General features: G+C 40.7%; 8 protein-coding genes and 1 pseudogene across 14 annotated transcripts in view; 5 read left to right on the forward strand and 4 right to left on the reverse strand.

The window, feature by feature from the left end:
• Positions 1-2,355: 2,355 nt before the first annotated feature.
• slc28a1 (solute carrier family 28 member 1) lies at positions 2,356-74,392 on the reverse strand. 3 transcript variants are annotated; one of them, XM_061925222.2, is made up of 18 exons: positions 74,332-74,392; positions 58,945-59,009; positions 58,272-58,348; positions 54,617-54,708; positions 54,356-54,545; positions 46,671-46,812; positions 46,325-46,438; positions 41,965-42,039; positions 41,779-41,859; positions 41,635-41,715; positions 41,439-41,564; positions 28,094-28,224; positions 27,843-28,011; positions 27,584-27,781; positions 11,835-11,916; positions 11,665-11,763; positions 11,492-11,597; positions 2,356-3,414 (listed from the first exon to the last, which is right to left on the reverse strand). In XM_061925222.2, the coding sequence occupies exons 1-18, from the start codon at positions 74,384-74,386 to the stop codon at positions 3,294-3,296; spliced, it is 2,004 nt and encodes a 667-aa protein (XP_061781206.1). In that variant the 5' UTR covers positions 74,387-74,392; the 3' UTR covers positions 2,356-3,293. The 3 variants fall into 3 exon arrangements, 2 of the variants coding, with proteins under 2 accessions (XP_061781206.1, XP_061781207.1); XM_061925223.2 differs by lacking the exon at positions 74,332-74,392 and adding an exon at positions 59,130-59,240 and having other exon boundaries at positions 2,357-3,414; XR_009810520.1 differs by lacking the exon at positions 2,356-3,414 and having other exon boundaries at positions 11,528-11,597; positions 11,665-11,744.
• Positions 73,829-93,306, forward strand: znf592 (zinc finger protein 592). 2 transcript variants are annotated; one of them, XM_061925221.1, is made up of 9 exons: positions 73,829-73,970; positions 74,356-76,382; positions 79,091-79,269; positions 85,261-85,434; positions 85,509-85,668; positions 85,991-86,224; positions 89,907-90,019; positions 92,124-92,262; positions 92,341-93,306. In XM_061925221.1, exons 2-9 carry the CDS (start codon positions 74,376-74,378, stop codon positions 92,710-92,712), a joined length of 3,378 nt encoding a protein of 1,125 aa, XP_061781205.1. In that variant the 5' UTR covers positions 73,829-73,970; positions 74,356-74,375; the 3' UTR covers positions 92,713-93,306. The 2 variants fall into 2 exon arrangements, 1 of the variants encoding a protein (XP_061781205.1); XR_009810519.1 differs by lacking the exon at positions 89,907-90,019 and having other exon boundaries at positions 92,341-92,485.
• A 17,015-nt stretch (positions 93,307-110,321) lies between these two features.
• On the forward strand, positions 110,322-128,754 carry kti12 (KTI12 chromatin associated homolog). The gene is made up of 9 exons (XM_072911872.1): positions 110,322-110,536; positions 117,610-117,661; positions 117,731-117,783; positions 117,859-117,914; positions 117,985-118,064; positions 118,136-118,295; positions 118,373-118,435; positions 126,575-126,643; positions 128,594-128,754. The coding sequence occupies exons 1-9, from the start codon at positions 110,386-110,388 to the stop codon at positions 128,735-128,737; spliced, it is 828 nt and encodes a 275-aa protein (XP_072767973.1). The 5' UTR covers positions 110,322-110,385; the 3' UTR covers positions 128,738-128,754.
• A 2,170-nt stretch (positions 128,755-130,924) lies between these two features.
• Positions 130,925-154,916, reverse strand: pdp2 (putative pyruvate dehydrogenase phosphatase isoenzyme 2). The gene is made up of 9 exons (XM_061925217.2): positions 154,723-154,916; positions 154,307-154,429; positions 154,048-154,233; positions 145,535-145,654; positions 145,201-145,466; positions 144,658-144,763; positions 134,314-134,550; positions 133,952-134,251; positions 130,925-131,767 (listed from the first exon to the last, which is right to left on the reverse strand). The coding sequence occupies exons 2-9, from the start codon at positions 154,376-154,378 to the stop codon at positions 131,504-131,506; spliced, it is 1,551 nt and encodes a 516-aa protein (XP_061781201.1). The 5' UTR covers positions 154,379-154,429; positions 154,723-154,916; the 3' UTR covers positions 130,925-131,503.
• Positions 131,844-133,599, forward strand: LOC133572313 (protein O-glucosyltransferase 2 pseudogene; annotated as a pseudogene).
• An 813-nt stretch (positions 154,917-155,729) lies between the features above and the next one.
• terb1 (telomere repeat binding bouquet formation protein 1) lies at positions 155,730-189,015 on the forward strand. Of its 3 annotated transcripts, none has more exons than XM_061925214.1 (18): positions 155,731-156,156; positions 156,494-156,548; positions 156,632-156,742; positions 161,375-161,506; positions 164,428-164,559; positions 164,634-164,694; positions 164,767-164,885; positions 166,834-166,962; positions 167,042-167,194; positions 167,315-167,446; positions 175,414-175,539; positions 175,617-175,947; positions 176,055-176,125; positions 177,790-177,864; positions 177,952-178,218; positions 178,360-178,431; positions 178,542-178,583; positions 188,861-189,015. In XM_061925214.1, the coding sequence occupies exons 2-17, from the start codon at positions 156,512-156,514 to the stop codon at positions 178,562-178,564; spliced, it is 1,971 nt and encodes a 656-aa protein (XP_061781198.1). In that variant the 5' UTR covers positions 155,731-156,156; positions 156,494-156,511; the 3' UTR covers positions 178,565-178,583; positions 188,861-189,015. The 3 variants fall into 3 exon arrangements, with proteins under 3 accessions (XP_061781200.1, XP_061781198.1, XP_061781199.1); XM_061925215.1 differs by having other exon boundaries at positions 156,510-156,548; XM_061925216.1 differs by having other exon boundaries at positions 155,730-156,548; positions 167,318-167,446.
• Positions 189,016-200,600: 11,585 nt separating this feature from the next.
• On the reverse strand, positions 200,601-208,738 carry LOC133571889 (uncharacterized). 2 transcript variants are annotated; one of them, XM_061924410.2, is made up of 2 exons: positions 208,528-208,738; positions 200,601-201,489 (listed from the first exon to the last, which is right to left on the reverse strand). In XM_061924410.2, exon 2 carries the CDS (start codon positions 201,480-201,482, stop codon positions 200,847-200,849), a length of 636 nt encoding a protein of 211 aa, XP_061780394.1. In that variant the 5' UTR covers positions 201,483-201,489; positions 208,528-208,738; the 3' UTR covers positions 200,601-200,846. The 2 variants fall into 2 exon arrangements, with proteins under 2 accessions (XP_061780394.1, XP_061780393.1); XM_061924409.2 differs by lacking the exon at positions 208,528-208,738 and adding an exon at positions 208,179-208,421.
• Positions 208,739-216,523: 7,785 nt separating this feature from the next.
• On the reverse strand, positions 216,524-222,942 carry LOC133571888 (uncharacterized). The gene is made up of 3 exons (XM_061924408.2): positions 222,727-222,942; positions 222,557-222,650; positions 216,524-217,341 (listed from the first exon to the last, which is right to left on the reverse strand). Exons 1-3 carry the CDS (start codon positions 222,825-222,827, stop codon positions 217,009-217,011), a joined length of 528 nt encoding a protein of 175 aa, XP_061780392.1. The 5' UTR covers positions 222,828-222,942; the 3' UTR covers positions 216,524-217,008.
• Positions 222,943-253,971: 31,029 nt separating this feature from the next.
• The window catches only part of neto2b (neuropilin (NRP) and tolloid (TLL)-like 2b), a 79,452-nt gene continuing 45,065 nt past the window's right edge, over positions 253,972-288,358 (forward strand). Inside the window, exons 1-6 of the mRNA XM_061925213.1 lie at positions 253,972-254,120; positions 258,283-258,339; positions 270,434-270,598; positions 284,513-284,761; positions 284,831-284,878; positions 284,943-285,070. Of these exons, the coding sequence (XP_061781197.1) occupies positions 254,069-254,120; positions 258,283-258,339; positions 270,434-270,598; positions 284,513-284,761; positions 284,831-284,878; positions 284,943-285,070 (699 nt within the window). The 5' untranslated portion in view covers positions 253,972-254,068. The remainder of the gene's footprint in view (positions 254,121-258,282; positions 258,340-270,433; positions 270,599-284,512; positions 284,762-284,830; positions 284,879-284,942; positions 285,071-288,358) is intronic.

Here is a 288,358-nt window from a genome sequence, read left to right on the forward strand (position 1 = left end):
AGAGTGGACCGACACCAGCAGATGACATGGCACCCCAAACCATCACCCAACCATGCAAATTTTGCATTTCCTTTGGAAATCGAGGTCCCAGAGTCTGGAGGAAGACAGGAGAGGCACAGGATCCACGTTGCCTGAAGTCTAGTGTAAAGTTTCCACCATCAGTGATGGTTTGGGGTGCCATGTCATCTGCTGGTGTCGGTCCACTCTGTTTCCTGAGATCCAGGGTCAACGCAGCCGTCTACCAGCAAGTTTTAGAGCACTTCATGCTTCCTGCTGCTGACCTGCTCTATGGAGATGGAGATTTCAAGTTCCAACAGGACTTGGCGCCTGCACACAGCGCAAAATCTACCCGTGCCTGGTTTACGGACCATGGTATTTCTGTTCTAAATTGGCCCGCCAACTCCCCTGACCTTAGCCCCATAGAAAATCTGTGGGGTATTGTGAAAAGGAAGATGCAGAATGCCAGACCCAAAAACGCAGAAGAGTTGAAGGCCACTATCAGAGCAACCTGGGCTCTCGTAACACCTGAGCAGTGCCAGAAACTCATCGACTCCATGCCACGCCGCATTAACGCAGTAATTGAGGCAAAAGGAGCTCCAACCAAGTATTGAGTATTGTACATGCTCATATTTTTCATTTTCATACTTTTCAGTTGGCCAACATTTCTAAAAATCCCTTTTTTGTATTAGCCTTAAGTAATATTCTAATTTTGTGACACACGGAATTTTGGATTTTCATTTGTTGCCACTTCAAATCATCAAAATTAAATGAAATAAACATTTGAATGCATCAGTCTGTGTGCAATGAATAAATATAATGTACAAGTTACACCTTTTGAATGCAATTACTGAAATAAATCAAGTTTTTCAAAATATTCTAATTTACTGGCTTTTACCTGTATGTACATTCATCAAAAGTTCCCTGAGGTATTTCATCTTCGAGTCCTTTTTAAACACAGCCTTAAAGAAATTCAACTTCTTATTCAATTTACAATATAATACATGGCAGATAAACATTTACCTTTACTAGAGCAATGTGATACACCAAAATATAAATCAAAACGTTAAAAAACATCATTGTTTGATTTGTTGTTATAAAGTTGTAATACTTAAAACAAGCTACTCATATTACAGTGGGTTTGGATTAGTTTTCGCCTCATCCCTCACTTAAAGAATGCGTGAAAAATGGTGTTTCCTCAATGTGAAGACTTGATAAGTCCAAAAGAGAAACAAAATGGTACAGTATTTGTGGAGGGGGAGACACACAGGTCTGGTGGCCATGGATGAAGTGCTGGCTGTCCAGAGTCGGGACCCGGGGTGGACCGCTCGCCTGTGCATCGGTTGGGAACATCTCTGCGCTGCTGCTCGGGATGGTTTCCTGCTGGCCCCACTATGGACTGGACTCTCACTATTATGTTGGATCCACTATGGACTGGACTCTCACAATATTATGTCATACCCACTCGACATCCATTGTATTCGGTCTCCCCTAGATGGGGGGGGGGTTACCCACATATGCGGTCCTTCCATCCATTATCCGAGGTCGGGTCGCGGGGGCAGCAGCCTAAGCAGGGAAGCCCAGACTTCCCTCTCCCCAGCCACTTCGTCCAGCTCCTCCCGGGGGATCCCGAGGCGTTCCCAGGCCAGCCGGGAGACATAGTCTTCCCAACGTCTTCCTCGTGGCCTCCTACCGGTCGGACATGCCCTAAACACCTCCTTAGGGAGGCGCTCGGGTGGCATCCTGACCAGATGCCCGAACCACCTCATCTGGCTCCTCTCGATGTGGAGGAGCAGCGGCTTTACTTTGAGCTCCCCCCGGATGACAGAGCTTCTCACCCTATCTCTAAGGGAGAGCCCCGCCACCCGGCGGAGGAAACTCATTTCGGCCGCTTGTACCCGTGATCTTGTCCTTTTCGGTCATAACCCAAAGCTCATGACCATAGGTGAGGATGGGAACGTAGATCGACCGGTAAATTGAGAGCTTTGCCTTCCGGCTCAGCTCCTTCTTCACCACAACGGATCGATACAGCGTCCGCATTACTGAAGACGCCGCACCGATCCGCCTGTCGATCTCACGATCCACTCTTCCCTCACTCGTGAACAAGACTCCGAGGTACTTGAACTCCTCCACTTGGGGCAAGATCTCCTCCCCAACCCGGAGATGGCACTCCACCCTTTTCCGGGCGAGAACCATGGACTCGGACTTGGAGGTGCTGATTCTCATCCCAGTCGCTTCACACTCAGCTGCGAACCGATCCAGTGAGAGCTGAAGATCCTGGCCAGATGAAGCCATCAGGACCAAATCATCTGCAAAAAGCAGAGACCTAATCCTGCAGCCACCAAACCGGATCCCCTCAACGCCTTGACTGCGCCTAGAAATTCTGTCCATAAAAGTTATGAACAGAATCGGTGACAAAGGGCAGCCTTGGCGGAGTCCAACCCTCACCGGAAACGTGTCCGACTTACTGCCGGCAATGCGAACCAAGCTCTGACACTGATCATACAGGGAGCGGACCGCCACAATCAGACAGTCCGAAACCCCATACTCTCTGAGCACTCCCCACAGGACTTCCCGAGGGACACGGTCGAATGCCTTCTCCAAGTCCACAAAGCACATGTAGACTGGTTGGGCAAACTCCCATGCACCCTCAAGGACCCTGCCGAGGGTCATATGCGGTCCTCTCCAAGGTTTGTCATAGTCATTCACATCGACGTCCCACTGGGGTGAGTTTTTCCTTGCCCTTATGTGGGCCCTGTACCGAGGATGTTGTTGTGGCTTGTGATTTAGGACTATATAAATAAACATTGATTGATTGATTGATTGATTGATATTATCCAGAGCCATGTACAGAGAGGGTGTGGCCAACACGGGTCGAAAGTAGGTGGCAAACATGGCGCCCTGTACTCACGTGAGGGGCTTTTGACCACTCATTTTTCTAATTGGTCAAAAGTCCCTCACATGACTACAGGGCGCCATGTTTGCTACCAACTTTGAAACCGAGTAGGCCATACTCTCTCTACACACGTTCTGGTATTACCTACTCACAGGTGCTACCTGGTGGTTGTTAGAGCACACTGCAGATAGTCCTGGATAAATTTATCGACCCCCAATCTTTAATGTTTCAGTCACACGCAGGATTCTCACAGGAATCAGGTAAAAAGTCCTCCAGACCCACTGTAGTTCTCCAGTAAAAAAGGTCTTTCGGCAGCCTAATCTACATGAATACATGTGACATACGTGTATGGTAAGTGCAACTGAACTATAGGGAAAAGGTGAGAGAGCGTTTACTTCCTCTACATACAAAGTGCGTCTTGAGAAAGGTCACAGCACTGACAGCACTTGGACAAAAACAAGGTGGCGTTTGCGACCGTGCTCCACGAGCCTTTGAATGAGAATGTCCCGTTGTTGATGGTGCTGAAAAGAGAAACCACGCGATAGGTCAGAACAACATCAGCCATTCAGTGTGTTTCCTCAAACAAAACAAAAACATCACGTCCATGAGACCCCCCCCCCCCCCCCTCAGCACTTCCACAATGTAACCTTTTTGACCTCGGGCCCCAACATTTCCACTACAGAGGGGCCCGCAGCCCACTCACATATTAACACTGAATTAGTAATCTTACTCTTAATTTTAATTATATTCAATAATCATACCTAACCTTCTTACAGTTTACAACTTTGTCAAATGATATACAAGCATGTGTTATTAAAGTTAAAGTCTCAACGATAGTCTCACACACACACACACGCTAGGTGTGGTGAACTTACCCTCTGCATTTGACCCATCCCCATGTTCACCTCCTGGGAGGCGAGGGGAGCAGTGAGCAGCAGCAGTGGTCACGCTCGGGAATCATTTGGTGATTTAATCCCCAATTCCGACCCTTGATGCTGAGTGCCAAGCAGGGAGGTAATGGGTCCCATTTTTATAGTCTTTGGTATGACTCGCCCGGGGTTTGAACTCACGGCCGTCCAGTCTCAGGGCGGCCACTCTAACCACAAGGCCACTGAGCAGGTTCACAAAAATTACTATCAAGGCTTAAGTAAAATATGTTGGAGGGTTGTACGATACACCGGTAGTAATAAAGTACCGTGGTGCTAAGAATGAAAAACGGTACTATACCGCCATTGAAAAATACTGTTTTTTTTTTTTTTCCATCCGCATGTGACTTATAGAGCGCAGGAGCATGTTGAGTGTGTCAGTGTGCACACACTCACAGAGCGCACAAGCAGAAACAGCATATGGCAAATAAAGGCAATTTTACTGAAAGCACAATACGAAGGTATTTGGGCTTCAAAACTATCGATAAAGATGGATGCTTCAAACACAAAAGTGCCACGCTGCAAGCGCTGCTTTAAAACAGGCCTCGCCAAAGGTGGCATGATTAAAGTGTCGTCACCTTTGCTTCAAACTTAGCTAAACAATGAAATAACAAGCAGTCAAATGGACAGGTAATATAGATAACTAGTCCCTCTTCAGTGCACATGTAGATACGTAGACGCACACACAGCTGCTTTGCTTGATGCTAAATATTAGCGGAGTTAAAACTGCCCAATTAGCGTCAACTAATGCAAGTGAAATGACAACATTTTGAAACAAATTGCTACAATTTGTGTTGTATCTTTAACAATGTGTGTTTTACCTGCTACATATCTTATCTGTGTAGTTTCAGTCATAGTATTGTTATTAATAGAGGTGAGGGGGAATAATCGATTTTTAGATTCATCGCAATTCGGACATGGACGATTATAGAATCGATTAATAAACGTCAATAATCGATAATGAACTTATTTATTGTAAATAATGTAATGCAGATTGTTTCTAAAATGTGTCTGACTGCAGCGAGTCACCTCACTGAGAGATCCAACCAGCTCCTTTATTTTAGGGCACTTATGTTCCAGTTCTGCACACATTTAAAATAACATGATACATGTCCATCCATCCATTTTCTACCGTTTGTCCCTTACGATAAATGTGAAGGGAATTAATGTAACTGTTTCCTATTAAAAATGCACTGTTTTTAAATGTTGCAAGTGATAAACGCTTATTTAGTCAAATGAAAAGAAATGTAAAACCGCATCAATACACCAAAATTAAAGATGCATCAATAATCGATTTTTAATAGAATCGTAGCTCCTGAATGGTAATCGTAATCGAATCGTGAGGTGCCCAAAGTTTCCCACCTCTAATTCTCAGTATTTACTAATGACTGTATTTGTCTTAAAGGACAGACCAGGAGTGGCAAACAAAGCATAATGTCAATAAAGCTTTATATATATATATATATATATATATATATATATATATATATATATATATATATATATATATATATATATATATATAAATATGTATATATGTATATATATATATGTATATATATATATATATATGTGTATATATGTATATATATATGTATATACTGTATATATATATATATACTGTAATATATATATATATATATATATAAATATATATATATATATATATATATATACATATACATATATACACATACACACATATATATATATGCACATATACATGTACACGGATATACCCATGTATACATATATACATACATATATATATATACATATATTAATACATATATGTATATATATATATACATATATATGTACATATATATATACATATATATGTACACATATATATATATATATATATATATATATGTACATATATGTATACATGCATATATGTGTATATATATATGTACAGTATATATATGTATATACAGTATGTATGTGTATATATATATATATATGGCTTACATATGTATTTACTATATATGTATTTATATTATATATTTATGTATAATATATATAATTGTAAATTGTTCTTTGAGTGCAACAAGAAAAGCCAAATGCCTTTTATTTTCATTTGAATCTTCTAAAATTGTTCTTTTATTGCCATGTTTAACGTATTGTATGATTTTTTTTTTTTTGTTCAAATGAAGCCAAAAACGAATTTCTTTTGTGTTCCTCTTTATTTTGAAAAGTATCGAAAAGCACCGAAATACATTTTGGTACTGGTAATACCAGTAATATATAGTAATCAAGTATACTACAAGAAAGGCACTCATAAAAACTGCGAAAAATAAATGTGCATAAAGCTATGCAGTGCTAAAATAAATACATTCTAAATAAATAAATAATATTAATATATATGAATCTTAAATAAACTTTTAATAAAATAAAGTGTAAATGAAAATACACCTTCACCACTTTAGTCATAATTTTTGCGCTTAAGAAACTTCTCTATGACTTCAGCTCCAGAGTTCTTCTGTTTGTTTGAGATTGTCATTGCTGCCACAAGTGGAGGAAATGTGTATTACAAGTGAGTACTCAGCGGCCCATATGGACCTCAGCTGAGAAACAGATATTGTAGGCGGACCTCTCGTGGCCGCTATGTTTAAGAAACACAAGCGTGGTAAATTTACCATAGCAACCTTTCTACTATCTTTGTGGTATCAGTACGACTTATATTTCCACTGCGGGTAAAATACCTGGAGGGACTTTTTTTTATGTACTGTGAACTATTTTTTGGCTTTCTATTGATTTCAATTGTGCAATTATCATTAATAACTGGTGGAAGGAGGGATTAAGCACATTTTATGAAATGGGAGATACAGTATGGCCTAAAATCTATATTGCAATACAAATGTTGGCATATACCTGTACTGTAAGTGATAAAAGAACCATTTTAAAATGGTTAATAAAGGCTCCTAACTTGACTGCTGACGTAAGCGGTAACATTTCTGCTCGTATTATTTTCTCAAAACTTTCTCATTTACTGTTAATAGCTGTTTACTTTCTGTTGTAACTGTTTAATTATACTAAACTTGTATTCTTCTGTTTTGGACACTCGGGTGAAGAGAGGGGCGGAGCTTTCTACCGATCACCACCTGGTGGTGAGTTGGCTGCGATGGTGGGGGAGGATGCCGGACAGACCTGGCAGGCCCAAACGCATTGTGAGGGTTTGCTGGGAACGTCTGGCAGAGTCTCCTGTCAGAGAGAGTTTCAATTCCCACCTCCGGAAGAACTTTGAACATGTCACGAGGCAGGTGCTGGACATTGAGTCCGAGTGGACCATGTTCCGCACCTCTATTGTCGAGGCGGCTGATTGGAGCTGTGGCCGCAAGGTAGTTGGTGCCTGTCGTGGCGGTAATCCTAGAACCCGTTGGTGGACACCGGCGGTGAGGGATGCCGTCAAGCTGAAGAAGGAGTCCTATCGGGTTCTTTTGGCTCATGGGACTCCTGAGGCAGCGGACAGGTACCGACAGGCCAGGCGGTGTGCGGCTTCAGCGGTCGCGGAGGCAAAAACTCGGACATGGGAGGAGTTCGGGGAAGCCATGGAAAACGATTTCCGGATGGCTTCGAAGCGATTCTGGACCACCATCCGCCGCCTCAGGAAGGGGAAGCAGTGCACTACCAACACCGTGTATGGTGCGGATGGTGTTCTGCTGACCTCGACTGCGGAAGTTGTGGATCGGTGGAGGGAATACTTCGAAGACCTCCTCAATCCCACCAACACGTCTTCCTATGAGGAAGCAGTGCCTGGGCAATCTGTGGTGGGCTCTCCTATTTCTGGGGCTGAGGTTGCTGAGGTAGTTAAAAAGCTCCTCGGTGGCAAGGCCCCGGGGGTGGATGAGATCCGCCCGGAGTTCCTTAAGGCTCTGGATGCTGTAGGGCTGTCTTGGTTGACAAGACTCTGCAGCATCGCGTGGACATCGGGGGCAGTACCTCTGGATTGGCAGACCGGGGTGGTGGTTCCTCTCTTTAAAAAGGGGAACCGGAGGGTGTGTTCTAACTATCGTGGGATCACACTCCTCAGCCTTCCCGGTAAGGTCTATTCAGGTGTACTGGAGAGGAGGCTACGCCGGATAGTCGAACCTCGGATTCAGGAGGAACAGTGTGGTTTTCGTCCTGGTCGTGGAACTGTGGACCAGCTCTATACTCTCGGCAGGGTCCTTGAGGGTGCATGGGAGTTTGCCCAACCAGTCTACATGTGCTTTGTGGACTTGGAGAAGGCATTCGACCGTGTCCCTCGGGAAGTCCTGTGGGGAGTGCTCAGAGAGTATGGGGTTTCGGACTGTCTGATTGTGGCGGTCCGCTCCCTGTATGATCAGTGTCAGAGCTTGGTTCGCATTGCCGGCAGTAAGTCGGACACGTTTCCGGTGAGGGTTGGACTCCGCCAAGGCTGCCCTTTGTCACCGATTAATTTTGAATCTTTGTTGAATCATTTTTGAATCATTGCGTAACAATATCAAACACTATGATTTTAATTCTTTGACTTTTGCATTTACAGTCCTCCTGTGTCCATTCCCTGAGTTTGTAAACAATAAACAAAGTAAAATAATTGTGATAATAAAAAATATACATTTAATCACTGTAGTATTGACTATATACTGTGCCGATACTATACTCCATCATTACTGTCGATTTTTATCGATCCGCCCACCCCTGTTTACATTCAAGAGCTGAAACATAGCGGCTAGCATGACTTCTTGTATCTTTCTACAGTGTGTAGCATTTTTAGCAAGTCCTTGTCCTCTAGTTCTCCAGTGATTACAATACTCGTAAGAAACGTATTTAATTTACTGCTTGACACTCTGGAGGGACATTATCACCGCGCCCGCTAGCAAGAACCCTACATTGCACTGAGTCTAGAATGTGTCAGAATGTGGGCCAAATGTATATAATTTATGACCCCGAAGGGAATAAGCGGTAGAAAATGGATGGATGGATATCGTATATCGTCTATATATACCCAGTGTTGGGACTAACGCGTTACTCTGTAACGCCGTTAGTTTCGGCGGTAACTAGCAGAGGTGTGGACTCGAGTCACATGACTTGGACTCGAGTCAGACTCGAGTCATAAATTTGATGACTTTAGACTCGACTTGACAAAATGTAAAAAGACTTGCAACTCGACTTAGACTTTAACATCAATGACTTGTGACGTCACTTGGACTTGAGCCTTTTGAATTGACATGACTTGACATGACTTGCTACTTTCCCCAAAACCCAAAGATGAAAAAGTTATTCGGGAGCGCTCCGTATTTTTCATTGTGTACTTGTCTATCAGCGTTGCGTGTGTCAGCTGGTGTACTCTCAGTACAACAGCCAATCAAATTAGATCTACTTTGTTTTCATCACACAGCATTCATCCAATCAAATTGCAGGACAACCAACGAAGAAGACATGTCCAAACCACACGCCAGTGAACAAAAAATGATACCTAAAATAATTTTGTTTGGGTATAAAAATTACGAGGTGGTCAACACAAAACGGTTTGCAGTATGCAACACATGCGGTTCGAAAATGACTGATGGAGAGGCAACAACTTCCAACTTCGTCCGGCATTTGAAGTTGCACAAAGAACGGTAAGTTTTGAATGTAAGATAACGTTTATTGGCTAAGTAACGTGACTTTTATTTGCTGTGTAGTTAAATCAGTGAGGCTGTAAACTCACTGCTAACGTTATAACGTTATTGCAAACACGGGAATCTGTTGCAGTTCACTACCTTATTCATACTTTTTGTTCAGTGATTTTTTTTAAGCAGGGTTACGTTAGTCAATATATCACACGTAACGTTAGACGGCGGTCAGCAGCACCGCGTATTTTAGCCACCTAAAAAAAGACAAAAATAGTCAAATAAAGGTCAGTTAAAATGTATACTATATTATGAATATGTGTACCGTTTTAGCTAGCTTTCTGACATACTGTTGGTTGTTTACCTCAGTGGTCCCCAACCACCGGGCCGTGGCCCGGTACTGGTCCGTGGATCGATTGGTATCGGGCCGCACAAGAAATATATATATATTTTTTTTTTTTCTTTTTTTAATTAAATCAACATAAAAAACACAAGATACACTTACAAGTAGTGCACCAACCCAAAACAACTCTCTCCCCCCTTTTGTTCTGGGCATTGAACATGAAGACTCTTCCTTCACTGTTCCAAGTGGCCATGAGAGTCTTGGCAGTGCCTGCCTCCAGTGCTCCAGTGGAGCGAGTTTTCAGCCATGGTGGCATCATACTACGCCCCCATCGTGCACAAATGACTGACAGACTCTTGGCTAATTTGGTCTTTTGCAAATGCAATGCAGCATAGGGCCCTGACATATAAAAAGTACAACTTTTTTGTTATGTTCACGTATATGTCATGTTTTTTCAATGTTAACACTTTTGTACAAATAAGTACATTTGCACTTTATTTTTCAATGTGTTTGTTCTGTAAAGGAATGAGTTAATGTTTAAAATGACTGGTTAATAGTGCTATTATAAAGTGCAATGTCAGCACAATTTTCTTTCCTGCAATTTAAAATGCACTTGTTTTAATAAATAAATACAGCGTTTGAAAAGCATACACAATCTGTGTTAATATATTAGTCTGTGGTTAAAAGGACTTGAAAGGACTCGAAACTCAAAATGCAGGACTTAGGACTTGACTTGAGACTTTCCAGTCTTGACTTTGGACTTGACTCGGGGCTTGCCTGTCTTGACTCGGGACTTGACTCGGACTTGAGGGCAAAGACTTGAGACTTACTTGTGACTTGCAAAACAATGACTTGGTCCCACCTCTGCTAAATAGTTACTTTTCCCAGTAACGCATTACTTTTTGGTGTAAGTAACTGAGTTAGTAACTGAGTTACTTTTTAAATAAAGTAACTAGTAACTGTAACTAGTTACTGGTTTTCAACACTGAGCATGGTCTCACAGCCGTGCCGCAAGTGCAAATGGGTAAATGTAATAGTTTGGGCCATTTGGTTCAGATCCTCTATTTCACGTCACAAAAAGGGGTGTCAAAAAAAAAATAGTTTATTTGTGAAGATTCTTAACCGATTCAAAAACATTAAAAAAAATTATATATATATATATATATATATATATATGTATATATATATATATATATATATATATATATATATATATATATATATATATATATATATATATATATATATATATATATATATATATATTTATTTATTTATTTTTATTTTTTTTTAATCTGTCATATTGGCATGATATTGCAAAACAAAACGCCAGATAATATGTCTTACCTTATACACACACCATAAAAATACTGGTATGTTTAATGCGCCGACAATCCTTCAAGCGGTGTGGCTTCATAGCTTACCAAAGTCGTACTAAAACATTTTGATAGATTTTTGAGCGCCGTGTGTAATGTTCTATATTTTCAATGGAACATTTAAAATGTTGGTGTTGTTTTCTTGAGACCCATCATAGTGCAGCCTACACTTATCTCTTATGTTTGACTGCCATCTACTGGTCACACTTATCGTCACCAAATAAAATAGCTTAGAGGTGGGTGAGCTCAACCAAACAGATTCCTCACATTAGGCGCACCGGGTTATAAGGCGCACTGTCGAGTTTTGAGGAACAAAAAGGATTTTAAGTGCGCCTTATAGTCCGGAAAATACGGTACTTGAAGTAAACGCCTACCTGGCGAAGAGGTCGTTGCAGCAGGTTTGCAAGTTAGCTTCTGTGCCATTAAAGGCCGACTCACTGAAGAGATTCACACAGTCCAGTGGAGGGACAAAGAGAATCCCTGAGGAGAAACAAACAAAGTAAGAAGATAGGAGCCACCCTGCCAGAAACAAACAACGAGCGCCTACCTGCAATGCAAGCATTGACAAGCGACACGCAAGTGGCTGTGATCATTGAACGCAGCACCAAAGTTGAGACATCACCTCTTCTAGATGGGCATATAGAGGCTTTGTAAGAGAAAATGCTCCGTGTCAAACATCGTTCGAGGGACAAATATAGCGTAACGTGTGCTACTTACACAGGCCGCCAATCATGATGCCAAGGGAGCTGAAGTTAGCAAAGCCACACAGAGCGTAAGTGGTGATTATTTCTGATCGCACCTGTAACAGTAAGAACAGCAGAGGTGGGACCAAGTCATTGCTTTGCAAGTCACAAGTAAGTCTCAAGTCTTTACCCTCAAGTCTCGAGTCAAGTCCCGAGTCAAGACAGGGCAAGTCCGAGTCAAGTCCAAAGTCAAGACTGGAAAGTCTCAAGTGAAGTCCCAAGTCCTGCATTTTGAGTTTCGAGTCCTTTCAAGTCATTTAACCACAGACTAATATATTTACACAGATTGTGTATGCTTTTAAAACGCTGTATTTATTTATTAAAACAAGTGCATTTGAAATTGCAGGGGAAAAGATAGTGCTGACATTGCACTTCAAAATAGCACTATTAACCAGTCATTTTAAACATGTAACTCATTCCTTTACAGAATAAACACATTTGAAAAAAAAAACAAGTGCAACTGTACTTATTTGCACAAAAGTGTTAACATTGTATTTCCATGGCATATTGCATTGTAACTAGTTCCACAGCAGTTTCTATCCTGTTCTTACCTTATCTCATTGATCTCATCTCATACTGTATGTGTGTTTATGTGTGCGTACACATGAAAAACATAACAAATATATGAACATAACAATGAACAGAGTTGTACTTTTTAGATGTCAGGACCCTATGCAATATGTACACATATTCTTAATATAGTATACATTTTAACTGACCTTTATTTGACTATGTTTGTCTTTTTGTAGGTGGCTAAAATACGCGGTGCTGCTGACTGCCGTCTAACGTTACGTTACTGTGTGTGATACATTGACTAACGTAATGTTATGTATAGGTACCTCATGAAACCCTGCTTAAAAAAAAATCACTTGACAAAAAGTATGAATAAGGTAGCAAACTGCAGTGGACGCAACAGATTGCCGTGTTTGCAATGACGTTATAACCATAGACATCTTATAAGTAGACGCAGCATTGGTTGCTGTGACGTGAGCAATTTGGCCGCCATCTTGAAGTGGTGATGAGGAGCCGGCGAGCAGCCGAAACTGACAGTTGACAGGTAGAAAACAAAGATGGTGTTCAGCGTTTTCCTGCTCAAATGAGCGGACTGTTGAAAATAGGAATCGGGGGATTACTTTTCACAAGTAAGATTTAACATTAACGTACTATTGGTTGTATTTTATGAAAATAATATTACCACAGAGTTGAGAAGGATCAAAGATCTTCAATATTTGTATGTGAAAATCACAAATAAATCTTCTGGGGGAGGATGACGCCCCTACAGGGGTTTGGTTTACAAACTTTCAGCCCCACCTAAAACAAAATTCACCAGCCGCCACTGATTATGATGCATTCTCATTTTAGGCAAAGTATAAGACAATACTTTCTTAACAGTATAATTGTAACCAGGAATCAGTCTTCAAGTAACAATATTCAAATACTAACATTGTTGGGTTGAACAGAATTTGGTTTTATTCTGAATCCAGTGAAACAGATTGGTGGTTTTAGCTGATATGAAGACTTTCAGGTGTTTATATATGTTTAAGTATTTGGCAGACGCTTTTATCCAAAGCGACTTACATAAAATAATACATATAAAACAATCACTGCAAACGTTATCATTTAAGGGAAGAATGTAATAGAAAATATCAATACAAAGTGTCAAGACAGAATAAACTCTCTGCTGCTGCAGCAACAGAGATACAGTCTATAGGTCCCTAAGATATATAGATATCTAATGTATTCATACATTGTTTATGTAGGATACACACATATGTATATATAACCTAATCATATTGTTTCTTCAATTTAAAAATAGATTACCGTTTTTTTCCCCTTCTCTGGGATTATATTCCCAGTTTTGATCTCGGACGTCTGGTCATTTATAGTGTATAAGAATATTATATTACTGTTAAGCAAACTATGAATAATAAAACACGCCAAAACATGTGTCTGTTATCATGGCTACACGTATGACAAAAAAGCGCGTGAAAATCAGTGGTATTCAGTGAGGTAAAATGAATTAAATGCGCTGACAGTTCATTGTTCCTGCCAAATGAATTGCACTGAGTGGAGCGGATCACCACTCCAAGATGGCGGCCATGCGCCTCGTCTGCGCCAGTAGGCAGTAGCGCTCCATGCTGCGTCTACTTATAAGATGTCTATGGTTATAACGTTAGCAGTGAGTTTGCAGCCTCACTGATTTAACTACACAGCAAATAAAAGTCACGTTACTTAGCCAATAAACGTTATCTTACATTCAGAACTTACCCTTCTTTGTGCAACTTCAAATGTCGAACGAAGTTGGAAGTTGTTGCGTCTCCGTCTGTAATATTCGAACTGCGTGATTTGCATACCGCAATTCGTTTTTTGTTGACCAAGTCGTAGTTTTTATACCCGAACGAAACCAACTTTAACATAATTGTTTATCACTGGCACGTTGTTGGACAACTCTTGTTCATTGGTTGTACTGCAATTTGATTGGATGAATGCTGTGTGATGAAAACAACGTATATCTAATTTGATTGGCTGTTGTACTGACAGCACACCAGCTGACAGGAACAACACGCTGATAGACAGACGAAGAAAATGAAAAATACGGAGCGCTCCCAAATAACTTTTTAAGCTTTGGATTTTGGGGAAAGTGGCAAGTCATGTCAAGTCATGTCAAGTCAAAAGGCTCAAGTCCAAGTGAAGTCACAAGTCATTGATGTTAAAGTCTAAGTCGAGTTGCAAGTCTCTTCATATTTTGTCAAGTCGAGTCTAAAGTCATCAAATTCATGACTCGAGTCTGACTCGAGTCCAAGTCATGTGACTCGAGTCCACACCTCTGAAGAACAGTGTTTTCATTCAACAGTATACATCAAACCATTCTTTTGATTAAATATGTGGTCATTTGTGCACCACTAATAAACAAACATATCCTCTAAAACAGTGGTTCTCAAATGGGGGTACGCGTACCCCTGGGGCTACTTGAAGGTATGCCAAGTGGTACGTGAGATTTTTTTTTAATATTCTAAAAATAGCAACAATTCAAAAATCCTTTATAAATATAAATAAAAACCTATCTTTTTTTCCAAATAGTTCAAGAAAGACCACTACAAATGAGCAATATTTTGCACTGTTATACAATTTAATAAATCAGAAACTGATGACATAGTGTTGTATTTTACTTCTTTATCTCTTTTTTTTTCAACCAAAAATGCTTTGCTCTGATTAGGGGGTACTTGAACTAAAAAAAAAAATTCACAGGGGGTACATCACTGAAAAAATGTTGAGAACCACTGCTCTAAAAGTTGAAGAATTTGGTATTGCACCAACATTTTCTAGGAAAATATACTTCAAAAGGCACAGTGAAATCTAGTGAGCATCATTACTAAACTGTGAAACCTAGAAATGTCTCATTGCCTCATGATTATTTGATGCATTTATTAGAATCATGATTTACTATAATTGCCCCTGTGTTTGATTTCATTGATGGACAAGTTCCAAAATCAGCTGAGTCAATAAAAAGAAAAATAGTATTTGTAAATTCTTTGTACTTTTTTTTTTAAATCCAAAAGAAGAGTACTTGTTTTATCTTGTTGCATCGATTAAATATAAATATAATATTACATATACTAGTCAAAGATCCTCTATACAACAGGAGTGTTGTTATTAAATACACAAGTCAAAGATCCTCTATATCAGTGTTTTTCAACCACTGTGCCGTGAGATACAGTCTGGAGATTATCTAATTTCACCTATTTGGGTTAAAAATATTTTTTGCAAACCAGTAATTCTAGTCTGCAAATTATGTGTTGTTGTGGAGTGTCGGTGCAGTCCAGAGCTCGGTAGAGTAACTGTGTAATACTCTTCCATATCAGTAGGTGGCAGCCGGTAGCTAATTGCTTTGTAGGTGTCGGAAACAGCGGGAGGCAGTGTGCAGGTAAAAAGGTATCTAATGCTGAAACCAAAAATAAACAAAAGGTGGGTGCCCCTAAGAAAAGGCATTGAAGCTCAAGGAAGGCTATGCAGAACGAAACTAAAACTGAACAGGCTACAAAGTAAACAAAAACTGAATGCTGGACGACAGCAAAGACTTACTGTGGAGCAAAGACGGCGTCCACAAAGTACATCCGAACATGACATGACAATCAACAATGTCCCCACAAAGAAGGATAAAAACAACTGAAATATTCTTGATTGCTAAAACAAAGTAGATGCGGGAAATATTGCTCCAAGGAAAACATGAAACTGCTACAGGAAAATACCAAAAAAAGAGAAAAAGCCACCAAAATAGGAGCGCAAGACAAGAACTAAAACACTACACACAGGAAAACATAAAAAAAACTCAAAATAAGTCACGGTGTTATGTGACAGGTGGTGACAGTACACCTACTTTGAGACAAGAGCTATATTGATGCATGGTTGGTTATGCTTTAAAGTCATATCCAACAATTGAGACAACAACTTTTTACTGTCAACTGAGTTTCGTTTTTTTAATGATTTCTGCCAGTGGTGTGCCTCCGGATTTTTTCAACGCAAAAAATTTGCCGTGGCTCAAAAAAGGTTGAAAAACACTGCTCTATATAACAGGAGTGTTGTGTTACTAAATACACGAGTCAAAGATCCTCTATATAACAGGATTGTTGTTTTTAAATACACGAGTCAAAGATCCCCTATATAACAGGAGTCTTGTTATTAAATACACTAGTCAAATATATTCTATATAACAGGAGTGTTGTGTTATTAAATACACTAGTCGAAGATCCTCTATATAACAGGAGTCTTGTTATTAAATACAGTAGTCAAATATATTCTATATAACAGGAGTGTTGTGTTATTAAATACACTAGTCGAAGATCCTCTATATAACAGGAGTGTTGTGTTATTAAATACACTAGTCAAATAACCGCCATATAACAGGAGTTTTGTTATTAAATACACTAGTCAAAGATCCTCTATATAACAGGAGTGTTGTTAATAAATACACTAGTCAAAGATCCTCTATATAGCAGGAGTGTTGAGTTATTAAATACACTAGTCAAAGATCCTCCATATAACAGGAGTCTTGTTATTAAATACACTAGTCAAAGATCATCTATATAACAGGAGTGTTGAGTTATTAAATACACTTGTCAAATATTATTTATATAAACGGAAAGTGTGTTATTAAATACACTAGTCAAAGATCCTCTATATAACAGAAGTGTTGTGTTATTAAATACACTAGTCAAAGATCCTCTTTATAACAGGAGTGTTGTGTTATTAAATACACGAGTCAAAGATCCTCTATATAACAGGAGTGTTGTGTTATTAAATACACGAGTCAAAGATCCTCCATACAACAGGAGTCTTGTTATTAAACACACTAGTCAAAGATCCTCTATATAACAGGAGTGTTGTGTTATTAAATACACTAGTCAAAGATCCTCTATATAACAGGAGTGTTGTGTTATTAAATACACTAGTCTAAGATGCTTCATATAACAGGAGTGTTGTGTTATTAAATACACTAGTCAAAGATCCTCTTTATAACAGGAGTGTTGTGTTATTAAATACACGAGTCAAAGATCCTCTATATAACAGGAGTGTTGTGTTATTAAATACACGAGTCAAAGATCCTCCATACAACAGGAGTCTTGTTATTAAACACACTAGTCAAAGATCCTCTATATAACAGGAGTGTTGTGTTATTAAATACACTAGTCGAAGATCCTCTATACAACAGGAGTGTTGTGTTATTAAATACACTAGTCTAAGATGCTTCATATAACAGGAGTGTTGTGTTATTAAATACACTAGTCAAAGATCTTCCATATAACAGGTGTCTTGTTATTAAATACACTAGTCTAAGATCCTCTATATAACAGGAGTGTTGTGTTATTAAATACACTAGTCAAAGATCCTCCATACAACAGGAGTCTTGTTATTAAACACACTAGTCAAAGATCCTCTATATAACAGGAGTGTTGTGTTATTAAATACACTAGTCGAAGATCCTCTATATAACAGGAGTGTTGTGTTATTAAATACACTAGTCAAATAACCTCCATATAACAGGAGTTTTGTTATTAAATACACTAGTCAAAGATCCTCTATATAACAGGAGTGTTGTTAATAAATACACTAGTCAAAGATCCTCTATATAGCAGGAGTCTTGTTATTAAATACACTAGTCAAAGATCATCTATATAACAGGAGTGTTGAGTTATTAAATACACTTGTCAAATATTATTTGTATAAATGGAAAGTGTGTTATTAAATACACTAGTCAAAGATCCTCTATATAACAGGAGTGTTGTGTTATTAAATACACTAGTCAAAGATCCTCTTTATAACAGGAGTGTTGTGTTATTAAATACACGAGTCAAAGATCCTCTATATAACAGGAGTGTTGTGTTATTAAATACACGAGTCAAAGATCCTCCATACAACAGGAGTCTTGTTATTAAACACACTAGTCAAAGATCCTCTATATAACAGGAGTGTTGTGTTATTAAATACACTAGTCAAAGATCCTCTATATAACAGGAGTGTTGTGTTATTCAATACACTAGTCTAAGATGCTTCATATAACAGGAGTGTTGTGTTATTAAATACACTAGTCAAAGATCTTCCATATAACAGGTGTCTTGTTATTAAATACACTAGTCTAAGATCCTCTATATAACAGGAGTGTTGTGTTATTAAATACACTAGTCAAAGATCCTCTATATAACAGGAGTGTTGTGTTATTAAATACACTAGTCAAATATCCTCTATATAACAGGAGTTTTGTTATTAAATACACTAGTCAAAGATCCTCTATATAACAGGAGTGTTGTTAATAAATACACTAGTCAAATATCCTCTATATAACAGGAGTGTTGTTTATGAATACACAAGTCAAATATCCTCTATACAACAAGAGTGTTGTGTTATTAAATACACTAGTCAAAGATCCTCTATATAACAGGAGTGTTGTTATTAAATACACAAGTCAAAGATCCTCTATATAACAGGAGTGTTGTTAATAAATACACTAGTCAAAGATCCTCTATATAGCAGGAGTGTTGAGTTATTAAATACACTAGTCAAAGATCCTCCATATAACAGGAGTCTTGTTATTAAATACACTAGTCAAAGATCCTCTATACAACAAGAGTGTTGTGTTATTAAATACACTAGTCAAAGATCCTCTTTATAACAGGAGTGTTGTGTTATTAAATACACAAGTCAAAGATCCTCTATATAACAGGAGTGTTGTGTTATTAAATACACTAGTCAAAGATCTTCCATATAACAGGTGTCTTGTTATTAAATACACTAGTCTAAGATCCTCTATATAACAGGAGTGTTGTGTTATTAAATACACTAGTCAAAGATCCTCCATATAACAGGAGTCTTGTTATTAAATACACTAGTCAAAGATCATCTATATAACAGGAGTGTTGAGTTATTAAATACACTTGTCAAATATTATTTATATAAATGGAAAGTGTGTTATCAAATACACTAGTCAAAGATCCTCTATATAACAGGAGTGTTGTGTTATTAAATACACAAGTCAAAGATCCTCTATATAACAGGAGTGTTGTGTTATTAAATACACGAGTCAAAGATCCTCCATACAACAGGAGTCTTGTTATTAAACACACTAGTCAAAGATCCTCTATATAACAGGAGTGTTGTGTTATTAAATACACTAGTCAAATAACCTCCATATAACAGGAGTTTTGTTATTAAATACACTAGTCAAAGATCCTCTATATAACAGGAGTGTTGTTAATAAATACACTAGTCAAAGATCCTCTATATAGCAGGAGTGTTGAGTTATTAAATACACTAGTCAAAGATCCTCCATATAACAGGAGTCTTGTTATTAAATACACTAGTCAAAGATCATCTATATAACAGGAGTGTTGAGTTATTAAATACACTTGTCAAATATTATTTATATAAATGGAAAGTGTGTTATTAAATACACTAGTCAAAGATCCTCTATATAACAGAAGTGTTGTGTTATTAAATACACGAGTCAAAGATCCTCCATACAACAGGAGTCTTGTTATTAAACACACTAGTCAAAGATCCTCTATATAACAGGAGTGTTGTGTTATTAAATACACTAGTCAAAGATCCTCTAATAACAGGAGTGTTGTGTTATTAAATACACTAGTCTAAGATGCTTCATATAACAGGAGTGTTGTGTTATTAAATACACTAGTCAAAGATCTTCCATATAACAGGTGTCTTGTTATTAAATACACTAGTCTAAGATCCTCTATATAACAGGAGTGTTGTGTTATTAAATACACTAGTCAAATAACCTCCATATCACAGGAGTGTTGTTATTAAATACACAAGTCAAAGATCCTCTATACAACAGGAGCGTTGTCTTAAATGGGTTGTACTTGTATAGCGCTTTTCTACCTTCAAGGTACTCAAAGCGCTTTGACACTACTTCCACATTTACCCATTCACACACACATTCACACACTGATGGAGGGAGCTGCCATGCAAGGCGCTAACCAGCAGCCATCAGGAGCAAGGGTGAAGTGTCTTGCTCAGGACACAACGGACATGACGAGGTTGGTACTAGGTGGGGATTGAACCAGGGACCCTCGGGTCGCGCACGGCCATTCTCCCACTGCGCCACGCCGTCCCTAAATACACTAGTCAAATATCCTCTATATAACAGGAGTGTTGTTTATGAATACACAAGTCAAAGATCCTCTATACAACAAGAGTGTTGTGTTATTAAATACACTAGTCAAAGATCCTCTATATAACAGGAGTGTTGTTATTAAATACACAAGTCAAAGATCCTCTATATAACTGGAGTGTTATATACAGGTAAAAGCCAGTAAATTAGAATATTTTGAAAAACTTGATTTATTTCAGTAATTGCATTCAAAAGGTGTAACTTGTACATTATATTTATTCATTGCACACAGACTGATGCATTCAAATGTTTATTTCATTTAATTTTGATGATTTGAAGTGGCAACAAATGAAAATCCAAAATTCCGTGTGTCACAAAATTAGAATATTACTTAAGGCTAATACAAAAAAGGGATTTTTAGAAATGTTGGCCAACTGAAAAGTATGAAAATGAAAAATATGAGCATGTACAATACTCAATACTTGGTTGGAGCTCCTTTTGCCTCAATTACTGCGTTAATGCGGCGTGGCATGGAGTCGATGAGTTTCTGGCACTGCTCAGGTGTTATGAGAGCCCAGGTTGCTCTGATAGTGGCCTTCAACTCTTCTGCGTTTTTGGGTCTGGCATTCTGCATCTTCCTTTTCACAATACCCCACAGATTTTCTATGGGGCTAAGGTCAGGGGAGTTGGCGGGCCAATTTAGAACAGAAATACCATGGTCCGTAAACCAGGCACGGATAGATTTTGCGCTGTGTGCAGGCGCCAAGTCCTGTTGGAACTTGAAATCTCCATCTCCATAGAGCAGGTCAGCAGCAGGAAGCATGAAGTGCTCTAAAACTTGCTGGTAGACGGCTGCGTTGACCCTGGATCTCAGGAAACAGAGTGGACCGACACCAGCAGATGACATGGCACCCCAAACCATCACTGATGGTGGAAACTTTACACTAGACTTCAGGCAACGTGGATCCTGTGCCTCTCCTGTCTTCCTCCAGACTCTGGGACCTCGATTTCCAAAGGAAATGCAAAATTTGCATGGTTGGGTGATGGTTTGGGGTGCCATGTCATCTGCTGGTGTCGGTCCACTCTGTTTCCTGAGATCCAGGGTCAACGCAGCCGTCTACCAGCAAGTTTTAGAGCACTTCATGCTTCCTGCTGCTGACCTGCTCTATGGAGATGGAGATTTCAAGTTCCAACAGGACTTGGCGCCTGCACACAGCGCAAAATCTACCCGTGCCTGGTTTACGGACCATGGTATTTCTGTTCTAAATTGGCCCGCCAACTCCCCTGACCTTAGCCCCATAGAAAATCTGTGGGGTATTGTGAAAAGGAAGATGCAGAATGCCAGACCCAAAAACGCAGAAGAGTTGAAGGCCACTATCAGAGCAACCTGGGCTCTCATAACACCTGAGCAGTGCCAGAAACTCATCGACTCCATGCCACGCCGCATTAACGCAGTAATTGAGGCAAAAGGAGCTCCAACCAAGTATTGAGTATTGTACATGCTCATATTTTTCATTTTCATACTTTTCAGTTGGCCAACATCTCTAAAAATCCCTTTTTTGTATTAGCCTTAAGTAATATTCTAATTTTGTGACACACGGAATTTTGGATTTTCATTTGTTGCCACTTCAAATCATCAAAATTAAATGAAATAAACATTTGAATGCATCAGTCTGTGTGCAATGAATAAATATAATGTACAAGTTACACCTTTTGAATGCAATTACTGAAATAAATCAAGTTTTTCAAAATATTCTAATTTACTGGCTTTTACCTGTAGATTATAATTAAATATATCCATGTAATAAAGTCAGATACAAAGAAGGCAATAAGCGAAACATCCAACACTTCTCTGTTCTGAAGTCAATGTGTACAGCAGATATGGATCACCTACATCAACTATATGATGTGCCGGAGTGGCTGCGCAGGACATAAAAAAGTACCATATTCATTATTAGTTCAGCTTTTTAGGTTGGCATAACAGAATTATATTGGCATATATTTTTCATGAGTTATTAATGAGCCCCTTCTTAGGCCGTACATTTGGTTAGTTTCTAATCAGCCTGCTAACACATGGTTAATATAAGGATGCTAGATGTTTTAGATCATGGGTGTAAAACTCTGGCCCGCGGGCCAAATTTGGCCCACCGTGTAATTAGGGCCCGCAATGGCCCATTGCAAAAGGACTCCCACAGGGAGTCCTTATGCAATGGGACATAAGGACCTATTGTTATTCTAAGGTTTTATTATTATTATTATTATTATTAGGGCCCGCAATGGGACATAAGGACCTATTGTTATTCTAAGGTTTTATTATTATTCTTTATTCTTCCGCCGCCACAACAAACTGTAATTTGACCCACTTAACATGCTTCAAAACTCACCATATTTGACCCACACATCAGGACCTGCGAAAATTACCTTTTTTAAAAAAAACCGAACCCCACAACTCAAAATTGAGCTCTAGCGCCCCCTAGGAAAAAAAAACTAGACTGCCTATATCTCCCACTAGAAAGATCGGAGAGACATGAAACAAACCTACATACAGGTTTGACTTAGACCTAGTTTTCATAATTGTATATCCTCGGGCAAAAATCAACAGGAAGTTGGCAATTCCCCCTTCAAGACAAAAAAGTACTAAAAACAGTCACTTTTGCCTCTTTGAGCTGTAATTTGACCCCCTTAACACGCTTCAAAACTCACCGAACTCAACGCACACATCAGGACTGGCAAAAATTGCGATCTAATAAAGAAACCTAACCCCAAGTTTAAAAATTGCCCTCTACAGCAATTTTTGAATAAAACTGATAAAAAAAACTGCTCCTCGGAAGAAAAACATTACAAAACTGCCTGTAACTCCCACTGGGAAGGTCGGACAGACATGAAACAAAAACCTCAATGTAGGTCTCACTTAGATCTACATTTCATAAATTGACAACCCCCAGCAAAAATCTACAGGAAGTTTTCTATTCCCCCTTCAAAACAACATTTTTGTTAAAACCGGTCACCTTCCTTCAAAATCTATCTCCTCTGAGCGCGTTTGTCGTTTCGCCTTCAAACTAACACAGGTGAGAGATAAAACCCTTGTGATTAAAAGTATAGATGGGATTTTTAATACCTGCTCCGGTTTTGATTTTATGACCCTTCAAAGACCCGCTGCACTGATGCTCCTGCGGTGCTGTTTTTTTAAGATGGCTGCTCAAAAGCAGGAAGCACCAACGTGCCCACACAATGCAGACAAGGTAGGTACACTAGACAAAAGTCTTGGGACACTTCAGACTACAAGTAGACAAAAGTATTGGGACACTTAGGACTAGCACCTGCCAAATACGCGGGCCCGAACAACGCTGCTTGCAGCTTTAATTTCATTTGGCCCTTGAGGCAATATCAAATTAACATTAGAGCTGGCCCGCCGGTATTATACAGCGGCGGTGCCGCTGTAACACCGCATTCACCGCTAATACTCATACTTGCCAACCCTCCCGATTTTCAGTGCCCCTCTCGAAAGTCTCCCGGGGCAACCATTCTCCCGAATTTCTCCCGATTTCCACCCGGGCAACAATATTGGGGGCGTGCCTTAAAGGCACTGCCTTTAGCGTCCTCTACAACCTGTCGTCACGTCTGATTTTCCTCCATACAAACAGCGTGCCGGGCCCCTGTCACATGATATATGCGGCTTCTACACACACATAAGTGAATGCAAGGCCATACTTGATCAACAGCCATACAGGTCACACTGAGAGTGACCGCATAAACAACTTTAACACTGTTCAAAATATGCGCCACACTGTGAAACCACACCAAACAAGAATGACAAACACATTTCGGGAGAACATCCGCACCGTAACACAACATACGGCTTATTAGTGATTCCCAGAGCCCAAAAAAAGTCTGCGGGCTATAGAGCGTTTTCTATTCGGGCTCCAGTACTATGGAATGCCCTCCCGGTAACAATTAGAGATGCTACCTCAGTAGAAGCATTTAAGTCCCATCTTAAAACTCATTTGTATACTCTAGCCTTTAAATAGCCCCCCTGTTAGACCAGTTGATCTGCCGTTTCTTTTCTTTTCTCCTCTGCTCCCCTTTTCCTTGAGGGGGGTGGGGCACAGGTCCGGTGGCCATGGATGAAGTGCTGGCTGTCCAGAGTCGGGACCCGGGGTGGACCGCTCGCCTGTGCATCGGCAGGGAACATCTCTGCGCTGCTGACCCGTCTCCGCTCGGGATGGTGTCCTGCTGGCCCCACTATGGACTGGACTCTTACTATTATGTTGGATCCACTATGGACTGGACTCTCACAATATTATGTCAGACCCACTCGACATCCATTGCTTTCGGTCTCCCCTAGAGGGGGGGGGGGGTTACCCACATATGCGGTCCTCTCCAAGGTTTCTCATAGTCATTCACATCGACGTCCCACTGGGGTGAGTTTTTCCTTGCCCGTATGTGGGCTTTGTACCGAGGATGTCGTTGTGGCTTGTGCAGCCCTTTGAGACACTTGTGATTTAGGGCTATATAAATAAAGATTGATTGATTGATTGATAAACACAACAGAACAAATACCCAGAAGCCCTTGCAGCACTAACTCTTCCGGGACGCTACAATATACACCCCCGCTACCACCAAACCCCGCCCCCCCCAACCCCGCCCACCTGAGCCCCGATATTAATGAACTAGCATCCCAGAAAAGATGTCAGGTATCTGGCTTGGGCACATCAGATTAGATCAGTGTGTCGCAAACTGAGCAGTTTAAAGTCCTGAATGGTTGATTTATTCATTGTTATTTTATTTTCAAATGTATTAGCCTGTGGAAAAAGTTAATGTTGATAGATACCTCAGAAGGCTGCAAATAGAAAAGAGGCATTTTTTATTTACATTTTATTTAATATACCATTGATGTTTTTTCGTTTGTTTTTTGAAAGTTGATTTTGCACTATTAAGTTATATAAGCGTTTCTTGTTCCATATTCAGTGTTAAAGCAAATCAGAGTAGCAAACTGAGCAATAATTAACGTTTTATTCATGCACTTTCTCTTGCTACTTCAAGGCTTGAATGTTTGATTCATTCATTATTGTTATTTTTATCAATAGATCATTATTGTTATCATTATCAATAGTAGCCTCTCTTCTGGAATAGTTCCAGTAGAGTTTAAACATGCAGTGGTACCACCTCTACTTAAAAAACCCAGCCTCGACCCCTCTCTCCTCTCTAACCTCAGACCTATCTCTAATCTTCCATACATTTCCAAAATATTAGAGAAGGTTGTCTACAGTCAGTTGTTGCCCTTCTTAGAGGATAATGGTATCACTGAGCTGTTCCAGTCCGGTTTTAAAGCCCTCCACAGCACAGAGTCAGCGCTTCTAAAAGTTTTTAACGATATCCTCCTGTCCACTGATTCTGGTAAATATGTTGTCCTGGTGCTTTTAGATCTGTCTGCTGCGTTCCACACCGTCGACCACGCCACCTTAATCACTCGTCTTGAGAACTGTGTGGGCATTAAGGGCGTCGCCCTCAACTGGTTCCGGTCGTACCTAACCGACAGGAGTTTTTGTGTAAAAGTAGACAGTTTTATGTCGTCCACAGCTCCTTTACCACATGGGGTCCCCCAGGGCTCAATCCTTGCCCCAATTTTATTTGCGCTTTACCTTCTCCCCCTTGGTTCTATTTTTAGGAAGTACAGTATTGCATTTCATTTTTATGCCGACGATTGCCAGATTTATTTTCCCATGGCACAAAATAACACGGTTCAACGTCTTATTGACTGCCTGCACGACATCAAAGTCTGGCTTTCAGCTAACTTCCTGAGCCTAAATGAAGATAAAACAGAAGTTATGTTGTTCGGTCCAAGTCGCTCTCCCTCCCCCAACGTTGACCTCGGCACTCTGACCCCGTATCTCAGCGACTCTGTCACAAACCTGGGGGTAAAGTTTGACTCGGATTTTAAATTCGAAAAACAAATCAGCAGCGTCGTTCAAAAAAGCTTTTATCAATCACGCCAAATAGCGAAAGTGAAACCGCTTCTATCAAGACATGATCTTGAGAAATTAATCCACGCTTTTATCTCGACTCGTCTTGATTATTGTAATGCCCTGTATGTTGGCATTAGCCAGGCCTCCCTCGCCCGCCTGCAGCTCGTGCAGAACTCTGCTGCTCGTCTGCTAACACAGACCCGCAGACGTGAGCACATCACCCCTATTTTAGCGTCCCTTCACTGGCTCCCTGTGCGTTACCGAATACATTTTAAACTCCTTTTATTTGTTTTTAAATGTCTAAACAACCTCGCGCCAACCTATCTCTCCGACCTCCTTCAGCCTTACTGCCCCACCCGATCCTTAAGATCAGCCGATCAGCTGCTGTTGACGGTCCCCGACACAAGGCTGAAGCTTAGAGGTGACAGAGCTTTCGCCGTTGCTGCTCCCAAGCTCTGGAACGACCTACCCCTGAGTGTTAGACAAGCCTCCTCTCTTCCTGTTTTTAAATCTCTCTTAAAAACATACTTTTATTCCATGGCTTTTAACACTGAGTGATATCCATCCTGCAATGGCGCCCCATAATACACCTGCTGTGATCCTGTTTTTATGTTTTTATTAATTCTATTTTAATTTTTTTTTTTTTTTTTATCGTGTTCTGTTTGTGTTGTGTTGTGTTTGCTCGGTACTCGTTTTATCTTTTAACCTGCTCATTGTACAGCACTTTGGCTACCCCTGTGGTAAATTTTAAATGTGCTCTATAAATAAAGTTGATTTGATTTGATTTGATTTTATTGTCAAATGTATTATTAGCCTGTGGAAAAGGTTTATTTTGATATTTACCTCAGAAGGCTGCAAATAGAAAAGAGGCATTCAATTTTTATTTAGATTTTTTTTGATATGACATTGATATTTTGGAATTGTTATTATTATTATTTGAAACTCGATTTTGCATGTCACTATAAAGTTATATAAGCCTTGCTTGTTCAATATTCAATGCAAAACTTGTTCGGGTCCCTATTAAAAGGTGAATTTGTTCAACCTTGGCCCGCGGCTTTGTTCAGTTTTACATTTTGGCCCACTCTGTATTTGAGTTTGACACCCCTGTTTTAGATGAAAGGTTATACTCACTGAAAGCCATTGTCTCTGCCCGTCAATAACTGCATCCAGCCCCTTGAGTCTGTTGCTCTTCAACGTGGATAACTTCCCGTAGGCCACAAACTCATTGAGGAAAAGCTTGGTGCCGATCAGCTCGGCTACGGTGAAGCTCTCCTCGTACGGGATTCCCATCATGAAGGCCACGGGCATGAAGATGTATGAGCAGAATAACTGCAAGGTAAAAAGTGGCGATCAGGAAGTGTTCGGATGACAATGTCACTGTAAAAGGTACCTGAAAGGTGACATCAGGATAGCCCACCATCGCTCCCAGCCATCTCAGAGCCTCGTTAATGAAGCCCAGGATGGCGAGAAAGGCGATGATGTTTGCTGCGATGTTGGCCACCAGGCCTATGGATGCTGAAGCTCCACTGCTGGCCGCCTCAAGGATGTTCTGCTCATCTCTGCCGAGTGTGGACGGGGAGAAATATGAGCCGAATGAGGACAACAATGAAGAAATATCTTCCATAAAAAAGGTATACACACCCACAAGATACTTCAACATTCTTCTCTGACTTGAAGGGGCTCTCTTCTGTCTCTGGGTAAGACAGCTTGGACATGGCCAACGCACATGGAGCAGCCATAACTGAGGCTGATATCAAGGAGGACGCATCGATCTGCAACATACAGTACAGTAGGATATCATATATATATATATATATATATATATATATATATATATATATATATATATATATATATATATGTATGTGTGGGAAAAAAATCACAAGACTATTTCATCTCTACAGGCCTGTTTCATGAGGGGGGGTACCCTCAATCGTCAGGAGATTTTAATGGGAGCATTCGCATACCATGGTTTATATAGGGCACAGAGTGGGTGGGTACAGGCTGGCCTAGGGGCGTGGTGATTGGCTCATGTGTTACCTAGGAGGTGTTTCCGTCTATGGCGGCATGTTGTTACAATTTCGCTGCGCTTGTTGAGGGATGACAGGTCTGGACGGTAAATAATAAACAGCTTCTCTTTCAAGCATAGGTTGCATCTTTTATTACCACTATTGTAAGGTGTGCTGGATGCAAGAATTTGCCATGTTATTGAATATTCAACATTATTGTCTTTGAGGTCCCAAATGTGTTTGCTGAGTTCTGTGGTATTTCGCAGGTTTTTGTTCCTGAAAGAAGCCTTGTGATTGTTCCATCTGGTTTTGAATTCACCCTCGGTTAATCCTACATATGTGTCGGATGTGTTAATGTCCTTGCGTATTACCTTAGATTGGTAGACAACTGATGTTTGTAAGCACCCCCCGTTGAGGGGGCAATCAGGTTTCTTTCGACAGTTACATGCTTTGTTGGTTTTGGAGTCGCTCTGACTGGGGGTCGACGGCTCATTTGCAATTGTTTTGTTGTGGTTTGAGATGATTTGTCGTATATTGTTCATGCAGCTGTAGCTCAATTTAATGTTGTTCTTGTTGAATACTTTTCTTAGGGTGTTGTCTTTGGGAAAGTGTTTGTCAATCAGATTGAGGAATTTGTGTCCAATGTTCGTTGAGACGTTTTTGCTGTATGGGGGGTTGTACCAGATGATGTTGTTTCGTTTTCTGTTCTTTTTTGGCTGGTTTCCTGGCGTGGGTTCATAGGTGAGGGTGAAATTGTATCCGCTTTCATCAAGGGCTTTTTGGTACGGGGGGGTTGCTTGGTCAAATTCAGCTTTGCTAGATGACAGCATCGATAGCCTTTTATTGATTCCGGTAGGTATTCTTTTCGTGGTGGTGGGTGGATGGTTGCTGTCATGGTGCACGTATTGGAGTGTTGTGTTGGGTTTCGTGAATGGTTGGCAAACACATTTGGGACCTCAAAGACAATAATGTTGAATATTCAATAACATGGCAAATTCTTGCATCCAGCACACCTTACAATAGTGGTAATAAAAGATGCAACCTATGCTTGAAAGAGAAGCTGTTTATTATTTACCGTCCAGACCTGTCATCCCTCAACAAGCGCAGCGAAATTGTAACAACATGCCGCCATAGACGGAAACACCTCCTAGGTAACACATGAGCCAATCACCACGCCCCTAGGCCAGCCTGTACCCACCCACTCTGTGCCCTATATAAACCATGGTATGCGAATGCTCCCATTAAAATCTCCTGACGATTGAGGGTACCCCCCCTCATGAAACAGGCCTGTAGAGATGAAATAGTCTTGTGATTTTTTTCCCCACACATACATATATTGCGCTCTACTACGGTATCGAGCACTATTTTTTGGATAACCTTATTAAGACATATATATATATATATATATATATATATATATATATATATATATATATATATATATATATATATATATATATATATATATATATATATATATATATATATATATATACAAACCCCGTTTCCATATGAGTTGGGAAATTGTGTTAGATATAAATATAAACGGAATACAATGATTTGCAAATCCTTTTCAACCCATATTCAGTTGAATATGCTACAAAGACAACATATTTGATGTTCAAACTCATAAACTTTTTTTTTGCAAATAATAATTAACTTAGAATTTCATGGCTGCAACACGTGCCAAAGTAGTTGGGAAAGGGCATGTTCACCACTGTGTTACATCACCTTTTCTTTTAACAACACTCAATAAACGATTGGGAACTGAGGAAACTAATTGTTGAAGCTTTGAAAGTGGAATTCTTTCCCATTCTTGTTTTATGTAGAGCTTCAGTCGTTCAACAGTCCGGGGTCTCCGCTGTCGTATTTTACGCTTCATAATGCGCCACACATTTTCGATGGGAGACAGGTCTGGACTGCAGGCGGTCCAGGAAAGTACCCACACTCTTTTTTTACGAAGCCACGCTGTTGTAACACATGCTGAATGTGGCTTGGCATTGTCTTGCTGAAATAAGCAGGGGCGTCCATGAAAAAGACGGCGCTTAGATGGCAGCATATGTTGTTCAAAACCAGTATGTACCTTTCAGCATTAATGGTGCCTTCACAGATGTGTAAGTTACCCATCCCTTGGGCACTAATGCACCCCCATACCATCACAGATGCTGGCTTTTGAACTTTGCATCGAGAACAGTCTGGATGGTTCGCTTCCCCTTTGGTCCAGATGACACGATGTCGAATATTTCCCAAAACAATTTGAAATGTGGACTCGTCAGACCACAGAACACTTTTCCACTTTGCATGAGTCCATCTTAGATGATCTCGGGCCCAGAGAAGCCGGCGGCGTTTCTGGATGTTGTTGATAAATGGCTTTCGCTTTGCATAGTAGAGCTTTAACTTGCACTTACAGATGTAGCGACTAACTGTATTTAGTGACAGTGGTTTTCTGAAGTGTTCCTGAGCCCATGTGGTGATATCCTTTAGAGATTGATGTCGGTTTTTGATACAGTGCCGTCTGAGGGATCGAAGGTCACGGTCATTCAATGTTGGTTTCCGGCCATGCCGCTTACGTGGAGTGATTTCTCCAGATTCTCTGAACCTTTTGATGATATTATGGACCGTAGATGTTGAAATCCCTAAATTTCTTGCAATTGCACTTTGAGAAACGTTGTTCTTAAACTGTTTGACTATTTGCTCACGCAGTTGTGGACAAAGGGGTGTACCTCGCCCCATCCTTTCTTGTGAAAGACTGAGCATTTTTTAGGAAGCTGTTTTTATACCCAATCATGGCACCCACCTGTTCCCAATTAGCCTGCACACCTGTGGGATGTTCCAAATAAGTGTTTGATGAGCATTCCTCAACTTTATCAGTATTTATTGCCACCTTTCCCAACTTCTTTGTCAAGAGTTGCTGGCATCAAATTCTAAAGTTAATTATTATTTGCAAAAAAAAAAAAAAAGGTTTATCAGTTTGAACATCAAATATATTCAACTGAATATGGGTTGAAAAGGATTTGCAAATCATTGTATTCCGTTTATATTTACATCTAACACAATTTCCCAACTCATATGGAAACGGGGTTTGTATATATAAATATGTATATATACACACACATGCACACATACATATGTCAGACTATCTGAACAAAACATCCACATGTTAGCTTTATGGAATATAGGCAACAAGGCTGATAAATGGAATATCTAGTAATATATTTCATAATAATTTATTGATTATTATTTTTGCACTCTGCCAAAGCCAATAAGAAACAAAAATGGCCACACTTCAGACACAGCCAATGTCCCATGCTAATTTTATGCCATTTTTAATCTTCTGGCTATTTTAGCTATGTCGAATGAATAGAAGTAAAATTTACCAGAGGATATTTATTTTAAATATTTCATAATTGCTCAAATTTACCTGAAATGACTACGCTACCCAAAAGCCGACATATTTCCCATTGAAAAGTATTGAAAAAGGCTTTTTTTGATCATCCCCCATTTATTTGAACATAACTAATACTATAATGTGAACATTTGGACACAAGCTGTGTGATGTCACGGGCAGCTCTTGTATTGGGCATCTACATCAACTCTATGATTTGCCTGAGAAGCTGGACAGGACAAAAAAAAGAAAAAAGTATTGCATTTTGGGATGTGTAGTATCCCTAGTGTGTGTGTTTACAGTATACTAAACAGAGTTTAAATCACTTAGAAATACTTCCAAATGAAGATGCACTTAAATTGCTCGGCAAGGCTAGAGTACAATGTTAGAGATCATCAAAAATGATCAAATGCATTGCTACTAACCAGAGGTGTGGACTCGAGTCACATGACTTGGACTCGAGTCAGACTCGAGTCATGAATTTGATGACTTTAGACTCGACTTGACAAAATGTAAAGAGACTTGCAACTCGACTTAGACTTTAACATCAATGACTTGTGACTTCACTTGGACTTGAGCCTTTTGAATTGACATGACTTGACATGACTTGCTACTTTCCCCAAAACCCAAAGATGAAAAAGTTATTCGGGAGCGCTCCGTATTTTTCATTGTGTACTTGTCTGTCAGCGTTGCGTGTGTCAGCTGGTGTGGTCTCAGTACAACAGCCAATCAAATTAGATCTACTTTGTTTTCATCACACAGCATTCATCCAATCAAATTGCAGGACAACCAACGAAGAAGACATGTCCAAACCACACGCCAGTGAACAAAAAATGATACCTAAAATAATTTTATTTGGGTATAAAAATTACGAGGTGGTCAACACAAAACGGTTTGCAGTATGCAACACATGCGGTTCGAAAATTACTGATGGAGAGGCAACAACTTCCAACTTCGTCCGGCATTTGAAGTTGCACAAAGAAGGGTAAGTTTTGAATGTAAGTTAACGTTTATTGGCTAAGTAACGTGACTTTTATTTGCTGTGTAGTTAAATCAGTGAGGCTGTAAACTCACTGCTAACGTTATAACGTTATTGCAAACACGGGAATCTGTTGCAGTTCACTACCTTATTCATACTTTTTGTTCAGTGATTTTTTTTAAGCAGGGTTACGTTAGTCAATATATCACACGTAACGTTAGACGGCGGTCAGCAGCACCGCGTATTTTAGCCACCTAAAAAAAGACAAAAATAGTAAAATAAAGGTCAGTTAAAATGTATACTACATTATGAATATGTGTACCGTTTTAGCTAGCTTTCTGACATACTGTTGGTTGTTTACCTCAGTGGTCCCCAACCACCGGGCCGCGGCCCGGTACTGGTCCGTGGATCGATTGGTATCGGGCCGCACAAGAAATAATTTTTTTAAATTTTCTTTTTTTTAATTAAATCAACATAAAAAACACAAGATACACTTACAAGTAGTGCACCAACCCAAAATAACTCTCTCCCCCCTTTTGTTCTGGGCATTGAACATGAAGACTCTTCCTTCACTGTTCCGAGTGGCCATGAGAGTCTTGGCAGTGCCTGCCTCCAGTGCTCCAGTGGAGCGAGTTTTCAGCCATGGTGGCATCATACTACGCCCCCATCGTGCACAAATGACTGACAGACTCTTGGCTAATTTGGTCTTTTGCAAATGCAACGCAGCATAGGGCCCTGACATATAAAAAGTACAACTTTTTTGTTATGTTCACGTATATGTCATGTTTTTTCAATGTTAACACTTTTGTACAAATAAGTACATTTGCACTTTATTTTTCAATGTGTTTGTTCTGTAAAGGAATGAGTTAATGTTTAAAATGACTGGTTAATAGTGCTATTATAAAGTGCAATGTCAGCACAATTTTCTTTCCAGCAATTTAAAATGCACTTGTTTTAATAAATAAATACAGCGTTTGAAAAGCATACACAATCCGTGTTAATATATTAGTCTGTGGTTAAAAGGACTTGAAAGGACTCGAAACTCAAAATGCAGGACTTAGGACTTGACTTGAGACTTTCCAGTCTTGACTTTGGACTTGACTCGGGGCTTGCCTGTCTTGACTCGGGACTTGACTCGGACTTGAGGGCAAAGACTTGAGACTTACTTGTGACTTGCAAAACAATGACTTGGTCCCACCTCTGCTACTAACTAGAAATGGGTACCTTTCACAGTTTAATTGATACGGTACCTGGGAATTGGTAAATGCAACGGTACCCATTTTTTGGTACTTTTGTGCGTGTCCATGAGGTAAATGTTCATTTGTTTAATAATAAAAATCTAGGAAAAAATACTGAACATTTTGCTGATAATGCTAACTGTTTTGTACAGTTGTTAGAGCTTGTTTTCTTACATTATCATTAGCAAGTATGCATTCATTTGACTTTGGCTTAGGTGTGTTGTCGTAGTCAGGAAGTAGCATTTGCCATGAAAATGAATGTGCTTGTCTTGTCTTTTGTTGTGTCCTACAAAGTGTTTATACTGTAAGTCTCGTATGTATTACACACCAGCTGTTTGATTGTAGCAAGCATCTAAGGCCATGTCTACACTAAGTCGTTTAACCCCTTAAACCAGGGGTCGGCAACCTTTACCACTCAAAGAGACATTTTGACCCGTTTCACAAATTCAAGAAAACAATGGGAATCACAAAACTCTTTTGAAATTTAAAATGAAATAACACTGCATACAAAGTTTTTTTTTGCTTTGTGCTATGTATAAACCAAACACGCGGCCCGCGAGACGTTATTTACGGCCCGCACCTAATATGAACATTTAATGTTAGTGCGGCCCGCAAGTTTTATGTGAACGGCGCTTGACAGTGTCAAACTTGCCAACCCTCCCGATTTTTCCGGGAGACTCCCGAAATTCAGGGCTACTATTCTATCGAAAGTCTGCTGATTTTCACCCAAACAACAATAATAAGAGCGTGCCGTGATAGCACTACCTTTAACGCCCTCTACAATCTGTATTAACAGCGTGCCAGCCCAGTTACATGTTGCATGAGGTTTCTGCAGACACACATAAGTGACTGCAAGGCATACTTGGTCAACAGCCATACAGGTCACACTGAGGGTGGCCGTATGAAACAACTTTAACACTGTTAAAAATATGCGCCACACTGTGAACCCACACCAAAAAAAGAATGACAAACACATTTCGGGAGAACATCCGTACCGTAACACAACAGAACAAATACCCAGAATCCCTTGTATCCCTAACTCTTCCGGGCTACATTATACACTCCCGCTACCATCAAAACCCCCCCTCCCTCCGTGCGTCGGTTGAGGTGGGCAGGGTTGGGGGGGGGGGCGGGGTTTGTTGGTAGCGGGGGTGTATAATGTAGCCCGCTTCAGTAGAAGCATTTAAGTCCCATCTTAAAACTCATTTGTATACTCTAGCCTTTAAATAGCCCCCCTGTTAGACCAGTTGATCTGCCGTTTCTTTTCTTTTCTCCTCTGCTCCCCTTTTCCTTGAGGAGGGGGGGCACAGGTCCGGTGGCCATGGATGAAGTGCTGGCTGTCCAGAGTCGGGACCCGGGGTGGACCGCTCGCCTGTGCATCGGCAGGGAACATCTCTGCGCTGCTGACCCGTCTCCGCTCGGGATGGTGTCCTGCTGGCCCCACTATGGACTGGACTCTTACTATTATGTTGGATCCACTATGGACTGGACTCTCACAATATTATGTCAGACCCACTCGACATCCATTGCTTTCGGTCTCCCCTAGAGGGGGGGGGGTTACCCACATATGCGGTCCTCTCCAAGGTTTCTCATAGTCATTCACATCGACGTCCCACTGGGGTGAGTTTTTCCTTGCCCGTATGTGGGCTTTGTACCGAGGATGTCGTTGTGGCTTGTGCAGCCCTTTGAGACACTTGTGATTTAGGGCTATATAAATAAAGATTGATTGATTGATTGATTGAAGAGTTAGGGCTGCATGGGATTCTGGGTATTTGTTCTGTTGTGTTTATGTTGTGTTACGGTGCGGATGTTCTCCCGAAATGCGTTTGTCATTCTTGTTTGGTGTGGGTTCACAGTGTGTCGCATATTAGTAACAGTGTTAAAGTTGTTTTATACGGCCACCCTCAGTGTGAACTGTATGGCTGTTGACTAAGTATGCCTTGCAGTCACTTGGGTGTGCTGGGCGGAGCCCGCATACAACATGTAATTGTGCCGGCACGCAGTGTAAAGTCTGACGCTGAAGGTACTGCCATCATGGCACGCCCTCGATATTGTTGCCCGGGTGAAAATCGGAGAATAGTTGCCCCGGGAGGTTTTCGGGAGAGGCACTGAAATTCGGAAGTCTCCCGGAAAAATCGGGAGGGTCAGCAAGTATGCAGCTGAGCCGCATCAGAGTGATCAAAGAGCCGCAGGTTGCCGACCCCTGCCTTAAACGAATCATTATTTAGCCTAAGCCCCGTTTCAGCCACACTAAACCATCGTTTAAGGTCCCCCTCCTCGGACAAATTTTTACACGGGTAAGTCAGCCGTGTAATTCTTGAATCTCCGGCACTTAGCTTTGTATGGACTCATTGATCGTTTACAAAGTGAGTTCGGAGAGGAAGTGACGCCAGAAAGACCTCGCCCACACAGGAAGTGACGTCAGAAAGAACACGCCACATCCCACTTCATAATAAAGCTCGGAGCTAACCACTGCAAATATGAAGGCGAGTCATCCAGACATACCCGTGTTTCTCCTTCTTCTACATGTACAGACGCTTGTGGAAATCACACATGAATACCTTAAGAGAAAGCGATTGCAGCTATTTGGGATACAACACTTCTCAGACGGCAAGATGACTTTCCAATGTCCGGCCGGGTCAGCTGTGTTTCAACTCAGCGAAAAACTTTGTCCATTTGTCGAAGGAGAGACAACGAGAATGCGAGCTCCCGTGGATGTGATAAAAAAGGTAGCGTGTGCTTTGTACTACCTGGCCGTCACGGAAAACAGCGAATGCATTTGGACTGGCAAAGCAGACTGTATCAGTTATTGTCCACCATGTATGTCGCGGACTCGACATCTAGGTCCAGAGTATATAAAGTCACCAAAAAGGAATGGACAATGAAGGTGAAGGCAAAAGAGTGAGGAGTGTCCTGACCAGATATCTAGATCCCGAGATTGATTGATGTTAAATGCTCTTTATCACATTGTTTACGTGTCTAATAAAGATTTGGTTAATTTATGATGTCTCAGGTGTGATTCACTACAATAGGGCCCCACAGCACACTGGATTCCAGTTAATTGAAATACCACAACACTGGATGTTGTTCAGATAAGTTACATTTAAGAACATGCACACAAAGCATCACTGGAGGTGACTATGATGTCCGCATTTTCCGCGCATGCGTACTAGATCGCGTTGCGCCGGCGGACGGAGGGGGCCGGGGGTCTTAAACGGTGGCATTGTTGTGTGTGGACACGGATAAGGTTAGGTGTGATTTACCCTGGATAACCTTATACGGCTTAGTGTAAACGGGGCCTTAGTCATAGTTTCCATGACCAAATTTAGAGGTGTTGAAATTGCCATATAAAATGACTAATGCTAATCAGTAGCGTGTATATGGCATATCCAATGTAAATTACCATTGAAGTAGCGTAGTTTGTGCCCTACCTACGAGGGCTTTCTGTCAAGCATCCTTGCTTTGTTGCCGTGGAAAATTAACATTTGCAACAAACCACATCGACTCATACCTCTCATTGATGTCCACGGCGATTGCTTTCCAGTTATATATTTTTTTTTTTCATTTTTAGGTAAAAGCCAGTAAATTAGAATATTTTGAAAAACTTGATTTATTTCAGTAATTGCATTCAAAAGGTGTAACTTGTACATTATATTTATTCATTGCACACAGACTGATGCATTCAAATGTTTATTTCATTTAATTTTGATGATTTGAAGTGGCAACAAATGAAAATCCAAAATTCCGTGTGTCACAAAATTAGAATATTACTTAAGGCTAATACAAAAAAGGGATTTTTAGAAATGTTGGCCAACTGAAAAGTATGAAAATGAAAAATATGAGCATGTACAATACTCAATACTTGGTTGGAGCTCCTTTTGCCTCAATTACTGCGTTAATGCGGCGTGGCATGGAGTCGATGAGTTTCTGGCACTGCTCAGGTGTTACGAGAGCCCAGGTTGCTCTGATAGTGGCCTTCAACTCTTCTGCGTTTTTGGGTCTGGCATTCTGCATCTTCCTTTTCACAATACCCCACAGATTTTCTATGGGGCTAAGGTCAGGGGAGTTGGCGGGCCAATTTAGAACAGAAATACCATGGTCCGTAAACCAGGCACGGGTAGATTTTGCGCTGTGTGCAGGCGCCAAGTCCTGTTGGAACTTGAAATCTCCATCTCCATAGAGCAGGTCAGCAGCAGGAAGCATGAAGTGCTCTAAAACTTGCTGGTAGACGGCTGCGTTGACCCTGGATCTCAGGAAACAGAGTGGACCGACACCAGCAGATGACATGGCACCCCAAACCATCACTAATGGGAAACTTTACACTACACTTCAGGCAACGTGGATCCTGTGCCTCTCCTGTCTTCCTCCAGACTCTGGGACCTCGATTTCCAAAGGAAATGCAAAATTTGCTTTCGTCAGAAAACATGACTTTGGACCACTCAGCAGCAGTCCAGCTGGTGTCGGTCCACTCTGTTTCCTGAGATCCAGGGTCAACGCAGCCGTCTACCAGCAAGTTTTAGAGCACTTCATGCTTCCTGCTGCTGACCTGCTCTATGGAGATGGAGATTTCAAGTCCCAACAGGACTTGGCGCCTGCACACAGCGCAAAATCTACCCGTGCCTGGTTTACGGACCATGGTATTTCTGTTCTAAATTGGCCCGCCAACTCCCCTGACCTTAGCCCCATAGAAAATCTGTGGGGTATTGTGAAAAGGAAGATGCAGAATGCCAGACCCAAAAACGCAGAAGAGTTGAAGGCCACTATCAGAGCAACCTGGGCTCTCATAACACCTGAGCAGTGCCAGAAACTCATCGACTCCATGCCACGCCGCATTAACGCAGTAATTGAGGCAAAAGGAGCTCCAACCAAGTATTGAGTATTGTACATGCTCATATTTTTCATTTTCATACTTTTCAGTTGGCCAACATTTCTAAAAATCCCTTTTTTGTATTAGCCTTAAGTAATATTCTAATTTTGTGACACACGGAATTTTGGATTTTCATTTGTTGCCACTTCAAATCATCAAAATTAAATGAAATAAACATTTGAATGCATCAGTCTGTGTGCAATGAATAAATATAATGTACAAGTTACACCTTTTGAATGCAATTACTGAAATAAATCAAGTTTTTCAAAATATTCTAATTTACTGGCTTTTACCTGTATATATTTTTTTTTCGTTTTTTTTTTTTTTTTATATATATATATATATTTTTTCATTTATTTATTTATTTCAGGCAATGACATAAAAAAGTACAAGTTGACAACACATAATAATATAAATTAATATAAATTAATATAGTACATGAGTGTCCAGTTTTGCCTGAATGGGAGTGGGAAGAAGATAATTTATTTAATCCCACCCCCAGTTCTCCATTCAGTGATTATTCACATGAGTTTCACTCTTACTTTGTTCAAGGATTATGATACAGATGTTGTGTCATAGTGGCATTACCACAGGTAACAATAATTATTACACTGTAACAATAATTTGTATCAACAATGTAGGAATAATGAATATACCAACAATGATAATAGACAACATAGCAATAACGGCAAGGAAACATTGAGCACATGTTAACACTTTGAGACAGAGTATAGCAACAGGTCAATTTAAAGACCCTCATCTCTATATTTGAACCAGACTCCATGTTTGTATAATGGTTTAAATCGATTAATAGTTTGGCATTGCTTGTGTTGTAAGTCCAGTTTGTTCCATAGTTTTACTCCGCATACAGACACACAAAAACGTTTACGAGTGGTTTGAGCTCTCGGCAATAAGAAATATCCAAAGCCTATCAAGTTATGAGCCTGCACTCGTCTTATAAAAAAAACGTTGTAGATTAGGCGGCAATAATTTGTTAAATGCTTTATATAAGATGATTAATGTATTATATTTAACAAGGTCATCAAATTTGAGCAACTTTGATTGTCCATCCATCCATCCATCTTCTTCCGCTTATCAGAGGTCGGGTCGCGGGGGCAGCAGCCTAAGCAGGGAAGCCCAGACTTTCCTCTCCCCAGCCACTTCGTCCAGCTCCTCCCGGGGGATCCCGAGGCGTTCCCAGGCCAGCCGGGAGACATAGTCTTCCCAACGTGTCCTGGGTCTTCCCCGTGGCCTCCTACCGGTCGGACGCGTCCGAAACACCTCCCGAGGGAGGCGTTCGGGTGGCATCCTGACCAGATGCCCGAACCACCTCATCTGGCTCCTCTCCATGTGGAGGAGCAGCGGCTTTACTTTGAGCTCCTCCCGGATGACAGAGCTTCTCACCCTATCTCTAAGGGAGAGCCCCGCCACCCGGCGGAGGAAACTCATTTCGGCCGCTTGTACCCGTGATCTTGTCCTTTCGGTCATGACCCAAAGCTCATGACCATAGGTGAGGATGGGAACGTAGATCGACCGGTAAATCGAGAGCTTTGCCTTCTGGCTCAGCTCCTTCTTCACCACAACGGATCGATACAGCGTCCGCATTACTGAAGATGCCGCACCGATCCGCCTGTCGATCTCACGATCCACTCTTCCCTCACTCGTGAACAAGACTCCGAGGTACTTGAACCCCTCCACTTGGGGCAAGATCTCCTCCCCAACCCGGAGATGGCACTCCACCCTTTTCCGGGCGAGAACCATGGACTCGGATTTGGAGGTGCTGATTCCCATCCCAGTCGCTTCACACTCGGCTGCGAACCGATCCAGTGAGAGCTGAAGATCTTGGCCAGATGAAGCCATCAGGACCACATCATCTGCAAAAAGCAGAGACCTAATCCTGCAGGCACCAAACCAGACACCCTCAACGCCCTGACTGCGCCTAGAAATTCTGTCCATAAAGGTTATGGACAGAATCGGTGACAAAGGGCAGCCCTGGCGGAGTCCAACCCTCACTGGAAACGTGTCCGACTTACTGCCGGCAATGCGGACCAAGCTCTGACACCGATTATACACTTATTACACTTTGATTGTATAAACAGATAATGAGTATGTTTTAAATAACCAACGTTGTGAATGATCCGCACTGCTCTTTTCTGTAATATGATCAGAAGATGAATTGTGTTGTGGTAAGTATTCCCCCCTACTTCAACACAGTATGTGAGGTATGGGAGTACCAAGGTGCAGTATAGAGTATGGAGTGCATTTTCATTGAGGTATAGTTTTGCTTTGTTTATAATTGAGAGGCTTTTGGAGATTTTTGTTTTAATGCGTCTGACAACGGAATGACCACAAAAAACATATGGCTTGAAAAGTTTCAAATAAAAACATGCATTTAACATGCATTCACCTTTCTATAACATTGCTACCGACTTATCTCTAATCTAATCCTATGAGCTCTACCCTTCCAGCTTTGTTCATAAAAATGGCGTGACAAGGGTTTCTCTTTACCCCAAATGAGATGAAAGCGCCCATGACGCTGCCGGCAATTGTGGCAAATCCTCCCGTCATGACAGCATGGATCTCAGACTTGGTCATATTCTTTAAGTAGGGCCGAATGAGCAGAGGCGCTTCTGTCTGATGGACAAAAACAGGAATTGTAAAGACAATGTCTGGGGGGGAAATGCATTTGCTGAGCTGAGTTTACCTGGCCGACAAATATATTGCCTGCTATGCTCAAGGTCTCTGTGGGAGAGGTTCCCATTGTTATCTGCATAACCCAGGAGATCTATGTGGCGAAAAACATGTGTCAAACATCACTGGCAGCTGTAAAATTGTTGAAAATAACTACCTTTACAATGAGCCATTGCATGATGCCCAGAAAGTAAAGCACCGACATCACGCTGCTGAAGAACACAACGATTGGCAGAGCCTGAGGAACACCTAATGAGTTAGTATCTAATATTACAGGCCAACAATACACGTATTGGAGATTCAAGCCATCAAAATGCACTGCATCATCTGCATGCGTACTCACCTGAAAGGCAAAGATGCTTCCGATCAATTCTCCGAAAACAAACGAGGAGCCTTCTTTGGTGTAGTCCAGGAAGATCTGAAACACATCAAAACAAACATAGGTTTTATCATTATTTTACATCTCCACATTTTTGCATTTAGGGAAGATGATAATCAGCTCAAATCCGATCTAGTTAAATTTGGAGTACCTGGAGAGAAAAAAATCTGAATGATGGGGTTGAACTAGTTCATGTAAAGAATCACTTGACAATTGTATCCGAATTAATTTAAACAATTCAACATGGAAATATAGGCAGGCCTCAAAATTCAGATAAAAAAAAATTAAGCTTTAAATAATAATTGGACGATATAATTTTATATATATATATATATATATATATATATATATATATATATATATATATATATATATATATATATATATATGTACCAAAAAGCCCTTGATGAAAGCGGATACAATTTCACCCTCACCTATGAACCCACGCCAGGAAACCAGCCAAAAAAGAACAGAAAACGAAACGACATCATCTGGTACAACCCCCCATACAGCAAAAACGTCTCAACGAACATTGGACACAAATTCCTCAATCTGATTGACAAACACTTTCCCAAAGACAACACCCTAAGAAAAGTATTCAACAAGAACAACATTAAATTGAGCTACAGCTGCATGAACAATATACGACAAATCATCTCAAACCACAACAAAACAATTGCAAATGAGCCGTCGACCCTCAGACAGAGCGACTCCAAAACCAACAAAGGATGTAACTGTCGAAAGAAACCTGATTGCCCTCTCAACGGGGGGTGCTTACAAACATCAGTTGTCTACCAATCTAAGGTAATACGCAAGGACATTAACACATCCGACACATATGTAGGATTAACCGAGGGAGAATTCAAAACCAGATGGAACAATCACAAGGCTTCTTTCAGGAACAAAAACCTGCGAAATACCACAGAACTCAGCAAACACATTTGGGACCTCAAAGACAATAATGTTGAATATTCAATAACATGGCAAATTCTTGCATCCAGCACACCTTACAATAGTGGTAATAAAAGATGCAACCTATGCTTGAAAGAGAAACTGTTTATTATTTACCGTCCAGACCTGTCATCCCTCAACAAGCGCAGCGAAATTGTAACAACATGCCGCCATAGACGGAAACACCTCCTAGGTAACACATGAGCCAATCACCACGCCCCTAGGCCAGCCTGTACCCACCCACTCTGTGCCCTATATAAACCATGGTATGCGAATGCTCCCATTAAAATCTCCTGATGATTGAGGGTACCCCCCCTCATGAAACAGGCCTGTAGAGATGAAGTAGTCTTGTGATTTTTTTTCCCACACACATTATATATATATATATATATATATATATATATATATATATATATATATATATATATATATATATATATATATATATATATATATATATATATATCCCTTTTTTGTCAGGTTATTCGTTTTTGGTATTTCTTTTTTTATATCTTGAAAGTGAGTGTATTTTTTTTGTATTGTTACCTTTTTTCTTAAACACATAAATCACCCCGCGTTTTCTAGTTTTTTTGCGCCATTATCATACGTTCTCAATTTTTATTGTTATTATTTGTATTGTTATTATTATATTTTTCGAAATATGCTCAGATGAGTCAGTATGTAGTTTTTTGTATTATTGTTTTTAGCACTATTGTTACTATTATTATTTTATTTATTTGTTCTTACCTGTTTAAAAATAGTCAGTATTTTTAGAGTTTTTGTATTTTTATTTTTGTTTTTAGTATTATAATTACTATAATTGTATTTAGATTTTTTTTCTGTATTTCTATTTATATTATTAACATTATCATTACTATATTATTACTTTGTCAAATAGACTAAACTGAGCTCCAATACAATACTGTATATCATTATACTTGTATTTATGGTGTAATTTACAATGGTGAGTCGAGGGACACAGCTTGAAGATAAAGATTATCAGAGCATCCAACATTATTCTATTCTCAAATAACCCAGCATAAATAACATTATACAGCAGAGTCTTAAAAATAAGAAAGTGAAGAACATGATACCCGAATAGACAAGGCAGACACAAATTAAATAGCAAGAAAGAAAGCAAAAGAAGCAGAAAAAAGAAAAAAAATAGTATATATTAGGAACAAGGGGAGGGGTCAGTAGCACACACAGAGCAGCTATAAAAAGACAGGACATTATGATAGAATATAAAGATTATTGGTAATATATGTACATTTATATGTATGGATTTTTAAAAATACATGTATATATGTAGATAAATATATATGTACATATTAATATATATATACACATATATGTATATATTGTTTGTATTTTCTTTATTTTCATGACTATATACATTGTAGATTGTCACTGAAGGCATCAAAACTATGAATGAACACATGTGGAGTTATGTACTTAACAAAAAAATATTTAAATAACTGAAAACATGTTTTACATTCTAGTTTCTTCAAAATAGCCGCCCTTTGCTCATCGAGAGAATGCCAAGAGTGTGCAAAACAGTGACCAGCTGATATATATATATATATATATATATATATATATATAACTCGTTGGGAGTTTCCTCCTCTCCCAGCTCGCTAGCCTCAATCTGAACCTTGGTATTTACCGTGATGACGGACTGGCAGTGTGTCGCGCCTCGCCAAGGAGCAGCGAGAATACCAAGAAGCGCATATGCCAAATTTTCAAAGAGAACGGCCTACGGATCACGATTGAAGCCAACAAGCAAACCGTCAACTTCCTTGACGTCACTTTCAACCTGAGAAATAACAGCTACCAACCATTCACGAAACCCAACACAACACTCCAATACGTGCACCATGACAGCAACCACCCACCCACCACCACGAAAAGAATACCTACCGGAATCAATAAAAGGCTATCGATGCTGTCATCTAGCAAAGCTGAATTTGACCAAGCAACCCCCCCGTACCAAAAAGCCCTTGATGAAAGCGGATACAATTTCACCCTCACCTATGAACCCACGCCAGGAAACCAGCCAAAAAAGAACAGAAAACGAAACAACATCATCTGGTACAACCCCCCATACAGCAAAAACGTCTCAACGAACATTGGACACAAATTCCTCAATCTGATTGACAAACACTTTCCCAAAGACAACACCCTAAGAAAAGTATTCAACAAGAACAACATTAAATTGAGCTACAGCTGCATGAACAATATACGACAAATCATCTCAAACCACAACAAAACAATTGCAAATGAGCCGTCGACCCCCAGACAGAGCGACTCCAAAACCAACAACGGATGTAACTGTCGAAAGAAACCTGATTGCCCTCTCAACGGGGGGTGCTTACAAACATCAGTTGTCTACCAATCTAAGGTAATACGCAAGGACATTAACACATCCGACACATATGTAGGATTAACCGAGGGAGAATTCAAAACCAGATGGAACAATCACAAGGCTTCTTTCAGGAACAAAAACCTGCGAAATACCACAGATCTCAGCAAACACATTTGGGACCTCAAAGACAATAATGTTGAATATTCAATAACATGGCAAATTCTTGCATCCAGCACACCTTACAATAGTGGTAATAAAAGATGCAACCTATGCTTGAAAGAGAAACTGTTTATTATTTACCGTCCAGACCTGTCATCCCTCAACAAGCGCAGCGAAATTGTAACAACATGCCGCCATAGACGGAAACACCTCCTAGGTAACACATGAGCCAATCACCACACCCCTAAGCCAGCCTGTACCCACCCACTCTGTGCCCTATATAAACCATGGTATGCGAATGCTCCCATTAAAATCTCCTGATGATTGAGGGTACCCCCCCTCATGAAACAGGCCTGTAGAGATGAAATAGTCTTGTGATTTTTTTCCCACACATACATACATACATACATACATACATACATACATATATATATATATATATATATATATATATATATATATATATATATATATATATATATATATATATATATATATATATATATATATATATATATATACATATATATGAAATACTTGACTTGGTGAATTTGAGCTGTAAATATACTCCTCCCCTTTTAGCCACGCCCCCAACCACGCCCCCGTCCCACCCCGACCACGCCCACCCCACCTCCCGAAATCGGAGGTCTCAAGGTTGGCAAGTATGGTCATATGTGTCCTGTACCAATTAACCGTGATAAACAAGGGACGACTGTATTGAAAAGTACGGTTGTTGTTTTCATTTGTAACCTAGAAAAAAGAAATAGACCAAAAAACTATGTCCACTGTAGGGAAACTGCCTCCCTTTGGACACCCCTACTTGAAATCCATTTATAAAGACTGACGCACCTGCACTTGTCGTCCGAGCCACTGGAAAGCGATGAGTCCAGGTTGTGTCCTGATGACGAAAAGTCCAATGCAGAACTGCATGCCCAGACCCCAAAACACTGGCCTCCATGTCACCTGGAAGTCAACAGACAACATCAACACACTTCGACCTCTCAGGTGTCACACTATCTGGCGGACGGCCTCCATAAAACCTTGTGTTTTTGCAAGGAAGCAACTCTGGAAGGAAAAAAATAAAACCCTATTGAGTGACACAAGTCCGAACCATATCCAAAGTCTCGGGAAGAAGCACACGAGCGATAAGTGTGGCGATGACTCAGGTAACTATCCTGTTGGTACCAGAACTCACCGCTGTCCTGTGTGCTGAGCAGGTGAACAGGAGCAGGATGAACATGCACACGCCGCCAAAGGAAATAAGCTGTTCAGGGCGTTTTATGGTGTCTAGCGTCAACCACAGTATGAGCAGAATCGCCACAATGACGATGAAGACCCTGCAAGACACACACCCATGGACGTCATTTGGGGGGAGGGAGAGGGGGAACACTTTGTACCTTTCAAAAATTATTGAACTATTAAATGGAGACAAGTCAAACACTTGTGCCAGGCGGAAAACCGCCACTCAGACCGAAGCTTGTGCCTTTAGACCGCCCACAAGCTCACTGCTTGGCTTTCTGGTGGTGCCTTCTTGCCAACATGACACTGATTGACAGCAAGCGGCAGCTGACGAATCAGAGGTCAGATGCGAGAAAGGACCGAGTCGCAATCATTCACAGGAGAAATTTGTGGTAAAAATTCAAAAACAAGTGTTGTTGTTACAACTGGTGAGTGAGATTATAAACTTTTTCCAAAACTGCTTTTGTAATATTACAGGTGTAGTTCACAGTACATGATATCGGACCAGGAAGAGAGCAGGTGGACTCGCTATCAGGAGTTGTTTTTTTTACCTCTACACGCGCCGGCCCCGACACGTGAGACACTCGTGACTAGTGTGACGCAAAAATAGCCTGTCAAATGTCAATGAATAAATGGCAGAGTGCTTTACATGAAATGTAATCACTAGAGTGCGTGATCGTGGCCTGAAGTGGACAGCAGAAAAATTTAGTTCCGTCCCTGTTTACGTTTTTTTTTTTAAAGTAGCAAATAGCTTGAGATTGTTTACTTAATAGTTTGTTTTTTCTTTTTAATTTTCCTCTGAAAATAAATGAATAACTTATCATGTAGTCTTAATAATCCAAAACATACATCGAGTGCAAGGGTCCCCAAACATTCTGACTCAGGGGCCAAACTGGATTAAAACAAATTTGGACCGGGTCGGGCTATCTATACACACACACACACACACACACACGTTTGTATGTATATATATATATATATATATATATATATATATATATATATATATATATATATATATATATATATATATATATATATATATATATATATATATATATATATATATATATATATATATGTCTTAATAAGGTTATCCAAAAAATAGTGCTCGATACCGCTAGCCTCAATCTGAACCTTGGTATTTACCGTGATGACGGACTGGCAGTGTGTCGCCCCTCGCCAAGGAGCAGCGAGAATACCAAGAAGCGCATATGCCAAATTTTCAAAGAGAACGGCCTACGGATCACGATTGAAGCCAACAAGCAAACCGTCAACTTCCTTGACGTCACTTTCAACCTGAGAAATAACAGCTACCAACCATTCACGAAACCCAACACAACACTCCAATACGTGCACCATGACAGCAACCACCCACCCACCACCACGAGAAGAATACCTACCGGAATCAATAAAAGGCTATCGATGCTGTCATCTAGCAAAGCTGAATTTGACCAAGCAACCCCCCCGTACCAAAAAGCCCTTGATGAAAGCGGATACAATTTCACCCTCACCTATGAACCCACGCCAGGAAACCAGCCAAAAAAGAACAGAAAACGAAACGGCATCATCTGGTACAACCCCCCATACATCAAAAACGTCTCAACGAACATTGGACACAAATTCCTCAATCTGATTGACAAACACTTTCCCAAAGACAACAACCTAAGAAAAGTATTCAACAAGAACAACATTAAATTGAGCTACAGCTGCATGAACAATATACGACAAATCATCTCAAACCACAACAAAACAATTGCAAATGAGCCGTCGACCCCCAGTCAGAGCGACTCCAAAACCAATAAAACATGTAACTGTCGAAAGAAACCTGATTGCCCCCTCAACGGGGGGTGCTTACAAACATCAGTTGTCTACCAATCTAAGGTAATACGCAAGGACATTAACACATCCGACACATATGTAGGATTAACCGAGGGTGAATTCAAAACCAGATGGAACAATCACAAGGCTTCTTTCAGGAACAAAAACCTGCGAAATACCACAGAACTCAGCAAACACATTTGGGACCTCAAAGACAATAATGTTGAATATTCAATAACATGGCAAATTCTTGCATCCAGCACACCTTACAATAGTGGTAATAAAAGATGCAACCTATGCTTGAAAGAGAAACTGTTTATTATTTACCGTCCAGACCTGTCATCCCTCAACAAGCGCAGCGAAATTGTAACATGCCGCCATAGACGGAAACACCTCCTAGGTAACACATGAGCCAATCACCACGCCCCTACGCCAGCCTGTACCCACCCACTCTGTGCCCTATATAAACCATGGTATGCGAATGCTCCCATTAAAATCTCCTGACGATTGAGGGTACCCCCCTCATGAAACAGGCCTGTAGAGATGAAATAGTCTTGTGATTTTTTTCCCACACATACATATATATATATATATATATATATATATATATATATGATCTGAACCTGTTCCCAATTAGCCTGTTCACCTGTGGGATGTTCCAAATAAATGTTTGATGAGCATTTCTCAACTTTATCAGTCTTTTTTGCCACTTGTGCCAGCTTTTTTAAAACATGTTGCAGGCATCAACTTCCAAATGAGCTAATATTTGCAAAAAATAACAAAGTTTTCCAGTTGGAACGTTAGGTATCTTGTCTTTGCAGTACATTCATTTCAATATAAATTGAAAAGGATTTGCAAATCATTGTATTCTGTTTTTATTTACCATTTACACAACGTGCCAACTTCACTGGTTTTGGGTTTTGTGTTTATATATATATATATATATATATATATATATATACATATATATATATATAAATATATATATGTGTATATATATATATATGTATATATACATATATATATATATATATATATATATATATATATATAAACGTGTGTGTGTGTGTGTGTGTTTGTGTGTGTATCATTGTATTCTGTTTTTATTTACCATTTACACAACGTGCCAACTTCACTGGTTTTGGGTTTTGTGTTTATATATATATATATGTATATATATATATATACATATATATATATATATATATATATATGTATATATATATATATACATATATATATATATATATATAAATATATATATATGTGTATATACATATATACATATATATATATATATATATATATATATATATAAACGTGTGTGTTTGTGTGTGTGTGTGTGTGTGTGTGTGTGTGTGTATGAGTGTGGATAGCCCGACCCGGGCCAAATATTTTATATTTATATAAGTATTACGGGTGTAAAAAAAAAAAAGATTTTCGAATGAATCGCGATTCTTATTTGTAACGATTCTTAATCGATTCAGTTTTTAGTTTTTAAACCTGTCCTATGTAGCCACTCAGGTAAATCATATTGTTGATGTACAAACCCCAAAACAAGTGAAGTTGGCACGTTGTGTAAATCGTAAATAAAAACAGAATACAATGATTTGCAAATCTTTTTTAACATATATTTGTCATGACTTGGACTTTGGCTTGGTTTGTTCTCCCGTGGTGCAAATGAACTGGACTGGTCAAGGCTTGAAGGTGGGTACATGATTTATTTTAAACTATCAAAAAAGGAATAAACAAAAAGCGCGCACAGTGGCGGAGAATAAAACTAGACTTTAAACACAAAACTTGCACATTGGCAGAAACTATGAACAATTAAACAAAACACTAACTGTGGCTTAACGAACAAAAACTTACTTGGCATGGAACCGGCATGAAAAAAAGAGTAGCAAGGGTCATCAGGGTGTGGAGAGTGTGCAGGAGCATAAATGTGGTGATGTCGTCAGAACGAACAACAGAAAATGAATGAACTTAAATACTATGGACATGATTAGTGAAAGCAGGTGCGTGACTCGAAACGTGAAACAGGTGCGTGACGTGACAGGTGAAAACTAATGGTTGCTATGGTGACAAGAGTGCACAATGAGTCCAAACGTGGAACAGGTGCGTGACGTGACAGGTGAAACTAATGGTTGCTATGGTGACAAAACAAAACAAAAGTGCACAAAAAGTCCAAAATTTAAACCGAACATTACTAAAACAAAACATGATCACACAGACATGACAATATTCAATTCAATAGACTGCAAAGACAAGATACTTAATGTTTGTACCGAGAAAGTTTTTTGTTTTTCAAAATAATCATTAAGAATTTAATGGCAGCAATACACTGCAAAAAAGTTGGCTCTGGGGCATTTTTACCACTGTGTTACATGGCCTTTCCTTTGAACAACACTCAGTAAACATTTGGTAACTGACGAGACCAATTTTTAAAGCTTTTCAGGTGGAATTATTTCCCATTCTTGCTTGATGTACAGCTTAAGTTGTTCAACAGTCCGGGGGTCTCCGTTGTCGTATTTTAGGCTTCATAATGCGCCACACATTTTCAATGGGAGACAGGTCTGGTCAGTCTAGTACACTCTTTTACTACGAAGCCACGCTGTTGTAACACGTGCAGAATGTGGCTTGACATTGTCTTGCTGAAATAAGCAGGGGCGTCCATGAAAAAGACATTGCTTGGATGGCAACATATGTTGCTCCAAAACCTGTATGTACCTTTCAGCATTAATGGTGCCTTCACAGATGTGTAAGTTACCCATGCCTTGGGCACTAATACACCCCCATACCATCACAGATGCTGGCTTTTCAACTTTGCGCCTATAACAATCCGGAAGGTTCTTTTCCTCTTTGGTCCGGAGGACACAACATCCACAGTTTCCAAAAACAATTTGAAATGTGGACTCGTCAGACCACAGAACACTTTTCCACTTTGCATCAGTCCATCTTAGATGAGCTTGGGCCCAGCGAAGCGTTTCTGGGTGTTGTTGATAAATGGCTTTGGCTTTGCATAGGAGAGTTTTAACTTGCACTTACAGATGAAGCGACCAACTGTAGTTACTGACAGTGGTTTTCTGAAGTGTTCCTGAGCCCATGTGGTGGTATCCTTTACACACTGATGTCGCTTTTTGATGCAGTACCACCTGAGGGATCGAAGGTCACAGGCATTCAATGTTGGTTTTCAGCCTTGCCGCTTACGTGCAGTGATTTCTCCAGATTCTCTGAACCTTTTGATGATATTACGGACCGTAGATGGTGAAATCCCTAAATTCCTTGCAATAACTTGTCGAGAAATGTTGTTCTTAAACTGTTGGACAATTTGCTAACGCATTTGTTGACAAAGTGGTGACCCTCGCCCCATCCTTGTTTTTGAATGACTGAGCATTTCATGGAAGTTGCTTTTATACCCAATCATGGCACCCACCTGTTCCCAATTAGCCTGTTCACCTGTGGGATGTTCCAAATAAGTGTTTGATGAGCATTCATCAACTTTCTCAGTATTTTTTGCCACTTGTGCCAGCTTTTTTGAAACATGTTGCACGCAACAACAAAGTTTTCCAGTTCAAACGTTAAGTATCTTGTCTTTGCAGTCTATTCAATTGAATATAAATTGAAAAGGATTTGCAAATCATTGTATTCTGTTTTTATTTACCATTTACACAACGTGCCAACTTCACTGGTTTTGGGTTTCGTAGATGCCCATATCTGCTGTAAATATTTACTTTAGAAATGAGAAGTGTGAGAAACTTGTCTTGTTGCCTTATTTGTATTTGACTTTATTAAATGTTTGGGTAAAGTTTTAATGAAACAAAACAGTTTTCTTTTAAGAGCTGTTCATCTTTTTGTATGGCAGTATGTAGTTAGTCATAGAACTGGCACCCAATGTTATTAAAAAAGTATGGATTTTAAATCGAGAATCATTTTGAATCTATAATTGGTTCTGAATCAAATCGTCACCCCCATTGAATTGTGTAGTGTCCATAAAGTCACAGCCCTAATATGTATATATATTTAAAAAAAAAATAATAATAATAATAATAATAATAAAATTAAAAAAAAAAAAATATATATATATATATATATATATATATATATATATATATATATATATATATATATATATATATATATATATATATATATATATATATATATATATATACACAGGTAAAAGCCAGTAAATTAGAATATTTTGAAAAACTTGATTTATTTCAGTAATTGCATTCAAAAGGTGTAACTTGTACATTATATTTATTCATTGCACACAGACTGATGCATTCAAATGTTTATTTCATTTAATTTTGATGATTTGAAGTGGCAACAAATGAAAATCCAAAATTCCGTGTGTCACAAAATTAGAATATTACTTAAGGCTAATACAAAAAAGGGATTTTTAGAAATGTTGGCCAACTGAAAAGTATGAAAATGAAAAATATGAGCATGTACAATACTCAAAACTTGGTTGGAGCTCCTTTTGCCTCAATTACTGCGTTAATGCGGCGTGGCATGGAGTCGATGAGTTTCTGGCACTGCTCAGGTGTTATGAGAGCCCAGGTTGCTCTGATAGTGGCCTTCAACTCTTCTGCGTTTTTGGGTCTGGCATTCTGCATCTTCCTTTTCACAATACCCCACAGATTTTCTATGGGGCTAAGGTCAGGGGAGTTGGCGGGCCAATTTAGAACAGAAATACCATGGTCCGTAAACCAGGCACGGGTAGATTTTGCGCTGTGTGCAGGCGCCAAGTCCTGTTGGAACTTGAAATCTCCATCTCCATAGAGCAGGTCAGCAGCAGGAAGCATGAAGTGCTCTAAAACTTGCTGGTAGACGGCTGCGTTGACCCTGGATCTCAGGAAACAGAGTGGACCGACACCAGCAGATGACATGGCACCCCAAACCATCACCCAACCATGCAAATTTTGCATTTCCTTTGGAAATCGAGGTCCCAGAGTCTGGAGGAAGACAGGAGAGGCACAGGATCCACGTTGCCTGAAGTCTAGTGTAAAGTTTCCACCATCAGTGATGGTTTGGGGTGCCATGTCATCTGCTGGTGTCGGTTCCAACAGGACTTGGCACCTGCACACGGCGCAAAATCTACCCGTGCCTGGTTTACGGACCATGGTATTTCTGTTCTAAATTGGCCCGCCAACTCCCCTGACCTTAGCCCCATAGAAAATCTGTGGGGTATTGTGAAAAGGAAGATGCAGAATGCCAGACCCAAAAACGCAGAAGAGTTGAAGGCCACTATCAGAGCAACCTGGGCTCTCATAACACCTGAGCAGTGCCAGAAACTCATCGACTCCATGCCACGCCGCATTAACGCAGTAATTGAGGCAAAAGGAGCTCCAACCAAGTATTGAGTATTGTACATGCTCATATTTTTCATTTTCATACTTTTCAGTTGGCCAACATTTCTAAAATTCCCTTTTTTGTATTAGCCTTAAGTAATATTCTAATTTTGTGACACACGGAATTTTGGATTTTCATTTGTTGCCACTTCAAATCATCAAAATTAAATGAAATAAACATTTGAATGCATCAGTCTGTGTGCAATGAATAAATATAATGTACAAGTTACACCTTTTGAATGCAATTACTGAAATAAATCAAGTTTTTCAAAATATTCTAATTTACTGGCTTTTACCTGTATATATTTAAATACATATATATATATATATATATATATATATATATATATATATATATATATATATATATGGACGCTGCCAGCCCAATCCAAATGTCATCCCTGCACACACCCTTTGTCAAATTCTTGCTTATCTAATGTAGCCATCAGTCAGCGTATCCACTCACCATTTAATCCACCTTAAATTAGATGTGAAGCATTCCAGCGCAGGTTCGAAACAACGACTGATACTCTCCCCCTTGTACTTTTTCACCAGGTCGTAGGACTTGGACGTAACTGCCAGGCAGGTGAGGACCACCAGCGCTGTGGCCCTCTGGAAATCCAAAACACAGGCGGTGATGAAATATGCCACATACCCTATTGGAGCAGAAAAAAAAACACTTACAGTAAATCCAAACTTTACTTTACTTTGAAATCTGACACTGTACCTGCTCCGAGTATGCCCAAGACTGCGTGCTTGAAGGTTTTGGAGTGAGCTTTCAGGTAATCCTCGGTGGCGTAAATCGGCTTGGAAATTTGGCTGAAGAACACACAAAAAAATAAATCCTCCATTGTACATTTATGGAACACAAAGTGAATTTCATTGAGGGCCACATTGCAGTTATAATGTAGCTGTCTTCAGAGGGAATTTCTAACAAAATATGCATATAAAATGTATACAAATTCGCTTCATGATATTATTACACAATTGACTATGCATTTATCGCTGTTAATTGGTTTCGGACATGACCGCGCTAAATTAATCCCCCCAAAGTAGGAATAATTATTATAAATCAAGTATTTTCATAGCTAGAGCATAGTGTTTACGACCGTCTGAGTAGAGTTTTCAACCTTCTGAGCAACCTTTAGACATGAAACACCCTTTAGTCACCTTTGCACTTTCTAAAACCAATAAGGTCATCCTTTCCAAAAGGATATTCCACAATGTTTTGGTCCTAAATTTTGTATTTTCAAGCATAAAAATGGCTGAATAAACTAAAAATATCAATTCAAGCGTAGTATTGCCTCTAGATGAGACCTAACTAATCAGAGTGTGCTGTTTAGTATCGTGGCCACTTATTGGCTTAGCCTTTAGGCAGCATTACTATTTTGTATTGGATTAAAATGGTGTGAAGGTGACTAAAGACTGCTATTTCATGTCTAGTGTGCTTATTTAGAAGGTAATTAAAAAAAAAAATTATGCTATAGCTATGAAAATATTTGAATTATAATTTATTATTCTTACGTCACGTATTAACCGCGGTCATATCCGGAACCAATTAACAGCAATAAACGAGGGACAACTACATGCTGCCTGAGCCTGAGCCAATCAGTGATCACAATACTGAATTAAAGCTGCAAGCAGCGATGGACGGGACCGACTTCGACGGCACATAAAATCCAAACCGGAGCAGTAATTAAAACTCTTTCGTCAACTTTTAATCAGAAGAGTTCAATCTCTCTCCTGTGCTAGTTTGAAGCCGACACGACAAACGCGCTCAAAGGAGATCATGTTTGAAAAAAGGTGACCGGTTTTTACAAAACTTTTGTTTTGAAGGGGGAATTGCAAACTTCCTGTTGATTTTTGCTGGGGGTTGTCAATACATGAAATGTAGGTCTAAGTGAGACCTACATAGAGGTTTTTGTTGTCATTCCTACTGGAAGTTACAGGCAGTTTTGTCTGAGTTTTCTTCCTAGGAGCAGTTGTGTCTGCGTTTTCTACCTCGGGGGCGCTAGAGCGCAATTTTGAGTTTTGGGGTTGGGTTTTTTTATTAGATCGCAAATGTTGCCAGTCCTGATGTGTGTGTCCAGTTTGGTGAGTTTTGAAGCATGTTAAGAGGGTCAAATTGTAGCTCAAAGAGGCAAAAGTGACTGTTTTTACAAAACTTTTGTTTTGAAGGGAGAATTGCCAACATCCTGTTGATTTTTGCTGAAGGGTGTCATTGTATGAAATGTAGGTCTAAGTGAGACCTACATAGAGGTTTTTGTTTCATGTCGCTACAACATTCTTGCTGGAAGTTATAGGCCGTTTTGACTGTGTTTTCTTCCTAGGGTTTTTTTTTAGTTTTTTTATTAGATGGCAATTTTTGCCAGTCCTGATGTGTGTGTCAAATATGGTGAGTTTAGAAGCATGTTAAGGGGGTCAAATTACAGCTCAAAGAGGCGGCGGAATAATAATAAAACATTACAATAACAATAGGGTCCTCTGTCCCAAAGGGACATTGCGGTCCCTAACTATGAACTGTAATTGGTTTGGTCTCCTCTAGTGGTCATTACTATTGTAGTGTTGATATTTTTAGTTTACTTATCAATTTGTATGCTTGGAAATGCTTAATTTTTGACCCAAAAATTGTATAATATGGTTTAAGAAAAGTTTAAATATGTGCTGTGGTGAAGCTGCACATATGATGTGGCGAGGGACGACTGTATTATATTGTTTACGTACACAAAAAAAAAAAAAAAAGCTTATTTCTGTAAATGGAAAAACGGTTTCACAGTTTGTATGTTTTTTTTTTTTGATGGATAACTTGCTTTTTAATCATAAGTCAAGCAGATTTGTATGTATTTATTTTTATTTCAACAAAATATTTTGGGGGAATGTTTGTTAATGTAATAGTTATATACAGGTAAAAGCCAGTAAATTAGAATATTTTGAAAAACTTGATTTATTTCAGTAATTGCATTCAAAAGGTGTAACTTGTACATTATATTTATTCATTGCACACAGACTGATGCATTCAAATGTTTATTTCATTTAATTTTGATGATTTGAAGTGGCAACAAATGAAAATCCAAAATTCCGTGTGTCACAAAATTAGAATATTACTTAAGGCTAATACAAAAAAGGGATTTTTAGAAATGTTGGCCAACTGAAAAGTATGAAAATGAAAAATATGAGCATGTACAATACTCAATACTTGGTTGGAGCTCCTTTTTCCTCAATTACTGCGTTAATGCGGCGTGGCATGGAGTCGATGAGTTTCTGGCACAGCTCAGGTGTTATGAGAGCCCAGGTTGCTCTGATAGTGGCCTTCAACTCTTCTGCGTTTTTGGGTCTGGCATTCTGCATCTTCCTTTTCACAATACCCCACAGATTTTCTATGGGGCTAAGGTCAGGGGAGTTGGCGGGCCAATTTAGAACAGAAATACCATAGTCCGTAAACCAGGCACGGGTAGATTTTGCGCTGTGTGCAGGCGCCAAGTCCTGTTGGAACTTGAAATCTCCATCTCCATAGAGCAGGTCAGCAGCAGGAAGCATGAAGTGCTCTAAAACTTGCTGGTAGACGGCTGCGTTGACCCTGGATCTCAGGAAACAGAGTGGACCGACACAAGCAGATGACATGGCACCCCAAACCATCACCCAACCATGCAAATTTTGCATTTCCTTTGGAAATCGAGGTCCCAGAGTCTGGAGGAAGACAAGAGAGGCACAGGATCCACGTTGCCTGAAGTCTAGTGTAAAGTTTCCACCATCAGTGATGGTATTGTGAAAAGGAAGATGCAGAATGCCAGACCCAAAAACGCAGAAGAGTTGAAGGCCACTATCAGAGCAACCTGGGCTCTCATAACACCTGAGCAGTGCCAGAAACTCATCGACTCCATGCCACGCCGCATTAACGCAGTAATTGAGGCAAAAGGAGCTCCAACCAAGTATTGAGTATTGTACATGCTCATATTTTTCATTTTCATACTTTTCAGTTGGCCAACATTTCTAAAAATCCCTTTTTTGTATTAGCCTTAAGTAATATTCTAATTTTGTGACACACGGAATTTTGGATTTTCATTTGTTGCCACTTCAAATCATCAAAATTAAATGAAATAAACATTTGAATGCATCAGTCTGTGTGCAATGAATAAATATAATGTACAAGTTACACCTTTTGAATGCAATTACTGAAATAAATCAAGTTTTTCAAAATATTCTAATTTACTGGCTTTTACCTGTATATATATTATAAGATATGCAAGATAAAGTAGCTTATTGCACATTATTTCCGGGCTTATAAAATGACCTGGTGGGCCAGATCTGCCCCCTGTGATGAAATACTTGTTTATATTCACATTGACACAACAATTGCATCCAAAACACAACATCAAACACACCTTAAATATGAGCCCAGTCCTTTTCTAGACTGTTCCTCTTGCTTTTTGCTGCTGCCAGGATCTCCTATGCAGCCTTCCTATTGGAGAATATGCTTATTTGATTGCTTACCGCCCCAACAGGCACAAGACACTATTTATTAAACATACATGTTTTTAAAACTGACTTCGAAACAACGTTGCAAAATAGTTGTCATTGTAAATTGAGACAACGTTGATGTCTTTTTGATTGATTGAGACTTTTATTAGTAGTTTACACAGTACAGTACATATTCCGTACAATTGACCACTAAATGGTCGAAAGAGTTTTTCAACTTGTTTAAGTCGGGGGGTCCACGTTAATCAATTCATGGTAAATGTTGGATCCACGTTGTTGGTTGGAAAATGACCAAATTTCAATGCTCAGATCAACGTTACAACCTGACATTGAATGAACGTCGTCAAAAAGTATGTTGTTTCAATGTTATCTTTGTGTTGTAGAATATCGGTTGGGAAATGCCCAAAAATTCAATGGTCAAATCAATGTCAGTACCCGACATTGATTAAATGTTGTCAAAAAGCATGTTTTTCCAACGTTAAGTTTGAGTTGCTCAACGTCAGGACCTAATTCAACAAGTTCTCAACGTTGCTTCGTGCCTGTTGGGTGCCTTCCAAAACAACACACATCCGCACATACCTCTATTTCAAACGCCTGGTTGCACACTCCCTTCCCGTTCTTAGGTTCAATTCTGTTGCTTTCCTCTGCACACAGAGAAAAAAAACACACAAACAAGGTTGACTCTTGTGCAAACAAAATAGTCCTAATACCGACTTGTTTTACCGAGAGAGGGAAAAAAAAAAAGGCTGAGCTAAAAGGCTTACTCATTGTGCGTGCTCCTCAACTGTGCTGCCAAATGCTGCACTTGCACACATGCAGGGAAATATAGCCTGCCCCTCCATGCCCTCACCTTATCACTAATTGACAGACACATTACGTACTGATCCCACCTGTGCAGGGGGAGCAGTATTCCAAGGACCTTCTGGAACATGACTTTTCACATTGAATCAAAAACACAATCAGGCTTCTTTGACTCCCTCTCACAGAACGATACAATTCAACTCATTCTCAATAAATGCCATTGTGTAACTTGTTTATCAGATATCATCCAAAGTAAGCGCAGTGCAACCTGGATTTTTTTTTTGTTATTTATTTCCCTCCACAATGATGATTCATCGTCGCTTTTAATGGCCGAACTTTGTCCATGGCCCTCACTGCAAATGTGATCTCGTCACACCCACAACAAGCACATGGTCCATGGTCCACAAACGGATGTTTTTCTTACTGGTGAGGATGAGCACAAAATTTGCAGCGCGGTGCAATGGAAACAAGTTAACATTTTGTAATAATAATGCATGTTTAATATGAAAAATGTTAGAATGATACATGAAATAAATACTGACAAAAAACATTGTATAATAAATTAGGGCTGTATTGACATGAAAATGTCAAAACACGGTTATCATTATTTACCGCAAAATTCTTAAATCAATCAATCAATCAATCAATCTTTATTTATATAGCCCTAAAGCGATGGACGGGACCGACTTCGACGGCACATAAAATCCAAACCGGAGCAGTAATTAAAACTCTTTCGTCAACTTTTAATCAGAAGAGTTCAATCTCTCTCCTGTGCTAGTTTGAAGCCGACACGACAAACGCGCTCAAAGGAGATAATGTTTGAAAAAAGGTGACCGGTTTTTACAAAACTTTTGTTTTGAAGGGGGAATTGCAAACTTCCTGTTGATTTTTGCTGGGGGTTGTCAATACATGAAATGTAGGTCTAAGTGAGACCTACATAGAGGTTTTTGTTGTCATTCCTACTGGAAGTTACAGGCAGTTTTGTCTGAGTTTTCTTCCTAGGAGCAGTTGTGTCTGCGTTTTCTACCTCGGGGGCGCTAGAGCGCAATTTTGAGTTTTGGGGTTGGGTTTTTTTATTAAATCGCAAATGTTGCCAGTCCTGATGTGTGTGTCCAGTTTGGTGAGTCCATAAACGGATGTTTTTCTTACTGGTGAGGATGAGCACACAATTTGCAGCGCGGTGCAATGGAAACAAGTTAACATTTTGTAATAATAATGCATGTTTAATATGAAAAATGTTAGAATGATACATGAAATAAATACTGACAAAAAACATTGTATAATAAATTAGGGCTGTATTGACATGAAAATGTCAAAACACGGTTATCATTATTTACCGCAAAATTCTTAAATCAATCAATCAATCAATCAATCTTTATTTATATAGCCCTAAATCACAAGTGTCTCAAAGGGCTGCACGAGCCACAACGACATCCTCGGTACAAAGCCCACATACGGGCAAGGAAAAACTCACCCCAGTGGGACGTCGATGTGAATGACTATGAGAAACCTTGGAGAGGATCGCATATGTGGGTAACCCCCCTCCTCTAGGGGAGACCGAAAGCAATGGATGTCGAGTGGGTCTGACATAATATTGTGAGAGTCCAGTCCATAGTGGATCCAACATAATAGTAAGAGTCCAGTCCATAGTGGGGCCAGCAGGACACCATCCCGAGCGGAGACGGGTCAGCAGCGCAGAGATGTTCCCAGCCGATGCACAGGCGAGCGGTCCACCCCGGGTCCCGACTCTGGACAGCCAGCACTTCATCCATGGCCACCGGACCTGTGCCCCCCCCCCCCTCAAGGAAAAGGGGAGCAGAGGAGAAAAGAAAAGAAACGGCAGATCAACTGGTCTAACAGGGGGGCTATTTAAAGGCTAGAGTATACAAATGAGTTTTAAGATGGGACTTAAATGCTTCTACTGAGGTAGCATCTCTAATTGTTACCGGGAGGGCATTCCATAGTACTGGAGCCCGAATAGAAAACGCTCTATAGCCCGCAGACTTTTTTTGGGCTCTGGGAATCACTAATAAGCCGGAGTTCTTTGAACGCAGATTTCTTGCCGGGACATATGGTACAATGCAATCGACAAGATAGGACGGAGCTAGACCGTGTAGTATTTTATACGTAAGTAGTAAAACCTTAAAGTCACATCTTAAGTGCACAGGAAGCCAGTGCAGGTGAGCCAGTATAGGCGTAATATGATCAAACTTTCTTGTTCTTGTCAAAAGTCTAGCAGCCGCATTTTGTACCAACTGTAATTTTTTAATGCTAGACATAGGGAGACCCGAAAATAATACGTTACAGTAGTCGAGACGAGACGTAACGAACGCATGAATAATGATCTCAGCGTCGCTAGTGGATAAAATAGAACGAATTTTAGCGATATTACGGAGATGAAAGAAGGCCGTTTTAGTAACACTCTTAATGTGTGATTCAAAGGAGAGAGTTGGGTGGAAGATAATACCCAGATTCTTTACTGATTCGCCTTGTGTAATTGTTTGGTTGTCAAATGTTAAGGTGGTATTATTAAATAAATGTCGGTGTTTAGCAGGACCGATAATCAGCATTTCCGTTTTCTTGGCGTTGAGTTGCAAGAAGTTAGCGGACATCCATTGTTTAATTTCATTAAGACACGCCTCCAGCTGACTACAATCCGGCGTGTTGGTCAGCTTTAGGGGCATGTAGAGTTGGCTGTCATCAGCATAACAATGAAAGCTAACACCGTATTTGCGTATGATGTCGCCTAGCGGCAGCATGTAAATACTAAAGAGTGCAGGGCCAAGAACCGAACCCTGAGGAACTCCGCACGTTACCTTAACATAGTCCGAGGTCACATTATTATGGGATTAATATGTTGAATGAATGTTGATTAAGTTATTTGTTGTATTAGATAACTAAAATAAATAGACAAACCGTTAAAAAAACCTACTATTTTGCATGTTTTGTGTTTCTTTTGCTTCACTAATAGTGTTTTTGTCTTTGTGTTTTATCAGTTTCAATGGCTAAGCCTTTTTTGTTTTAAATATTGGCTTGTAAAGTTTGACTCAGATTTTAAATTCGAAAAACAAATCAGCAGCGTCGTTCAAAAAAGCTTTTATCAATTACGCCAAATAGCGAAAGTGAAACCGCTTCTATCAAGACATGATCTTGAGAAATTAATCCACGCTTTTATCTCGACTCGTCTTGATTATTGTAATGCCCTGTATGTTGGCATTAGCCAGGCCTCCCTCGCCCGCCTGCAGCTTGTGCAGAACTCTGCTGCTCGTCTGCTAACACAGACCCGCAGACGTGAGCACATCACCCCTATTTTAGCGTCCCTTCACTGGCTCCCTGTGCGTTACCGAATACATTTTAAACTCCTTTTATTTGTTTTTAAATGTCTAAACAACCTCGCGCCAACCTATCTCTCCGACCTCCTTCAGCCTTACTGCCCCACCCGATCCTTAAGATCAGCCGATCAGCTGCTGTTGACGGTCCCTGACACAAGGCTGAAGCTTAGAGGTGACAGAGCTTTCGCCGTTGCTGCTCCCAAGCTCTGGAACGACCTACCCCTGAGTGTTAGACAAGCCTCCTCTCTTCCTGTTTTTAAATCTCTCTTAAAAACATACTTTTATTCCATGGCTTTTAACACTGAGTGATATCCATCCTGCAATGGCGCCCCATAATACACCTGCTGTGATCCTGTTTTTATGTTTTTATGTTTTTATTAATTCTATTTTAATTATTTATTTTTTATCGTGTTCTGTTTGTGTTGTGTTGTGTTTGCTCGGTACTCGTTTTATCTTTTAACCTGCTCATTGTACAGCACTTTGGCTACCCCTGTGGTAAATTTTAAATGTGCTCTATAAATAAAGTTGATTTGATTTGATTTGATTTGTATTGTAGCAATTTAAGATGTATTTTAAATGAAAAAATGAAATCTATTATTTTTTATTATTTCTGGCAGGGGTTGTGGCATCCGACTCTGTTCAGCAGTCCTTGAACGCACCGTACACACACTTTGGTCTCGTGTTCCTCTGAGTATAGAACCCTCACTCTGTTCTAAGAGAGCACAGGCTGTAGGTTCAATGTGCACAATTGAATAGCTTAGTTGCTCAGAAAGCATTTTGTTTATATAAGTTTAGACTGGGGTACGTTGTTTCTTAACGGAGAAAGACGTTAATGTTTTCACTCCAGCATTTGAGCTAGAAGGCTAGCACCAGTCAGTTTGTGAGTTTATAAAGTGTAGTTATTAGTCAGGGTTTTTCGATCGTTTTAATTTAAAAAGGTAATACTAACAGGCGGAAGTTTTACCGCGGTTATCTAGATCATTTATCGTTACAGCCCTATAATAAAGGAATCAATACAGCTTGTGCAATGAATATTAAGTTCTCAGAGTGCAGCCTGGGGGCCATTTTTCATTGACCTTCTGCATATTATGAAAATAAGATGAGTTCATAGTTAATCATCCATCTGATGATTAATCCATTATCATTATATTGTTTTTCACCTAACCCATCTGCGACACAGAATAACTCAAAATCTCTGGCAACACATTTTGGATACTTTGTCAAAGTACAGTCGTGTTGATGCTAAACAGCATTTTGGTCTTCTCTGGCTGGCCTCGGTTTGATTGGAAAATACCTGAATTGGTGCACGGTTCCTTAATCCGATGTTTGTCCTCACTTGTATCTGCTGACAAATTGTAGGAAGGATCATAAGTCCAATAAATTGAAAAAACAACAACATTGAGACATACTTGAATAATTCAAATACTAAATATTAACAGGGAGATCACGCGCGGTGCGTAGGGCCCTACCACAGTTTTGCGCCAATAATTGCATGTAAAATGTCAGTCACCGAATGACATTTTACTGCAAACATATGCTTAGCCCCGTCCTGCTCCATCAGTGAAAAAAAATATATAGTAGTGCATTAACTCAGTGTTTTTCAACCTTTTTTGAGCCAAGGCACATTTTTTGCGTTGAAAAAATGCGGAGGCACACCACCAGCAGAAATCATTAAACAACGAAACACAGTTGACAGTAAAAAGTTTAAAGTCAATTGTTGGGTATGACTTTAAACCATAACCAAGCGTGCATCACTATAGTTCTTGTCTCAAAGTAGGTGTACTGTCACCACCTGTCACATATCACGCTCTGACTTATTTTGAGTTTTTTTTACTGTTTTCCTGTGTGTAGTGTTTTAGTTATTGTCTTGCGCTCCTAATTTGGTGGCTTTTTCTCTTTTTTTGGCATTTTCCTGTAGCAGTTTCATGTCTTCCTTGACCGCTATTCCCCACACCTGCTTTGTTTTAGCAATCAAGAATATTTCAGTTGTTTTTATCCTTCTTTGTGGGGACATTGTTGATTGTCATGTCATGTTCGGATGTACTTTGTGGACGCCGTCTTTGCTCCACAGTAAGTCTTTGCTGTCGTCCAGCATTCTGTTTTTGTTTACTTTGCAGCCAGTTCGGTTTTAGTTTTCTTCTGCATAGCCTTCCCTAGGCTTCAATGCATTTTCTTAGGGGCACTCACCTTTTGTTTATTTTTGATTTAAGCATTAGATACCTTTTTACCTGCACGCTGCCTCCCGACATCTACAACGCAATTAGCTACCGGCTGCCACCTACTGATATGGAAGAGTATTACACGGTTACTCTGCCGAGCTCTAGACAGCTCTATTGTTACAGCAAGAAACCCTTAATGTCCCCTCTGGCGTATTGTGTTAGTGCTAGGAACATTTGCAACTTTATGTCTTAATTATGTTTTAAATGTGTTATTTTGCTGTAAAAAATAATTATTGAACAATGATACTATATGCTATGGTTGGCATTGGTCTATATAAGTTCCTTCTGTTCATTACATTGCCTGAAGTGGATAACGAGTGAACAATATTGTTTGTTTAACATGTCACATGACCTTCAACTTGTTTTGAGTGCCACATTTCCAGAAAGCTAACATTTCCGGACTTCTCCCTATACTTTTATTCTTATTTTGTACATTCCAAAGAACCTGCATGTGTGCTCTGCAGCAGACATTTGATTTTGGTCTATTTATTTTGTCACAGTTATTATATGATTTTGTTGACTTTCTGCAAAAAAAAAGCGAATCAAAGCGTATCTCTATAACAGCTGTTTTTAAGAATCAGCTGCAAAAATGTGAGTTTCTCATAATTTTTTTTTTCCAACTTGACCCACGGGCCACCAGTTGAATAGCCCAAATGATGAAAATGAAAGGACCTATAATGGAACACCACTAGTATAACTAAAGAAGTTGCAAAAATGACAACTGACTGCATCTGAAATAAACAAGGCCACCAGTTGAATAGCCCTAAAGCTTCAGTCTGAGCGGAGGTTTTCCGCCTGGCACAAGTGTTTGACTTGTCTCCATTCAATATATATATATATATATATATATATATATATATATATATCTGATTGACAAACACTTTCCCAAAGACAACAACCTAAGAAAAGTATTCAACAAGAACAACATCAAATTGAGCTACAGCTGCATGAACAATATACGACAAATCATCTCAAACCACAACAAAACAATTTCAAATGAGCCGTCGACCCCCAGTCAGAACGACTCCAAAACCAACAAAGCATGTAACTGTCGAAAGAAACCTGATTGCCCCCTCAACGGGGGATGCTTACAAACATCAGTTGTCTACCAATCTAAGGTAATACGCAAGGACATTAACACATCCGACACATATGTAGGATTAACCGAGGGTGAATTCAAAAGATGGAACAACCACAAGGCTTCTTTCAGGAACAAAAACCTGCGAAATACCACAGAACTCAGCAAACACATTTGGGACCTCAAAGACAATAATGTTGAATATTCAATAACATGGCAAATTCTTGCATCCAGCACACCTTACAATAGTGGTAATAAAAGATGCAACCTATGCTTGAAAGAGAAACTGTTTATTATTTACCGTCCAGACCTGTCATCCCTCAACAAACGCAGCGAAATTGTAACAACATGCCGCCATAGACGGAAACACCTCCTAGGTAACACATGAACCAATCACCACGCCCCTAGGCCAGCCTGTACCCACCCACTCTGTGCCCTATATAAACCATGGTATGCGAATGCTCCCATTAAAATCTCCTGACGATTGAGGGTACCCCCCTCATGAAACAGGCCTGTAGAGATGAAATAGTCTTGTGATTTTTTTTTCCCCACACATACATATATATATATATATATATATATATATATATATATATATATATACACACAAGACTCCAAAAGGGCCCCCCATCCAAACCTAAACCCAATGTTGCGGCCTCATACACACATTGTATGTTTACATGCACTAACAAAACTAATGACTGCATTAATTTGGAGTTTTTAACCTTTTTAAAAACACATGTAAAAATCTAACTATGTTTTTGATTTATTTTAAAGATTAACATATTTAGACCATATCTAGACAAATACCCTGAATTATTGGGTTTTGTTTTGAAAAAAAGTTTTTTTTACAACAAAATCCAAAAAGATTCGATATCAGGTTGCCAGAAATTAAATAATCATATAGCCTAATATTATTCACTTAAATATGACTACAAATCTGTCTAGTTTTGTGTAAAGTAGAGAATAGCTGATACACATAATTATCATCAGTGCATAATATGAATCCTAATACCACATAATTATTATTATTTGCACATTGATATTAGTGTATCTCCTGCTGGTTAAGTCTCCCCCTGTTTTTAAAACCTGTTGAGACCTCTGTTTCTAACTTTAATTGAGGGTCTTTGAACACACCACAGTCATGGGCAATGAGATACAAAAGTGAAACTTGTACATAACCTTCTCCTAATGCTGCCACATATACAGGTAAAAGCCAGTAAATTAGAATATTTTGAAAAACTTGATTTATTTCAGTAATTGCATTCAAAAGGTGTAACTTGTACATTATATTTATTCATTGCACACAGACTGATGCATTCAAATGTTTATTTCATTTAATTTTGATGATTTGAAGTGGCAACAAATGAAAATCCAAAATTCCGTGTGTCACAAAATTAGAATATTACTTAAGGCTAATACAAAAAAGGGATTTTAGAAATGTTGGCCAACTGAAAAGTATGAAAATGAAAAATATGAGCATGTACAATACTCAATACTTGGTTGGAGCTCCTTTTGCCTCAATTACTGCGTTAATGCGGCGTGGCATGGAGTCGATGAGTTTCTGGCACTGCTCAGGTGTTATGAGAGCCCAGTTTGCTCTGATAGTGGCCTTCAACTCTTCTGCGTTTTTGGGTCTGGCATTCTGCATCTTCCTTTTCACAATACCCCACAGATTTTCTATGGGGCTAAGGTCAGGGGAGTTGGCGGGCCAATTTAGAACAGAAATATCATGGTCCGTAAACCAGGCACGGGTAGATTTTGCGCTGTGTGCAGGCGCCAAGTCCTGTTGGAACTTGAAATCTCCATCTCCATAGAGCAGGTCAGCAGCAGGAAGCATGAAGTGCTCTAAAACTTGCTGGTAGACGGCTGCGTTGACCCTGGATCTCAGGAAACAGAGTGGACTGACACCAGCAGATGACATGGCACCCCAAACCATCACTGATGGTGGAAACTTTACACTAGACTTCAGGCAACGTGGATCCTGTGCCTCTCCTGTCTTCCTCCAGACTCTGGGACCTCGATTTCCAAAGGAAATGCAAAATTTGCATGGTTGGGTGATGGTTTGGGGTGCCATGTCATCTGCTGGTGTCGGTCCACTCTGTTTCCTGAGATCCAGGGTCAACGCAGCCGTCTACCAGCAAGTTTTAGAGCACTTCATGCTTCCTGCTGCTGACCTGCTCTATGGAGATGGAGATTTCAAGTTCCAACAGGACTTGGCGCCTGCACACAGCGCAAAATCTACCCGTGCCTGGTTTACGGACCATGGTATTTCTGTTCTAAATTGGCCCGCCAACTACCCTGACCTTAGCCCCATAGAAAATCTGTGGGGTATTGTGAAAAGGAAGATGCAGAATGCCAGACCCAAAAACGCAGAAGAGTTGAAGGCCACTATCAGAGCAACCTGGGCTCTCATAACACCTGAGCAGTGCCAGAAACTCATCGACTCCATGCCACGCCGCATTAACGCAGTAATTGAGGCAAAAGGAGCTCCAACCAAGTATTGAGTATTGTACATGCTCATATTTTTCATTTTCATACTTTTCAGTTGGCCAACATTTCTAAAAATCCCTTTTTTGTATTAGCCTTAAGTAATATTCTAATTTTGTGACACACGGAATTTTGGATTTTCATTTGTTGCCACTTCAAATCATCAAAATTAAATGAAATAAACATTTGAATGCATCAGTCTGTGTGCAATGAATAAATATAATGTACAAGTTACACCTTTTGAATGCAATTACTGAAATAAATCAAGTTTTTCAAAATATTCTAATTTACTGGCTTTTACCTGTAGATGTATTGTATTTTTTTTACCTTTCGTCTATCACCCCATCCATGTTCCAATATGTGTGCACTGTGTGTGAATGCTTTAAAGTGAGCTCTGATGACTATATGACGTCTGTGTTGAGTTAAGCGTTCGAAGTTACTGGAGGTTCGGCTATCCAGGTGGAACAAACGATTTAGAATTTTTGATAGAGGTTGTAGGTAGTCTTAAATATTCTTCATTGATTCAAGCAACCTTATTATTGAACGTCCACGGCTATATGTATGTTATATTATGATTTATGATGTCTTTGTTAACAACTTTTTTTTCAAACTGTACAGCACTCCCATCTACCACTCCACCTGTGACTGATTGGAGACCAGTCCAGTCCACCTCTCTCCAAAAGTCAACTGGGATAGGCTCCAGCTTACCCATGTTACCCTAATGAGGTACAAGTGATATATTATAGTGGTCCCCAACCACCGGTCCGTGGATCGATTGGTACCGGGCCGCACAAGAAATTTAAAATATAAAATAAAAAAATAATAATTTTTTTTTTTTTTAATTAAATCAATATAAAAAACACAAGATACACATACAGTTAGTGCACCAACCCAAAAAACCTCCCCCCTCCCACTCATTCGCACAAAAGGGTTGTTTCTTTCTGTTATTAATATTTCTGGTTCCTACAATATACAGGTAAAAGCCAGTAAATTAGAATATTTTGAAAAACTTGATTTAGTTCAGTAATTGCATTCAAAAGGTGTAACTTGTACATTATATTTATTCATTGCACACAGACTGATGCATTCAAATGTTTATTTCATTTAATTTTGATGATTTGAAGTGGCAACAAATGAAAATCCAAAATTCCGTGTGTCACAAAATTAGAATATTACTTAAGGCTAATACAAAAAAGGGATTTTTAGAAATGTTGGCCAACTGAAAAGTATGAAAATGAAAAATATGAGCATGTACAATACTCAATACTTGGTTGGAGCTCCTTTTGCCTCAATTACTGCGTTAATGCGGCGTGGCATGGAGTCGATGAGTTTCTGGCACTGCTCAGGTGTTATGAGAGCCCAGGTTGCTCTGATAGTGGCCTTCAACTCTTCTGCGTTTTTGGGTCTGGCATTCTGCATCTTCCTTTTCACAATACCCCACAGATTTTCTATGGGGCTAAGATCAGGGGAGTTGGCGGGCCAATTTAGAACAGAAATACCATGGTCCGTAAACCAGGCACGGGTAGATTTTGCGCTGTGTGCAGGCGCCAAGTCCTGTTGGAACTTGAAATCTCCATCTCCATAGAGCAGGTCAGCAGCAGGAAGCATGAAGTGCTCTAAAACTTGCTGGTAGACGGCTGTGTTGACCCTGGATCTCAGGAAACAGAGTGGACCGACACCAGCAGATGACATGGCACCCCAAACCATCACTGATGGTGGAAACTTTACACTAGACTTCAGGCAACGTGGATCCTGTGCCTCTCCTGTCTTCCTCCAGACTCTGGGACCTCGATTTCCAAAGGAAATGCAAAATTTGCATGGTTGGGTGATGGTTTGGGGTGCCATGTCATCTGCTGGTGTCGGTCCACTCTGTTTCCTGAGATCCAGGGTCAACGCAGCCGTCTACCAGCAAGTTTTAGAGCACTTCATGCTTCCTGCTGCTGACCTGCTCTATGGAGATGGAGATTTCAAGTTCTAACAGGACTTGGCGCCTGCACACAGCGCAAAATCTACCCGTGCCTGGTTTACGGACCATGGTATTTCTGTTCTAAATTGGCCCGCCAACTCCCCTGACCTTAGCCCCATAGAAAATCTGTGGGGTATTGTGAAAAGGAAGATGCAGAATGCCAGACCCAAAAACGCAGAAGAGTTGAAGGCCACTATCAGAGCAACCTGGGCTCTCATAACACCTGAGCAGTGCCAGAAACTCATCGACTCCATGCCACGCCGCATTAACGCAGTAATTGAGGCAAAAGGAGCTCCAACCAAGTATTGAGTATTGTACATGCTCATATTTTTCATTTTCATACTTTTCAGTTGGCCAACATTTCTAAAAATCCCTTTTTTGTATTAGCCTTAAGTAATATTCTAATTTTGTGACGCACGGAATTTTGGATTTTCATTTGTTGCCACTTCAAATCATCAAAATTAAATGAAATAAACATTTGAATGCATCAGTCTGTGTGCAATGAATAAATATAATGTACAAGTTACACCTTTTGAATGCAATTACTGAAATAAATCAAGTTTTTCAAAATATTCTAATTTACTGGCTTTTACCTGTATATCAATATAGATCAATACAGGCAGCAGGGATACAGTCCGTAAGCACACATGATTGTATTTTTTTATGACAAAAAATCAAAATAAAAAATCAAATGCAATCCCGGGCTCGGGATCTTTCTGTGTGGAGTTTGCATGTTCTCTCCGTGACTGCGTGGGTTCCCTCCGGGGAACCTCCTCCCTCCCACCTCCAAAGACATGCACCTGGGGATAGGTTGATTGGCAACACTAAATTGACCCTAGTGTGTGAATGTGAGTGTGAATATTGTCTGTCTATCTGTGTTGGACCTGTGATGAGGTGGCGACTTGTCTAGGGTGTACCCCGCCTTCCGCCCATGTGCATCTGAGATAGGCTCCAGCACCCCCCGCGACCCCGAAAGGGACAAGCGGTAGAAATGGAAGGATGGATGGATTTGTTGATGTCTTGTGCCTGTCTTTAAAGCCCTCCACAGCACAGAGTCAGCGCTTCTAAAAGTTTTTAACGATATCCTCCTGTCCACTGATTCTGGTAAATATGTTGTCCTGGTGCTTTTAGATCTGTCTGCTGCGTTCGACACCGTCGACCACGCCACCTTAGTCACTCGTCTTGAGAACTGTGTGGGTATTAAGGGCGCCGCCCTCAACTGGTTCCGGTCGTACCTAACCGACAGGAGTTTTTGTGTAAAAGTAGACAGTTTTATGTCGTCCACAGCTCCTTTACCACATGGGGTCCCCCAGGGCTCAATCCTTGCCCCAATTTTATTTGCGCTTTACCTTCTCCCCCTTGGTTCTATTTTTAGGAAGTACAGTATTGCATTTCATTTTTATGCCGATGATTGCCAGATTTATTTTCCCATGGCACAAAATAACACGGTTCAACGTCTTATTGACTGCCTGCACGACATCAAAGTCTGGCTTTCAGCTAACTTCCTGAGCCTAAATGAAGATAAAACAGAAGTTATGTTGTTCGGTCCAAGTCGCTCTCCCTCCCCCAACGTTGACCTCGGCACTCTGACCCCGTATCTCAGCGACTCTGTCACAAACCTGGGGGTAAAGTTCGACTCAGATTTTAAATTCGAAAAACAAATCAGCAGCGTCGTTCAAAAAAGCTTTTATCAATTACGCCAAATAGCGAAAGTGAAACCGCTTCTATCAAGACATGATCTTGAGAAATTAATCCACGCTTTTATCTCGACTCGTCTTGATTATTGTAATGCCCTGTATGTTGGCATTAGCCAGGCCTCCCTCGCCCGCCTGCAGCTCGTGCAGAACTCTGCTGCTCGTCTGCTAACACAGACCCGCAGACGTGAGCACATCACCCCTATTTTAGCGTCCCTTCACTGGCTCCCTGTGCGTTACCGAATACATTTTAAACTCCTTTTATTTGTTTTTAAATGTCTAAACAACCTCGCGCCAACCTATCTCTCCGACCTCCTTCAGCCTTACTGCCCCACCCGATCCTTAAGATCAGCCGATCAGCTGCTGTTGACGGTCCCTGACACAAGGCTGAAGCTTAGAGGTGACAGAGCTTTCGCCGTTGCTGCTCCCAAGCTCTGGAACGACCTACCCCTGAGTGTTAGACAAGCCTCCTCTCTTCCTGTTTTTAAATCTCTCTTAAAAACATACTTTTATTCCATGGCTTTTAACACTGAGTGATATCCATCCTGCAATGGCGCCCCATAATACACCTGCTGTGATCCTGTTTTTATGTTTTTATTAATTCTATTTTAATTATTTTTTTTTTTTATCGTGTTCTGTTTGTGTTGTGTTGTGTTTGCTCGGTACTCGTTTTATCTTTTAACCTGCTCATTGTACAGCACTTTGGCTACCCCTGTGGTAAATTTTAAATGTGCTCTATAAATAAAGTTGATTTGATTTTGATTTGTCTTGTTGGCACTACAGCACTGGTGCTGTTCATAACTTTTATGGACAGAATTTCTAGGCGCAGTCAAGGCGTTGAGGGGATCCGGTTTGGTGGCTGCAGGATTAGGTCTCTGCTTTTTGCAGATGATTTGGTCCTGATGGCTTCATCTGGCCAGGATCTTCAGCTCTCACTGGATCGGTTCGCAGCTGAGTGTGAAGCGACTGGGATGAGAATCAGCACCTCCAAGTCCGAGTCCATGGTTCTCGCCCGGAAAAGGGTGGAGTGCCATCTCCGGGTTGGGGAGGAGATCTTGCCCCAAGTGGAGGAGTTCAAGTACCTCGGAGTCTTGTTCACGAGTGAGGGAAGAGTGGATCGTGAGATCGACAGGCGGATCGGTGCGGCGTCTTCAGTAATGCGGACGCTGTATCGATCCGTTGTGGTGAAGAAGGAGCTGAGCCGGAAGGCAAAGCTCTCAATTTACCGGTCGATCTACGTTCCCATCCTCACCTATGGTCATGAGCTTTGGGTTATGACCGAAAGGACAAGATCACGGGTACAAGCGGCCGAAATGAGTTTCCTCCGCCGGGTGGCGGGGCTCTCCCTTAGAGATAGGGTGAGAAGCTCTGCCATCCGGGGGGAGCTCAAAGTAAAGCCGCTGCTCCTCCGCATCGAGAGGAGCCAGATGAGGTGGTTCGGTCATCTGGTCAGGATGCCACCTGAGCGCCTCCCTAAGGAGGTGTTTAGGGCATGTCCGACCGGTAGGAGGCCACGGGGAAGACCCAGGACACGTTGGGAAGACTATGTCTCCCGGCTGGCCTGGGAACGCCTCGGGATCCCCCGGGAAGAGCTGGACGAAGTGGCTGGGGAGAGGGAAGTCTGGGCTTCCCTGCTTAGGCTGCTGCCCCCGCGACCCGACCTCGGATAAGCGGAAGAAGATGGATGGATGGATTGTTGGCACTAGTCCACTGCAAAACATATTACATGAATATAAAAATAAAAATAAAAGTTGTGACAAAAGCAATGTAGTGGCATATCGTAGTCATCCAAGATATTTTAAGAAGAAAAAAAAAAGAAAATAGAAAAACTTCCATATGTTGGTAAGAATAAGGCGCCGCCTCTTCTTGCCTGCCAGACGGCGCTCAGGGAGATAGCTAAAACACAGCTGAAGTTAGCAACGCTAGCTAGCTACCTAGCTGTGACACAGTACCCTTTAACGGCTTAAATGGCCAACAAACCAGTGTCTTTGTAGGTTAGTAGATGTGCCATAGCCCGGTCAAATGGTAAGCTTTTTCCGTGGTTCATTTGTAGCATGCTGCGTTTTTCGCGCTAAGGCTTCACGGTTAGCATGTTTACTAGCCTCCTGGCTACGCTAGCATTCAGTGAGCCGCTATGGTAGCCATGCTAACGTCAAAACATGGTGTCGCGGTATTTGTATTATGGTGTATGACGCAACGCTTTCGCAGTAGTGAGATGTTTTACATGTCAGCGTGGTGTGTTGCTTCTATGACATAATTACGCAATATGTATATATTAGCATCTCCGTTTAGCTTGGTAGCAAGACTGGATGCTAGCAAAGTTAATGACACCTAGCTGTTAAGTTAGTCAAGTTAAATAGCAACGTCTCTTCAGTTAAACATTTACCTGTTTGTCTGTTTGCCTTTGCAGGTTTATGAGTTTGCACAACCATGGGTGACATGAAAACCCCAGATTTTGATGATCTTCTGGCTGCCTTTGACATCCCAGATGCTACAGGCTTGGATTCCAAAGAGTCCACCCAGGAGGGAAATGATGACAAACACACCAGCGACACTTCATTGAGTGATCAAGCCAATACTCCTGTTATGAGCGTGATTGTGAAAAACGCGCATCACCAGGAGCCGTCAGAATGTTTTGGCAATGGGCTTCGGTCGGGTTTGCCGGCCCTGCATAATGGATTTAATGCCCAAGGATGTAGCGACACAGCTAACGGCGGATTTCCCAAATCATTTGTTTCCGCTCTGAACGGGGAGTTTGCAAGCGAGTTCCTAGGCAAGGCGCCGATGCAACACAAACCTGATGCGACACCGATGTTTTCTCAGTCGCTGTCCCGCTCCAGTCCCACGTCAAGTCCTGAGTGTGAAGTCGCTTTATCCAGGACGGACAATGTGCATCCCAAACAAGAGCGATCTTGTTTCCCAGAAGCGTCCGTTTTGGTGGAACCTTCGATCGCAGACAATCCAAAAAAGTCTGATCTTAGTATTTTTGATGATTTCCAGAAGGTCTCTCCAAGAAGTGAAGAGCCACGTGACCGTGGTGCTGGTCATAAAATGACGAGAACAAACATTGGACTTCCTCCTCTAAGCAACAACCAGTCCAAATGCAAATCAGAAACCTCAGTGGACCTCGTTTCACAAATCAAACCATACACATCTAAATCTTGCCTTGAGACTCTGGTGGCTCTCAATGCTAGTATGGAGCCCGGCGAGCAACCTAATCCCAGAGAGCCTCCTGCAATCGCCAACGACTGCATGAAGTACAGCCCCAAGGTGCCGATATCCCCGCACAGCCCCATGAGCCCTCTAGAAGCGGTGAAGCGCCTTATGAAGCCGCCCGACAGCCCCATCAGCATCTGCAGCGACAGCAGCGGCACGGCTTCCCCCGCGCTGACGTCGGGGTCGCCTCCTGTCATACCCAAAGTCAGGATAAAGACCATTAAGACCACCAGCGGGCAGGTGAAGCGCACGGTTACAAGTGTGCTACCCGATTCGGAAACGGACGAAGTTCACTCCGCCTACGAATCCTCTCCGTCGCAGAGTTTAATGAGCGAGGACGGCGCTTATTCACCCCAAATCCTTCATAGCAAAGAGGAAAACAGGAGATTGGAGGCGACTGAACCGGCATCATCAGCAGCCTTTCCGAATTCGCCTGTTCAAAGATCAGTTGCAGCTCGTACACAAAAGCAAAACAGAGCACCTAGCGCTAACTTTCTTCCCAAAGCAGTGCACCTAGCCAGTCTCAACCTCGTCCCTCACAGTGTCGCCGCCTCTGTGACCGCCCGCTCCGCCTCGCATCAACCCAGCCAGCACACGCTCTCGTCAACCGTCTACAGCACTGTCCCATTGGTGCATCAGATCAAAGCGTGCCCGCGGACGTCCGTCCCCAATACAGCAGCGGGCACCTTAAACCGGCTGCTGAAAGACGCCAACCCTGTGCCGACGTACGTGCCCAACCTGAACCCGCCGCCAGGGAGCGACATCCGCCTCCCACCGCGAGGTTACTCCTGCCTGGAGTGCGGGGACTCCTTCGGTCTCGAGCGCAGCCTGGCCTACCATTACGGTCGCAAGAGTGTCCACATCGAGGTGGGGTGCACGCTGTGCGCCAAGTCCATGGTGTTCTACAACAAGTGTGCCTTGCTGGCGCACGCACGCAGCCACAAGAGCAAAGGCACGGTCATGCAGTGCACGCAGCTCCATATGAAACCCATTGCAGAGGCGCAAATGTTTGCGCCGCTAAGTACAGAACCGGTGCAGTGGGACTCCAAGTCAGCATCATCATCATCATCGGGCCCACTTAAGAACCAGCCTGTCATGCCGCTCTATCCAGACAACGTCAGTCACCATAGACATCGCTGCTTGGAGTGTAACAAGCCCATGGCAGACCATAGACAACTGGCTAGCCATTATCAGTCCCTGTCAGAAGATAAGAAAGCATTTGTGAGTAGACCTCTTACTGCAATTATCACAATTTTACAGTAGTACCTCAACTTGATTGGTTGTGTGACGGCGCTCTTAACTCAAAACATTTGTATGTCAAGTCAATGTCTTCAATTTAAATTATTTTAAATCAGTTTGATCGGCCCTCAAATGTTACAGCACAAATGTAACGTAACATTCCTTCTAGAAAGCAAAACAAACATTTAAATAAGAAATATTTCATAAAAACAATGCAAAAACCCTTTTTGACCTCCGGCCCCAACTTTTCCACTACAGAGTGCCCCCGATCCACTCAGATATTAACACTGATTTAGTAATCTTACCCTTGGTTTTAATCATATTCAATAATTATATCTAACTTACTTATCGTTTACAACCTTGTGAAATCATCTGAAACCTTGTGTTAATCCCAAAGGTTATTTGTTTAGCACATAAACCTTAGGCTTAGGTCAGGCCAATTTGGGGAAAAAAAAACTAACTAAATATTCTGCATTAGAAGGGACTCATAAATAAATGCAGATGTTTTTTTGTTTTTTACATACAAATAAGTGAATTAATAATGTTTCTCAACTAAACTATCTAAATTAAAGTGCAAATGAAAATACACCTTTTCCATTTCAGTCATAATTTTTGCGCTTAAACTTCTCTGACTTGAGCTCTAGACCACGGGTGTCAAACTCAAATACAGAGTGGGCCAAAATTTTAAACTGAACAAAGCCGCGGGCCAAGTTTGAACAAATTAACCTTTTAATAGGGACCCAAACAAGTTTTGCATTGAATATTGAACAAGCAAGGCTTATATAACTTTATAGTGACATGCAAAATCGAGTTTCAAATAATAATAATTAAAAAATATCAATGGCATATCTAATACAATTTAAATAAAAATTGAATGCCTCTTTTCTATTTGCAGCCTTCTGAGGTAAATATCAACATTAACTTTTTCCACAGGCTAATAAATTTGAAAATAAAATAACAATGAATAAACCAACCATTCAGGACTTTAAACTGCTCAGTTTGCAACACACTGATCTAATCTGATGTGCCCAAGCCTGATATACCTAACATATTTTCTTGGATGCTAGTTCATTAATGTCAGGGCTCAGGCTTTGAGCTGAGGCAACCTTCATTATCGAACGAAGGTGTTCATCAGTCATTATATCTCGTAGTCCACCCGGACCACTGCCTTAAGGGCGTTCCTTAAAGGCACTGCCTTTAACGTCCTCTACGAGCTGTCGTCACGTCCGCTTTTCATCCATTCTAACAACGTGCACACACACACACACACACACACACACACACACACACACACACACACACACACACCTTGTAGCGTCCCGGAAGAGTTAGTGCTGCAAAGGGTTCTGGGTATTTTAAGTTAATATTTAGCCAGGTCTCATTTCTTTCCCTGTTGTATTTTCTAGATACAGGCCTCTAAATGGAAAGCCAAATGTTTTGTTGATTCAATCACACTCTGGAGCAATTGAGGCAAAATGGGAGTGCACGACCTGGCTGCCGGGTTAGGATTAGGTTGTTGAATGAGTCTTGTCAATTTGCTGTGTCCTTCATGAGGCCTGTGCAAAATTCCTAATTTTGGAAATTCAATTAATTTGAAAAACTGGGAGTTTAATTGAATTGGCTTTACTCCACAGGATGTGGAATTGGATTTACAGTAGGTGGAATTCAACCCTTAAATAATACTTTACAAACATCCAATACAAATCAGCTTGATTTTAAAGTATTTTCCCACCATTTGTTATCATTTGAAAATAACAAGATCCAGGACTATTATTTTTTATTCCTACACAACTGATTTGAAATGCTAACAGTTAACATTTTAACTAAATATGTTATGTTTTATTGATGATTTTATTCTTAAATGTCAATTGCAAATATTTGCTGTAATGAATATGTGCAGGAGTTTCATAATAAAGCTGTATTATTTCTATGTAATGCATAAAATATTCATGTATGTAATATACTAGTATTATTCTGGAATACACCAAAATTATCAATTGGAATTTCAGTTCTACTCCCTTCAAGTAATGGAATTGTAATTTGGTAGTCATTCTCATTTCATTACAGAGTTTTTCACAAGACTGTGATCCAAACAATGTTGTTCTGCTAACTACTGGCATTGAAATAGAAGTTGGAACCATTCACAGAGTGATATAGTCAAAACCACTTCCCTCGTATTAACAGATAAAGTCTATGTAGGACTCTCAAAATGATGTACTAGTCGTTGGTGAACGACGCCACTGTATTGTATTGAAACTGCACTGATACTGTATTGGTTTCATTAAAACCTCACTACGTTTGACCTGCCAATAAAACAATAGTTAGCGGACATACTCCTTTGACTTCTTTCAGTACGAGCTGTTAGTCATGAGCCGAAAGAAGTGCTTCCTGATAACAGAGTTTGCTGCTTCACAGTCAAATGACAAAGCAGCTGTATCAGTGTTTTTTTTAAGTGAAACACACATTGTGGTGTCAAGGAACACAGTATTACTCCTTTTTTCATAATACACCGATACCTCAATCTTTTTGATCCACCACTATTATTTACCTGCTCCATTCGTGTGAATGAATTCATTGTTAGAATTCTCTGCTCATATTAGGTCAAAATCTTTTCCTAACGCTCATCTCCCTGCTAATTTGTTCCTATATTATACTCTGTGTAATCCTCCCATTGTATTCTCGTCCAACAGATTTGCAAACTTTGTTCAATGTTGCTACCTAACAAGTGCAGTCTGAGGGCGCACCAGCGCATCCACGCGCACAAGTCCCCTCACTGCTGCCCCGAGTGCGGCGCCATGAGTCGCTCTGCAGACATTCAGAAGCACATTAGGGAAAACTGTCTCCACTATGCACGCAAAGCCTGGTACAAGTAAGTGACCGTCGCCTCACCTTTTTATATTTGACCTGAAAGAGATGGAGGTAATAGAATGTGTTTGGATAGGCAGTGGAATTGTAGCAAGCTAACTGTTATTGACTTGGGAGGTAACGATATGAAGATTTCATATCATGGTTATCATTATTATTGTCAGAGGTGGTGTGGACTCGAGTCACATGACTTGGACTCGAGTCAGACTCGAGTCATGAATTTGATGACTTTAGACTCGACTTGACAAAATGTAAAGAGACTTGCAACTCGACTTAGACTTTAACATCAATGACTTGTGACTTCACTTGGACTTGAGCCTTTTGACTTGACATGACTTGCTACTTTCCCCAAAATCCAACGCTTAAAAAGTTATTTGGGAGCGCTCCGTATTTTTCATTTTCTTCGTCTGTGTCTCTCAGCGTGTTGTTCCTGTCAGCTGGTGTGCTGTCAGTACAACAGCCAATCAAATTAGATCTACGTTGTTTTCATCACGCAGCATTCATCCAATCAAATTGCAGTACAACCACCGAACAAGTTGTCAAACAACGCAACAATTATGCCAAAGTTGGTTTCGTTCGGGTATAAAAACTACGACTTGGTCAACAAAAAACGAATTGCCGTATGGAAATCACGCAGTTCGAATATTACAGACGGAGACGCAACAACGTTCAACATTTGAAGTTGCACAAAGAAGGGTAAGTTTTGAATGTAAGATAACGTTTATTGGCTAAGTTACGTGACTTGTATTTTCTGTGTAGTTAAATCAGTGAGGCTGCAAACTCACTGCTAACGTTATAACCATAGACATCTTATAAGTAAACGCAGCATGGAGCGCTACTGCCTACTGGCGCAGACGAGGCGCGGGGCCGCCATCTTGGAGTGGTGATCCGCTCCACTCAGTGCAATTCATTTGGCAGGAACAATGAACTGTCAGCGCATTTAATTCATTTTACCTCACTGAATACCACTGATTTTCACGCGCTTTTTTGTCATACGTGTAGCTATGATAACAGACACATGTTTTGGCGTGTTTTAGTATTCATAGTTTGCCTTAACAGTAATATAATATTCTTATATGCTATAAGTGACCAGACGTCCGAGATCAAAACTGGGATTATAATCCTAGAGAAGGGGAAAAAACGGTAAACTATTTTTAAGTTGAAGAAACAATATGATTAGGTTATATATACATGCGTATATCCTACATAAACAATGTATGAATACATTAGATATCTATATATTTTAGGGACCTATAGACTGTATCTCTGTTGCTGCAGCAGCAGAGAGTTTATTCTGTCTTGACACTTTGTATTGATATTTTCTATTACATTCTTCCCTTAAATGATAATATTTGCAGTGATTGTTTTATATGTATTATTTTATGTAAGTCGCTTTGGATAAAAGCGTCTGCCAAATACTTAAACATAAACACATATAAACACCTGAAAGTCTTCATATCAGCTAAAACCACCAATCTGTTTCACTGGATTCAGAATAAAACCAAATTCTGTTTTACCCAACAATGTTAGTATTTGAATATTGTTACTTGAAGACTTATTCCTGGTTACAATTATACTGTTAAGAAAGTATTGTCTTATACTTTGCCTAAAATGAGAATGCATCATAATCAGTGGCGGCTGGTGAATTTTGTTTTAGGTGGGGCTGAAAGTTTGTAAACCAAACCCCTGTAGGGGCGTCATCCTCCCCCAGAAGATTTATTTGTGATTTTCACATACAAATATTGAAGATCTTTGATCCTTCTCAACTCTGTGGTAATATTATTTTCATAAGATACAACCAATAGTACGTTAATGTTAAATCTTACTTGTGAAAAGTAATCCCCCGATTCCTATTTTCAACAGTCCGCTCATTTGAGCAGGAAAACGCTGAACACCAGCCCGGCATCTTTGTTTTCTACCTGTCAACTGTCAGTTTAGGCTGCTCGCCGGCTCCTCATCACCACTTCAAGATGGCGGCCAAATTGCTCACGTCACAGCAACCTGCGTCTACTTATAAGATGTCTATGGTTACAATGTCATTGCAAACACGGCAATCTGTAGCGTCCACTGCAGTTTGCTACCTTATTCATACTTTTTGTCAAGTGATTTTTTTTTAAGCAGGGTTGCATGAGGTACCTACACATAACGTTACGTTAGACAATGTATCACACACAGTAACGTAACGTTAGTCAATGTATCACACACAGTAACGTAACGTTAGTCAATGTATCACACACAGTAACATTACGTTAGTCAATGTATCACACACAGTAACGTAAAGTTAGACGGTGGTCAGCAGCACCGCGTATTTTAGCCACCTACAAAAAGACAAACATAGTCAAATAAAGGTCAGTTAAAATGTATACTATATTAAGAATATGTGTACATATTGCATAGGGTCCTGACATCTAAAAAGTACAACTCTGTTCATTGTTATGTTCATATATTTGTTATGTTTTTCATGTGTACGCACACATAAACACACATACAGTATGAGATGAGATCAATGAGATAAGGTAAGAACAGGATAGAAACTGCTGTGGAACTAGTTACAATGCAATATGCCATTGAAATACAATGTTAACACTTTTGTGCAAATAAGTACAGTTGCACTTGTTTTTTTCAAATGTGTTTATTCTGTAAAGGAATGAGTTACATGTTTAAAATGACTGGTTAATAGTGCTATTTTGAAGTGCAATGTCAGCACTATCTTTTTCCCTGCAATTTCAAATGCACTTGTTTTAATAAATAAATACAGCATTTTAAAAGCATACACAATCTGTGTAAATATATTAGTCTGTGGTTAAACGACTTGAAAGGACTCGAAACTCAAAATGCAGGACTTGGGACTTGACTTGAGACTTTCCAGTCTTGACTTTGGACTTGACTCGGACTTGCTCTGTCTTGACTCGGGACTTGACTCGGACTTGAGACTTACTTGTGACTTGCAAAGCAATGACTTGGTCCCACCTCTGATTATTGTAGTATTGTTAAATAGGCTCAAAAAGTATTAATGCACTAAAATCTTTTGCAATAAAAATATGCCCACTATTTTGCATGATTTGTGTTTCCTATGCTTCTCTGATAAGTGTTGTGGCGTCCTACACTGTTCAGCGGTCCTTAAACGCACTGTAAAAACACTTCCTTGTCATATTTCTCCGAGTGTATGTCAGTCATTCTATTCTAAGAGAGCACAGCTTGTAAGTTCAATAAGCACAATTGAATAGCTTAGTTGCTCAGACAGTAATGTTTTATATAAGATTGGCGTATGTCGTTTCCTAACGGGGAATGAAGTTAATGTTAGCGTTTAAGCTAGCGAACTAGCAACAGTCCGTCCGTGAGTTTATCAGAGTGCGGCTATCAGTCACGTTTGTTAACTCTGTCAAAAGTTTTACTGTGGTTATCATTAATACGGTTTATTTTTGCATCTCTATTGCTGACCAGTGTTAATTTTGTTGATCAGAGTGCGGCTATCAGTCACGTTTGTTAACTCTGTCAAAAGTTTTACTGTGGTTATCATTAATACGGTTTATTTTTGCATCTCTATTGCTGACCAGTGTTAATTTTGTTGACTAATGGATATAATCTTTGTTATAGGACAATAACTAATCAAAACAAAATGCACGCTGACTAAAACAACGACAAAATTAACTGACATTTTTGTCAACAAATTAAAATGAAACAGATGTTGACAGAAACGATATCCATATTTAATTTGGTCTTGTAGATGGGTGGGACAAGTTGGGAATATATCCAATCCCAGCTCTTTACCAAAAAGAGGGCCAGGGAGTTAGTTACGAATGAGAGCCGATCAGATACTTTTCCTTATGAGATAAAAAGTTTGATTTCTCACCGCCAAAACAAAAATGTATGGATTTAACATGTTTGTAATATGTGTACACCTGGGAGAAAGTGGAAAAGACACATTTTAATTTTGACGCTGTACGATGCCATCAGCAGGCGACTCATCGTTAAATCTAAAGCTAATTCTACCGTATTATTTCTTTACAAAAAAATTATTGAATGATTTTCTCTGCCTCAAGGAATCTTTTATTTAATAGAAAATCCAAAGGCATGACAACATTTAATGTGGGCCAAGGTGCTTAAATCACCACGAAACCAAAAGAGGAAGTGGATGCAGCGTTTTCTATTTATTTATTTAAAGCGGACATTGATTACGAAATGAAAGGCTCCATCCCCCCTGAAACCCCGGGAGATAGAAAACTGATGAATGGACGGATGACATTTTCCCCATCACATATCTGTATTTGCTGCTCAGGTTCTCCCACGCTCATAAACAAATTATGATGAAAGCATGTTTCACAACACACATACATACCTGCTTTGACAGAGACGCTGCATAAGAAAAAGTTATTTACAGGATTGACCTGTCGAGCAAAAAGTGACTGACTACATCATTCCTGACTGTAAGATCATGATTTGTGTTAAACAAATGCTTCGCTTATATAAAATGCTTGTATAAAGCTTCTTTCAAATAAACGTTAAAGAAGCCTTATCTTTTATACTTTATATCTGTTGCTCTCCACTCTGCTCTGAACCACCTGGAGCAGCAGCAGAGCTACGTCCGGATGCTCTCTGTGGACTATAGCTCTGCCTTCAATACAATAATCCCGGACAGACTGCAATAAACTGACACTCTTGGCCTCCCCCCTCTCACAAACGCCTGGATAAGGGACTTCCTAACGGACCGACCCCAGAATGTGAGACTTGGCCCGCACCTCTCATCCTCCCGCACGCTGAGCATCGGCTCCCCACAGGGCTGTGTGCTGAGCCCCCTCCTCTACTGCCTTTACACCCATGACTGCAGTCCGGCCCACAGTGACAACCTTACCGTCAAGTTCGCCGACGATACCACAGTGGTCGGGCTCATCTCCAGGGGTGACGAGGCTGCCTACAGAGAGGAGGTCCTGAAGCTGACGGCCTGGTCTTCGGAGAACAACCTCGCTCTCAACACCAGCAAGACCAGAGAGATCATCGTCGACTTCAGGAGGAGCAGCACCGACCCTGCCCCCCTCTACATCAACGGCGAGCGTGTAGAGAGGGTCCACACCTTCAGGTACCTTGGAGTCCACATCTCTAATGACTTCTCCTGGACAGTCAACACCACATCAATCATCAAGAAGGCTCAGCAGCGGCTACACTTCCTTAGAGTCCTCGGGAAGTACAACCTGAAGCCTGACCTGCTGCTGACCTTCTACCGCTCGTCCATCGAGAGCCTGCTGACCTACTGTATTACGGTATGGTACGGCAGCTGCACTGCAGCAGACAGGGAGAGGCTGCAAAGAGTGGTCAAGACGGCTCAGAAGATCATCGGCCGCCCTCTCCCCTCTCTGACGGACATCTACACCTCCCGCTGCCTCAACAGAGCCAGTGCCATCATCAAGGACAGCACCCACCCTGGCTCTGACCTGTTCCACCTGCTGCCCTCTGGGAAGCGCTACAGGTGCATTAAAACCAAAACAAACAGGCTAAAGAACAGCTTCTTCCCCAGGGCCATAACCATCCTGAACGGACTGCCCCATTGTCCCTCATAACTGCCTTCTCTTCGGTGCAATAACCCATTCCACCAACCACCCTGTTTTTGTTTTGTTTTTTCATGTATATATTCATTCACATTCACTTCTACATTTTTTATATTTCTATATATTTGCACATTGTTTTTCTTTTTCTAGCATGCACACATCGCACTGTATGGAATGGCCTCAATCTCGTTACCTTGCGTAATGACAATAAAGCTGATTCTGATTCTGATTCTGATATTTTAGTCGACTAAATTTACTACCATATTAGCGGATTAAAATGTTGTATAATTTTGTTGACTAAAAACTAAATCAGTTTAGGTGACTAAAATTAGACAAACTAAAATACATTTTCGTCAAAAGATGGACTAAAACTAAATTAAAAACTGCTGTCAAATGTAACACTGTGGCTGACATTGCTGGTGGGTTAATGCTGTGACTACTTCTTCCTGCAGGTGTCTTCACTGTGAGGTGGTTTTCAAGACCTTTCAAGGACAAAAGACACATATTGAGGAGAAACATTGTGTGGTCCTCCACAAGTGTTCTGCCTGCCCACTGGCCTTCAAAACCTCCGTCAGCTATGAAGCTCATTTAAAGAATAAACACAGTGCCAACAAACTACCCCCTGAGTAAGTTACACTCTTATGACTGCATCATTTTAATTTATATATGTCCCTGAAACACATGTCCATTCACCTCACAGGTTCAACTTCAAGTGCTCGTGCGGAAGCATTTTCCAGAAGAAGTCGTCGCTCTTTCAACATTTCCATCAGGACGCCAACAAGCGTCTTACTTGTGTGTTTAAGTGTCCAGAATGCAACTCTGTCTTCTCGCAAAAACAGCTGCTAATGCAACATTTCAAGGTAACACCCTGACTTTTATCTTGAAGTGAGTGTTTGAATCTTTTCAGAGTGTGAAATATGCCTGGGAGGAATCTTTCTGGAATGTAATCTAACTAAGGGGTTGGTTCTCCTTTTAATCGTTAGAGGAATGAAACAAAAATGCTGCTTACTGCAATTTAATCCAAGATAAATGTTAAAAATGTTGTCACTCTGGAGTTTTGGAGATTCATTTGTGGTTTTCATACATGGTCCCTATAATTGCTTACCGGTACATCAAACACATCTTAAGTGTCATGCTTTGTGATTGTATGCCTTCTAATGTTTGTGTTTTCTGTTTTTGTAGAGCGTACACGGAGGGGAATCGAAACCAGAGTCAGAGGTGAACAGTACACAAACAAACAAAAGCGATTTGAACCACAGTGTTAGTTCCATTAAATACACGGACGGGCCCCGGAAAAAGGCAGAGAAGGACACAGGCACTCGTGTTAAGCCCTCAGGCTGGACGTGCGGGGAGTGTCTTCAGTGGTTTCCTGAACGAGACCTCTATATTTCACATTTAAAATCCAAGCATGGAAAGGTGAGGAACCATTTCCGGTATTTTGTTTTGGGGAAGTGTTTTGATTAAATCATTGAAAGGGTCAATGAGACTGTTATTTACTAGTTTCCCCACTGGGTTGCACTTGTGTTCTCTCTGAGTTTAATCCACTTTTGAATTATGGAATACAGTGAAATCTCAATGTACCAATTTTAATTGGTTCTTGGACATGGTTCGTAAATAAAAGTTTGTATACAGGTAAAAGCCAGTAAATTAGAATATTTTGAAAAACTTGATTTATTTCAGTAATTGCATTCAAAAGGTGTAACTTGTACATTATATTTATTCATTGCACACAGACTGATGCATTCAAATGTTTATTTCATTTAATTTTGATGATTTGAAGTGGCAACAAATGAAAATCCAAAATTCCGTGTGTCACAATATTAGAATATTACTTAAGGCTAATACAAAAAAGGGATTTTTAGAAATGTTGGCCAACTGAAAAGTATGAAAATGAAAAATATGAGCATGTACAATACTCAATACTTGGTTGGAGCTCCTTTTGCCTCAATTACTGCGTTAATGCGGCGTGGCATGGAGTCGATGAGTTTCTGGCACTGCTCAGGTGTTATGAGAGCCCAGGTTGCTCTGATAGTGGCCTTCAACTCTTCTGCGTTTTTGGGTCTGGCATTCTGCATCTTCCTTTTCACGATACCCCCACAGATTTTCTATGGGGCTAAGGTCAGGGGAGTTGGCGGGCCAATTTAGAACAGAAATACCATGGTCCGTAAACCAGGCACGGGTAGATTTTGCGCTGTGTGCAGGCGCCAAGTCCTGTTGGAACTTGAAATCTCCATCTCCATAGAGCAGGTCAGCAGCAGGAAGCATGAAGTGCTCTAAAACTTGCTGGTAGACGGCTGCGTTGACCCTGGATCTCAGGAAACAGAGTGGACCGACACCAGCAGATGACATGGCACCCCAAACCATCACCCAACCATGCAAATTTTGCATTTCCTTTGGAAATCGAGGTCCCAGAGTCTGGAGGAAGACAGGAGAGGCACAGGATCCACGTTGCCTGAAGTCTAGTGTAAAGTTTCCACCATCAGTGATGGTTTGGGGTGCCATGTCATCTGCTGGTGTCGGTCCACTCTGTTTCCTGAGATCCAGGGTCAACGCAGCCGTCTACCAGCAAGTTTTAGAGCACTTCATGCTTCCTGCTGCTGACCTGCTCTATGGAGATGGAGATTTCAAGTTCCAACAGGACTTGGCACCTGCACACAGCGCAAAATCTATCCGTGCCTGGTTTACGGACCATGGTATTTCTGTTCTAAATTGGCCCGCCAACTCCCCTGACTTTAGCCCCATAGAAAATCTGTGGGGTATTGTGAAAAGGAAGATGCAGAATGCCAGACCCAAAAACGCAGAAGAGTTGAAGGCCACTATCAGAGCAACCTGGGCTCTCATAACACCTGAGCAGTGCCAGAAACTCATCGACTCCATGCCACGCCGCATTAACGCAGTAATTGAGGCAAAAGGAGCTCCAACCAAGTATTGAGTATTGTACATGCTCATATTTTTCATTTTCATACTTTTCAGTTGGCCAACATTTCTAAAAATCCCTTTTTTGTATTAGCCTTAAGTAATATTCTAATTTTGTGACACACGGAATTTTGGATTTTCATTTGTTGCCACTTCAAATCATCAAAATTAAATGAAATAAACATTTGAATGCATCAGTCTGTGTGCAATGAATAAATATAATGTACAAGTTACACCTTTTGAATGCAATTACTGAAATAAATCAAGTTTTTCAAAATATTCTAATTTACTGGCTTTTACCTGTAGTAAAGCAAATTTCTCTATAAGAAACAATGTAAATATGAATAATGGCTTGCAGTCTTGATAAAAGTTCATATTTTAGTTAAGGTTTGTACACCTTAAGGTTTCCCCTTAATGTAATTGAATGTGGTGCGCCACCACAACATTTTTATTACCGCCACACCATGAAAATAAGGGCTTTTTTTGCACTTGAAAAATAATTAAAGGAATATAATATATAGTAGCCCCCAGAAGAAATCACACAAAGTCTGACGATATTTTTAACGTTTATTACCAATCTTATGATAACAAACACTGGAACAATTCCAAAAGGTTTTACCCGGTACCTCCCATGAAAACACTTTCGTCTTCTTGAGTTTTTGCTTCACCTCCGGACACATATCAACGCTTCCTTATTCACCGTGCCTCTATTACCTTTGAGGCACGGACGCTGTGTTTGTAAACATGGGAAAAACTGATATCACTATCTCCGATGTGCACGTGATTTTTATATTTATATATTGCAGATTTACCAACGCGGACAGCCATCTTCAAAATGGGCAAATATTAAGAGGACAGTGGCGGCTTTTAAAAAGAGAAAGTCCAACTATAGCAACAGCGAGAAGCGTTGCGAAATGTGACGTCATGGTCGCTTCAGCTTCTTTAGTCAGGGACAATGAGGGACAGAAGTAGAGTCTCTAAACACGAGTACATTCTATAATAACACCAAAAGAAAATGCTAGATTTATTGCTAGATTGGCGTTTTTAATTTTTTTTAAAGTCATTAAAAGTCTGTAAACACTTGATAAATCTCAACGAAGTACATTGTACCAAAAGCAGCAACAATTGAAAGTATGGCAAAACGATAAAAAATGTATGTTAATAATTGATGAATAAAAATGTATGTACCGATATACATTTTTTTAGCCTTCATGGCAAATTACTCGATGATGTCATTGTGACCACACCCCACCACCACAGGTATCTTGGCAGTTTAGGGGAAACCCTGCCTTTTGAACACAATATAAAGTGTTATGCAGTACTGTATATCAAACAAACATAACAGGGTGATGAATCAACTGTCTCTTTATTAACAAGCCAAAACAACAAGGACAACAAGCTGAACTGTCCTGTAAGCACTGCTCTGCCAACACGTGTGCACAGACACAGAAGTGCCTTTGGTGCCCTCAGAAATGACAAGATTCCTTAACATTAACAACCATATTGCCACAATAATTAACATTTAAAAAAAGTTAAATCCTTACTGTATATTATCAGCAAAGGTTCTCTCGTGAGTTGCTCTTTACGAGAGTAGAGAAAAAGACGTGATGTGCGGTCTTCTCTTCCGCTGTAAAATAGGTCCACTTTGGCATATTTTTCTTAAAGTCTGTTCTCTTCACAATTAAAAACTTGCTGTGGTAAAAATCCGGCTTCCTCAATCTCTTTAATACGAGCAAGCACAAAATGACTGCCAGCGGAACACAAAATGAATGGATGAGAATGAGACTTAGTTTGCACACACAGCATATTCGGTGCAATCTAAAGGTTCATAAACCAAAAAGTTTGCAAGTAGAGGGGTTTGTAAATCAAGCTTCTACTGTAGTTTAAAAAAAATATGCGATCGTGTTATTTTATTAATTTGTAGATTTTTGTTTTCACACTGAGTTAGTAGTTTTATGAGGTGTTTATGTAAATGTTAGTAGTTCCGCAATATAGCATTATCTAATCTTAATTAGCTAGAAATGACATTTATGTTCCTCAGACACGTCTCATTTATCGGAACTAGTTAATATAAACTCACGTCACAGTAAAAATACTGACTGTGTAAAAGCAATAATGTCATTATACAGCCATCAATAAAACACGCAGGCCAAACAAATCAATCAACTTTCTCTCTCCTCAGTTCTTGAAGCGCTTCCTCTGCCGACAGTGTGACCAGTCGTTCAATTCCAACACAAGCTTAAGACGACACATCCGCAGTGACCACGGTGGGAAAAAGAAAATATACAGTTGCTGGTAAGATAATTTAGAAGATAAACACGTTTTCCTCGTATTGTGAAACTCACTATGTGACACTTAAATTGTCATCGGAAATGATGGCAATAACAATAATCTGTTCTAGAGTCATAAACTTTTATTGAGGCAATTTTGAAGTCCAATTTTTACATTCAAGAGTAAAATAAGTTAACCACTGTGGTAAGGTTTAAAAAGAAAAAAAAAAAACCACTATCCTTTTGAAGCTTTACAAAATCATAGTGAATGTGGAAACGAGGGCAGATTACTGAATATTGTATTTTGATATTCAAACTGTCATAAAGTAGAGAGTAAAACTTGAGTTTATTTGCTTTTAACACTAAAACAAATCCAACATTGTAATGCAACGTCGTATTTTTTAATTGCCATTTTAACCGTACCGCGATATTTTAAGGCCATATCATGATACACGATATACAGGTAAAAGCCAGTAAATTAGAATATTTTGAAAAACTTGATTTATTTCAGTAATTGCATTCAAAAGGTGTAACTTGTACATTATATTTATTCATTGCACACAGACTGATGCATTCAAATGTTTATTTCATTTAATTTTGATGATTTGAAGTGGCAACAAATGAAAATCCAAAATTCCGTGTGTCACAAAATTAGAATATTACTTAAGGCTAATACAAAAAAGGGATTTTTAGAAATGTTGGCCAACTGAAAAGTATGAAAATGAAAAATATGAGCATGTACAATACTCAATACTTGGTTGGAGCTCCTTTTGCCTCAATTACTGCGTTAATGCGGCGTGGCATGGAGTCGATGAGTTTCTGGCACTGCTCAGGTGTTATGAGAGCCCAGGTTGCTCTGATAGTGGCCTTCAACTCTTCTGCGTTTTTGGGTCTGGCATTCTGCATCTTCCTTTTCACAATACCCCACAGATTTTCTATGGGGCTAAGGTCAGGGGAGTTGGCGGGCCAATTTAGAACAGAAATACCATGGTCCGTAAACCAGGCACGGGTAGATTTTGCGCTGTGTGCAGGCGCCAAGTCCTGTTGGAACTTGAAATCTCCATCTCCATAGAGCAGGTCAGCAGCAGGAAGCATGAAGTGCTCTAAAACTTGCTGGTAGACGGCTGCGTTGACCCTGGATCTCAGGAAACAGAGTGGACCGACACCAGCAGATGACATGGCACCCCAAACCATCACCCAACCATGCAAATTTTGCATTTCCTTTGGAAATCGAGGTCCCAGAGTCTGGAGGAAGACAGGAGAGGCACAGGATCCACGTTGCCTGAAGTCTAGTGTAAAGTTTCCACCATCAGTGATGGTTTGGGGTGCCATGTCATCTGCTGGTGTCGGTCCACTCTGTTTCCTGAGATCCAGGGTCAACGCAGCCGTCTACCAGCAAGTTTTAGAGCACTTCATGCTTCCTGCTTCTGACCTGCTCTATGGAGATGGAGATTTCAAGTTCCAACAGGACTTGGCGCCTGCACACAGCGCAAAATCTACCCGTGCCTGGTTTACGGACCATGGTATTTCTGTTCTAAATTGGCCCGCCAAGTCCCCTGACCTTAGCCCCATAGAAAATCTGTGGGGTATTGTGAAAAGGAAGATGCAGAATGCCAGACCCAAAAACGCAGAAGAGTTGAAGGCCACTATCAGAGCAACCTGGGCTCTCATAACACCTGAGCAGTGCCAGAAACTCATGGACTCCATGCCACGCCGCATTAACGCAGTAATTGAGGCAAAAGGAGCTCCAACCAAGTATTGAGTATTGTACATGCTCATATTTTTCATTTTCATACTTTTCAGTTGGCCAACATTTCTAAAAATCCCTTTTTTGTATTAGCCTTAAGTAATATTCTAATTTTGTGACACACGGAATTTTGGATTTTCATTTGTTGCCACTTCAAATCATCAAAATTAAATGAAATAAACATTTGAATGCATCAGTCTGTGTGCAATGAATAAATATAATGTACAAGTTACACCTTTTGAATGCAATTACTGAAATAAATCAAGTTTTTCAAAATATTCTAATTTACTGGCTTTTACCTGTATACTGTTGTGAGAATATTAAAATAAAAACAGTCATCAAGATAAAAAAGAACAATTCTTTATTGGTTTGCACCTCCAAGGTATTGCACGGACAGAAAGACATTTACCAGCAGTGTGATGTTGAAGAACCACATCAGTCTAATGCATGGAATCAAAAATCCTGACCTTGGCCAAATGCCCAAAACCACCACCCAGGCCCGCAGAAATATTGTGAGCAAGGTAGGGAAATATTTTTAGCACCAATATTTAGACATTGTCCATGTGAATTTGACATATTGAATTCTATTTGGATGACAGGACTGTAGCGTGTCATTAGCCAGTGTTCAAGAGGAGGGTGAGGACTCGCCAGCTTCCTTGGAGGCTCCTTCAGCCAAGCGCGTGAAAACAACATTCCGGTGCTCCAAGTGCGGCTTTGCCACGGGCGACGACACCAAGTTCCAGGCGCACATAGCTCGGCATAAAAGCGACGACGGCACTCCTCAGTGCCTTCGCTGCGGCCTGTGTTTCACCTCGCCGTTGTCCCTCAGCAGACACCTGTTCATCGTTCACAAGGTCAAAGATCCCGAGCAAGGCGAGGAGCGGGATAGTCGGCCTGAAGCCCACCAGCAGACCGAAGAGGAGCACCTTAACTGCGACAGCACAGAGGATTTAAATCCCTCTCAGACATGACGGCAGTGAGATTCACTCATTGCTGCTTTTCTCTTGGAACTAACACGCTGCTTGATGCTCTGCATGCACATGACTTATTGGTTTAACCAAAAACAGTATACGTCTTCATATTTAATTTAACATTGCATGTTAAGTATTATATTCATTGTGCCTCTTGGACTGTGGCACCTATATTATTTTAGTCTTGTTTTAACATCTATTTCATCCACCCTGACAGGAGGGCAATGCAATTTTGTAGGTACATATTAACCGGTGGAGCTTTTGTTCCCATTTGTGATCCACAGCAATTCAGTGACTTAAATAATAGTATTCATGTCATGCAATGTCCCATAATGGGATTCTGGATACTTTAACATATTTTTTTCTTAAAACCAGTAATTTAACAATAATAAAGCCTACTAAATTTAGGCTGCAGTTCACCATATGAGCATTGTATGCTTTCTCTTAATGGTCATAAGGCAGGGGTGTCAAACTCATTTTCATTGAAGGCCACATCGCAGTAATAACTGCTTTTAGAGGGCCTGTTTTTTTAAATGAATTTACATTATGCATGCGGGTAATAAACTATGGTTAATCGAAATGCATATGCATTTGATTATTAGATTTTGTTTTTGTATAAGTTGCTTTAAAATGATCAAGGTGACCAGCAGATATTTAACTATTTGTTTTTATCTCAAATAGTTGTGCAATACAGTGTATGATATAATTGGCATGATCAGATATTAAAGTTTAAAATATGCATTATTCTTGAACGAATGCATTTAGTAAAAAAAATATATATATTTTATTGAAACCCATTTTTTTCCAGGCTTTTGCGGCCCACATAAAATGATGCGGCAGGCCAGAACTGGCCCCCGGGCCTTGAGTTTGACACCTGTGTCATAAGGGGAGGCAGCAGCTTGTTAAAAGAGCGGATCGGCAGTATTGAAAATACCTCAAACTAGTACTATTTTTTTAAGGTAAGTTAGTTCTGTTACATCAAATCAAGGTACATTGTTGTTTCACAAAAAAAGCATGCTGGGATTTGGAAAATGGATGTTTTATACGAAGGAAGCAAATATAAGGGACTGACTTGTAAAGCTGCACTTGCTTTTTTGGGGGTGGGGGTTGAAAGCGTGACAGTAACTACCTCCTTGGTAACACGGCAGTGATTGTTCAATGTACAGACTGCATTTTCCCACATTTATTGAATTTTATAAATTACATTTGGGAACAATATCGACGCCAGGAAGTCATATTGACTGAACTGGCAAGTGATCTTTTTTACTTTAATGTGATATACAGGTAAAAGCCAGTAAATTAGAATATTTTGAAAAACTTGATTTATTTCAGTAATTGCATTCAAAAGGTGTAACTTGTACATTATATTTATTCATTGCACACAGACTGATGCATTCAAATGTTTATTTCATTTAATTTTGATGATTTGAAGTGGCAACAAATGAAAATCCAAAATTCCGTGTGTCACAAAATTAGAATATTACTTAAGGCTAATACAAAAAAGGGATTTTTAGAAATGTTGGCCAACTGAAAAGTATGAAAATGAAAAATATGAGCATGTACAATACTCAATACTTGGTTGGAGCTCCTTTTGCCTCAATTACTGCGTTAATGCGGCGTGGCATGGAGTCGATGAGTTTCTGGCACTGCTCAGGTGTTATGAGAGCCCAGGTTGCTCTGATAGTGGCCTTCAACTCTTCTGCGTTTTTGGGTCTGGCATTCTGCATCTTCCTTTTCACAATACCCCACAGATTTTCTATGGGGCTAAGGTCAGGGGAGTTGGCGGGCCAATTTAGAACAGAAATACCATGGTCCGTAAACCAGGCACAGGTAGATTTTGCGCTGTGTGCAGGCGCCAAGTCCTGTTGGAACTTGAAATCCCCATCTCCATAGAGCAGGTCAGCAGCAGGAAGCATGAAGTGCTCTAAAACTTGCTGGTAGACGGCTGCGTTGACCCTGGATCTCAGGAAACAGAGTGGACCGACACCAGCAGATGACATGACACCCCAAACCATCACCCAACCATGCAAATTTTGCATTTCCTTTGGAAATCGAGGTCCCAGAGTCTGGAGGAAGACAGGAGAGGCACAGGATCCACGTTGCCTGAAGTCTAGTGTAAAGTTTCCACCATCAGTGATGGTTTGGGGTGCCATGTCATCTGCTGGTGTCGGTCCACTCTGTTTCCTGAGATCCAGGGTCAACGCAGCCGTCTACCAGCAAGTTTTAGAGCACTTCATGCTTCCTGCTGCTGACCTGCTCTATGGAGATGGAGATTTCAAGTTCCAACAGGACTTGGCGCCTGCACACAGCGCAAAATCTACCCGTGCCTGGTTTACGGACCATGATATTTCTGTTCTAAATTGGCCCGCCAACTCCCCTGACCTTAGCCCCATAGAAAATCTGTGGGGTATTGTGAAAAGGAAGATGCAGAATGCCAGACCCAAAAACGCAGAAGAGTTGAAGGCCACTATCAGAGCAACCTGGGCTCTCATAACACCTGAGCAGTGCCAGAAACTCATGGACTCCATGCCACGCCGCATTAACGCAGTAATTGAGGCAAAAGGAGCTCCAACCAAGTATTGAGTATTGTACATGCTCATATTTTTCATTTTCATACTTTTCAGTTGGCCAACATTTCTAAAAATCCCTTTTTTGTATTAGCCTTAAGTAATATTCTAATTTTGTGACACACGGGATTTTGGATTTTCATTTGTTGCCACTTCAAATCATCAAAATTAAATGAAATAAACATTTGAATGCATCAGTCTGTGTGCAATGAATAAATATAATGTACAAGTTACACCTTTTGAATGCAATTACTGAAATAAATCAAGTTTTTCAAAATATTCTAATTTACTGGCTTTTACCTGTATCTCCATTTTCTACTTTACATCCTCATTAAGTGGCCGACGTGCATGATTTGGGTCCATTGTGCTTGTTGGGAAGGATTTTTTTTTTTTATTTGGCTTTTGATAGCCTGTACAGTGACAACCTGTATACCTGAAGTTCTAATGACATCCATCGAGCATGCAGTGGCCCATGTGCCTTGCTGTTATGTTTACGTCAAGTACATTCAAATAAAATGGTGCGTTTAATTGTACTTGTCTTTCGGGATGTAATACACACATGCAACATTGATTGAACAATTCTAGAAACAGCACCCAATAGGAAGGAACCCCCGCAGTGATGACTTCATCACATTAGAATATCAAGACCACCCTTTCTCACTAGAACTGTCCCAACCTTGCAACTGAGAAGCAGAGACCTCTCAATTAACCCGTCAGCTAATTTCATCAAACAACCTTTTAAGAGAAATGAAACGCTTCTGCCTTCTGAGAGCAGGATTGCTGTCTTCTGTCATCCTTGTGTCATGCGTTGCCGTGACAACTTCCAAGCCTTTTGACATCACCGAGATAAAAGGCAGGCTGTTCCCGGGAGGAATGATGTGGGCTACTGGTAAGCAAAGTCATGTTGCGCCATGCTTGTTTGGACATTTCTCAACGAGGGTGTTGTATTCATTCAGGTCATTTCATGGGCAAGAAAAGTGTGGCGGACACTTCACTTGTGGAGTCTCCTGAAGTTGGAGCGGCGGGTGATGCCGTGCTCTTGAGGAACGAGCCCAAAAGAAGCCAGGAAAAGGACGCGTGGACAAAGGACGTGTCCGACAGATTTGATGACGATTATTGCCGTACACATTGTGACTGATTGTTTTCATCTTTGCTTTTAAGGGAGAGAAACCCTGTTTGTGCAACTAAAATATATATGGGATTATGATTTGTAGGACTTTAGTTCAAATGTTATCTAATGTGCAAATTAAATCAATTATCTCAACTGATTGCGTGTTCTTTTTGTTCACTATTGATGTGCGGATCGGTACTGATGTAACGATACCGCCCATACCAGATATGTATACTCCAATACAGTGGACCTCACCTTGACTCTCCAAGTACCACCATAATGACAACATTAAAATACAGTAGTGTAGTAGACCTAAGTATTCATTAAGTACCACCATAATGACAACATTAAAATAGAGTAGTGTAGTAGACCTAAGTATTCATTAAGTACCACCATAATGACATTAAATACAGTAGTGTAGTAGACCCAAGTATTCATTAAGTACCACCATAATGACAACATTAAAATGCAGTAGTGTAGTAGACCTAAGTATTCACTAAGTACCACCATAATGACAACATTAAAATATAGTGTAGTAGACCTAAGTATTCATTAAGTACCACCATAATGACAACATTAAAATACAGTAGTGTAGTAGACCCAAGTATTCATTAAGTACCACCATAATGACAACATTAAAATACAGTAGTGTAGTAGACCTAAGTATTCATTAAGTACCACCATAATGACAACATTAAAATGCAGTAGTGTAGTAGACCTAAGTATTCATTAAGTACCACCATAATGACAACATTAAAATACAGTAGTGTAGTAGACCCAAGTATTCATTAAGTACCACCATAATGACAACATTAAAATACAGTAGTGTAGTAGACCTAAGTATTTATTAAGTACCACCATAATGACAACATTAAAATGCAGTAGTGTAGTAGACCTAAGTATTCATTAAGTACCACCATAATGACATTAAATACAGTAGTGTAGTAGACCTAAGTATTCATTAAGTACCACCATAATGACAACATTAAAACACAGTAGTGTAGTAGACCTAAGTATTCATTAAGTACCACCATAATGACAACATTAAAATACAGTAGTGTAGTAGACTTAAGTATTCATTAAGTACCACCATAATGACAACATTAAAATACAGTAGTGTAGTAGACTTAAGTATTCACTAAGTACCACCATAATGACAACATTAAAATAGAGTAGTGTAGTAGACCTAAGTATTCATTAAGTACCATCATAATGACAACATTAAAACACAGTAGTGTAGTAGACCTAAGTATTCATTAAGTACCACCATAATGACAACATTAAAATACAGTAGTGTAGTAGACCTAAGTATTCATTAAGTACCACCATAATGACCAACATTAAAATACAGTAGTGTATAGTAGACCTAAGTATTCATTAAGTACCATCATAATGACAACATTAAAACACAGTAGTGTAGTAGACCTAAGTATTCATTAAGTACCACCATAATGAAAACATTAAAATACAGTAGTGTAGTAGACCTAAGTATTCATTAAGTACCACCATAATGACAACATTAAAATACAGTAGTGTAGTAGACCTAAGTATTCATTAAGTACCACCATAATGACCAACATTAAAATACAGTAGTGTAGTAGACCTAAGTATTCATTAAGTACCACCATAATGACCAACATTAAAATACAGTAGTGTAGTAGACCTAAGTATTCATTAAGTACCACCATAATGACAACATTAAAATACAGTAGTGTAGTAGACCTAAGTATTCATTAAGTACCACCATAATGAAAACATTAAAATGCAGTAGTGTAGTAGACCTAAGTATTCATTAAATACCACCATGATGACATTACATACAGTAGTGTAGTAGACCTAAGTATTCATTAAGTACCACCATAATGACAACATTAAAATACAGTAGTGTAGTAGACCTAAGTATTCATTAAGTACCACCATAATGACTACATTAAAATAGAGTAGTGTAGTAGACCTAAGTATTCATTAAGTACCACCATAATGAAAACATTAAAATACAGTAGTGTAGTAGACCTAAGTATTCATTAAGTACCACCATAATGACAACATTAAAATACAGTAGTGTAGTAGACCTATAAGTATTCATTAAGTACCACCATAATGACAACATTAAAATGCAGTAGTGTAGTAGACCTAAGTATTCATTAAGTACCACCATAATGACAACATTAAAATACAGTAGTGTAGTAGACCTAAGTATTCATTAAGTACCACCATAATGACAACATTAAAATACATTAGTGTAGTAGACCTAAGTATTCATTAAGTACCACTATAATGACTACATTAAAATTCAGTAGTGTAGTAGACCTATAAGAATTCATTAAGTACCACCATAATGACAACATTAAAATGCAGTAGTGTAGTAGACCTAAGTATTCATTAAGTACCACCATAATGACAACATTAAAATACAGTAGTGTAGTAGACCTAAGTATTCATTAAGTACCACCATAATGACAACATTAAAATACATTAGTGTAGTAGACCTAAGTATTCATTAAGTACCACCATAATGACTACATTAAAATACAGTAGTGTATAGTAGACCTAAGTATTCATTAAGTACCATCATGATGACTACATTAAAATAGAGTAGTGTAGTAGACCTAAGTATTCATTAAGTACCACCATAATGACAACATTAAATACAGTAGTGTAGTAGACCTAAGTATTCATTAAGTACCACCATAATGACTACATTAAAATAGAGTAGTGTAGTAGACCTAAGTATTCATTAAGTACCACCATAATGACAACATTAAAATGCAGTAGTGTAGTAGACCTAAGTATTCACTAAGTACAACCATAATGACAACATTAAAATACAGTAGTGTAGTAGACCTAAGTATTCATTAAGTACCACCATAATGAAAACATTAAAATACAGTAGTGTAGTAGACCTAAGTATTCATTAAGTACCATCATAATGACAACATTAAAACACAGTAGTGTAGTAGACCTAAGTATTCATTAAGTACCACTATAATGACTACATTAAAATTCAGTAGTGTAGTAGACCTATAAGTATTCATTAAGTACCACCATAATGAAAACATTAAAATACAGTAGTGTAGTAGACCTAAGTATTCATTAAGTACCACCATAATGACAACATTAAAATGCAGTAGTGTAGTAGACCTAAGTATTCATTAAGTACCACCATAATGACAACATTAAAATACAGTAGTGTAGTAGACCTAAGTATTCATTAAGTACCACCATAATGACAACATTAAAATACAGTAGTGTAGTAGACCTAAGTATTCATTAAGTACCACCATAATGACATTAAATACAGTAGTGTAGTAGACCTAAGTATTCATTAAGTACCACCATAATGACTACATTAAAATAGAGTAGTGTAGTAGACCTAAGTATTCATTAAGTACCACCATAATGACAACATTAAATACAGTAGTGTAGTAGACCTAAGTATTCATTAAGTACCACCATAATGACTACATTAAAATAGAGTAGTGTAGTAGACCTAAGTATTCATTAAGTACCACCATAATGACAACATTAAAATGCAGTAGTGTAGTAGACCTAAGTATTCATTAAGTACCACCATAATGACAACATTAAATTGTAGTAGTGTAGTAGACCTAAGTATTCATTAAGTACCACCATAATGACCAACATTAAAATACAGTAGTGTATAGTAGACCTAAGTATTCATTAAGTACCATCATAATGACAACATTAAAACACAGTAGTGTAGTAGACCTAAGTATTCATTAAGTACCACCATAATGAAAACATTAAAATACAGTAGTGTAGTAGACCTAAGTATTCATTAAGTACCACCATAATGACAACATTAAAATGCAGTAGTGTAGTAGACCTAAGTATTCATTAAGTACCACCATAATGACAACATTAAAATACATTAGTGTAGTAGACCTAAGTATTCATTAAGTACCACCATAATGACAACATTAAAATACAGTAGTGTAGTAGACCTAAGTATTCATTAAGTACCATCATAATGACAACATTAAAACACAGTAGTGTAGTAGACCTAAGTATTCATTAAGTACCATTATAATGACAACATTAAAATACAGTAGTGTAGTAGACCTAAGTATTCATTAAGTACCACCATAATGACAACATTAAAATACAGTAGTGTAGTAGACCTAAGTATTCATTAAGTACCACCATAATGACCAACATTAAAATACAGTAGTGTATAGTAGACCTAAGTATTCATTAAGTACCATCATAATGACAACATTAAAACACAGTAGTGTAGTAGACCTAAGTATTCATTAAGTACCACCATAATGAAAACATTAAAATACAGTAGTGTAGTAGACCTAAGTATTCATTAAGTACCACCATAATGACAACATTAAAATGCAGTAGTGTAGTAGACCTAAGTATTCATTAAGTACCACCATAATGACAACATTAAAATACATTAGTGTAGTAGACCTAAGTATTCATTAAGTACCACCATAATGACAACATTAAAATACAGTAGTGTAGTAGACCTAAGTATTCATTAAGTACCATCATAATGACAACATTAAAACACAGTAGTGTAGTAGACCTAAGTATTCATTAAGTACCATTATAATGACAACATTAAAATACAGTAGTGTAGTAGACCTAAGTATTCATTAAGTACCACCATAATGACAACATTAAAATACAGTAGTGTAGTAGACCTAAGTATTCATTAAGTACCACCATAATGACAACATTAAAATACAGTAGTGTAGTAGACCTAAGTATTCATTAAGTACCATTATAATGACAACATTAAAATACAGTAGTGTAGTAGACCTAAGTATTCATTAAGTACCACCATAATGACAACATTATGTTTTGTGACGTCACATCGGGAAGCAATCCGCCATTTTCTCAAACACCGAGTCAAATCAGCTCTGTTATTTTCCGTTTTTTCGACTGTTTTCCGTACCTTGGAGACATCATGCCTCGTCGGTGTGTTGTCGGAGGGTGTAACAACACCAACAGGGACGGATTCAAGTTGCACCAGTGGCCCAAAGATGCCAAAGTGGCAAGAAATTGGACGTTTGTTCCGCACACTTTACCCACGAAAGCTATGCTACGACAGAGATGGCAAGAATGTGTGGATATCCTGCGACACTCAAAGCAGATGCATTTCCAACCATAAAGTCAAAGAAACCTGCCGCCAGACCCCCATTGAATCTGCCGGAGTGTGTGAGCAATTCAGGGACAAAGGACCTCGGTAGCACGGCAAGCAATGGCGGCAGTTTGTTCCCGCAGACGAGCGAGCTAAACCCCCTGGATGTCTTGGCTCACACCGTCCCTTATGCCACCGAAGATGATCAAGAGAAGAATATCGACCCTAGCTTCCCTGGCCTGCTGACATCAACTCCAAAACTGGACAGATCAGCTTTCAGGAAAAGATAGCGGATGAGGGTATGTCTACAGAATATATTAATTGATGAAAACTGGTCTGTCTGCACTCTAAAAGTGCATGTTGTTGCCAAATGTATTTCATATGCTGTAAACCTAGTTCATAGTTGTTAGTTTCCTTTAATGCCAAACAAACACATACCAATCGTTGGTTAGAAGGCAATCGCCGAATTCGTCCTCGCTTTCTCCCGTGTCGCTGGCTGTCGTGTCGTTTCTGTCGGTTTCGCTTGCATACGGTTCAAACCGATATGGCTCAATAGCTTCAGTTTCTTCTTCAATTTGGTTTTCGCTACCTGCCTCCACACTACAACCATCCGTTTCAATACATGCGTAATCTGTTGAATCGCTTAAGCCGCTGAAATCCGAGTCTGAATCCGAGCTAATGTCGCTATAGCTTGCTGTTCTATGCGCCATGTTTGTTTGAGTTGGCATCACTATGTGACGTCACAGGAAAATGGACGGGTGTATATAACGATGGTTAAAATCAGGCACTTTGAAGCTTTTTTAGGGATATTGCGGGATGGGTAAAACTTTTAAAAAAACTTAGAAAAATAAAATAAGCCACTGGGAACTGATTTTTAATGGTTTTAACCCTTCTGAAATTGTGATAATGTTCCCCTTTAAGTCTAAGTCATCAGTGAAGCATGGTAGTGGTAGTGTCATGGTGTGGGCATGCATGGCTGCCAGTGGAACTGGATCTCTTATATTTATTGATAATGTGACAGCTGACAAAAGCAGCAAAATGAATGCTGATGTGTTTCGGGCAATAATATCCGCTCATATTCAGCCAAATGCTTCAAAACTCATTAGAAGGCGCTTCACAATGCAGATGGACAATGACCCCAAGCATACTGCGAAAGCAACCAAAGAGTTTTTTTTTAAGGCAAAGAAGTGGAATGTTCTGCAATGGCTAAGTCAATCACCTGACCTAAATCCCATTGCTGAAGACAAAACTGAAGGGAAAATGCCCAAAGAACAAGCAGAAACCAAAGACAGCTGCAGCAGAGGCCTCTCAGAGCATCACCAGGGACCAAACCCAGTGTCTGGTGATGTCTATGGGCTCAGGCTGTCATTGACTGCAAAGGATTTGCAACAAAGTATTAAAAAGTGACAATTTGATTTATGATTGTTAGTTTGTCCAATTACTTTTGGTCCCTTAAAAGGTGGAAGGCACATATAAAATGTGTTGTAATTCCTACACCGTTCACCTGATTTGGATGTAATTACCCTCAAATTAAAGCTCAAGGTCTGCACTTAAAGCACATATTGGTTTTTTTATTTCAAATCCATTGTGGTGTTGTACAAAATTGTGTCAATGTCTGGACCTAACTGTACATCCATCCATCCATCCATCTTCTTCTGCTTATCCGAGGTCGGGTCGCGGGGGCAGCAGCCTAAGCAGGGAAGCCCAGAATCTCCTCTCCCCAGCCATTTCGTCCAGATCTTCCCGAGGGATCCCGAGGCGTTCCCAGGCCAGCCGGGAGACATAGTCTTCCCAACGTGTCCTGGGTCTTCCCCGTGGCCTCCTACCGGTCAGACGTGCCCGAAACACCTCCCTAGGGAGGTGTTCGGGTGGCATCCTGACCAGATGCCCGAACCACCTCATCTGGCTCCTCTCCATGTGGAGGAGCAGCGGCTTTACTTTGAGCTCCCCCCGGATGACAGAGCTTCTCACCCTATCTCTAAGGGAGAGCCCCGCCACCCGGTGGAGGAAACTCATTTCGGCCTCTTATAATACTCGTGATCTTGTCCTTTCGGTCATAACCCAAAGCTCATGACCATAGGTCAGGATGGGAACGTAGATAGACCGGTAAATTGAGAGCTTTGCCTTCCGGCTCAGCTCCTTCTTCACCACAACGGATCGATACAGCGTCCACATTCATCATCATTGGCGATCACTCGACGCGAGTATGATAGTCCTCCTGTTGGTGAGTCTAGTCATCTGTGGGTCCTCAGGTGGCTGTGGAGGCCAATCCGTGATCCACAGACTCTATTGCAGTGGGGGCATATGTGCGTGATTGTCGTGGTAGTAGTGGTGGTTGTGGTGGTGGTCTGAGGAGCTGTTTTGGTAGTGGATCTCTCCTTTCTTTGTTGCCTCTTGGTTTCCGCGGCACGGTGGAGGTCCTTTTCTAACCGTGCTGTGCCTTCATGGACCATCCTGCTCCACAAAACCCTCTGGTGGGCAGTCTCCTCCCAGGTGTTGAGGTTGAAGCAGCATTTCCTCAGATGGATTTTGAGGTTATCTTTATACCGCTTCTTCTGCCCCCCTTGGGTGCGTTGTCCTTCCGTCAGTTGTCCGTACAACATCTGTTTTGGAAGGCGACTGTCTGGCATGCGAATTACATGGCCTGTCCATCGCAGCTGGTGCCGACTGACAGTTGTAGTGATACTGGGCATGTTAGCTTCCTTCAGAACACTAATGTTGGTACGCCTATCTTCCCAGCTGATCCTGAGGATCTTGCGGAGACATCGCTGGTGGTACTGCTCCAGAGCCTTCAGGTGTCTGCTGTAGGTGGTCCAACTATCAGCCCCATAGAGCAGAGTGGGCAGAACTACAGCTTGATATACAAGAAGCTTGATGTTGGTCTGGATGACCCGATTCTCAAAAACTATTTTCTTGAGCTTAGCAAAAGCTGCGCTGGCACAACCAATGCGGTGGTGGATCTCGGCATCGATGACAGCTCTCTTTGAAAGAAGACTGCCAAGATAAGCGAAATACTCCACGTTTTCCAAGATGTTGTTGTCCACATAAATTGTGGGGGGTTGGGAGGGTGTGTCAGGGGCCGGTTGGTACAGGATCTGAGTCTTCTTTATGTTGATGTCAAGTCCCAGGAGTCGGTACGCTCTGGCAAAAGCACATTACTGAAGACCTAACACACCTAACTGTACATAGTTGAATAAAAATATGATTTAGTACATAATAATGTCGTTTGTTTCGCCTTGTGATTTTATACGGTTAGAAGATGATTCCCAGCAACAAAAGGCGGCCGCGCGAACCATTGTACTACCAAAGTTCTAAAGACGTCACTCTTTTTGTTCTAATTTACCACATAGTGATGGTAGTACAATGGTTCGCGCGGCCGCCTTTTGTTGCTGGGAATCATCTTCTAACCGTATAAAATCACAAGGCGAAACAAACGACATTATTATGTACTAAATCATATTTTTATTCAACTATGTACAGTTAGGTGTGTTAGGTCTTCAGTAATGTGGACGCTGTATCGATCTGTTGTGGTGAAGAAGGAGCTGAGCCGGAAGGCAAAGCTCTCAATTTACCGGTCTATCTACGTTCCCATCCTGACCTATGGTCATGAGCTTTGGGCTATGACCGAAAGGACAAGATCACGAGTATTATAAGAGGCCGAAATGAGTTTCCTCCACCGCATGCGTCGAGCTCATAGAGCAAAACCCTGTGTCGGTGCGCGTACCGCTTTTAGAAAGTAACGTGACCGATCATGAGCTGTTTCGGTCACGTGACCGATACGCCAACTGTGTCGCACTGACGCCTCCTCTGTGCCCTGTGAGCGGCTCTTTTCTACAGCCGGAGAAATAATAACTAAGAAGAGAAATAGTCTAAAATTTAATACATTGGAAAAACTGTTTTTCTTTAAATAAAAATGTGTAAAAAAAATTAAAAAAAAAAATCCCAGTCCACAAGCATCCTCATTCACAACACGTTCTCTTAGATTTCCATGTTATGATGCATGTTCACATTATTTATTGACTCTGTTTAAAAAAGATAAAAATATATTTTTATTTAAATGAAGATATGAAATAATCCTAAATGAAATACAATGACTTGGTTTGTATTATTGTATATACTAGGTCAGGGGTCGGCAACCCAAAATGTTGAAAGAGCCATATTGGACCAAAAATACAAAAACAAATCTGTCTGGAGCCGCAAAAAATTAAAAGCCATATTACATACAGATAGTGTGTCATGAGATATAAATTGAATTAAGAGGACTTAAAGGAAACTAAATGACCTCAAATATAGCTACAAATGAGGCATGATGATGCAATATGCAGAGGTGGGACCAAGTCATTGTTTTGCAAGTCACAAGTAAGTCTCAAGTCTTTGCCCTCAAGTCCGAGTCAAGTCCCGAGTCAAGACAGGCAAGCCCCGAGTCAAGTCCAAAGTCAAGACTGGAAAGTCTCAAGTCAAGTCCTAAGTCCTGCATTTTGAGTTTCGAGTCCTTTCAAGTCCTTTTAACCACAGACTAATATATTAACACAGATTGTGTATGCTTTTCAAACGCTGTATTTATTTATTAAAACAAGTGCATTTTAAATTGCAGGAAAGAAAATTGTGCTGACATTGCACTTTATAATAGCACTATTAACCAGTCATTTTAAACATTAACTCATTCCTTTACAGAACAAACACATTGAAAAATAAAGTGCAAATGTACTTATTTGTACAAAAGTGTTAACATTGAAAAAACATGACATATACGTGAACATAACAAAAAAGTTGTACTTTATATGTCAGGGCCCTATGCTGCATTGCATTTGCAAAAGACCAAATTAGCCAAGAGTCTGTCAGTCATTTGTGCACGATGGGGGCGTAGTATGATGCCACCATGGCTGAAAACTCGCTCCACTGGAGCACTGGAGGCAGGCACTGCCAAGACTCTCATGGCCACTCGGAACAGTGAAGGAAGAGTCTTCATGTTCAATGCCCAGAACAAAAGGGGGGAGATAGTTTTTTTGGGTTGGTGCACTACTTGTAAGTGTATCTTGTGTTTTTTATGTTGATTTAATTAAAAAAAGTAAAAAAAATAAATAAATAAAAAATATTTCTTGTGCGGCCCGATACCAATCGATCCACGGATCAGTACCGGACCGCGGCCCGGTGGTTGGGGACCACTGAGGTAAACAACCAACAGTATGTCAGAAAGCTAGCTAAAACGGTACACATATTCATAATATAGTATACATTTTAACTGACCTTTATTTTACTATTTTTGTCTTTTTTTAGGTGGCTAAAATACGCGGTGCTGCTGACCGCCGTCTAACATTACGTGTGATATATTGACTAACGTAACCCTGCTTAAAAAAAATCACTGAACAAAAAGTATGAATAAGGTAGTGAACTGCAACAGATTCCCGTGTTTGCAATAACGTTATAACGTTAGCAGTGAGTTTACAGCCTCACTGATTTAACTACACAGCAAATAAAAGTCACGTTACTTAGCCAATAAACGTTATCTTACATTCAAAACTTACCCTTCTTTGTGCAACTTCAAATGCCGGACGAAGTTGGAAGTTGTTGCCTCTCCATCAGTCATTTTGGAACCGCATGTGTTGCATACTGCAAACCGTTTTGTGTTGACCACCTCGTAATTTTTATACCCAAACGAAATTATTTTAGGTATCATTTTTTGTTCACTGGCGTGTGGTTTGGACATGTCTTCTTCGTTGGTTGTCCTGCAATTTGATTGGATGAATGCTGTGTGATGAAAACAAAGTAGATCTAATTTGATTGGCTGTTGTACTGAGAGCACACCAGCTGACACACGCAACGCTGATAGACAAGTACACAATGAAAAATACGGAGCGCTCCCGAATAACTTTTTCATCTTTGGGTTTTGGGGAAAGTAGCAAGTCATGTCAAGTCATGTCAATTCAAAAGGCTCAAGTCCAAGTGAAGTCACAAGTCATTGATGTTCAAGTCTAAGTCGAGTTGCAAGTCTTTTTACATTTTGTCAAGTCGAGTCTAAAGTCATCAAATTCATGACTCGAGTCTGACTCGAGTCCAAGTCATGTGACTCGAGTCCACACCTCTGGCAATATGTACATATAGCTAGCCTAAATAGCATGTTAGCATCGATTAGCTTGCAGTCATGCAGTGACCAAATATGTCTGATTAGCACTCCACACAAGTCAATAACATCAACAAAACTCACCTTTCATGCACAACGTTAAAAGTTTGGTGGACAAAATGAGACAGTAAAAAAAGTGGCATAAAACACGTCCTAGAAAGTCGGAGAAAGTTATACATGTAAACAAACTATGGTGAGTTTAAGGACCGCCAAAATTAGTAGGACAAAACGGTGCTCGCCAAATACTCGAATCAGTGAAGCATGTTTAATATAAACAGTGTGCTTTGTAACAATTAGGGAGGCTTGTGTCATGTTTGTCCTCCTACAGAAACCATATTAAAACAAAAAATAGATTTTTTCCCCTCATCTTTTTCCATTTTTCATACATTTTTTAAAAAGCTCCATAGAGCCACTAGGGCGGCGCTAAAGAGCCGCATGCGGCTCTAGAGCCGCGGGTTGCCAACCCCTGTACTAGGTCATAAAATCAGTGTCAGTTGAGTCGGTCCATAGGTTGCCTGTAGGGATTTTTAATGTCCAGCAGATGTCACTATTTAGTGACACAGTATCGACAAAATATCAATACAGTTTTGCAATGTGTCGAAACGCTTCATGACGCCTCATCAACCCTTCACTATTACCACAAGTCTCAAAAGCTCACATTTTCAATAGCACTTGGGCGGTTTATGAGTTGTCGAATCTCCCGGCAAGCCCCAAACGCGTCCCAAACAGTCACGCGTTACAAGCGGGCAGCGAGGCAGCACCGCTTCCCGAAGTGGTCACGTGGTACAATTTGGCAACGCGGCTTCACAACGTCATCATTCCGGCTCCTCCCCTAAATGAAGCGAGCCAAGATACGCGCTTGCGCGGTAACGCCCTCTCAGTACTTTTTTTTTTTTTTTTTTAAACCTTTATTTATAAATGTTAACATTTACAAACAGTCGAGAAACATTCAAAATAAGTACAAGAACAGTACAAAAAAAATATATATATATACAGGTAAAAGCCAGTAAATTAGAATATTTTGAAAAACTTGATTTATTTCAGTAATTGCATTCAAAAGGTGTAACTTGTACATTATATTTATTCATTGCACACAGACTGATGCATTCAAATGTTTATTTCATTTAATTTTGATGATTTGAAGTGGCAACAAATGAAAATCCAAAATTCCGTGTGTCACAAAATTAGAATATTGTGTAAGGCTAATACAAAAAAGGGATTTTTAGAAATGTTGGCCAACTGAAAAGTATGAAAATGAAAAATATGAGCATGTACAATACTCAATACTTGGTTGGAGCTCCTTTTGCCTCAATTACTGCGTTAATGCGGCGTGGCATGGAGTCGATGAGTTTCTGGCACTGCTCAGGTGTTATGAGAGCCCAGGTTGCTCTGATAGTGGCCTTCAACTCTTCTGCGTTTTTGGGTCTGGCATTCTGCATCTTCCTTTTCACAATACCCCACAGATTTTCTATGGGGCTAAGGTCAGGGGAGTTGGCGGGCCAATTTAGAACAGAAATACCATGGTCCGTAAACCAGGCACGGGTAGATTTTGCGCTGTGTGCAGGCGCCAAGTCCTGTTGGAACTTGAAATCTCTATCTCCATAGAGCAGGTCAGCAGCAGGAAGCATGAAGTGCTCTAAAACTTGCTGGTAGACGGCTGCGTTGACCCTGGATCTCAGGAAACAGAGTGGACCGACACCAGCAGATGACATGGCACCCCAAACCATCACCCAACCATGCAAATTTTGCATTTCCTTTGGAAATCGAGGTCCCAGAGTCTGGAGGAAGACAGGAGAGGCACAGGATCCACGTTGCCTGAAGTCTAGTGTAAAGTTTCCACCATCAGTGATGGTTTGGGGTGCCATGTCATCTGCTGGTGTCGGTCCACTCTGTTTCCTGAGATCCAGGGTCAACGCAGCCGTCTACCAGCAAGTTTTAGAGCACTTCATGCTTCCTGCTGCTGACCTGCTCTATGGAGATGGAGATTTCAAGTTCCAACAGGACTTGGCGCCTGCACACAGCGCAAAATCTACCCGTGCCTGGTTTACGGACCATGGTATTTCTGTTCTAAATTGGCCCGCCAACTCCCCTGACCTTAGCCCCATAGAAAATCTGTGGGGTATTGTGAAAAGGAAGATGCAGAATGCCAGACCCAAAAACGCAGAAGAGTTGAAGGCCACTATCAGAGCAACCTGGGCTCTCATAACACCTGAGCAGTGCCAGAAACTCATCGACTCCATGCCACGCCGCATTAACGCAGTAATTGAGGCAAAAGGAGCTCCAACCAAGTATTGAGTATTGTACATGCTCATATTTTTCATTTTCATACTTTTCAGTTGGCCAACATTTCTAAAAATCCCTTTTTTGTATTAGCCTTAAGTAATATTCTAATTTTGTGACACACGGAATTTTGGATTTTCATTTGTTGCCACTTCAAATCATCAAAATTAAATGAAATAAACATTTGAATGCATCAGTCTGTGTGCAATGAATAAATATAATGTACAAGTTACACCTTTTGAATGCAATTACTGAAATAAATCAAGTTTTTCAAAATATTCTAATTTACTGGCTTTTACCTGTAGAGTTCTAAATCTTTTTTAAAGGCACAAAAAACAGGTCGGGTATTGAGAAACGTACATTTATGAATATAAAACTTAGCCAATAGTATAATAATAACAACCATCACTACATCCGGGTCATAGTTGAAACATGCCCCATTACCTTGTTTTTAGCGCTTACCTCTAACTACGTGGCCATGCCTTTAATAATAATGTGTGGCTTTCCCTGTAGTGGAAAAACGAGACGGACAGAAGAATTAAGAGCTTATTTTGAACAACACACCGACAAAAAGATTCACGTTGTGGGAGATTCAGCTCTGGCGGTGGAGAAGAATGCCGTGTATGCAGGCAAGCTAAGCTAGCCGCGGCTAAACTCATGTCAACCTCTCATAGAGGACTTCAATTTACCTACAACTTCTTTATTAACTTATTTATTTAGGTATTATAATATACACAGGCTTTTTTTATACAAAACGGCTTGTCCGAATGCGTGTTATTTAGAGTTAAACCTATGCAGCGATGCTCGGCGAGCTAAAAAAAAAAAAAAAAAAAAAAAACATCAGTCAAAAAAGTGCACGGAATATATTGACTTTGTTTTGGTAATTGAAGTAGCCGTTTGGTAAATACGTTTTTGTTTGGAGCTGTGTGGAGTCTCAGTGACGTGTGTGCAACAAGACGTGCCATTGTAGCAGGCCCGGCCCTAACCAATCTGGTGCCCTAGGCAAGATTTTAGGTGGCGCCCCCCCACATCGGCAGTGAAGTGTATATACCAGAGGTGGGACCAAGTCATTGTTTTGCAAGTCACAAGTAAGTCTCAAGTCTTTGCCCTCAAGTCCGAGTCAAGTCCCGAGTCAAGACAGGCAAGCCCCGAGTCAAGTCCAAAGTCAAGACTGGAAAGTCTCAAGTCGAGTCCTAAGTCCTGCATTTTGAGTTTCGAGTCCTTTCAAGTCCTTTTAACCACAGACTAATATATTAACACAGATTGTGTATGCTTTTCAAATGCTGTATTTATTAATTAAAACAAGTGCATTTTAAATTGCAGGAAAGAAAATTGTGCTGACATTGCACTTTATAATAGCACTATTAACCAGTCATTTTAAACATTAACTCATTCCTTTACAGAACAAACACATTGAAAAATAAAGTGCAAATGTACTTATTTGTACAAAAGTATTAACATTGAAAAAACATGACATATACGTGAACATAACAAAAAAGTTGTACTTTTTATATGTCAGGGCCCTATGCTGCATTGCATTTGCAAAAGACCAAATTAGCCAAGAGTCTGTCAGTCATTTGTGCACGATGGGGACGTAGTATGATGCCACCATGGCTGAAAACTCGCTCCACTGGAGCACTGGAGGCAGGCACTGCCAAGACTCTCATGGCCACTCGGAACAGTGAAGGAAGAGTCTTCATGTTCAATGCCCAGAACAAAAGGGGGGAGAGAGTTGTTTTGGGTTGGTGCACTACTTGTAAGTGTATCTTGTGTTTTTTATGTTGATTTAATTAAAAAAAGAAAAAGAAAAAAATTATTTCTTGTGCGGCCCGATACCAATCGATCCACGGACCAGTACCGGGCCGCGGCCCGGTGGTTGGGGACCACTGAGGTAAACAACCAACAGTATGTCAGAAAGCTAGCTAAAACGGTACACATATTCATAATATAGTATACATTTTAACTGACCTTTATTTGACTATTTTTGTCTTTTTTTAGGTGGCTAAAATACGCGGTGCTGCTGACCGCCGTCTAACGTTACGTGTGATATATTGACTAACGTAACCCTGCTTAAAAAAAATCACTGAACAAAAAGTATGAATAAGGTAGTGAACTGCAACAGATTCCCGTGTTTGCAATAACGTTATAACGTTAGCAGTGAGTTTACAGCCTCACTGATTTAACTACACAGCAAATAAAAGTCACGTTACTTAGCCAATAAACGTTATCTTACATTCAAAACTTACCGTTCTTTGTGCAACTTCAAATGCCGGACGAAGTTGGAAGTTGTTGCCTCTCCATCAGTCATTTTCGAACCGCATGTGTTGCATACTGCAAACCGTTTTGTGTTGACCACCTCGTAATTTTTATACCCAAACAAAATTATTTTAGGTATCATTTTTTGTTCACTGGCGTGTGGTTTGGACATGTCTTCTTCGTTGGTTGTCCTGCAATTTGATTGGATGAATGCTGTGTGATGAAAACAAAGTAGATCTAATTTGATTGGCTGTTGTACTGAGACCACACCAGCTGACACACGCAACGCTGACAGACAAGTACACAATGAAAAATACGGAGCGCTCCCGAATAACTTTTTCATCTTTGGGTTTTGGGGAAAGTAGCAAGTCATGTCAAGTCATGTCAATTCAAAAGGCTCAAGTCCAAGTGAAGTCACAAGTCATTGATGTTAAAGTCTAAGTCGAGTTGCAAGTCTTTTTACATTTTGTCAAGTCGAGTCTAAAGTCATCAAATTCATGACTCGAGTCTGACTCGAGTCCAAGTCATGTGACTCGAGTCCACACCTCTGGTATATACTCACAAGAAACCGAATAGCTTTGTCTTTGACCTTTTTTTTTTAACTTACAACTATACCTAATATATAAAGGGGTGGAAAAGTGACTATTACCTGCAGGGCAAACATAGCTAACCAGAAGGCAATCACAATGTAAACAAAAAACAGCTGCTTAAAAGATCTAATACAAATGTCCCTGAAAAATGTAAGGTGGGAGTACTGTAATTACCTAACGTTACATTATTATTTTCCATAACAATTTAGCCCCCTCCACAATATTAACCCGACGTTAAAACAGAACTAGCTATTTATTGATTAGCAATTGCCGAATCATGTGACATTAGCTTAATGCTAAAAAGCCGGGTTACTATCACATTCTGTAACAGACAAATAATTTCATGTTCGGCTCACCTACCTGCTACCTCTGTCTTTTCTCGTTTCTCCTCCTCTTCTTTTCTCTTTTTTCTTCCCTGGGCACCTGACAGTTTTGGCCGTTTTGACATCTTGTGTTGATTTTTTGATGTGGTGACGTGCAAAAAGAGTCATGATACGGGAAGGGAGGGGGCGCACCGTGCGGGGGGAGGGGGCGTGATGTTGTAACAAATAATACTTCTATTAAATAGGCTTTACTTTGCATTTTAATTAACGTGGGATTATTTTTTGTATTTAGAAATAATAGTACCAACTTTTTTTTTTTTCTTTTTTTTTCTCCAACATTTGTGGCACTGGCGTGGCGCCCCCTGATGGACGGCGCCCTTAGCATTTGCCTGTACGGCCTATGCCACGGGCCGGCCCTGCATTGTAGTGTCGAAAATTGTTAAATTGAATAAGGGCTGGGCGATATAGCCTTTTTTTTAAATATCGCGATATTTTAAGGCCATACCGCGATACACGATATATATCTCGATATTTTGCCTTAGCCTTGAATGAACACTTGATGCATATAATCACAGCAGTATGATGATTCTATGTGTCTACATTAAAACATTATTCTTCATACTGCATTAATATATGCTACTTTTAAACTTTCATGCAGAGAAGGAAATGACAACTAAAAAAAATCACTATTTTTTCATACGGTGTTGATCTGGAAATGTTTGCCTCGGCATTTTGATGGTGTGGGCGTGTGGCACCAAACGGAGATGTTGACATGCGGAGTAAGCACTCTTCATTGTCTAGCGGGTGACTTTTCAAATGATGCTACATATTAGCAGTTTAGCCGAGTGTCCTGGGTTCGCCTATACAGTGTACTTATCTAATAAATTAATAAACGGGAGACATTAGAGCAGGTTCGGTAGCCACCGCTTCTATAATGTCAACATCACACACCTCCTTCAACAACCACACACACCCTACGGCAACTCTGGAGGGACAAAACTCCTCCTCCTTACCTAACACACTCCGGTAACTTGGGACACCCTGAACTGTTTGTTACAGCAGTAATGCTACTTTTTATAGCAACGCTTTTGCCCCACACTTGACAAATTACGGTTGTCTGTTCGACATATTCCCACTTGAAGCCAAACCACAGCCAGACGATGCACCCCCTGCTGTTTTTCTTGGGAATTAATTATTCCTCCATTTGTTACCAGATTCGCACCTTCTTTCTCTTGTATTAGCGCTCTCACCACTCCGGTAGCATCACAGCTAGCGTTACCCATGCTGCTACCTCTCTGCTCGGGGAGGGCGTATACGTATGTGACGTATGTCGTGACAGTATGTGACGTGTGTTAGAAGGTGCGCTTGCTGTCTGTGAGAAGGAGACACAAGAAGGAGTGGGAAGAGCCTCTGGTGTAATGCCAGCAGCTAAAAGCAACTGCGTGAGAACGTATACTTGATATCACGATATAGTCATTTTGTATATCGCACAGACACAAACCCACGATATATCGTGTATATCGATATATCGCCCAGCCCTAAATTGATTGTATTTTGAATGGAGTTTGGTGCAAGAGCCCATTTGTCACGGTTTACTCCTACTGACCACTTTACCATGAATTGATTAACGTGGACCCCGACTTAAACAAGTTGAAAAACGTATTGGGGTGTTACCATTTAGTGGTCAATTGTACGGAATATGTACTGTACTGTGCAATCTACTAATAAAAGTTTCAATCAATCAATCAAACTTCGTTAAGTACTCCTGCATCCATTTTGGACTAAGATTGTCTTAAACTTATTTTTGACAATATGTTACAAAACATCAGTTAACAATTTTGGATTGTTTTTTTTCTCTTTTTAGATAATGTGTGTATTAATAACTTCCATACAAGAGACCCAACCAAATCTGTTGCTGTATTGTATTCTCAGGGTGTTCAATTGATCACAACTGGACTGTTTGGTTTGTCTGAGAAGACGTATCGCCTCTCATCCGAGTAGGCTTCATCAATTTGTGCTCATAGACTTAGATTGGTCAGATCTAGTCTTACAGCTGGTGCCAAAACCCCAAATATTCATACTCCAAAAACCAGGAGGGTGTGCCTGGGCAAGGATGGTTTTGCCCTATCGTAGTGACAAAAGCAGCTGTTTTAATGCAAACGAGCAATCCTAACTATCAAAGCTAACGACAGTCGTTGAAGTTTAAATTTCCCCTCGTTAGCATTGAGGTATTGTGTGGCAGAACCATCGCTGTGGATCGACTACTACCAGTCCAAAATAGTCGGAATCCCCTTTAGCATTCCATTCAGTTGTAAACAAATGGCATTCTGGTCACTTTATTTGAAACTTTTGATGATAATACAGACCGATCCATAAATCCATAAATTCCTTGCAATAGCTCATTGAGAAATGTTGTTCTTAAACTGTTAGACAATTTGCTCACGCATTTGTTCACAAAGTGGTGATATATATATATATATATATATGTATGTATATGTCTTAATAAGGTTATCCAAAAAATAGTGCTCGATACCGTAGTAGAGCGCAATATATGTATGTGTGGGGAAAAAAAATCACAAGACTATTTCATCTCTACAGGCCTGTTTCATGAGGGGGGTACCCTCAATCGTCAGGAGATTTTAATGGGAGCATTCGTATACAATGGTTTATATAGGGCACAGAGTGGGTGGGTACAGGCTGGCCTAGGGGCGTGGTGATTGGTTCATGTGTTACCTAGGAGGTGTTTCCGTCTATGGCGGCATGTTGTTACAATTTCGCTGCGCTTGTTGAGGGATGACAGGTCTGGACGGTAGATAATAAACAGTTTCTCTTTCAAGCATAGGTTGCATCTTTTATTACCACTATTGTAAGGTGTGCTGGATGCAAGAATTTGCCATGTTATTGAATATTCAACATTATTGTCTTTGAGGTCCCAAATGTGTTTGCTGAGTTCTGTGGTATTTCGCAGGTTTTTGTTCCTGAAAGAAGCCTTGTGGTTGTTCCATCTGGTTTTGAATTCACCCTCGGTTAATCCTACATATGTGTCGGATGTGTTAATGTCCTTGCGTATTACCTTAGATTGGTAGACAACTGATGTTTGTAAGCATCCCCCGTTGAGGGGGCAATCAGGTTTCTTTCGACAGTTACATGCTTTGTTGGTTTTGGAGTCGTTCTGACTGGGGGTCGACGGCTCATTTGCAATTGTTTTGTTGTGGTTTGAGATGATTTGTCGTATATTGTTCATGCAGCTGTAGCTCAATTTGATGTTGTTCTTGTTGAATACTTTTCTTATTAGGTTGTTGTCTTTGGGAAAGTGTTTGTCAATCAGGTTGAGGAATTTGTGTCCAATGTTCGTTGAGACGTTTTTGCTGTATGGGGGGTTGTACCAGATGATGCTGTTTCGTTTTCTGTTCTTTTTTGGCTGGTTTCCTGGCGTGGGTTCATAGGTGAGGGTGAAATTGTATCCGCTTTCATCATATGTATACATATGTATGTATATATGTATGTATACATATGTATGTATGTATATATATGTATGTATGTATGTCTGTATATATATATATATATATATATATATATATATATATACACACACACACGCGTGCGTGCGTGCAAACTTTATCGAAAGCCGTCATCAGGCTTGTGAATGCTAACTTGTGAATGCTAGCCCCCACCCCCCCGTTTTAATTTTATCTTTTTGAACAAAAGACAGCTACCATGACTACCCCCAAATGTGACCCACCACTGTACACTTTTTACCTTTGATCACTAAAGTCACTTTAACTGCTGCTGTGACCCAATGTCACCTCCATATTTATACTGTTGACTGTCAATCAGAATGTGCAATAATGTTATGTTACTTACTGTGCCTTGTATATACATTCTTATTTAAATGTTTTATTTTTAGCTAAGTACCGTGTGACTTGTTGAAGGGTGGACTAGCAAAGTAAGATTTTCATTGTACGGCAAACTGTCTGTTTAACTGTGCATATGACAATAAACAATCTTGAATCTTGATGACGTATGCACTTCTGCTGGCGGGTGGCGACTTTTCCTGCGTTCACAAGTGATGTAGCTCGCCCAAAGATGACGGAAATTTGCCATTCAGGTCGCTGCGTTTAGACTGCAGTCACATTTGAAAAGATCAGATTCCAATTGGATTCGGACTACCTCTTGATTTGGCCTGAATCAGATGTGAAAAGATCAGATTTGAAGCATTTTGCAGCGTTTAGACTGGCAAAAAAAGTCAGATCTGTGTCACTTGAGGGCAAAAAAATCAGATTTGGTGTGCAGAGTAAACGGGGCCAATATGTTAACAGTGGTCCAAGTTTCTCTATACAAAAGGAGTACTCTAGTGTTTCTAGGAATTTGCTGCAAAAACATTTGTCTCACAAGTTTTGAACTGTTGAATAGCCCTGGTCTAGGGTGTGAATTTAGGGGAAATATGCTTTTTGTCCCTCAAAAAACAAGACTTGTAAAAGGAAAAGGAATGGTAGAAACTGCAGTCAGTAAACGTTGCTGTACATTTTGCAGATTCCCAGAAGGAAAAACAGGTCCGTGCTGTGCTGAAAGCTGAAGTAGAAAGGTACCTGTGATGTATGAATATTATCATGTCAGCCTTCTCAATTCACTTGTCATCATTTGTTGTTTTTAGGAAAGTCAACAAGGATGACATTGTGATATTGGATTCATTAAACTACATTAAAGGTCATTTATTCATTGTGATAATGTAACACTGTACCTTTTAAACGTCTTGTGATTTATTTACATTTTGGCTTACAGGCTACCGCTATGAACTTTTCTGTCTCACAAAGCATGCACAGACACCACAATGCCTGGTAAGTGTTACTAAAAAAAGATCACTTTTTTTGACAAGTACAAATCAACCATTGTGGTCATTCTGTGAAGGTGTATTGTTTGACGTCAGAGGACGTGAGCTCAGCGTGGAACGCAAGCAGAGATGCAGAGGTGCAGTACACGCAGGAAATGTGAGTCAACACAAAATGCAGTAGAAAGAAATCCTTCTTACAACCAAAAACATGGCTCTTGTCTTTTGCAGCTTGAAGGCATTAGTTCTGAGATTTGAAGCGCCAGACTCCAGAAACCGGTGGGACAGTCCACTTTTCACCGTCCTCCAAGATGACACGCTTCAGTTTGAAGCCGTAGCCGACGCTATTTTCAAAAGAAAGGCTCCGCCGCCGAATCAGTCCACACAAAGTGTAAGAAAGAGCGTGACCACGAACTCTACTCAAGTACTTTTTATGTGAGCTCGGCCACAATGTTTGTGTCTCTGCAGCAACCACTGTCGTCTGCAAACTTCCTGTACGAGTTAGACAAGATCACGCAGGACGTGTTAATGGTATGTTTTCTCATTTATTATCTTTTTTCATTTTTAAATTGTTATGCATTGACCGATCACAGTTATGACAAACCGTTTTTCAGGTAACCATAAAGGAGCATGTACGGTGAAAATAAATTACATGATAAATCTGTGCGTTAGAGATGCGCGGATAGGCAAATATTTCATCCGCAACCGCATCAGAAAGTCGTCAACCATCCGCCATCCACCCGATGTAACGTTTGAATAGAACTGCATCCGCCCGCCATCCGCCCGCACCCGCCCGTTATATCTAATATAGACGATGCAAGGCATTAGTGAGGCACCTGCCAACTACTCCGGTTTTCCCGTAATTCGTACGGTTTTCATCAACCTACCGTATTTTCCGCACTATAAGGCGCACCGGATTATTAGCCGCACCTTCTATGAATTACATATTTCATAATTTTGTCCACCAATAAGCCGCCCCGGACTATAAGCCGCGCCTACGCTGCGCTAAAGTGAATGTCAAAAAAACGCTGCGCTAAAGTGAATGTCAAAAAAACAGTCAGATAGTTCAGTCAAACTTTAATAATATATTGAAAACCAGCGTTCTAACAACTCTGTCCCAAAATGTACGCAAATGTGCAATCACAAACATAGTAAAATTCAAAATGGTGTAGAGCAATAGTAACATAATGTTGCTCGAACGTTAATGTCACAACACACAAAATAAACATAGCGCTCACCTTCTGAAGTTATTCTTCATTCGTAAATCCTTCGAATTCTTCGTCTTCGGTGTCCGAATTGAAAAGTTGCGCAAGCGTGGTATCCAAAATGGCCGGTTCCGTCTCGTCGAAGTCATCGGGAGTCAGTGTCGCTGTTGTTCTGTGAATCCTGCCTTCCGGAAAGCTCGGACCACAGTTGTGACCGAAATATCTGCCCAGGCATTTACGATCCACTGGCAAATGTTGGCGTATGTCGTCCGGCGCTGTCTGCCCGTCTTAGTGAAGGTGTGTTCGCCTTCGGAGCTGTGTGAAAAAAGCCACCCGGCCTCTTCGCGTAAACTTCCCTTAACCACTCGCTCATCTTTTCTTCATCCATCCATCCCTTCGAGTTAGCTTTTATGATGACGCCGGCTGGAAAGGTCTCTTTTGGCAAGGTCTTCCTTTTGAATATCACCATGGGTGGAAGTTAGCATGGCAAGCTAGAACCACAGTGAAGGATGACTTCTCATTCCCTGTGGTGCGAATATTCACCGTACGTGCTCCCGTTCCACAGTGCGGTTCACAGGAATATCAGTTGCTGTGAAATACGGTAGTAATCCGTGTGCGGATGGAGAGATTGCGTCTTTTTATGAACCGGATCGCTTAGTAGGAGCCATTTTGTGGTCTTTACAGATGTAAACAGGAAATGAAACGTACGGTGATATCCGCGCGTTTTTTCTTCTTCTTCCGGGGGCGGGCGGTAGCTTACAGTAGAAGAAGAAGCGCTTCCTGTTCTATGGGGGCGGGTGCTTACCTTGGCGGTTGCTTGCGTAGAAGAAGAAGCGCTTCCTGTTCTACCGGGAAAAAAGATGGCGGCTGTTTACCGAAGTTGCGAGATCGAAACTTTATGAAAATGAATCGTAATAAAGCGCACCGGGTTATAAGGCGCACTGTTAGCTTTTGAGAAAATTTGTGGTTTTTAGGTGCGCCTTATAGTGCGGAAAATACGGTATTCCGGGTTACGGGTGCAGTGATAAAAAATACGGTTTTTCATTAATTAAAAAAAAAAAAAGGGTGAAAACTACGCGAATTGCACCTTGTGCAGACAAGATTTTTCGATCGGACACGGAGGAATTAGCGATGTAAAAGACCACATTGGGACAAAAAAACAAGTCTAATGCCGTTGCTAGCGATACAAGTGGAAAACTTTCAACGTTTTTCGTCGCCCAAACAGATTCTTTGGATGTGATAAATGCCGAAGTTTTATTTACGGAGGCAATAATTGAGCATGGACTTCCAATCGCACTGGCTGATCACATGGGACAGTTACATGTTTGTAATGCAACCTTTAAAAATCATTACGCGGTGATCGCGGTCCCAAAAATAAACTTTTCTTGCATGATAATGTCCAGAAAAATTCGCTTTATATTACTATAGAGTCCTTTTAACGAATGAGTTTGATGGTTTATCACAAACCTTAAATGAAAGAAGTCCTTTGTTCGCACCATGCACCATGTCCAATGTCCCGGTTTTATGACTGTCGTAGACGTACACAGCGTCGCAGCTCTTGCAACTCACGTAGCCAGCATTGCTGTCATCCTGATTTACAACCTCATAAAAACGAGTCCACGCTGAACTTGTCTGGCCTTTTTTTCCCCTGGTCTTTAGTATTCCCTTTTTTAGTTTGTCGCGTACCACGTTTGCTGCCGGTGTTGCCATTTTTTTTTTTCTTCTTCTGATGTGGCGTGCTGCAGGTGCCTGCTGATAAATAATTGCCTGTTTCAAAGAGTGCTGCTCGTTTTTCGTATGTGGGTAACAACATTTAACTATGTATATAGATTTCCGAATTGGTTTAACTGCCACCCGCAAAAAAAAAAAAAAAAAATCTCATTAATCCGCCCGACCCGACCCGCGGCGGATAAAATCTTATTTATTTAAATTTCATCCGCCCGATCCGCGGATAATCCGCCGAATCCGCGGTTGTGTCCGCAAACCGCGCATCTCTACTGTGCGTATTAGGGATGTCCGATAATGGCTTTTTGCCGATATTGTCCAACTCTTTAATTACCGATACCGATATCAACCGATATATATACAGTCGTGGAATTAACACATTATTATGCCTAATTTGAACAACCAGGTATGGTGAAGATAAGGTACTTTTAAAAAAAGTAATGAAATAAAATAATACATTAAAAACATTTTCTTGAATAAAAAAAGAAAGTAAAACAATATAAAAACAGTTACCGTACATTGAAACTAGTAATTAATGAAAATGAGTAAAATTAACTGTTAAAGGTTAGTACTATTAGTGGACCAGCAGCACGCACAATCATGTGTGCTTACGGACTCTATCCCTTGCAGACTGTATCGATATACCGGTATATTGATATATACCGTATTTTCCGCACTATAAGCCGCCCCGGGTTATTAGCCGCACCTTCAATGAATGGCATATTTCAAAACTTTGTCCACCTATAAGCCGCCCCGGACTATAAGCCGCGCCTACGCTGCGCTAAAGGGAATGTCAAAAAAACAGTCAGTTAGGTCAGTCCAACTTTAATAATATATTAAAAACCAGCGTTCTAACAACTCTGTCCCAAAATGTACGCAAATGTGCAATCACAAACATAGTAAAATTCAAAATAGTGCAGAGCAATAGCAACATAATGTTGCTCGAACGTTAATGTCACAACACACAAAATAAACATAGCGCTCACTTTCTGAAGTTATTCTTCATTCGTAAATCCTTCGAATTCTTCGTCTTCGGTGTCCGAATTGAAAAGTTGGGCAAATGTGGGATCCAAAATGGCCGGTTCCGTCTCGTCGAAGTCATCGGAGTCAGTGTCACTGTTGTCCAGCAGTTCTGTGAAATAGTGGTCCGTGTGCGGATGGAGCGATTGCGTCTTTTCATGAACCGGAAACACCAAGAAGCACCACCTTTAAAATCATCCAGGTGAAGTTCGCTTGCTAGCGTTGTTGCCTTCATTGGAATAGTGATGGTGCTGACACTTCTGCTTGCTGCTCTCTGCTCAACAACCCACTGTTCCAGTTTGTCCTCCAACAGTAGCCATCTTGCTTTGTTCCCTCGGAAACTCTGTTTTGTCTTCTTTACCTGGCGCAGGTCATCTTCTTGCTTCCTCCACCTACGCACCATTGATTCATTTATGTTATATTCTCTTGCTGCTGCTCTATTTCCGTGTTCTTCGGCATGACTTATTGCCTTAAGTTTAAATTCTGCGTTATACGCGTGTCGCTTAGTAGGAGCCATTTTGTGGTCTTTACAGATGTAAACACACAAAGGAAATGAAACGAAAATCCGCGCGCTTCTTCTTCTTCCGGGGGCGGGTGGTTGCTTACAGTAGAAGAAGAAGCGCTTCCTGTTCTATGGGGGCGGGTGTTTACCTTGGCGGTTGCTTGCGTAGAAGAAGAAGCGCTTCCTGTTCTACCGGGAAAAAAGATGGCGGCTGTTTACCGTAGTTTGCGAGATCGAAACTTTATGAAAATGAATCTTAATATTTATCCATATATAAAGCGCACCGGGTTAAAAGCCGCACTGTCAGCTTTTGAGTAAATTTGTGGTTTTTAGGTGCGGCTAATGGTGCGGAAAATACGGTAATGTAGGAACCACAATATTAATAACAGAAAGAAACAACCCTTTTGTGTGAATGAGTATAAATGGGGGAGGGAGGTTTTTTGGGTTGGTGCACTACCGTATTTTCCGCACCATAAGGCGCACCTAAAAACCACAATTTTTCTCAAAAGCTGACAGTGCGCCTTATAACCCGGTGCGCTTTATTACGATTCATTTTCATAAAGTTTCGGTCTCGCAACTTCGGTAAACAGCCGCCATCTTTTTTCCCGGTAGAACAGGAAGCGCTTCTTCTTCTACGCAAGCAACCGCCAAGGAAAGCACCCGCCCCCATAGAACAGGAAGCGCTTCACCCGCCCCCGGAAGAAGAAGAAAAAACGCGCGGATATCACCGTACGTTTCATTTCCTGTTTACATCTGTAAAGACCACAAAATGGCTCCTACTACGCGACAAGGATCCGGATCATAAAAAGACGCAATCTCTCCATCCGCACACGGATTACTACCGCATTTCACAGCAACTGATATTCCTGTGAACTGCACTGTGGAACGGGAGCACGTACGGTGAATATTCGCACCACAGGGAATGAGGAGTCATCCTTCACTGTGGTTCTAGCTTGCCATGCTAACTTCCACCCATCCAAAAGAGACCTTTCCAGCCGGCGTCATCATAAAAGCTAACTCGAAGGGATGGATGGATGAAGAAAAGATGAGCGAGTGGTTAAGGGAAGTTTACGCGAAGAGGCCGGGTGGCTTTTTTCACACAGCTCCGAAGGCGAACACACCTTCACTAAGACGGGCAGATAGCGCCGGTCGACATACGCCAACATCTGCCAGTGGATCGTAAATGCCTGGGCAGATAGTTTCGGTCACAACTGTGGTCCGAGCTTTCCGGAAGGCAGGATTCACAGAACTGCTGCACAACAACAGCGACACTGACTCCCGATGACTTCTACGAGACGGAACCGGCCATTTTTTGATCCCACGCTTGCGCAACTTTTCAATTCGGACACCGAAGACGAAGAATTCGAAGGATTTACGAATGAAGAATAACTTCAGAAGGTGAGCGCTATGTTTATTTTGTGTGTTGTGACATTAACGTTCGAGCAACATTATGTTGCTATTTATTGCTCTACACCATTTTGAATTTTACTATGTTTGTGATTGCACATTTGCGTACATTTTGGGACAGAGTTGTTAGAACGCTGGTTTTCAATATATTATTAAAGTTTGACTGAACTATCTGACTGTTTTTTTGACATTCACTTTAGCGCAGCGTTTTTTTGACATTCACTTTAGCGCAGCGTAGGCGCGGCTTTTAGTCCGGGGCGGCTTATTGGTGGACAAAATTATGAAATATGTAATTCATAGAAGGTGCGGCTAATAATCCGGTGCGCCTTATAGTGCGGAAAATACGGTAATTGTAAGTGAATCTTGTGTTTTTTATGTTGATTTAATAAAAACAAAAAAAACAACAACAAAAAACGATACCGATAATAAAAAAAACGATACCGATAATTTCCGATATTACATTTTAACGCATTTATCGGCCGATATTATCGGACATCTCTAGTGCGTATACATGATTAATGTGATTTATTTTTGTGATTAATCCCTTGAGTTAACTCGTTATTTTTGACTGCCAAACTTATTTGATAATTCCATTAATATTTTAATATAATTATAATCTTATAACAAAAAACAACAATATATGATAGGCCAACCAGGTATTTTCTAGTGATTAACTGCATAACTATTTCAATACAAATTAAAGCTGCAAGCAGCGTTGGTCGGGCCCGCGTATTTGGCAGGTGCTAGTCCTAAGTGTCCCAATACTTTTGTCTACTTGTAGTCTGAAGTGTCCCAAGACTTTTGTCTAGTGTACCTACCTTGTCTGCATTGTGTGGGCACGTTGGTGCTTCCTGCTTTTGAGTCGCCATCTTAAAAAAACATCAGTGCAGCAGCATCAGCGCAGCGGGTCTTTGAAGGGTCATAAAATCAAAACCGGAGCAGGTATTAAAAATCCCATCTATACTTTTAATCACAAGGGTTTTATCTCTCACCTGTGTTAGTTTGAAGGTGAAACGACAAACGCTGTCAGAGGAGATAGATTTTGAAGAAAGGTGACCGCTTTTTACAAAAATGTTGTGTTGAAGGGGGAATAGCAAACTTCCTGTTGATTTTTGCTGGGGGTTGTCAATTTATGAAATGTAGGTCTAAGTGAGACCTACATAGAGGTTTTTGTTTCATGTCTCTCCGACCTTCCCAGTGGGAGTCACAGGCAGTTTTGTAATCTTTTTCTTCCGAGGAGCAGTTTTTTCTCCGATTTAATCAAAAATTGCTGTAGAGCGCAATTTTTGAATTTGGGGTTAGGTTTTTTTATTAGATCACAGTTTTTGCCAGTCCTGATGTGTGCGTTCAGTTCGGTGAGTTTTGAAGCATGTTAAGGGGGTCAAATAACAGCTCAAAGAGGCAAAAGTGACTGTTTTTAGTACTTTTTTGTCTTGAAGGGGGAATTGCCAACTTCCTGTAGATTTCTGCCCGATGATATACAATTATGAAAACTAGGTCTGAGTCAGACCTACATAAAGGTTTTTGTTTCATGTCTCTCCGATCTTCCTAGTGGGAGATATAAGCAGTCTAGTTTTGTTTTTTCCTAGGGGGCGCTAGAGCGCAATTTTGAGTATTTTGGGGTTGTTGTTTTTTTTAAAAGAAGGTAATTTTCGCAGGTCCTGATGAGTGGGTCAAATATGGTGAGTTTTGAAGCATGTTAAGTGGGTCAAATTACAGTTTTATGTGGCGGCGGAAGAAAAAAGAATAATAATAATAAAAAACATTAGAAATTCAATAGGTCCTTATGTCCCATTGCATAAGGACTCCCTGTGGGAGTCCTTTTGCAATGGGACATTGCGGGCCCTAATTAAGGCAGCAGCGATTAACTGATTGGTTCATTTGATTATAAAAAATATTTGGTTCATATTCTGTTGCTTTGATTATTTGGTTAATGAGTGTAACCAATAATCCATCCATTTTCTACCGCTTATTCCCTTTGGGGTCGCGGGGGGCGCTGGAGCCTATCTCAGCAACAATCGGGCGGAAGGCGGGGTACACCCTGGACAAGTCGCCACCTCATCGCAGGGCCAACACAGATAGACAGACAACATTCACACTCACATCCACACACTAGGGCCAATTTTGTGTTGCCAATCAACTTATCCCCAGGTGCATGTTAATTTATTAAAATCTGAATTTATTATAATTCCAAAATATTTCTTTATTAATGCACACGTTGATGTGCGTTTTTTTAGAAAAAGGAATGAAAGTTATGGCAAACAGAAACATGTATTTCAACTATTTTGCTTAAACTACGCATTGCTATAAAGTGTTTTATCCGATTCCTCAATTAATCAAACAAACTAATGGATAGAATATTAAAATAGCAGATAGCTGCAGCTCTAATACAAATAAGTTGTAAACGTTGAAGTTACATTTAAGATCCTTTGTTGCAGGATTATTACCAGCTGGTCAACTGACTGATTGTGAGAGTGTTTCACAACAAAGACTCAATGATGACTTTATTGATGTGGACCTGAGTTCCACATTTTGGCAAAAGCATCGACTAATTGTGCTCGGTTAATGTCAGTTATTAACTCAGTGTGTAGGCGCCACATAAAGGAGCATTGTCTACGAAAGAAGCAACTTTGATCACTTTTTGTAATGATCTACCTACTAATTGTAATGTCCGCTAATCTGCTGACCTAATTTGTGTCATCTGATTGACGTAAATATTGTATTGCCGTTGTATTTACGGCCATATGTGATCCGTAATTGTGGTATCTGTAACTGGATGTAGTATGATGTGTGCTTTTTGCTTTCTTTTAGGCAATTTTTAATGCACAGAAGACAAGTGTTCCTGGGGATTTTGTTTCAGTTCCTGGAGCCACAGAAAAAATATCCTTTGTTTCAGCAACTTGAAGTACTGGCACAAACATGTGAGATTACAGGTAAAAGCCAGTAAATTAGAATATTTTGAAAAACTTGATTTATTTCAGTAATTGCATTCAAAAGGTGTAACTTGTACATTATATTTATTCATTGCACACAGACTGATGCATTCAAATGTTTATTTCATTTAATTTTGATGATTTGAAGTGGCAACAAATGAAAATCCAAAATTCCGTGTGTCACAAAATTAGAATATTACTTAAGGCTAATACAAAAAAGGGATTTTTAGAAATGTTGGCCAACTGAAAAGTATGAAAATGAAAAATATGAGCATGTACAATACTTGGTTGGAGCTCCTTTTGCCTCAATTACGCGTTAATGCGGCGTGGCATGGAGTCGATGAGTTTCTGGCACTGCTCAGGTGTTATGAGAGCCCAGGTTGCTCTGATAGTGGCCTTCAACTCTTCTGCGTTTTTGGGTCTGGCATTCTGCATCTTCCTTTTCACAATACCCCACAGATTTTCTATGGGGCTAAGGTCAGGGGAGTTGGCGGGCCAATTTAGAACAGAAATACCATGGTCCGTAAACCAGGCACGGGTAGATTTTGCGCTGTGTGCAGGCGCCAAGTCCTGTTGGAACTTGAAATCTCCATCTCCATAGAGCAGGTCAGCAGCAGGAAGCATGAAGTGCTCTAAAACTTGCTGGTAGACGGCTGCGTTGACCCTGGATCTCAGGAAACAGAGTGGACCGACACCAGCAGATGACATGGCACCCCAAACCATCACTGATGGTGGAAACTTTACACTAGACTTCAGGCAACGTGGATCCTGTGCCTCTCCTGTCTTCCTCCAGACTCTGGGACCTCGATTTCCAAAGGAAATGCAAAATTTGCATGGTTGGGTGATGGTTTGGGGTGCCATGTCATCTGCTGGTGTCGGTCCACTCTGTTTCCTGAGATCCAGGGTCAACGCAGCCGTCTACCAGCAAGTTTTAGAGCACTTCATGCTTCCTGCTGCTGACCTGCTCTATGGAGATGGAGATTTCAAGTTCCAACAGGACTTGGCGCCTGCACACAGCGCAAAATCTACCCGTGCCTGGTTTACGGACCATGGTATTTCTGTTCTAAATTGGCCCGCCAACTCCCCTGACCTTAGCCCCATAGAAAATCTGTGGGGTATTGTGAAAAGGAAGATGCAGAATGCCAGACCCAAAAACGCAGAAGAGTTGAAGGCCACTATCAGAGCAACCTGGGCTCTCATAACACCTGAGCAGTGCCAGAAACTCATCGACTCCATGCCACGCCGCATTAACGCAGTAATTGAGGCAAAAGGAGCTCCAACCAAGTATTGAGTATTGTACATGCTCATATTTTTCATTTTCATACTTTTCAGTTGGCCAACATTTCTAAAAATCCCTTTTTTGTATTAGCCTTAAGTAATATTCTAATTTTGTGACACACGGAATTTTGGATTTTCATTTGTTGCCACTTCAAATCATCAAAATTAAATGAAATAAACATTTGAATGCATCAGTCTGTGTGCAATGAATAAATATAATGTACAAGTTACACCTTTTGAATGCAATTACTGAAATAAATCAAGTTTTTCAAAATATTCTAATTTACTGGCTTTTACCTGTACTTGACATTGTCACCCGTGTCAGTTCCCATTGAGCTGTCACACTTAGGTGTTTTTAGTGCATGGTTCAGTTTGAAGGCTGAATGAGTGCATTTAAAGAACGCCATTAGTGACATCAGGGGCTCTCCCTTGTAAAAGAGGAATGATGGCAAATTACACAGGAGAGTGGATTTTTATTGGCAGCAGTTCCACATCAGGAACAAACACTTTTGATGTTCTTGTCTGATCACAGTGTAGCAAGCACAACGTGACTCCCTTGTACTTTTAGTTCTGCACAGGGAACACAGGAAAAAAAAAAAAGTCCTTAACATGTTTGAACATTGTGCTGACGAGTACCGTCAACATGGCCAAGCTGCGCAAATTCCGGCGGCAGTTCATCAGTTACACCAAAATGCACCCAACAGAGAACACGGAACACATTTCCAATATGTTTGTACAGTATTTAAATAAGAGCCTTGATTAAAGATTGTCTTCAACTATTGTATGTCACATTATTGAATGCCGGCGTGCCAGCAACTTGAGGGTTCCAGGTTCAATCCCAGTCTCTGGCTATCCAAGTCACTGCCGTTGAGTCCTTGGGCAAAACACTTCACCCTTGTTCCCAGTGCCGCTCACACTGGTGAATGAATGATAGGTGGAGGTCGGAGGGGCTGTAGGCGCAGATCGGCAGCCACGCTTGCGTCAGTCTACCCCAGGGCAGTTGTGGCTACAAATGTAGTTTACCACCACCAGGTGTGAATGAATGTTGGGTTCTCACTTCTCCGTGAGCGTATCTAGTCGATAGAAAAGTGCTAAAGAAATCTAATCCTTTATTATATTAAAATTATTTAATAATTTTTTATTGTATCAAGTATTTTTTTTATTTCAGCCTGTAGTCAATCTAGAATTATTCATTTTTTAAATACATTATTTATTTATATATTAATGCTGTCAATTATTTAAAATAAAAAAAGATATTCTATAAAGTAGTGTTTTGAATACCACTAGCAATTGTTTGTTGAAATGTAAAAAAAAACATTTCTATCCCTCCACACCAGGGGTCGGCCGCATGCGGCTCTTTAGCGCCGCCCTAGTGGCTCTCTGGAGCTTTTTAAAAAATGTAAGAAAAATGGAAAAAGATGAGGGGGGAAAAAAAATCTATTTTTTGTTTTAATATGGTTTCTGTAGGAGGACAAACATGACACAAGCCTCCCTAATTGTTACAAAGCACACTGTTTATTTTCAACATGCTTCACTGATTCGAGTATTTGGCTAGCGCCGTTTTGTCCTACTCATTTTGGCGGTCCTTGAACTCACCGTAGTTTGTTTACATGTATAACTTTCTCCGACTTTCTAGGACGTGTTTTATGCCACTTCTTTTTCTGTCTCATTTTGTCCACCAAACTTTTAACGTTGTGCATGAAAGGTGAGTTTTGTTGATGTTATTGACTTGTGTGGAGTGCTAATCAGACATATTTGGTCACTGCATGACTGCAAGCTAATCGATGCTAACATGCTATTTAGGCTAGCTATATGTACATATTGCATCATTATGCCTCATTTGTAGCTATATTTGAGCTCATTTAGTTTCCTTTAAGTCCTCTTAATTCAATTTATATCTCATGACACACTATCTGTATGTAATATGGCTTTTAATTTTTTGCGGCTCCAGACAGATTTGTTTTTGTATTTTTGGTCCAATATGGCTCTTTCAACATTTTGGGTTGCCGACCCCTACCAATGCCTCTTGTCATTATAAAATATTCGGGGGAAATAAAGTCATTGACTTGGGAGACAGTGCCCTCTGCTGGATTTACAAGTGCATCACTTTCTTTCCCCGGCAGCGTCATTAAGCCACTTTTTCCATGAACTATTTTACAATTTATTGTTTAAGGCAGAGAAAAAAAAAATCTACTATCCTGCAAGCTAATACAAAGAGAACTCGGCACTCTGACCCCGTATCTCAGCGACTCTGTCACAAACCTGGGGGTAAAGTTTGACTCAGATTTTAAATTCGAAAAACAAATCAGCAGCGTCGTTCAAAAAAGCTTTTATCAATTACGCCAAATAGCGAAAGTGAAACCGCTTCTATCAAGACATGATCTTGAGAAATTAATCCACGCTTTTATCTCGACTCGTCTTGATTATTGCAATGCCCTGTATGTTGGCATTAGCCAGGCCTCCCTCGCCCGCCTGCAGCTCGTGCAGAACTCTGCTGCTCGTCTGCTAACACAGACCCGCAGACGTGAGCACATCACCCCTATTTTAGCGTCCCTTCACTGGCTCCCTGTGCGTTACCGAATACATTTTAAACTCCTTTTATTTGTTTTTAAATGTCTAAACAACCTCGCGCCAACCTATCTCTCCGACCTCCTTCAGCCTTACTGCCCCACCCGATCCTTAAGATCAGCCGATCAGCTGCTGTTGACGGTCCCTGACACAAGGCTGAAGCTTAGAGGTGACAGAGCTTTCGCCGTTGCTGCTCCCAAGCTCTGGAACGACCTACCCCTGAGTGTTAGACAAGCCTCCTCTCTTCCTGTTTTTAAATCTCTCTTAAAAACATACTTTTATTCCATGGCTTTTAACACTGAGTGATATCCATCCTGCAATGGCGCCCCATAATACACCTGCTGTGATCCTGTTTTTATGTTTTTATTAATTCTATTTTAATTATTTATTTTTTATCGTGTTCTGTTTGTGTTGTGTTGTGTTTGCTCGGTACTCGTTTTATCTTTTAACCTGCTCATTGTACAGCACTTTGGCTACCCCTGTGGTCAATTTTAAATGTGCTCTATAAATAAAGTTGATTTGATTTAAACAACATTAACAAACAGCAAATTGACCCGTTTTATTTAGAAAAATTGTGCTTTTATTCAACAGAAACCAATTCAAATCATGTCATCTATATATTAAATATGTTCTAATCTTCCCTTCATTTAGTTACTGTTAACATTTTTTTTACTGAAACATAAAGACGAGTACCTCAAACATTAAATTCAGTAACAGGGGACAAAAGTGCCCCATATGAAAGGTCAACAGCACATACTGAACAGGAGATAAGACAAGAACAGCAATGTGTGCGTTATTCTGGGGCCACTATGGACCTGGGGAAAAGTGCTGAAACTAGACAAAGCAATGTGCTTTTTCATTTGACCTGACACATCTGACTCTAAAGGAGCAGACTTGTACAAAACACACGCCAGTAAACGGAGACATGTATACTTTAAAAAAATGTAGGCAGCAGATGTTGCTAACTGCGATGAGATCCGTTCAGATACACCACTGTGGCCGTGATATCGTCTCGGTACATGCGGGCCAGGTCCTCTGGCAGGGCCAGCATGGAGGCCAACCTCTCTTGGCACAGCTCACCGTACTCACCTGTGCCCAACGCGTGTCTGATGAGGTGCGTGGCGGCGTTGTCGTCCACGGCGGGCGAGGCGCGGGCCTGACGCTTGAGCAGGAGTTCGTGCATCTGACCTAGTTTGAGCCGCCGCTCCGACTTGGAGACCGGAGCCTGGGATGAAAAAACGGGAGAACTTGTTGGATTTGACTGAGCGAACATTATTCTCGATAAGGATATGTTGTTATTTTTAAGCAACGGCCACTATTCTGCCGCCAAACGGGCTGTGGTTAAGTTCAACATTTTTTTTTTAATTGTAAATTTTACAATCCAAACTAGTGGATTAGAGTCATGGTCCCAATGTTGTCAAAGTGAGCGTCCCGATGCTATTCCTAGCGACCTGTTCATCTCCTGCTGGCACTGCCCTGAAGGCGGCGTTCCCAAGGCCCCGCCTCCCTCCTTCCCGACTTACAGCGGAGGAATGATAGAATTCTAGAAAGCAGAAAAGCTAACATTGCTAAGCTAATTCAGCCCCAAACAATGGCGACATAGTAGACACATTTAGCGGTTTTATCCTCATGGAAGCAACGTCAACACACCTCGCTCGACGTAATGTTGCCTCGACCGCATTTGTTGCTGCTTTTGGGTCTTTTTCTGTGCAGACCGGAACTACCGAGAGCCAACTTGGCCCCCAGCGCCGCCAATAGTCTGGTATGGGGCCCCGGACTGGAGCCTAACATTGTCCTGCCAGCCCGGTTCTTCTTCATCCAGGCAGTGGACAGCTTCGGGAAAAATCTAACGACATCACCCGGGGAGAAGACATTTCAGGTGAAGATTGTGTCCCCGTCGGAACAGTTCCCCAGGATTTGGATTCAGGTCCTGGATCGTCGGGATGGGTCTTTCCTGGTTCGCTATAGAATGTATGCCAGCTACACGGACGTTCACATTCATGTTCTGCTCCAGGACAAAGATGTGGCCAAGTCTCCATTTATCCTCACAGGCCCAGTCTACCACGAGGGCTGTGACCGTCCACAGCCCGACGGCTTAGTCTGGCAGAACCACATGCACTGCCCTCAGTCCTACGTCCAGATAGACCAGGACCTGTCCCATTTTACCGATGTCGACCCAGATCGCAACGCTCAGGAGATCCCGCAGCGCTTTGGGCAGCGACAAAGCCTCTGCCACTACACTATCAAAGACAACAAGGTCTATGTTAAAACACACGGTGAGCATGTGGGTTTCAGGATCTTTATGGACGCCATCCTCCTGTCCCTCAGCAGAAAGGTGAAGTTACCTGATGTGGAGTTTTTTGTCAACCTGGGTGACTGGCCACTCGAGAAGAGGAAGCCCACGCAGAAGCTGCATCCCATTTTCTCCTGGTGTGGTTCGAACCTCACCAGAGATATTGTCATGCCCACTTATGACCTGACTGAGTCTGTCCTTGAGACTATGGGAAGAGTAAGCCTGGACATGATGTCCGTGCAGGCAAACACCGGGCCACCGTGGGCTGAGAAGAATGTCACGGCCTTCTGGAGGGGGCGGGACAGTCGCCAGGAGCGTCTGGAACTGGTCAAGCTGTCGAGGGCCCACCCCAACACGATAGATGCAGCATTCACCAACTTTTTCTTCTTCAAACACGACGAGAGCTTGTACGGGCCGCTGGTCAAGCACGTCTCTTTCTTCGACTTCTTCAAGTACAAGTACCAAATAAACATCGATGGCACGGTGGCAGCATACCGCCTGCCTTACCTTTTGGCCGGAGACAGCGTGGTATTGAAGCAGGATTCTGGCTACTACGAGCATTTCTACAACCAGCTCGCACCGTGGGAACACTACGTACCAGTGAGGGCCGACCTCCAAGATCTACTGGAAAAGATCCAGTGGGCTCAAGAACACGACCACGAGGTGAAGTGATGTAATGTTGCTCCTCGGTTGATTATTACCTGGTACCATATTTTCCGGACCATAGGGCGCACCAAATTATAAGGCGCACTGCCGATGAGTGGGTCTATTTTTGATCTTTTTTCATATACGGCGTGGCGCAGTGGAAGAATGGCTGTGCGCGACCCGAGGGTCCCTGGTTCAATCCCCACCTAGTACCAACTTCGTCATGTCCGTTGTGTCCTGAGCAAGACACTTCACCCTTGCTCCTGATGGCTGCTGGTTAGCGCCTTGCATGGCAGCTCCCTCCATCAGTGTGTGAATGTGTGTGTGAATGGGTAAATGTGGAAGTAGTGTCAAAGCGCTTTGAGTACCTTGAAGGTAGAAAAGCGCTATACAAGTACAACCCATTTATCATTTATTTATTTATGCTAGTGGGATTATTTTTTATCAATCGATGAGACGTTGGAAACTCACCTGCAGGTGAATGCCGCTCAGGTGCTCACCAACGAGTCTCACCGCCTCCTTGTTCCTCAATTCATCCCAGAGGCCGTCCGTCCCGAGGATAAGGAAGCGGTCTTGTGGTCTCACTTTGTGACAGGTGACCTCCGGCGCCGCATCAAGATAAGGCGGTGTCCGGTAGTTGAGCAGAGTGTAGTTGTACAAGTTGAGAGAGTCCAGGTCCATTCCTGATTCCAGGTTTTCTAGGATGTTCTGTTGCAATTGGTGGCTCCACTTGAACCTTACGTCACCAAAGGCACGCGAGGGCATCAACACCTAAAGACACAAAACAATGATGACGTCTGCACACTGGGCGTGCTGCTGGGGCGTCCTCTCACCCCAAGAAGTCTCTCATCTGTAACCACTGTGTTCCTCTCCGAGGACGGATGTTGGGACATAATCCGCTCCACTTCAGCGCGGTTCTGACAGTTGTGGTCCTGAGAAAGTGGCACGGCGCTCCACGAGCCGTCGGCCTCCTGAACCCCTAACACAGCCCTGGAGTCCCCGGCGTTGGCCACGTGGATCCCATCAGGGCCCACGTGAGCCACACAGGCTGTGGAGCCGGCAAACGCAACCTGGAGACAAAAATGGCACATTTGAAAAAGCATTTTTATAATCTTCTCAAGGGACAGTTATGTAGAAAATAAACAGGTAAAAGCCAGTAAATTAGAATATTTTGAAAAACTTGATTTATTTCAGTAATTGCATTCAAAAGGTGTAACTTGTACATTATATTTATTCATTGCACACAGACTGATGCATTCAAATGTTTATTTCATTTAATTTTGATGATTTGAAGTGGCAACAAATGAAAATCCAAAATTCCGTGTGTCACAAAATTAGAATATTACTTAAGGCTAATACAAAAAAGGGATTTTTAGAAATGTTGGCCAACTGAAAAGTATGAAAATGAAAAATATGAGCATGTACAATACTCAATACTTGGTTGGAGCTCCTTTTGCCTCAATTACTGCGTTAATGCGGCGTGGCATGGAGTCGATGAGTTTCTGGCACTGCTCAGGTGTTATGAGAGCCCAGGTTGCTCTGATAGTGGCCTTCAACTCTTCTGCGTTTTTGAGTCTGGCATTCTGCATCTTCCTTTTCACAATACCCCACAGATTTTCTATGGGGCTAAGGTCAGGGGAGTTGGCGGGCCAATTTAGAACAGAAATACCATGGTCCGTAAACCAGGCACGGGTAGATTTTGCGCTGTGTGCAGGCGCCAAGTCCTGTTGGAACTTGAAATCTCCATCTCCATAGAGCAGGTCAGCAGCAGGAAGCTTGAAGTGCTCTAAAACTTGCTGGTAGACGGCTGCGTTGACCCTGGATCTCAGGAAACAGAGTGGACCGACACCAGCAGATGACATGGCACCCCAAACCATCACTGATGGTGGAAACTTTACACTAGACTTCAGGCAACGTGGATCCTGTGCCTCTCCTGTCTTCCTCCAGACTCTGGAACCTCGATTTCCAAAGGAAATGCAAAATTTGCTTTTGTCAGAAAACATGACTTTGGACCACTCAGCAGCAGTCCAGCTGGTGTCGGTCCACTCTGTTTCCTGAGATCCAGGGTCAACGCAGCCGTCTACCAGCAAGTTTTAGAGCACTTCATGCTTCCTGCTGCTGACCTGCTCTATGGAGATGGAGATTTGAAGTTCCAACAGGACTTGGCGCCTGCACACAGCGCAAAATCTACCCGTGCCTGGTTTACGGACCATGGTATTTCTGTTCTAAATTGGCCCGCCAACTCCCCTGACCTTAGCCCCATAGAAAATCTGTGGGGTATTGTGAAAAGGAAGATGCAGAATGCCAGACCCAAAAACGCAGAAGAGTTGAAGGCCACTATCAGAGCAACCTGGGCTCTCATAACACCTGAGCAGTGCCAGAAACTCATCGACTCCATGCCACGCCGCATTAACGCAGTAATTGAGGCAAAAGGAGCTCCAACCAAGTATTGAGTATTGTACATGCTCATATTTTTCATTTTCATACTTTTCAGTTGGCCAACATTTCTAAAAATCCATTTTTTGTATTAGCCTTAAGTAATATTCTAATTTTGTGACACACGGAATTTTGGATTTTCATTTGTTGCCACTTCAAATCATCAAAATTAAATGAAATAAACATTTGAATGCATCAGTCTGTGTGCAATGAATAAATATAATGTACAAGTTACACCTTTTGAATGCAATTACTGAAATAAATCAAGTTTTTCAAAATATTCTAATTTACTGGCTTTTACCTGTACTTTAGAAGAGGGATGTTACATCACGATGTAATCCGATCGATCATCCATGAGTAAGCTTGGCCAATACGGATAACATGCATTTACAGTATATTTTAGTTGATATTTTTGAAATGTATTTGTAATAAGTGCTACTGTCAGTGTAACAATATGAACATAATATTTAAAGTATTTTTTTGTATTTTCTTCTAACACATACAATTGTTTGAACAAAACAAAAGTCAATACTACGCAATAACTCAAAAGCAAAAACTACTATCTACTACTCTTTTAAATCCTTTGGTTTTTGCCCTCAAAGTCTTCCTAAGTACGGGTGAGTCTTAAACATTACCGAAAACAAAAACATTTGGAGAAAATTTACCTACTCATTCTATTATCTATCATATACTGATACTACCCTTGGTATCAACACCAGCAATCTATGGATAATCTACCCTACTTTTACGTGTCGCGTACTTCTGGCTATGAAAATGAGCCGGAGGGAATCTACGTGTGGGATCGGCATCAAAAGGCCTAAAACAGCATATGCCAATCACAGAGTAGCCCCATTGGTCACGGTTTACCGGACACCTGAAACGTGACAAATTGGGGTGGTGCACTATCTACTTCAGCAGCCAGAAAGCAGTAGTGTAGAATATCTTAAAATATATTTTGAGGCAATAACAAAATTGACAGTCAGTTGGTACTTTAAAGTAGTCAGTGTACAGGAGTGTAGATTTACTTTCCACTAAAAAAAATCAACAAGCATACAATTGTCTAAATTTCTGACAAGTGGCAACACAAGTAAGTAGTACTAGGCAGGTAGTGTAATGGTCTGTGGCTACGTGAGTGCTGCCGGCACTGGGGAGCAGTGGTTCATGGACAGCTGGCAGCGCCTCATAGCAGCAGTCGACCTCCAGGGCTCCAACCCACCCCCCCTCTGTTGCGAGTTGTCGTGATTAAATGTAACATGTTTATGTGTTACTCCAGACTAGGAGATTTTCTCAAAATTCCAGGAATTTCTCTATCAAAAACTGTTACTAATTCAACATTTCTTGACCGATTTTAAACAATTCCAACAACAATCAATTCAGCTCATTCAGGACATTCATTCTATTAATCGTTTTCCCAAAAAATCCCGATTTACTCAAAATTCCCAAATTTCCAGGAAGTTCCCATTGAAATGAATGGGACATTTTTCCAAGTTGCACAATTCCCACATTTTTCAAGCTATTCAAAGCATTCCAACATCAACACATTCCACTCATCCTGGACATTCAAACTAACACTTTCCCAAGTTCCGAACCAAATTCCGATTTTCCTGGAAATTCCAACTCTTCGACATTCAAACCATTCCAACATTCAAACTATTCTTACATTCATACTACATTCTTGGTTAAGGAACTAGAACAATTCCTGATTTTCTCAAAATTCCAGGAATTTCTCTATCAAAAACTGTTACTAATTCAACATTTCTTGACCGATTTAAACAATTCCAACAACAATTAATTCAGCTCATTCAGGACATTCATTCTATTAATCGTTTTCCCCAAAAAAATCCCGATTTACTCAAAATTCCCAAATTTCCAGGAAGTTCCCATTGAAATGAATGGGACATTTTTCCAAGTTGCACAATTCCCACATTTTTCAAGCTATTCAAAGCATTCCAACATCAACACATTCCACTCATCCTGGACATTCAAACTAACACTTTCCCAAGTTCCAAACCAAATTCCGATTTTCCTGGAAATTCCAACTCTTCGACATTCAAACCATTCCAACATTCAAACTATTCTTACATTCATACTACATTCTTGGTAAAGGAACTAGAACAATTCCTGATTTTCTCGAAATTCCAGGAATTTCTCTATCAAAAACAGTTACTAATTCAACATTTCTTGACCGATTTAAACAATTCCAACAACAATCAATTCAGCTCATTCAGGACATTCATTCTATTAATCATTTTCCAAAAAAAAAAATCCAGATTTACTCAAAATTTCCAGGAAGTTCCCATTGAAATGACTGGCACATTTTTCCAAGTTGCACAATTCCCACATTTTTCAACCTATTCAAAGCATTCCAACATCAACACATTCCACTCATCCTGGACATTCAAACTAACACTTTCCCAAGTTCCAGACCAAATTCTGTTTTTCCTGGAAATTGCAACTCTTTGACATTCAAACCATTCCAACATTCAAACTATTCTTACATTCATACTACATTCTTGGTAAATCAACTAGAAAAAATCTTGATTTTCTCGAAATTCCAGGAATTTCTCTATCAAAAACTGTTACTAATTCAACATTTCTTGACCGATTTAAACAATTCCAACAACAATCAATTCAGCTCATTCAGGACATTCATTCTATTAATCGTTTTCCAAAAAAATCCCGATTTACTCAAAATTCCCAAATTTCCAGGAAGTTCCCATTGAAATGAATGGCACATTTTTCCAAGTTGCACAATTCCCACATTTTTCAAGCTATTCAAAGCATTCCAACATCAACACATTCCACTCATCCTGGACATTCAAACTAACACTTTCCCAAGTTCCGAACCAAATTCCGATTTTCCTGGAAATTCCAACTCTTCGACATTCAAACCATTCCAACATTCAAACTATTCTTACATTCATACTACATTCTTGGTTAAGGAACTAGAACAATTCCTGATTTTCTCAAAATTCCAGGAATTTCTCTATCAAAAACAGTTACTAATTCAACATTTCTTGACCGATTTTAAACAATTCCAACAACAATCAATTCAGCTCATTCATTCTATTAATCGTTTTCCCAAAAAATCCCGATTTACTCAAAATTCCCAAATTTCCAGGAAGTTCCCATTGAAATGAATGGGAAATTTTTCCAAGTTGCACAATTCCCACATTTTTCAAGCTATTCAAAGCATTCCAACATCAACACATTCCACTCATCCTGGACATTCAAACTAACACTTTCCCAAGTTCCGAACCAAATTCCGATTTTCCTGGAAATTCCAACTCTTCGACATTCAAACCATTCCAACATTCAAACTATTCTTACATTCATACTACATTCTTGGTAAAGGAACTAGAACAATTCCTGATTTTCTCGAAATTCCAGGAATTTCTCTATCAAAAACAGTTACTAATTCAACATTTCTTGACCGATTTAAACAATTCCAACAACAATCAATTCAGCTCATTCAGGACATTCATTCTATTAATCATTTTCCAAAAAAAAATCCAGATTTACTCAAAATTTCCAGGAAGTTCCCATTGAAATGACTGGCACATTTTTCCAAGTTGCACAATTCCCACATTTTTCAACCTATTCAAAGCATTCCAACATCAACACATTCCACTCATCCTGGACATTCAAACTAACCGATTCCCAAGTTCCAGACCAAATTCTGTTTTTCCTGGAAATTGCAACTCTTTGACATTCAAACTATTCTTACATTCATACTACATTCTTGGTAAATCAACTAGAAAAAATCTTGATTTTCTCGAAATTCCAGGAATTTCTCTATCAAAAACTGTTACTAATTCAACATTTCTTGACCGATTTAAACAATTTCAACAACAATCAATTCAGCTCATTCAGGACATTCATTCTATTAATCGTTTTCCCCAAAAAAATCCCGATTTACTCAAAATTCCCAAATTTCCAGGAAGTTCCCATTGAAATGAATGGGACATTTTTCCAAGTTGCACAATTCCCACATTTTCCAAGCTATTCAAAGCATTCCAACATCAACACATTCCACTCATCCTGGACATTCAAACTAACACTTTCCCAAGTTCCAAACCAAATTCCGATTTTCCTGGAAATTCCAACTCTTTGACATTCAAACCATTCCAACATTCAAACCATTCTTACATTCATACTACATTCTTGGTTAAGGAACTAGAACAATTCCTGATTTTCTCAAAATTCCAGGAATTTCTCTATCAAAAACTGTTACTAATTCAACATTTCTTGACCGATTTAAACAATTCCAACAACAATCAATTCAGCTCATTCAGGACATTCATTCTATTAATCATTTTCCAAAAAAAAAATCCAGATTTACTCAAAATTTCCAGGAAGTTCCCATTGAAATGACTGGCACATTTTTCCAAGTTGCACAATTCCCACATTTTTCAACCTATTCAAAGCATTCCAACATCAACACATTCCACTCATCCTGGACATTCAAACTAACACTTTCCCAAGTTCCAGACCAAATTCTGTTTTTCCTGGAAATTGCAACTCTTTGACATTCAAACCATTCCAACATTCAAACTATTCTTACATTCATACTACATTCTTGGTAAATCAACTAGAAAAAATCTTGATTTTCTCGAAATTCCAGGAATTTCTCTATCAAAAACTGTTACTAATTCAACATTTCTTGACCGATTTAAACAATTCCAACAACAATCAATTCAGCTCATTCAGGACATTCATTCTATTAATCGTTTTCCCAAAAAAAAATCCCGATTTACTCAAAATTCCCAAATTTCCAGGAAGTTCCCATTGAAATGACTGGCACATTTTTCCAAGTTGCACAATTCCCACATTTTTCAAGCTATTCAAAGCATTCCAACATCAACACATTCCACTCATCCTGGACATTCAAACTAACACTTTCCCAAGTTCCGAACCAAATTCCGATTTTCCTGGAAATTCCAACTCTTCGACATTCAAACCATTCCAACATTCAAACTATTCTTACATTCATACTACATTCTTGGTAAAGGAACTAGAACAATTCCTGATTTTCTCGAAATTCCAGGAATTTCTCTATCAAAAACAGTTACTAATTCAACATTTCTTGACCGATTTAAACAATTCCAACAACAATCAATTCAGCTCATTCATTCTATTAATCGTTTTCCCAAAAAAATCCCGATTTACTCAAAATTCCCAAATTTCCAGGAAGTTCCCATTGAAATGAATGGGACATTTTTCCATGTTGCACAATTCCCACATTTTTCAAGCTATTCAAAGCATTCCAACATCAACACATTCCACTCATCCTGGACATTCAAACTAACACTTTCCCAAGTTCCGAACCAAATTCCGATTTTCCTGGAAATTCCAACTCTTCGACATTCAAACCATTCCAACAGTCAAACTATTCTTACATTCATACTACATTCTTGGTTAAGGAACTAGAACAATTCCTGATTTTCTCAAAATTCCAGGAATTTCTCTATCAAAAACTGTTACTAATTCAACATTTCTTGACCGATTTTAAACAATTCCAACAACAATCAATTCAGCTCATTCAGGACATTCATTCTATTAATCATTTTCCAAAAAAAAAATCCAGATTTACTCAAAATTTCCAGGAAGTTCCCATTGAAATGACTGGCACATTTTTCTAAGTTGCACAATTCCCACATTTTTCAAGCTATTCAAAGCATTCCAACATCAACACATTCCACTCATCCTGGACATTCAAACTAACACTTTCCCAAGTTCCAGACCAAATTCTGTTTTTCCTGGAAATTGCAACTCTTTGACATTCAAACCATTCCAACATTCAAACTATTCTTACATTCATACTACATTCTTGGTAAATCAACTAGAAAAAAATCTTGATTTTCTCGAAATTCCAGGAATTTCTCTATCAAAAACTGTTACTAATTCAACATTTCTTGACCGATTTAAACAATTCCAACAACAATCAATTCAGCTCATTCAGGACATTCATTCTATTAATCGTTTTCCCAAAAAAATCCCGATTTACTCAAAATTCCCAAATTTCCAGGAAGTTCCCATTGAAATGAATGGGACATTTTTCCAAGTTGCACAATTCCCACATTTTTCAAGCTATTCAAAGCATTCCAACATCAACACATTCCACTCATCCTGGACATTCAAACTAACACTTTCCCAAGTTCCAAACCAAATTCCGATTTTCCTGGAAATTCCAACTCTTTGACATTCAAACCATTCCAACATTCAAACTATTCTTACATTCATACTACATTCTTGGTTAAGGAACTAGAACAATTCCTGATTTTCTCAAAATTCCAGGAATTTCTCTATCAAAAACTGTTACTAATTCAACATTTCTTGACCGATTTAAACAATTCCAACAACAATCAATTCAGCTCATTCAGGACATTCATTCTATTAATCGTTTTCCCCAAAAAAAATCCCGATTTACTCAAAATTCCCAAATTTCCAGGAAGTTCCCATTGAAATGAATGGGACATTTTTCCAAGTTGCACAATTCCCACATTTTTCAAGCTATTCAAAGCATTCCAACATCAACACATTCCACTCATCCTGGACATTCAAACTAACACTTTCCCAAGTTCCAAACCAAATTCCGATTTTCCTGGAAATTCCAACTCTTTGACATTCAAACCATTCCAACATTCAAACTATTCTTACATTCATACTACATTCTTGGTTAAGGAACTAGAACAATTCCTGATTTTCTCAAAATTCCAGGAATTTCTCTATCAAAAACTGTTACTAATTCAACATTTCTTGACCGATTTAAACAATTTCAACAACAATCAATTCAGCTCATTCAGGACATTCATTCTATTAATCGTTTTCCCCAAAAAAATCCCGATTTACTCAAAATTCCCAAATTTCCAGGAAGTTCCCATTGAAATGAATGGGACATTTTTCCAAGTTGCACAATTCCCACATTTTTCAAGCTATTCAAAGCATTCCAACATCAACACATTCCACTCATCCTGGACATTCAAACTAACACTTTCCCAAGTTCCGAACCAAATTCCGATTTTCCTGGAAATTCCAACTCTTCGACATTCAAACCATTCCAACATTCAAACTATTCTTACATTCATACTACATTCTTGGTAAAGGAACTAGAACAATTCCTGATTTTCTCGAAATTCCAGGAATTTCTCTATCAAAAACAGTTACTAATTCAACATTTCTTGACCGATTTAAACAATTCCAACAACAATCAATTCAGCTCATTCAGGACATTCATTCTATTAATCATTTTCCAAAAAAAAAATCCAGATTTACTCAAAATTTCCAGGAAGTTCCCATTGAAATGAATGGGACATTTTTCCAAGTTGCACAATTCCCACATTTTTCAAGCTATTCAAAGCATTCCAACATCAACACATTCCACTCATCCTGGACATTCAAACTAACACTTTCCCAAGTTCCGAACCAAATTCCGATTTTCCTGGAAATTCCAACTCTTCAACATTCAAACCATTCCAACATTCAAACTATTCTTACATTCATACTACATTCTTGGTTAAGGAACTAGAACAATTCCTGATTTTCTCAAAATTCCAGGAATTTCTCTATCAAAAACTGTTACTAATTCAACATTTCTTGACCGATTTAAACAATTCCAACAACAATCAATTCAGCTCATTCAGGACATTCATTCTATTAATCGTTTTCCCAAAAAAATCCCGATTTACTCAAAATTCCCAAATTTCCAGGAAGTTCCCATTGAAATGACTGGCACATTTTTCCAAGTTGCACAATTCCCACATTTTTCAACCTATTCAAAGCATTCCAACATCAACACATTCCACTCATCCGGGACATTCAAACTAACCGATTCCCAAGTTCCAGACCAAATTCTGTTTTTCCTGGAAATTGCAACTCTTTGACATTCAAACCATTCAAACTATTCTTACATTCATACTACATTCTTGGTAAATCAACTAGAAAAAATCTTGATTTTCTCGAAATTCCAGGAATTTCTCTATCGAAAACTGTTACTAATTCAACATTTCTTGACCGATTTAAACAATTCCAACAACAATCAATTCAGCTCATTCAGGACATTCATTCTATTAATCGTTTTCCAAAAAAATCCCGATTTACTCAAAATTCCCAAATTTCCAGGAAGTTCCCATTGAAATGAATGGCACATTTTTCCAAGTTGCACAATTCCCACATTTTTCAAGCTATTCAAAGCATTCCAACATCAACACATTCCACTCATCCTGGACATTCAAACTAACACTTTCCCAAGTTCCAAACCAAATTCCGATTTTCCTGGAAATTCCAACTCTTCGACATTTACTCCTTTAGGAGCCCAGTCTAGATTGTATTTTACTCATCTTCTTCCCCAGCGTTTTACCTTTTTCCCACCTCGTGGCGACCCGTCAGCGTTCCTGTTCTGTAACCATGTACAATGTTTGTTTGTCTAATCTTGAACGGGTTTGTGCTGAAAACATAGTTTCGTTGTACTTGTTGCAATGACAATAAAGACCTACCCTATCCTATCATTGAGGGGAAACGTGTGGCCCGAAAATGAACACACCTCCAAGATGATGACAATAGCAGCCATTAAGATAATAATGGTTGTACTTTTCAGTGGATAGTAAATATAAACTGCTATACAAGCTGACTACACACATCATTTCTTTAGTATTGTCCGTAGAGAAAGCACAATAAAACAGTTGTCAAAATGTGTACTTATTTTTGCCATACATCATTTAAAAATAAATTTTAATTGATACCTGGATGGCCGTGCTACTCATCAGGTGGCAGGACAGAGGAACTTGAGCTTCTAAAGAGATGTCAGCATCAAGACGTTTGAAGGCATAATGCATGGCATCTGAAGGGCTGGGCAGAGAAAAAAAGAGACTTAAAAAAGGACACCTTGGCAATCTAGTAGCGCTACGGTATATAAAAAAGATCACAAAAATAACTAATATGGCTACCAGTGTTGTAGGGCAGTGGTCCCCAACCACCGGGCCGCACAAGAAAAAAAATAAAAATAAAAAATAAAAAAAATTATTAAATCAACATAAAAACACAATATATATCAATGTATATCAATACAGTCTGCAGGGATACAGTCCGTAAGCACACATGATTGTATTTCTTTATTTAAAAAAAAAAAGAGCTGTCCGCGGGACAAATTTTCAAGCGTTGACCGGTCCGCAGCTACAAAAAGGTTGGGGACCACTGTTGTAGGGTATGTTTCCACAATAGCACCATCTGCTGGATCTAGTGGGTGACTGCTACATAAACGTTTCAGCGTTCAGGAGACCACATACCACATGCCTTCCCCGTGTTCATGGCTGTCCAGCAACTCCTGCCAGAAGACTCTGAGCTGATCCATGTAGTTGAAATCTGCATGGTGCTTATACCACTGCAATATGGATGGAAGGGGCCGGCCATGCTCCATGCACACCTCCAGCTCCTCCAGGCTCCTTTTGGGCATCATGGCGATGGTGATGTAGTATAGCAAGCGCTCGCTGACCGCCTGCGCGCACGCCCAGCCGCCGTGGCCGTCAAACACGCCGAAGAGCATGCCCTTCCCCTAAAAAAAAGACGCATTTCAAGTCAGCGGATGACCGGAAGATGAGAATTGGCATAGATGGAACATACCTGCAAACAGGTGGCTGCGCTGCGTCGGTCCTCATTGGGGGTGTTGGCGGCTAACTGGTTGCTCTCAAATTTTCTTACCAGCCTGACGCCCCTTGCATCAAAGTCTGGTATGCTCACACTCTGATTAGAAGCCAAACATTGTATTAGCGACAATTCAACCATATACTAGGGTTGTACTGTATACCGCTGCTAATAATGTACCGTGCTACTAATTAAGTAAAAAGGGTATCATACTGTATTTGAAAAATACCGGAAGTTTTATTCATGGTGACATTGGTGGTAATATGCGCTGAGGCGCTTTATGTGAGTCAACACACACACACCACTTACAAGCAGAAACAATGTTGAGACAGAAGATGGAGAAAGTACATATTTTGGCTTCAAAACTAACGATAAATGTGAAGCAATGCACTGCAGAGTCCTTGCTAGCATCTACTGTCCCTCTAGTGTTTTGGCTACTTCTAATTCACTAAACTTCGCTGCCATGGCGACAAATAACGAGGAATTGCTAATGCCAAAATTGTTCATTGATTGCAACAACAAACAGGTTTATGGCAGGGGTGTCAAATTAATTTTAGATTGGGGGCCACATGGAGAAAAATCTACTCCCTAGTGGGTCGGACTGGTAAAATCACGGCACGATAACTTAAAAATAAAGACAACTTCAGATTTTTGTTTAAAAATAGAACAAGCCCATTCTGAAAATGTACAAATCATAATGTTTTTTTGTTTTTTTTTACACTTACATGTTGTGGTTAATAGTATTCTGTCTTTATTTGTCGTTATTTATATTTTCTGAATAAATTATGTGATAATGTTCATCGGTCAACTCATTGGTGTTAATTTTCAATCTATCAAGATGAATTACAGTATGTTATTTATGTAGTTTGATCATTTTCCTCAACTGATGTACTAACATCACATGGTTTCATTTGTACATATGTAGCATCATCTACAAAGATACAAAGAATTGCTATTGCGACATCCAGTGGACACATTTAGAACAGCTGTTTCTTTCATTCAAAAATGTCAGGTTAATGAAATTAACTCATTTTAATAAACTCATTCCGCGGGCCGGATAAAACCTGTTCGCGTGCCTGATCCGGCCATCGGTTCGTACGTTTGACACCCCGGGTTTAATGCATCATAAGATTTTATGGTAAAACAAATCCAATAATGACATTTTTTGTGGTTCCCTTTATTTTAAAAAGTATCAAAGAAGCAAAAATATGGTGAAGAGGTTAATTTGGATTACTGATAATAAATGTATATAAACAAGGTTTGTCCATAAAAGGTCTGTCTATCTGTGTTGGCCCTGCGATGAGGTGGCGACTTGTCCAGGGTGTACCCCGCCTACCACCCGAATGCAGCTGAGATAGGCTCCAGCACCCCCCGCGACCTCAAAAGGGACAAGCGGTAGAAAATGGATAGATGTCTATAAAAGCTTGAATAGCACAATTGTTTGTACCTGACATGTAGCTGAAACTTGTCAGGTACATACCATTTTACTATCCAGGTTTTTATAGACAATCCTTGTTTATGTATCGAAATACATTGTGATACTAATACCAAAATTTTGGTATCGGGACAACACTAAAATACACTACTATGGTTTTAAAGCATTGACTATTTTGGTTATCTTCTACAGCAGGGATGTCAATCGTACGGCCCGTATAAAACTGAGCCGAAATTTTTGAATAAAAGAAACTGCTGCTCTAAATGTGTCCACTAGATGTCGCAATAGCAATTATTTGTATCTTTGTAGATTATGCTACATATGTAAAAAAACAACAAAAAAAAAAAACATGTTAGTGCACCAGCCAAGGAAAATGAGCTACCTACATACATAACATCCTGTAATTTCCATCCATCCATTTTCTACCGCTTATTCCCTTCGGGGTCGCGGGGGGTGCTGGAGCCTATCTCAGCTACAATCGGGCGGAAGGCGGGGTACACCCTGGACGAGTCGCCACCTCATCACAGGGCCAACAAAGATAGACAGTAATTTAATTTTGATATTATTTTTTTTATCTTGATATTGAAAATTAACACCAATGAAGACTGATGAACATTGTCACATCATTTATTCAGAAAGTATAAATAACGACAAACAAAGATAGAAAGCTATTAACCGCAACATGTAAGTGTAAAAAAAAAACCCCAACAACGTTATGATTTGTACATTTTCAGAATGTGATTGTTCTGTTTTCAAACAAAGAAAACAATCTGAAGTTGTCTTTATTTTTAAGTTATCGTGCTGTGATTTTACCCATCCAGCCCACTTGGGAGTAGATTTTTCTCCATGTGGCCCCCGATCTAAAATGAGTTTGACACCCCTGTTCTACAGCTAAATAAAAGGAAAAATATTGTGAAAGTGTACCCAATGTTGCTGTATATTTCACACCCATGCTTTAAAGGCCTACTGAAACCCACTACTACCGACCACGCAGTCTGATAGTTTATATATCAATGATGAAATCTTAACATTGAAACACATGTCAATACGGTCGGGTTAGCTTACTAAACTGCAATTTTAAATTTCGCGCAAAATATCCTGCTGAAAACGTCTCGGTATGATGACGTCAGCGCGTGACGTCACGGATTGTAGAGGACATTTTGGGACAGCATGGTGGCCAGCTATTAAGTCGTCTGTTTTCATCGCAAAATTCCACAGTATTCTGGACATCTGTGTTGGTGAATCTTTTGCAATTTGTTCAATGAACAATGGAGACAGCAAAGAAGAAAGCTGTAGGTGGGAAGCGGTGTATTGCGGCCGACTGCAGCAACACAAACACAGCCGGTGTTTCATTGTTTAAATTCCCGGAAGATGACAGTCAAGCTTTACCATTGGCCTGTGGAGAACTGGGACAACAGAGACTCTTACCAGGAGGACTTTGAGTTGGATGCGCAGACGCGGTATCGTGAGTACGCATGCAGCTGCGGCTTCCAAACATTTGATCGCTTGCCCGTACGTGCGTGCCGCTATGTGCATGTCACGTACGTAACTTTGGGGACTTCGGGGAAATATATGTGCTGTATGAACTTTGGGGAGGTGAACGGTACTTTGGGCTGTGGGATTGAGTGTGTTGTGCAGGTGTTTGAGTTGTATTGGCGGGTTATATGGACGGGAGGGGGGAGGTGTTTGTTATGCGGGATTAATTTGTGGCATATTAAATATAAGCCTGGTTGTGTTGTGGCTAATGGAGTATATATATGTCTTGTGTTTATTTACTGTTTTAGTCATTCCCAGCTGAATATCAGGTCCCACCTGCCTCTCACAGCTCCCACTGCCCTCTAGTCCTTCACTCTCTTTCCTCGTCCACGAATCTTTCATCCTCGCTCAAATTAATGGGGAAATCGTCGCTTTCTCGGTCCGAATCGCTCTCGCTGCTGGTGGCCATGATTGTAAACAATGTGCAGATGTGAGGAGCTCCACAACCCATGACGTCACGCTACTCGTCTGCTACTTCCGGTACAGGCAAGGCTTTTTTTTTATCAGCGACCAAAAGTTGCAAACTTTATCGTCGATGTTCTCTACTAAATCCTTTCAGCAAAAATATGGCAATATCGCGAAATGATCAAGTATGACACATAGAATGGACCTGCCATCCCTGTTTAAATAAGAACATCGCATTTTAGTAGGCCTATAAATAACAACAAAAACGACCTATTTGTGAATAAACCTATTGTGTTCCCTTTTACCCTTGTGTTATGCAACTTTTTGTTGATAGTGCGTTAGAGATGCGCGGATAGGCAAATATTTCATCCGCAACCGCATCAGAAAGTCGTCAACCATCCGCCATCCACCCGATGTAACGTTTGATCAGAACTGCATCCGCCCGCCATCCGCCCGGTATATCTAATATAGACGATGCAAGGCATTAGTGAGGCACCTGCCAACTACTCCGGTTTTCCCGTAATTCGTACGGTTTTCATCAATCTATTCCGGGTTACGGGTGCAGTGATAAAAAATACGGTTTTTCATTAATTAAAAAAAAAAAAAGGGTGACAACTACGCGAATTGCACCTTGTGCAGACAAGATTTTTCGATCGGACACGGAGGAATTAGCGATGTAAAAGACCACTTTGGGACAAAAAAACACAAGTCTAATGCCGTTGCTAGCAATACAAGTGGAAAACTTTCAACGTTTTTCGTCGCCCAAACAGATTCTTTGGATGTGATAAATGCCGAAGTTTTATTTACGGAGGCAATAATTGAGCATGGACTTCCAATCGCACTGGCTGATCACATGGGACAGTTACATGTTTGTAATGCAACCTTTAAAAATCATTACGCGGTGATCGCGGTCCCAAAAATAAACTTTTCTTGCATGATAATGTCCAGAAAAATTCGCTTTATATTACTATAGAGTCCTTTTAACGAATGAGTTTGATGGTTTATCACAAACCTTAAATGAAAGAAGTCCTTTCTTCTCCTGCACCTGCATGCGCTTTGGCCTTGCCTCGTGTTTGGTGCGCAATCCTGTCAGCTGTATTTCACAGCACGACATACTGTTAAAAGTGTTTATACTATTTATGCTTTCAAGTCCAAGTTGAAGAAATCTTGTTAAATGTTGACAGCATAACTACCAAAATACAGAAGTATGTCCTTAATATTTTTGCAGTGCTATTTCTGTTGAAAAGTTAAAATGATTACATTAGAGATGTGATGTGCCACTTTTCAAGTGTCTGATGGCTTCAATTAATTTTCATTAATTTTTCATATTTTGAATTCTTTTGAAAGGCTTACAAAAAAACTAAATTTGAATTGTTACGAGCCCCCGGCCACGGGGGTGGCGGGCAGGTAAGCTGCTTACCTGCTGCGCGTGACGCCGGCCGCGGCGAAGGCGGACGAGGCGGGGTGTCGGTGCGGTGGGCGCGGTAGTGACCCTGGACGTGCGTCGGGCCCTTCTCGCGGATCGCCTCAGCTACGGCTCCCGGTGGGGCCCTCTCGGGGGAAGGGGCCTCGGTCCCGGACCCCGGCGAGGCGTCCCTTCTCCGCTCCGTAAAAGTGTCCATCTCTTTTCTTTTTTTTTTCTTCTGTTGTGGCATATGCAGCAGGTGCCTGCTCGTTTTTCGTATGTGGGTAACAACATTTAACTATGTATTAGAGATGCGCGGATATGCAATTTATTTCATCCGCAACCGCGGCAGAAAGTCGTCAACCATCCGCCATCCACCCGATGTAACGTTTGATCAGAACTGCATCCGCCCGTTGTTATATATCTAATATTAATAAAAAAAAAAAAAAAAGGGTGAAAACTACGCGAATTGCACCTTGTGCAGACAAGATTTTTCGATCGGACACGGAGGAATTAGTGATGTAAAAGACCACGTTGGGACAAAAAAACACAAGTCTAATGCCGTTGCTAGCGATACAAGTGGAAAACTTTCAACGTTTTTCGTCGCCCAAACAGATTCTTTGGATGTGATAAATGCCGAAGTTTTATTTACGGAGGCAATAATTGAGCATGGACTTCCAATCGCACTGGCTGATCACATGGGACAGTTAATAATGTAATGCAACCTTTAAAAATCATTACGCGGTGATCGCGATCCCAAAAATAAACTTTTCTTGCATGATAATGTCCAGAAAAATTCGCTTTATATTACTATAGAGTCCTTTTAACGAATGAGTTTGATGGTTTATCACAAACCTTAAATGAAAGAAGTCCTTTGTTCTCCTGCACCATGGCCTTGCTTCGTGTTTGGTGCGCCATCCTGTCGGCTGTATTTCACAGCACGACATACTGTTAAAAGTGTTTATACTATTTATACTTTCAATTAACAAATTGAAGTCTTGTGAAAGGTTGACAGGATAACTGGCATTAACTGTCAAAATAATTTCAAACTATTGAAGTTAGCTTACAGAATAAACATGTCAATCAACCCATATGATTTTTGCTGTAATATTTTTGTTTTGAAAAGTCACTGTGACTGATAGAAAAGTGATGGTTTTAGCAACATTTTAACCTGTCTGAATGCTAATAATCATTTTGCGAGCAAGCAGGTAAGCTGCGCGGGCGGAGCGCGCGGAGTGACCCATGTTACGAGCCCCCGGCCACGGGGGTGGCGGGCAGGTAAGCTGCTTACCTGCTGCGCGTGACGCCGGCCGCGGCGAAGGCGGACGAGGCGGGGTGTCGGTGCGGTGGGCGCGGTAGTGACCCTGGACGTGCGTCGGGCCCTTCTCGCGGATCGCCTCAGCTACGGCTCCCGGTGGGGCCCTCTCGGGGGAAGGGGCCTCGGTCCCGGACCCCGGCGAGGCGTCCCTTCTCCGCTCCGTAAAAGTGTCCATCTCTTTTCTTTTTTTTTTCTTCTGTTGTGGCATATGCAGCAGGTGCCTGCTCGTTTTTCGTATGTGGGTAACAACATTTAACTATGTATACCGTATTTTCCGCACTATAAGGCGCACCTAAAAACCACAAATTTTCTCAAAAGCTGACAGTGCGCCTTATAACCCGGTGCGCTTTATATATGGATAAATATTAAGATTCATTTTCATAAAGTTTAGGTCTCGCAACTACGGTAAACAGCCGCCATCTTTTTTCCCCGTAGAAGAAGCGCGCGGTGCATGCTGGGATATGTGACGTTTCATTTCCATTTGTGTGTTTATGTAAAGACCCCAAAATGGCTCCTATTAAGTGTGTTGTCTGTCTAATTATAAATAATGCAGACGAGGCGTGTTAACTGAGTTCTCAACGTTTACTCACAGCGTGCTCATAACCACATTCTAACTCCCAGCATACAACAACGCTTCTCAGGGCTACCGCGCATGCTCGTAACTATCGTTGCATGCTGGGTAGTGTAGTTGTTATATTTGCTAGCTCATAACAGCACATTAAGAGACACGCTTACGCGCTTAATTCAATACTCGCCGTCATTCCGGGTGGATTGACAAAAGACCTCCAGCCGCTAGATATTGGTGTCAACAGGGCATTCGAAGCTAGACTGCTAACTGCGTGGGAACAGTGGATGACGAAGAAGCGCGCGGTGCATGCTGGGATATGTGACGTTTCATTTCTATTTGTGTGTTTATGTAAAGACCCCAAAATGGCTCCTATTAAGTGTGTTGTCTGTCTAATTATAAATAATGCAGACGAGGCGTGTTAACTGAGTTCTCAACGTTTACTCACAGCGTGCTCATAACCACATTCTAACTCCCAGCATACAACAACGCTTCTCAGGGCTACCGCGCATGCTCGTAACTATCGTTGCATGCTGGGTAGTGTAGTTGTTATATTTGCTAGCTCATAACAGCACATTGAGAGACACGCTTACGCGCTTAATTCAATACTCGCCGTCATTCCGGGTGGATTGACAAAAGACCTCCAGCCGCTAGATATTGGTGTCAACAGGGCATTCGAAGCTAGACTGCTAACTGCGTGGGAACAGTGGATGACGAAGAAGCGCGCGGTGCATGCTGGGATATGTGACGTTTCATTTCTATTTGTGTGTTTATGTAAAGACCCCAAAATGGCTCCTATTAAGTGTGTTGTCTGTCTAATTATAAATAATGCAGACGAGGCGTGTTAACTGAGTTCTCAACGTTTACTCACAGCGTGCTCATAACCACATTCTAACTCCCAGCATACAACAACGCTTCTCAGGGCTACCGCGCATGCTCGTAACTATCGTTGCATGCTGGGTAGTGTAGTTGTTATATTTGCTAGCTCATAACAGCACATTGAGAGACACGCTTACGCGCTTAATTCAATACTCGCCGTCATTCCGGGTGGATTGACAAAAGACCTCCAGCCGCTAGATATTGGTGTCAACAGGGCATTCGAAGCTTGACTGCCAACTGCGTGGGAACAATGGATGACAGAAGGCGAACACACCTTCACTAAGACGAGGAGGCAGCGCCAGACGATGCCAACATCTGCCAGTGGATCGTAAATTTGCCCAACTTTTCACTTCGGACACCGAAGACGAAGGATTTACGAATGAAGAATAACTTCAGAAAGTGAGCGCTATGTTTATTTTGTGTGTTGTGACATTAACGTTCGAGCAACATTATGTTGCTATTGCTCTGCACTATTTTGAATTTTACTATGTTTGTGATTGCACATTTGCGTACATTTTGGGAGTGAATACAGTTGTTAGAACGCTGGTTTTTAATATATTATTAAACTTTGACTGACCTATCTGACTGTTTTTTTGACATTCCCTTTAGCGCAGCGTAGGCGCGGCTTATAGTCCGGGGCGGCTTATTGGTGGACAAAGTTATGAAATATGCCATTCATTGAAGGTGCGGCTAATAATCCGGTGCGCCTTATAGTGCGGAAAATACTGTATATATTTCCAAATTGGTTTAACTGCCACCCGCAAAAAAAATAAAATAATAAAAAATAAAAAATATATATATCTAATTGATCCGCCCGACCCGACCCGCACGCGGATAAAATCTTATTTTTTTAAATTTCATCCGCCCGATCCGCGGATAATCCGCGGACTCCGCGGTTGTGCCCGCAAACCGCGCATCTCTATAGTGCGTGCATCCACAGTGGACTTACCTGCTCGTGTGATCGCAGAATGCTGTTGATCTGAACCCTACTGAGCTGAAAGTCAAAATGCTGGCGTGTGGAGAGGTGGCGTGCAGGTTGGCTTCCCCACCTGTCACATATACACAACTTGTGCTCTCCAACCCGGGAGGAAGAGTGACACCGCCGGCCACGCAAGAATTCTTCAAAGGGGAAACACTAAAAAAAAAACAGAAAATACGACTTACTTTTAACTATAGCACTTGAAAGAAATCACAAATGTACCAAAAACCTGTGTTGCATTGGGGGATTTGGTGCCTCTTAACGCTCGTTGAAGGATGCTGGCGTATACACGCCTCCACATTTCTATAGTCACTTCAAACTATTTTGGGGAAAAACGTGTTTACTTGGAGACCTGTGGACAGAGAATCAAAACCATGACAGGAATTGGGCTACCAGCATGGCGTGTATTCAATCCACATTACGTAAATAGACGAAAGGTTAAATGACGTTTAAAGTTGGCAGAACGTTATCTTGGGTTCACTAGCTAGCCTTAGCATGCTAGCTGGTTAGCTTCGATGTAAGCGTGAAATGTGTTTCTTGAAAACACGACAGGGGTGAAACAACACGACACGCCGCCATATTGGCACTTGCGTCGTGTATACTGAAATAAAAAAAGACAAGTAGTAGATAAGTCGTTGATGTTACCTTAGAAGAGTACTGAATGGACTCAAGTCGGACAGGGACTCATGTCAGTGACGTGCGCAACCAGGTGGGAGTGTCGTTGCATTTTCTGCCAGTGACGGTGCTGAAATAGACGATCTTTGTTTGGAATTTTGGTGTAAAATTACAACTAGGCTATTGTTCTTTCGGTTTGAATGTCCTCAATAAGTGGATAGAACAGTTTAAAAATATTTAGAGTTGCATTGTCAATACAAACGAAAATCACGCAAACTACAAAATAAACCATGTATTTACTCGCGCATGTGGCTGTCAAATTAAAAGCACACCATTTATTTTGTTTTCCTTCTGGCCGTGGTGCTGCTCCACTAGACTCCAGTATAAGATTCTTAATTACGTCGACAACGTGGCCTTCTTCATTTGTCTGCCAGTGACGTGCTGAAATAGACGATCTTTGTTGGAATGTTGGTGTAAAATTATAACCAGGCTATTGTTTTCCCGGTTTGAATAAACTCAATAAGTGGATAGAAAAGATTGAAATATTAAGAATTGCATTGTCAATACAAACCAAATTAGGCAAACAGAAAAATAAACCATTTACATGTATTTACTAGCGCAATGGCTGTCAAATTAAAAGCACACAATTGTATTAATTGTTTTATTTCTGGCCGTGGTGCTACGACACTAGACTTCCGTATAAGATTCTTACTTACGTCTACAAAATGGACAAACGGTAGGAAATGGGTGGATGGACGTGGCCTTCTTCATTTTCTGTCAGTGACGTGCTGAAATAGACGATCTTTGTTGGAATTTTGGTGTAAAATTATAACCGGGCTATTGTTTTTCCGGTTTGAATGTACTCAATGAGTGGATAGAAAAGTTTGAATTATTAAGAGTTGCATTGTCAAATACAAACGAAATCAAGCAAACAACAAAATAAAACATTCACATATGTATTTACCAGCGCAATATTGTCAAATTAAAAGCACACCATTTTTTTTTTATTTCTGGCCGTGGTCCTACTACACGAGACTCCCGTACAAGATTCTTAATTACGTCTACAAAAGGGACAAGCGGTAAAAAAAAGTATGGATGGACGTGGCTGTCTTCGTTTTCTGCCAGTGACCTGCTGAAATAGACGATCTTTGTTGGAATTTTGGTGTAAAATTATAACAATGCTATTGTTCTTCCGGTTGGAATATATTTTAATAAGTGGATAGAAAAGTTTGAAATATTAAGAGTTGCATCGTTAATACAAACGAAATCAAGCAAACAACAAAACAAACCATTTATATGTATTTACCAGCGCAATAGCTGTCAAATTAAAAGCACACCATTTATTTTTGTTTCTTCTGGGTGTGGTGCTGCTACACTAGACTCCAGTATAAGATTCTTAATTACGTCGACAACGTGGCCTTCTGGACTACAAAAACATATAAACGGTCAAGTTTAACATTTAGGGTGAGTGATTTGAAGTAAACATTTAGGAAATTTGTGAGTCACATAGTCACCAATTTATATTATATAGTCCTCAAGTTGACCTAGCTATGCTAAGCTATTGACGTTAGCATTGTCAATCGTCTTACTTTTTATATTACAGTAATATTGAAGTATTCATGTACCTCAAATTCTTTCTTTGATTGTAAATAGCAAATTGTGGGTCACAAACATATCGAAATGGGTGTTTTAATATACACTTGGTAAATCAGCTTAGCTAGCTTTGCTATGGTAGCTTTTTTCTCTCCACATTGCTTAATTGACTTGAATTGACTCTTGGCAAAAACAACTAACTTGTCAGTTCAAACTACCGGAAGAAATGAACAATTTAACGTTTTCCACCAACAACCGTAGTGGTGAGTAACAATTCAACAGTAAGTTGCTGTATAATGTCTTGTAATGAGGGTCTGCCTTCTTGATTTCACACTTTTAATTTAAGCTACAAAAACAGATCTCACTTTGCTTCTGGAGTGTGTCAAGTTCCAGATGAGATGTCCTGCTGTGCAAAAGCAAGCCCTCATCACCATTAATTCCATATGTGAGAAGAGAGGTAAGAATAAAGCATCATGTAGGTATGTGTGTAAAAGTTTAAAAAATATCAGACAGGTCTTGTAAAGACGATTACAGTGATATAAGTATAATTTCCCTGTGATGAATAGAAATGTACGGACTTTTAAAACCAGTGAAAATGCACAAATTTATGGTCAACTTTTTCCAATGCAAAGTCAGTGGGGCTCAAGATTTTAGGTGAAACCTTTTTGTTAAAAATGTTGTAACTTTCTAAAAATGTACCCCATTTTACAAGGGTGGTGTCATTGGAAGGCTTGCTTAATAAAGAAACAGAAAAAAGAGATTTCACAGTTACCGTGTCATTTTAAATGATTCCATCCATCCATCCATCTTCTTCCGCTTATCCGAGGTCGGGTCGCGGGGACAGCAGCCTAAGCAGGGAAGCCCAGACTTCCCTCTCCCCAGCCGCTTCGTCCAGCTCCTCCCGGAGGATCCCAAGGCGTTCCCAGGCCAGCCGGGAGACATAGTCTTCCCAACGTTTCCTGGGTCTTCCCCGTGGTCTCCTACCGGTCGGACGTGCCCGCAACACCTCCCTCGGGAGGCGTTCGGGTGGCATCCTGACCAGATGCCCGAACCACCTCATCTGGCTCCTCTCGATGTGGAGGAGCAGCGGCTTTACTTTGAGCTCCCCCCGGATGGCAGAGCTTCTCACCCTATCTCTAAGGGAGAGCCCCGCCACCCGGCGGAGGAAACTCATTTCGGCCGCTTGTACCCGTGATCTTGTCCTTTCGGTCATAACCCAAAGCTCACAAATTGAGCTTTTGTAATGAGTAAACATGGCTGGTCGTACACGATTTGTGAGTAACAAAACAAATCAATTTAAGGAGTTTGGCAGACTCACAGATAAATGTATAATCACCAAAAAGTGATTATACATCTGGTTTGGTGGCTGCAGGATTAGGTCTCTGCTTTTTGCAGATGATGTGGTCCTGATGGCTTCATCTGGCCAAGATCTTCAGCTCTCACTGGATCGGTTCGCAGCCGAGTGTGAAGCGACTGGGATAAGAATCAGCACCTCCAAATCCGAGTCCATGGTTCTCGCCCGGAAAAGGGTGGAGTGCCATCTCCGGGTTGGGGAGGAGATCTTGCCCCAAGTGGAGGAGTTCAAGTACCTCGGAGTCTTGTTCACGAGTGAGGGAAGAGTGGATCGTGAGATCGACAGGCGGATCGGTGCGGCATCTTCAGTAATGCGGACGCTGTATCGATCCGTTGTGGTGAAGAAGGAGCTGAGCCAGAAGGCAAAGCTCTCGATTTACCGGTCGATCTACGTTCCCATCCTCACCTATGGTCATGAGCTTTGGGTCATGACCGAAAGGACAAGATCACGGGTACAAGCGGCCGAAATGAGTTTCCTCCGCCGGGTGGCGGGGCTCTCCCTTAGAGATCGGGCTGACCGGCGGGCTGGCGCTGGCTGGTCTCCATGGCCCTGGTGGCGTGTGGTTGCTGTTCGCAGTTTTTCTTTGATCGCTTTGATTTGATTGGCTGGTGCTGGCTGTCTGGGGTTATTGCGGCTGCTGTTTCTGCTGCCGTTTGTTTGTGGTGTGGGCGCCCGTGGCTGCTGGGTCTGGTGCAGGGGTGTGGCTGATGTTGTGACTGGTGGCAGCGCGTGCGCGTGATGGCTGTCGGGGCTGACGAACTGTGTATATGTATGTATATGTGTGTGTATGTATGTATGTTTATATATGTGTATGTGTACATATGTGTATGTATATGTATATATGTGTATGTGTGGGTATGTATACGTGTATGTGTGTATGTGTGTATGTGTATGTGTATGTGTGTATGTATGTATGTATGTATATTTCTGGGGGTACGCTCTGGGCCTGCCTGTCAGACGGGGGTCGACGCCTCAGGCTACTGCATCCGAACTGCGTGTCTGGAGCTCCTGGGTCCCGCTGTCCATCCCTTCCGGGTGCCCGTCTTGGTTGGGGCCTGTTGGGCCTAGTCCCTGCGTCTATTGTGGTAGCTTGGTGCTGCAAGGTATTCCGAGGTGCTGCGAGTCGGCCAGTTGCTGGGGTAGTGACCTTGTTTGTCAGCATGTCTGTGATCTTCTTTTAATTCTTTTTTTTTTTTTTTTTTTTTTTTTTTTTTTAATTAATTAATTAATTTATTTATTTATTTATTTATTTTTTAAATATATTTTATTAATATTATTTTTTAATTTTTCCCCTCCCTCAGGGGGGGGGGCTCGGCGGGGCGGTTGCTGGTTGTTCCATCTCCATCGTTGGGGTCCCTGCGGGTGGGGTGGGTGGTTCCCGTGGCCCTGTGCCTGGGTGGTCCTGCGGCGGCCGGTTTGGGTGGGGTGGCCGGGGGCTGGCCTCGCCGCGCTCTCCGGGGGTGGGGGGTGGGCTCGTGGGGGCCCGGTTGCCGGTGGGGCGGGGGCGGTCTTCCCGTCCGGTTGCGGGGAGTCTCTGGGTCCCTCGGGCGGGGCGTCTCGCCTTTCTGCCCGTGTGGGGTGTAGTCTCTCGCTGGCTTGGGGTCTGGCTGTCCCCTGCTTTTCTCGTGCCCTGTCCTCTGCCGGGTGCGTCTGTCTGCGGCCTGCTGCTGGCCCTTGTGGGCGGTACGGTGGGTCGGGCTCTGGGGTTCCTGTCGCTGGCCGGCTTGGCTGCGTGGGGGCGGTGGTCCCTGGTTCCCTGGGCACCACGCCTCCTGTTTGTGGGTTGGGCTCTCGGGGGTGATGGGGCCGTGCTCTGGCTCCCACGCACTCTGGGAGTCGAATGTATTGTACATGCAAATTCACATATGCTCACATACGTACATAGGTACCTACGCTCCCACATACATACACAAATACAGTACATATTTACCTACCTAATGTTCGTACATCCACACGCACATTCAATATACAAACATACACATACACATACTGTACATATACATTCACTGTACAAACACATATACACATTCTGTACATATACATTCATTGTACAAACACATATACACATTCTGTACATATACAAGTACATATGCATACTTACACTCATGCACATAATCACGTTTCATCAAACATATATTAACGTTGTTGCCCTAGGGTAAACTGGGTGTAACACATGGCACACTGACAAAGCTTAACCTATTGTGACTATAACAATCTACAAGGTTAATGTAGGTTGCTTCTCTTTCTCCCCCTCCATTTTTCTGCATTCTTTCGTATCTCAAGTTATCATTACGTATATGTATTGTTGCATTTAAACAACTGTATTTTTGATAATAAAGGTAAATTATTGGTATTGTTCATTATCAATAGCGCTATTTCTATTGGTATTTGTATTGATCCATTTGTAGTGTAATAATGCTCATTGTCATTTCTGTATTATTTTTTATTTTTCGCTAACTGCTTATTTGCTATTACTTTTACCATCATATTTGTACATGTCATATTTGCTGATGTTGCTCTATTGTTGTTGTTGTTGTTGTTTGCTGTTGTTGTTTTTGTCTCTCTGTCTAATCCCCCTCTTGTCCCCACAATTTCCCCCTCTGTCTTCTTTTTTTTTTCTCTTTCTATCCCCTCCTGCTCCGGCCCGGCTGCACTAAATGATAATATAAATACATTTAATAAAGTCAAATACAAATAAGGCAACAAGAGAAGTATCCTACACTTCTCTTTTGTAAAGTAAATCTGAACAGCCGTCATGGGCATCTACATCAACTATATGATTTGCCTGAGAAGCTGGACAGGACATAAAAAAAAAAAAAAAAAAAAAAAAAAAAAAAAAAAAAAAAAAAAAAAAAAAAAAAAAAAAAAAAAAGAGATAGGGTGAGAAGCTCTGCCATCCGGGGGGAGCTCAAAGTAAAGCCGCTGCTCCTCCATATCGAGAGGAGCCAGATGAGGTGGTTCGGGCATCTGGTCAGGATGCCACCCGAACGCCTCCCTCGGGAGGTGTTTCGGGCACGTCCGACCGGTAGGAGGCCACGGGGAAGACCCAGGACACGTTGGGAAGACTATGTCTCCCGGCTGGCCTGGGAACGCCTCGGGATCCACCGGGAGGAGCTGGACGAAGTGGCTGGGGAGAGGGAAGTCTGGGCTTCCCTGCTTAGGCTGCTGCCCCCGCGACCCGACCTCGGATAAGCGGAAGAAGATGGATGGATGGATGGATGGATGGATCACCAAAAAGTATTCCCGGGCGCGGCCACCGCTGCTGCCCACTGCTCCCCTCACCTCCCAGGGGGCGAACAAGGGGATGAGGACACATTTCACCACACCTAGTGTGTGTGTGACAATTATTGGTACTTTAACTTTAACTATATTATAATTTGGATTCCAGTGAACAATTTAACCACCAGCAATTTTCTACAGGGGAGTTTTGTGGAGTGTAAAGTTGCCAAATTTTGTCGCAGCTATGTGGCGCGAGTACTTGTGAAAATATCAATATTCTGGACAAACTAGGATATGTGTTCTAGGTCATCAGTATTCGTGTATAGTGGTGATGAAAACAACACAAACGCAGTTGAACTCTGAAAGCAGCAGTCCGCAACATACCCACGATAGCGCAACCGAGTATGAAATGCTCTGAGTGACCACTGCGCAGATACACACATACCTACTTATGGGTCCTCAATCATCTTTTTCGATCAATCATTGCTGTTCATTTAATACTTTGTCTGATTTCAGAGGACAATGTGGACCTGCTGAGAGAAATTGGAGGGGTTGCATTTTTGTACAACCTCTCCAAATCTGGTGTTGTTCATCCAGATGTAAAGGTGACAACGCTGTTTGCGTTGGGTACGCTAGCAGAGGCTAATGGTGCGTATTCCATGCTTCAACCTCAAAGGGGATTTGCTCTTTTTTTGGAGTTTTGCCTATCATTCACAATCCTATGTAAGGCAAGAACACGTTTTTCTTTTTTTTATGCATTCAAACTTGTAAAATACGTCCAGGACGAGTTGGCTAACAACACAGCTAATGAGAGTAATCGATTGTGCCCATAAAACCCTCTAAAAAAAACATCCAAAAACTGCCAAAAATACTCCAATTAAATGTCGTAACCAAGTATTAGCGATTAAAAAAAAAAATTATAAACGCTGACGCAGACAAACTATTTTTAACGCCGCCGTGATTACAGAGCGCTATAATAACGTATTAAGCCGGTGAGCTGCTGCATCGCCTCTGAGTTGGTGAAAGTTAATTCTAGATTATTAATCTTGCGTCTCACCTAGATAGTGGAAGGCTGTGGAGATAAATAGAGACATGGTCAATTTTGACATTCAACTTATACCCGGAGATGGCGAGAAAGTTTTTTTTTTTAACCCTTTGTGAGGATTATGATTGATTCTTCATTTTAACAGGAATATATGAACATCCCATCAGTCGGCATCCCAGTGAGAGCAGACATAGTACATTAAGTGATTGTTTTATTATGCTCGAAGTTTGTATTTCTTGTTTAGCATTTAGCAACAGTGCTACTTGATGCTTATTGTTGAAGGGAAAAGTGAACGTCTGTGCAATTAATATGCCATCGTATGCTTAAAATGAGCACAATATGTAAATATTACATGTTATTATGAATGTTCCTGCTACTACATGACATACTTACAGTCGTGGGCAAAAGTTTACATACGCTTGTAAAGAACATAATGTCATGGATGTCTTGAGTTTCCAATCATTTCTACAACACTTTTTTCAACACATTTTTGTGATAGAGTGATTGAGCACATACTTGTTTGTCACAAAAAGCATTCATGAAGTTTGGTTCCTTTATTCATTTATTATGGGTCTACTGAAAATGTGACCACATCTGCTGGGTCAAAAGTATACATACAGCAATGTTAATATTTGGTTACATGTCCCTTGGCAAGTTTCACTGCAATAAGGCACTTTTGGTAGCCATCCACAAGCTTCTGGCAAGCTTCTGGTTGAATTTTTGACCACTCTTCTTGACAAAATTGGTGCAGTTCAGCTAAATGTGTTGGTTTTCTGACATGGACTTTTTTCTTCAGCATTGTCCACATGTTCTCAATGGGGTTTAAGTCAGGACTTTGGTAAGGCCATTCTAAAACCTTAATTCTAGCCTGATTTAGCCATTCCTTTACCACTTTTGACATGTGTTTGGGGTCATTGTCCTGTTGGAACACCCGACTGCACCAGAGACCCAACCTCCGGGCTGATGATTTTAGGTTGTCCTGAAGAATTTGGAGGTAATCCTCCTTTTTCATTGTCCCATTCACTCTCTGTAAAGCATCAGTTCCATTCTCAGCAAAACAGACCCAGAGCCTAATACTACCACCACCATGGCATGGTGTTCCTGGGATTCAAGGCCTCACCTTTTCTCCTCCAAACATATTGCTGGGTATTGTGGCCAAACAGCTCAATTTTTGTTTCATCTGACCGCAGAACTTTCCTCCAGAAGGTCTTATCTTTGTCCATGTGATCAGCAGCAAACTTTAGACGAGCCTTAAGGTGTCGCTTCTGGAGCAAGGGCTTCCTTCTTGCATGGTAGTCTCTTATTCATGGCGATGCAAAACACACTTGACTGTGCACACTGACACCTGTGTTCCAGCAGCTTCCAATTTATTGCAGACCTGCTTTTTGGTGGTTCTCGGTTGACTCTTGATCATCCTGACCAATTTTCTCTCAGCAGTAGGGGATAGATTGCGTTTTCTTCCTGATCGTGGCAGTGACAAAACTGTGCCATGCACTTTATACTTACGAACAATTGTATGCACAGTTGCTCTTGGGACCTTAAGCTGCTTTGAAATGGCTCCAAGTGACTTTCCTGACTTGTTCAAGTCAATGATTCGTTTTTTTCAGATCTGTGCTGAGTTCCTTTGACTTTCCCATTGTCGCGTTTGTAACCGAGTCTAATGACTGCATCACATGAGCCCTATTTAAATGGGCTCAGAGAAGTCAACAGGTGTCGTCAATCATAATCACTCACATGAAGTGAAGAGGCCATGCCATGAAGCTAATTTGATTTGATTGTAACTTTTCTACATCACCAAAATTGATAATGTATGTTGCTGTAGGTATACTTTTGACCCAGCAGATTTGGTCATATTTTCAGTAGACTCATAATAAATTCATAAAAGAACCAAACTTCATGAATGTTTTTTGTGACCAACAAGTATGTGCTCCAATCACACTATCACAAAAAAATAAGAGTTGTAGAAATTATTGGAAACTCAATACGTTTCATTGTACTTGTGCAATGACAATAAAGACCTATCCTATCCTAAGACAGCCATGACATTATGTCCTTCACAAGTGTATGTAAACTTTTGACCACGACTGTATATACAGTACTTACAGTGGATATATAAACAATGATGGAGGCTTTTGGATGTCTTTTAGAGCACTTTGTAGGCAGAATAGAATAATTCCCATTGTCTTCATTGTTAGCTGACTTTTGCTAGTATTTATTTACGAATTAGAATGCATTAAAACTGAAAAACATGTTTTTGTCTTACATAACAATTGTGAATGATGGACAAAACTCCCCCCTAAAATTCAGTTCTCCTTTAACCAGGTGATGACTATGTTTATTGTTTATCTTCAAACATTTAAATGATCTCCAATCTAAATGTTTTTTCCGCTGTGTTTCTGGTTATGTTCTTTAAACAGTTTCCGGTATAGTTTGTTTTATTTTACTTTTCCCACGACCACTGGGTCTTCCTAAATGCTTTTTTTCCCCTGTAATGGTGTCATCTGTCATCTTCTTTATCCGGAAGTGCTTTGCAAGAATTTTCTGTGTCGAAAGGAGATGTTCATTGACCTCGGTGGCTACATAAGGGAAGAAAGCACTTCAATGAGGCAGAAGAGCGTGTCTATCTTTCTGCTGTCCGTGTTGGTGGCTAGCAACAGTAAGAGCAAAGTAGCACACTCACTATTTCATGCCATATCATTCAGCGCCTCATAGCAGACTGTGTTGTTGCAGAAGTAGGACAGACTTTAGCACAAACGACTGGCTGTGTAGATATCCTGCTGGACCTCTTTAGGTATTTACCACTGGTACCACATTGTTTTGCTGAAGTACACAGGTCTAAGTGTTATACTTTACATCTGTGCAGAACCACATTCCCCGTTTCAAACGAAGATTCTTTGAGCGACGCCAAAACTGCAGACAACCTACGTTTATGGGTGTCGGTGTCAAGTGCCCTCTGTGGATGTGTCATCAACCCTCAGAATGGTAATGCCAGCAAAATACAGTGGAACTTCCAACAAAGTCAAATTCTTGTGAACTTCTAAATTAGTGGTTCCCAATTACATTTGTCCAATGACCAACATTTTTCTCAGCAGACACTGTAAGAATCTCTATCGTTAAAATAGAAAAATAAAAAAAGATAATATAGATATAACTAGATGAAGCAATTTCAGTAGAAATTGTGTGTTAATGGTAAAATGCTTAAGGTAAATGCTAGTGAAATGTAAAATAAATGTTGAAATAAGTAGTAAAACATGGTTAAAATGCAATCATATGAATGTTATCATGCTATCATACTTGTATTTAGCATGCTAACGAGATAACGAGAACAAAATATATGAGTCTTAAATGTATAGCTGTAAAATTAGTTGAAAAGCTGAAAACTAAAAAGGTGGTGTCCAGTAACAAAATAAAGGATTTTTTGGTTTATACTTACAAAATTACCTTAAATGCTAATATAAAAGAGTTAGCATGCTTTTATTGGCATGCTAAGATGAGAATAGTGTGACGAATTACATATTTTTAAAATTAAACATAATTAGCTAAATTGAGGTGGCGACTTGTCCAGGGTGTACCCCGCCTTCCGCCCGATTGTAGCTGAGATAGGCTCCAGCGCCCCCCGCGACCCCAAAGGGAATAAGCGGTAGAAAATGGATGGATGGATGGATAGCTAAATTGCTAACATGGTAATGGTTAGTATTCCAGCACTTTGCAAAGATTTGCTTAGTATCTAAAAGTGTTAAGGCAGTTCTTTTGGTGTTTTTAATCCATGCCACATAGGTTTATATCAAGGAACATGGCTAAAATGCTACCATTAAATGTTAAATGCTAACATGCTTACTATTAGTGACATAACAAGACAGCATCAAGTAACAAAATACACTATATTCATTTTGGTGTGTACCTGTAAACATTGGCCAACAAGCTTTTATGCTAATGTTAACTTGCTATCATGTTAACAGTTAGCGTGATAGCGAGATAATGTCACATAAAAAAATATATGACTTTTAAGTCTATATCTGCAAAATTAGTTAAACAACTCAAATGCTAACTTTGGCATGCTAAGGTGTCGCCTAGTAACTAAATCAATGATTTTTAGATTCATACGTACAAAATTAGATTTAGCACTAACATAAACGAGTTAGCAAGATAGCGGCAAGTGAGAAAATCCATATTTTTAGGCGTAAACAAAAAAAATTGCTAAATTGCTTACATGCTAATGTAATATGTCCAAGTATCCAAAGTACTATGACAGTTATACAGTGTTTTTAATCCACGCAATATAGGCTTGCATCAAGAAAAATGACTGAAATGCTAACAGTTCGTATGCTAGCACCTGGCATGACGGCACTAAGTAATAGCCTACCGGTAGTGCTAAATTTTCCAAATGAGTAAAGCACTGTTTCTTAGGAACGGTTCGAATCGGTTGAGAAATGAAGTAAAAGTTGATACTGTTAGGCAAAAGGGAGATTTTCCAAATTTTGGACAATAGCACGATTTCCCTGAACAAGCAGAACAGCAGGATAAAAATGGACCTCCGGCCGCACGTTGTACTCTCCTAGTTTAAAACATTTCTTTTGAGGAAAGCGCAAGTGCGATAGCATTAGTTTAAACAGGGTGAATTACTATTTTATTTTTAGTAAATTAAAGCTCCTTATTTATTACTAAAGTGCCAGTGTAGCGTCATTCTCAATCTTTACTAAACAACGCCGGTCGGCACACTGCTTTCATTATATCCACTTGTATTTATTTATCCATTTAAGTATTTTACTGTGAGGCGAAATGTTTATAACAGTAGACTTTAACAACGGAATACATGTACGGCTACACTCCTAGAACATAAATATTGTCGTAATGCTTAACTGAAAAGCGCTCTTATTTCCAATGTGGAGTTACAGCTTCTTACTTTTTTTGCCTTTCACACAAATTCCAGAGGCGGGTCAGCGTATTTGCGTGGCGTCCTTTCCCGAAATAAAAAAGTGGCTTCATCAGGGTCCCCTGCCTGGCGGTGAGGTCTTTCAACACCTTTGCTCCTTCATTGCAATGACAGTTGCCAACAATAGTAAGTAGAAGAGGTTATTTCATGTTAGCGCTCAAACTAAAGCCCTACTTAACACATAGTGTGTCCTCTGTGTTTACAGTATTTGTTCAGGAGCATTTTGCTGCTTCTGGAGTGTTGGAAACTCTCATTCACACACTGATACGCCTGACCTCTGAATCTGAAACAAGCACTTCGTCTTTCCACCGTTCAGTAACGATAACCAAGACCTTGTCAGCTTGTGTCGCTGATAACTGTAAGGATTTATCTTTACACACACACACACACACGCGCATGCACACACACACACACACACACACACACGCACACAACTTTTTTCAGTAAAACTGTCTCAATTCTAATTTTTTCCTTACAGCAGCACTGGCTTCAGAGTTGGCAAAGTACGGTGTAGTGTGTCATCTCTTCTCCCTGCTGGCTAACCCAAACTTGGACAGCGAGGACGGGCTTACAGTGCTCATCATGATGGGCCACTGCACGCAGGCCTCTGGTTGGAAAATCTGACAATATATGTTCACTGATGTAGGCGTGTAATGTTGGGTGCATATATAAGGGCAATATTACGTCTTATAAGTAGAGCTGTGCCAATATATCGGCCGATTTTCTTGAAAAAGTAGATGATCGCCATTGCCGATTAATGCCAAACGCCGAACCACTCTGGCTAATATTGTATTTAGGAAAATAAATAATTGAATATACATATATATGTTATACAGTACAGGCCAACAGTTTGAACACACCTTCTCATTCAATGCGTTTTCTTTATTTTCATGACTATTTACATTGTAGATTGTCACTGAAGGCATCAAAACTATGAATGAACACATGTGGAGTTATGTACTTAACAAAAAAAGGTGAAATAACTGAAAACATGTTTTATATTCTAGTTTCTACAAAATAGCCACCCTTTGCTCAGATTACTATTTTGAACACTCTTGGCATTCTATTGATGAGCTTCAAGAGGTAGTCACCTGAAATGATTTTCATTCCACAGGTGTGCCTTATCAGGGTTGATTAGTGAAATTTCTTGCTTTATCAATGGGGTTGGGACCATCAGTTGTGTTGTGAATGACAAGGTGTGTCCAAACTTTACTCCGGCTTCCTCCCACCTCCAAAGACATGCACCTGGGCATAGGTTGATTGGCAACACTAAATTGGCCCTAGTGTGTGAATGTGAGTGTGAATGTTGTCTGTGTTGGCCCTGCGATGAGGTGGCGACTTGTCCAGGGTGTACCCCACCTTCCGCCCGATTGTAACTGAGATAGGGGGAATAAGCGGTAGAAAATGTATATATATATATATATATATATATATATATATATGTGTCTTAATAAGGTTATCCAAAAAATAGTGCTCGATACCGTAGTAGAGCGCAATATATGTATGTGTGGGGAAAAAAATCACAAGACTATTTCATCTCTACAGGCCTGTTTCATGAGGGGGGGTACCCTCAATCGTCAGGAGATTTTAATGGGAGCATTCACATACCATGGTTTATATAGGGCACAGAGTGGGTGGGTACAGGCTGGCCTAGGGGCGTGGTGATTGGCTCATGTGTTACCTAGGAGGTGTTTCCGTCTATGGCGGCATGTTGTTACAATTTCGCTGCGCTTGTTGAGGGATGACAGGTCTGGACGGTAAATAATAAACAGTTTCTCTTTCAAGCATAGGTTGCATCTTTTATTACCACTATTGTAAGGTGTGCTGGATGCAAGAATTTGCCATGTTATTGAATATTCAACATTATTGTCTTTAAGGTCCCAAATGTGTTTGCTGAGTTCTGTGGTATTTCGCAGGTTTTTGTTCCTGAAAGAAGCCTTGTGGTTGTTCCATCTGGTTTTGAATTCACCCTCGGTTAATCCTACATATGTGTCGGATGTGTTAATGTCCTTGCGTATTACCTTAGATTGGTAGACAACTGATGTTTGTAAGCACCCCCCGTTGAGAGGGCAATCAGGTTTCTTTCGACAGTTACATGCTTTGTTGGTTTTGGAGTCGTTCTGACTGGGGGTCGACGGCTCATTTGCAATTGTTTTGTTGTGGTTTGAGATGATTTGTCGTATATTGTTCATGCAGCTGTAGCTCAATTTGATGTTGTTCTTGTTGAATACTTTTCTTAGGTTGTTGTCTTTGGGAAAGTGTTTGTCAATCAGATTGAGGAATTTGTGTCCAATGTTCGTTGAGACGTTTTTGCTGTATGGGGGGTTGTACCAGATGATGCCGCTTCGTTTTCTGTTCTTTTTTGGCTGGTTTCCTGGCGTGGGTTCATAGGTGAGGGTGAAATTGTATCCGCTTTCATCAAGGGCTTTTTGGTACGGGGGGGTTGCTTGGTCAAATTCAGCTTTGCTAGATGACAGCATCGATAGCCTTTTATTGATTCCGGTAGGTATTCTTTTCGTGGTGGTGGGTGGATGGTTGCTGTCATGGTGCACGTATTGGAGTGTTGTGTTGGGTTTCGTGAATGGTTGGTAGCTGTTATTTCTCAGGTTGAAAGTGACGTCAAGGAAGTTGACGGTTTGCTTGTTGGCTTCAATCGTGATCCGTAGGCCGTTCTCTTTGAAAATTTGGCATATGCGCTTCTTGGTATTCTCGCTGCTCCTTGGCGAGGCGCGACACACTGCCAGTCCGTCATCACGGTAAATACCAAGGTTCAGATTGAGGCTAGCGAGCTGGGAGAGGAGGAAACTCCCAACGAGTTCACACGTTTCTGCTCCGTCAAAACTTCCCATAGTGACGTCAAATGTTGCATTGTTCTTTTTTTGCCATGGTGTATTGTTGTGGATGAGAATGGAGTTTTTTGCGTGGATGATGATGTTTCTTTCGTTGCCTGTGATTGAGTCGTAGTCTGAGGCGAAGTCTAGTGCTTGAGTCAGTAGGTCTTGCGTGATGGAAGGGTAAAATTCCTCGATATCAAAGGAGATAAAGTTGTGCTGTTGTTTGTCTTGGATGTTGTTGAACCATTTGATTACTGCTGCTGTATTTCTCCATTGGTTGAGTGGTGTTTTGTCCTTGATTTTTGTGTTGACTCTGTCCAGGATTATTTTGCTGAGAAACTGTTTATTATTTACCGTCCAGACCTGTCATCCCTCAACAAGCGCAGCGAAATTGTAACAACATGCCGCCATAGACGGAAACACCTCCTAGGTAACACATGAGCCAATCACCACGCCCCTAGGCCAGCCTGTACCCACCCACTCTGTGCCCTATATAAACCATGGTATGTGAATGCTCCCATTAAAATCTCCTGACGATTGAGGGTACCCCCCCCTCATGAAACAGGCCTGTAGAGATGAAATAGTCTTGTGATTTTTTTTCCCCACACATACATATATATATATATATATATATATATATATATATATATATATATACTGTATGTATATTCAGTTAAGCTTGCATCTAATTGTGTATCTCTTTAAACAGTGTGGAGCCGCTCCCCTAAGTTAATAATAATGACATCAATTATGGCAAATAAACTGTATTTCATTATATCCTAAATATCATTATCAAGTGACGAGGTTTAACATGTTTCACATCGGAACAGGCATGCTATCATTTAAGATAGCTAGAAACAACAGTACAAATAATTGCTTAGTAAACTTAAAAGAAGTGCAGATGGAATCGCGTTCCAGTAGAAAGTAAGCATCTATTAAAAGGAAATTAACAAGTACATTAATAAGAGTCTAGACTAGGGATGGGCAAACTACGGCCTGTGGGCCATTATCGGTCGTTTTACTCCGGCCCATATATTAGAACAGAATTAAGCAAAGATCGGTTCTGAAAACATAACTGATACTAGACTTTGACGCACTGGGAAAAAATGGGTGATCAACAACAATGCTCCTACTAACAGAGAATGTAAGTGTTAACCCTGTAAAACCATTTTTAGGTTTCTTTGATGTTCTTTTTGTATCATTTTTTATTTTTTAAACCTTTATATAACCAGGAACGTCCCATTGAGATTAGGAATGTCTTTTTCAACGTAGTCCTGCACATTCATACACCAGTGCCGCAGGGAGAAAAGTGGGTAAAGTGTCTTGCCCAAGGCACAAAGGCAATAATTACGATGGCAAAAGCTGGAATCAAACTTGCAACCCTCAGTTTTATGGCACGGCCGCTCTACCATCCGAGCCACGGCGATCTGATATAATATTGTTGAAAAAATATGTATTATAATTAAATAGCCCATGTTTGGGGAAGTCTACTCTTAGTTCCAACAGTTTGAAATGCACCATGTGCTCTATTCGGCCCGTCTGTCAAATTTAAAAAAACAATGTGGCCCCTGAGCCAAAAAGTTTGCCCACCCCTGGTCTAGACTCTTAACACCAGCTGTTGGTGTGTCACCATTGTCACAGCTAAGAGTCCAAGATGAGAAGGCGGATCGATCCATAAATTGGTGGCGTCAACACCAAGGGTAATATCAGTATATGAGCGATAAGAGAGGGATTCCATTGATATTTTGTATTTTCTCCAAATATTTTGATTTTGTTATGATTTTTTTCTACATTTAAAACACTTCTTTGTGTTCTGCATAACATGTAATTGTGGTTATTTTGTCAACATTTTGCAAAGATTATGTTTGACAGACCATCTACAAGCCGCTTTCTAACCGTCTCTTCTGGATAAGCCGTTTTGTGGCGATCTTATTTACGTGCCTCCACTTCGACAGCGTCTTTTTCCCCTCAGCCATGTTGCAGTTTTTAGCGCTTCAATATTGAGTCTACTGACAGATATAAGTTTGTACTATACGCTACTTTATAATGGAAATGGCAACAGCGCAGAATGCATGTGCATGTACGAGCCAATCCGCCCCACAACAAGAGGATAGAGAAAAAGAAAGCTTAATGACTACAGCGTCGGACGACAATGGCAAACTGGCGCAAAGCTCTTTGGTTAAATCTCTACCATATATGGAGATATGCTTTGATGTCACAATTGGCTCATTTGGAGAAAGTAGGAAGGAAGGCAAAATTGTTTTTTAAATATCTTCACAATGCCTCTGTAACCCGCGTGATTCAGTCCCTGCTTTTTCTCTTCCTCCTGGGGCTCGAACCTAGGTTGCCGGCATGCGAAACCAGCGTGATAGCTACCAAGCTAAAAGCCCAAGCTGTTAGACAGCACTGCTCTTGAGGTTGCTACACTAGCTAGTCTCCGTTACACCTACATGGTTTGAGTTCAAATATTGGGGACTTATGCTGCTCCCAAATACCAATAGGTAAGAAAAGTTGGTTTAGCATAATAGGCCCTCTTTAATGCTACTCAGTGGCCTTGTGGTTAGAGGGTTCGCCCTGAGATTGGTAGGTTGTGAGTTCAAACCCCAGCCGAGTCATCCCAAAGACTATAAAAATGGGACCCATTACCTCCCTGCTTGGCACTCAGCATCAAGGGTTGGAATTGGGGGTTAAATCACCAAAAATGATTCCTGGGCGTGGCCACCGCTGCTTCTCACTGCTCCCCTCGCCTCCCAGTGGGTGAACAAGAGGATGGGTCAAATGCAGAGGACACATTTCACCACACCTAGTGTGTGTGTGACAATCATTGGTACTTTAACTTAACTTTAACTTTAATAAAGAATAGGTCCTGGGAACACACCACGATCTGTGGTGTGCCCTTTTTTGCATGAAGAAGCGCATATAAAATGTCAATAAATGACAGGGCGCTTTTTACTGGCAACATATTCCTGTCCACGTCCTGCTTTGTCACCGATTAGAATGTAATGACAGATTTGTCCTTAGAATTACAGTTCTTCTTGTGGTGCAGAGCATTGATTCTTTTTCAGAGATACTGGGTTCAAATCACGGACGAAATAGTGGCATCATAATCTTTAAATATTTATATTTTAATGGTGTTATAAAAAGTAATAATTGAACAATTTATTTCCCATGATTTTGTTTCAGTACAAAAAAAATGTTGATTGAAAAAGTATAACAATTGTTTTACAGACAAATTAAAAGTGTGAACAAATTGTAATCCAAATAGAATTCTGCTTTGGGCCCCAATTTAGCCTGGAGGGGCCCTGCACACCACACACATAAAGATCAAAATTGCTCAAGGCCTGATTTTTTTAATCTGCATGTGTGGGGTTTGTGACAGAAGAAAATGTATTTTAAGGTTTACAAAATTTTACCAGCCTTAAAGGGATGGAGGAGCATACAGATTCTCTTTCGTTTTCTTTTGTTTGTGCTTATAATGCTTCTCCAGCAATGTGTTTGCTGCACCACTACTGAATAGTCACATTACCTCGAAATTCACTTGAGGGCTACAGATCCTAAATGGCGATAACCAATTAATTGTATTAATGACATGTGTGTACGATCAATCAAGTCTTACATAATAAATCATCAAAAGTAGCAAAATACAATAAAAAAATGCAATAAAGCAGCGCAGAGAGCTAAATAAACAAGGGAGTGACACAAACTAGAGCAAATCCTCAAGGAGTGAACAGTGCAGCAAACAGATGACAGAACTGTTTATAGAAATATGTGAGAGCAGTACTTGGTCGTTCGTCTCAGCAAACAAGAAGGAATCAGCAATCTGGTGTTCAGTGGCATCAAGGACCAAACCAAAATAGTAAATAATGACAGAGAAACCGAATAAACAAACCAAAAGTACCATCTGTCATGTTGAAAGTGACTGTGCTGTGTTTTGAATATTAAAGTCCATCCATCCATCCATTTTCTACCGCTACTGTTTTAAATACCTCAACTTCAGTCTGTAGCCTTATTTAATTCATGTCCATCCATCCATCCATCTTCTTCCGCTTATCCGAGGTCGGGTCGCGGGGGCAGCAGCCTAAGCAGGGAAACCCAGACTTTCCTCTCCCCAGCCACTTCGTCCAGCTCTTCCCGGGAGATCCTGAGGCGTTCCCAGGCCAGCCGGGAGCCGTGACCTCCTACCGGTTGGACGTGCCCTAAACACCTCCCTAGGGAGGCGTTCGGGTGGCATCCTGACCAGATGCCCGAACCACCTCATTTGACTCCTCTCGATGTAGAGGATGTCTGTACTGTTCCTAATTAATTCATGGATATAGATAGTAATAGAAGTAATAGCTTACTGGTGATGGTCAGTAAATGAAATGCAGCTGCAGCAAGTCCCTTTGAGTTATGTTTTCTATGTCCTTGCAGTTGAGATGATGCCATCTTCAGTATTTGTCCAGTTCTTTGATGTCTTTAATTTGATGTAGATTTTACAGTTGACGCTCCAATTTTCCTCCGTTTCCTCAACTTGCGCGCTCTCTTGTTTTTGTTGTTTTTGTCAGATGTTCATTGATGTCGATGTTTGTTTCTTTCCGCCTTATTCTATGTTTAGTGAAGAAACATATTATTTATTAAGTGAATGTATTTATTTGAGTGCAACATAATTGTACGTCTGCGATGAGGTGGCGACTTGTCCAGGGTGTACCCCGCCCTCCGCCCGAATGCAGCCGAGATAGGCTGCAGCACCCCCCGCGACTCCAAAAGGGACAAGCAGTAGAAAATGGATGGATGGATAATTGTATGTAAAAAAAAAAAAAAGTCAGTTATTTATGAATCTCGTCTTATGTATTATATTTGATTAGTACTTATTTTTCTAATCAGCGTGACCTAAGCCTAAGGTTTATGTGTTAAATAAATAATAATCTTTGTGATTAACTCATAGTTTCGTATCATTTGACAAGGTTCCATCCATCCATCCATTTTCTACCGCTTGTCCCTTTTATGAATTGTAATTAAGTTTGGTATAATTTATACATATGATTAAAATCAAGAGTCAGATTACTAATTCAGTAATATTTAAGTGGGCACAGGTCCCTCTGATATAGATTTACCCGGTCTTGGCAACACTAAATTGGCCCTAGTGTGTGAATGCGAGTGTGAATGTTGTGTGAATGTCTGTCTGTGTTGGCCCCTGTGATGAGGTGGCGACTTGTCTAGGGTGTACCCCGCCTTCCGCCCGAATGCAGCTGAGATAGGCTCCAGCGACCCCAAAAGGGACAAGCGGTAGAAAATGGATGGATGGATGGATGGATGGACAACATTAGGTACATCTGCATACTCTCCGATCGATTCAGCCTCTGCATTAATAAAGCAGCTTTTGGCAGCATTCATGTCACTGGATGTTGCATGTCGGTGTTATAATGCGCATGTCAAGATTATATAAAATAATACTTAATCCTATTTTTTTTGTTTGTGTCTCTTAGCCTGAAAAAGTAAAGCTGAGCGCTTTACTTAATGTCTAAATAAGTGTTTCCACTGTGACGTCACAACGTAGCAAGTATGCAATGCCCCATGAACAGAGGCATGATGTGTTGACTCTTTTGGCATTATTTAACATGGGTGTCTCACATTTGTAAGTTAGAAAATACTAAATTAATCATGGGTCCCCTTTAAGTTGATAAAGCATCTTCTATATTTTTCACCGCCTTTTCAAGTGTAGAACAAAAAACGTTCTTTTGTGTTCTTCTTGGCTTGTTCACAGAGGAGCACCAGTGTCAGCTGGTGCAGTGCGGAGGCCTGCCACTCATCATCACGCTACTCGCTGAAGCAACCAGTGAGGCGGAAAGGAAGGCTGCAACATTTATACTGGAAACTTGCAAACAGGCCAGTAAGTCAAGAGTTGTCATAGTCCAATAGTCATATTGTTATTAATAAATCTGTGACTCTGTTTGTCTATCCATGAAGCCATGTCCTTGGGAATGTCTGCTGAGACACTGAAACAAGGAGATGACACAAAAGAAGAGATTGGCCATCTTTCTCTTCCTCTGGCCTCAAGTTTGGCGGAAGTCGACCGTTCTCCACAGATGGCCCCCACTTTTTCTAAAATGCTGGACGCCACTAATGCTATCAAGACAGAAGAGGAAGAAGACATTCAAATGAAGAGTGTACACTTTGGTGAAAGGACTCACAAAGAAAAGGCGGGAACAAGCGAAGGGAAAGTTCAGTGCCGAGTGTGCAAAGGCACCGGATCCATCATACTTTCTCTTGCAGGAGGCAGAGATGCAGACACAGACAGGTTATGACTCTGGACACATCATTTACCACAACAAGCTAATGTTAGATTTACACTGACAGAAAGTGATATTCATTCCGTTTGTTGTTTTCTTTTGGGTTTTGTTTTAGTCACCCATTGAAACCTCCAGAGCCTCAAGAACAAAATGTGGGAGAATCATTTTTATTCAGTGATTGGAAAAGTAAGAGACTCTTGAGGTTGGAGGTAGATGTGTTGACTATACAGGTAAAAGCCAGTAAATTAGAATATTTTGAAAAACTTGATTTATTTCAGTAATTGCATTCAAAAGGTGTAACTTGTACATTATATTTATTCATTGCACACAGACTGATGCATTCAAATGTTTATTTCATTTAATTTTGATGATTTGAAGTGGCAACAAATGAAAATCCAAAATTCCGTGTGTCACAAAATTAGAATATTACTTAAGACTAATACAAAAAAGGGATTTTTAGAAATGTTGGCCAACTGAAAAGTATGAAAATGAAAAATATGAGCATGTACAATACTCAATACTTGGTTGGAGCTCCTTTTGCCTCAATTACTGCGTTAATGCGGCGTGGCATGGAGTCGATGAGTTTCTGGCACTGCTCAGGTGTTATGAGAGCCCAGGTTGCTCTGATAGTGGCCTTCAACTCTTCTGCGTTTTTGGGTCTGGCATTCTGCATCTTCCTTTTCACAATACCCCACAGATTTTCTATGGGGCTAAGGTCAGGGGAGTTGGGGGGCCAATTTAAAACAGAAATACCATGGTCCGTAAACCAGGCACGGGTAGATTTTGCGCTGTGTGCAGGCGCCAAGTCCTGTTGGAACTTGAAATCTCCATCTCCATAGAGCAGGTCAGCAGCAGGAAGCATGAAGTGCTCTAAAACTTGCTGGTAGACGGCTGCGTTGACCCTGGATCTCAGGAAACAGAGTGGACCGACACCAGCAGATGACATGGCACCCCAAACCATCACTGATGGTGGAAACTTTACACTAGACTTCAGGCAACGTGGATCCTGTGCCTCTCCTGTCTTCCTCCAGACTCTGGGACCTCGATTTCCAAAGGAAATGCAAAATTTGCATGGTTGGGTGATGGTTTGGGGTGCCATGTCATTTGCTGGTGTCGGTCCACTCTGTTTCCTGAGATCCAGGGTCAACGCAGCCGTCTACCAGCAAGTTTTAGAGCACTTCATGCTTCCTGCTGCTGACCTGCTCTATGGAGATGGAGATTTCAAGTTTCAACAGGACTTGGCGCCTGCACACAGCGCAAAATCTACCCGTGCCTGGTTTACGGACCATGGTATTTCTGTTCTAAATTGGCCCGCCAACTCCCCTGACCTTAGCCCCATAGAAAATCTGTGGGGTATTGTGAAAAGGAAGATGCAGAATGCCAGACCCAAAAACGCAGAAGAGTTGAAGGCCACTATCAGAGCAACCTGGGCTCTCATAACACCTGAGCAGTGCCAGAAACTCATCGACTCCATGCCACGCCGCATTAACGCAGTAATTGAGGCAAAAGGAGCTCCAACCAAGTATTGAGTATTGTACATGCTCATATTTTTCATTTTCATACTTTTCAGTTGGCCAACATTTCTAAAACTCCCTTTTTTGTATTAGCCTTAAGTAATATTCTAATTTTGTGACACACGGAATTTTGGATTTTCATTTGTTGCCACTTCAAATCATCAAAATTAAATGAAATAAACATTTGAATGCATCAGTCTGTGTGCAATGAATAAATATAATGTACAAGTTACACCTTTTGAATGCAATTACTGAAATAAATCAAGTTTTTCAAAATATTCTAATTTACTGGCTTTTACCTGTAATATTTATCAAATGTCATGTTTGCAATTTCAGAGTCACAGGACAATACTATACAAATAAAGGAAATTCCAGAGGAAGAACAGTCCCGTTGTATTGAAAGATGTACAGGTAAAACAATAAAAGCATCTATTATGTACAGTACGTGTTTTTATGTAAACCCAAGATGCAGAGATAATATTTGCGTCTCTTTGTCAGCTTGTGTGCTACCTTTCGAGAGAGTGACCAGTCGCACTTTCGCGTCAATCCTGTCGTCCTGCCATCAGAACTGTGACATGCACGGGGTTCTACTCAATGCCACAGAACGCTTCAGGGCCCATCACCACGGCGTGCTGTCTGAGGGAGACAACAACAAGGACGACATAGTGGAAGCGACTGACCAACAATCGGAGAGAACGTCAGTGTTGCAGGAGAGTCAGGCAGCCAGGGGACCAAGGAAGATTCCTTGTTTAAACCTTTCTAAAAGTAAATTCTCCTGCAATATTTATTCCTTGCTTATTTACCCACATCAGCACCAAAATATACCGTATTCTGTTGAGTAGTTTTTGCATGGTCCTGCTGACAAACTTAGTCCTATTGATTCTTGTATTCTCCCCTTATAACAAGACGTCAGACTGACTCCCACCTACAGAGGAGCCGAGTACTCGCTGTCAAGATGGAAACGCCAGAGGTATAATGGTAAGAATTACACAGCAAGTGTGTACTGTTGAAACCATTAGTCACTAATGTCATCCGATATTGTGCAAATATTTAATTTGTGGGTACTGAATGTTCCCCTTCTACTGTAGGGATTACTTTGACGCCAATGTGAATAACCTTGAGCAAGACCGGTATGTATTTACCGTTTTTTTGTCCTTCATTTCTGGCGTCTTCCCTCCCATTTTTTGCTCTAAATAAAAAAATCTTCATTGGGTCCGTTTAGCTCAAGCCTCGGCAACACTGTATTTTATTGTATTGAACGTATTTATATCGGACATATTTAAAGTGTACCCCGCCTTCCGCCCGATTGTAGCTGAGATAGGCTCCAGCACCCCCCGCGACCCCGAAAGGGATAAGCGGTAGAAATTGGATGGATGTTTAATAACAAAAAAAGACGAGATTAAAACAAAAAAACAAACAAAAAGAGTAATGAAACTAATCTTTTACACAACAACATATATACATGTATATATATATATCTTTATACATATATATATATATATATATATATATATATATATATACAAACCCCGTTTCCATATGAGTTGGGAAATTGTGTTAGATGTAAATATAAACAGAATACAATGATTTGCAAATCATTTTCAATCCATATTCAGTTGAATATGCTACAAAGACAACATATTTGATGTTCAAACTGATAAACATTTTTTTTTTGCAAATAATCATTAACTTTAGAATTTGATGCCAGCAACACGTGACAAAGAAGTTGGGAAAGGTGGCAATAAATACTGATAAAGTTGAGGAATGCTCATCAAACACTTATTTGGAACATCCCACAGGTGTGCAGGCTAATTGGGAACCGGTGGGTGCCATGATTAGGTATAAAAACAGCTTCCCAAAAAATGCTCAGTCTTTCACAAGAAAGGATGGGGCGAGGTACACCCCTTTGTCCACAACTGCGTGAGCAAATAGTCAAACAGTTTAAGAACAACGTTTCTCAAAGTGCAATTGCAAGCAATTTAGGGATTTCAACATCTACGGTCCATAATATCATCAAAAGGTTCAGAGAATCTGGAGAAATCACTCCATGTAAGCGGCATGGCCGGAAACCAACATTGAATGACCGTGACCTTCGATCCCTCAGATGGCACTGTATCAAAAACAGACATCTATCTCTAAAGGATATCACCACATGGGCTCAGGAACACTTCAGAAAACCACTATCACTAAATACAGTTTGTCGCTACATCTGTAAGTGCAAGTTAAAGCTCTACTATGCAAAGCGAAAGCCATTTATCAACAACATCCAGAAACGCCGCCGGCTTCTCTGGGCCCGAGATCATCTAAGATGGAATCATGCAAAGTGGAAAAGTGTTCTGTGGTCTGACGAGTCCACATTTCAAATCGTTTTTGGAAATATTCGACATCGTGTCATCCGGACCAAAGGGGAAGCGAACCATCCAGACTGTTATCGACGCAAAGTTGAAAAGCCAGCATCTGTGATGGTATGGGGGTGTATTAGTGCCCAAGGCATGGGTAACTTACACATCTGTGAAGGCACCATTAATGCTGAAAGGTACACACAGGTTTTGGAACAACATATGCTGCCATCTAAGCGCCGTCTTTTTTATGGACGCCCCTGCTTATTTCAGCAAGACAATGCCAAGCCACATTCAGCACGTGTTACAACAGTGTGGCTTCGTAAAAAAAGAGTGCGGGTACTTTCCTGGGCCACCTGCAGTCCAGACCTGTCTCCCATCGAAAATGTGTGGCGCATTATGAAGCGTAAAATACGACAGCGGAGACCCCGTACTGTTGAACGACTGAAGCTCTACATAAAACAAGAATGGGAAAGAATTCCACTTTCAAAGCTTCAACAATTAGTTTCCTCAGTTCCCAATCGTTTAATGAGTGTTGTTAAAAGAAAAGGTGATGTAACACAGTGGTGAACATGCCCTTTCCCAACTACTTTGGCACGTGTTGCAGCCATGAAATTCTAAGTTAACTATTATTTGCAAAAAAAAAAAAAGTTTATGAATTTGAACATCAAATATCTTGTCTTTGTAGTGCATTCAATTGTATATGGGTTGAAAAGGATTTGCAAATCATTGTATTCCGTTTATATTTACATCTAACACAATTTCCCAACTCATATGGAAACGGGGTTTGTATATATATATATATATATATATATATATATATATATATATATATATATATATGTATATCAATACAGCTCGTATAAATAGATAGTTGAATTACTGTATGGGTAAAATAATTACTGAATATATGATGGATTATCAATCAATCAAACTTTTGTATACATAGCACTTTTCACACCTAGCCAAGTGACAACACAAAGTGATTTACACCAAGAAAAGAGAGAGAAAAAACACACACATACACACACACCACTATTGACAGTAGCAAAACATGGCACTGAGGACTGAGAGGGGAACAAAACTCCACATTGGAGAATAAATAAAATTAACCCCTCTAAAAAAATAGTATAAAACATATTCTAGCATATGTGTAAAAATAGAATATAAATAAAACATAATGGAATGTTATCCATGTGAGACTGGCCCCTTCTTTGGCACTTTTAAGACCCTTCTTAAAACCCATTTTTACTCACTGGCTTTCAACCCAGCATGAGACTTTGAACTGTTTAAACTGTTTTTAACTTTTTTAACTGCCTTTTATCTGACAAATTGCTCTTAAGATAATGTGTGTGTGTGTATTTTACCTCTGTTTTAAATGATATATTTTAGTCTGTCCTTTGCCTGTATTTTTCTGCTTTTTGTGTGTTTACTTGTTTGTGGTGTACAGCCCTTTGTTTTTCAACTGTGGTTGTTTTTAAAGGGCTTTATAAATAAAGTTGGTATGGTATGGTAAAAATAGAATACAAGTAATATATTAATAAATAAATAAAAACAACATTAAGAGAATAATGGTTGTAATAATAGCAATAATTAAAAATATAAATATAAACCTAGGAAGAGTTTAACATTATAAGTTTAAAGCCTAATTAAAAAGGGTGTGTCAACACTCGCCCGTGACAGCAGGGTGGCGAGTAGCATGTTCCGTGAGATACTCAAATTAACAACGTGAGAGAGATGGATGCACTGGAAAAACCACAAAGAAGACATTTTTGCAAATATCTTTGTCACGACTGGAACTATGGCATGGTTTGTTCTCCCAAGGTGCAAGTGATTTGGACCAGACATCGCGTGAAGGTGAATACATGATTTATTTTAACACTATATATCAAAAAAGAGCAAACGAAAAGCGCGCACAATGGCGGAGGTACAAACTAGGCTATTGAAAACAAAATTTGCACATAGGCAGAAACTGTGAAGCCGTGGAAGCAGGTGCTATTGTGGAAACCAGCCTTGGAGTCGGTGCTGGTGCGGAAACCAGCCTTGGAGTCGGTGCTGGTGCGGGAACCAGCCTTGGAGTCGGTGCTGGTGTGGGAACCAGCTTTGGAGTCGGTGCTGGTGCGGGAACCAGCCTTGGAGTCGGTGCTGGTGCGGGAACCAGTCTTGGAGTCGGTCCTGGTGCAGGAACCAGTCTTGGTGTCGGTGCTAGTGCGGGAACCAGTCTTGGAGTCGGTGCTGGTGTGGGAACCAGTCTTGGAGTCGGTGCTGGTGTGGGAACCAGTCTTGGAGTCTGTGCTGGTGTGGGAACCAGTCTTGGAGTCGGTGCTGGTGTGGGAACCAGTCTTGGAGTCGGTGCTGGTGTGGGAACCAGTCTTGGGACTTGGCGTGGTGGAGCTTGACGTGGTGGAGCTTGACGTGGTGGAGCTAGCCTTGGACTTGGCGCTAGCTTAGGTGCAGGTGGAAGTGGCCTAGATGGCGGTTGCGGGTTAGCAGGCCGAAAAACCGGTGGTGGCGGCCGGGCAGGAGGTTGCGGCTTAGCACGCCAAAGGATGGTGGCGGTGGCCGGGCAAGAGGTTGCGGCTTAGCACGCCGAAACACTGGTGGCGGTGGCCTGGCCGGGGGTTGCGGCTTGGCTGAACACAGTTGTGCCACCCCACTAGCACAGCTCCCAGCACTAGCCCCCCACCCCTCAAGACGCGGATACCAGACGCGCTCCTTGCGGTTTGGAACCGTCTTCAGGGGTGGGTGGAGGGAGGTCAGAAGGAGTGCAGAATCCTCCACTTTAAATTGTCCACATTGTCTACTCATCTCCCCAATATGGGACTGTAGGGACGACCAGGAGGGAGAAAACAGAGGAGTGGGCGGAGCTTGAGCCATAGGGGGTGGGGCCAAAGTAATTGGGGGCGGAGCTTTAAAGTCAGAAGGTGACTGGGACTGACTAGACTTATATTTAACAAAAATGTTCTGTTAGTGTTTTACTGTAGAATTAAAGTCATTAGGAAGTGGCTGACAGAAAGAAGTAACAGAATGTAAAAAATGTCTTTGTCTATGACGCCATCAGAAGTAGACGAGATCGCGTCATCAGGGGGCGTGTTGTCACGGGGCGCCAACGGGATGACGTCATAGCTGCAGTCCCAGTGATTGACAGGCCAGTCGGATAACTCTTTGGAAAAGTGATCAGTATAATTACCAAACATTTGAGGATGGGAATCCTGGGCTGCTTGTTGATGGCTGTGTTCCGGAGGGAAGAATTGCGGGATTTGCGCGTCTCTTTCGCGAGCCGAAGCCTTCTTGTCAGACTTCCGCCTTCGCTGACGCGTGCGAGGGGGTTGAGAGCGGACCTCCCCGGGCCAGATGGAGACGATTGGGACCAGAACACCTCCAGGTCCCCATATCATCTCCTCATCTGGAGAACAGCGGAGCGTCTCTGCTTCCATCGCTCGGAGGACCATCCACGCACCTTCATCTACCTCCGTCATGCCCGTAGCGAGAGAGCTTCTTCTTGCTGGCTTCCTACTGTGACGACCGGGTCGCATGGTGATGCGGGGCTCGTTCTCCCAGGAATGCAGACGGGCTTCAGACACAGCGTGCAGGTAGGAAAATGATTTATTTAAGGAATAAATCAGACGGAACAAAGAAAAACGTGCTCATGGCACTTAAGGCAAAACCTAGAGGGGGCTATTGTGGAAGCTACCAGGTACAGAGCAGGAACAAAAGTTGTCATCTGTTGTACGAAAACAAACTAGGAAGCCAGACCGACCCACTGGCAAGGCAGGCTTAAATAATGACATTGATGGATAACAGGTGCGCGTCCGGAAACACACGCGGCAGGTGAAAACAACAAGCAGCCATGGCAACAAACTCAGGTGCACAAAACTAACAGAAAACACAAGTGCCTCGAAAACATAAACAGAAATATGATCCGGGCAGTGGATCATAACATCATCATTGTCTCTTATGTCAACACAGTAGTGTCCTGAGCTGGTAAACTGAAGAAGTATCTGCTGCTTAAACATCACTGCCCTGGCGTTTTCTATGTCTAACGTAGTTCCTGCCTTTTTATTCAGCAGGAGTGGGATATCGAATTTGACAACTTCTGTCTCAATGTTACACTTTGTCCATCATATTTTAGCAGGTTGATGCACTTTTCTCCAAAATGGAACTGTCTGTTGCTAGACCTTTCTGTACTTCTTTGTGAAGTGAAGTGAATTATACTTATATAGCGCTTTTCTCTAGTGACTCAAAGCGCTTTACATAGTGAAACCCAATATCTACATTTAAACCAGTGTGGGTGGTACTGGGAGCAGGTGGGTAAAGTGTCTTGCCCAAGGACACAACGGCAGTGACTAGGATGGCGGAAGCGGGAATCGAACCTGGAACCCTCAAGTTGCTGGCACGGCCACTCTACCAACCGAGCTATGCCGCCCCAATTTACCTGCTTTTCATTGAGATTATGTACATAACTTTCAAGCCACTTTTCTCCACACACTATGCGAGTGCAGGCGGTGTCTATGATTGCTGAGCCTGCAGCTTCAGTCATAAAAATCTCAGCTTTATACTGGGGATCATTTGTTAACAGCGTGATATTAACTTCATCCAAATTGTCATTTTCAGTCAATCTTACTTGTTCGTGCTTCTTGTGCGGGCAGTCTTTTGCCCAGTGGCATGTGCTTTGACACACGGCACATCGTGATCGTTTACCGTACTTATCCAGTGAGTTTGTACCCGGTAACGGCGTCACCGATCTTAGTTGTCCACGTTGAAACGATGTTGAATCGTTCCGTCTTCCTCTCCATTGTGGCTGTTTTGTGAGGAAAGCTGCGTCCTGGTTCAGTTGTATCTCACTTGACGAGCCCGTTGTTTTACCTCCGAATATCCGTTTGAGAGCTGACTTCATTGATGAAAAGCTTAGCTCCGTGTTAGTCGTCAGTGCTAGCTGCCTGTCTTTCTCATCGAGGCAGGCTGTGTCACTAAGTTTAAAGGCTAACACGGCATCAGGGAGCGTCATATTGTACCTTTTCATCCGGTTGTAGCGCTCTTCAAAGTCAATAATATAGTCCACCATTGAAACTGAACTATTTTTGGTGATGTTGTTGAAGTACGTGTACGTTTCGTACGTGCGCGATCCTTTTCCTCTTTCAGAAAAACGTCATCCAGTTTTGCAAATAATGCCGTCATATCGCTGTCATTGTCCAACTCCTCCGCAGATATCTCCATTGCGATTTCTCTGGCTCTTCCTTCAAGTCCCAAAGCCACAGCCAGTGCTTGCTTTTTCTTATCGAGTTCTGTAACCCGCGTCCAAATGTTAACTTAATTTTTCCAGCACTCATACAGGTAAAAGCCAGTAAATTAGAATATTTTGAAAAACTTGATTTATTTCAGTAATTGCATTCAAAGGTGTAACTTGTACATTATATTTATTCATTGCACACAGACTGATGCATTCAAATGTTTATTTCATTTAATTTTGATGATTTGAAGTGGCAACAAATGAAAACCCAAAATTCCGTGTGTCACAAAATTAGAATATTACTTAAGGCTAATACAAAAAAGGGATTTTTAGAAATGTTGGCTAACTGAAAAGTATGAAAATGAAAAATATGAGCATGTACAATACTCAATACTTGGTTGGAGCTCCTTTTGCCTCAATTACTGCGTTAATGCGGCGTGGCATGGAGTCGATGAGTTTCTGGCACTGCTCAGGTGTTATGAGAGCCCAGGTTGCTCTGATAGTGGCCTTCAACTCTTCTGCGTTTTTGGGTCTGGCATTCTGCATCTTCCTTTTCACAATACCCCACAGATTTTCTATGGGGCTAAGGTCAGGGGAGTTGGCGGGCCAATTTAGAACAGAAATACCATGGTCCGTAAACCAGGCACGGGTAGATTTTGCGCTGTGTGCAGGCGCCAAGTCCTGTTGGAACTTGAAATCTCCATCTCCATAGAGCAGGTCAGCAGCAGGAAGCATGAAGTGCTCTAAAACTTGCTGGTAGACGGCTGCGTTGACCCTGGATCTCAGGAAACAGAGTGGACCGACACCAGCAGATGACATGGCACCCCAAACCATCACTGATGGTGGAAACTTTACACTAGACTTCAGGCAACGTGGATCCTGTGCCTCTCCTGTCTTCCTCCAGACTCTGGGACCTCGATTTCCAAAGGAAATGCAAAATTTGCATGGTTGGGTGATGGTTTGGGGTGCCATGTCATCTGCTGGTGTCGGTCCACTCTGTTTCCTGAGATCCAGGGTCAACGCAGCCGTCTATCAGCAAGTTTTAGAGCACTTCATGCTTCCTGCTGCTGACCTGCTCTATGGAGATGGAGATTTCAAGTTCCAACAGGACTTGGCGCCTGCACACAGCGCAAAATCTACCCGTGCCTGGTTTACGGACCATGGTATTTCTGTTCTAAATTGGCCCGCCAACTCCCCTGACCTTAGCCCCATAGAAAATCTGTGGGGTATTGTGAAAAGGAAGATGCAGAATGCCAGACCCAAAAACGCAGAAGAGTTGAAGGCCACTATCAGAGCAACCTGGGCTCTCATAACACCTGAGCAGTGCCAGAAACTCATCGACTCCATGCCACGCCGCATTAACGCAGTAATTGAGGCAAAAGGAGCTCCAACCAAGTATTGAGTATTGTACATGCTCATATTTTTCATTTTCATACTTTTCAGTTGGCCAACATTTCTAAAAATCCCTTTTTTGTATTAGCCTTAAGTAATATTCTAATTTTGTGACACACGGAATTTTGGATTTTCATTTGTTGCCACTTCAAATCATCAAAATTAAATGAAATAAACATTTGAATGCATCAGTCTGTGTGCAATGAATAAATATAATGTACAAGTTACACCTTTTGAATGCAATTACTGAAATAAATCAAGTTTTTCAAAATATTCTAATTTACTGGCTTTTACCTGTATGGCCTGAACTCGTCAAACCTCTGCGGTATTTTATAGTTTGCAACCATCCTCTGCTACCAATGTGAAGTGTAGGTGAATAAACACAACATTTATTCTGGTTCACAACTTTTAATCAACTACTGCACAGAGGAAAAACCGGAAACACTGAATCCCCGCTTCCTGACCACAAACACTGCGCATGCGTTAACCCAGTATATGGAGACACATGTTAACAGTTGTGAGGTCAGTGATCAGGTCAATATATACATCAGTGCAAAGATGAGTGAGGTGTGCTCGCTGGCAAATTTAGCTTCAAAATACTGTCAAATGGGACTATAGATAAACATATTTGCAAGTTTATTGCAAATAAAAAACCCAAAACCAGTGAAGTTGGCACCTTGTCCATCCATCCATTTTCTACCGTTTGTCTCTTTCGGGTTTGCGGGGGGTGCTGGAGCCTATCCCAGCTGCATTCGAGCGGAAGGCAGAGTACACCCTGGACAAGTCGCCAACTCATCGCAGGGCCGACACAGATAGACAGACAACATTCACACTCACATTCACACACTAGGGCCAATTTTAGTGTTACCAATCAAACTATCCCCAGGTGCATGTCTTTTAAATCATGCAAGCGAATAATAAACTGTGATTAATCATGATGAATCCAAATTCAAAAGCCTTATTAAATGGATTCAAAAAATGTATCATTTGACAACACTACTTATATCAATGTATGATATCAGGCACACTAACCACCTTTCACATGTCAGGGTGGATGGCACAGTGGTTAGTGACAATATGTTGTGATAGGATAGAGGGTTTTTTTATCCCACAAAGATTCACAGCACATGGGTTTCAGTCTTTTCTGTTTATTCTTTAAATGTATTTATTTGTGATGAAAATGAAAATATGTTACAAGTTCCCAGGAAATGTCCCATATTTTGAAATGCAAATGTTAAAAGGTGTGATTTACCAGACACAGTAATACCGCAGTGCATCCAATGTACACTTGCCTACCAAAATGATAGAACCATATAGTATCGTACAACTTGATGAGTATTCAACATTTCCAAGTCCACTCCACTCCCATGTCTAAGCTTGGCTTTCCTGAGAATGCCTCTGGGTGGACAGTACGAGCATATTCCCATTGGATACTGTGTGTGTGTGTGTGTGTGTGTGTGTGTGTGTGTGTGTGTGTGTGTGTGCATGTGTGTGTGTGTGTTTGCTGGGAACAGACAAACTAAAAACGAAATAGCAAGAAAGAATGTTTGAATTGCAGCCAGTGTTGTCACAATGCAGGCCAGGGCTGGTTCAGAGCTGCAAACTTCTGTTTCACTGCCATCTTGTCTCATATTGTGTATATAGTCGGTGTTTATTTTTGCTTTAACACCACTTACTGTACCAGTTGTGCTGATTCAAACCACACAGCATGCTTGATGAATCCTTCCTTTTCCGTGCTTAGTCAAGCTGAGATTTATTGTTACTTGTATTTTCCGATTAGTTGGGTGTACCCTACGTTCTACACTTCTCTGCCAAGTAACAAAAAATGTTTCCCATTTGTTTCCTTTTCTATCGCCTGCTTTATTCTTCTCACACCACCACTTTGCAGCTTATTCCCACAGCTGATGTCACTTTAATGGGTGCATTTACTTGCTTTCTGCATATTTTTTCACTGAGTAGCCAAATGACACATGCAGGGCAGTTTCTTACTTTCTAACCTACAAAAGAGGGGAGAGAGCAATTGAGAACGTTGTGTACTTGATGAGATCACGAAGGCCATGCTGTAGCTCATCCAGTAGGCAAAACAAGTTTAGAGAAGTATCAGTTCCCATCAAACACGTTCCCGTCTGTCCACTTGCTGCTCCATGAAAGCCTTCCTATTTTCCAATCAACTCAAGCAGGACTGTAAAACTCAAGCAAATGTCATAATTTTTTTTTACATGTAGTTATACTAGTAAAACACCATCCATATAGGTTTATCAATGTTATACTCAGATCAAGTCTGTGTGTCCTTGAACACACCATGGTCAAGTCCTAGTAACTTGTAACAATCTAACCGCATAATCTATGCAAGTATTTGATTATGCTTAGAGCTGCAAATATTTTACAATGGCTGCATGAACAGATAAGCAACTGACTCTCTTTTCTTTATTTTTTCTGCCTTTAGAAAAGTGAAGCCATTGGATGTTGCTGGCTGTGCAATCCTGGACCAAATATCATGTTCTGTAATGTATAATAATTGTTTTTCTACAAGGTTTAGTACTTTTTTTGTTGGATAAAAACATGTTCTGCAGCACCTTTTAATCATTTGCAGTCATTGTTGATAGTGTTTGTTTTCAATATTATTAAAACACATGTTATTATGTGAGCTTTGTCCACCTCATATTGTCAATTTCAAAACAAAATAGTCATAGGTACACACATTTATTAATGTGATGTGATATGCAGTATTATATGCAGTTTATTTATTTCCCTAAATGTTTTGAGGACGAACAATACCACAGTTTGGTTAGATCTGATAATATGACTTTTGCTAATACAGTTAGCGGTCTGTTCCAAAACATCAGACAAAGGCCAAAAGTACAAAAAACAAAAACTATTTTAATAATGCAAAGTCAGTTAATCTAATTGGCCCTAGTGTGTTAATGTTAGTGTAAATGGTTGTCTGTCTATTTGTGTTAGCCCTGCAATGAGGTGGAGACTTGTCCAGGGCTTACCCTTACTTCCACCCGAGGGCAGCCGGGATAGGCTTCAGTGTCCCTGTGACCCCGAGATGGACAAGTGGTAGAAACATGGATATTTCATACAACCACAAATATGAACACAAAATACATTTTCAATATAATTATTATATTTTTACATGCAAAAAACACTGCAAAATACTTACGATTCCGAACAACGGAAAAAACATTTAACATCACTTTTACCAAGGGATGTATAGTGTTAGGATTTTATCAATACCAATACCATTATTGATATTCCTTTTCGATACCGAGATTCATCGGTACCCTTATCAAAACTATATGTAAATGGTGTATATAATGATGTGAAAAAATGAGCCTTTTCCAGTTGCACTTGAGCGAAAGGCAGGGTACACCCTAGACAAGTCGCCACCTCATTGCAGGGCCAGATTATTAGCGTATTTTCCAAACTATAAGGCACACTTAAAATCCTTTTTTTTCCTCAAAACTCGACAGTGCGCCTTATAACCTGGTGCGCCGAATGTACTGAATAGTTCTGGTTTTGCTTACCATCCTCGAAGCAATTTTATTTGATACATGGTGTAATGATAAGTGTGACCAGTAGATGGCAGTCAAAACATAAGAGATACGTGTAGACTGCAATATGGTGGCAATATTACTCAAGTAAACAACACCAACATTTTATATGGTCCATTGAAAATATAGAACATTAGACACGGCGCTCAAAAATCTATCAAAACGTTTTAGTACGACTTTGGTAAGCTATGAAGCCGCACCGCTTGATGGATTGTCGGCGCATTAAACACACAAGTATTATTATGGTGTGTGTATAAGGTAAGACATATTATCAGGCGTTTTGTTTCGCAATATTATGCAAAAGCAACTTTTCTTACCTTCTGGTACCTGCTGATCTGAATTTGGGATCTGCATAAATCCTAAAAAATTGCGCGTGTCCGCCTTTTTAGTCTGTGCCGACACCGTAGTAGATAAGCTTCTTCTTTTTCTCTATCTTCTTGTTATGGGACATTCATCCTCCGCTGTTGCCATTTCTAATATAAAGTAGTGTAAAGTTCTTTCTTATATCTGTCAGTAAACTCGCCATGAAAGCGCTAAAACATACTGGTGTAGTGAGTTTACATTATTCACCCAAGGAACTTTAGTTATTAGAGAGTTCCAGTTGGATGTTTTTTCACGGGACACATTTCCGGTCTTGTTGTTTTCGGATGAAGAGATGCTGCTCCGTTATTGATTTAAGTAAAGTCTGAATATCATTAAAACAGTTAGCTCCATCTTTTGACACTTCTTCCACCCCCGTCCTTGCACGCTACACCGCTACAACAAAGATGACGGAGAAAAGACGCTGTGAAAGGTGAGCCACGTAAATAAGACCGCCCACAAAACGGCGCATCCGGAAGAGACTGTCAGAAAGCGGCTTGAAGATGATCTGTAAAACATATTCTATACAACATTTTGATCAAAGAACCACCATTACATGCTATGTAGACCACAAGGAAGTGTTTTACATTTAGAAAAAAAAAGACTCCTTTATTGCGCCCTATAATCCAGTGCGCCTTATATATGAAAAAAGATTGAAAATAGACCATTCATCGGCAGTGCATCTTATAATCCTGTGTGCCCTTTGGTCCGGAAAATACGATATATTACTTAATTTTTTCACTTTTTGAGTGAATTAATATGATACTTGCCAACCTTCCCGGATTTTCCGGGAGACTCCCGAAATTCAGTGCCTCTCCCGAAAACCTCCCGGGACAAGTTTTCTCCCGAAATTCAGGCGGACCTGGAGGCCACGCCCCCTCCAGCTCCATGCGGACCCTCCAGGTCCGCATGGAGCAATGTTGTTGTAATATATTGAGTTGGAGGCAATAACCAGGCGAGGGGATGAAGTACGTCTCTTTACTGTAGACTTCAGAACAGACTCACACACTTGAAGTCAGGTGCGCAACACCACGTAAATCGTTGGCCAACCAAAAAGTAACCCCAGTACGCTATAGCCAACATTCACCAGAAGATGGCAACAGACAAACATAGATCACTCTATTACATTCCTCCCCTTTTAGAATTGTAGAAGTTACTCAAAAGAAATAAACAACCCAACCAAAAAATGCAGCAGCTCAATTAAAAAACTGTACTTAAGCCACATTCTTTTTTTTTTTAGTACTGAACTCTTAACCCTCATTTGTAAACAATAACATGCTTATTATACAAACAGTATTTGTAGATTTTTAACACAGATTTGTATACTGTCTTCAGAGATTCCGTTTTTTTGGTGGTACTCGAAACCTTTCTGGGTACCTGCGGATCACTGGTGGGGTTTTTGTTGTGGGTGATCTGGGTTCTGATGATGGCAACTCAGCAGCCCTTGAATCTGGTTCAATGATGAGACTAGTTTGTGTCTGACTCACTGATGGTCCTGGTGATGGAACTGAAACAGCACTGTCCAGTTGTACTGATGGCACATTTTCTGCAACTGGTGGAGACTAGATAACTGGCAGTCTCTCCATGTTTTCTCGCCATGGTAACATGTGATCCACATGCACTGTGCGCTGTCTCTGTCCCTCTTGATAGATTGATATATATATATATATATATATATATATGTCTTAATAAGGTTATCCAAAAAATAGTGCTCGATACCGTAGTAGAGCGCAATATATGTATGTGTGGGGAAAAAAAATCACAAGACTATTTCATCTCTACAGGCCTGTTTCATGAGGGGGGGTACCCTCAATCGTCAGGAGATTTTAATGGGAGCATTCGCATACCATGGTTTATATAGGGCACAGAGTGGGTGGGTACAGGCTGGCCTAGGGGCGTGGTGATTGGCTCATGTGTTACCTAGGAGGTGTTTCCGTCTATGGCGGCATGTTGTTACAATTTCGCTGCGCTTGTTGAGGGATGACAGGTCTGGACGGTAAATAATAAACAGTTTCTCTTTCAAGCATAGGTTGCATCTTTTATTACCACTATTGTAAGGTGTGCTGGATGCAAGAATTTGCCATGTTATTGAATATTCAACATTATTGTCTTTGAGGTCCCAAATGTGTTTGCTGAGTTCTGTGGTATTTCGCAGGTTTTTGTTCCTGAAAGAAGCCTTGTGGTTGTTCCATCTGGTTTTGAATTCACCCTCGGTTAATCCTACATATGTGTCGGATGTGTTAATGTCCTTGCGTATTACCTTAGATTGGTAGACAACTGATGTTTGTAAGCACCCCCCGTTGAGGGGGCAATCAGGTTTCTTTCGACAGTTACATGCTTTGTTGGTTTTGGAGTCGTTCTGACTGGGGGTCGACGGCTCATTTGCAATTGTTTTGTTGTGGTTTGAGATGATTTGTCGTATATTGTTCATGCAGCTGTAGCTCAATTTGATGTTGTTCTTGTTGAATACTTTTCTTAGGTTGTTGTCTTTGGGAAAGTGTTTGTCAATCAGATTGAGGAATTTGTGTCCAATGTTCGTTGAGACGTTTTTGCTGTATGGGGGGTTGTACCAGATGATGCCGTTTCGTTTTCTGTTCTTTTTTGGCTGGTTTCCTGGCGTGGGTTCATAGGTGAGGGTGAAATTGTATCCGCTTTCATCAAGGGCTTTTTGGTACGGGGGGGTTGCTTGGTCAAATTCAGCTTTGCTAGATGACAGCATCGATAGCCTTTTATTGATTCCGGTAGGTATTCTTTTCGTGGTGGTGGGTGGATGGTTGCTGTCATGGTGCACGTATTGGAGTGTTGTGTTGGGTTTCGTGAATGGTTGGTAGCTGTTATTTCTCAGGTTGAAAGTGACGTCAAGGAAGTTGACGGTTTGCTTGTTGGCTTCAATCGTGATCCGTAGGCCGTTCTCTTTGAAAATTTGGCATATGCGCTTCTTGGTATTCTCGCTGCTCCTTGGCGAGGCGCGACACACTGCCAGTCCGTCATCACGGTAAATACCAAGGTTCAGATTGAGGCTAGCGAGCTGGGAGAGGAGGAAACTCGTTGGGAGTCAATCTGACACCAAATCTTATTAGCGTGCATGACTTTGGGGGACTTTTGAAAAGGAAGTATTGTTGTGTTACAAACTTTTGTGTGGTGTTGCTTCCTTATTTGTGATTGTTCCAAGCTGATTTTATCAGATTCTACCTTTGTCTTATTTTATGCATTGCAGTAACACCTGAAGTGAATGTAACAGTGTGTCATAGTTACGACAGTTAGCTGGATTAAAAAATACAGATTTGACATTTGTCCAGAATCTTAACCGACCGAATTAGTAACCAGAACCAAACAATACCAGTACTTGGTATACATCCTTACTTTTACCTTTATTGAAGTCTCTTGTTGGTGGTGACCGTAGACTAGGAAGGTATAGAGATTCACACGGATGCCAGCGTTGTACTTTGCTGCAAGTTCTTTCTTGAATTCAATAGTGTTTCTCACCTTCTTTATCAAACTGCTGGCACACACAACTTTTATGGCCCCATGGTGGCTTATTTTGCAGTCGAGTTCAATCAAAAAAAAGCAGCGAGACTGTACAGAAGCCAAAAACTCAGCACAGAGAGCACAAAGAAAAAAAGACAGACTTGTTCATCATTCCGGTGTGCGTTTTATGAACAAAAAACACGTACACGATGAAAGAATCACTGAATAAACGGCTTTTCATTCTTGACCAACACATAGGATTTTTCAGGCAGTGCAGTGTGCGGAATGATACTGGGGCAAACAGACTCATTTGTTACAAGCAATGTAGGGTTGTATGGGGCGACGTGGCTTAGGCGGTACAGTGGTGGGTCGTGCCAGCAACTTGGGGTTCCAGGTTCAGTTCCAGATTCCGCCATTGCCCTTGTGTCCTTGGGCATGACACTTTATCCACCTGCTCCCAGTGCCTTCTACAATGGTTTAAATGTAGCTTAAAAGATGGAGATGGAGTTTCACAATATGAAGTGCTTTGAGTCTCGAGAGAATAATTATATAATTCACTTCACTTGTATGATGGCGTACAAAAAAATGCGGTGTCACTGTAGTCATTTTTTTGTGCAAAGAAAACAGCAGTGTAATACCAAAATGTATGTACCTGTCACATTTCTGCTACCATTTGTATTACAGTAAGTTCAAGAGACAATGCTATTAAGTGAAACTTGGACATATCGTTCTTTAGAATAGTCAGTGTACAGCTTGCTACTCACTGAAAATGACTCATAAAATACTAGATAGGTGTTAACATACTTAATTGGCAACACTAAATGGTCCGTAATGTGTGAATGTGAGCGTGAATGTTGTCGTGAGTTGGCCCTGCCATGAGGTGGTGACTTGTCCAGCGTGTACCCCGCCTTCCGCCTGAGTGCGGCTGGGATAGGCCTCCCCTGCAGGCCCACAACCCCCCCCCCCCCCCCCGCCCTGCGACCCTGAAAGGGACAAGCGGTAGAAAAGGGATGGCATGAAATCTCTACTGCTATACTAGTTGTTAAAGTTAAAGTACCAATGATTGTCACACACACACTAGGTGTGGCGAAATTTGTCCTCTGCATTTGACCCATCCCCTTGTTCACCCCCTGGGAGGTGAGGGGAGCAGTTGGCAGCAGCGGTGGCCGCGCCCGGGAATCATTTTTGGTGATTTAACCCCCAATTCCAACCCTTGATGCTGAGTGTCAAGTAGGGAGGTAATGGGCCTAATTTTATAGTCTTTGGTATGACTCGGCCGGGGTTTGAACTCACAACCTACACAGATTACTCTAAAGTATATACCCATTTAATTCCTTACGATATACATCAGTTCCTCAATTTTTGAGCTTAATTTGTTGTGAGGTATCTCTTTACTCAAAACAACAAATCAATGTCTCTTATTGAAATGAATTAAAATCAATTATTTGACTTTTAAATAGGATTTATTGTATGAATATTAAAACAGTAGAATGGGCTAACAACAACTACAGTCGTTTTAAAACTAGTAATGTATTTACTTTTACTTTTAGATAAGATATATTGTATGAAAAACAAAACAGTAGACTGTGCTACTAACAACTACAGTAGTTTTATAAAGTAATATAATGTACGATATTTACCTTGGAGAGTGGACTTCTACGGTATCTCCTTCTAGCTGCTTCTCCGTCAAACACACCATCAGCAGCTTTACTGTATTTTCATGGTTAAATGTCCGCCGTTTGGTTTGTTTAAATTGATTTCAAACATGAATGCAGTTTCAACATGATACATCACGTTTTCCGTTTCTCTTTACAACATGCTTGAGAAGGAGTAGGAAGAAGCAGAGCTTATTTAATCCTACCCCTTTCCTACTTCATAGTAGTTTCTTACACATATATGTTCACTTATTGTTTTCAATTTGTAGCATGGTTATATCAATGTTTTCTAAAAACAACAATACAAAGGTCCTGAGTAGTCTTGGGTTCAATCCCGGGCTCGGGATCTTTCTGTGTGGAGTTTGCATGTTCTCCCCGTGACTGCGTGGGTTCCCTCCGGGTACTCCGGCTTCCTCCCACCTCCAAAGACATGCACCTGGGGATAAGTTGATTGGCAACACTAAATGGTCCCTAGTGTGTGGATGTGAGTGTGAATGTTGTCTGTCTATCTGTGTTGGCCCTGCGATGAGGTGGCGACTTGTCCAGGGTGTACCCCGCCTTCCGCCCGATTGTAGCTGAGATAGGCTCCAGCGCCCCCCGCGACCCCAAAGGGAATAAGCGGTAGAAAAATGGATGGATGGAACAATTCATAAACAGTTAAGTCAGTTACAATTCACAATAAAGAGATTAATCATATCTTATTTTTAATAAATATTGTTCTTTTTCCTTATACAAAACCCAAAACCAGTGAGGTTGGCATGTTGTGTAAATGGTAAATAAAAACAGAATACAATGATTTGCAAATCCTTTTCAATTTATATTCAATTGAATAGACTGCAGAGACCAGATATTTAATGTTCGAACTGAGAAACTGATTTTGTTTTGTGCAAATAATCATTAACTTAGAATTTAATGGCAGCAACACATTGCAAAAAAGTTGGCACAGGGGCATTTTTACCACTGTGTTACATGGCCTTTCCTTTTAACAACACTCAGTAAACGTTTGGGAACTGAGGAGACCAATTGTTGAAGATTTTCAGGTGGAATTCTATCCCATTCTTGCTTGATGTACAGCTTAAGTTGTTCAACAGCCCGGGGTCTCTGTTGTGGTATTTTAGGCTTCATATTGCGCCACACATTTTCAATGGGAGACAGGTCTGGACTACAGGCAGGCCAGTCTAGTACCCGCACTCTTTTACTATGAAGCCACGCTGTTGCATTGTCTTGCTGAAATAAACAGGGGTGTCCATGATAACATTGCTTGGATGGCAACATATGTTGCTCCAAAACCTGTATGTACCTTTCGGCATTAATGGTGCCTTCACAGATGTGTAAGTTACCCATGCCTTGGGCACTAATACACCCCCATACCATCACAGATGCTGGCTTTTGAACTTTGCACCTTTAATAATCTGGATGGTTATTTTCCTCTTTGGTCCAGAAGACAGAACACTTTTCCACTTTGCATCAGTTCATCTTAGATGAGCTCCGGCCCGGCGAAGCAGGCAGCGTTTCTGGATGTTGTTGATAAATGGCTTTCGCTTTGCATAGAGTTTTAACTTGCACTTACAGATGTAGTGACCAACTGTAGTTACTGACAGTGGGTTTCTGAAGTGTTCCTGAGCCCATGTGGTGATATCCTTTACACACTGATGTCGCTTTTTGATGCAGTACCGTCTGAGGGATCGAAGGTCCGTAATATCGCTTACGAGCAGTCTCTGAACCTTTTGATGATATTACCAACCGTAGATGGTGAAATCCCTAAATTCCTTGCAATAGCTTGTTGGGAAACGCTGTTCTTAAACTGTTCGACAATTTGCTCACACATTTGTTCACAAAGTGGTGACCCTCACCCCATCCTTGTTTGTGAATGACCGAGCATTTCATGGAAGCTGCTTTTATACCCAATCATGGCACCCACCTGTTCCCAATTAGCCTGTTCACATGTGGGATGTTCCAAATAAGTGTTTGATGAGCATTCCTCAACATTCTGTCTTTTTTGCCACTTGTGGCAGCTTTTTTGAAACATGTTGCAGGCATCAAATTCCAAATGAGCTAATATTAGCAAAAAATAAGTACGTTTTCCAGTTTGAATGTTAAGTATCTTGTCTTTGCAGTCTATTCAATTGAATATAGGTTGAAAAGGATTTGCAAATCATTGTATTCTGTTTTTATTTACCATTTACACAACGTGCCAACTTCACTGGTTTTTGGGTTTTGTATATTGTAAACACTTTGTGTTTGAACAACCTCTTAAACTGCATCATGTTAGAACATTGTTTGACTTCTTTGCTTAATCCATCCGTTTGGATGTTATGTCAATGATCTTGTCTAGCTTTACTCATTCTGCTTCAGTATGGTGCAAACTGGCAGTGATACGCCCAAATTGCTTTGGCAAGTTTGCTTGATTTTTTTTTGTCAATTAAATGTTTATCATCCAGTTCTTCTCGGCACTATCCTTCGCATCCACTTCCTTTCTGTGGTTGGAAAACAAAGTTATGTCGATCTCTAGCTATTAGCTAATAAGGCTTGTTTGGGTCGGCTCTTCCAGGGTTTTTACTGTGTAATGTTCTACGCCCATTAATGTCAGGGATGATTGTAATAGAACAGACAGCGCTTCCTTTAGCTCGGTTGGTAGAGCGGCCGTGCCAGCAACTTGAGAGTTGCAGGTTCGATCCCCGCTTCCGCCATCCTAGTCACTGCTGTTGGACCCCGACTTGAACAAGTTGAAAAACTTACTCGGGTGTTACCATTTAGTGGTCAATTGTACAGAATATGTACTGTATTTTTCGGACTATAAGTCGCAGTTTTTTTCAGTTTGGCCGGGCTCCAGTGCGACTTATATACCGTATTTTCCGCACTATAAGCCGCCCCGGGTTATTAGCCGCACCTTCAATGAATGGCATATTTCAAAACTTTGTCCACCTATAAGCCGCCCCGGACTATAAGCCGCGCCTACGCTGCGCTAAAGGGAATGTCAAAAAAACAGTCAGATAGGTCAGTCAAACTTTAATAATATATTAAAAACCAGCGTTCTAACAACTCTGTTCACTCCCAAAATGTACGCAAATGTGCAATCACAAACATAGTAAAATTCAAAATAGTGCAGAGCAATAGCAACATAATGTTGCTCGAACGTTAATGTCACAACACACAAAATAAACATAGCGCTCACTTTCTGAAGTTATTCTTCATTCGTAAATCCTTCGTCTTTGGTGTCCGAAGTGAAAAGTTGGGCAAATGTGAGATCCAAAATGGCCGGTTCCGTCTCGTCGAAGTCATCGGAGTCAGTGTCACTGTTATCCAGCAGTTCTGTGAATCCTGCCTTCCGGAAAGCTCGGACCACAGTTGTGACCGAAATATCTGCCCAGGCATTTACGATCCACTGGCAGATGTTGGCGTCGTCTGGCGCTGCCTCCCTGTCTTAGTGAAGGTGTGTTCGCCTTCTGTCATCCATTGTTCCCACGCAGTTAGCAGTCTAGCTTCGAATGCCCTGTTGACACCAATATCTAGCGGCTGGAGGTCTTTTGTCAATCCACCCGGAATGACGGCGAGTATTGAATTAAGCGCGTAAGCGTCTCTCTTAATGTGATGTTATGAGCTAGCAAATACAACAACTACACTACCCAGCATGCAACGATAGTGACGAGCATGCGCGGTAGCCCTGAGAAGCGTTGTTGTATGCTGGCAGTTAGAATGTGGTTATGAGCACGCTGTGAGTAAACGTTGAGAACTCAGTTAACACGCCTCGTCTGCATTATTTATAATTAGACAGACAACACACTTAATAGGAGCCATTTTGGGGTCTTTACATAAACACACAAATGGAAATGAAACGTCACATATCCCAGCATGCACCGCGCACTTCTTCTTCTTCCGGGGGCGGGTGGTTGCTTACAGTACAAGAAGAAGCGCTTCCTGTTCTATGGGGGCGGGTGCTTACCTTGGCGGTTGCTTGCGTAGAAGAAGAAGCGCTTCCTGCTCTACCGGGAAAAAAGATGGCGGCTGTTTACCGAAGTTGCGAGAACGAAACTTTATGAAAATGAATCTTAATATTTATCCATATATAAAGCGCACCGTGTTAAAAGCCGCACTGTCAGCTTTTGAGTAAATTTGTGGTTTTTAGGTGCGGCTAATGGTGCGGAAAATACGGTATGTTTTTTTCCTTTTTTATTATGCATTTTCGGCAGGTGCGACTTATACTCCGAAAAATACGGTACTTCACTGTGCAACCTACTAATAAAAGTCTCAATCAATCAATCAAAGTGTCCTTGGGCAAGACACTTTACCCACCTGCTCCCAGTGCCACCCACACTGGTTTAAATGTAACTTAGATATTGGGTTTCACAATGTAAAGCGCTTTGAGTCACTAGAGAAAAGCGCTATATAAATATAATTCACTTCACTTCACTTCTTATCTAAAAACAGTCCTAAATGGAGGCACCGCTGTATACCGTTATGGGTATGGTACTGTAATGAAAGTGCATTTACATGTTTTGTGGATGTGTGTGATGTTTTCTCTTTGGCCCACAGACAAGCTACAGGAAATCAACAGGACATTAAGGGCACAAGTCCAGAGGTTGTTTATGGAACTCTGCTACGGCAGGAATCACAACTTGGAAGCATTAATCACGCAGCTTGTGAGTTCTTGGCCAGCATCTCCAAAGAACACAGCTCAGTTTTAAAATTTATGCTGGAGGGAATGAGCTTTCCACAATTAAGTCTCTTCCCGGTCTGTGGAGACTGGGCGACGTTGTTAGCTGCGGGTGTTACTGGGGATATAGGCGCCGGATTTCTTGGGTGGACACGTGGAACAAAAAAAGTGATGTCAGCCTTTTCTGTCAATCTGAGACGGTGGTGGCCGCTCATACTTCGGCGGGTCTTTCACTAATTTGTCAAGATGGTTGGAGAAGCATTTCTCATGGACTGAGACAATCAAACTTTAGGACTTTTGACCCTCAGCTCCCCTAAAAACCCTCCTTTCTCTGGAAAGAATGTGGCCCACTCGCTCCCTGCCCCCCTCCCCATCCCCTGTGACTGTGAGAAGGCACTGCCTCTTAAACAATCTGCGCTGGAATTTCATTTCCACATGTGCGCTCCTCACGCTCCACCGTGCACGCCGAAGTCATCCACACGCACTCTAGTCTCATAGTGAGTATTAATAACTTTATTTTAAAGGGAAGACTTTTCAGAAGTGTATTCATGGAAAACTTGGTTACATTGTCCATCTGTAGTGGTTTACGCCTCCCACTTTTTGTACAATCATTAGAAATGGACTGAATTTGCAGAAAGTAAAAATGTCTTCTGTCCAACTATGCACTCCCCAACACCAGCATAAGTATTTACCTTTGGCGTGACAACATTCTGGAGGATTCTTGTAAAGGCAGAAGGGTCACATGACCTGAGCGGTGTCGGTGCATGTGTCTATGGGAATGTCGTCCAGGAGGTCTGACTCGGTTCCTGCATTTAGGTTCAACTCTTTCAGGGATTCGTTGACGCTTTCCTCCCTTTGCTTCGTATCTCCAGCAGCCTCCACTTCTGCTGGCTTTTCAGCCGGTTCTGGTTCCTCTTCAGGTGTTTCCGGATCCAACGAAGAACTCTCAAGGGCTGCTGCTGCGTCGTCCCCAGCTCCCTCGCTCAACAGGACCTCTGTGGGAGTCTGGTAAGGCTGCGGGGTGCCATCAGGCGTACTCATCTCAACTGAAGGGGATGAAGACATGGATGATAGGTCATTCTCTCCGTCTACGGCCGGTGTCGGCTCTGGCGCGGGCTCAACCGCACACGCCTCCAGATTGGGTTTGGGATCAGCTTCTGGGGCGGTTTCAAGCTTGGACACGCACTGTTCACCGGGCAGACATGACACCTTTGCTACTTCCTCCCCGACCACCACGTCCAGCTTCTCCGCTGGCACCGTCTTCTGATCCGGTGTGCCATCAGGAGCCACCGTTTGGTCCTTGGTCGGTTTCTGCTCTGGGCTAGCAGCACTGCCGACTGGAGACTCTCGCTTCCGGATTAACTTGTTTCCCATGATGCACCTGGGGAGAGGAGAACAAACAAGGAAAGGGTGATTCAGGGCATCTTCAGACCAATCAGTCCAAATACAGCAACTTGCCATGTTTCCACTGCACAGTACCTACTCGGCTCCATAAGACTATCCATTTTTGGCATTTTTACATCGTCAAAACCAGCTTACCCATTTATCTTTTATATTAATTTGCCTGTGCCATAGGTCCACAATCTCCACCTTTTTGTCACTGCCCTCAGTTTCCTCTTGGATAAAATGAGTTTTAGCCACATTGTAAATAACCATACTTGCCAACCCTCCCAGATTTTCCGGGAGACTCCTGAAATTCAGCGCCTCTCCCGAAAACCTCCCGGGACAAATTTTCTCCCGAAAATCTCCCGAAATTCATGCGGACCTGAGTGACGTGTCGACAGCCTGTTTTCACGTCCGCTTTCCCACAATATAAACAGCGTGCCTGCCCAATCACGTTCTAACTGTAGAATGATCGAGGGCGAGTTCTTGGTTTCTTATGTGGGTTTATTGTTAGGCAGTTTCATTGTTTAGTGTTGGGCAGTTTCATTAACGTCCTCCCAGCGCGGTAACAACACACAACAACAGCAGTCACGTTTTTGTCTACCGTAAAGCAGTTTGTCTGCCATAAACAGCAATATTGTGACACTCTTAAACAGGACAATACTGCCATCTACTGTACATGCACATGTGACAATAACATCAACCCTTAACTCAACAATGAGTAGATGAGTGTTATGTGTGTGTATATGTGTAAATAAATGAACATTGAAATTTTTTCTCTTATTTATAAAAATATATAATACAATTAATATATATATATATATATATATATATGTATATATATATATATATATATATATATATATATATATATATATATATAGCTAGAATTCACTGAAAGTCAAGTATTTCTTATATATAAATATATATGAAATTCTTGACTTGGTGAATTCTAGCTGTAAATATACTCCTCCCCTCTTAACCACGCCCCCCCCCCCTCCCGAAATCGGAGGTCTCAAGGTTGGCAAGTATGTAAATAACACTGTAAAAAAAAAGAAATTCACAGAAAATTACTGGCTAATAATTGCATTACCTTTACAGTAGGGCTGGGCGATATATCGATATGCGCGATATATCGCGGGTTGGTCTCTGTGCGATATAGAAAATGACTATATCGTGATATTCGAGTATGCGTTCTCACGCAGTTGCTTTTAGCTGCTGGCATTACACTACAGGCTCTCCTTGCTCTTTCCTGTGTCTCCTTCTCACAGACAGCAAGCGCAGCTTCCACACACGTCACATACTTTGTCATACGTATACGTCCTGCAGAGAGGTAGCAGCATGGCTATCGTTAGCTGTGATGCTCGCGGTAATACGAGCGAAAGAAGGTGCGAATCTGGTAACAAATGAAGGAATAATTAATTCCCCCCAAAAACAGCAGGGGGTCCATCGTCTGGCGGTGGTTTGGCTTCAAGTGGGAATATGTCGAACAGACAACCGTAATTTGTCAAGTGTGGGGCAAAAGCGTTGCTATAAAAAGTAGCATTACTGCTAATATGTAGCATCATTTGAAAAGCCACCTGCTAGAGCAGTGTTTTTCAACCTTTTTTGAGCCAAGGCACATTTTTTGTGTTGAAAAAATCCAGAGGCACACCACCAGCAGAAATCATTGAAAAACGGAACTCAGTTTGTCGCAATTTTTGGATATGACTTTAAAGCATAACCAAGCATGCATCACTATAGTTCTTGTCTCAAAGTAAGTGTACTGTCACCGCCTGTCACATCACACCCTGACTTATTTTTAGTTTTTTGCTGTTTTCCTGTGTGTAGTGTTTTAGTTCTTGTCTTGCGCTCCTATTTTGGTGGCTTTTTCCCTTTTTTTGGTATTTTCCTGTAGCAGTTTCATGTCTTCCTTTGAGCGATATTTTCCCGCATCTACTTTGTTTCAGCAATCAAGAATATTTCAGTTGTTTTCATCCTTCTTTGTGGGGACATTGTTGATTGTCATGTCATGGACGCCGTCTTTGCTCTACAGTAAGTCTTTGCTGTCGTCCAGCAGTCTGTTTTTGTTTACTTTGCAGCCAGTTTAGTTTTAGTTTCGTTCTGCATAGCCTTCCCTAGGCTTCAATGCCTTTTCTTAGGGGCACTCACCTTTTGTTTATTTTTGGTTTAAGCATTAGTTACCTTTTTACCTGCTTTCTGCCTCCCGCTGTTTCCGACATCTACAAAGCAATTAGCTACTGGCTGCCACCTACTGATATGGAAGAGTATTACACGGTTACTCTGCCGAGCTCTAGACAGCATCGACACTCAACAACAACACATCATTTGCAGACTATAATTACTGGTTTGCAAAAAATAGTTTTAACCCAAATAGGTGAAAATAGATAATCTCGCACGGCACACCAGACGGTATCTCACGGCACACTAGTGTGCCACGGCACAATGGTTGAAAAACACTGTGCTAGAGAATGAACAGTGCTTACTCCGCACGTCAACATGTCCGTTCGGTGCCACACGCCCACACCATCAAAATGTCGAGGCAAACATTTCCAGATCAACACCGTATGGATAAAAGTGATTTTTTTAGTTGTAAAATTCCTTCTCTGCATGAAAGTTTAATATATTAATGCAGTATGAAGAAGAATGTTTTAATGTAGATACATAGAATCATCATACTGCTGTGATTATATGCATCAAGTGTTCATTCAAGGCTAAGGCAAAATATCGAGATATATATCGTGTATCGCAATATGGCCTTAAAATATCGCGATATTAAAAAAAGGCCATATCGCCCAGCGATACTGTGAAATGTCTTTACAGTCATTTATTGTGACTGCAGAGCTGTGACTTTACAGTTTATTACAATAAAGCCTAACTTCACAATTGTAATTGTAGAGTTTGTTACAACTATACAACTATAACTTAACTAACTTCACAGCTGTGATTATTACAGTTGATTACAATAAAGTTGCAACTATATGATGTAACTTCACAGTTGTGATTGTTTACAGTTAATTACAATAAAGTTGCAACAAAATGATGTAACTCCACAGTTAGGACTTGACAGTCAATTAGTAACATTGCAACTATATGTTGTAAATTGAGTTGTGATGTTAGGTAATTGCAATAAAGTTGCAACTATATGATGTAACTTCACAGTTGTGATTTTTTACAGTTAATTACAATATAGTTGCAACAAAATGATGTAACTCCACAGTTAGGACTTGACAGTCAATTAGTAACATTGCAACTATATGTTGTAAATTGAGTTGTGATGTTAGGTAATTGCAATAAAGTTGCAACTATATGATGTAACTTTACAGTTCAATGATAACACAGTTACAACTGAAACCTGACATTTGTGATTTTACAGGCAATTACAATGAAGTTACAGCTGTATGCTGCAATTTTACAGATCATGATAATAAAGTTACAACTGTAACTTCAGTTGTGATTTTACAGTTAAATAAAGTTGCAATTGTACCCAGCAGGCGCAAGACATTAAAACAACGTTGAGAACTTGTTGAATTAGGTCCTGACGTTGAGCCACTCAAATCTAACGTTGGAACAACATGCTTTTTGGACAATGTTTAATCAATGTTGGCTTCTCACATTGATTTGCCCATTCGAATTCTTGTCATTTTCCAACCAATATTCTACAACACAAATACAACGTTGAAACAACATGCTTTTTTAATGACATTTATTCAATGTCAGGTTGTGTGACGTTGATTTGACCATTGAAATTTGGTCACTTCCCGACCAACAACGTGGATCCAACGTTAGACATCAACGTTGTCTCAATTTACAAACAACTATTTTGCAACGTTGTTTAGAAGAAGTCAGTTTTAAAAACCATATACAGTATGTATAATCAACTTTGTATCAATGTCTTGTGCCTGCTGGGTATGCTGTAACTTCCCAGTTGTGATTTTACAGTTAATGATAGTAAAGTTACAACTGTAATTTCAGTTGTGATTTTACAGTTAATTGCAATCAAGTTAGAGCTACAGTACAGGCCAAAAGTTTGGACACATCTTCTCATTCAATGTGTTTTCTTTATTTTCATGACTATTTACCAGAGGTGTGGACTCGAGTCACATGACTTGGACTCGAGTCAGACTCGAGTCATGAATTTGATGACTTTAGACTCGACTTGACAAAATGTAAAAAGACTTGCAACTCGACTTAGACTTTAACATCAATGACTTGTGACTTCACTTGGACTTGAGCCTTTTGAATTGACATGACTTGACATGACTTGCTACTTTCCCCAAAACCCAAAGATGAAAAAGTTATTCGGGAGCGCTCCGTATTTTTCATTGTGTACTTGTCTATCAGCGTTGCGTGTGTCAGCTGGTGTGCTCTCAGTACAACAGCCAATCAAATTAGATCTACTTTGTTTTCATCACACAGCATTCATCCAATCAAATTGCAGGACAACCAACGAAGAAGACATGTCCAAACCACACGCCAGTGAACAAAAAATGATACCTAAAATAATTTCGTTTGGGTATAAAAATTACGAGGTGGTCAACACAAAACGGTTTGCAGTATGCAACACATGCGGTTCCAAAATTACTGATGGAGAGGCAACAACTTCCAACTTCGTCCGGCATTTGAAGTTGCACAAAGAAGGGTAAGTTTTGAATGTAAGATAACGTTTATTGGCTAAGTAACGTGACTTTTATTTGCTGTGTAGTTAAATCAGTGAGGCTGTAAACTCACTGCTAACGTTATAGCAAACACGGGAATCTGTTGCAGTTCACTACCTTATTCATACTTTTTGTTCAGTGATTTTTTTTAAGCAGGGTTACGTTAGTCAATATATCACACGTAACGTTAGACGGCGGTCAGCAGCACCGCGTATTTTAGCCACCTAAAAAAAGACAAAAATAGTAAAATAAAGGTCAGTTAAAATGTATACTATATTATGAATATGTGTACCGTTTTAGCTAGCTTTCTGACATACTGTTGGTTGTTTACCTCAGTGGTCCCCAACCACCGGGCCGCGGCCCGGTACTGGTCCGTGGATCGATTGGTATCGGGCCGCACAAGAAATAATTTTTTCTTTTTTTCTTTTTTTAATTAAATCAACATAAAAAACACAAGATACACTTACAAGTAGTGCACCAACCCAAAACAACTCTCTCCCCCCTTTTGTTCTGGGCATTGAACATGAAGACTCTTCCTTCACTGTTCCGAGTGGCCATGAGAGTCTTGGCAGTGCCTGCCTCCAGTGCTCCAGTGGAGCGAGTTTTCAGCCATGGTGGCATCATACTACGCCCCCATCGTGCACAAATGACTGACAGACTCTTGGCTAATTTGGTCTTTTGCAAATGCAATGCAGCATAGGGCCCTGACATATAAAAAGTACAACTTTTTTGTTATGTTCACGTATATGTCATGTTTTTTCAATGTTAACACTTTTGTACAAATAAGTACATTTGCACTTTATTTTTCAATGTGTTTGTTCTGTAAAGGAATGAGTTAATGTTTAAAATGACTGGTTAATAGTGCTATTATAAAGTGCAATGTCAGCACAATTTTCTTTCCTGCAATTTAAAATGCACTTGTTTTAATAAATAAATACAGCGTTTGAAAAGCATACACAATCTGTGTTAATATATTAGTCTGTGGTTAAAAGGACTTGAAAGGACTCGAAACTCAAAATGCAGGACTTAGGACTTGACTTGAGACGTTCCAGTCTTGACTTTGGACTTGACTCGGGGCTTGCCTGTCTTGACTCGGGACTTGACTCGGACTTGAGGGCAAAGACTTGAGACTTACTTGTGACTTGCAAAACAATGACTTGGTCCCACCTCTGATATTTACATTGTAGATTGTCACTGAAGGCATCAAAACTATGAATGAACACATGTGGAGTTATGTACTTAACAAAAAAAGTTTAAATAACCGAAAGCATGTTTTATATTCTAGTTTCTTCAAAGTAGCCACCCTTTGCTCTGATTACTGCTTTGTACACTCTTGGCATTCTCTCGATGAGCTTCACGCACACCTGTGAAGTGAAAACCATTTCAGGTAACTATCTCTTGGAGGTCACCAAGAGAATGCCAAGAGTGTGCCAAGCAGTAATCAGAGCAAAGGGTGGCTATTTTGAAGAAACTAGAATATAAAACACCCATCCATCCATTTCCTACCCCAAAAGGGACATGCGGTAGAAAATGGACGGGTCTGAAAAGCACGGCGGCTTCCGACGACCCCCGGCCAGAGGTCCAGGGCACAGATAGCAGGCCCATCCAAATTTTCTAGTTCACTTTTTACTGGCCTCACCAAGAGAAACTGTCTTTCCAAAACTGCAGCTCGGCTTTGAACCATAACTAAGTGGAGCGTGGCGCGTCTCAATTGCTCTGCAATTACTTCCTGAAACATCTCTATTTTATTTTTAACAACATTGGACGCCATGAGCATTAATTGGTAGGTTGTCAGCCACAACTAATAATCATTTCCATTCAGAAGTGAAAAACAAATGTGAAGAAAGGAAATGGGCGGAGGAGGCGTTCCAAATACCTTTCAAACACATTGCAAAGCTTCACTTTTAAACATTAAATTCATATTGTTAGATATTATCATGCATCATCACCTACAGGAGTTCTTGTCCAAACATAATAGTTTATAAATAATAATAGTATCTAATAAATAAGTCATCAAATGCATACATACCCTTGCAAGAAGTATTTCCAAAGCTCTGAATGATGTCTCTACACAATTAATAACCACACCTTTTGCTTGGCGTGCCGTATCTTTGCATGCATCCCTCCTCTACAGCTCAACAAAATATGTATCATAACAAAACATGTTATCAGTAATTGATGAAAGACATTACAAGTGCGTTCATAATAAGACAAACGAACAAAGAGCTTTGTTCGCACGGCCCCGCCCCTTCTTCAAACTTCAAAAAAAATATAAGTTTGTTCACTTCATATCAATTAAAAAAAAAAAAGCCCTGCAACGTGGTGACATGACGTCATGTGACATAAAGGGACGACAGTCGGCGACGTGTGTGACCCACCTTGATGGACGCTGGAGATGAAGGCACGAACTCTGTGTCGCGCGCGTCCGTCCCCGAAAAGAAAAGCGCACCCTCCTCGGTGGCGCGCCTGGCTCATTGCTGCAGACGCGCGCGCTCCCGAGGACTAAAGTCCTGTTGGATCTGCTTCAGTATTTGCCCAAGTTGAAAGATTTTCTTGTAAATATTTGTTTTTGATATTATCTTAAGTCAGTAGGCTGTTATTGAAGTTAATCGAGCAGAAAGTAAACACCGATCAGCTGACTTTTTTTTTTAAGCGACCGAGTGCTGCGTTCAAGGCAGCTCGGTCTTTGCATGTTCACAAATACTCCCGAAACACGTCTCTGCTGTGTATCATTTTTCTTGGTTTTATATGGAAGTAGAATTGTCTCACATCAACTTATATTTATCAATATGATATCAATACAATTCATATATTAATAAATACACAAATACAAATGTGGTATACATATAAATAAATAATTTGTCGGGTCGCGGGGGCAGCAGCCTAAGCAGGGAAGCCCAGACTTCCCTCTCCCCAGCCACTTCGTCCAGCTCTTCCCGGGGGATCCCGAGGCGTTCCCAGGCCAGCCGGGAGACATAGTCTTCCCAACGTGTCCTGGGTCTTCCCCGTGGCCTCCTACCGGTCGGGCGTGCCCTAAACACCTCCCTAGGGTGGCGTTCGGGTGGCATCCTGACCAGGCTGACCAGGCTCACCTGCACTGGCTTCCTGTGCACTTAAGATGTGACTTTAAGGTTTTACTACTTACGTATAAAATACTACACGGTCTAGCTCCGTCCTATCTTGTCGATTGCATTGTACCATATGTCCCGGCAAGAAATCTGCGTTCAAAGAACTCCGGCTTATTAGTGATTCCCAGAGCCCAAAAAAAGTCTGCGGGCTATAGAGCGTTTTCTATTGGGGCTCCAGTACTATGGAATGCCCTCCCGGTAACAATTAGAGATGCTACCTCAGTAGAAGCATTTAAGTCCCATCTTAAAACTCATTTGTATACTCTAGCCTTTAAATAGCCCCCCTGTTAGACCAGTTGATCTGCCGTTTCTTTTCTTTTCTCCTCTGCTCCCCTTTTCCTTGAGGGGGGGGGGCACAGGTCCGGTGGCCATGGATGAAGTGCTGGCTGTCCAGAGTCGGGACCTGGGGTGGACCGCTCGCCTGTGCATCGGCTGGGAACATCTCTACGCTGCTGACCCGTCTCCGCTCGGGATGGTGTCCTGCTGGCCCCACTATGGACTGGACTCTTACTATTATGTTGGATCCACTATGGACTGGACTCTCACAATATTATGTCAGACCCACTCGACATCCATTGCTTTCGGTCTCCCCTAGAGGGGGGGGGGTTACCCACATATGCGGTCCTCTCCAAGGTTTCTCATAGTCATTCACATCGACGTCCCACTGGGGTGAGTTTTTCCTTGCCCGTATGTGGGCTTTGTACCGAGGATGTCGTTGTGGCTTGTGCAGCCCTTTGAGACACTTGTGATTTAGGGCTATATAAATAAAGATTGATGAGATGCCCGAACCATCTGGCTCCTCTCCATGTGGAGGCGCAGCGGAAGAAGATGAATGGATAAATAATTTGTATAAATAAACGCGTAATAGTAAATATATTTTTTGAGATTTGAAAATATATACAAATAAAATTTATAAATATAAAAATGTGACGTACAAATAAATCAAGAATTTGTATAAATAAATGTGTATTTGTAAATACATTTTTGAGATTTGAATATAAATATGCTTGAATTTGCATATGTAGAACGATTTTTTGCTTTTGTGTCGATGAGACATTCCTCCCACAAACCAGATGCACAAATAAATGGGACCTACACACTCCCCTGAACAACCAGCAGAGGGCACTGCAGCCAGAGCGGTCTGGGTCACAGACATGGTCAGACACTGGCGAGCCAATCAGAGGCACACTTGGGAGGGTCATATAGTGGATTAAATGGATGGGTAAGTAATAACTAGTATTGATAACTTTTTCAGGTGTGTTGTGTGTAGTAGTGCCATGGTTGTATCTACTAGATAGTTTAGTCAGTCACTCAGCTTTTACAGGTGTTGATGTGACGACGACGTCTGGCAACATCCAAAATATCTAACGAAGTAAAAGTGGAAGTAAGAGAAAAAAAAAAGATCTTCCAGTAATGTACAGATACAGCATTTCAGTACTACTACTACTAGTGAAGTAGGCATTAATAGCCTTGACCTTAGCGCTACTTCGTTAGCTGCTAGCTGGCTAACGTTGCCAGACGTCGTCGTCACATCAACACCATTGAGACTGGAGAGATGCTGCTGTATGTCACCAACTCAAAATTAAACATGTTTAAACGAAACATAAATGAATAAGAACACCACCAGCAGCAAGAATAGTGGTTTGAAGGAATAGATAGAATTGATGAACTTAATTTCATATGTATCTGGTTAGTTAAGTGTTGTGGAGGGGAGCGTGGCCTGCGGACCTGCAGCGAAGCTGGGTGTGCCAGGACCGGCTTTGAGATCAGCGACATGTGCGTAGATGGTCCACCTGGGCCTGGGTATCTAACCACCTGTCGCTGATCTCGAAGCCGGTCCTGGCACACCCCGCTTCGCTGCAGGTCCGCGGGCCACGCCCCCCCTCCACAAGTGTGTTCTCATTATTTGTGTTTTTTGTTTCATTTGGGCCAGGGGTGCCCCACACCTTTTCTGCAGACGAGCTACTTTTCAATTGACCAAGTGGAGGGGATCTACTTCATTCATACAGGTAAAAGCCAGTAAATTAGAATATTTTGAAAAACTTGATTTATTTCAGTAATTGCATTCAAAAGGTGTAACTTGTACATTATATTTATTCATTGCACACAGACTGATGCATTCAAATGTTTATTTCATTTAATTTTGATGATTTGAAGTGGCAACAAATGAAAATCCAAAATTCCGTGTGTCACAAAATTAGAATATTACTTAAGGCTAATACAAAAAAGGGATTTTTAGAAATGTTGGCCAACTGAAAAGTATGAAAATGAAAAATATGAGCATGTACAATACTCAATACTTGGTTGGAGCTCCTTTTGCCTCAATTACTGCGTTAATGCGGCGTGGCATGGAGTCGATGAGTTTCTGGCACTGCTCAGGTGTTATGAGAGCCCAGGTTGCTCTGATAGTGGCCTTCAACTCTTCTGCGTTTTTGGGTCTGGCATTCTGCATCTTCCTTTTCACAATACCCCACAGATTTTCTATGGGGCTAAGGTCAGGGGAGTTGGCGGGCCAATTTAGAACAGAAATACCATGGTCCGTAAACCAGGCACGGGTAGATTTTGCGCTGTGTGCAGGCGCCAAGTCCTGTTGGAACTTGAAATCTCCATCTCCATAGAGCAGGTCAGCAGCAGGAAGCATGAAGTGCTCTAAAACTTGCTGGTAGACGGCTGCGTTGACCCTGGATCTCAGGAAACAGAGTGGACCGACACCAGCAGATGACATGGCACCCCAAACCATCACCCAACCATGCAAATTTTGCATTTCCTTTGGAAATCGAGGTCCCAGAGTCTGGAGGAAGACAGGAGAGGCACAGGATCCACGTTGCCTGAAGTCTAGTATAAAGTTTCCACCATCAGTGATGGTTTGGGGTGCCATGTCATCTGCTGGTGTCGGTCCACTCTGTTTCCTGAGATCCAGGGTCAACGCAGCCGTCTACCAGCAAGTTTTAGAGCACTTCATGCTTCCTGCTGCTGACCTGCTCTATGGAGATGGAGATTTCAAGTTCCAACAGGACTTGGCGCCTGCACACAGCGCAAAATCTACCCATGCCTGGTTTACGGACCATGGTATTTCTGTTCTAAATTGGCCCGCCAACTCCCCTGACCTTAGCCCCATAGAAAATCTGTGGGGTATTGTGAAAAGGAAGATGCAGAATGCCAGACCCAAAAACGCAGAAGAGTTGAAGGCCACTATCAGAGCAACCTGGGCTCTCATAACACCTGAGCAGTGCCAGAAACTCATCGACTCCATGCCACGCCGCATTAACGCAGTAATTGAGGCAAAAGGAGCTCCAACCAAGTATTGAGTATTGTACATGCTCATATTTTTCATTTTCATACTTTTCAGTTGGCCAACATTTCTAAAAATCCCTTTTTTGTATTAGCCTTAAGTAATATTCTAATTTTGTGACAGACGGAATTTTGGATTTTCATTTGTTGCCACTTCAAATCATCAAAATTAAATGAAATAAACATTTGAATGCATCAGTCTGTGTGCAATGAATAAATATAATGTACAAGTTACACCTTTTGAATGCAATTACTGAAATAAATCAAGTTTTTCAAAATATTCTAATTTACTGGCTTTTACCTGTATATATCATTTATATTTATTTATTTATGAAAAACGTTTTTGTTAACAAGTTAAAGGTGTTTAATGATAATACAAGCATGTTTAACACACATAGATTCCTTTCTTTCATGAAGACAAGAATATAAGTTGGTGTATTACCTGATTCTGATGACTTGCATTGATTGGAATCAGACAGTAGTGCTGATAATGTCCACATTTTCAAATGGAGAAAAAAAGTCCTCCTGTCTGTCCAATACTACATGAAAGTGGTTGGTTTTTGCCATCTTATTTGTCCAGCTTCCATACTCATTTTTATACACTTTACGATAAATACATTGGCGGCAAACCCAGTAACTTGATTGATTGTGCTTTGATTGATTGAAACGTTTATTAGTAGATTGCACAGTACAGTACATATTCCGTACAATTGACCACTAAATGGTAACACCCGAATACGTTTTTCAACTTGTTTAAGTCGGGGTCCACATTAATCAATTCATGGTGCACGCCAGCTTACTGAGACTCATATGTTGTTAGCGCAGGCAGGATGAAGCAGAGCTTTTATTGTGAAGACAGGAACTGTGCGGACGGTCTTTAAAGTTTTCCTGTCGGTCATTTTTTCTTAATAATGAGCTGGCAGCAGCCAGCGTCATCTCACAAGACCCCTCGAATGCCCTGAATGTCAATCAAGTGATGAAAGTGACGTCATACTGAAGATTGATGATCTCTATTTTTCAGGTCTATTTTTTTCATGCCTAGCTGACGATTGACTGACACCGGCAGTTCTTTATTAACGTAATGGGCACCCCTGATATAGGCACATTAGGGCAAATGTTTTTTTTTTAAAAACTGGAATGGGAAGAACAAATTGTTAGTTGCTCTCTTTTGATAAATTAACCACATTTTTGTTTGAATTTGACATTTTTTTGGACTTGTTTTTTTCCCATCCGCGTACACCAGCAGTGGTAGCAGTGGCCCTTGGATTTTCTTTCAGTGAAAAGTGTGAGTTGAAAACCTTTTTCATTTTTTGACAAAAATGATTTAAAACAGATGCAAAGGTTGTTCTATTCCAATAAAGTCATTAAAGGCCTACTGAAACCCACTACTACCGACCACGCAGTCTGATAGTTTATATATCAATGATGAAATCTTAACATTGCAACACATGCCAATACGGTCGGGTTAGCTTACTAAAGTGCAATTTTAAATTTCGCGCAAAATATCCTGCTGAAAACGTCTCGGTATGATGTCGTCACGGATTGTGGAGGACATTTTGGGACAGCATGGTGGCCAGCTATTAAGTCGTCTGTTTTCATCGCAAAATTCCACAGTATTCTGGACATCTGTGTTGGTGAATCTTTTGCAATTTGTTCAATGAACAATGGAGACAGCAAAGAAGAAAGCTGTAGGTGGGAAGCGGTGTATTGCGGCCGACTGCAGCAACACAAACACAGCCGGTGTTTCATTGTTTACATTCCCGAAAGATGACAGTAAAGCTTTACCATTGGCCTGTGGAGAACTGGGACAACAGAGACTCTTACCAGGAGGACTTTAAGTTGGATACGCAGACACGGTACCGTGAGTACGCATGCAGCTGCGGCTTCTAAACATTTGATCGCTTGCCCATACGTGCGTGCCGCTATGTGCATGTCACGTACGTAACTCTGGGGACTTTGGGGAAATATATGTGCTGTATGAACTTTGGGGAGGTGAACGGTACTTTGGGCTGTGGGATTGAGTGTGTTGTGCAGGTGTTTGAGTTGTATTGGCGGGTTATATGGACGGGAGGGGGGAGGTGTTTGTTATGCGGGATTCATTTGTGGCATATTAAATATAAGCCTGGTTGTGTTGTGGCTAATAGAGTGTATATACAGTGGGGCAAAAAAGTATTTAGTCAGCCACCGATTGTGCAAGTTCTCCCACTTAACATGATGACAGAGGTCTGTAATTTTCATCATAGGTACACTTCAACTGTGAGAGACAGAATGTGAAAAAAAATCCAGGAATTCACATTGTAGGAATTTTAAAGAATTTATTTGTAAAATATGGTGGAAAATAAGTATTTGGTCAATAACAAAAATTCAACTCAATGCTTTGTAATATAACCTTTGTTGGCAATAACAGAGGTCAAACGATTACTATAGGTCTTTACCAGGTTTGCACACACAGTAGCTGGTATTTTGGCCCATTCCTCCATGCAGATCTTCTCGAGAGCAGTGATGTTTTGGGGCTGTCGCCGAGCAACACAGACTTTCAACTCCCTTCACAGATTTTCTATGGGGTTGAGGTCTGGAGACTACAGGACTTTCAAATGCTTCTTACGGAGCCATTCCTTCGTTGCCCGGGCGGTGTGTTTGGGATCATTGTCATGCTGGAAGACCCAGCCACGTTTCATCTTCAAAGCTCTCACTGATGGAAGGAGGTTTTGGCTCAAAATTTCACGATACATGGCCCCATTTATTCTTTCCTTAACACGGATCAGTCGACCTGTCCCCTTAGCAGAGAAACAGCCCCAAAGCATGATGTTTCCACCCCCATGCTTCACAGTAGGTATGGTGTTCTTGGGATGCAACTCAGTATTCTTCTTCCTCCAAACACGACGAGTTGAGTTTATACCAAAAAGTTCTATTTTGGTTTCATCTGACCACATGACATTCTCCCAATCCTCTGCTGTATCATCCATGTGCTCTTTGGCAAACTTCAGACGGGCCTGGACATGCACTGGCTTAAGCAGGGGGACACGTCTGGCACTGCAGGATTTGATTCCCTGTCGGCGTAGTGTGTTACTGATGGTAACCTTTGTTACTTTGGTCCCAGCTCTCTGCAGGTCATTCACCAGGTCTCCCCGTGTGGTTCTGGGATTTTTGCTCACCGTTCTCATGATCATTTTGACCCCACGGGATGAGATCTTGCGTGGAGCCCCAGATCAAGGGAGATTATCAGTGGTCTTGTATGTCTTCCATTTTCTGATAATTGCTCCCACAGTTGATTTTTTCACACCAAGCTGCTTGCCTATTGTAGATTCACTCTTCACAGTCTGGTGCAGGTCTACAATTATTTTCCTGGTGTCCTTCGACAGCTCTTTGGTCTTGGCCATAGTGGAGTTTGGAGTCTGACTGTTTGAGGCTGTGGACAGGTGTCTTTTATACAGATAACAAGTTCAAACAGGAGCCATTAATACAGGTAACAAGTGGAGGACAGAAGAGCTTCTTAAAGAAGAAGTTACAGGTCTGTGAGAGCCAGAGATCTTCCTTGTTTGAAGTGACCAAATACTTATTTTCCACCATAATTTACAAATAAATTCTTTAAAATTCCTACAATGTGAATTCCACATTCTGTCTCTCACAGTTGAAGTGTACCTACGATGAAAATTACAGACCTCTGTCATCATTTTAAGTGGGAGAACTTGCACAATCGGTGGCTGACTAAATACTTTTTTGCCCCACTGTATATGTCTTGTGTTTATTTACTGTTTTACTCATTCCCAGCTGAATATCAGGTCCCAACCGCCTCTCACAGCATCTTCCCTATCTGAATCGCTCCCACTGCCCTCTAGTCCTTCACTCTCACTTTCCTCATCCACGAATCTTTCATCCTCGCTCAAATTAATGGGGAAATCATCGCTTTCTCGCTCCGAATCGCTCTCGCTGCTGGTGGCCATGATTGTAAACAATGTGCAGATGTGAGGAGCTCCACAACCTGTGACGTCACGCTACTCGTCTGCTACTTCCGGTACAGGCAAGGCTTTTTTTATCAGCGACCAAAAGTTGCGAACTTTATCGTCGATGTTCTCTACTAAATCCTTTCAGCAAAAATATGGCAATATCGTGAAATGATCAAGTATGACACATAGAATGGACCTGCTATCCCCGTTTAAATAAGAAAATCGCATTTCAGTAGGCCCTTAATGTTTTCAATCATACTGCGTTTGTAGCATAACGTCATTTTCCTGTGCACATGTGTATTATGTAGGGCGTATTTTGCTTAGTCGGGATAATGTTGGAAAGTTACCAGCCTCTAACTGCGTAACCGCTGCAAACAGGCATTTATGGCCATGATGTTTCCCAGTTTGTGTATGTATGTGGGCTGCATGTTGATGCTTGTAAGAAAACAATACATACTCTGCTGTAAAATCATGACTATTGTGTCTGAGTCCATTATCTACTGAAAAATATTTCTCGCACAAGACGCATGGCATCGTCCTTGTCTTGGCTGTTGGTTAAATGTTCCTTTTCTGTCTGCAGGCCGTCCTTCCTGAGACAAGCGACTGCTGCTGGTGACACCAGATCCTCACAATCCGCCTTCTGCTCCTGGTTATCGGTGGCATACGGCAATGTGTCCATCTCGCTTATGTCCAAGTCCGTCTCCGACACGTAGGACACATTCTCACACGCCTCCTCTATTGCTTCTGTGGCCGGCTTCACTCTTTTTAACGAAGAAGCCGTTTTCCTGTACCTCTTACCAGCTGCATCCTCCATTTTACTTTCAACCTGTGTGGCAAGGCCAGGTGAGCATTATTCACAAACAAGCGGTAGAAAATGAATGAATTATTATGATATACTTTTTATTTTTGAGGTTGTGTGTGCATCATACTGAGAGGTGCAGTAAGGAACTGGCAAACCACAAGCACCATAATGTCCACATTGTTTAATGTCTTTATCGCTTTATAAAGGCAGCATTTTTGTTACATTTAATTTGCATATAGGGTAACATGTTTCAGCCCAATATGATTACATTTCTATTTTCATTCATAAAAAACCTTGTATCTAATACATTTACTGTCTTGACAAAATAGACATACTTTAGTGGTGTCCAAACATTTTTTCACTGAGCAAGCAGGGGCCATTGATATTTTTAATTTTCAAAACCCATACAATATATAGATTTTTTTTTTAAACCTTTAGGAGTCCCCTAAAGTTTGGTCCTGGGGGCCGGAATGTTCTCAGTCATAAAAATGTTAAAAATAAGTCATATTGATTATTTAAAAAATTTTTCTCTACATTAACTGCAGGTCTATCTGTTGATATAAAAAGACAAAAAAGGCAACATTTTCCTCCCTCAAAAATGTCCAAGTGGAATATTTGATAATAAATAAGTCAATAATTTATAACAATATTGATTTTGATTCATTATCATTTTTCAAGTAATAACAGCTGCATGGCAGCTCTGTCTTATAAGTCAACATTGCAACTTTTTCTCGTTACATTTCGCCAGAGGTGGGACCAAGTCATTGTTTTGCAAGTCACAAGTAAGTCTCAAGTCTTTGCCCTCAAGTCCGAGTCAAGTCCCGAGTCAAGACAGGCAAGCCCCGAGTCAAGTCCAAAGTCAAGACTGGAAAGTCTCAAGTCAAGTCCTAAGTCCTGCATTTTGAGTTTCGAGTCCTTTCAAGTCCTTTTAACCACAGACTAATATATTAACACAGATTGTGTATGCTTTTCAAACGCTGTATTTATTTATTAAAACAAGTGCATTTTAAATTGCAGGAAAGAAAATTGTGCTGACATTGCACTTTATAATAGCACTATTAACCAGTCATTTTAAACATTAACTCATTCCTTTACAGAACAAACACATTGAAAAATTAAGTGCAAATGTACTTATTTGTACAAAAGTGTTAACATTGAAAAAACATGACATATACGTGAACATAACAAAAAAGTTGTACTTTTTATATGTCAGGGCCCTATGCTGCATTGCATTTGCAAAAGACCAAATTAGCCAAGAGTCTGTCAGTCATTTGTGCACGATGGGGGCGTAGTATGATGCCACCATGGCTGAAAACTCGCTCCACTGGAGCACTGGAGGCAGGCACTGCCAAGACTCTCATGGCCACTCGGAACAGTGAAGGAAGAGTCTTCATGTTCAATGCCCAGAACAAAAGGGGGGAGAGAGTTGTTTTGGGTTGGTGCACTACTTGTAAGTGTATCTTGTGTTTTTTATGTTGATTTAATTAAAAAAAGAAAAAAAGAAAAAATTATTTCTTGTGCGGCCCGATACCAATCGATCCACGGACCAGTACCGGGCCGCGGCCCGGTGGTTGGGGACCACTGAGGTAAACAACCAACAGTATGTCAGAAAGCTAGCTAAAACGGTACACATATTCATAATATAGTATACATTTTAACTGACCTTTATTTTACTATTTTTGTCTTTTTTTAGGTGGCTAAAATACGCGGTGCTGCTGACCGCCGTCTAACGTTACGTGTGATATATTGACTAACGTAACCCTGCTTAAAAAAAATCACTGAACAAAAAGTATGAATAAGGTAGTGAACTGCAACAGATTCCCGTGTTTGCAATAACGTTAGCAGTGAGTTTACAGCCTCACTGATTTAACTACACAGCAAATAAAAGTCACGTTACTTAGCCAATAAACGTTATCTTACATTCAAAACTTACCCTTCTTTGTGCAACTTCAAATGCCGGACGAAGTTGGAAGTTGTTGCCTCTCCATCAGTCATTTTCGAACCGCATGTGTTGCATACTGCAAACCGTTTTGTGTTGACCACCTCGTAATTTTTATACCCAAACAAAATTATTTTAGGTATCATTTTTTGTTCACTGGCGTGTGGTTTGGACATGTCTTCTTCGTTGGTTGTCCTGCAATTTGATTGGATGAATGCTGTGTGATGAAAACAAAGTAGATCTAATTTGATTGGCTGTTGTACTGAGAGCACACCAGCTGACACACGCAACGCTGATAGACAAGTACACAATGAAAAATACGGAGCGCTCCCGAATAACTTTTTCATCTTTGGGTTTTGGGGAAAGTAGCAAGTCATGTCAAGTCATGTCAATTCAAAAGGCTCAAGTCCAAGTGAAGTCACAAGTCATTGATGTTAAAGTCTAAGTCGAGTTGCAAGTCTTTTTACATTTTGTCAAGTCGAGTCTAAAGTCATCAAATTCATGACTCGAGTCTGACTCGAGTCCAAGTCATGTGACTCGAGTCCACACCTCTGCATTTCACCTGTATGTCCTTTTATTAAAAAAATTGTTAATAGTATTTTTAGAATTAATATTATAAAATATTATTTTTTGGGCAACGACACTTAAAAAAATCCCACTAAAATGTTTAGGGATCCAAAAGGATCATACTCATAATAGTGTTAAACATAAATACGTTATAACATACGTTATTTTTTAATTCATTTACTTCAAACCCTTAAATTTCTAGATCATCTTTACATCTATACATTGATTATAACTTTTTATTATTTTTCACGTTTTTTTGTTCTTTTCTCATCGAGAGGAGCCAGATGAAGTGGTTCGGGCATCTGGTCGGGATGCCACCCGAACGCCTCCCTAGGGAGGTGTTCAGGGCACGTCCGACCAGTAGGAGGCCACGGGGAAGACCCAGGACACGTTGGGAAGACTATGTCTGGGAACGCCTCGGGATCCCCCGGGAGGAGCTGGACGAAGTGGCTGGGGAGAGGGAAGTCTGGGCTTCCCTGCTTAGGCTGCTGCCCCCGCGACCCGACCTCGGATAAGCGGAAGAAAATGGATGGATGGATGGAAGTTTTTTTGTTTTGTCAAAGGCAACTTTTCTTTATGGCAAACGCACACAATATGCAATATTTTCCCCCAAAAATATTTCAAAGTGAAGTAATTGGGCCTTAAATATGTGAATTATTCATAATAACATTGTTTTTGATTCATTAATATTGTTTGAGTAATGATAAGCTTTAAAGAAAAAATACAGCCTGCATGGCAGCTTTGTGTTATAAGCAGAGGTGTGGACTCGAGTCACATGACTTGGACTCGAGTCAGACTCGAGTCATGAATTTGATGACTTTAGACTCGACTTGACAAAATGTAAAAAGACTTGCAACTCGACTTAGACTTTAACATCAATGACTTGTGACTTCACTTGGACTTGAGCCTTTTGAATTGACATGACTTGACATGACTTGCTACTTTCCCCAAAACCCAAAGATGAAAAAGTTATTCGGGAGCGCTCCGTATTTTTCATTGTGTACTTGTCTATCAGCGTTGCGTGTGTCAGCTGGTGTGCTCTCAGTACAACAGCCAATCAAATTAGATCTACTTTGTTTTCATCACACAGCATTCATCCAATCAAATTGCAGGACAACCAACAAAGAAGACATGTCCAAACCACACGCCAGTGAACAAAAAAATGATACCTAAAATAATTTTGTTTGGGTATAAAAATTACGAGGTGGTCAACACAAAACGGTTTGCAGTATGCAACACATGCGGTTCGAAAATTACTGATGGAGAGGCAACAACTTCCAACTTCGTCCGGAATTTGAAGTTGCACAAAGAACGGTAAGTTTTGAATGTAAGATAACGTTTATTGGCTAAGTAACGTGACTTTTATTTGCTGTGTAGTTAAATCAGTGAGGCTGTAAACTCACTGCTAACGTTATAACGTTATTGCAAACACGGGAATCTGTTGCAGTTCACTACCTTATTCATACTTTTTGTTCAGTGATTTTTTTTAAGCAGGGTTACGTTAGTCAATATATCACACGTAACGTTAGACGGCGGTCAGCAGCACCGCGTATTTTAGCCACCTAAAAAAAGACAAAAATAGTAAAATAAAGGTCAGTTAAAATGTATACTATATTATGAATATGTGTACCGTTTTAGCTAGCTTTCTGACATACTGTTGGTTGTTTACCTCAGTGGTCCCCAACCACCGGGCCGTGGCCCGGTACTGGTCCGTGGATCGATTGGTATCGGGCCGCACAAGAATTTTTTTTTTCTTTTTCTTTTTTTAATTAAATCAACATAAAAAACACAAGATACACTTACAAGTAGTGCACCAACCCAAAACAACTCTCCCCCCCCTTTTGTTCTGGGCATTGAACATGAAGACTCTTCCTTCACTGTTCCGAGTGGCCATGAGAGTCTTGGCAGTGCCTGCCTCCAGTGCTCCAGTGGAGCGAGTTTTCAGCCATGGTGGCATCATACTACGCCCCCATCGTGCACAAATGACTGACAGACTCTTGGCTAATTTGGTCTTTTGCAAATGCAATGCAGCATAGGGCCCTGACATATAAAAAGTACAACTTTTTTGTTATGTTCACGTATATGTCATGTTTTTTCAATGTTAACACTTTTGTACAAATAAGTACATTTGCACTTTATTTTTCAATGTGTTTGTTCTGTAAAGGAATGAGTTAATGTTTAAAATGACTGGTTAATAGTGCTATTATAAAGTGCAATGTCAGCACAATTTTCTTTCCTGCAATTCAAAATGCACTTGTTTTAATAAATAAATACAGCGTTTGAAAAGCATACACAATCTGTGTTAATATATTAGTCTGTGGTTAAAAGGACTTGAAAGGACTCGAAACTCAAAATGCAGGACTTAGGACTTGACTTGAGACTTTCCAGTCTTGACTTTGGACTTGACTCGGGGCTTGCCTGTCTTGACTCGGGACTTGACTCGGACTTGAGGGCAAAGACTTGAGACTTACTTGTGACTTGCAAAACAATGACTTGGTCCCACCTCTGGTTATAAGTCAATATTGCAACCTTTTTTCGTTTCATTTCACCTGTATGCTCTTTTATTATATGTTTTCAAGTTTCTTTCATAGTATTTTCATAATGTGCAGCAGGTGGTTAATAAATTAGCTGCAGGCCATAAATGGCCAGATTTTGCCATCAGTGGTTTAACTCAATATAAACAAAGCGACAACTTCCGGCAATAAAAAGGAAGACAAGGAAAAACTACGCCACCTGCTGGCCGGACCGGAGAACCACATTCTGGTGTCCCAGACATGCGACAGCAGCTTCCACCATCTCTTTTTCGTTCATACAGTATAAAATAGCCCTGGAAAAATAATGTTCAAATTTATGTTACCAAAAATAAACAAGCGCAGAAGCAAAATAGTCGAACTCAAAGCTACCGTGCGGCTTTCTTCTTGGTGGTCATTCGGGGCTGCTTCTCTTTCAACCCCACGTCCTCTTTTGACATCCACGGCGGCAAAGCCCGGCGTTTGTCCGACATTTGGTCTCTTAAGGTGATTCCGTGGCTTTATTTGTTGTTTTTAGGGCTTCGGCTGCTGTTTTTGTGTAAAAAAAAAAAAATGGTTCCGTTTTGTCAACAATAGTCCACGTTTCTACGGCGGATATGACGGATTAAAACTAAGTCACGTGATTGGGGTTAACTGAACTTCAAAGCTTCTTAGCGCCACTCAGCGGACAAATACTGCATAGCAGAAAAATAATACATTAGTCTCTTTCATTATGGTGGTGCACAAATCAATCAATCAATCAATCAATCATCCATCCATCCATCCATCTTCTTCCGCTTATCCGAGGTCGGGTCGCGGGGGCAGCAGCCTAAGCAGGGAAGCCCAGACTTCCCTCTCCCCAGCCACTTCGTCCAGCTCTTCCTGTGGGACCCCGAGGCGTTCCCAGGCCAGCCGGGAGACATAGTCTTCCCAACGTGTCCTGGGTCTTCCCCGTGGCCTCCTACCGGTCGGACGTGCCCTAAACACCTCCTTAGGGAGGCGTTCGGGTGGCATCCTGACCAGATGCCCGAACCACCTCATCTGGCTCCTCTCGATGTGGAGGAGCAGCGGCTTTACTTTGAGCTCCCCCCGGATGGCAGAGCTTCTCACCCTATCTCTAAGGGAGAGCCCCGCCACCCGGCGGAGGAAACTCATTTCGGCCGCTTGTACCCGTGATCTTGTCCTTTCGGTCATAACCCAAAGCTCATGACCATAGGTGAGGATGGGAACGTAGATTGACCGGTAAATTGAGAGCTTTGCCTTCCGGCTCAGCTCCTTCTTCACCACAACGGATCGATACAGCGTCCGCATTACTGAAGACGCCGCACCGATCCGCCTGTCGATCTCACGATCCACTCTTCCCTCACTCGTGAACAAGATCAATCAATGTTTATTTATATAGCCCTAAATCACAAGTGTCTCAAAGGGCTGCACAAGCCACAACGACATCCTCGGTATAGCCCACATAAGGGCAAGGAAAAACTCACCCCAGTGGGACGTCGATGTGAATGACTATGAGAAACCTTGGAGAGGACCGCATATGTGGGTAACCCCCCCCCTCTAGGGAGACCGAATGCAATGGATGTCGAGTGGGTCTAACATAATATTGTGAGAGTCCAGTCCATAGTGGATCCATCATAACAGTAAGAGTCCAGTCCATAGTGGGGTCAGCAGGAAACCATCCCGAGCGGAGACGGGTCAGCAGCGCAGAGATGTTCCCAACCGATATACAGGCGAGCGGTCCACCCCGGGTCCCGACCCCGGACAGCCAGCACCCCATCCATGGCCACCGGATCTGTGTGTCTCCCCACAAGGGATAGGGGGGAGCAGAGGAGAAAAGAAAAGAAACGGCAGATCAACTGGTCTAAAAAAAGGGGGGCTATTCAAAGGCTAGAGTATACAAATGAGTTTTGAGATGGGACTTAAATGTTTCTACTGAGGTAGCATCTCTAATTGTTACCGGGAGAGCATTCCATAGTACTGGAGCCCCAATAGAAAACGCTCTACAGCCCGCAGACTTTTTTTGGGCTCTGGGAATCACTAATAAGCCGGAGTTCTTTGAACGCAGATTTCTTGCCGGGACATATGGTACAATGCAATCGACAAGATAGGACGGAGCTAGACCGTGTAGTATTTTATACGTAAGTAGTAAAACCTTAAAGTCACATCTTAAGTGCACAGGAAGCCAGTGCAGGTGAGCCAGTATAGGCGTAATATGATCAAACTTTCTTGTTCTTGTCAAAAGTCTAGCAGCCGCATTTTGTACCAACTGTAATCTTTTAATGCTAGACATAGGGAGACCCGAAAATAATACGTTACAGTAGTCGAGACGAGACGTAACGAACGCATGAATAATGATCTCAGCGTCGCTAGTGGACAAAATGGAACGAATTTTAGCGATATTACGGAGATGAAAGAAAATCAAAATTGAAGTCAAAATATTCAGCTTTCCACCAATAATTAAAATATAAATTTGTTTTGATATAGTTTGGCTAATATTATGAAAGCAGCTTAATTTCGGTTTCTCAAACTGTGATCTCTCTCTTTTTTTTTTTTTTTTTTTTTAAGCGACGACACATTCCCAAACACAATATAACCAGAGTTGGTTGTCGCTTGGTTTAATCTGGGTGTTGCAATCGCTGCGTGCGTGTTGCAATTAATACTGAGAAACTAGGAAAGTCTGATCAGCCTAAGTCACACATCTCTCACACACACGGCCCTCTGTGTCTTTTTAAAATTGACTGAAGGTTTTACTTCCACGTGCACATTATTTTGCTTTTATTAACAGTCGAGAATCCAAATTCACCAATAGCTGTTTTGTATGTGGTAATTTTTATTAGATGTTTACATTTTAATGCCCATTAATGCTATTCAAGCTGACACACTTATGAGTATATATACAGGTAAAAGCCAGTAAATTAGAATATTTTGAAAAACTTGATTTATTTCAGTAATTGCATTCAAAAGGTGTAACTTGTACATTATATTTATTCATTGCACACAGACTGATGCATTCAAATGTTTATTTCATTTAATTTTGATGATTTGAAGTGGCAACAAATGAAAATCCAAAATTCCGTGTGTCACAAAATTAGAATATTACTTAAGGCTAATACAAAAAAGGGATTTTTAGAAATGTTGGCCAACTGAAAAGTATGAAAATGAAAAATATGAGCATGTACAATACTCAATACTTGGTTGGAGCTCCTTTTGCCTCAATTACTGCGTTAATGCGGCGTGGCATGGAGTCGATGAGTTTCTGGCACTGCTCAGGTGTTATGAGAGCCCAGGTTGCTCTGATAGTGGCCTTCAACTCTTCTGCGTTTTTGGGTCTGGCATTCTGCATCTTCCTTTTCACAATACCCCACAGATTTTCTATGGGGCTAAGGTCAGGGGAGTTGGCGGGCCAATTTAGAACAGAAATACCATGGTCCGTAAACCAGGCACGGGTAGATTTTGCGCTGTGTGCAGGCGCCAAGTCCTGTTGGAACTTGAAATCTCCATCTCCATAGAGCAGGTCAGCAGCAGGAAGCATGAAGTGCTCTAAAACTTGCTGGTAGACGGCTGCGTTGACCCTGGATCTCAGGAAACAGAGTGGACCGACACCAGCAGATGACATGGCACCCCAAACCATCACCCAACCATGCAAATTTTGCATTTCCTTTGGAAATCGAGGTCCCAGAGTCTGGAGGAAGACAGGAGAGGCACAGGATCCACGTTGCCTGAAGTCTAGTGTAAAGTTTCCACCATCAGTGATGGTTTGGGGTGCCATGTCATCTGCTGGTTTCGGTCCACTCTGTTTCCTGAGATCCAGGGTCAACGCAGCCGTCTACCAGCAAGTTTTAGAGCACTTCATGCTTCCTGCTGCTGACCTGCTCTATGGAGATGGAGATTTCAAGTTCCAACAGGACTTGGCGCCTGCACACAGCGCAAAATCTACCCGTGCCTGGTTTACGGACCATGGTATTTCTGTTCTAAATTGGTCCGCCAACTCCCCTGACCTTAGCCCCATAGAAAATCTGTGGGGTATTGTGAAAAGGAAGATGCAGAATGCCAGACCCAAAAACGCAGAAGAGTTGAAGGCCACTATCAGAGCAACCTGGGCTCTCATAACACCTGAGCAGTGCCAGAAACTCATCGACTCCATGCCACGCCGCATTAACGCAGTAATTGAGGCAAAAGGAGCTCCAACCAAGTATTGAGTATTGTACATGCTCATATTTTTCATTTGCATACTTTTCAGTTGGCCAACATGTCTAAAAATCCCTTTTTTGTATTAGCCTTAAGTAATATTCTAATTTTGTGACACACGGAATTTTGGATTTTCATTTGTTGCCACTTCAAATCATCAAAATTAAATGAAATAAACATTTGAATGCATCAGTCTGTGTGCAATGAATAAATATAATGTACAAGTTACACCTTTTGAATGCAGTTACTGAAATAAATCAAGTTTTTCAAAATATTCTAATTTACTGGCTTTTACCTGTATATATATATATATATATATATATATATATATATATATATATATATATATATATATATATATATATATATATATATTAGTTTTTTTGTTTTTTTAATTTGTCTTCTCTGTCCTAATATCAATAGCAGATGTTAAATTTGAATTTCAAACTGGGATTTTGTACCCAAAGCCACCCCGGCTCTCATTCAGGCCTTTTAATTACACCGCCAAAGCCTCTTGCTACATACAAGTGCTTACTTGTGCCTTGATTGCAAAGACCAGCTTTGTGTATTGGACTAAATTAAAAGAGTGAGGGAATTAAAAAAAAAGGCTGGGAGGAACCAACTGAGTTCTTTCTCTATAATGCTCTCAAGGTGGGTGTAACCGATGTTGAAAAGATTCTAATAACCAAGTTGGTGTCGCCGTAAATGACGTCATCTGACCTTACACCAGGGCTATTCAACTGGGGGCCCGAGATTGACACCATGTCGGCCCCTGAGTTCATTTACAAAACATGTTTGCAGAAAATGCCTAAAAACGCTGTTGCACATAGGAACTTGGACCACTGTAAATATATTGGAAGACCCTTGCCTTGATATTTTAACCTTGCTAGCAAACATATAGAACACTGAAATCTCAAAGCATTCAGTCGATTGCAACTGGACTGTTTGGTTTGTCTTAGAATACGTTTCGCCTCTCATCCGAGTAGGTTTCATCAGTTCATGTTCATAGACTTAGATTGGTCGGATCTAGTCTAGCGGCTGGTGACAATACCTCAGTAGGCTTCATTAGTAGGTCAGTTCAGACTAGATCTAACCAATCTACGTCTAGACTAGATCTGACCATTCTAAGTCTAAGACTAAATCTGACCAATCTAAGTCTAAGACTAGATCTGACCAATCTAAATCTAAGACTAGATCTGACCAAGCTAACTCTAAGACTGGATGTGACCAATCTAAGTCTAAGACTAGATCTGACCAATCTAAGTCTAAGACTAGATGTGACCAATCTAAGTCTAAGACTAGATATGACCAAGCTAAGTCCAAAACTAGATCTGACTAATCTAAGTCTAAGACTAGATCTGACCAATCTAAATCTAAGACTAGATCTGACCAAGCTAACTCTAAGACTGGATGTGACCAATCTAAGTCTAAGACTAGATCTGACCAATCTAAGTCTAAGACTAGATGTGACCAATCTAAGTCTAAGACTAGATATGACCAAGCTAAGTCTAAAACTAGATCTGACTAATCTAAGTCTAAGACTAGATCTGACCAATCTAAGTCTAAGACTAGATCTGACCAATCTAAATCTAAGACTAGATCTGACCAAGCTAACTCTAAGACTTGATGTGACCAATCTAAGTCTAAGACTAGATCTGACCAATCTAAGTCTAAGACTAGATGTGACCAATCTAAGTCTAAGACTAGATATGACCAAGCTAAGTCTAAAACTAGATCTGACTAATCTAAGTCTAAGACTAGATCTGACCAATCTAAATCTAAGACTAGATCTGACCAAGCTAACTCTAAGACTGGATGTGACCAATCTAAGTCTAAGACTAGATCTGACCAATCTAAGTCTAAGACTAGATGTGACCAATCTAAGTCTAAGACTAGATATGACCAAGCTAAGTCTAAAACTAGATCTGACTAATCTAAGTCTAAGACTAGATCTGACCAATCTAAGTCTAAGACTAGATCTGACCAATCTAAATCTAAGACTAGATCTGACCAAGCTAACTCTAAGACTGGATGTGACCAATCTAAGTCTAAGACTAGATCTGACCAATCTAAGTCTAAGACTAGATGTGACCAATCTAAGTCCAAGACTAGATATGACCAAGCTAAGTCTAAAACTAGATCTGACTAATCTAAGTCTAAGACTACATTTGACCAATCTAAATCTAAGACTAGATCTGACCAAGCTAACTCTAAGACTGGATGTGACCAATCTAAGTGTAAGACTAGATCTGACCAATCTAAGTCTAAGACTAGATGTGACCAATCTAAGTCTAAGACTAGATATGACCAAGCTAAGTCTAAAACTAGATCTGACTAATCTAAGTCTAAGACTAGATCTGACCAATTTAAGTCTAAGACTAGATCTGACCAATCTAAATCTAAGACTAGATCTGACCAAGCTAACTCTAAGACTGGATGTGAGCAATCTAAGTCTAAGACTAGATCTGACCAATCTAAGTCTAAGACTAGATGTGACCAATCTAAGTCTAAGACTAGATATGACCAAGCTAAGTCTAAAACTAGATCTGACTAATCTAAGTCTAAGACTAGATCTGACCAATCTAAATCTAAGACTAGATCTGACCAAGCTAACTCTAAGACTGGATGTGACCAATCTAAGTCTAAGACTAGATCTGACCAATCTAAGTCTAAGACTAGATGTGACCAATCTAAGTCTAAGACTAGATATGACCAAGCTAAGTCTAAAACTAGATCTGACTAATCTAAGTCTAAGACTAGATCTGACCAATCTAAGTCTAAGACTAGATCTGACCAATCTAAATCTAAGACTAGATCTGACCAAGCTAACTCTAAGACTGGATGTGACCAATCTAAGTCTAAGACTAGATGTGACCAATCTAAGTCTAAGACTCGATCTGACCAAGATATGTCTAAGACTAGAGCTGACCAATCTAAGTCTAAGACTAGAACTGACCAATCTAAGTCTAATACTAGATCTGACCAGTCTAAGTCTAAGACTAGATCTGACCAAGCTAAGTCTAAGACTCGATCTGACCAATCTAAGTCTAAGACGAGAGCTGACCAATCTAAGTCTAAGACTAGATCTGACCATCTAAGTCGAAGACTAGAGCTGACCAGTCTAAGTCTAAGACTAGATATGACCAAGCTAAGTCTAAAACTAGATCTGACTAATCTAAGTCTAAGACTAGATCTGACCAATCTAAATCTAAGACTAGATCTGACCAAGCTAACTCTAAGACTGGATGTGACCAATCTAAGTCTAAGACTAGATCTGACCAATCTAAGTCTAAGACTAGATGTGACCAATCTAAGTCTAAGACTAGATGTGACCAATCTAAGTCTAAGACTAGATATGACCAAGCTAAGTCCAAAACTAGATCTGACTAATCTAAGTCCAAGACTAGATCTGACCAATCTAAATCTAAGACTAGATCTGACCAAGCTAACTCTAAGACTGGATGTGACCAATCTAAGTCTAAGACTAGATCTGACCAATCTAAGTCTAAGACTAGATGTGACCAATCTAAGTCTAAGACTAGATATGACCAAGCTAAGTCTAAAACTAGATCTGACTAATCTAAGTCTAAGACTAGATCTGACCAATCTAAGTCTAAGACTAGATCTGACCAATCTAAATCTAACCCTACATCTGACCAAGCTAACTCTAAGACTGGATGTGACCAATCTAAGTCTAAGACTAGATCTGACCAATCTAAGTCTAAGACTAGATGTGACCAATCTAAGTCTAAGACTAGATATGACCAAGCTAAGTCCAAAACTAGATCTGACTAATCTAAGTCTAAGACTAGATCTGACCAATCTAAATCTAAGACTAGATCTGACCAAGCTAACTCTAAGACTGGATGTGACCAATCTAAGTCTAAGACTAGATCTGACCAATCTAAGTCTAAGACTAGATGTGACCAATCTAAGTCTAAGACTAGATATGACCAAGCTAAGTCTAAAACTAGATCTGACTAATCTAAGTCTAAGACTAGATCTGACCAATCTAAGTCTAAGACTAGATCTGACCAATCTAAATCTAAGACTAGATCTGACCAAGCTAACTCTGAGACTGGATGTGACCAATCTAAGTCTAAGACTAGATCTGACCAATCTAAGTCTAAGACTAGATCTGACCAATCTAAATCTAAGACTAGATCTGACCAAGCTAACTCTAAGACTGGATGTGACCAATCTAAGTCTAAGACTAGATCTGACCAATCTAAGTCTAAGACTAGATGTGACCAATCTAAGTCTAAGACTCGATCTGACCAAGATATGTCTAAGACTAGAGCTGACCAATCTAAGTCTAAGACTAGATCTGACCAATCTAAATCTAAGACTAGATCTGACCAAGCTAACTCTAAGACTGGATGTGACCAATCTAAGTCTAAGACTAGATCTGACCAATCTAAGTCTAAGACTAGATGTGACCAATCTTAGTCTAAGACTAGATATGACCAAGCTAAGTCTAAAACTAGATCTGACTAATCTAAGTCTAAGACTAGATCTGACCAATCTAAGTCTAAGACTAGATCTGACCAATCTAAATCTAAGACTAGATCTGACCAAGCTAACTCTAAGACTGGATGTGACCAATCTAAGTCTAAGACTAGATCTGACCAATCTAAGTCTAAGACTAGATGTGACCAATCTAAGTCTAAGACTAGATATGACCAAGCTAAGTCTAAAACTAGATCTGACTAATCTAAGTCTAAGACTAGATCTGACCAATCTAAATCTAAGACTAGATCTGACCAAGCTAACTCTAAGACTGGATGTGACCAATCTAAGTCTAAGACTAGATCTGACCAATCTAAGTCTAAGACTAGATGTGACCAATCTAAGTCTAAGACTAGATGTGACCAATCTAAGTCTAAGACTAGATATGACCAAGCTAAGTCCAAAACTAGATCTGACTAATCTAAGTCTAAGACCAGATCTGACCAATCTAAATCTAAGACTAGATCTGACCAAGCTAACTCTAAGACTGGATGTGACCAATCTAAGTCTAAGACTAGATCTGACCAATCTAAGTCTAAGACTAGATGTGACCAATCTAAGTCTAAGACTAGATATGACCAAGCTAAGTCTAAAACTAGATCTGACTAATCTAAGTCTAAGACTAGATCTGACCAATCTAAGTCTAAGACTAGATCTGACCAATCTAAATCTAAGACTAGATCTGACCAAGCTAACTCTAAGACTGGATGTGACCAATCTAAGTCTAAGACTAGATGTGACCAATCTAAGTCTAAGACTCGATCTGACCAAGATATGTCTAAGACTAGAGCTGACCAATCTAAGTCTAAGACTAGAACTGACCAATCTAAGTCTAATACTAGATCTGACCAGTCTAAGTCTAAGACTAGATCTGACCAAGCTAAGTCTAAGACTCGATCTGACCAATCTAAGTCTAAGACTAGATCTGACCATCTAAGTCGAAGACTAGAGCTGACCAGTCTAAGTCTAAGACTAGATCTGACCAAGCTAAGTCTAAGACTCGATCTGACCAATCTAAGTCTAAGACTAGATCTGACCATCTAAGTCGAAGACTAGAGCTGACCAGTCTAAGTCTAAGACTAGATCTGACCACTCTACGTCTATGAGCATGAACTGATGAAGCCTACTCGAATGAGAGGATAAGACAAACCAAACAGTCCAGTTGTGATGATTGAACGCTCTGAGATGACAATGACCTGATGAATGAGAACATCCATAGACATCTAGAACACTGGTGTCTAAACCTGGGATTTACTTAACTCTTAAGGCACCCCTTTAAGTGCTCTCCTTTCTGGCAGTTTGTAATGTTTGTACTTCTTTAGTTATACTAGTGGTGTTCCTGAAGGTTCCATTTTAGGTCCTCTTTTTCATCATTTGGGCTATTCAACTGGTGGCCCACAAGCTTAGTTCCAAAAACGTTTTTTTCCTCCAGAATATACCAAAATATGACTAATAGTAAAGCTCCCCGGTCCTTAGCTTTCTGGAAATGTGGCCCACAAAACAATTGAGTTTGAATATCCCTGTCTTACAACCTGTTTTTGACATCAAACACCAGTGAATGACTAACAAATTGTACATAAGACTAATAATAATGACAGTGTCTTTATGCTTCAAATATATTTTGAATGATACACAAATGTTGCAGAACTTTAAAGAAGCTCAATTGAAAGCGTTGCAGGACTGCTCATCCTCCTCCAGGCTTGCTGCCACATCTACAGATCAGGCTCTGCGAGACTAAGAAGATTTCTGTTTATTCCGCTATGGAAAAGCTTGTCACTGCTTCCCCCCCCCCCCCCTTTCCTCCCTAGTTTTCAATTTGTGGGTCAAACATGACAGAAAAAAAAGTCTAAATCTAGTGACGTTGGTACTGTAGTTTGAGTTCTTATTGGTTTAATCTCCACAATGCACCTTTCCATAGTCCGTACGTGTGACCTTAGTTGAACCAGAAGCTTGAACCGAAGGGGTCCGACAAGGATAGTTTTCACTTCATTTACACATCCACTGCTTCCAGGTGCTCCATTACCAGCTTTTTGCAAACCGGCAACAAGCAAACTAATCTTCATGGTTGACTTCTCGGGCTTAAGTCCGCTTTTGATTAAGGGTCTCTACCATTGGACATCTGGCCCGCAAACACTGGTGATTGGCCATATGGTGCTAGGCAGACAGAAGTAGGGTTTTCAAATCAAAGGAGGAGTCTCCAAGGGGAAACCTTTGTGGGGGGAAACATTTGCAGTTTTGCTTCCTGGCACAGCAATAAACAAAACATCTAGAAAAGTCTTGACATACCGAGGAAAGGAGGAAGTCATTTCCCATTTGGCTTTAGTCAAAGCACCAAATGTAACTCTCTGGGGGTATTTCCACTGTATCAGCCATATTTCTCACACTACAGGAAATAAATAGTTTTCTATTGGATTGAATCATAATGATCTGATTATAGAGATTTAACGCACAGAGGAGTGAAAAGCCTTAAAAATTAATTTGTAGGCTGGAAGTGACACACATACTAGTAAGTGACTCGTTACGATATGCAGGACCATTGTTGACTTCCAAGTATTCTTTCCCTCATCAGTCCATATTTGGGTCAGATTGGATTTGAGCATCTTCCTGCTGCAGCTCCATGACATGACATATGTCTTCATCTATTTGTTTACTCTTATGGGACTCGTGGGACAGTTAAGCCAACTCTTATGTAAGGCATTTCGGGGATGATGACAAAAAAAAATCGAGTAAACATCCAAAAGAGGTGTCTTTAGTATGAAGGAATATTGAGGCCACATTGATAGGGGTTTTAAAAAAAGGATAAAGTTGCAATATTATGAGAAAATGTTATTCATTTGGAAGATTATGACACTAAATGTGCACTAAATGTGACTCTTGAACGCATCATATTAATCCCCTCAATTCCCCCCAAAAACGGATTAACTCGCTGGACTATAAAGACAATATAACATACATCCGTAAACGTGGATGCATATGGAAAAGTGCAATATATTTATCTGTACAGTAATCTTTTTATAAATGTACCTTCTTTTGTAAATGCAAACACTCTGCACCTTATTCAATCAATCAATCAATCAATCTTTATTTATATAGCCCTAAATCACAAGTGTCTCAAAGGGCTGCACAAGCCACAACGACATCCTCGGTACAAAGCCCACATACGGGCAAGGAAAAACTCACCCCAGTGGGACGTCGATGTGAATGACTATGAGAAACCTTGGAGAGGACCGCATATGTGGGTAACCCCCCCCCCCCTCTAGGGGAGACCGAAAGCAATGGATGTCGAGTGGGTCTGACATAATATTGTGAGAGTCCAGGCCATAGTGGATCCAACATAATAGTAAGAGTCCAGTCCATAGTGGGGCCAGCAGGACACCATCCCGAGCGGAGACAGGTCAGCAGCGTAGAGATGTTCCCAGCCGATGCACAGGCGAGCGGTCCACCCCGGGTCCCGACTCTGGACAGCCAGCACTTCATCCATGGCCACCGGACCTGTGCCCCCCCCTCAAGGAAAAGGGGAGCAGAGGAGAAAAGAAAAGAAACGGCAGATCAACTGGTCCAACAGGGGGGCTATTTAAAGGCTAGAGTATACAAATGAGTTTTAAGATGGGACTTAAATGCTTCTACTGAGGTAGCATCTCTAATTGTTACCGGGAGGGCATTCCATAGTACTGGAGCCCCAATAGAAAACGCTCTATAGCCCGCAGACTTTTTTTGGGCTCTGGGAATCACTAATAAGCCGGAGTTCTTTGAACGCAGATTTCTTGCCGGGACATATGGTACAATGCAATCGACAAGATAGGACGGAGCTAGACCGTGTAGTATTTTATACGTAAGTAGTAAAACCTTAAAGTCACATCTTAAGTGCACAGGAAGCCAGTGCAGGTGAGCCAGTATAGGCGTAATATGATCAAACTTTCTTGTTCTTGTCAAAAGTCTAGCAGCCGCATTTTGTACCAACTGTAATTTTTTAATGCTAGACATAGGGAGACCCGAAAATAATACGTTACAGTAGTCGAGACGAGACGTAACGAACGCATGAATAATGATCTCAGCGTCGCTAGTGGATAAAATAGAACGGATTTTAGCGATATTACGGAGATGAAAGAAGGCCGTTTTAGTAACACTCTTAATGTGTGACTCAAACGAGAGAGTTGGGTGGAAGATAATACCCAGATTCTTTACTGATTCGCCTTGTGTAATTGTTTGGTTGTCAAATGTTAAGGTGGTATTATTAAATAAATGTCGGTGTTTAGCAGGACCGATAATCAGCATTTCCGTTTTCTTGGCGTTGAGTTGCAAGAAGTTAGCGGACATCCATTGTTTAATTTCATTAAGACACGCCTCCAGCTGACTACAATTATTGCTCTTGTATCCTGCACTACCACCAACTAATGCATTGAAATTCCGTTCTTATCTGCACTGTAAAGTTCAAATTTGAATGACAATAAAGGAAGTCCAAGTCTAAGTCCAAAACAAAAAATATTACAAGGAAATATTATAAGCCCTCAAAAATTGCAATATTGTAAGAAAAAAGTGACTATTAGGAATGAGTGCCGAAATCCAACATAATGCCAAGGAAAGCGGCTGTAACCAGACGTAGCTATCAGTGTCTTATTTCGGCGCTTAATGACTGCCACGAGTGCTGAGCAGTGATATTTTAGCAAGTAATGTCTTGTAAGACATTTAGCGTCCAGACACAAACACACAGTCTGACATAGAGATGTCCGATAATATCGGCCTGCCGATATTATCGGACGATAAATGCGTTAAAATGTAATATTGGAAATTATCGGTATCGTTTTTTTTTATTATCGGTATCGTTTTTTAAATTTATTTTTATTTTTTTATTTTTTTATTAAATCAACATAAAAAACACAAGATACACTTACAATTAGTGCACCAACCCAAAAACCTTCCTCCCCCATTTACACTCATTCACACAAAAGTGTTGTTTCTTTTTGTTATTAATATTCTGGTTCCTACATCATACAGGTAAAAGCCAGTAAATTAGAATATTTTGAAAAACTTGATTTATTTCAGTAATTGCATTCAAAAGGTGTAACTTGTACATTATATTTATTCATTGCACACAGACTGATGCATTCAAATGTTTATTTCATTTAATTTTGATGATTTGAAGTGGCAACAAATGAAAATCCAAAATTCCGTGTGTCACAAAATTAGAATATTACTTAAGGCTAATACAAAAAAGGGATTTTTAGAAATGTTGGCCAACTGAAAAGTATGAAAATGAAAAATATGAGCATGTACAATACTCAATACTTGGTTGGAGCTCCTTTTGCCTCAATTACTGCGTTAATGCGGCGTGGCATGGAGTCGATGAGTTTCTGGCACTGCTCAGGTGTTATGAGAGCCCAGGTTGCTCTGATAGTGGCCTTCAACTCTTCTGCGTTTTTGGGTCTGGCATTCTGCATCTTCCTTTTCACAATACCCCACAGATTTTCTATGGGGCTAAGGTCAGGGGAGTTGGCGGGCCAATTTAGAACAGAAATACCATGGTCCGTAAACCAGGCACGGGTAGATTTTGCGCTGTGTGCAGGCGCCAAGTCCTGTTGGAACTTGAAATCTCCATCTCCATAGAGCAGGTCAGCAGCAGGAAGCATGAAGTGCTCTAAAACTTGCTGGTAGACGGCTGCGTTGACCCTGGATCTCAGGAAACAGAGTGGACCGACACCAGCAGATGACATGGCACCCCAAACCATCACTGATGGTGGAAACTTTACACTAGACTTCAGGCAACGTGGATCCTGTGCCTCTCCTGTCTTCCTCCAGACTCTGGGACCTTGATTTCCAAAGGAAATGCAAAATTTGCATGGTTGGGTGATGGTTTGGGGTGCCATGTCATCTGCTGGTGTCGGTCCACTCTGTTTCCTGAGATCCAGGGTCAACGCAGCCGTCTACCAGCAAGTTTTAGAGCACTTCATGCTTCCTGCTGCTGACCTGCTCTATGGAGATGGAGATTTCAAGTTCCAACAGGACTTGGCGCCTGCACACAGCGCAAAATCTACCCGTGCCTGGTTTACGGACCATGGTATTTCTGTTCTAAATTGGCCCGCCAACTCCCCTGACCTTAGCCCCATAGAAAATCTGTGGGGTATTGTGAAAAGGAAGATGCAGAATGCCAGACCCAAAAACGCAGAAGAGTTGAAGGCCACTATCAGAGCAACCTGGGCTCTCATAACACCTGAGCAGTGCCAGAAACTCATCGACTCCATGCCACGCCGCATTAACGCAGTAATTGAGGCAAAAGGAGCTCCAACCAAGTATTGAGTATTGTACATGCTCATATTTTTCATTTTCATACTTTTCAGTTGGCCAACATTTCTAAAAATCCCTTTTTTGTATTAGCCTTAAGTAATATTCTAATTTTGTGACACACGGAATTTTGGATTTTCATTTGTTGCCACTTCAAATCATCAAAATTAAATGAAATAAACATTTGAATGCATCAGTCTGTGTGCAATGAATAAATATAATGTACAAGTTACACCTTTTGAATGCAATTACTGAAATAAATCAAGTTTTTCAAAATATTCTAATTTACTGGCTTTTACCTGTATATCAATATATATCAATACAGTCTGCAAGGGATACAGTCCGTAAGCACACATGATTGTGCGTGCTGCTGGTCCACTAATAGTACTAACCTTTAACAGTTAATTTCACAATTTTTCATTAATTACTAGTTTCCATGTAACTGTTTTTATATTGTTTTACTTTATTTTTTATTCAATTTATTTATCTTATTTTATTTTATTATTATTATTTTTAAAGTACCTTATCTTCACCATACCTGGTTGTTCAAATTAGGCATAATAATGTGTTAATCCCACGACTGTATATATCGGCTGGTATCGGTTGATATCGGTATCGGTAATTAAAGAGTTGGACAATATCGTAATATCGGATATCGGCAAAAAGCCATTATCGGACATCCCTAGTCTGACACGTTTTTTTCAACGTTATTGCCACATCGCAGCCACAAAAAACAATAACTTTATTATGAGCGTCAATATTTACCGTATTTTTCGGAGTATAAGTCGCTCCGGAGTATAAGTCGCACCGGCCGAAAATGCATAATAAAGAAGGAAAAAAACCTATATAAGTCGCACTGGAGTATAAGTCGCATTTTTGGGGGAAATTTATTTGATAAAACCCAACACCAAAAATAGACATTTGAAAGGCAATTTAAAAATAAATAAAGAATAGTGAACAACAGGCTGAATAAGTGTACGTTATATGAGGCATAAATAACCAACTGAGAATGTGCCTGGTATGTTAAAGGCCTACTGAAATGCAATTTTCTTATTTAAACGGGGATAGCAGGTCCATTCTATGTGTCATACTTGCCATATTTTTGCTGAAAGGATTTAGTAGAGAACATCGACGATAAAGTTTGCAACTTTTGGTCGCTGATAAAAAAGCCTTGCCTGTACCGGAAGTAGCAGACGAGTAGCGTGACGTCACAGGTTGTGGAGCTCCTCACACCCGCACATTGTTTACAATCATGGCCACCAGCAGCGAGAGCGATTCGGACCGAGAAAGCGACGATTTTCCCATTAATTTGAGCGAGGATGAAAGATTCGTGGATGAGGAAAGTGAGAGTGAAGGACTAGAGGGCAGTGGGAGCGATTCAGATAGGGAAGATGCTGTGAGAGGCGGGTGGGACCTGATATTCAACTGGGAATGACTAAAACAGTAAATAAACACAAGACATATATACACTCTATTAGTCACAACACAACCAGGCTTATATCTAATATGCCACAAATTAATCCCGCATAACAAACACCTCCCCCCTCCCGTCCATATAACCCGCCAATACAACACCTGCACAACACACTCAATCCCACAGCCCAAAGTACCGTTCACCTCCCCAAAGTTCATACAGCACATATATTTCCCCAAAGTCCCCAAAGTTACGTACGTGACATGCACATAGCGACACGCACGTACGGGCAAGCGATCAAATGTTTGGAAGCCGCAGCTGCATGCGTACTCACGGTACCGTGTCTGCATATCCAACTCAAAGTCCTCCTGGTAAGAGTCTCTGTTGTCCCAGTTCTCCACAGGCCAATGGTAAAGCTTGACTGTCATCTTTCTGGAATGTAAACAATGAAACACCGGCCGTGTTTGTGTTGCTGCAGTCGGCCGCAATACACCGCTTCCCACCTACAGCTTTCTTCTTTGCTGTCTCCATTGTTCATTGAACAAATTGCAAAAGATTCACCAACACAGATGTCCAGAATACTGTGGAATTTTGCGATGAAAACAGACGACTTAATAGCTGGCCACCATGCTGTCCCAAAATGTCCTCCACAATCCGTGACGTCACGCGCTGACGTCATCATACCGAAACGTTTTCAGCAGGATATTTCGCGCGAAATTTAAAATTGCACTATAGTAAGCTGACCCGGCCGTATTGGCATGTGTTGCAATGTTAAGATTTCATCATTGATATATAAACTATCAGACTGCGTGGTCGGTAGTAGTGGGTTTCAGTAGGCCTTTAACGTAACATATTATGGTAAGAGTCATTCAAATAACTATAACATATAGAACATGCTATACGTTTCCCAAACAATCTGTCACTCCTAATCGCTAAATCCCATGAAATCTTATATGTCTAGTCTCTTACGTGAATGAGCTAAATAATATTATTTGATATTTTACAGTAATTTGTTAATAATTTCACCCATAAGTTGCTCCTGAGTATAAGTCGCACCCAAACTGCGATTTATAGTCCGAAAAATACAGTACACAAAAACAAATCGTTTTTTTTTGCACATTCTCTATTTTCTGTTTTGCTGCAATATCTATGTGAATTTGTTGTAAGTTGTATTTCTTATTTACTTTACTGTATATAATTGAGGTATTTTAATTACCGGTCTGTCCAACTTGAAAGTCCCAAAATTCCATGAACCTTCCATTCCATGAACATTGTGAGAATAAAGCCATAGTGTCATCAGGTAAATGTAAATGTGAAAAAGAATCACTTTGTTTGATCATAATATTTTATTAGAGCGTATCAAAACACGTATTGGTATGTCAGACTTAGCTTTGTCGTGGTTTAACTCTTATCTTACTGACAGGACGCAATGCGTCTCCCATAATAATGTGACCTCGGACTATGTTAAGGTAACGTGCGGAGTTCCTCAGGGTTCGGTTCTTGGCCCTGCATTCTTTAGTATTTACATGCTGCCGCTAGGCGACATCATACGCAAATACGGTGTTAGCTTTCATTGTTATGCTGATGACACCCAACTCTACATGCCCCTAAAGCTGACCAACACGCCGGATTGTAGTCAGCTGGAGGCGTGTCTTAATGAAATTAAACAATGGATGTCCGCTAACTTCTTGCAACTCAACGCCAAGAAAACGGAAATGCTGATTATCGGTCCTGCTAAACACCGACATTTATTTAATAATACCACCTTAACATTTGACAACCAAACAATTACACAAGGCGAATCAGTAAAGAATCTGGGTATTATCTTCCACCCAACTCTCTCCTTTGAATCACACATTAAGAGTGTTACTAAAACGGCCTTCTTTCATCTCCGTAATATCGCTAAAATTCGTTCTATTTTATCCACTAGCGACGCTGAGATCATTATTCATGCGTTCGTTACGTCTCGTCTCGACTACTGTAACGTATTATTTTCGGGTCTCCCTATGTCTAGCATTAAAAAATTACAGTTGGTACAAAATGCGGCTGCTAGACTTTTGACAAGAACAAGAAAGTTTGATCATATTACGCCTATACTGGCTCACCTGCACTGGCTTCCTGTGCACTTAAGAAGTGACTTTAAGGTTTTACTACTTACGTATAAAATACTACACGGTCTAGCTCCGTCCTATCTTGTCGATTGCATTGTACCATATGTCCCGGCAAGAAATCTGCGTTCAAAGAACTCCGGCTTATTAGTGATTCCCAGAGCCCAAAAAAAGTCTGCGGGCTATAGAGCGTTTTCTATTCGGGCTCCAGTACTATGGAATGCCCTCCCGGTAACAATTAGAGATGCTACCTCAGTAGAAGCATTTAAGTCCCATCTTAAAACTCATTTGTATACTCTAGCCTTTAAATAGCCCCCCTGTTAGACCAGTTGATCTGCCGTTTCTTTTCTTTTCTCCTCTGCTCCCCTTTTCCTTGAGGGGGGGGGGGGCACAGGTCCGGTGGCCATGGATGAAGTGCTGGCTGTCCAGAGTCGGGACCCGGGGTGGACCGCTCGCCTGTGCATCGGCTGGGAACATCTCTACGCTGCTGACCCGTCTCCGCTCGGGATGGTGTCCTGCTGGCCCCACTATGGACTGGACTCTTACTATTATGTTGGATCCACTATGGCCTGGACTCTCACAATATTATGTCAGACCCACTCGACATCCATTGCTTTCGGTCTCCCCTAGAGGGGGGGGGGGGGGGGGGGGGGGGGGTTACCCACATATGCGGTCCTCTCCAAGGTTTCTCATAGTCATTCACATCGACGTCCCACTGGGGTGAGTTTTTCCTTGCCCGTATGTGGGCTTTGTACCGAGGATGTCGTTGTGGCTTGTGCAGCCCTTTGAGACACTTGTGATTTAGGGCTATATAAATAAAGATTGATTGATTGATTGATGATCATCTCCTGGTAATGTTCCTTCTTCTTATTACTTTAGCGACGTGAATGCATCCTGTCGTTATGCAACTTCAGCAGTATTTTTCACCAAGGTTAGATCCGCCATATTCAGATGTGCAAGGGGCACATGGAGGCCTTCACCATGAAGGAAGCAAGGTTGTTGTGTACTCTCCATACATAGGATTTAGTGCATACAAATAATCAGCTGTCTAATGTAAAAAAAAAAAAAATCAATGTCCAGATGAATAAGAATCAACAGTCAATAAAGCCTCATCAGCACAAATCGGCCAAAAGCCTGCAGGGATTTCCTTCTGGTGTTGGTGACGTCCTAATAACTTTCCCTCGCGGGCTGATTGGACAATCTGTTGACTTAAGCATGGATTCAAAGGCGAGTCATTCAGGTCAAAATTGAACAGCTCCTTGAGACCTTTTAACCTCCATGTAGCATGTGATCAGCTGCTTTGGCCTAACCTTTACCCTGTATAGTCTTTGCTCTTTTTAACAGCAAAACATAGTTACTCAACTTAGAATAATGCTACATTTTATTTATATTTAATACAGAGCAGTAATTCCACTAATAAGCGGTGTATCATAGTACTTAATACGCTGTCCTCATTTTTTTTCCAAACACACTAGACCAGGGGTCGGCAACCCGCGGCTCTAGAGCCGCATGCGGCTCTTTAGCGCCGCCCTAGTGGCTCTCTGTAGCTTTTTCAAAAATGTATGAAAAATGGAAAAAGATGAGGGGAAAAAAATATATTTTTTGTTTTAATATGATTTCTGTAGGAAGACAAACATGACACAAACCTCCCTAATTGTTATAAAGCACACTGTTTATATTAAACATGCTTCACTGACTCAAGTATTTGGCGAGCGCCGTTTTGTCCTACTAATTTTGGCGGTCCTTGAACTCACCATAGCTTGTTTACATGTATAACTTTCTCCGACTTTCGAGGACGTGTTTTATGCCACTTCTTTTTCTGTCTCATTTTGTCCACCAAACTTTTAACGTTGTGCATGAAAGGTGAGTTTTGTTGATGTTATTGACTTGTGTGGAGTGCTAATCAGACATATTTGGTCACTGCAAGACTGCAAGCTAATCGATGCTAACATGCTATTTAGGCTAGCTATATGTACATATTGCATCATTATGCCTCATTTGTAGCTATATTTGAAGTCATTTAGTTTCCTTTAAGTCATCTCAATTCAATGTATATCTCATGACACACTATGTATGTAATATGGCTTTTAATTTGTTGCGGCTCCAGACAGTTTTGTTTTTGTATTTTTGGTTCAATATGGCTCTTTCAACATTTTGGGTTGCCGAGCCCTGCACTAGACTGATATGCTTTTTTAAAATTTTTTTTCATTTTTTTAAATGGCCAGTGGTGCAATGAGATTGAGCCATTTGAACTCTGCCTAGCAACAAGTGGCTGCAAACATGTGACCAGGAAGAAAAACTAAGTGGGCTAATTGGTCAGTGCATTGGTCCGTGTACCTTCCGTTCATTCTATTTCCAATTCTGAAACGCAAATCAAGAAACAAAATTAGGGCCGTTTTATATTTTTATTATACATGGCTGATTTTAAAACAAACAAAAAAGGGTTGATTCTCTTAAAAATATTGCCATAAAATTGGATTTTGTGCTGTTTTGCTTTTATAGATTTGTATTTTTCCAGATAAAGTCAAACATCGAATATATCCATCCATCCATTTCCTACCGCTTGTCCCTTTTGTGGGTATCTCAGCTGCATTCGGGCGGAAGGCGGTGTACACCCTGGACAAGTCGCCGCCTCATCACAGGGCCAACACAGATAGACAGACAACATTCACACTCACATTCACACACTAGGGACCATTTAGTATATGTTCATCCAAAATGCATATATATGTGTGATGACAAATTGAACCGGAAGCAGTATTTTAGCTTTTCCTTCGTGTTTAGCATGTTTTTAGCTTAACAGTAACATCTTTGTTCAGCAGGAGTCCTTCCATTCATCCATCCATCCATCTTCTTCCGCTTATCCGAGGTCGGGTCGCGGGGGCAGCAGCCTAAGCAGGGAAGCCCAGATTTTCCTCTCCCCAGCCACTTCGTCCAGCTCCTCCCGGGGGATCCCGAGGCGTTCCCAGGCCAGCCGAGAGACATAGTCTTCCCAACATGTCCTGGGTCTTCCCCATGGCCTCCTACCGGTTGGACGTGCCCTAAACAACTCTCTAGTGAGGTGTTCGGATGGCATCCTGACCAGATGCCCGAACCACCTCATCTGGCTCCTCTCGATGTGGAGGAGCAGCGGCTTTACTTTGAGCTCCCCCCGGATGGCAGAGCTTCTCACCCTATCTCTAAGGGGGAGCCCCGCCACCCGGCGGAGGAAACTCATTTCGGCTGCTTGTACCCGTGATCTTGTCCTTTCGGTCATGACCCAAAGCTCATGACCATAGGTGAGGATGGGAACGTAGATCGACCGGTAAATTGAGAGCTTTGCCTTCTGGCTCAGCTCCTTCTTCACCACAACGGATCGATACAGCGTCCGCATTACTGAAGACGCCGCACCGATCCGCCTGTCGATCTCACGATCCACTCTTCCCTCACTCGTGAACAAGACTCCTAGGTACTTGAACTCCTCCACTTGGGGCAGGGTCTCCTCCCCAACCTGGAGATGGCATTCCACCCTTTTCCGGGCGAGAACCATGGACTCTGACTTGGAGGTGCTGATTCTCATCCCAGTCGCTTCACACTCGGCTGCAAACCGATCCAGTGAGAGCTGAAGATCCTGGCCAGATGAAGCCATCAGGACCACATCATCTGCTAAAAGCAGAGACCTAATCCTGCAGCCGCCAAACCGGATCCCCTCAATGCCTTGACTGCGCCTAGAAATTCTGTCCATAAAAGTTATGAACAGAATCGGTGACAAAGGGCAGCCTTGGCGGAGTCCAACCCTCACCGGAAACGTGTCCGACTTACTGCCGGCAATGCGGACCAAGCTCTGACACTGATCGTACAGGTAGCGGACCGCCACAATCAGACAGTCCGATACCCCATATTCTCTGAGCTCTCCCCACAGGACCTCCCGAGGGACACGGTCGAATGCCTTCTCCAAGTCCACAAAGCACATGTAGACTGGTTGGGCAAACTCCCATGCACCCTCAAGGACCCTGCCCAGAGTATAGAGCTGGTCCACCGTTCCACGACCAGGACGAAAACCACACTGTTCCTCCTGAATCCGAGGTTCGACTATCCGGCGTAGCCTCCTCTCCAGTACACCCGAATATACCTTACCGGGAAGGCTGAGTCCTTCCGTTCATTCTATTTCAAATTCTTAAATGTGTCAGGCTTGGTCAAAAATAGGACTCAGATGCAGAGTAGGGAACAATCCGGCAGGCTTTTATTTTGAAAGTTTCTTTTCACCTCCAGAGTCAGGGCAAATCAATATAGGCTATAACCTGATTAGTCGGCGAAAAAATGTTCCACAAAAAGGAACAACCGAAAATCACTCCGAAAGGAGGAAACACAAAAACTATAACAATCTATACTTGCCGCAGGATATAATCTATGAAATTTATCATAAACAAAAAAACGCTCCAAAAGGAAGGAGAAACAATGGTTATAAAGCTTCTACACTGTTTCTGATCTAAAAAAGGTTAACAAAAAGGTGTCACTCAAAAAAATTGAGGAAAAGGAAGAAGTGTAAGAAAAAACTGAAAACTCACCACTTTGGATGCAAAACTAAATAACCAAAATCACTCTGCTGAGGAGGAGAAAAAGAAAACTCAAAATATCAACAAGGGAATTCAGGATCTAGATATTCAAACAAGAGACGAGGCAAGGCTTGGACAGGATGCTAGAGAGGCCCAAACAAACGAGACAATCTGGCACAGAACAAAGGGAGGCGTGGGCTTATAAAACACATGAGGGTAATGGGGAACAGGTGGAAACAATCAGGGGTCAGGGATGACGTCAGACTGATGACACAAAAGTAAGGGCAAGGGACCTGAAACGAGAGGAGAGTTACTTTTCAAACTAAAACATGCAATTCACAAGACAGAAAAAACCAAGACAAGACATCCCTCACTGCGGTGTGACAAAACGCAAATCAAAAAATACATTTCGGGCCATTCTTTCTATTTTCATTTCTGAAACAAAAGTTGGACAGCTATTTAATGACACTTTTTTAAAAACAACAATAGGACTCCTGCTGAACAAAGATGTTACCGTTATGCTAAAAACATGCTAAACGCAAAGGAAAAGCTAAAATACAGCTTCCGGTTCAATTTGCCATCACGCAGATAACCATGCATTTTTGCATTTTGAATGAATTTAAATTCGATTTTTGTGTTTATCTGGAAAAATAAAAATCCATAAAAGGAAAACAGCACAAAATCCAATTTTATGGCAATATTTTAATAAAAATCAACACTTTTTTGTTTGTTTTAAAATCTGCCCTGTATAATAAAAACCGAAAAACGGCCCTAATTTTATTTTTTTTGCTTTGCGTTTCAGAATTGGAAATAGAATGAACGGAAGGTACACGGACCGAGGCTGATATATACAGTAAGCGCTTTACCCACATATACAGAAACGGAAAAACAAAACCGGAAGTAACAATTTTAAGACACGACTGTCGACAGGCCTGTAAAAAAAAATACTGTACTATAGGTTGTATCATGTGTGATCAAATCCCCCTTTGCTTCCACTGACATGTGGTATGTGCGTAGAGATTTCTGTTTATGTCATTTCTGTGTGGGGCTCCAAATACTTTATTTTGCACCGTAGTAATTATGCCCGCTTTTACTTTGAAACATCCGTTTTGGTCTATTTTTCCCCGTTTCTGTTTACCAAGAATTTATATAAAATGAAAATGAACCCATTTAAAAAAATGTTTTTATGATTGCTCTTTGACACTAAAAAAAAACAAAAAAAAAAACGCTTTTTGTTTATGTAAGATTAAATGCAAATAAACCAGTCATTTTTCAATTTCCACGCATGAAGCGAAAATGAAATGACGAGAGATTCACCCATTATCGCCTGGGCCAATTATCGCCACTGAAATTTGGCAATTACACGTACATCGGTATCAGCCTTTTTTTTCTTACAAATACAACAGAACTACATCGTATCAACAGATACTATTTAAACACATATGATAGCAATATTTAGTTGTTTTTTTTCTTAATAATAATGAGTGAAGTAGATAGCTCAAGCACCAGCCCTTTTAACCTGCATGAGAAAAGTTCCCTTTTAGCTGGAGCCTAATTTGAGAATTTTAGATTGACATTGTAAGCTTTAAAAATACAAGCTTTCCAAAATTGCGGAGGTTCAAACAAAACAAAACTCATATTTCCTGTCTCTTTAGGTGACAATAACACCACGCAGGAAGTGAGGAGGCAAGAAGAAGGATTGTTTTTTTCCTTTGATCCCTCAATCCACCAAGCCTCCCTACTTTCCAGGCTCCTGATGACATCATATGAGGCTGGGTACCCATGACAACTGTGCTGCAGATTTTAATGCTTCTTGGCGAGGTGTTTTTTTTTAAGATGCTATTACATTCTAGTCCAGTTAAAAGAAAAAGAAAAAAAAGAAGGGTGGATCATCCACTGTGGCAGCTGGAGTGAAACAGCTGTCGTTCATAGAAACTCACAAGTCTCTGCGACTTAAATAATCAGGCACCATTGCAGGCCTCTAAATTCTTAGTAAGAGCGAACGCAACAGCTGTATCAAAAAAATCAACAGTTACCAAAAAACTGTAAAAAAATGTAGCCAACATTTTCCTTGTTTCTCATTCCAAAATCTCCTCCATTGACAGAGGTGTTGCGTTCCTGGGTTGTAGCGACTGTCGTGTTCCCAGGATGCAAACGACGAGAAGCCCCAGAATCAGCGTGCAGGTAGGAGTCTTTTCATTCCCAATAAGGCAAAAAACACAAAAAGAGACGTGCCGCTGGGAGGCACACGGGAAGCCCAAGGCAACACTTAGCTTAGGGAAAATACAGTGGAACCTCGATTTACAGACTGAATTGGTTCTTCAACATGGTTTGCCAACCGAAAAGTTTGTATAGTGAAGCACAGTTCCCCATAAGAATCAATGTCAACATGATTCATTAGTTCTACAAAAGTCCCTATTTCAGTAAAAAACTGCACAGTTTGAAGACACTATATTGTGTGTGTATATATATATATATATATATATATATATATATATATATATATATATATATATATATATACAGGTAAAAGCCAGTAAATTAGAATATTTTGAAAAACTTGATTTATTTCAGTAATTGCATTCAAAAGGTGTAACTTGTACATTATATTTATTCATTGCACACAGACTGATGCATTCAAATGTTTATTTCATTTAATTTTGATGATTTGAAGTGGCAACAAATGAAAATCCAAAATTCCGTGTGTCACAAAATTAGAATATTACTTAAGGCTAATACAAAAAAGGGATTTTTAGAAATGTTGGCCAACTGAAAAGTATGAAAATGAAAAATATGAGCATGTACAATACTCAATACTTGGTTGGAGCTCCTTTTGCCTCAATTACTGCGTTAATGCGGCGTGGCATGGAGTCGATGAGTTTCTGGCACTGCTCAGGTGTTATGAGAGCCCAGGTTGCTCTGATAGTGGCCTTCAACTCTTCTGCGTTTTTGGGTCTAGCATTCTGCATCTTCCTTTTCACAATACCCCACAGATTTTCTATGGGGCTAAGGTCAGGGGAGTTGGCGGGCCAATTTAGAACAGAAATACCATGGTCCGTAAACCAGGCACGGGTAGATTTTGCGCTGTGTGCAGGCGCCAATTCCTGTTGGAACTTGAAATCTCCATCTCCATAGAGCAGGTCAGCAGCAGGAAGCATGAAGTGCTCTAAAACTTGCTGGTAGACGACTGCGTTGACCCTGGATCTCAGGAAACAGAGTGGACCGACACCAGCAGATGACATGGCACCCCAAACCATCACTGATGGTGGAAACTTTACACTAGACTTCAGGCAACGTGGATCCTGTGCCTCTCCTGTCTTCCTCCAGATTCTGGGACCTCGATTTCCAAAGGAAATGCAAAATTTGCATGGTTGGGTGATGGTTTGGGGTGCCATGTCATCTGCTGGTGTCGGTCCACTCTGTTTCCTGAGATCCAGGGTCAACGCAGCCGTCTACCAGCAAGTTTTAGAGCACTTCATGCTTCCTGCTGCTGACCTGCTCTATAGAGATGGAGATTTCAAGTTCCAACAGGACTTGGCGCTTGCACACAGCGCAAAATCTACCCGTGCCTGGTTTACGGACCATGGTATTTCTGTTCTAAATTGGCCCGCCAACTCCCCTGACCTTAGCCCCATAGAAAATCTGTGGGGTATTGTGAAAAGGAAGATGCAGAATGCCAGACCCAAAAACGCAGAAGAGTTGAAGGCCACTATCAGAGCAACCTGGGCTCTCATAACACCTGAGCAGTGCCAGAAACTCATCGACTCCATGCCACGCCGCATTAACGCAGTAATTGAGGCAAAAGGAGCTCCAACCAAGTATTGAGTATTGTACATGCTCATATTTTTCATTTTCATACTTTTCAGTTGGCCAACATTTCTAAAAATCCCTTTTTTGTATTAGCCTTAAGTAATATTCTAATTTTGTGACACACGGAATTTTGGATTTTCATTTGTTGCCACTTCAAATCATCAAAATTAAATGAAATAAACATTTGAATGCATCAGTCTGTGTGCAATGAATAAATATAATGTACAAGTTACACCTTTTGAATGCAATTACTGAAATAAATCAAGTTTTTCAAAATATTCTAATTTACTGGCTTTTACCTGTATACTATTAACCGCAACATGTAAGTGTAAAAAAAAAACTTTTATGATTTGTACATTTTCAGAATGTGCTTGTTCTATTTTTAAACAAAGAAAACAATCTGAAGTTGTCTTTACTTTTAAGTTATTGTGCCGTGATTTTACCAGTCTGGCCCACTTGGGAGTAGATTTTTCTCCATGTGGCCCCCGATCTAAAATGAGTTTGACACCCCTGATTTACATTGTAGATTGTCACTGAAGGCATCACAACTATGAATGAACACATGTGGAGTTATGTACTTAACAAAAAAAAAATGAAATAATTGAAAACATGTTTTATATTCTCGTTTCTTCAAAATAGCCACTCTTTGCTCCTATTACTGCTTTGCACACTCTTGGCATTCTCTCGATGAGCTTCAAGAGGTAGTCAACTGAAAAGGCTTTCACTTCACAGGTGTGTCTTTTCAGGGTTGATTAGTGGAATCGGGATTCCACTGTATACAAAAAGACTAGAACATAAGCAATAGTGTGAGGCTAAGGAGAAAAGCAAAAACTGTGGCATAAGGTAAACAATGAACCTGCAACCTAAGGCAGGGTGACACCGGTATATAAATGGCGTGATTAGTGGCGGCAGCAGTTGGGAACACTAATCACTAAACAGAAACAGGTGTGTATGATCAGCGCACCTAGCAACCAAAATGTAAACAATGGAAAGAGTGCTGAAACAGAAACAGACTAAAACATAGGAGAACTATGCCAAACACAAAACAAGATACCTACAATCGTAAATTTGCATAACACTCTTTAGACTAATTTGGACCCATTGACTCAGATTATCACATAATAACATAATTAGCTGAAATCCTGACACATTATATTGTTCTTCCCTTTAATACCGAATAAATCTACCTTTAAAGTAAATGAAAATCAGGTTTTCTGGTGTGACGAAACCCCACTCTCACAACGCGGTCTCGAACCCGCTTTTCATCAATCAATCAATCAATCAATGTTTATTTATATTGCCCTAAATCACAAGTGTCTCAAAGGGCTGCACAAGCCACAACGGCATCCTCGGTTCAGATCCCACATCAGGGCAAGGAAAAACTCAACCCAATGGGATGACTATGAGAAACCTTGGAGAGGACCGCAGATGTGGGTGACCAGTGCAATGGAAGTCGAGTGGATCTAGCATAATATTGTGAGAGTCCAGTCCATAGTGGATCTAACATAATAGTGAGAGTCCAGTCCATAGTGGGGCCAGCAGGAGACCATCCCGAGCGGAGACATGTCAATTGCGCAGAGATGTCCCCGACCAATGCACAGGCGAGCGGTCCACCCCGGGTCCCGACTTTGGACAGCCAGCACTTCATCAGCAGCCAGTTCTTCCAACTCTAAGGCTGGCAGCATGCCAAGACACGCCCATGCAACAACGCAGCTGCAGGCAATCTGTAATCAGCACACCTGGGACTAATCAAGACAACAGCAGAAAGACCAGTGGACCCTTGGAGCCTACGCCGGAACGTCGTTAACTCTTCGCAGTAAGCATTCTGTTTCTGGCTTCCCTCGTGTACTTGCTCTTCCTGTCCTCCTTGTTTTCCCGCGTCTCATGTCCTTTGTACGCCCCACAGTCCCTGTTCCGCGTGCCTGAGTTGTGTATCTCAACCTCCCTCCGGACTTTGGATTGCTTTCCCCGATCCTCGACCCTCGCTTGGACACGGATCTCGTTGCTTCTCTCCAGCCCCCGACCACTCGCCTGCCCACGGATACCGGCCCTTTTTGCCTCGCCCCTCTGGACTGACGAAGAGTCCATCCAACACGCACTCACAACAACCCTTGGTAACATTTACACTGTTTAATTTACACATCGCCCTGCACCAAACACATAGAGTAGCATAGACATCCCACACACTCATCAAAGGTTGCAATACACCTGTACATCTGATCTTCCTCGTGGTGTCGTCTCCTTCCACCCCTGTTGAACGTAACACCCACAACTCCTAACCACCATCCTGTTAATCCACTTTGCACCTCATCTGATCTTTTTCCACTGAAAAAAAAAAGTGTATTTTGACAAAAAGTGCATGAAAACAAACAATAACAACTATATCTATGGTCTATATGTTTTTTAAAATATTTAATGCGGTAATGTAAACAAATAGACCTTTTTATTACCTTATATGAGAAGCACCATTTTTGGACCTAAGGGTTTAAAGTGCATTAACATTAAAACAATAAATACACATTTAAAGTGTGTGTTTTACATGGAAAGGTCAGTGTGAGGTCAATTGTGAATTATTGAAGTAAAATCATGTTAATCATCGCATGTGACAATATATATGTAAGGTGTACCATTATAATCACAATAAAGGTACAAATAAAGTTATGTCAATCTGATTTGAAAAAAGAAGGCACCAAACTAACACAATATCAACACAAATATTTGTCACTTTAGCATTATGCAAGTATAATATTGTAAATACATGTTTGTGAGCATTAGTATTATTTTTTTGTGTTTTTACTCATAATACCTTTAGATCAGGGGTAGGGAACCTATGGCTCTAGGGCCAGATGTGGCTCTTTTGATGACTGCATCTGGCTCTCAGATAAATCTTAGCTGACATTGCTTAACATGATAAGTCATGAATAATTCCGCCGGTAATCAGTGTTAAAAATAACGTTCAAAATATCAAATCAAATCAAATCAACTTTATTTATAGAGCACATTTAAAATTTACCACAGGGGTAGCCAAAGTGCTGTACAATGAGCAGGTTAAAAGATAAAACGAGTACCGAGCAAACACAACACAACACAAACAGAACACGATAAAAAATAAATAATTAAAATAGAATTAATAAAAACATAAAAACAGGATCACAGCAGGTGTATTATGGGGCGCCATTGCAGGATGGATATCACTCAGTGTTAAAAGCCATGGAATAAAAGTATGTTTTTAAGAGAGATTTAAAAACAGGAAGAGAGGAGGCTTGTCTAACACTCAGGGGTAGGTCGTTCCAGAGCTTGGGAGCAGCAACGGCGAAAGCTCTGTCACCTCTAAGCTTCAGCCTTGTGTCAGGGACCGTCAACAGCAGCTGATCGGCTGATCTTAAGGATCGGGTGGGGCAGTAAGGCTGAAGGAGGTCGGAGAGATAGGTTGGCGCGAGGTTGTTTAGACATTTAAAAACAAATAAAAGGAGTTTAAAATGTATTCGGTAACGCACAGGGAGCCAGTGAAGGGACGCTAAAATAGGGGTGATGTGCTCACGTCTGCGGGTCTGTGTTAGCAGACGAGCAGCAGAGTTCTGCACGAGCTGCAGGCGGGCGAGGGAGGCCTGGCTAATGCCAACATACATTTAACACATTTACATTTAAATATAAAACGTTCATTTTAATCCATCCATCCGTTTTTCTACCGCACCTGTTCAAGAAGTTGCATCAATGGTATGAAGTATTTTAATTATTATTGATAAGCTTCAGAATAACAATATTATTAAAAAGAATAACAGACTTATCATACTCATATCATATCATAAAATGTTGGTCTTACTTAAAATGCACGCATTTAGTTGTGTTCAGTGTTAAAAAATATTATTTGGCTCTCATGGAAATACATTTTAAAATATTTGGCTTTCATTGCTCTCTCAGCCAAAAAGGTTCCCGACCCCTGCTTTAGATCAATTATTTGTTTGTTGATACTATTTCATATGTTAAATTTATCAGTGTCATGTCTGTGTGATCATGTTTTGTTTTAGTAATGTTCGGTTTAAATTTTGGACTTTTTGTGCGCTTTTGTTTTGTTTTGTCACCATAGCAACCATTAGTTTCACCTGTCACGTCACGCACCTGTTCCACCTTTGGACTCATTGTGCACTCTTGTCACCATAGCAACCATTAGTTTTCACCTGTCACGTCACGCACCTGTTTCACGTTTCGAGTCACGCACCTGCTTTCACTAATCATGTCCATAGTATTTAAGTTCATTCATTTTCTGTTGTTCGTTCTGACGACATCACCACATTTATGCTCCTGCACACTCTCCACCCCCTGATGACCCTTGCTACTCTTTTTTTTTCATGCCGGTTCCATGCCAAGTAAGTTTTTGTTTGTTAAGCCACAGTTAGTGTTTTGTTTAATTGTTCATAGTTTCTCTGCCAATGTGCAAAGTTTTGTGTTTAAAGTCTAGTTTTATTCTCCGCCACTGTGCGCGCTTTTTGTTTATTCCTTTTTTGATAGTTTAAAATAAATCATGTACCCACCTTCAAGCCTTGACCAGTCCAGTTCATTTGCACCACGGGAGAACAAACCAAGCCAAAGTCCTAGTCATGACAATCAGACACTTTGGGTCATACATAACCACAATTAGATTGTGAACGACTAAGCAGTGATATAGTTTAAAAAGTGGTGATGTGCACTGAGCTTCCGCCCCCCCCACCCCCAACGTCAACTAGGTCCAGTCTTAAATCCACCCTCCTCCTCCTCCTCCTCCTCCTCCTCCTCCTGATCTCCATCCCTTCTCTGACTACTTCTTCACCGTCACCATTTGTTTATGTGTGTTCCGTGACAGCGTGAGTGATGATCTCTCCTTCATTGGTTTCAACACGAAAAGAACTGGGATGAAAGTTGTCTTCCTCAATCAGCGGCCATTAATGATGATGATGAACGTAGGTAAGTAAGACGCTGCTTGTTGGGGTTTTTTTTTTAGTTCATTTTTTGTATCCGTTTCCAGGTATACGCGACATCATTTGATGTGCTAATTAGAATGCACGTGCCCCATTTAGTTTGATCATTTTGCTAAAAATAAGCTAATTACTTCCAAGTTAACAATACATTACTTATTACTTAATTAATTACATTACTTAAGCAGCTTGATGCTCTTTTTCTCAGTGTTTTTCTTTGTTAAATTCATAAGCAAATGTATGGGAAGCAGTGTAATTATTGATCTATATGGTTGCATAATAGGAATGAGGTGTCACTTCTGTCTCCTCAGTTTCCTACTAATTCATGAAATGTTCTTTTAATAGACTACCAGACCCCAACGTCATACATAGACTTCAATAAAGAACTGGAATATAAGATAATAATGTAATGACATTTTCGATTGTAGGGAAATTCATTAGCTGTGGCTGTAGTTTGCCTCAGCACCAGTATTTTGCAACTATATTAGGTAAATAGAATTCAAAAATACTCAAAACAGCTCTCATTGTTAATTGTATTATTATTATTACGGTGCTGTGCAGTTCTGCGATGCCACCAGTGCTTGATTTTCGCACGGACTTGCATTGAATCTGGTTAGACTGTGCAGGCTTTGACCACAGACTGTATATAATGTGGAAGACCATTCGTTCCCTTTTACAAACCCCGTTTCCATACGAGTTGGGAAATTGTGTTAGATGTAAAAAATAAACGGAATACAATGATTTGCAAATCATTTTCAACCCATATTCAGCTGAATATGCTACATAGACAACATATTTGATGTTCAAACTCATAAACATTTTTTTTTTTTTTGCAAATAATCATTAACTTTAGAATTTGATGCCAGCAACACGTGACAAAGAAGTTGGGAAAGGTGGCAAAAAATACTGATAAAGTTGAGGAATGCTCATCAAACACTTATTTGGAACATCCCACAGTTGTGCAGGCTAATTGGGAACAGGTGGGTGCCATGATTGGGTATAAAAGTAGATTCCATGAAATGCTCAGTCATTCACAAACAAGGATGGGGTGAGAGTCACCACTTTGTCAACAAATGCACGAGTAAATTGTTGAACAGTTTAAGAACAACCTTTCTCAACCAGCTATTGCAAGGAATTTAGGGATTTCACCATCTACGGTCCGTAATATCATCAAAGGGTTCAGAGAATCTGGAGAAATCACTGCACGTAAGCAGCTAAGCCTGTGACCTTCGATCCCTCAGGCTGTACTGCATCAACAAGCGACATCAGTGTGTAAAGGATATCACCACATGGGCTCAGGAACACTTCAGAAACCCACTATCAGTAACTACAGTTGGTCGCAGGATGAGTTTGTTAAGTATAAAAATGAACCTGAAATTTTTGAATGAAAGAAACAGCTGTTCTAAATGTGTCCACTGGATGTCGCAATAGCAATTCTTTGTATCTTTGTAGATGATGCTACATATGTACAAAATAAACCACGTGATGTTAGTACACCAGTCGAGGAAAATGATCAAACTACATAAATAACATACTGTAATTTGATTTTGATATTATTTTTTTGTCTTGATAGATTGAAAATTAACACCAATGAGTTGAGTGATGAACATGATCACATCATTTATTCAGAAACAATAAATAACGACAAATAAAGTATATATACTATTAACCGCAACATGTAAGTGTAAAAAAAAAAACTTTTATGATTTGTACATTTTCAGAATGTGCTTGTTCTATTTTTAAACAAAGAAAACAATCTGAAGTTGTCTTTACTTTTAAGTTATTGTGCCGTGATTTTACCAGTCTGGCCCACTTGGGAGTAGATTTTTCTCCATGTGGCCCCCGATCTAAAATGACAGTTTAAGAAAAACCTTTCTCAACCAGCTATTGCAAGGAATTTAGGGATTTCACCATCTACGGTCCGTAATATCATCAAAGGGTTCAGAGAATCTGGAGAAATCACTGCACGTAAGCAGCTAAGCCCGTGACCTTCGATCCCTCAGGCTGTACTGCATCAACAAGCGACATCAGTGTGTAAAGGATATCACCACATGGGCTCAGGAACACTTCAGAAACCCACTATCAGTAACTACAGTTGGTCGCTACATCTGTAAGTACAAGATAAAACTCTCCTATGCAAGGCGAAAACGGTTTATCAACAACACCCAGAAACGCCGTCGGCTTCGCTGGGCCTGAGCTCATCTAAGATGGACTGATACAAAGTGGAAAAGTGTTCTGTGGTCTGACGAGTCCACATTTCAAATTTGTTTTTGGAAACTGTGGACGTCGTGTCCTCCGGACCAAAGAGGAAAAGAACCATCCGGATTGTTATAGGCGCAAAGTTGAAAAGCCAGCATCTGTGATGGTATGGGGGTGTATTAGTGCCCAAGACATGGGTAACTTACACATCTGTGAAGGCGCCATTAATGCTGAAAGGTACATACAGGTTTTGGAGCAACATATGTTGCCATCCAAGCAACGTTACCATGGACGCCCCTGCTTATTTCAGGAAGACAATGCCAAGCCACGTGTTACATCATCGTGGCTTCAGGAATTTAGGGATTTCACCATCTACGGTCCGTAATATCATCAAAGGGTTCAGAGAATCTGGAGAAATCACTGCACGTAAGCAGCTAAGCCCGTGATCTTTGATCCCTCAGGCTGTACTGCATCAACAAGCGACATCAGTGTGTAAAGGATATCACCACATGGGCTCAGGAACACTTCAGAAACCCACTGTCAGTAACTACAGTTGGTCGCTACATCTGTAAGTGCAAGTTAAAACTCTCCTATGCGAGGCGAAAACGGTTTATCAACAACACCCAGAAACGCCGTCGGCTTCGCTGGGCCTGAGCTCATCTAAGATGGACTGATACAAAGTGGAAAAGTGTTCTGTGGTCTGACGAGTCCACATTTCAAATTTGTTTTTGGAAACTGTGGACGTCGTGTCCTCCGGACCAAAGAGGAAAAGAACCACCCGGATTGTTATAGGCGCAAAGTTGAAAAGCCAGCATCTGTGATGGTATGGGGGTGTATTAGTGCCAAAACTTACACATCTGTGAAGGCACCATTAATGCTGAAAGGTACATACAGGTTTTGGAGCAACATATGTTGCCATCCAAGCAACGTTACCATGGACGCCCCTGCTTATTTCAGCAAGACAATGCCAAGCCACGTGTTACATCAACGTGGCTTCAGAGTAAAAAAGTGCGGGTACTAGACTGGCCTGCCTGTAGTCCAGACCTGTCTCCCATTGAAAATGTGTGGCGCATTATGAAGCCTAAAATACCACAACGGAGACCCCCGGACTGTTGAACAACTTAAGCTGTACATCAAGCAAGAATGGGAAAGAATTCCACCTGAGAAGCTTAAAAAATGTGTCTCCTCAGTTCCCAAACGTTTACTGAGTGTTGTTAAAAGGAAAGACCATGTAACACAGTGGTGAACATGCCCTTTCCCAACTACTTTGTCACGTGTTGCAGCCATGAAATTCTAAGTTAATTATTATTTGCAAAAAAAAAAAAAAAAGTTTATGAGTTTGAATATCAAATATGTTGTCTTTGTAGCATATTCAACTGAATATGGATTGAAAATGATTTGCAAATCATTGTATTCCGTTTATATTTACATCTAACACAATTTCCCAACTCATATGGAAACGGGGTTTGTAGAATAGATTTGGAGTCGACACATGTTGACATGGAACAACATCACAGCGATGTTCTTGAAAAGTTGTAATGTATTTTGTGTGTTAGCGCCACAAACACACTCTCTGTCTCTCACACGCACACACCACTCTGGGGGAAAGTCACGACATACTTCCGCGCCCTTCAGGCTCCACTGCTCTATTTGGGTCCATTTTTTTTTACGTCATGCACACAAGTGATGGCTTGGCTCCAACATGCTTGATGTTTTTGCTGTCTTTGCAAAATGTTGTGACACACTGATGCTCCTATATGGCGGCGGGAGTGGGAGGAAGTGGGAGTGAAATTTCAGCAAGCAGATGGCAGGAGTGTTGTGTGTTTATCCCTCCTTCCGGATCCCAGCCTGGCATACAGTATACATTCAGGGCCAAAGACGACAAGTTATAGACACTCAAATCCCACTAATCTCTTTCTTTGACGCTCACTGTCTGTCACATTTCTTTACAGTCTGGATACTTCTCCTTTTCATTGAGGAGGGATTTGCTCGGGCTCAAAAGACTGCAGGTAAGATTGGTGTCTGCCCTTGCATTGTTGAAAAGCGAGACAAAACATCACCCATGTTACGTTCGTTTTTACGTTTTTGTTACATCTCTCTATACTTAATACAAAACTGGTATTTTGGTCATACTCTTAAATGTAAAGTAAAACCTTAATCAGCTCTGCAGCATAACACATAAGTTTTGGAATGGCCATATATACAGCCTAAAATCTACAAACCCCGTTTCCATATGAGTTGGGAAATTGTGTTAGATGTAAATATAAACGGAATACAATGATTTGCAAATCCTTTTCAAGCCATATTCAATTGAATGCACTACAAAGACAACATATTTGATGTTCAAACTCATAAACTTTATTTTTTTTTTTGCAAATAATAATTAACTTAGAATTTCATGGCTGCAACACGTGCCAAAGTAGTTGGGAAAGGGCATGTTCACCACTGTGTTACATGGCCTTTCTTTTTAACAACACTCAGTAAACGTTTAGGAACTGAGGAGACACATTTTTGAAGCTTCTCAGGTGGAATTCTTTCCCATTCTTGCTTGATGTACAGCTTAAGTTGTTCAACAGTCCGGGGGTCTCCGTTGTGCTATTTTAGGCTTCATAATGCGCCACACATTTTCAATGGGAGACAGGTCTGGACTACAGGCAGGCCAGTCTAGTACCCGCACTCTTTTACTATGAAGCCACGATGATGTAACACGTGGCTTGGCATTGTCTTCCTGAAATAAGCAGGGGCGTCCATGGTAACGTTGCTTGGATGGCAACATATGTTGCTCCAAAACCTGTATGTACCTTTCAGCATTAATGGTGCCTTCACAGATGTGTAAGTTACCCACTAATACACCCCCATACCATCACAGATGCTGGCTTTTCAACTTTGCGCCTATAACAATCCGGATGGTTCTTTTCCTCTTTGGTCCAGAGGACACGACGTCCACAGTTTCCAAAAACAATTTGAAATGTGGACTCGTCAGACCACAGAACACTTTTCCACTTTGCATCAGTCCATCTTCAATGATCTCAGGCCCAGCGAAGCCGACGGCGTTTATGGGTGTTGTTGATAAACGGTTTTCGCCTTGCATAGGAGAGTTTTAACTTGCACTTACAGATGTAGCGACCAACTGTAGTTACTGACAGTGGGTTTCTGAAGTGTTCCTGAGCCCATGTGGTGATATCCTTTACACACTGATGTCGCTTGTTGATGCAGTACAGCCTGAGGGATCGAAGGTCACGGGCTTAGCTGCTTACGTGGAGTGATTTCTCCAGATTCTCTGAACCCTTTGATGATATTACGGACCGTAGATGGTGAAATCCCTAAATTCCTTGCAATAGCTGGTTGAGAAAGGTTTTTCTTAAACTGTTCAACAATTTGCTAACGCATTTGTTGACAAAGTGGTGACCCTCGCCCCATCCTTGTTTGTGAATGACTGAGCATTTCATGGAATCTACTTGTATACCCAATCATGGCACCCACCTGTTCCCAAATTGCCTGTTCACCTGTGGGATGTTCCAAATAAGTGTTTGATGAGCATTCCTCAACTTTATCAGTATTTATTGCCACCTTTCCCAACTTCTTTGTCACGTGTTGCTGGCATCAAATTCTAAAGTTAATGATTATTTGCAGAAATTTTTTTTTTTTATCAGTTTGAACATCAAATATGTTGTCTTTGTAGCATATTCAACTGAATATGGGTTGAAAATGATTTGCAAATCATTGTATTCCGTTTATATTTACATCCAACACAATTTCCCAACTCATATGGAAACGGGGTTTGTGTGTATATATGTATGTATGTATGTATATACAGTACATGTGCATATATGTATATGTATATGTACATTAGTGTGCCGTGAGGTACAGTCTGGTGTGCCGTGGGAGATTATCTAAATTCACCTCTTTGGGTTAAAAATATTTTTTGCAATCCAGAAGTAGTCTGCAAGTGATGTGTTGTTGTTGAGTGTCGGTGCTGTCTAGAGATCGGCAGAGTAACCGTGTAATACTCTTCCATATCAGTAGGTGGCAGCCGGTAGCTAATTGCTTTGTAGATGTCGGAAACAGCGGGAGGCAGCGTGCAGGTAAAAAAGTATCTAATGCTTAAACCAAAAATAAACGAAAGGTGAGTGACCCTAAGAAAAGGCATTGAAGCTTAGGGAAGGCTATGCAGAACGAAACTAAAACTGAACTGGCTCCAAAGTAAACAAAAACAGAATGCTGGACGACAGCAAAGACTTACTGCGGAGCAAAGACGGCGTCCACAATGTACATCCGAACATGACATGACAATCAACGCAAAAAATGTGCCTTGGCTCAAAAAAGGTTAAAAAACACTGATCTAGACAACAGAAATATAGGCACACTGACTCTTAATTCTGTGCGTGAGGCTGTAGATAGCATCACCAGCGCATTTGTGCGTCTGGAATTATTTAAAGGCAAGAAAATGCATAATGAAAGATGTCTTTTCATGTAGGAGATATACAGGTAAAAGCCAGTAAATTAGAATATTTTGAAAAACTTGATTTATTTCAGTAATTGCATTCAAAAGGTGTAACTTGTACATTATATTTATTCATTGCACACAGACTGATGCATTCAAATGTTTATTTCATTTAATTTTGATGATTTGAAGTGGCAACAAATGAAAATCCAAAATTCCGTGTGTCACAAAATTAGAATATTACTTAAGGCCAATACAAAAAAGGGATTTTTAGAAATGTTGGCCAACTGAAAAGTATGAAAATGAAAAATATGAGCATGTACAATACTCAATACTTGGTTGGAGCTCCTTTTGCCTCAATTACTGCGTTAATGCGGCGTGGCATGGAGTCGATGAGTTTCTGGCACTGCTCAGGTGTTATGAGAGCCCAGGTTGCTCTGATAGTGGCCTTCAACTCTTCTGCGTTTTTGGGTCTGGCATTCTGCATCTTCCTTTTCACAATACCCCACAGATTTTCTATGGGGCTAAGGTCAGGGGAGTTGGCGGGCCAATTTAGAACAGAAATACCATGGTCCCTAAACCAGGCACGGGTAGATTTTGCGCTGTGTGCAGGCGCCAAGTCCTGTTGGAACTTGAAATCTCCATCTCCATAGAGCAGGTCAGCAGCAGGAAGCATGAAGTGCTCTAAAACTTGCTGGTAGACGGCTGCGTTGACCCTGGATCTCAGGAAACAGAGTGGACCGAAACCAGCAGATGACATGGCACCCCAAACCATCACTGATGGTGGAAACTTTACACTAGACTTCAGGCAACGTGGATCCTGTGCCTCTCCTGTCTTCCTCCAGACTCTGGGACCTCGATTTCCAAAGGAAATGCAAAATTTGCATGGTTGGGTGATGGTTTGGGGTGCCATGTCATCTGCTGGTGTCGGTCCACTCTGTTTCCTGAGATCCAGGGTCAACGCAGCCGTCTACCAGCAAGTTTTAGAGCACTTCATGCTTCCTGCTGCTGACCTGCTCTATGGAGATGGAGATTTCAAGTTCCAACAGGACTTGGCGCCTGCACACAGCGCAAAATCTACCCGTGCCTGGTTTACGGACCATGGTATTTCTGTTCTAAATTGGCCCGCCAACTCCCCTGACCTTAGCCCCATAGAAAATCTGTGGGGTATTGTGAAAAGGAAGATGCAGAATGCCAGACCCAAAAACGCAGAAGAGTTGAAGGCCACTATCAGAGCAACCTGGGCTCTCATAACACCTGAGCAGTGCCAGAAACTCATCGACTCCATGCCACGCCGCATTAACGCAGTAATTGAGGCAAAAGGAGCTCCAACCAAGTATTGAGTATTGTACATGCTCATATTTTTCATTTTCATACTTTTCAGTTGGCCAACATTTCTAAAAATCCCTTTTTTGTATTAGCCTTAAGTAATATTCTAATTTTGTGACACACGGAATTTTGGATTTTCATTTGTTGCCACTTCAAATCATCAAAATTAAATGAAATAAACATTTGAATGCATCAGTCTGTGTGCAATGAATAAATATAATGTACAAGTTACACCTTTTGAATGCAATTACTGAAATAAATCAAGTTTTTCAAAATATTCTAATTTACTGGCTTTTACCTGTATATACTAATATATATACGGTATATACAAAAACAAAAAACGAACAACATTAAAAAACGCCATGAGACACCAAAGCGCAGCAATTGAATTTGTTTTAATCAGCTCCTTAAGTCATCCAGCAGCAATGCAATTATAAAAGAAAACTGCTGATTAGACGATAAATCTAATATTTTATATCTGTCCGTCCAAATATGTTGAAACACACACGCAGGACTGAGGATTCTCGTCTGTCTGTGCAACGCAGCACTGATCCTGCAGCTGTCAGTTTACACCTTTTTCTTACCGAATGCTAAATAAAATACCATATAGTGCTTGCAAAAAGGTGATGAGTGTTGATAAATAACATTGCGCGTGCTAAATAATTATATTTGCATTTTCTTTTCGTTGGATTGATCATCATATATTTGACATATTAATGAAGACAGCGACACAAAATTGATTGCACACCTTTTTCTGTTCACTTAAAGGGGAACTGCACCTTTTTTTTTGGAATTGTGCCTATCGTTCACAATTATCATGAGAGACAAGAACACACACGTCTTTTTTTTAGGATTTTTAAAGATGGTAAACGCTTGAAACACGCGGCTCATGGGAGTCACAGTTGTAGCCTTCAAAGCCCTCTAAAACAACTTCAAAACCTTCCATCAACGTTTTATATACACACTGCAAGTACTGTATATACGTGTATATAATGTAGTAACAGACACGTTCATAAAAATAAGTAATATGTACAATATTTACCATATTTTGATCATTTTAATCAATTCCGGGATGGATTTCTTCAGCGCATTGATTTCCGTTTCCATAGCAAAATTTAAACTCCAAACGCATATCAATCAATCAATCAATCAATCTTTATTTATATAGCCCTAAATCACAAGTGTCTCAAAGGGCTGCACAAGCCACAACGACATCCTCGGTACAAAGCCCACATACGGGCAAGGAAAAACTCACCCCAGTGGGACGTCGATGTGAATGACTATGAGAAACCTTGGAGAGGACCGCATATGTGGGTAACCCCCCCCCCCCCCTCTAGGGGAGACCGAAAGCAATGGATGTCGAGTGGGTCTGACATAATATTGTGAGAGTCCAGTCCATAGTGGATCCAACATAATAGTAAGTAGTGGGGCCAGCAGGACACCATCCCGAGCGGAGACGGGTCAGCAGCGCAGAGATGTTCCCAGCCGATGCACAGGCGAGCGGTCCACCCCGGGTCCCGACTCTGGACAGCCAGCACTTCATCCATGGCCACCGGAACTGGCTAGTTCTAGCTTAACTGACTCCTCACCCGGACTAGCAGGCTCTGTAATTGCCTGTGTCCGGGCTTGCTCTAGTGTAGTTAGTCAAATGTGATTTAAACAGTAGTCTATATTCTTAGACAGGATGATGGCGCCTTCCTGGTTAGGGTGAAGGCCGTCCCTCATCAGCAAGCCTGGTTTGCCCCAGAAAGAGGGCCAATTATCAATAAACGTTAGTCCCTGTTGTCTACAGAAGCTAGCCAGCCACTTGTTAAGCGAGACTAATCTGCTATATCTCTCATCATTGCCTCTCGCAGGCAGGGGGCCAGAGACAATTACTCGATGCCTGGACATCTTTCTAGCGAGATCACAAGTCCTGGCTATGTTTCTCTTTGTAATCTCTGACTGTCTCATTCTAGTGTCATTGGAGCCAACGTGTACAACTATATTCGCATAACTAGTGGTGCGATTAGCCTGTCGTACGTGTTTACTAGGCCTGTTGCGAGTTAGCTCCCTAAGATTAGCCTCAATGTCAGGTGCTCGGGCCCCCGGGATGCACTTAATTGTGGCTGGTTTGCTAAGCTTTATGTATCGTGGTGTCTTAGACGCTCACTTTTACGTCTAATACCGAAGCATGCCGATGTGTTACTACGATAGAAAAAGAGTTCCTCAGTGTTCGCTCTTACAATAATAATGTTGCTACAGCTTGATTATTATACAGGTTACAGAACGTAAATGAAGTATAGCCACCAAGAACGAGTCCATTTTTACATGTTAGAATGCAAAAAAAACCCAAAACCTTTTGTCTTCTTGTCTCTCATAACGAGTGTTTAAGGTAGGCAAAATTCCCCAAAAAAGTGCAGTTCCGCTTCACTTAACACAACGTTTAGTAGATCAGCTTTGCGTGTGCTATCAAGTTTGCACGTGTTTTAATCAAGCGACCCTTTAGTAAATCAGGCCCTTTTTCTTCTGGTATTTTGATATTTTACAGTTTAAGTTGATACTACACATTTGGGTATCCAATACCAAGTAGTTAATGTTCAAGATCATTGAAAGATGAAATTTCTAAACACATTTATAAGCAACGAATCAATAAAATATTTAAATAACTTCCTACTATTGGCTCCAATTTAAATCCTTTGGTTTTTGCCATTTACGTCCTCCTCTACTCAGGGACTTATTTCCTACATTTCTAAACAATAACAACAACAACAGAATACGTTTTGATAGTAAAAGACAGCAATATCTCCGATTTTTTCACAAAAAATGTGATTTACGATTGTTTTCCCATTTTCCCCTACTCTTTAAAGAAACCAATGTATACAAAGACAATTTCAAACGAGTTTTGTTTCTATTTGATCAAAAACTAGTAGTTTGAAAATGACACTGCAATACATTGCATCTTACTCTTAGCAAAATTCTTAATTTGTATAATGTTGTTCTTTTTAGACCAGATATAAATTGTACTTTTTATGCAATCATTTTCAAATAACTGTATTAAAGCTTCCTCGAGGAGGCAATACTTCTGCTTAAATAAAATACTTCTGTGAAAAAAAAAAATAGCATTGCACATTACATGCAAATACATATTAATCTCCAAAACTGAGATTAATAAAGTGAAAATTTAAAACTTCTGTCTTGAAAAAAATACTTCTGTAATTAAAACATGTAGCATTGCACATTGCATGCAAATAAATATACTCCACTTCATCGATAAAGATACCAATCATCATTAAATAGCAATAAAAATCAATCAGAACAATAAAGTGCAAACTTAAAACTTCTGTTTTGAATACAATTCTACTACATTGTATGCAAATAAATAATCCCAAAAACATAGAGATGACTATATTGTTTTAGTAAGTGGATAAACGCAGACTTTTCCCTGAAGTATCCTGGGGTCCTTGTTACTGTGAACTGATGTTCAAGACAATGTACACTTCATTGCAATATTAAACTATTACTAGAATAGGCAATTCCTGAAGACATTGTGTGTGAATGCTGAAGTTGAACTGAAATGCTGACCGAATATAGTATGAATGTAAGAATAGTTTGAATGTTGAAAAGCTGACGCTGAACTGAAATGCTAATGGAACGTAGGATGAATGTAGAAATGGTTTAAATGTTGAAATTGTTTAAACGCTGAAATAGTTTGAATGTTGGAATGGTTTGAATGTGGAAGAGTTTGAATTTCCAGGGAAACCGGAATTTGGTTTGGAACTTGGGAAAGTGTTAGTTTGAATGTCCAGGATGAGTAGAATGTGTTGATGTTGGAATGGTTTGAATAGGTAGAAAAATGTGGGAATTGTGCAACTTGGAAAAATGTCCCAGTCATTTCAATGGGAACTTCCTGGAAATTTGGGAATTTTGGGAAAAGCGGGATTTTTAAAAAAATTATTAGGAGCATGAATGTCCTGAATAAAATGAATTGGTTGGTGTTGGAATTGTTTAAATCGGTCAAGAAATGTTGAATTAGTAACAGTTGTTAATTGACAAATTCCTGGAATTTCGGGAAAACCGTGAATTTTTGTAGTTACTTCACCAACTTGGTTTTTGTCCCGAATATGAGGAGTGTTTTGACGGTGGAACGGTTGAAATGGGTTGAAAAATGTGAAAGGAGTAGTCGAACTTAAGAAGGATGGAAATAGGCTACCAAAAAACGTGATTTCCTGGAAATTTGTTGAATGTCCAGGATGAGTTGAATGTGTTGAAGGTGGAATGGTTTGAATCGGTTGAAGAATGTGGAAATTGTGGAAGTTTGAAAAATGGCCAACTAAATTTGGAATTTGAAAAAAAAGGAATTATGGGAAATCCGGGATTTTTTTTTTTCAGAAAAAATTGGGAATTTCGGGAAAAGCGTTTTTTTTTTTTGAAAATCGTAAAAAACTTGAATGGTCTGAATGAGTTGAAATGGTTGGTGTTGAGATTTTTCAAATCGGTCGAGAAATGTTGAAGTAGTAACATGTTGAATTGAGAAATGGTATTACGGAATTCTTGGAATTTCGGGAAATTTTCCAGTTAAAAAAACAGCTTCTTTTTTTGTCCTGATTAAGAGGAATGTTTTGACGTTGGAAGGGTTGAAATGTATTAAAAATGTGGAAGGAGTAGTCGCCAGAAAAAAGGGTGGAAATAGGGCTTTGGAAAAGCAGGAATTCTGGAAAATTCTGGAATCTTTTTGAACTTGGAAAAAAAATTGTTTGAATTTCCAGAATGGTGGAATTTGTTGAAGTTGGAATGGTATGAATAGGTTGAAAAATGTGGAAATGGTGAAAGTTTGAAAAACGGCCAATTCAATTTGAATGGGGAAAATGCAAAAAAAAAAAAAAAAAAAAAAAAAAGGTATTATGGGAAATCCAGGGGAAAAAAATGTCAGTAAAAATTGCGAATTTCGGGAAAAGTGGGATTCTTTTTGAAAATCGTAAAAAACTTGAATGGTCTAAATGAGTTGAAATGGTTGGTGTTGAAATTTTTCCAAACGGTCGAGAAATGTTGAAGTAGTAACATGTTGAATTGAGAAATGGTATTACGGAATTCCTGGAATTTTTCCATTTAAAAAAACAACTTTGTTTTTTCTTCTGATTAAGAGAAATATTTTGACGATGGAACGGTTGAAATGTGTTGAAAAATGTGGAAGGAGTAGTCGCCAGAAAAAAGGGTGGAAATAGGGCTTTGGAAAAGCAGAAATTCTGGAAAATCCTGGAATCTTTTTGAACTTGGAAAAATAATTAGTTAGAATTTCCAGAATGTTGGAATTTGTTGAAGTTGGAATGGTATGAATAGGTTGAAAAATGTGGAAATGGTGAAAGTTTGAAAAACGGCCAATTCAATTTGAATGGGGAAAATGAAAAAAAAAAAAAAAAAAAAAAAAGGTATTATGGGAAATCCAGGGGAAAAAAATGTCAGTAAAAATTGCGAATTTCGGGAAAAGTGGGATTTTTTTTGAAAATCATAAAAAAAACTTGAATGGTCTAAATGAGTTGAAATGGTTGGTGTTGAAATTTTTCCAAACGGTCGAGAAATGTTGAAGTAGTAACATGTTGAATTGAGAAATGGTATTACGGAATTCCTGGAATTTTTCCATTTAAAAAAACAACTTTGTTTTTTCTTCTGATTAAGAGAAATATTTTGACGATGGAACGGTTGAAATGTGTTGAAAAATGTGGAAGGAGTAGTCGCCAGAAAAAAGGGTGGAAATAGGGCTTTGGAAAAGCAGAAATTCTGGAAAATCCTGGAATCTTTTTGAACTTGGAAAAATAATTAGTTAGAATTTCCAGAATGTTGGAATTTGTTGAAGTTGGAATGGTATGAATAGGTTGAAAAATGTGGAAATGGTGAAAGTTTGAAAAACGGCCAATTCAATTTGAATGGGGAAAATGCAAAAAAAAAAAAAAAAAAAAAAAAAAAAAGGTATTATGGGAAATCCAGGGGAAAAAAATGTCAGTAAAAATTGCGAATTTCGGGAAAAGTGGGATTTTTTTTGAAAATCGTAAAAAACTTGAATGGTCTAAATGAGTTGAAATGGTTGGTGTTGAAATTTTTCCAAACGGTCGAGAAATGTTGAAGTAGTAACATGTTGAATTGAGAAATGGTATTACGGAATTCCTGGAATTTTTCCATTTAAAAAAACAACTTTTTTTTTTCTTCTGATTAAGAGAAATATTTTGACGATGGAACGGTTGAAATGTGTTGAAAAATGTGGAAGGAGTAGTCGCCAGAAAAAAGGGTGGAAATAGGGCTTTGGAAAAGCAGAAATTCTGGAAAATCCTGGAATCTTTTTGAACTTGGAAAAACAATTAGTTAGAATTTCCAGAATGTTGGAATTTGTTGAAGTTGGAATGGTATGAATAGTTTGAAAAATGTGGAAATGGTGAAAGTTTGAAAAACGGCCAATTCAATTTGAATGGGGAAAATGCAAAAAAAAAAAAAAAAAAAAAAAAAAAGGTATTATGGGAAATCCAGGGGAAAAAAATGTCAGCAAAAATTGCGAATTTCGGGAAAAGTGGGATTTTTTTTGAAAATCGTAAAAAACTTGAATGGTCTAAATGAGTTGAAATGGTTGGTGTTGAAATTTTTCCAAACGGTCGAGAAATGTTGAAGTAGTAACATGTTGAATTGAGAAATGGTATTACGGAATTCCTGGAATTTTTCCATTTAAAAAAACAACTTTGTTTTTTCTTCTGATTAAGAGAAATATTTTGACGATGGAACGGTTGAAATGTGTTGAAAAATGTGGAAGGAGTAGTCGCCAGAAAAAAGGGTGGAAATAGGGCTTTGGAAAAGCAGAAATTCTGGAAAATCCTGGAATCTTTTTGAACTTGGAAAAATAATTAGTTAGAATTTCCAGAATGTTGGAATTTGTTGAAGTTGGAATGGTATGAATAGGTTGAAAAATGTGGAAATGGTGAAAGTTTGAAAAACGGCCAATCCATTTTGAATGGGAAAAATGTCCCGGAAAACCTGGAATTCTGGGAAATCTGGAAATTTTTGGAATTTGTCAAAGGAAAGCCCGCGATTCCCGAATAGGCAGAACAGTTTGAAGTTGGAACGGTTTGAAGGTAGAGCACGCCAAAATCTGGAGAAGAAGAAGTAGAGGAATAATAATAAATAGATTAATTTTGGTGTAGAAAACCATATGTGTGAATGCTTTGGAGCATTCACACATTGATCATTTAATTCCTTATAATTCCACAAGAGTTTTGCAGCAGCACACGCGCATTTGAGCTGTCTGGTTGGGACGTGCAGATGGACTGCTTTAGTGATCGCTCTGTGCGTTCTTCTCCATGCTGGACATGCGACTTTGTGCCACAGTAAGCTGCTTCTTAGGTGGAGTTGTTGCTGCAGTCCTGTTTGCCTTGTAAAGAGTTGCATTTCCCCCACTGGGCTCAATGCTGTTTCCGATGCTGGAATAAGTTTGTTGTGCTGCTGCCTTTTTGAAAGAAACTTTGCAGCATTTGTTCCATGCCTGTTGCCGCAAATCCAAACCACTGGCAACGCAGTGGAACTAACATCTCGCTCTTGTTAGCCTTGCAGATCTCCGCTAAGGAACTAAAGGGTTGGGTGAGGACTATGGGAGCTCATGGGGGCAAATAAATATGCCGGAGCGTGAGTAAAAAACAAAATAAAATAGGTCTACTGTACATGTCATATACTGATCATTTACTTGGCGAGAATGCATTCCAAATGCGTTTGTTCGCTTATTGCTGTCAAATTTGTGGGACTCAGCGAGAATGTGTCGTCAACATGCATTATTACAATACAACGTATATCAGCTCTATCCTTACTGCCCCACCCGATCCTTAAGATCAGCCGATCAGCTGCTGTTGACGGTCCCTGACACAAGGCTGAAGCTTAGAGGTGACAGAGCTTTCGCCGTTGCTGCTCCCAAGCTCTGGAACGACCTACCCCTGAGTGTTAGACAAGCCTCCTCTCTTCCTGTTTTTAAATCTCTCTTAAAAACATACTTTTATTCCATGGCTTTTAACACTGAGTGATATCCATCCTGCAATGGCGCCCCATAATACACCTGCTGTGATCCTGTTTTTATGTTTTTATGTTTTTATTAATTCTATTTTAATTATTTATTTTTTATCGTGTTCTGTTTGTGTTGTGTTGTGTTTGCTCGGTACTCGTTTTATCTTTTAACCTGCTCATTGTACAGCACTTTGGCTACCCCTGTGGTAAATTTTAAATGTGCTTTATAAATAAAGTTGATTTGATTTGATTTGATTTGATATTGATGCCATTCATATCGCATATCGTCTGTATTGTATATTGTGCTTTGTGCTGTGCAGAGCAAGGTGCGGTGTCCAAAGTGGTGAAACCTTCGCCTTCACAGAGGCCGCCACGTTCCCGTCACTGTGGAAATTGGATACGGCACGCAGATGGCGGCACCTTCAGCTCTCCCAACTACCCAAACACGTACCCTGCGAACAAGGAGTGTCTTTATGTGCTGGAAGGTAAATGCCAATTGCATTTCATTGCTAGTATGCTGAAATGCGATTTTCTTATTTAAACGGGGATAGCAGGTCCATTCTATGTGTCATACTTGATCATTTCGCGATATTGCCATATTTTTGCTGAAAGGATTTAGTAGAGAACATCGACGATAAAGTTCGCAACTTTTGGTCGCTGATAAAAAAGCCTTGCCTGTATCGGAAGTAGCAGACAATATGCGCATGACGTCACAGGTTGTGGAGCTCCTCACATCTGCACATTGTTTACAATTATGGCCACCAGCAGCGAAAGCGATTCGGACCAAGAAAGCGACGATTTCCCCATTGATTTGAGCGAGGATGAAACATTTGTGGATGAGGAAAGTGAGAGTGAAGGACTAGAGGGCAGTGGGAGCGATTCAGATAGGGAAGATGCTGTGAGAGGCGGGTGGGACCTGATATTCAGCTGGGAATGACTAAAACAGTAAATAAACACAAGACATATATATACTCTATTACCCACAACACAACCAGGCTTATATTTAATATGCCACAAATTAATCCCGCATAACAACCCACCTGCACAACACACTCAATCCCACAGCCCAAAGTACCGTTCACCTCCCCAAAGTTCATACAGCACATACAGGTAAAAGCCAGTAAATTAGAATATTTTGAAAAACTTGATTTATTTCAGTAATTGCATTCAAAAGGTGTAACTTGTACATTATATTTATTCATTGCACACAGACTGATGCATTCAAATGTTTATTTCATTTAATTTTGATGATTTGAAGTGGCAACAAATGAAAATCCAAAATTCCGTGTGTCACAAAATTAGAATATTACTTAAGGCTAATACAAAAAAGGGATTTTTAGAAATGTTGGCCAACTGAAAAGTATGAAAATGAAAAATATGAGCATGTACAATACTCAATACTTGGTTGGAGCTCCTTTTGCCTCAATTACTGCGTTAATGCGGCGTGGCATGGAGTCGATGAGTTTCTGGCACTGCTCAGGTGTTATGAGAGCCCAGGTTGCTCTGATAGTGGCCTTCAACTCTTCTGCGTTTTTGGGTCTGGCATTCTGCATCTTCCTTTTCACAATACCCCACAGATTTTCTATGGGGCTAAGGTCAGGGGAGTTGGCGGGCCAATTTACAACAGAAATACCATGGTCCGTAAACCAGGCACGGGTAGATTTTGCGCTGTGTGCAGGCGCCAAGTCCTGTTGGAACTTGAAATCTCCATCTCCATAGAGCAGGTCAGCAGCAGGAAGCATGAAGTGCTCTAAAACTTGCTGGTAGACGGCTGCGTTGCAGATGACATGGCACCCCAAACCATCACTGATGGTGGAAACTTTACACTAGACTTCAGGCAACGTGGATCCTGTGCCTCTCCTGTCTTCCTCCAGACTCTGGGACCTCGATTTCCAAAGGAAATGCAAAATTTGCATGGTTGGGTGATGGTTTGGGGTGCCATGTCATCTGCTGGTGTCGGTCCACTCTGTTTCCTGAGATCCAGGGTCAACGCAGCCGTCTACCAGCAAGTTTTAGAGCACTTCATGCTTCCTGCTGCTGACCTGCTCTATGGAGATGGAGATTTCAAGTTCCAACAGGACTTGGCGCCTGCACACAGCGCAAAATCTACCCGTGCCTGGTTTACGGACCATGGTATTTCTGTTCTAAATTGGCCCGCCAACTCCCCTGACCTTAGCCCCATAGAAAATCTGTGGGGTATTGTGAAAAGGAAGATGCAGAATGCCAGACCCAAAAACGCAGAAGAGTTGAAGGCCACTATCAGAGCAACCTGGGCTCTCATAACACCTGAGCAGTGCCAGAAACTCATCGACTCCATGCCACGCCGCATTAACGCAGTAATTGAGGCAAAGGGAGCTCCAACCAAGTATTGAGTATTGTACATGCTCATATTTTTCATTTTCATACTTTTCAGTTGGCCAACATTTCTAAAAATCCCTTTTTTGTATTAGCCTTAAGTAATATTCTAATTTTGTGACACACGGAATTTTGGATTTTCATTTGTTGCCACTTCAAATCATCAAAATTAAATGAAATAAACATTTGAATGCATCAGTCTGTGTGCAATGAATAAATATAATGTACAAGTTACACCTTTTGAATGCAATTACTGAAATAAATCAAGTTTTTCAAAATATTCTAATTTACTGGCTTTTACCTGTATATTTTCCCCAAAGTCCCCAAAGTTACGTATGTGACATGCACATAGCGGCACGCACGTACGGGCAAGCGATCAAATGTTTGGAAGCCGCAGCTGCATGCGTACTCACGGTACCGTGTCTGCATATCCAACTCAAAGTCCTCCTGGTAAGAGTCTCTGTTGTCCCAGTTCTCCACAGGCCAATGGTAAAGCTTGACTGTCATCTTTCAGGAATGTAAACAATGAAACACCGGCTGTGTTTGTGTTGCTGCAGCCGCCCGCAATACACCGCTTCCCACCTACAGCTTTCTTCTTTGCTGTCTCCATTGTTCATTGAACAAATTGCAAAAGATTCACCAACACAGATGTCCGGAATACTGTGGAATTTTGCGATGAAAACAGACGACTTAATAGCTGGCCACCATGCTGTCCCAAAATGTCCTCTACAATCCGTGACGTCACGTGCCGGCGTCATCATACCGAGACGTTTTCAGCAGGATATTTTGCGCGAAATTTAAAATTGCAGTTTAGTAAGCTAACCCGGCCGTATTGGCATGTGTTGCAATGTTAAGATTTCATCATTGATATATAAACTATCAGACTGCGTGGTGGGTTTCAGTAGGCCTTTAAGGCATTACTTTAACAGTATTGTTAGCGTTGATGCTACAGTAGTGCAATGACAACATGAGAGGGTCAGTGTTTCTCGCAGCCCTGCAATCTACCTGTAGAGGCGAGTGATAGATGACATTGTCATCTCATTTGCATAACCGCCAGAGGAGTCCAATTATAATGTGTATTGTCAAACTGGAATTATTGAGCAGTCTTGGCTTCTGAACAGAGAACGCAGTGTCTTCAGATGAACTCATCAATTTAAATGTTTGACTATAGAGTGTGTGTGACTCAGTTTGGTATCTGAAATACACAAGTACAAGATTTTATTACTCTGTCATCTAATTAAATAGACTCAATGTCTGCATTTCATAATCTTACAAAGTCATTCTGATACAAACATTGGCAGTTAATAGAATTGCGTATGTCGTCTTAAAGTACCAGTACAGTGGAAAAACAAGTTGCCTCTATATTAAAAATATGATCATATATATCTGCCTTGTGATACCAAAAGGCTTCCAAAGTTTGCGAATAAATAGTATCAATCTCATGGAAATCCCCGAGCCATTTTGAGAGGTGATAAGGAAGCCAGTCACGTGATCGCGTGACGTCGTGCTAGGACCCAAAAATCCCTTGCCCATCAACAACAATGCTAATCAAGCAGACTTTGTGAGAGCCAACAACTATTACTTTTGGAAAAATTATGATCCAGGACCTTATATTTTTGCGCCCGAACACAAAGAGGATGAGCTATAAGTTTTAGAAGCCGAGTGACGGATACAGTTTCATTGTGACACTAGCATTCACAGTATTGCTAGGTGCTAAACATCAGAGGTGTGGACTCGAGTCACATGACTTGGACTCGAGTCAGACTCGAGTCATGAATTTGATGACTTTAGACTCGACTTGACAAAATGTAAAAAGACTTGCAACTCGACTTAGACTTTAACATCAATGACTTGTGACTTCACTTGGACTTGAGCCTTTTGAATTGACATGACTTGACATGACTTGCTACTTTCCCCAAAACCCAAAGATGAAAAAGTTATTCGGGAGCGCTCCGTATTTTTCATTGTGTACTTGTCTATCAGCGTTGCGTGTGTCAGCTGGTGTGGTCTCAGTACAACAGCCAATCAAATTAGATCTACTTTGTTTTCATCACACAGCATTCATCCAATCAAATTGCAGGACAACCAACGAAGAAGACATGTCCAAACCACACGCCAGTGAACAAAAAATGATACCTAAAATAATTTCGTTTGGGTATAAAAATTACGAGGTGGTCAACACAAAACGGTTTGCAGTATGCAACACATGTGGTTCGAAAATGACTGATGGAGAGGCAACAACTTCCAACTTCGTCCGGCATTTGAAGTTGCACAAAGAACGGTAAGTTTTGAATGTAAGATAACGTTTATTGGCTAAGTAACGTGACTTTTATTTGCTGTGTAGTTAAATCAGTGAGGCTGTAAACTCACTGCTAACGTTATAACGTTATTGCAAACACGGGAATCTGTTGCAGTTCACTACCTTATTCATACTTTTTGTTCAGTGATTTTTTTAAGCAGGGTTACGTTAGTCAATATATCACACGTAACGTTAGACGGCGGTCAGCAGCACCGCGTATTTTAGCCACCTAAAAAAAGACAAAAATAGTAAAATAAAGGTCAGTTAAAATGTATACTATATTATGAATATGTGTACCGTTTTAGCTAGCTTTCTGACATACTGTTGATTGTTTACCTCAGTGGTCCCCAACCACCGGGCCACGGCCCGGTACTGGTCCGTGGATCGATTGGTATCGGGCCGCACAAGAAATATTTTTTTTATTTTTTTATTTTTTTATTTTTTTTATTAAATCAACATAAAAAACACAAGATACACTTACAAGTAGTGCACCAACCCAAACAAACTCTCTCCCCCCTTTTGTTCTGGGCATTGAACATGAAGACTCTTCCTTCACTGTTCCGAGTGGCCATGAGAGTCTTGGCAGTGCCTGCCTCCAGTGCTCCAGTGGAGCGAGTTTTCAGCCATGGTGGCATCATACTACGCCCCCATCGTGCACAAATGACTGACAGACTCTTGGCTAATTTGGTCTTTTGCAAATGCAATGCAGCATAGGGCCCTGACATATAAAAAGTACAACTTTTTTGTTATGTTCACGTATATGTCATGTTTTTTCAATGTTAACACTTTTGTACAAATAAGTACATTTGCACTTTATTTTTCAATGTGTTTGTTCTGTAAAGGAATGAGTTAATGTTTAAAATGACTGGTTAATAGTGCTATTATAAAGTGCAATGTCAGCACAATTTTCTTTCCTGCAATTTAAAATGCACTTGTTTTAATAAATAAATACAGCGTTTGAAAAGCATACACAATCTGTGTTAATATATTAGTCTGTGGTTAAAAGGACTTGAAAGGACTCAAAACTCAAAATGCAGGACTTAGGACTTGACTTGAGACTTTCCAGTCTTGACTTTGGACTTGACTCGGGGCTTGCCTGTCTTGACTCGGGACTTGACTCGGACTTGAGGGCAAAGACTTGAGACTTACTTGTGACTTGCAAAGCAATGACTTGGTCCCACCTCTGCTAAACATACAAACTAACCATCATAAAACAAACACTTACTGTAATATTTCCACTCTCGCTGGGATGCCGACCGACGGGACGCTCACATAATCCCGTTTAGATGAAGATTCAATCACAATCCTCACTAAGGGTTATAAAAAAGTTCCAGCAGGAAGCGTCTTGTGGGGTCTATTTCGCCATTTTAGGGGATGTCAAAGTGGACCAGCCTGTCAGACCTTGGACACATTTGTCTACTACCAGGCGAGGACTTCCTGAATTATAATCTAGAATGTACTTTTAGCAAGTTTGAGACCAGGCAGAAGCAGCCACCGGTTTATAGTGTGTCAACAATAGCAGCATAAGCTAACATTAGCTCACTGCTAAAATGGTCTATTTGCATTGGCGCTTATAATAACAATATCACTCATATTTGGTTAATTTTCAGGTCATGACATGTAACTGGAATATTGTTAGTGGTTTCTGGATGTTTTTAGAGAGAGTATAATGAGCGCAATTGAGGAAGTTCGATCTGTATTTTTTTTTTACCATTTTGAATGCATAAAAAAGCCAAGCATATGTGTTCTTGCCTTACATATGGATTGCAGAGGTGGGACCAAGTCATTGTTTTGCAAGTCACAAGTAAGTCTCAAGTCTTTGCCCTCAAGTCCGAGTCAAGTCCCGAGTCAAGACAGGCAAGCCCCGAGTCAAGTCCAAAGTCAAGACTGGAAAGTCTCAAGTCAAGTCCTAAGTCCTGCATTTTGAGTTTCGAGTCCTTTCAAGTCCTTTTAACCACAGACTAATATATTAACACAGATTGTGTATGCTTTTCAAACGCTGTATTTATTTATTAAAACAAGTGCATTTTAAATTGCAGGAAAGAAAATTGTGCTGACATTGCACTTTATAATAGCACTATTAACCAGTCATTTTAAACATTAACTCATTCCTTTACAGAACAAACACATTGAAAAATAAAGTGCAAATGTACTTATTTGTACAAAAGTGTTAACATTGAAAAAACATGACATATACGTGAACATAACAAAAAAGTTGTACTTTTGTCAGGGCCCTATGCTGCATTGCATTTGCAAAAGACCAAATTAGCCAAGAGTCTGTCAGTCATTTGTGCACGATGGGGGCGTAGTATGATGCCACCATGGCTGAAAACTCGCTCCACTGGAGCACTGGAGGCAGGCACTGCCAAGACTCTCATGGCCACTCGGAACAGTGAAGGAAGAGTCTTCATGTTCAATGCCCAGAACAAAAGGGGGGAGAGAGTTTGTTTGGATTGGTGCACTACTTGTAAGTGTATCTTGTGTTTTTTATGTTGATTTAATAAAAAAGAAAAAAATATATATATATATATTTCTTGTGCGGCCCGATACCAATCGATCCACGGACCAGTACCGGGCCGCGGCCCGGTGGTTGGGGACCGCTGAGGTAAACAACCAACAGTATGTCAGAAAGCTAGCTAAAACGGTACACATATTCATAATATAGTATACATTTTAACTGACCTTTATTTTACTATTTTTGTCTTTTTTTAGGTGGCTAAAATTTGCGGTGCTGCTGACCGCCGTCTAACGTTACGTGTGATATATTGACTAACGTAACCCTGCTTAAAAAAATCACTGAACAAAAAGTATGAATAAGGTAGTGAACTGCAACAGATTCCCGTGTTTGCAATAACGTTATAACGTTAGCAGTGAGTTTACAGCCTCACTGATTTAACTACACAGCAAATAAAAGTCACGTTACTTAGCCAATAAACGTTATCTTACATTCAAAACTTACCGTTCTTTGTGCAACTTCAAATGCCGGACGAAGTTGGAAGTTGTTGCCTCTCCATCAGTCATTTTCGAACCGCATGTGTTGCATACTGCAAACCGTTTTGTGTTGACCACCTCGTAATTTTTATACCCAAACGAAATTATTTTAGGTATCATTTTTTGTTCACTGGCGTGTGGTTTGGACATGTCTTCTTCGTTGGTTGTCCTGCAATTTGATTGGATGAATGCTGTGTGATGAAAACAAAGTAGATCTAATTTGATTGGCTGTTGTACTGAGAGCACACCAGCTGACACACGCAACGCTGATAGACAAGTACACAATGAAAAATACGGAGCGCTCCTGAATAACTTTTTCATCTTTGGGTTTTGGGGAAAGTAGCAAGTCATGTCAAGTCATGTCAATTCAAAAGGATCAAGTCCAAGTGAAGTCACAAGTCATTGATGTTAAAGTCTAAGTCGAGTTGCAAGTCTTTTTACATTTTGTCAAGTCGAGTCTAAAGTCATCAAATTCATGACTCGAGTCTGACTCGAGTCCAAGTCATGTGACTCGAGTCCACACCTCTGATGGATTGTGAATGATAAACAGCACAGCTATTTCTAATTTGTGTCTATTTCCAGTATGACTGATCTGATAACATTGTCAGAGTGCAGAAGTGTTACTACAGTGATGTCAATCTCTGAAAATAGCCAAAGGTATTCAAAGCACAATATTCAAAATGGCTGACTGAATTTGTGGCATTTTGTGACGTTTAAACTGTGTTTTCACATGCATTGCGGATTGTAAATACAATTAGATATGGTTTAATGAATACAATGAAACACAAATAAGCATATAAAGTCAACTTGTTTTTCCACTCTCCCAATACTTTAAATCAGCCTGTGCAGGTCATACTTGCCAACCCTCCCGAATTTTCCGGGAGACTCCCGAATATCAGTGCCTCTCCCGAAAATCTCCCGGGACAACCATTCTCCCGAATTTCTCCCGATTTCCAGCCGGACTTAAGGCACGCCCCCTCCAGGTCCGTGCGGACCTGAGTGAGGACAGCCTGTCGTCATGTCCGCTTTTCCTTCATATAAACAGCGTGCCGGCCCAGTCACGTCATAACATCTACGGTTTTTGGCGAGTGCACATCTGCACACACAACAAGAAGGAGACGAAGCAGAAGAACGAAGTTCAGTGCTTTTTAAATAAACGCAGTTTGATGTTCTGATCAATAAAATGGCACACACATTTAGGATTAGGGATGTACACTGAGTACCGGTATTTTTTGGTAAATGGTCTAATTGGGTCGGTCCAGAAAGACCGTTAAGATTCTGGAAAAATGATACGGCCATCAGTATTTTCTAATCCATCCGATCGTCGGAATTATGACACGCTGTCACATTCACTTCAGGTGCCGCTGCTGTTTATAGCGAAAGACACAAGTAAGATCTGATAATCAGCTTGGAATAATGACAAATAAGAAAGCAACACCACAGAAAATGTGTAACACAACAACATGTCCTCTAATAACAATATGTCCGCTAATAAGAGTTGATTTTTTGATTTTTGATTTTTATTAAGGATCCCCATTAGCTGGTTGCCTCAACAACCCACTAGTCTTCCTGGGGTCCACAATTCAATACAATTACAAGTAAAAGCATATAATTATAACTACACAATACAGAAAAAAAATTAAATAAAAGCATCAATAAGAAAATTAAAGCTGCAAGCAGCGATGGACGGGACCGAATTTGAGGGCTCATAAAATCCAAACCGGAGCCGTAATTAAAACTCTTTCATCAACTTTTAATCAGAAGGGTTCAATCCCTCTCCTGTGCTAATTTGAAGCCGACAGGACAAACGCGCTCAGAGGAGATAATGTTTGAAAAAAGGTGACTGTTTTTATACAACTTTTGTTTTGAAGGGGGAATTGCAAACTTCCTGTTGATTTTTGATGGGGGTTGTCAGTGTATGAAATATAGGTCTACGTGAGACCTACATAGAGGTTTTTGTTTCATGTCTCTACGACACTCCTACTGGGAGTTACAGGCTGTTTTGTCTGTGTTTTCTTCCTAGGGGGCGCGAGAGCGCAATTTTGAGTTTTGAGGTTTGGTTTTTTGATTAGATCGCAATTTTTGCCAGTCCTGATGTGTGTGTCTAATTTGGTGAGTTTTGAAGCATGTTAAAGGGGTCAAATTACAGCTCAAAGAGGCGGCGGTATAATAATAAAACGCCAGAAATACAATAGGGTCCTCTGTCCCAAAGGGACTCGGTCCCTAACAAGCAAACAATTTACAGTCACAGAATAACAATTACCATATAAATATAACTACATAATATATATATATAGAGTTAGTGTCAGTTTACACACAAGTCACTGCTGCCTCCACCACGATTCATCAACCGTCCTCCTAGTGATCCAATAATCCAGAGGCCAATATTAATTCACTCAAAAAAAAAAAAGAAGCATTGAAGTAATATAATTTTCTAATAAGTTGCTCTGAAGCAAGATAGCATCCGCTGACGGGTCTCTAGTCGCCTTCTAATGTCACTCCATCAAAACACACCTTGCTTGAATGCACTCCCACCTAACACGCTAATTGATTGTATTGATTAATATTATATGTTTGACATAATACTTTATGTAAAAGGCTCTGCCCATGAATGCAATGCATAAATATTATTTCTATCTGAGTGTAATTGTGATGAATAGAAACACAGTGAGGGATCTGTGTGGTCTTCACAAGATGATGACATAACAACTGCACTGCAAACATAGCTGACTTGTTTAAGACTTAAAAAGCAGGCGTCAATAAAAGATAACGACATCTTGTGCTAATAAAAAATGCATTTTTCCACATATTTATTTATACCAATTCCATACAGTGGGGCAAAAAAGTATTTAGTCAGCCACCAATTGTGCAAGTTCTCCCACTTAAAATGATGACAGAGGTCTGTAATTTTCATCATAGGTACACTTCAACTGTGAGAGACAGAATGTGAAAAAAAAATCCAGGAATTCACATTGTAGGGTTTTTAAATAATTTATTTATAAATTATGGTGGAAAATAAGTATTTGGTCAATAACAAAAATTCAACTCAATACTTTGTAATATAACCTTTGTTGGCAATAACAGAGGTCAAACGATTACTATAGGTCTTTACCAGGTTTGCACACGCAGTAGCTGGTATTTTGGCCCATTCCTCCATGCAGATCTTCTCGAGAGCAGTGATGTTTTGGGGCTGTCGCCGAGCAACACGGACTTTCAACTCCCTCCACAGATTTTCTATGGGGTTGAGGTCTGGAGACTGGCTAGGCCACTCCAGGACTTTCAAATGCTTTTTACGGAGCCACTCCTTCGTTGCCCGGGCGGTGTGTTTGGGATCATTGTCATGCTGGAAGACCCAGCCACGTTTCATCTTCAAAGCTCTCACTGATGGAAGGAGGTTTTGGCTCAAAATCTCACGATACATGGCCCCATTCATTCTTTCCTTAACACGGATCAGTCGGCCTGTCCCCTTAGCAGAAAAACAGCCCCAAAGCATGATGTTTCCACCCCCATGCTTCACAGTAGGTATGGTGTTCTTGGGATGCAACTCAGTATTCTTCTTCCTCCAAACACGACGACTTGAGTTTATACCAAAATGTTCTATTTTGGTTTCATCTGACCACATGACATTCTCCCAATCCTCTGCTGTATCATCCATGTGCTCTCTGGCAAACTTCAGACGGGCCTGGACATGCACTGGCTTAAGCAGGGGGACACGTCTGGCACTGCAGGATTTGATTCCCTGTCGGCGTAGTGTGTTACTGATGGTAACCTTTGTTACTTTGGTCCCAGCTCTCTGCAGGTCATTCACCAGGTCCCCCCGTGTGGTTCTGGGATTTTTGCTCACCGTTCTCATGATCATTTTGACCCCACGGGATGAGATCTTGCGTGGAGCCCCAGATCGAGGGAGATTATCAGTGGTCTTGTATGTCTTCCATTTTCTGATAATTGCTCCCACAGTTGATTTTTTCACACCAAGCTGCTTGCCTATTGTAGATTCACTCTTCACAGTCTGGTGCAGGTCTACAATTCTTTTCCTGGTGTCCTTCGACAGTTCTTTGGTCTTGGCCATAGTGGAGTTTGGAGTCTGACTGTTTGAGGCTGTGGACAGGTGTCTTTTATACACATAACAAGTTCAAACAGGTGCCATTAATACAGGTAACAAGTGGAGGACAGAAGAGCTTCTTAAAGAAGAAGTTACAGGTCTCTGAGAGCCAGAGATCTTCCTTGTTTGAAGTGACCAAATACTTATTTTCCACCATGATTTACAAATAAATTCTTTAAAATTCCTACAATGTGAATTCCTGGATTTTTTTTTCACATTCTGTCTCTCACAGTTGAAGTGTACCTATGATGAAAATTACAGACCTCTGTCATTATTTTAAGTGGGAGAACTTGCACAATCGGTGGCTGACTAAATACTTTTTTGCCCCACTGTATACCGTATTTTTCGGAGTATAAGTCGCACCGGAGTATAAGTCGCACCGGCCGAAAATGCATAATAAAGAAGGAAAGAAAAAAACACATAAGTCGCACTGGAGTATAATTCACATTTTTGGGGGAAATTTATTTGATAAAAGCCAACACCAAGATTAGACATTTGAAAGGCAATTTAAAATAAATAAAGAATAGTGAACAACAGGCTGAATAAGTGTACGTTATATGAGGCATAAATAACCAACTGGTATGTTAACGTAACATATTATGGTAAGAGTCATTCAAATAACTATAACATATAGAACATGCTATACGTTTACCAAACAATCTGTCACTCCTAATCGCTAAATCCCATGAAATCTTATACGTCTAGTCTCTTACGTGAATGAGCTAAATAATATTATTTGATATTTTACGGTAATGTGTTAATAATTTTACACATAAGTCGCTCCTGAGTATAAGTCGCACCCCCGGCCAAACTATGAACAAAACTGCGACTTATACTCCAAAAAATACGGTAGTACCGATAAGAGTATCAATGAATTCAGGTATTGAGAAGGAATATCAATATTGGTATCGATAATGTCGTAGCAATATACATCCCTACTTAGGATAATACATTCAGGCTTCAAATGTGTATTTCACATTGTTGGAAAACTCAGATAGTTCATGACTTTTGCACAGATAGAAAGGTACCAATTGTAGCATGAGTACTGTGAAAGCGGAAGTGACACTTTCAAAGTAAAACGTTACAAAATAAGAGCCTCTGCATAAACGTGTATAAACATAGAGAATTCTTAATAGGGAGCACCAAATCTGTTTGTGGCGGTTCATATGTAGTTGTGACGAGCTGCAACACAAAGAATGTATAGGAACCACTGAAAGGGTCTTGGTTGGTCTGCTAATTTTGTAACACCACAGGTGATGCCAGATTGCTATGGCAACCTCAATGCGGCTTTACTCTTTTCAAGGATGTGTGCCACAGACAGGTCTTTGAAACAATTGTTTTTTTTACAATGTCTTATGTTCATAAAAGTACAGCGTTACCTCAACTTACAAGCTCAATTGGTTCCATGACGAGCTTGTAACTCGCCCATTGAAATGAATTGAAATCAATTTGATCCATGCTTGGCCTTCCTAAAACACCACCATTTTCAGAATCAGAATCGATATTAGAAATACTTTAATAATCCCCGAGGGGAAATTAAGATTTTCAGCACAGTCCCATTCAAGATCAGACAAACATTACAGGGAGACAGAACAGGATCGCTGACGGGTCTGACAACTTCCAGCGCCCCTTACAAAAAAGGTGAGAAACAGGTAAATGCATTGAGTGTGGGGGGGGCTCAGTCTAAGCCTGGGCCCCTGGAGAAGGGCTCATGCAGACTGAGGCCAAGGAACCTCAAAACATCAAACATCAAAGAACACAAAGGACATTAAAGACATTAAAAGAGCAAAAAACAATAAAACATATACACTGTGGTGGCCTCTGCAGTGTTCCTGGGGTGGGGTGAACATGGCCAGAGACAGGAGCAGACCCAACAAAGAAACCAAGAGACTCGGCCGCCCACCAACTCTCGGCCAGTGTCCGGTCCGCATAGATGAGCGAGGATATTTTAATACTTTTTTTAATAATTTTGATACGTAACATGCCTTTTGAAAAGAAAAACTTTTTAGGATAAGAAATATTGTAGGAAAAACAATACAATAAAAGACAATAAACGGACAACTACAGTAGTTTTATGAAATAATGTATTAATGCTCAGCATTTACTTTGGGGAGCAGACTTCTGTAGGTGTCTCTTCTGAGCGTGGAACAATAGGAATTATTTTGCACACAGACGTCTTTAAGTTACAGACCGGAGGTCAGAGTTGACCGCAAGCTGTGTCTGTGTACCAAAATGTTGATCGTCCAGTTTAGAGACAGAACGGATTAAAACTGGGCAGCTTCTCTATATTTTCATGCATACATGTCTGTTGTTAGCTGCAATGCAGTTGAGATTGGCTAAGGCTTTGTGTTCCGCGGTCGGGCCGACTCGCTGGGTCGCTCGCATGTTTTTAATGGTTGTTTTTTTCTGATTCGGGCATCCGCTTCTTCTCCTTCGCACTAACTTTCTCAGTTCCGGAGGTTTGAGGGCAAGATTGTGGATTTGTGGATAGTCACTACTTTAACCGGCGGCAGGGAACATCATAACTCAAATTATGCTCACAACTTAAAGCATGACAGTCAGGGTAAATTACTTTTAAGTTGAGGTACCACAGTACAAGGACGAAGATGTTTTTTCAATCATCTCGCTGGCACTAACGCTACCTCCCCCTAGCTCTCCCCAGGCAGAGGATCGAGCTTCTGTTCGACAAGGCCTTCTACATCGAGGCGTCCTTTGAGTGTCGTTTCGACCACATCGAGGTGCGTGACGGCCCTTTCAGCTTCTCGCCGCTCATCAATCGCTTCTGTGGCGCCCCCTGTCCGGGACTGGTCCTGTCCAGCGGCCGCTTCATGTGGATCCGCTTCTTCAGTGACGAGGAGCTGGAGGGCATCGGCTTCCAGGTCCGCTACAGCTTCACGGCAGGTTGTTCTTCGGGTAGCCTTAATTGTTTGCAATGATGGTGAAATCACACGTAAACATCTCCATCCAAAGACCCAGAGTTCCATCTGCATGTGGGAGGACTCTTAAACCCAATCCCAGGTAGTGAAAGAACGCAGCTACTTTTTACATCCAAACACGATGACTCAGCAATTCCCTTCTTCAGATTGTCAGTTTGAGTTGACGGGGGCTGACGGCATGATCCGGTCCAGTCAGGTTGAAGAAGAGTATAAAGTGAAGCCAGACCAGGCTGTGGACTGCATCTGGACCATACGCGCCCCCTCAAAAAACAAGGTACTTCACACGCTACATCATACTGTTTGTTGCTTTATTCAAGGTCAAAGTGATGAGCAGAAACATATACATTTGAATAAAAATCAACTCATATTTCCAAAAAACTACAAAAAGAGGACTTAATTTCGCTTATACCTAAATAATGGGCCTCTCATTTTCAGTGACAAGCTGATTTTCTGGGGTCAGTTTTATTATTTTTTAGAATACATTCTCCACTTAACTTCAATCAATCAATCAATCTTTATTTATATAGCCCTAAATCACAAGTGTCTCAAAGGGCTGCACAAGCCACAACGACATCCTCGGTACAAAGCCCACATACGGGCAAGGAAAAACTCACCCCAGTGGGACGTCGATGTGAATGACTATGAGAAACCTTGGAGAGGACCGCATATGTGGGTAACCCCCCCCCCCCCCCCTCTAGGGGAGACCGAAAGCAATGGATGTCGAGTGGGTCTGACATAATATTGTGAGAGTCCAGTCCATAGTGGATCCAACATAATAGTAAGAATCCAGTCCATAGTGGGGCCAGCAGGACACCATCCCGAGCGGAGACGGGTCAGCAGCGCAGAGATGTTCCCAGCCGATGCACAGGCGAGCGGTCCACCCCGGGTCCCGACTCTGGACAGCCAGCACTTCATCCATGGCCAACTTAAAGCTTAGCAGGCCTACATTATTTTTCTAGATTTTTCTCAAGTTGCTACCCCGTATTCCTCTGGCACTCCCACTTTGTACATGAAGAACTTTGTGTACAAACCCCGTTTCCATATGAGTTGGGAAATTGTGTTGGATGTAAATATAAACGGAATACAATGATTTGCAAATCCTTTTCAACCCATATTCAGTTGAATGCACTACAAAGACAAGATATTTGATGTTCAAACTCATAAACTTTATTTTTTTTTTTGCAAATAATATTTAACTTAGAATTTCATGGCTGCAACACGTGCCAAAGTAGCTGGGAAAGGGCATGTTCACCACTGTGTTACATGGCCTTTTCTTTTAACAACACTCAATAATCGGTTGGGAACTGAGGAAACTAATTGTTAAAACTTTGAAAGTAGAATTCTTTCCCATTCTTGTTTTATGTAGAGCTTCAGTCGTTCAACAGTCCGGGGTCTCCGCTGTCGTATTTTGCGCTTCATAATGCACCACACATTTTCGATGGGAGACAGGTCTGGACTGCAGGCGGTCCAGGAAAGTACCCACACTCTTTTTTTATGAAGCCACGCTGTTGTAACACGTGCTGAATGTGGCTTGGCATTGTCTTGCTGAAATCAGCAGGGGCGTCCATGAAAAAGACGGCGCTTAGATGGCAGCATATGTTGTTCCAAAACCTGTATGTACCTTTCAGCATTAATGGTGCCTTCACAGATGTGTAAGTTACCCATGCCTTTGGCACTAATGCACCCCCATACCATCACAAATGCTGTTTTTTTAACTTTGCGTCGATAACAGTCTGGATGGTTCGCTTCCCCTTTGGTCCGGATGACACGATGTCGAATATTTCCAAAAACAATTTGAAATGTGGACTCGTCAGACCACAGAACACTTTTCCACTTTGCATGAGTCCATCTTAGATGATCTCGGGCCCAGAGAAGCCGGCGGCGTTTCTGGATGTTGTTGATAAATGGCTTTCGCTTTGCATAGTAGAGCTTTAACTTGCACTTACAGATGTAGCGACAAACTGTATTTAGTGACAGTGGTTTTCTGAAGTGTTCCTGAGCCCATGTGGTGATATCCTTTAGAGATTGATGTCGGTTTTTGATACAGTGCCGTCTGAGGGATTGAAGGTCACGGTCATTCAATGTTGGTTTCCGGCCATGCCGCTTACGTGGAGTGATTTCTCCAGATTCTCTGAACCTTTTGATGATATTATGGACCGTAGATGTTGAAAACCCTAAATTTCTTGCAATTGCACTTTGAGATAAGTTGTTCTTAAACTGTTTGACTGGCATCAATTTCTAAAGTTAATGATTATTTGCAAAAAAAAAAAAAAATTTATCAGTTTGAACATTAAATATGTTGTCTTTGTAGCATATTCAACTGAATATGGGTTGAAAAGGATTTGCAAATCATTGTATTCCATTTATATTTATAACACAATTTACCAACTCATATGGAAACGGGGTTTGTACAACAATTATTCTCAACAAATGAGGTGAAATATAACATTAGGTAAAAAACGTAACTTCGAACATTTGTGTGCACTTACAACACTTAAAACCTTTAGTATGTGGAATTAAATTACGGAATGGATTTAACAAAGAAGTAAAACAAAGTACTAATATGTTCCAATTTAGTCAACTTTTCAAACTCAAAGTGTTTGCAAAGCCCAAAGAAGTAGTATCCTGATAAACATTTTATACTTTGTTGAAATATGAGATCATAATATACATCTCTGCATGTGACTGTAGGAGCCTAAATGCTGTTCAAGTTCATTTACGTTTTATGGAAAGAGCTTTATGTTTATTCAGCCAAAAGGGGACTATTTACTTTATTTGAATAATACGAAAATGTATATATTGCATGCTTAGAATAATTATAAGGTACACTTTATTTGTAATCTTTTACATTTGTGTGAATAATTTGATAAGGTACTATTTTATACTGCTTTAATACAGTGAAGAATATGTAACTGTTTAATTGCATTTATGGTGGAAGGATCTGTGTGGTAATTAGGTTTGGACACAATGTATTATGGGCAGAGGTGGGTAGAGTAGCCAGAAATTGTACTCAAGTAAGAGTACTGTTACTTTAGAGATTTATTACTCAAGTAAAAGTAAGGAGTAGTCACCCAAATATTTACTTGAGTAAAAGTAAAAAGTATGTTGTAAAAAAACTACTCAAGTACTGAGTAACTGATGAGTAACATACACACACATATCATATATATATATATATATATATATATATATATATATATATATATATATATATATATATACACACACACACATATATACATATATATATATACACACACACACACACACATATATATATATATATATATATATATATATATATATATACATTGATATATACAGTATATAATTTATATATTTTTTTTTTTGCCGTTTTTGTTTACATGTTAATAGTGTTTTAATGAATATACATGCATGTTTAACACATATAGATTCCTTTCTTTCATGAAGACAAGAATATAAGTTGGTGTATTACCTGATTCTGATGACTTGCATTGATTGGGATCAGACAGCAGTGATGACAAACGTCCACGTTTTCAAATGGAGGAGAAAAAAAGTTCCTCCTTTCTGTCTAATACCA

This window comes from Nerophis lumbriciformis, linkage group LG29, assembly GCF_033978685.3.
Source record: "Nerophis lumbriciformis linkage group LG29, RoL_Nlum_v2.1, whole genome shotgun sequence".
NCBI classification, from domain to species: domain Eukaryota; kingdom Metazoa; phylum Chordata; class Actinopteri; order Syngnathiformes; family Syngnathidae; genus Nerophis; species Nerophis lumbriciformis.

Coding starts and splice junctions, on each gene's coding strand:
- znf592 (XM_061925221.1), top strand. CDS start 74,376: ATGGGTGACATGAAAACCCCAGATTTTGATGATCTTCTGGCTGCCTTT. Junction 76,383..79,090: donor CAGAAGATAAGAAAGCATTT/GTGAGTAGACCT, acceptor CTCGTCCAACAG/ATTTGCAAACTTTGTTCAAT. Junction 85,435..85,508: donor GCCAACAAACTACCCCCTGA/GTAAGTTACACT, acceptor TTCACCTCACAG/GTTCAACTTCAAGTGCTCGT.
- slc28a1 (XM_061925222.2), bottom strand. CDS start 74,386: ATGTCACCCATGGTTGTGCAAACTCATAAACCTGCAAAGGCAAACAGA. Junction 28,225..41,438: donor GCGCTTTCATCTCATTTGGG/GTAAAGAGAAAC, acceptor TGTATGTTGCAG/ATCGATGCGTCCTCCTTGAT. Junction 3,415..11,491: donor TGCAACGACCTCTTCGCCAG/GTAGGCGTTTAC, acceptor TTCTCTTTTCAG/CACCATCAACAACGGGACAT.
- kti12 (XM_072911872.1), top strand. CDS start 110,386: ATGCCTTTAATAATAATGTGTGGCTTTCCCTGTAGTGGAAAAACGAGA. Junction 117,784..117,858: donor TTCATTAAACTACATTAAAG/GTCATTTATTCA, acceptor TTTGGCTTACAG/GCTACCGCTATGAACTTTTC. Junction 118,296..118,372: donor CGAATCAGTCCACACAAAGT/GTAAGAAAGAGC, acceptor GTGTCTCTGCAG/CAACCACTGTCGTCTGCAAA.
- pdp2 (XM_061925217.2), bottom strand. CDS start 154,378: ATGTGGAGGCGTGTATACGCCAGCATCCTTCAACGAGCGTTAAGAGGC. Junction 145,655..154,047: donor TTCTGCGATCACACGAGCAG/GTAAGTCCACTG, acceptor GCTTCTAATCAG/AGTGTGAGCATACCAGACTT. Junction 134,551..144,657: donor TGAGTAGCACGGCCATCCAG/GTATCAATTAAA, acceptor TTTTGTCTCCAG/GTTGCGTTTGCCGGCTCCAC.
- terb1 (XM_061925214.1), top strand. CDS start 156,512: ATGAACAATTTAACGTTTTCCACCAACAACCGTAGTG. Junction 175,540..175,616: donor GGAAACTTGCAAACAGGCCA/GTAAGTCAAGAG, acceptor CTATCCATGAAG/CCATGTCCTTGGGAATGTCT. Junction 178,219..178,359: donor TTGTTTAAACCTTTCTAAAA/GTAAATTCTCCT, acceptor CCTTATAACAAG/ACGTCAGACTGACTCCCACC.
- LOC133571889 (XM_061924410.2), bottom strand. CDS start 201,482: ATGGGAAACAAGTTAATCCGGAAGCGAGAGTCTCCAGTCGGCAGTGCT.
- LOC133571888 (XM_061924408.2), bottom strand. CDS start 222,827: ATGTCGGACAAACGCCGGGCTTTGCCGCCGTGGATGTCAAAAGAGGAC. Junction 222,651..222,726: donor ACCAAGAAGAAAGCCGCACG/GTAGCTTTGAGT, acceptor TTATTTTTCCAG/GGCTATTTTATACTGTATGA. Junction 217,342..222,556: donor TTCTCCGGTCCGGCCAGCAG/GTGGCGTAGTTT, acceptor CTTGCCACACAG/GTTGAAAGTAAAATGGAGGA.